The sequence below is a fragment of the Delphinapterus leucas genome, chromosome 3 (genome assembly GCF_059928025.1).
Source record: "Delphinapterus leucas isolate spDelLeu-1000000601 "Yukka" chromosome 3, BTC_Dleu_Yukka2, whole genome shotgun sequence".
Classification (NCBI taxonomy): Eukaryota; Metazoa; Chordata; class Mammalia; order Artiodactyla; family Monodontidae; genus Delphinapterus; species Delphinapterus leucas.
The window spans coordinates 36,101,442-36,331,204 of record NC_143131.1 but is presented as its reverse complement, the minus strand read 5'-3'; the positions used below and the strand labels follow the sequence as shown (position 1 = coordinate 36,331,204).

The 229,763-nt window shown below is 39.0% G+C and overlaps 1 protein-coding gene, 1 non-coding gene and 1 pseudogene across 4 annotated transcripts; 2 read left to right on the top strand and 1 right to left on the bottom strand.

The window, feature by feature from the left end:
• Positions 1 to 22,841: 22,841 nt before the first annotated feature.
• On the top strand, positions 22,842 to 167,895 carry OXCT1 (3-oxoacid CoA-transferase 1). 3 transcript variants are annotated; one of them, XM_022598418.3, is made up of 17 exons: positions 22,854 to 23,120; positions 27,013 to 27,121; positions 35,949 to 36,039; positions 40,559 to 40,694; positions 43,992 to 44,141; positions 49,920 to 50,026; positions 52,448 to 52,508; positions 94,048 to 94,155; positions 95,586 to 95,700; positions 98,489 to 98,583; positions 100,348 to 100,396; positions 105,940 to 106,012; positions 106,633 to 106,708; positions 138,739 to 138,828; positions 152,815 to 152,895; positions 158,905 to 159,006; positions 165,148 to 167,895. In XM_022598418.3, the coding sequence occupies exons 1-17, from the start codon at positions 23,043 to 23,045 to the stop codon at positions 165,187 to 165,189; spliced, it is 1,563 nt and encodes a 520-aa protein (XP_022454126.2). In that variant the 5' UTR covers positions 22,854 to 23,042; the 3' UTR covers positions 165,190 to 167,895. The 3 variants fall into 3 exon arrangements, with proteins under 3 accessions (XP_089764937.1, XP_089764938.1, XP_022454126.2); XM_089908811.1 differs by lacking the exon at positions 165,148 to 167,895 and having other exon boundaries at positions 22,842 to 23,120; positions 158,905 to 165,141; XM_089908812.1 differs by lacking the exon at positions 138,739 to 138,828 and having other exon boundaries at positions 22,846 to 23,120.
• Positions 72,319 to 72,947, bottom strand: LOC111187879 (peptidyl-prolyl cis-trans isomerase H pseudogene; annotated as a pseudogene).
• Positions 82,690 to 82,762, top strand: TRNAI-AAU (transfer RNA isoleucine (anticodon AAU)). The gene has a single exon. It is a non-coding gene; the product is annotated as a tRNA-Ile (tRNA).
• Positions 167,896 to 229,763: the final 61,868 nt, after the last annotated feature.

Genomic DNA, 229,763 nt, shown 5'->3' with positions numbered 1-229,763 from the left:
GACAAAGTTTAATATATCAGCTGACAAAAATTATTTAAAGGGCTCATATATTTTTTCACAAAAAAGGACAAATTTGGAGCTGAGAGGCAATAAATATATAACCAGCACAGTGGAGAAGAACATATCTGGCACAGGGAATAGCATATGCAAAGACTCTGAGTTTGGAAAGAGCTTGGCAGTTTCGAGGGATGAAAGAAGGCCAAAGGCTCCTGGTGCGAGGGGAAAGTAGAGCAAGGTGAGGCTGAAGAGCACATGTAGAGGTTATCTCCTGAGGTGGATGCCTCACCCTCAACCATGGAAATGGACTCCACACCCCAGTGTGAGCCCCCATCAGCTGTGTCTGTATCAATTGTCTCTATCTTCTGACCATGGCCAATTCCTTTATTCAATTAGGTGGACATAAATTAGTTCAATATTTAATGAGCCCCTACTCTATGCCAGGCACATGTAATACGGTAATAAACAAGAGAGACCTGCTTTTGTGGAGATAGATTCAGGGATAGATAGATCCAGGGGTGAAAGCCTGACAGAAGCCAAGCCAATCAGATTCTTTCTCCTGGTCATTTGGCACATTTAAGAGAGAAAACTAATCACATCAATGTCAGCACTCGAGTGAGACAAATCCACCTGCTGCTGCAGAGGTTCCTGGGGGAGGACTTGGTTTCTTTACCTCCCTGAGTCTTGTTTGCTCAGCTTTTCCTTGATAGTCTCCTGTGTCTGTATCTAGAAACTAATTAGATTCAGTTTCTGTTGCATGCAATAAAAAAACAGAAAACAAAAACATAAGAGAGTTTATGTATAGAACAGTAGAGGCAGATCAGGCAGGGCTTCTGATGCCATATTAAAGATTGTAGACTTTATCATAAACGGGAAAAAAGCTATTGAAGTACTTTAGGCAAGGGATTGATATGATCAGACTGTATTTTAATGACTCACTCTGGCTGCTGAGGAGAATGGAATAACAGAAGTGTGAGAGAGAATTGGGTAGTTTAGTTGGGAGACTAGTTCTTTGGAAGAAAATTAAGTAATTCCTGTCAGAATGAGCACAGCGAAAATAGCGAGGATTACGTTTGACACACTATAGAAGTAGAATTGACAGGACTTGGTGACGGGATTGGATGTGAGAGGGAAGGAGAAACAGGTGTCAAAGATGTCTTCCAGGTTTCTGCAGAGAGCTACTTGGCCAAAGGCAGTGACATTTGCTGGCTCAGATGAATCTGGAGTATGAGAAGATTGGTGAGGGAAAGCAAGAATCAATTCAGTCTTATTGATTTCTAGAGTTCTTTATGCAAATCCAAGCTGAATAAAACTTTCATCTAATATAAGTTTTTACATTCATCTAAAAAAACAATCAACAATTAATTTTTGAAGTTTACCTTGGGGAGGGAGAGAGAGAAAGAGAGCAACATCCCCTACAGGCATACTGGTAATTAAGAGCTGCTGTGTAAAAGGACTTGAAATATAGATGTATTTTTTGGCTGCGTTGGGTCCTCGTTGCGGCGAGCGGAGGCTACTCTTCATTGCTGCGTGCAGGTTTCTCATGGCGGTGGCTTCTCTTGTTGCAGAGCATGGGCTCTAGACGCTCAAGCTTCAGTCTTCGCGGTGCATGGGCTCAGTAGTTGTGGCGCACGGGCTTAGTTTCTCCCAGGCATGTGGGATCTTCCCAGACCAGGGATCGAACCCGTGTCCTCTGCATTGGCAAGCGGATTCTTAACCACTGCGCCACCAGGGAAGTCCATGACTGGGAATGTTAAAGGCATGATAATTAAAGGGACCTTGAATAATAAGAACTTAAACATATAATTTAAGCTCTAGATTAAATTCATTCTGGAACAGAGCAGAAAGACTGCTGTGCCATTTAGGTTTTCTAGGTCTCATTTTATGTTATAGGAAACCGTTTCTTCTCCTCCACTCTCCAAGGTAATTAATCGTTTTCCCTATTCTGGGGGCAGCCCTATTTTGCTGTTTCCTTTAGCATTTTTAATGATATCCATATTACCTACAAGATATATCTGCCAGATAAACTAATTCTAATAAGTGTGCATTATTGCTACAGTATCAAATAATTTCCAAGTTCTGTGCTTTGTCGGTGACATGACATTTAAAGATTGGGTACATTATTATAAGTCCACTGGAATCTTAAGAATCTTTTTTTTTTAATATGTATTTATTTATTAGGCTGCACTGGGCCTTCATTGTGGCATGCAGGATCTTTAGTTGCAGCATGCGGGCTCTTAGTTGCAGCATGTGGGATCTAGTTCCCTGGCCAGGGATCGAACCCAGGCCCCCTGCATTGGGAGCGCTGAGTCTTAACCACTGGACCACCAGGGAAGTCCTTAAGAATCTTAATACTTCTAAAACAAATTAACAGAACACATTGAAACCTTACAAATAACTGTTATTTAACTTGCAAAGATTCCATTAAAAGCTACACTTTGATTTATATTACCAGTTTTTTAATCCCTAATAATCAAATATTGTAAAAACATCCACACAGGACATGAATCTCAACTGACAGACCAGACACACTAGCTTCTTAATATCCTAAAGAACTTACCTTAAGGAAAAGCGTTGTATTAAGTAGAATAATTTTGGCTGCAGATCTCAGAAAACTGAACTACAATGTAAACAGTGAGGAAACACATGGTTTGGAAAATGAATCCCAGAGGCAAGACAGGCTTCAGGGCTGATTTAAGCCAGCAGCCCCAGCTCCGTGTCTCTGCGAGCGTCCTGGCTCTGCCTTCTTTGTCTGTTGGTTTCATGCTCAACCTGACGGTGAAAGGGCTGCTGCCATTCCAAGGCTCATACTGTCAGAGGAAGAAAGAAGCAGGTACTACTGGAAACTTTCACAGAATTATAACAAAGAACTTCTCCAGAATTCCAGATCAAACATTTCCTCACACTTCATTCGTTCAATCTGGGTCACATGACGGTCAATTACTGACACAAGGTTAAAATGATAGGGAAGATAGATAGACAGATAGACATTACAAGGATAATCACAAGAAGTGATTATATATCTAGAGAGAAATATAGATATAGGTATATACACATATATCACAAAGATAATCCCCTTAAGATCAAGTCATAGTGCTAACCTCGTCTACAAAATACTACACAGCAACACCTAGATTAGTACTTGGTTAGATAACTGAATATTATACTACAGCCTACCAAAGTTGGCACATAAAACTAACCATCACAGGTTCCATTTCCAAACCTGTGAGGAGTGTGTTGAAGAGAGTGAAAATGGAAATCTGTACAAAATCGGGATTCTGATCAAGAATTGGTCATTAACTTAGCACAAAGTTAAAGCCCAAGAGCATTAATTTGGGCCTGTTAATAAGAAAACTCCATTATTTAATTTCTATTTAATCTACTGAAGTAAAAGTTCTCCCTATCCCACTGTATAATATTGTTTATATTAACTTCAGAGATTTAAAAAAAATGATTTTAATGTACTTTGGTCAGGCACAAAGTTTTTTAGTTTTTCTTTTCAATTTATCAACAAAAATTAACAGACAATAAAATATAATATAAAAGAAAACATAATATTTTTAATTTAAAAAATTCAACTTCGTCCATCGTCAAAATTTAATACACTTTCGTCTCTTGTACTTGATCCAGAAACCTCCCTTTGACTTTACCGGCTATAATAATTAATTGCCTCTGGCAAATGCAGTTTACTTTTCCTGGCTCAAGACAACTTGTCCCAAGTTAACTCATTTGAGGTCGGTCACTTTCAACCATATTTCTAAGCTCTATGGCCCTCAGGAAAGGGAAGTTCCACAAGCTCCAACCTGCCTTTATGCCCTCATCTCCCTACTATCCTGAACATCTGCTCCCAAGATTCTTCCGAACAATCACCTTCCTCCCATCTTTTTCACTGTGCACCCTGGAACTCTTGCTCCAATGTTAATAGAGGCCCCCATCTCCTCCAAATTTTCATCTATTTATTTCGGTGGACATAACTATTAACACTTCATCTGCTTGAGGTCAAGCTCCCTGATCATTCCCCTCTTCCCCTCTACTGACCTCTGGATCCCTCTCTCACACTCAGTAAAGACACTGAGTCTTCATTTACATCATTTATCTTCACCTTAAACCCTGCCATAATGCTAAAATAGCCCAACATCCTGGTAGACCAATGAACCAGGCTATAGACCTCAGAAGCCTTAAACTCCAAAACTCAGTCTCTGATTACGTCTCATATATCATTTACAATTCTCTCATGATCTCACAACAATGCAGATTTTTTTTTTTTTTTTTTTGTGGTACGCAGGCCTCTCACGGTTGTGGCCTCTCCCGTTGCGGAGCACAGGCTCCAGACGCGCAGGCTCAGCGGCCATGGCTCACGGGCCCAGCCGCTCCGCGGCATGTGGGATCTTCCCGAACCGGGGCACGAACCCGGGTCCCCTGCATCGGCAGGCAGACTCTCAACCACTGCGCCACCAGGGAAGCCCAACAATGCAGATTTTTGATCTAGAAAAACCCTTTGGTGAAATTTTCTCTCAATCCTTTTAGCTCCTTTCTGGCCTTTTCCCCCTGGATAACAAGATTGGTCAACTGAACATTTCACTCTACAAAACCCAACCAATCTTTAATGAATGTTCCTCTGCCCTGCCTCTCAGATGTTAAGCTCTGAAGCACAACAGACTTATTGCCATGCAGATTGATTCCACTATAAAATGAGCTGGAGCCTTCATGCTGCCTGGCAGTCCTTAATCATTTGTCCTTAGTCAGCTTCCTCTGGTGACATTCGCTCAGACAGCAAGCTCCTTGACGGCAGATTGAATACCTCATGGGTGGTTGCATCCCTTGCATATACCCCTGACTTACAGAAAGTAGACAAATATTAACTTATTAAAAGTTAATTAATTTATTAGATATTTATTTTTAAAAAACGAATGAATGTACCTTAAAAATGCTTGAGCTTCCCCCATCTCTTGTCCCTGTGTTCCTCTCTGGCTCCTTTCCATTCTGAATCCAGCCCCAACGTCCGAACTTTGCAGAAGTGTAGTCTACAGTCACTGACTCCTGTCTCCTCTTTCTTATCCTTTATTGAGTCATCCACACACTTCAGTTTGGCTTCTTCCCTCATCATTTTCCAGTCATTATCTCACTGAACATCTCTGCAGCATGTGACACTGTTTATCACAATTTCCTCTGGGAACTCTCTACAGTTCCTTGGTTCAAAGACTCTATACTCTCTTGATTCTCTTTGTTCTTCTGTTGTAAATCATTACTTTACTGTCCCTTCCACAGAATTAACTTTTTCTACCCTCCCACTGAATGTGAGTGTATTAGCATTAGAATCCCCTGGAAATGGACACTAAAATGGAGATGTGTACAGGTGGGTTTTTTTGGAGTGCTCTCAGGAAGATTATCTGTGGGAGAGGTGGGACTGGGCAGGGGAGAAGTTGAACTGCTATGCAATTGCAACAGAGGCCTCAGCTGATCCTACAGAGAGTTCTTGAATTAAGGTAGCTCTTAATCGATGTCACAAACTGAGGCAAAGAGGCCAAGGCTTTGTATTTCCACACTGATCATTCGTTGGATGAAGGATTTCCCCAGAGAATGGGCTCAAAGTAGGGCAAAGCATCTCCCTTGGGCGGAGGGCAATTCTAGAGAAGTGATATGGATGTCATATAGCTGTGAGCCATCAGTAGGCAGTGGTCCCAGCAGCTGGGGAAGTGAGTGCCCTGGTTGTGAAGGGGGGAACTGTGACAGTGCAGTATAGCTTCCTCTACAGTGGGAAGTTCCCTCCCATTCCATCTTCAGCTCACTGCTCTTTCTGCTTCTTACTCTCCTTCTGCTCTGCTCAACATACCTCACTCGCATGGTTTCAGCTACCACCTATACTAATGACTCCCAAATCCATCTCCAACCCAAACCTCTTAACTGAGCATCACCCTTCCATATACTCACAGAAAACTGCCTACTGGGCATTTTCAGCTGCAAATGCCATAGGCATTTCAAATTTAAAATGTCCAAACGCAGAATCATCATCCCCAATCTCTTGCTCTTCTGTGCATCCACAGTTCCTATTGTGGAGTCATCCTTGAATCTTATCACTCACTCAGCCCCATTCCAGTCCAATCCAACCAGACAGAGACCTGAATATTTTACTTTCTTTCCATTTCTGGATAGAGGTGTGGAACTATCCAACCCAGAGTGTTGATTAACATATTCAATTTTATTAAGAGAATGATTAACCCATTGTGAGCAGAGCAATGGCCTCACAAAGATGTCCACTTCCTAATTTCTGGAGCTGTGAATATTTTACCTTACACGGCAAAGGACAATTAAGGTTGCAGATGGAATTGAGGTTGCTAATCAGCTGACCTTAATACAACGATATTATCCTGCATGATCTGGGTGAGCCCAATGTAATCACAAGTGTTCTTAAAAATGGAAGATGGGGGGAGAGGAGATCAGAGTGATGCCTTATGAGAAGGACTTGACTTGTCATAGCTAACTTTGAAGATAGAGAAGGGATTATGAGCTGAGGAATGTAGGTAGCCTCTAGAAGCTGGAAAGGCAAGAAACTGATTCTCCGCTACAACCTCCATGTATCAGTTTTCTACTACTTTCTGTCACAGATTGTCACAAAATTAGTGGCTTAAAACAATACATATTTATTCTCTTATGGTTCTGGAGGTCAGTGTTCCAAAATCAGTTTCACTGGACTAAAGTCAAGGTGTCAGCAGGCCCACATTCGCTCCAGAAGCTCTAGGGAAGAATCCATTCCCTGAATTTTCCAGCTTCTAGGGCTGCATTTCTTGCATTCCTGGGCTCACGGCCCCTTCCTCTGTCTTCAAAGCTAGCAGTGTAGCATCACCAAATCTCTTTATGCTTTTATCACATCACCTTCTCTCTAAAGTCAAATCTCTCTACATCTCAAATTCTTACCTAGGAATTTAACTTGTAGTAGTTCTTCCAACTCTTACAAGACTTCTTAGAAACTATTCATACATAAAGGATAACAAGCCTTTCTATTACTATTCAACAGACCAGTACTGTCCAATAGAACCTTCTGTGATAATGGATACGGTTTATATTTGTTCTGCATTTCATATAAATAGAGTCATATACTATATGGTCTTTTGTGACTGGCTTCTTTCACTTAGCATAATGTCTTTAAGGTTCATCCATTTTTATGGCATGGATCAAATACTTCACTCCTTTTTATGGCTAAATAAGATTTCATTGATTGGGTATACCACATTTTGTTTACGTATTTATCAGTTGATGGGCATTTGGGTTGTATTCACCTTTGGGTATTATGAATAAGCCTGTTATAAACATTCCTGTACAAGTATTTGTGTGGCCATATGTTTTCATATCTCTTGGGTATGAGTTGAATTGCTGTGTTATATGGCAACTCTATGTTTAATTGTTCGAGAAATTGCCAGCCTGTTTTCCAAAGTGGCTGTGCTATTTTACTTTTCCACTGGCAGCGTATGAGGGTTCCAATTTCTACACATTTCCACCAACACTTGTTATTATTTCACTTTTTGATTCTAACCATCCTAGTATGTGTAAAGTGGTATCTCATTGTATTTTTATGTGGATTTCCCTAATAAATAATGATGTTGAGCATCTTTTCATGTGCTTGTTTTCTAGCTGTATATGTTCTTTGGAGAAATGTCTATTTAGAATCTCTGCCCATTTAAAAAATTGGGTTATTAATACTTTTATTATTGAATTGTAAGAGTTCTTTAACCCATCCCTTATAAGATGTATGGTTTGCAAATATTTTCTCCTATTCTGTGGGTCACTTTTCACTTTCTTAATGGTGTCCTACTTTTTCTTTTGCTGCTCATGCTTTTGATGTCATATCTAAGAATCCATCACCAAATCTGAGGTCATGAAATTTACTTCTATGTCTTCTCCTAAGAGTTTTATGGTTTAACACATTTTACGTTTAGGTCTTTGATCCATTTTGAGTTAATTTTTGCATATGGTGTGAGGAAAGGGTCCTACTTTATTCTTTTACATGTAGATAGCCAGTTGTCTCAGCACTATTTGTTGGAAAGACTCTTCTTTCCCCATTGAATAGTCTTGGCACCCTTGTTGAAATTAATGCATTAATTCATAACGAGGGAAGTTTTTTGATCTTCTTGCCTAGTTATTCTATACGTTATTGAAAGTAGAATATTGAAATCTCTGTTATTATTGAATTATCTATTTCTCCCTTCATTCCTGTCAGTTTTTGTTCCATGTATTTGGTGCTCTCATGTTAGGGGCATATATGTTTATAATTGTTAAATCTTCCTGATGGATTTTCCTTTTACCATGACTTGGTGGGTATACTTATGAATGACCTGGCTATGGGGAATGCCCCTGTTCCCCTCTCTGCTCCCCCTCAATTAAAAGGAGGTAAAAATAAGCCTTCTCCTACATGCAGAGAGTCTGGTTTTCTTATTACTAGGATTGGCTTTCAGTAGATAATTGGCACAGCTATCCAATCATTGTCAGAAAGGAGGGCCACAGATTATTTATGCTAAAATACAAAGGACATTTTTTATTCTGTGCATTTCATTATTATAAACAGCAAGAATGTGACCCTTGTTTCCAAATCATTAAGTTCTAGTTCTTTCCTAGGCAACATCAAAAAAATATTTCTTACAAAAACTAGACTTCTAGGTCCCTGAAAGAAGGAAATAGATCTCATTCTTTCTTGTATTTCTACTGTGTAGAAGAGAGCCTGCTCTACAACAAATATCTGATGACTTGAAATTTTAAAACTATGTTTATCACTTCTCAGGTGATATGCCTTTTTATCCACAATGAAATTATAAAAGGCATTTATTGGTACTTCCCTGGTGGTCCAGTGGTTAAGAATCTGCCTTCCAATGCAGGGGACACAGGTTCGATCCCTGGTCGGAGAACTAAGATCCCACATGCCCTGGGGCAACTAAGCCCTGTGCTGCAACTACTGAGCATTTGGGCCAAAACTAGAGATCCCGAGTGCCGCAACTACAGAACCCATGCACTCTGGAGCCCTCATGCTACAATTAGAGAGAAGACTGTACACCACAATGAGGAGCCTGCATGCTGCAGTGGAAGATCCCATATGCCGCAACAAAGATCCCATGTACCGGAACTAAGACCCGACACAGCCAAAACTAAAATAAATAACTGAATATTAAAAAAAAAGAAAAGGCATAGATTATAAGAACATAAGAAATAAAGTCAAGGGAATTCCCTGGCGGTCCAGCAGTTAGGACTCCGTGCTTTCGCTGTTGAGGGTGTAGGTCCAATCCTTGGTCAGGGAACTAAGATTCCACAAGCTGCAGGGTGCAGCCAAAACAAACAAACAAAAAGAAATAAAGTCAAAATCACCTGAAATAAAAGCGGTTACTATTAAAATTCTATAAATATCCTTCCAGACATCTATGCATAAACAAAAGCAAAACTTTTTTCATGGAACAAAACTATAGGGTTTTAACCTGATTTAATGACATGTCAATGTCTTGAAGATATTGAAATGTGTCATTCTTTTTAATATTGCTGAGCTTATAAAATTGAGTTTAAGAAATTACTAGATAATTAATGGTTCTTCACTTTTAAAAATTACACAAATAATATGTATTAAATATAATACAAATTAAAACAATGCAACACATACAGGTGGAAAATTTTAAATTCCCTTTACTTTTCTTTTAATTGCTATACAAATATCACTAACATATAATTTTGATTTGTTCTTTTTTACATAAATGGAATCACATCATGCACATTATCCTGAAAACTTATTTATCCTGATTCCTTATTTATTTATTTATTTTGGCTGCGCCGGGTCTTAGTTGTGGCACATTGGATCTTTGTTGTGGCATGTGGGATCTTTAGTTGTGGCATGCAGAATTCTTAGTTGTGGCATGGGGATTCCTAGTTGTGGCATGCATGTGGGATCTAGTTCCCCAACCAGGGATTGAACCTGGGCCCCCTGCATTGGGAGTGTGGAGTCTTACCCAAAAGGGACCAAAAGGGAAGTCCTGTGATTCCTTTTTTTTTCCTAAGGTGTTATTTATTTATTTATTTATTTTTGCCTGTTTTGGGTCTTTGTTGCTGCGCATGGGCTTTCTCTAGTTGCGGCAAGAGGGTTACTCTTTGTTGCGGTGTGCGAGTTTCTCATCACAGTGACTTCTCTTGTTGCGGAGCACGGGCTCTAGGGTGCAGGCTCAGTAGTTGTGGCACATGGGCTTAGTTGCTCTGAGGTATATGGGTTCTTCCCAGACCAGGGCTCGAACCTGTGTCCCCTGCATTGGCAGGTGGATTCTTAACCGGTGTGCCACCAAGGAAGTCCCCCCTTGATTCCTTTATTTAACTATGTCCTGGTGAAGTGTTACCGTAAGTACGTGAAGATCCCTCTCATTCTTTTTTACTGCTGTGTAGTATCCCACAGAAGGGGTGGAAATGTTGAAGGAGGTGGAAATTTAAAATGATATTTTGCCTTACAAAATATGAGAGGATTATTTCTTCTACATCCTTGACAACATTGTTTATAACTAATCTTTCTAATTTTTGCCTATCTAATAAACATAAAGTGACATCTCATTATTTGAAATTGCATTTCCTTGGTTAGACCATCTTTTCATATAATAACTGCTTATTTACATTTACCCTTCCATTATATGTGTTCATTTTTCTTTTTTTGGTGATTATCTTTTTTGTTTTGTAGGTATTAGAATTATGCCTATTAACTGTCAGATTTACATGTGAAGAATACTTTCTCCCACTTTGTTGTTTGTCTTTTAATTTTGGTCACGAGTGTGAGATTACAACTTTAAAGTTTATGTGGTCTTGTTGACTCTATCAATCTTTCACTTTATAGCTTCTGGATTTTATGATTGTTGGAAAGGCCTTTCCCATCCTAATATTATAAAATAATTCCTCTACATTTACTTTTACATACTTCATTTACTTCATACATACTAACACCAATTTAGGAACTAGTTCATCTTTTTCTACTGATTAAAAGGGCCAACTTTGACACATATTAAATTCACATGCATATGAATTGCTGAATCCCATGTTGTTTAGGAAGTTTAATTCTTACATTTTCTTACATACAAATTCTTACATTTCTTACATTCTTACATCTTCTTACATACAATCTGTCTTTAAAGCATATTTACAGAAATTATATTTAGTTTGCTAAGCACGTGACGACATTGGAACTATGTGGAAAATTCTGTTCCTATATTATCAGTGTCAAAGATAAACAAAGCTGGACATTAAAGTGCTGAAAACAGATTTCATTCAGTAACTACTGACTGTAGGGGCAAGAGCTGAGGTCCATCTGATTAGTGCAGAGATGACTGGGCATTTTAATGGAAGAATGAAGGAGTAGGGAGGAGTGAGCGGGGCTCAGGTAGGAAAGGAAGTGAAAAATTACAAAGGGTGGTATCAAAGTGATTAGGCTACCTGTGTCTGCTAGCTGGCAATTAAGGAAATTAGAAATCTATCCTCCCATTGAGACTGGGAGACAAAGGCCCAATTCTTCCTGATAATTATATTTCCAAGGAATAGTTTTCAGGTCCTGGAGAGGACACCTCTGAGTAGTAGGAGGTATGTATACATCTCAAAGGGACAGAGGAAGGATTCATAATTGTAAGTGAATGCTCTGAGTAAGGGAGGTCAGGAGCCAGACATTGGCTAGTATCAATAAATTCTTCTGACAGTCCTGATTTTTTAAAGACAGGAACTCAAAAGGGGGCTGGGTCATCCCTGGGACCTGGCCTTAGGCTGCTAGAAGCCATGCTAGAATCGGTAAGGTTTCTTAGTGAAGGGGTTTGGATGGAGTTGGAGTTGTTACATGCTAAGAGTTCTTTGCAGTTCTCACTAGGCATAAGTCGTCATGTGCAAAACTGACATTCATTTCATAGGATATCTTTGGTAAGCAATTTCCCACAGCTTGAACTACACTATTTTCATAGGACATGTTCATTTTTGACTACAAATACTTCCATAGTTTTTGCCATACACAAAAAGTTATCAGAACACATGGATCAAATTATTATTTTATATTTTGCTGTGTTTCGATTAGGTGTCACAGGGGTTTTTAAGAACACTCCATGTACAAAGTCATTAGCTGATATCTGAGGTAGTTGATTTTTATTGTCATTGAACCAATATTCATTCATACAAATGACCTGAGCTTTTAGACTATCACCTTGTCATAACAGCTCCAAAAGCACTTCTTGTCAAGTAAATTCTCCTGACTTACCTTGGAAGTTGGCTCACATCACTCTAAGGGAAGCCTAAGTACTGTATTAGAAATTGGATGGGTTTAGAAAGACACAGAAGAAACACAGTCCCTACCCTTTTTTGAGGTATTTAGGTAAACATTCTTAGAAAATAGACTTATTGCCCTTGTAAATTGAGTTGTGCTTAGAAAAAGATAATTCAGAAATGTACAAAGAGGAAAGCAAATTTCATTCAGTTTCCTGCCACCAAGAGATAGCCACTGTTAACATTTTGGTTTGTGTATATTTAATATACACACATATATATACATATACATGTACACATTTAAACATATATTCAAACATACCTTTATGAATATCTCTATGTATATATACACATATACATTTTAGTAATTCTACATAAATGGACTCATACCATACATGTTCTTCTATAACCCTTTTTTCACTCAATATTGAATAGTGGACTATTTTCTGTGTCAATAAATATAGATCACCGCTTTAATCATGTTAATGAAGAAAATCCCCCAAATTGATAACAACTTTATAAATTCTTCACACCCCAACTGCAGTGATATTTTACAAAGTTCAAAACTGATCATTTGGGACTTCCCTGGTGGTGCAGTGGTCAAGACTCCACACTCCCTATGCAGGGAGCCAGGGTTCGATCCCTGGTCAGGGAACTAGATCACACATGCATGCCACAACTAGAGTTCGCATGCCACAACTAAGGAGCCCACATGTCTTGACTGAGGAGTGGGCGAGCCGCAACTAAAAGAGCCCGGCTGCCGCAACTAAGACCTGGTGCAACCAAATAAATAAAAATAAATAAATAAATAAATAAATATTAAAGAAAAAAACCTGATCATTTTACCCCTCTGATTCAAATCTTCAGTGGCTTCCTTTTGCCCTTACAAAATGGACCGTGATTCTTGGCACACTTTTCAAGGCCCTACATGACATGTCTCTTGTCCACCTTTACTCATGCTGGATTATTTCTTATACCCACTAGGGCTTTGCATCATCGCCCTTCAACTAGCTAACTTCTGCTGATCCTTAAGGTCCTGATTTAAAGACAATTCTTACAAAAAGTGTTCACTGACACCCCTCTTCCTCTTATGTCAGTCTGTTATACAGTCTGTTAGCACTCTGCACTTCTCACTGACAAGACCCAGAACAAAAATGCATTGTTCGGTCTTAATCTTCCGATAAGAGGTAAATTCCATGAGGCCTGGGACCATGTCCGTCTGCCTTATTCACAACTGAATCCCTAGCCCTTAGCACAGTGCCACATGGAAGGAAGAACTTAATGATTAGTCCGTAGATGAATTAGTCTGTAGACTAATGTACTTTTACAGACCTATCCTCTTATTGACACATTTAACTATAGTGTTTTTTTGCTGTTATAAAAATTGCTTTTTATAATTTACAAAGAAATAAACACATACACATACACATGTATGTTTATGCCCCTCGTTATCTGCAGGAAATTGGTTCCAGGACTCACCGCAGATAAAAAAAATCCGTGGATGCTCAAATCCCTTATGTAAAATTGCGTAGTATTTGCATATAACCTACGCACATTTTCCCATGTACTTCAGATCATCTCTAGATTATTTACAATATCTAATCAATGTAAATGCAATGTAAATAGTTGCTGGTGTGTGGCGAATTCAAATTTTGGTGTTTTGGAACCTTCTGGAATATTTTTTTCCGAATATTTTTCATCTGTTGAGGCTGGTTGAATCTATGGATGCAGAACCCGCAGATTCAGAGGGTCAACTGTATGTATATATAGGGTACAACTTCAAAATTTATATATACAGATCACACAAAGTTTGTAGACCACTACTCTAGAATATGCAGAGAATAAAGATAGTGAAAATAATAATTATCATAAGATACTGATATCAAACGAATTTTTCTTCCAAGGTTCTTATCCAAAATGGGACATGAAGCTTGCCTGTTAAAATCTACGCTGCCTTTCCTCCACATGTGGTCACTGAAAGCAAGCTATACATTCTGTGACCCTGATTTTCCCCCAGTACTTTTCCTACTACATTCCAGGGAATTGTACTTCCGTGCTTTTAGACTTATTATATTCCAGGACTAGGCAGTAGATTAGTCAGTTCCATTCTTTTAAAATTCAGGGGTGTTTCATTAGAAATCAACAAATAGAGCTGCAGGACAAGCCTGAGGTAGGTAGAAAATCCACACATGTAGACATGGAGATAGCAATGTTTCAAGTCACAACTCAAGACTACTAGGAACTGGCTGATGTCCAATAGTGATTTACGTTATTATGAGGAGATATTTATCTTGTTCATTCTCTTGTTTCCCAACTAAATGGCTTTATTTCGTTGAAGGCTGCCACACTCGTTCATCTATAGAGAAGTACATACTGGAAGATTATTACTGTTACTCCATTCTGGGCAGTCAAAGGAAAAATTAGTTTGTGATGTGCATGGAACATAGTATCTAGTCCCCTGAAACACTCCCCTAGGTTTCCAGGTTGAGACTGGAGAAGGAAAAAGTTGGTAATCAAATTGGATATATATAATATATATAAACATAATATTTATGTATATATATATTGTGGTAGGAACACAACATGAGGTCTACCTCCTAATACATTTTTAACTGTACAATACAGAATCATTAACTATAGGCAGTGTTGTACAGCAGATTTCTACAACTTATTCACTTGTTCATCGTGTATAACTGAAACTTTATGCCTGTTAAATAGCAACTCTCCATTTTCCCCTTCCACTGAGCCCCTGGCAGCCACTATTCTATTCTCTGCTTCTATGAGTTTGACTCTTTTAGATACCACATATAAGTGAGAATCATACAGTATTTGTAACCTTAAGGTTCATTTGTTTTGTCACATATGGCAGGATTTCCTTCTTTTGTAAGGTATGACTTTACCCCATTTCCCCTTTTAGCTAATGGCTGTACAATACCCCATTTTATGAATGTTCTGTAATTTCTCTAACTAGTACCACATTTTTGGGTATTTAAGTTGATTCTAATTATTTTGCCATTAAAAACAATACTATGATAAATATCTTAATGCATGTATCATTTCCCACATGTGTGAATATATCTCTGGGATAATTTTCTAGGGATGAAATTGTCAGTGTATTTTAAATTTTCATAAGTATTGCCAAATTTACTTTCATAGAGGAAGTATACATTAGTGACATATACTAGGGAGACTTTCCTACATCTTTGCCAAATCAGCATGTGACAATTTTTGCCTATATTTTGGTGAAAAATATGCCATTATAGATATAATTGCAATTTAAAATTTATCAGTGAGGTAGAGAGCCTTGTACACTTGTTTTCAACCTTTTGTATTTCTTTTTTTATTGGTCAGTTTTAGTGATTTGCAGAGGCTCTTTATATGTCATTTGTTTCATGACCTTGTTTATGGCTTTTTTTACTGGTGTGAATTTTTTAAAAATGTATTTATTACTTTTTGTTTTATGGCTTTTGGGTTTGTGATACATTTATAATGATCTTCCTCATTCTAATATTTAAAAAGCTACTGTATTTTCTTCTTATAGCTAAGTGAAATTTTAAGAATGTGGCATGCCAAATAAATGATGCAATTTAATCATGAAGTCTTTTAAATAAAAATTATTGTACATGTAAATAACCATGGTCACTGCCAAAAATTGAAAACCTATAGTTTTTAAGAATTCAAAATGCATCCTAAAAAATTGGCATTTTATGCAAAAGTAATAAACTCTTTATATATTTTCTATATTTTAAAGTAACTAGGACAATTAAATAATTTCTTGTTGATTATATATATATATGTATATATATGCATATATATATAAATTTACATAATTCCTGAGACATTTCTGCATTAACTCTTACAGGGTATAACCATAAAAGAAATAATTTGCTGGTGTATTCTGTCGGCCTGATAGACACAAGATAGACACAAGTCACTTTTAGATTTCAATCACATAATATTTTCTTTCTATATAGCAGGTCTATGTTTTGTGATGGTGAGTTGGCATAAAGCTTATTGTTCTTTGAAATGATGTCGTCACTTTAACTTGTTTTTAGGATCTTCTACAAAATATGTGGAATTAGAGGTCTTTTTTTCTTTCCCCCCCTACATGTAATGGGAAATGTTCTTTTTATTCCCCCCCCCAAATTTACACATTAGCTTGCTATTTGTTTTTCTGATTACTGACATTTCTATACCACATTTTCTTTATCTATTTATATGTGGATGGACATTAGGTTGCTTCCACATCTTGGCTATTGTGAATAATGCTGCAATGAACACAGGTGTAAAAATATCTCTTTGAGATACTGAAATGTATTTTAAATTCAATATATTTTAAACTCTCACACTAAAACTATATATATATAGTACTTTTAAGAGTTAATTAAAAGTTTTAAAATATTTAAACAATGAGAGAACATACCTAAAGTCCTGCCCTCATCACATTTTTTTTTTCTCATTTTTTGGGTGGTCCTTTTCAGTTTTGAGCCTTATGCAAAAATATTTAACACATGACTGTGATCATTATATAGTACACATTGAATTCTGCCTTTTACAATTATCCGAAACACATACTTAAAGTTTTTACTTTTTAGTGGTGGCAGTGTTCCAGAAGGGGATGTGAGAGAATAGTCATGTCCCAGGTCTCGGGCCCCCTTGGGCTCGAGTTTGGGATGGGCCGCCAAGTGAGCATCCTTGGCTTCATGCAGGAAAGAATTCAAGAGTGAGCCATAGTAAAGTGAAAGGGAGTTTATTTAGAGAGATATACATTCGACAGACAGAATGTGGTCCATCTCAGAAGGTGAGAGGGGCCCTGAGGTGAGAGGGTGGTTAGTTTTTATGGGCTGGGTAATTTCAAATGCCAAGGAGTGGGGGAGTTATTCCAACTATTTTGGGGACGGGGAGGGGATTTCCATGAATTGGGCCACTGCCCACTTTTTAACCTCTAGGTTGGCCTCTGAACTGTCATGGTGTCTGTGGGCGTGTCATTTAGCATGCTAATATATTACAATAAGCGTATATATGAGACTCAAAGTCTATGGGAAGTTGAATCTTCCACCACCTTGGGCCTAGTTGGTTCTAACCAGTTTATGTCATATCCTCAACGGCTGTGGCATTCTTTTAATGGTTGTGTCCTTCCCCCTTCCTTCCTGTCTCAGTATAATAGTCTTTTAAAATGTATTTAGTAATTCAATCAACCTGTGTTGTATTTTATACATATGCTGAGATATAGCAATCTATATTTTTTCTAAATTTACAGCAAATTTTCCTAACCCAGTTCAGGGACTAGTTCATCTTTTTCCGCTAATTAAAAAAACCATCTTTGCCATATATTATTCTGAGTTCTGCCTCCTAACTGCATGATCTTGTAATTTTTAATATGTTAAAATCAGAGTTATACCACAATTGAGTATATATGCTACTATGTTAGAATTGACAGAAAAGTTAAAATATAATTAAAAATTTAATTTCAAGATTCAATGTTTGTGGAACCCCTGAAGTACTTCTGAAACAGGAGGGAAGGGGGCGGGGCACAACCTTTCAAAGAATGACATAGTCATAGGACATGACAAAAACTGGTTAGAACCAACTAGGTCCTGATGGCGGAAGATTGGACTTCCAGTGGACCTTGAGCCTCATTGTAATACATTAGCATCTAAATGACACACCCACCAGTGCCACGACAGTTCAGAGACCAACCGTAAGAGGTTAAAAAGTGGGCGGTAGCCCAATTCCTGGAAATCCTCAACCCTTCCCCAAAATAGTTGGAATAATCTTCCCACTTATTAGCCTATGAAATTACCCAGCCCATAAAAACTAACCCACCCCATACTTTGGGGCCTCTTACCTTCTGAGATGGCCTACACTCCACCTGTGGAGTGTGTTTCTCTCTAAATAAATCCACTTCTTACCTACCGCTTTGTCTCTCACTGAATTCTTTCTGCAACAAGACAACATCAAGAACCTGAGCTTCATTAAGTCCTAAGACCAGGTGTGTGATCACAATTAAAAGCCCGTGGGTTCAAGTCCCAATCTGAGTTATAAGGTTTCACTTCTGCAAAGCTCTTAAGGTATGATGGTTTAGAAAGATATTGGCTATAATTGGATGTTGAACTTTAACTTGTAGCCTATGAGGATTTCTCAAAGCGTTTTAGGAAAGCATATGAGAAGATCACATCTGTATTTGAAATGATAATTTAAAAAGCGGTTACCTTTAGGGGAGAATAGTACTTCATTTGGGAAGCAGCTGCAATAATCCAGGTGAGAGAAACTGAAATTGAAGTCCTGCACTAGGGCAGAATGAGTAAAATTGGGGAGGTGGGGTCAGATTCAAAGATATCCCATAAAGAAGGAGGCATAAATAGTCTTTAACACCATAGAGTACAGGGTTTGAATCCTGTCTGATGTTTCCCAGTTTATGAAAATATAGAAAGTATCTGAGAAATATATACGTTTACAAGGTATAAACTTTTAACACCAGAGTAGTACAAACAGATACTGGTCCAGACATGACCTTTCATTTTGCAGTTCTGCAGCTCTCCTTAACTATTGACCAGAGGAGGCCACATGGCTAGGGAACAGCAGAGCTGAGATTTGAACACAGGCAGTCTAGCTACAGAGTCCACGTTCTTTACTACTCTGCTATCAATATTTGATTCTGAGTTCTGCGGACTCATCCTGTGAAAATCAAGAGGCAAATACAGTTTGGAATACTGTATAAAGGTGATATACAGGTGAGAGGAAAACCAAAAGAGATGATACCCTTCTATGCCAAGTTAAGAAGCGTGGACTTTGGATCTTAAAGGCAATGGGGAAAACCACTGAAATTTTTTAAGCAGAAGTGACATGATCAGACTTGAATGCATGCAAGATACCTCTGGTGTGTTTTGCTCTTTTGAGTTTTCTTTGCACTTTAACATAATTTTCACTTTCATTCCAGTAGTTGAGCCTTCTCCAACCATCGCATGCATTTAGTTGTTTACCATTTTTTCCTAAGAAAAAACTACACTTTAAGCAAAATTCATTTTTTATCCATTGAACAAATATTAGTACACATTAGTTAATTAAAAAACACTATTTCAAAGAATCTACGAAAATAAGAAGCTTACAAAAAAGGTAAACTAGGGAATAATGATTTGCATAAAACAATACTTGTATTTATAAATTTGTAAAATTTCAAATCTATGTCTTTCAAATCTACTAGAGGAAAATTGTCTGAATGGATTTGTTTTCCATATATTAAAGGATCATTGTATAAAATGAAGCACATATATATATGTATATATATATATATATATATATTTTTTTTTTTTGCGGTACCTGGGCCTCTCACTGTTGTGGCCTCTCCCGTTGTGGAGCACAGGCTCCAGACGCGCAGGCTCAGCGGCCATGGCTCACGGGCCCAGCCGCTCCGCGGCATGTGGGATCTTCCCGGACCGGGGCACGAACCCGTGTCCCCTGCATCGGCAGGCGGACTCTCAACCACTGCGCTACCAGGGAAGCCCCATATATTTTTTTTAAGATTCAAATGACCTACTTAAAAACTACAATTACTAGCTAAACCAGTCAAACAACTGGTTTTGAAAACAAGTTTTAAAGCCCCTGATTATCAGTCTGAATACTCCAACTGTGATGGCAGAATGTCCTATCTTTCAGTAATTAGAAAGGATGATGTTACCGCATATTTTAGGAGAATTTAAATAAAAATCCCTCAAACAGAGAATGACAACTTACAGTCTAACCAACTCTGACACATTGTTTTCATTCATTTGATAGAAAGGGAGGGGAATATATATATATATATATATCACATAATATATCAATTACAGCATAAGCAAAAACTCTAAATTTCCGCATATCAGTTTTATAAAGCAGTTTAAGTTATGGTGATTTAGCAGAACACAGGAAAGCAAGAAAATGTGTTCACGCTTATACCAAATTAAGGATGTTGACTTATGTTACTAATGTGTGCAACTTTAATTTTGTTTAACACTGTCTGCCAAAATAAACTTTAACCCCATAACTTAAAATATGTATGTACATAAGAGTTTATTGTGTACAGTTAATGCCACTGTTTTGGCTGCAATAAAATCGATCTTGGAATTTAAAAAATATATTAAAATAATATATGCTATATTATATATATAATAACATAATACAAAATAAACTTTCCTATTGCCTGTCTAAAATCAGACCTTTTGTTTAAGGGCTTTGAATTCAATTCAGTTCTCCCAAGTTTTTTTTTTTAAATCCATCAATCAATTAATTTTCTGCAACATCGGGTCTTAGTTGCAGTGTGCAGGTTCCAGAGCGTGTGGGCTCTGTGGTTTGCAGCACGCAGTCTCTCTGGTTGTGAGGCGCTGGCTCAGTAGTTGCGGCAGGTGGGCTTAGTTGCCCTGCAGTATGTGGGATCTTAGTTCCCCGAATCAGGGATCAAACCCGCGTCCTCTGCACTGCAAGATGGATTCTTAACCACTGGACCACCAGGGAAATTCCTCTCCCAAGTTTTAAGAATGTGGAAGTTAAACTCTACAATATTACATGAGGAAAAGTCTCCAGAATATGATATATATCTGTCACAAACTGCCCCTAAAACAAAGGGGAGCTATTCTTACTAGTTCAGGAAAATTTGGATATTTTTGGGGTTTTTTACTTTTATTTTTAAAAAGTTTTTATTGGAGTATAGTTAATACACAATGTTGTGTTAGTTTCAGGTGTACAGCAAAGTGAATCAGTTGTACATATATTATACATATATCCACTCTTCTATAGATGCTTTTCCCAAACAGGTCATTCCAGAGTACCGAGTAGAGTTCCAGATGTTTTTAAAAAGTAGATTTTACAGAGATTAAAATTGAAATGGTTGTGGAACCAGAAGGAAAATCCGACAGAAAAACTTTTCTATAATTTGTTCAAGCTGAAGATTCTCATATTTTATTCAAAAAGTACAAAATGGAGTCATAGAGTCACCAAAAAATAATAGTGTGTTTTGACCGTTGAGTAATGAGGCTGATTTTTTTCACGAGATTTAAGAGTCACATAGAGTATAAGACTAAAAATATGTGTCTTTTCCTCAGCCAGGAGCAACAGAGTGAGACCAGCCAAGAGAGTGAGTCATATGACCACAGTTTGACACAGTTGCCAATGCTGTTTTCCATTTCATGTGTCCTCTGGAAGGGCGAAAGTGGAAAAGCAGACCCAGTTGTGAAGTTTAGCTTTTTCACATTCTGCCAGCTACCCTATGATGGCGTTATATGTTGTATTAGGACTAGAAATGGGACTTTAGTTCTAAGACCTAAATTTCCCCTCTATCCAAGTTCTTAAAATGTGTTGAAAATAGAGAGCATTGTGAAGTTAATTTCTCCTTATGTCATTGGACAGTCTAACTTGGTATTTTGTTCTCTCAATGACTTTAATTAAAATTATACTAACACAACAATGTAAAGCAATTATACTCCAATAAAGATGTAAAAAATATATATATATATAGTATTCACAGGAAAAAAAGAAATTCGGAGTTAAAAAGAATACCATGAAAGGGCAGTGCTTTTATAGAAACAAGTTAAACTGGACTGGCTGTCCACCGTCTCAGTATACTTGCTAAGGAAGCTAAGGGCTCATTTAATTTTCATGTTAGCTTTGCTTCAACAACTAACAGCCACATTCCCAGGACATGGCCAGCCCTTAATCAAATAAAATGTTTATTGATTCCCCACTTGGTCCTTCCACTCAGCTGCTAAGTACATAGACGGTTCTGAAGAAATCAGACTTTCATTGAATGTATGTGTCATATCAATGCACCACTGCCAACTTGAAGAAACTTAGAGTAACGCCTAAGATTTATTGAGTGTTTATAAATGGGGCCAGAAGCTTTGCATGAATTACCTCATGTAATCTTCAGGACAGTTCTGAGTATTATAAGCAATTTTAATTTGCAGATAAGGACACAGGCTTAGGAAAGTTATGAAACTTGTCTCAGGTCAGTCAAAGGGATACACAGCTGTATGTTTGCATCTGCTGAGTAATAGCTGGGGTTTCTGGGACTCCAGTGCCAGAAAGATCCTGAAAAATGCAGACTTGGATGATAGGGATGGAAAAGAAGGTGTGCTAAAATCAGGTCCCAGAGGCTCAGTCCTAATCTTGCCTTCCTGACCAGGGACAATCTTGACCAGGCCTGTCTGATCACACTTCAAGGAATATGGCTCGTGGCAGGTTCTCAGAGCAAACTTAACTCTACACAAGCCAGGGACAGGTGTGGGAAGAGGGGACTAAGAAATGGAAAACGTGGGAACGCTGTTCAGGCGGGGGGAAGAGAGGCGGTGGGCCTCCAGGCAGGTACCCCTTTGCAGCCCACACAGGTGCCAGACACTGACATGAAAAAGCAGCGAGCTCCGGGAGAGGCCCTCCTGCGCCGCCCGAACGCTAGGCCAAGGCTTATCCCTGACCTTGGTATATATAGACAGATACCCGCGACAGCTCAAAGCCGAGGAGCTGCGGCGGCAAGGGCGCTCAACACGACGGTCTGGAATACGCCCGACGCGAGGAAGCATCCGAGCGCGGCCGGAACGGCACTTTACCCGCGATCCGCCCCGGCCGCCGGCCCCTCCCAGCATCTCTTCTCCGTCAGCCGGAGCCCGGCCCCGGAGGTCCCAGGACGTCACCGAAGCGCGTTCGAGGCTCCAGCCCGCCCCCTGCGCGCCTTCCTTTTCCTCCCGTTCGGTGACGCGGAGGCCGGGGCCGCGCCTGCTGACACACTCACACGCTCGCTTCGGCCCGGCCTGCGACTACCCCCCAGCCCAACCATGGCGGCACTCACACGCCTCTCCTCCCGCCTGCGGTTCTGCCCCTCCTCCCGCCGCCCCGGGGGCGCCTGGTCCAAGGTAAAAGTGCGGGTGAAGAGCAAGGCCGCGTGTCGAACGAGTGCGGACGAAACCCCGAGTGGTGCCAGCGTTTTCTCCTCTGCCCGTACCCACCCGCTCCAGTCCGGGAGCCGGCATCCAGGGCCCCGAGACGCGACGACGCCTTCCTTGCCTGGCCGCTCTGCCGCATGGCCTCCTTGGCTTGGTTCTGCACCTGCTTTCCCGATGGGGCGAAACGAGGCAAAGAAGCGCGCAGAGAGGCTGAGGGGCAGGAGGACGCCTGGCAGCGCCGCCGCGCCCTTCGGGGCTCGCTCGCGTCCTTCCCGGCACGCGTCTCCGCTTCCTTGGCAGCCTTCTGGGAGGGGGCTCTGGCGGCCGAAACGGGACGAGGAGGGTTCGCTTGTTTAAAGGGGGCAAGGGGCGACGGCTGTAGCTGGTAGGTTTGCGCTCCGATATGGGAATCTCGGGGCAGGGGCGCCTCTAGAGGCCCGGAACCCAGCGCTGGGCTAGTCAGGGGTCGGCTTGAGTTCACCGCCAAGGGGATGGAACGTTGCGCCCCACCTCCCGGATAGCTGCGCCGCACCTCTGCGGTGGGACGGGGAACCCGGACTGGAGCCCTTGCCTGGGCGTTTTTTACCTCCCCACGCGGAGGAGCCTGTAGAGGATAGGCGGTGGCTAGAGCGCGGGCTTTGGGCGCCGGCGTCCGTTCTTCCAAGGCTCCTCGGGATTTCCGATTTCAAAGCCTTTTGCAAACCTTGTTCCGCCTTCACTGCAAACACGTTACGAGTGGTAGTATCCTGAGGCATTCGCGGCGCGATTGTTGGCTGATGTGTGGTCTTTTTTTGCCCCATGCTGTCCCCGCCTGTAAGCCCACGTCCCGGTGCGGTTCCTATTCCGAGTCCTCGGACAGGACCAGAGCTCTGAGTCTTGGAGGGTGGCTTACCTCGGCTACGTCCATCACCACGGGAGCCTTTACTTGGAAGAGACAAGGAAAAGTGATGTTTTTACTTAGCAGCGTTTTGAATAATAGTTCCGAGCTTAAAAGCGTGCCTTGCACACTTGAGTACTCAGGGAACTCCTGCCCCGTCCCATTGCTCTCCCTTCTTCCCCACGTCCACTCTCTGAGAGCGGTGAACGCAGAGGGGCCACCAAGCCCCGTAGGTAAGTGCTAGGATGATTTAGACCTGGAACGGTTTACTCTTAAATGCTTCTTAGGAAGCATTTTGATAATTGCAGATAGCTTTGGATATGTAAAGCATTATTAAAAGGGAACTTGACCTTCAGTCAGATTGCTGTGGGCGCTGAAACTAATGCAAATCAGGACACAGCGATATCCTTGGGCCAAGGTCAATATCATTCCTTCTTTTGACAGTTACTTATTTGCCTAAGTGTAACTTCCTCATTTTCTTCAGTATATTGTTAAACTATTCCCGAAACCCAGCAAACCTCTTCTTAGATGGCCGAGCTACAAATTACGGGTTTTTCTGTATCTCATCTCTCCTTTCAGGTTTGATTATCATAGGTCCAACTCCAGCTTCCCTGTGTTCCTTCGGTGCTTGGCACTTAGGGCTCTTACTGCTTATTTAGCCCTTAAATCCTTACCTCCTGCTTGCGTTAACTGTGACACTTGTGTACTTGTTTAACTTTTTGAATGTGTGTACGTTGTCTTCATAACCAGATGAAATTTGCAGAGACCATATTGTATGCCTTATTCTCTGTCTCTCTCAACATTACACACTACCCTGCATAGAATAGACATTCAACATGTTTCATAGGTGGATGAGAGAACGCTGTGGGAAACTTATGTGGTAACCTTGAGAATTTTTCTGCTAAACATACCCAACAGGTAAAATGAGATAGGTTTCTTTTTTATTTATGATAAACATGTCTTTCAAACTTGAGTTTGCATCAGAATTACCTGGAGGCTTTATTAAATAGATTGCTGTGTTCATCCCCAGAATTTCTGATTTAGTAGGTCCTGGCTGGAGCCCCATACTCTGCATTAATAAGTTCCCAGTTGATAATGCTTCAGGTCTGAGGACTGCACTTTCAGAGCCATTGCCATTGACTTCGACTAAAATAGACTGTTGACTTAAAAAAAAAAATATATATATATATATGCACAACGTGAGAGTTGTGAGTTAAGTTTTATTTCGGGCAAAATGAGGACTGCAGCCCAGGAGACAGCGTTTCAGATAACTCTGAAACTGCTCGGAGGAGGCCAGGGGAGGGGCCAGGATACTTAGAAGTTTTGCAACAAAGAGCAGGTAATTGGGGACGTCAAAAGATTGTTGTTAAATAAAGAAAACCAGATATCTCAAGTTAAGGAATTTAGCACTTTTTTTCTCTGTATGGGAAGATGCAAGAGTCTGGGCTCACTGAGATCACTCCTTTGATATGCACCTATCTGGGGCCTGTATTTTTACATCCTGAGTTTCCTCAGGGCTCCCTGCAGGGAGTGGCGGCAGTCTGATGGCTGCTAGATGGTGGGTATTCTTTTCAGCCCGGAGTTTTTTCAGGGCTCATCAGCTCACATTGGAGGGCTTGCAATCGCTGGTGACGGTGACATTCTTTGTTTACTAATATGGCAGGAAATATTCAATTTCTCAGCCTACTTATTCAGACTATCAAACTTTTAATTTCTAAGATTAAAAATATGTTTTTGTGTGTATGTGTGTGTTAAGACAGAATCACATAACTCCTTGCTACTTGAGGGTAGGGAAGAGGAGAAAGCTGTTTGTAACTCAAGCCCTTTCCTTTCTATCCCCGCCTCTACTTATTTCCCTGTGTTTGGGCAGTATGCCAGAGTATACCAGCCTCCTCATCTGACCTTGACCAAGGTTGAAGTTTAAAAGGCCAAAGGTCATTTGGGCAACCTATACCTTTGCAGGTCTCATTTGACTTTCAGTATAGTTCTCTTAAATTTTCTTTTGTATTAATTGACACTTTTTATGAAAGGAGTTTTTGGAGGAAGAAAAGAATGACAGCTCATTTTTGCTGCTAAAAGGACCCCCTCAGGTTCTGTCTGGGAGACTGATAGGCCGTGGATGTGGACTGGTTAAGGGACAGCATCTCAGGAGTCAGGTGTCATTCTCTCTACTCCCTCTCTTTTTTACGTTGACTATATAATGAGAATAAAGGAGAGAGGATGTTGAGTATGAGTGATTGATTACAACACAATCGACTTTATCATTTTTTCCTGTCCATATTGTGGATGAAGTGTAAAGAGGGAAACAGTTTAAAACTGATGGTGAATGCTCGCTAGATAGCCTGATTTGCAACAAATAGTACACTGGGGTAAGACTAACCATGCCTCTCTTGCAGATAACAGTTTGCTACTTTTCTCCAGCATCCATAAACTTCAGGCCCCTTAGGGGAATGAGTTTTTTGGTGTGCTGTTCTTTACTTGTCCTTTCAGGAGGCATTCTTTGACACCCAAGATTGGATCAGGGTCCAAATATGTAGTATTTGTAGTATTGAGAGCAACAGTTGTGTCTTAATCCTTACTATCGATATATTGAAATAAATAGTGCAGAACTTGGCACATAAATTTTGTCACAGTAAATATTTGTTGGTTGTGTTGCTATCAGAAATTGATGCTTGATGACACCGATATTATGAATTTGAGTTCCAGTATACAGGTTATCTACTTTCTTTCACTCTTCCGAGGGGCCGCAAATGACACAGAGTTTTCCTTATATAATAAAAGATATGGATCATAAGGGGATTCTGGTGATAATCTGTGGATAGAGTATGTCCATCCTACTCCTAAGATGAACTACTTACAGCCCAACTCTTTCAAAGATGAGCTAGTGAAATTGTATAGATAAAAATTGAATACATTGCTATACATGGAAAGCAAATGCATGTTTCCAAATGTTTATTCACTTAAAAATGTTTTTTAATGTTTTAGGGATGTGTTTGCTACTTTTCAACCAGCACACGTCGCCATACCAAATTTTATATGGATCCAGTGGAAGCGGTAAAAGACGTCCCTGATGGTGCAACAGTACTGGTTGGTGGTGAGTAATAGTATTGTTTTTCTTTTTATGGTAACAGCCTTATGTTTTTAGCAAAGCAGGGAAATTACAATGGCAAAGTATGTAGATTAGAAATGCCAATTATTTTCCTGCTTAGTTAATAAATGCCAAATATTGGAAATGCCAATTATTTTATTATTTATTATATTATTTTTATTTATTAATTACATATTATCTATTTTTTATTAGTGTCCCCTTCCTGAAAGCTTAGCAAGGTTTAGCACTTTATGTTTTACCTTTTCTTTCCTTTTGTGTTTCTTTTTCTATTATTTTGAAAAGCTGACGCCTTAAATGGTGGTATCTTATTAGTAGTTTTGAAAAATCCGTAGATTCTTGGGAATTCATTGATCTCATCAGCCCACAGCTAGTCACTCTTTTTGTTTCTCCTCATTTTATGAGTTTGAGAGCATATGCCTCTATCTGTTAGTGAGTCTCCCAAGGTCTTTGCTTCTCTTTGTTTAGAATATCTTTTAGCACCACTGTCTCACACTCATAATTGCTTTACAATGGTGTGTTAGTTTCTGCTTTATAACAAAGGGAATCAGTTATACATATACATATGTTCCCATATCTCTTGCCTCTTGTGTCTCCCTCCCTCCCACCCTCCCTAACCCACCCCTCTAGGTGGTCACAAAGCACCAAGCTGATCTCCCTGTGCTATGCGGCTGCTTCCCACTAGCTATCTATTTTACGTTTGGTAGTGTATATATGTCCATGCCACTCTATCACTTTGTCACAGCTTACCCTTCCCCCTCCCCATATCCTCAAGTCCATTCTCTAGTAGGTCTGTGTCTTTATTCCTGTCTTACCCCTAGGTTCTTCATGACATTTTTTTTCTTAAATTCCATATATATGTGTTAGCATATGGTATTTGTCTTTCTCCTTCTGACTTATTTTGCTCTGTATGACGGACTCTAGGTCCATCCACCTCATTACAAATATCTCAATTTCGTTTCTTTTTATGGCTGAGTAATATTCCATTGTATATATGTGCCACAGCTTCTTTATCCATTCATCCGATGATGGACACTTAGGTTGTTTCCATCTCCTGGCTATTGTAAATAGAGCTGCAATGAACATTTTGGTACATGACTCTTTTGGAATTATGGTTTTCTCAGGGTATATGCCCAGTAGTGGGATTGCTGGGTCATATGGTAGTTCTATTAGTAGTTTTTTAAGGAACCTCCATACCGTTCTCCATAGTGGCTGTACCAATTCACATTCCCACCAGCAGTGCAAGAGTGTTCCCTTTTCTCCACACCCTCTCCAGCATTTATTGTTTCTAGATTTTTTGATGATGGCCATTCTGAATGGTGTGAGATGATATCTCATTGTAGTTTCGATTTGCATTTCTCTATTGATTAATGATGTTGAACATTCTTTCTTGTGTTTGTTGGCAGTCTGTATATCTTCTTTGGAGAAATGTCTATTTAGGTCTTCTGCCCATTTTGTTTTTTTGTTATTGAGCTGCATGAACTGCTTGTAAATTTTGGAGATTAATCCTTTGTCAGTTGCTTCATTTGCAAATATTTTCTCCCATTCTGAGGGTTATCTTTTGGTCTTGTTTATGGTTCCCATTGCTGTGCAAAAGCTTTTAAGTTTCATTAGGTCCCATTTGTTTATTTTTGTTTTTATTTGTATTTCTCTAGGAGGTGGGTCAAAAAGGACCTTGCTGTGATTTATGTCATAGAATGTTCTGCCTATGTTTTCCTCTAAGACTTTGATAGTTTCTGGCCTTACATTTAGGTCTTTAATCCATTTAGAGCTTATTTTTGTGTATGGTGTTAGGGAGTGATGTAATCTCATACTTTTACATGTACCTGGCCAGTTTTCCCAGCACCACTTACTGAAGAGGCTGTTCTTTCTCCACTGTACATTCCTGCCTCCTTTATCAAAGGTAAGGTGACCATATGTGCGTGGGTGTATCTCTGGGCTTTCTGTCCTTTTCCATTGATCTGTCTTTCTGTTTTTGTGCCAGTATGATACTGTCTTGATTACTGTAGCTTTGTAGTATAGTCTGAAGTCAGGGAGCGTGATTCCTCCAGCTCCGTTTTTCTTTCTCAAGATTGCTTTGGCTATTCGGAGTCTTTTGTGTTTCCATACAAATTGTGAAATTTTTTGTTCTAGTTCTGTGAAAAATGCCCGTGGTAGTTTGATAGGGATTGCACTGAATCTGTAGATTGCTTTGGGTAGTAGAGTCATTTTCACAATGTTGAGTCTTCCAATCCAAGAACATGGTATATCTCTCCATCTATTTGTATCATCTTTAATTTCTTTCATTAGTGTCTTACAATTTTCTGCATACAGGTCTTTTGTCTCCGTAGGTGGGTTTATTCCTAGATTTTTTTTTTTTTTTTTTTTTTTGTGGTACATGGGCCTCTCACCGTTGTGGCCCCTCCATATGCAGAGCACAGGCTGCAGACGCACAGGCCCAACGGCCACGGCTCACGGGCCCAGCTGCTCCATGGCACGTGGGATCCTCCCGGTCTGGGGCACGAACCCGTGTCCCCTGCATCGGCAGGCAGACTCCCAACCACTGCGCCACCAGGGAAGCCCCTGTTCCTAGATATTTTATTCTTTTTGTTGTAATGGTAAATGGGAGTCTTTTCTTGATTTCACTTTCAGATTTTTCATCATTAGTGTATAGGAATGCCAGAGATTTCTGTGCATTAATTTTGTATCCTGCTACTTTACCAAATTCACTGATTAGCTCTAGTAGTTTTCTGGTAGCATCTTTAGGATTTTCTATATATAGTATCATGTCATCTGCAAACACTGACAGCTTTACTTCTTCTTTTCCGATTTGGATTCCTTTTATTTCCTTTTCTTCTCTGATTGCTGTGGCTAAAACTTCCAAAACTATGTTGAATAAGAGAGGTGAGAATGGGCAACCTTGTCTTGTTCCTGATCTTAGTGGAAATGCTTTCAGTTTTTCACCATTGAGGATGATGTTGGCTGTAGGTTTGTCATATATGGTCTTTATTATGTTGAGGAAAGTTCCCATTGTGCCTACTTTCTGCAGGGTTTTTATCATAAATGGGTGTTGAATTTTGTCGAAAGCTTTCTCTGCATCTATTGAGATGACTATATGGTTTTTATCCTTCAGTTTGTTAATATGGTGTATCACATTGATTGGTTTGCGTATATTGAAAAATCCTTGCATTCCTAGAATAAACCCCACTTGATCATGGTGTATGATCCTTTTAATGTGCTGTTGGATTCTGTTTGCTAGCATTTTGTTAGGATTTTTGCATCTATGTTCATCAGTGATATTGGCCTGCAGTTTTCTTTCTTTGTGACATCCTTGTCTGCTTTTGGTATCTGGGTGATGGTGGCCTCGTAGAATGAGTTTGGGAGTGTTCCTCCCTCTGCTATATTTTGGAAGAGTTTGAGAAGGATAGGTGTTAGCTCTTCTCTAAATGTTTGATAGAATTCGCCTGTGAAGCCATCTGGTCCTGGGCTTTTGTCTGTTGTAAGATTTTTACTCAGTTTCAATTTCAGTGCTTGTGATTGGTCTGTTCGTATTTTGTATTTCTTCCTGATTCATTCTTGGCAGGTTGTGCATTTCTAAGAATTTGTCCATTTCTTCCAGGTTGTCCATTTTATTGGCATAGAGTTGCTTGTAGTAATCTCTCATGATCTTTTGTATTTCTGCAGTGTCAGTTGTTACTTCTCCTTTTTCATTTCTAATTCTATTGATTTGAGTCTTCTCCCTTTTTTTCTTGATGAGTCTGGCTAATGGTTTATCAATTTTATTTATCTTCTCAAACAACCAGCTTTTAGTTTTATTGATCTTTGCTATCGCTTCCTTCATTTCTTTTTCATTTATTTCTGATCTGAATTTTATGATTTCTTTCCTTCTGCTAACTTTGGGCTTTTTTTGTTTTTCTTTCTCTAATTGCTTTAGGTGCAAGGTTAGGTTGTTTATTCAAGATGTTTGCTGTTTCTTAAGGTAGGATTGTATTGCTATAAACTTCCCTCTTATGACTGTTTTTGCTGCATCCCATAGGTTTTGGGTTGTCGTGTGTCCATTGTCATTTGTTTCTAGGTATTTTTTTATTTCCTCTTTGATTTCTTCAGTGATCACTTCGTTATTAAGTAGTGTATTGTTTAGCCTCCATGTGTTTGTACTTTTTACAGATCTTTTCCTGTAATTGATATCTAGTCTCATAGCTTTGTGGTCAGAAAAGATACTTGATACAGTTTCAATTTTCTTAAATTTACCAAGGCTTGATTTGTGACCCAAGATATGATCTATCCTGGAGAATGTTCCATGAGCACTTGAGGAAAATGTGTATTCTGTTATTTTTGGATGGAGTGTCCTATAAATATCAATTAAGTCCATCTTGTTTAATGTATCAGTTAAAGCTTGTGTTTCCTTATTTATTTTCATTTTGGATGATCTGTCCATTGGTGAAAGTGGGGTGTTAAAGTCCCCTACTATGAATGTGTTACTGTCGATTTCCCCTTTTATTGCTGTTACTATTTGCCTTATGTATTGAGGTGCTCCTATGTTGGGTGCATAAATATTTACAATTGTTATATCTTCTTCTTGTATAGATCCCTTGATCATTATGTAGTGTCCTTCATTGTCTCTTGTAATAGTCTTTATTTTAAAGTCTATTTTGTCTGATATGAGATTTGCTACTGCAGCTTTCTTTTGGTTTCCATTTGCATGGAATATCTTTTTCCATCCCCTCACTTTCAGTCTGTATGTGTCTCTAGGTCTGAAGTGGGTCTCTTGTAGACAGCATATATATGGGTCTTGTTTTTGTATCCATTCAGCCAGTCTGTGTCTTTTGGTGGGAACATTTAGTCCATTTACATTTAAGGTAATTATTGATATGTATGTTCCTATTACCATTTTCTTAATTGTTTTGGGTTTGTTATTGTAGGTCTTTTCCTTCTCTTGTGTTTCTTGCCTAGAGAAGGTCCTTTAGCATTTGTTGTAAAGCTGGTTTGGTGGTGCTGAACTCTCTCAGCTTTTGCTTTTCTTTAAAGGTTTTAATTTCTCCATCAAATCTGAATGAGATCCTTGCTGGGTAGAGTAATCTTGGTTATAGGTTTTTCTCCTTCATCACTTTAAATATGTCCTGCCAGTCCCTTGTGGCTTGCAGAGTTTCTGCTGAAAGATCAGCAGCTAACCTTATGGGGATTCCCTTGTGTGTTATTTTTTGTTTTTCCCTTGCTGATTTTAATATGTTTTCTTTGTATTTAACTTTTGACAGTTTGATTAATATGTGTCGTGGCGTGTTTCTCCTTGGATTTATCCTGTATGGGACTCTCTGTGCTTCCTGGACTTGATTAACTATTTCCTTTCCCATATTAGGGAAGTTTTCAACTATAATCTCTTCAAATATTTTCTCAGTCCCTTTCTTTTCCTCTTCTTCTTCTGGAACCCGTATAATTTTAATGTTGGTGCGTTTAATGTTGTCCCAGAGGTCTCTGAGACTGTCCTCAGTTCTTTTCATTCTTTTTTCTTTATTCTGCTCTGCAGTAGTTATTTCCACTATTTTATGTTCCAGGTCACTTATCTGTTCTTCTGCCTCAGTTATTCTGCTATTGATCTCTTCCAGAGTATTTTTAATTTCATTTATTGTGTTGTTCATCGTTGCTTGTTTCATCTTTAGTTCTTCTAGGTCCTTGTTAAATGTTTCTTGCACTTTGTCTATTCTATTTCCAAGATTTTGGATCATGTTTACTATCATTCTGAATTCTTTTTCAGGCAGACTGCCTATTTCCTCTTCATTTGTTAGGTGTGGTGGGTTTTTATCTTGCTCCTTCATCTGCTGTGTATTTTTCTGTCTTCTCATTTTGCTTATCTTACTGTGTTTGGGGTCTCCTTTTTGCAGGCTGCAGGTTCGTAGTTCCCATTGTTTTTGTTGTCTGTCCCCAGTGGCTAAAGTTGATTCAGTGGGATGTGCAGGCTTCCTGGTGGAGAGGACTAGTGCCTGTGTTTTGGTGGATGAGGCTGGATCTTGTCTTTCTGGTGGGCAGGTCCACGTCTGGTGTTGTGTTTTGGGGGTGTCTGTGGACTTATTATGATTTTAGGCAGCCTCTCTGCTAATGGGTGGGGTTGTGTTCCTGTCTTGCTAGTTGTTTAGCATAGGATGTCCAGCACTGTAGCTTCCTGATCATTGAGTGAAGCTGGGTGCTAGTGTTGAGATGGAGATCTCTGGGAGATTTTCGCCGTTTGATATTTTGTGGAGCTGGGAGATCTCTTGTGGACTAGTGTCCTTAAGTTGGCTCTCCCACCTCAGAGGCACAACAGTGACTCCTGGCTGCAGCACCAAGAGCCTTTCATCCACATGGCTCAGAATAAAAGGGAGAAAAAGTAGAAAGAAAGAAAGAGGATAAAAGAAAATAAAGTAAGGTAAAATAAAATAAAGTTATTAAAATAAAAAAGTATTAAGAAAAACAATTTTTTTTAAAGTAAAAAAGAAAACAAAGAAAAACGGACGTATAGAACCCTAGGACAAATGGTGAAAGCAAAGCTATACAGACAAAATCTCACACAGAAGCAGACACATACACACTCACAAAAAGGAAAAGGGGAAAAAATAATAAATCTTGCTCTCAAAGTCCACCTCCTCAATTTGGGATGATTTGTTGTCTATTCATGTATTCCACAGATGCAGGGTACATCAAGTTGATTGTGGAGATTTAATCTGCTGCTCCTGAGGCTGCTGGGAGAGATTTCCCTTTCTCTTCTTTGTTCGCACAGCTCCCAGGTTTCAGCTTTGGATTTGGCCCCACCTCTGTGTGTAGGTCGCCGGAGGGCGTCTGTTCTGCGCTCAGACATGACGGGGTTAAAGGAGCCGCTGATTCGGGGGCTCTGGCTCGCTCAGGCCGGGGGGAGGGAGGGGCTCGGAGTGCGGGGCGAGCCTGCGGCGGCAGAGGCCAGAGTGACGTTGCACTAGCTTGATGTGCGCCGTGCGTTCTCACGGGGAAGTTGTCCCTGTATCCCGGGACCCTGGCAGTGGCGGGCTGCACAGGCTCCCCGTAAGGTAGGTGTGGAGAGTGACCTGTGCTCGCACACAGGCTTCTTGGTGGCGGCAGCAGCAGCCTTAGCGTCTCATGCCCGTCTCTGGGGTCTGCTCTGTTAGCCACGGTTCACGCCTGTCTCTGGAGCTCCTTTAAGCAGCGCTCTTAATCCCCTCTCCTCGCGTACCAGGAAACAAAGAGGGAAGAAAAAGTCTCTTGCCTCTTTGGCAGGCCCAGAGTTTTTCCGGGATTCCCTCCCGGTTAGCCGTGGCACATTAAATCCCTGCAGGCTGTGTTCACGCTGATTCTACAGAAGCCGGAGCCTCAGCTACCAGCCCCACCCACCCCTGTAGGTGCGCAGACAAGCCTCTCAGGCTGGTGAGTGCTGGTCGGCACCGATCCTCTGTGCGGGAATCTCCCCGCTTTTCCCTCCGCAACCCTGTTGCTGTGCTCTCCTCCGCGGCCCTGAAGCTCCCCTCCTCCTTCGCCTGCAGTCTCCACCCGCGAAGGGGCTTCTAGTGTGTGGAAATCTTTCCTCCTTCCCAGCTCCCTCCCACTGGTGCAGGGCCCATTCCTATTCTTTTGTCTCTGTTTATTCTTTTTCTTTTGCCCTACCCAGGTACGTGGGGAGTTTCTTGCCTTTTGGGAGGTCTGAGGTCTTCTGCCAGCATTCAGTAGGTGTTCTGTAGGAGTTGTTCCACGTGTAGATGTATTTCTGATGTATCTGTGGGGAGGAAGGTGATCTCCGCGTCTTACTCTTCCACCATCTTCCCCCTCTCTCTATCCTGATTCTTATATTGTACATTTCTTTGGATTTCTTGGCCTTGGTCACAAAAATCAAGGCTTATTTTTAAGGCTGCTCTTCATTCATTCATTCATTCAACTCAGCAGTCATTGCACTTTAGACCCAATACCATTTGAGGAATTGTGGAAGATGTAAAGAAATGAAAGTCATTGGCTTAGGCTTCTGGATCTGCAAAATCAACTCAGGCATATAAAAGAAACATGCTTGAAAAAGTGACTGTACAAAGGTTCAATTTTAAAGTGGGAAAATAATAGATATGTAGTTAAGTGCAAGAAGAACAACGTGTAGCCGTATTAGCACGTTGCACTTGGCCTTATACTTATGAATCAAGACTTGACAGTGATGTCTGGTATTATATAATGATGTAAAACATTTGGATACAGCTGTATGACCATTTATTTTATTTTTTCTGAGGTTAATTTGTGCTTTTATAAGTGAAACAAAAGTTTTGCCAAAAATGTCTATCCTGAGTGTGAATTCTTTTTTTTTTTTTTTTTTGAGACTTTTTTTTAAGCAGTTGTAGGTTTACAACAAACTGGACAGGAAGGTACAGAAATTCCCCATGACCCCCCTCCTCACACATGCATAGCTATTGTCAAGAGTGGTAGCTTTTTTTTTTTTTTAAACCAGGGATGAACTGCCTTGGCACATCATAATCAACAAGTCCACAGTTCATCTTAAGGTTCACTTTAACGAAGTGAATAGTATTGCATGTTCTATGGGTTTGGACAAAAGTATAATGACATATATCCATCATTATAATGTCATACAAAGTATGTCACTGCTCATAAAAACTTATGTACTCTGTGTATTCATCTACCCCCTCCCCTCAAATTCCTGGCACCAGGAATTTGATCTTTTTATTGTGTATTTATTAAGTTGCTGAGATATGCCTCTGCATTTTGCTTAGTAGGTCTAATAATGTGTTGGTATATTTTCTTTTTATTAAAAAGAATGACACATTTCCCTAAAAGAACATTACCCTCTACACAAATTGTTTATCTTTTTGGCTCATTATAGGTTTTGGGTTATGTGGAATTCCAGAGAATCTTATAGGAGCTTTGCTAAAGACTGGAGTAAAAGGACTAACTGCAGTCAGCAACAACGCAGGGTAAGCGTGCATTTTTAAAACAATTGGCTTGAAATAAATGACAGTCCTCCATGATACTGAAATGAAGTCTATCAGTGAAATGAAAAATTTCCCTATTGACAAGAGCAATATGCTCAAGGATCAAAAGATAATGTTTATTGGGACTTCCACTGCAGTCCAGTGGTTAAGACTCCACGCTTCCACTGCAGGGGGCATGGGTTTGATCAGGGAAACCAAGATCCTGCAATGAAAAAAAAAAGTATGTTCAAATTGAGTCCTTCATTTTAAAATTTAAAGAGGTTCCTTTATGTTGTATGTTATTGTAGATCCTTATTTATAAAGGAAGATGGACATCTATTTGAAATCTGTTTCAAGTATTTTCTTTTGGTTATGCCCTTACCCTAGATGATATATAAAGAATACCATCAGTCATTACAAATGTTGCTGTTCTTGGTAAAAGGAGGAGGGTATGCAGCTGGCACTTAAGCCAGTAGGCTCACATATCAAAATGGTCAAAAATGAGCCATAACATTTTAATGATGAATGGCCTGCATATTAAGATATATTTAGTTATCAAGGAAAAAGCTATTTTTGTGCAAAATGGTAAATTGTCAGATCTCTTTTAATAATGAAGGACTTTAAAGATCTTAAAAATTAAAGAAATTAACCGAATTGGCAGTTAGTTTAGTCTGTTATCATAAATGCAATTTAGAAGAAATAGCACAGATTACTTAGGAAACAAAACTGATCTACATTTGTGCTCATTTTTTCCTTTGCTGAGTTTATTTATGCTATTATTTTCATTTGGAAGGCTCTCCACTTCTCTGCCTATCCACATCTTTCCCATCTTACAGAAGAAGCCCTATCTAATTGTAGAACTGCTCTAGCCTTCATTGATCTTTCCCCTTTCTGAATGCCTTTGGAGATGGTTAGCCTTTCTTTGTGTACTGAATTGTATTTATTATCTCTGATGTATATTACAGGCCAATCCTGTTACTTGGAGTAGTTTTCTTTGTTCTTTTTATTTATTTTTTGGCTGCTCCACGCGGCATGCGGGATCTTAGTTCCCCCACCAGGGATCAAACCTGCGCCCCCTGCAGTGGAATCGTAGAGTCTTAACCACTGAACCGCCAGGGAAGTCCCTAGAGTAGTTATCTATTTCCTGCTATGCTTAGCCTATAGTCTCAGAATCACCGAGAGTTGGAGCTGTAGAGATCATCTGTTCCAGTTCCCTCATTTAACAGGGGAAACTCATCTGTAATCCGGGAAGTAACTTGTTCATGAGCACTTGATATTTCTTAAACACATCCTGTGCCCTTTGAGCGGACTTTATATTTATTAAAAATACTTTTGATTATCAGTACTTGGTTGGGTTTTCCTGTTAGCTCAGTGCTTACAAGGAGTGGTGTAGATCAATGTAAATTTTCGGTGCAGAGTAGGTACTGATAACCTACTTCGCTGAACTCAAAGAAGGCACTTTGCACACCCTCATTGGAAGTTGATTCTCATAATTAGAGGAGTTTAAATCCTTGAGGTCTATAGGGATGAGGGCTTTGTTTTGATCCTTAGAGTCAGATAAATGAGGACAACTTAGCATCACTTTATTGGAGAACCAACGACATGGTTTGAGTTGTTGGGTAAATGTAGAGAACATGGAATTAGAAGTAATGGTCATCACCAATATGTGGAATCGAAAAGAATGATACAAATGAACTTATTTACAAAATGGAAATAGACTCAGACATAGAAAACAAACTTATGGTTACCAAAGAGGAAAGGGGGCAGGGGAGGGATAAATTAGGAGTTTGGGATTAACAGATATATACTACTATATGTAAAATAGATAAACAATGACCTACTGTATAGCACAGGGAACTATATTCAATACCTTGTAACAACCTATAATGGAAAAGAATCTGAAAAAGAATGTATATGAATATATAACCAAATCACTTTGCTGTACACCTGAAACTAATACATTATAATCAACTATACTTAAATTTAAAAAAAAAGAAGTAATGACTATTTTCTCCTAAGACTCCATCTATATAAGTTCTGCCTGAATTGGAAGTCTTTCCAAAGCTCAGGATTCCTGATTGTCTACTTTTGTTTTATTTGCTTTTAATGATCACTAAGACCTGTTGGCCTGAGGTACCACTTACTTTGCTATGGAGTATTAACTGTTAGTCTTGATACGACAAACCCTACCTTAGGATCATTCAGATGAATTAATACTTTGATATGGATTGATTAGGAAGGCAGGAAAATTGCAGATGTTCCTTTGGTTTTTGGAAGACTTTGACATATGAATTATAAGCCTGTATAAACCAAAAGTTTCATGATATGCTATATATCAACCAGTTAAATCACAGAGCCCAGGGAAGAATAGGTGTGCTATATTAGTTATTTTCATTTCCTTGTGACAAGGTAATTTTGGATTACAGTTCTTGAAGGTGGGGATTTAGACAACTCCAAGGGCAGCCCCACTTCCATGTAGAAGACTAATAAATACTAACAGGTAATATGTGCAGCACTCCTCCCATATCCATGATTTTGCTTTACGTGGTTTCAGTTATCTATGGTCAACCTTGGTCTGAAAATATTAAATGGAAAATTCCAGAAATAAACAATTCATAAGTTTTAAGTTACAGGCTATTCTGAGTAGTGTGATGAAGTCTCGGGCCCTCCTGCTCTGTCTTGCCCTGGATGTGAATCATACCTTTGTGCAGTGTACCCCTCCAGTTGGTCACTTAGTAGCCACCGGTTATCAGATCCATGCATCAGATCCACTGTTGCCGTATCCTCGGTTATCAGATCCATGATCTGTATCGCAGTGCTTGTGTCCAAGGAACCCTTATTTTACTTAATAATGGCCCCCAAGTGCAAGATTATTATTAGTGGAGAGCTGTTTCCTCCAGCCCTGGGCCTGATGGGATGAGGGGAGGGGGCTGTTTGGACCCAGAAGAAAGCCTTATGGAGAGGGCTATCCAATGTGCTGCAGCCTGCCAGGGAGAGAGCCAAGGGAATAGATGTCCTGCTACCATTCTCCCCCCACACACCCCCCCAACCCCCCTGGTGGTGCCTTACACTGGCTGAACCCAGTCGGCAATGGATGGGCCCAATCAGAAGCCAGAGGGCAGGGCACCCCATGATTCAGTCTACATAGGGCAGCTGCCCCAGGCTAGAGGTTGGAGAATGGATCCGGAGGGACACATAGCAAATATCCAGCATGAAGACTTGATGATTTTCATTTTTATTACAAAGAAGCCAGTGAGGAGCGGGAAAGTGAAATCAAGCAATAAATTCATTTGACAAATGGTCAACAGATGTTTATGTAGAATGCTATCTGGAGGAAGAGTTTCCGAGAGAGATGGAAAGGCCAGTTCAAAGCCCCTAGACAGGATGTCTGGTATGTTTGAGGGACTGTAAGGAGGCCAGCAGAGGTAGAGAAGTGAGCAAAAAGGAAAATGGGAGGAGTGAGGTCAGAGGTGTGAAAGGGCATTCCATCCCAGCCTTGCAGTCCACTCTAGAGACATTTGCTTTTACTCTAAAAGCAATAAATGGGTACCAAGGCAGGGTTTTGAGCAGAGCAGTGACATGATCTGACATATTTTATTTTATACATGTATTTTTGGCTGTCATTTTATGAGTAGATCGTAGCAGGCAGGATTAGAAACAAGAAAGGTTACTGCAGTATCTGGGAAAGAGATGGGCCGGTCCCAGAGAGGGAGTGAGAAATGCTCAGATTCTGGATAGATTCTGAAGATAGAGTCAGGATTTTCCAATAAAGTTGCTGTGGAATGTGTGTGTCAGAGATCACACCATGAATTTTGTTCTGAAGTAGTGAGGATGGGGCTGCCATCAGGTGAGATGAGGAAGGCTGCAGATGGAGCTGAATTGAGGGGAACAGAATTGTTTACCTGAAGAACTGAAGGCCTAGCTAGATAGTAATTAGCAGTAAGTAAAAAACAAACAAAAAACATAAAGCGTTTTGTGTAATGTTTTGCAAGACTGACTTTTTAGTGATTTGTAGCCCTCTAGTGGACAAGTGTGTTATCAATCTTCAGGGAATTTTCACATCTCAAAAATGCACTCTTGAAAATACTTGTTATTTAGGCTTTAGTCTTCTTTTGAACCAAGTAAGAATAAATCATGCAGGTATTTCTTTTACACTCATGGTGGGTGGGAAATGTTATTAGATTCAATATTGGAATCTAGGACTATAAACAAGTCTATCAGGAGGTTGACAGTTACCTGTTACCTGAACTACTTTAAGGTATTCAGTGTGTCAGGACAGTTGCGGGGAGGTTAGAGGCTTGGAAGTGCATTCTGAGAATTAGGAAAGAGTTAGTTGAGTGGGAATGGCCATTTGTGGGCATGAGAATGAGGAGGGAGAGTGAAGTCGAAGTTGGGAGAAAAGGAGGTTGTCAGGAGAAATGTGAGTGGTTTGTCATATAAAATTTCAAGTTTTTGAAAGTAAGTGATATGAATGTTCTATCAAATATCCCTTGATTGTAAGCTGCTTGCATTTTCCTTCTAGGGTTGACAACTTTGGTTTGGGCCTTTTACTTCGATCCAAGCAGATAAAACGCATGATCTCTTCGTATGTGGGTGAAAATGCAGAATTTGAACGACAGTATTTATCTGGTGAATTAGAAGTAGAGCTGACACCTCAGGTAAAAAAAATTCTTTTTTTTTTTTTTACAATACTAATTTATTTTAAAATTTATCTTTTTCCTCCTAGAAATTTCATTGTGTAAGAGAGGTAAGGCAGAATGCTCTTTTGCCAAACCAAGGAATTGTGTTTATAGGTCACACCTCTTGATTGCTAGAGAACTAGTTTGTTGCTGTGCACTGAAAAAGAAAGTGAAAATATCTAGGCTTCAGGATAAAATTTTAAGTTTGGCACTATAATGTATATTTCATTGGAGCATGCAAAAGAAATTGCTGGAATGTTTGATGATTGTCCTAAAAGTCAATTCCTATGAATCATAGAATTAGAAATTTGTGGGGAATCTGGTCTTGCTGAAACAGGAAAGTAAAGGCCATGGAGGGACTGCATCACAGAGTAAGTGCTGGGATCAGAGCCCAGGTGTCTAGAGAGCTGACGCCATTACAAAGGAAGCAGTGATTGCAATTAATCTAGCAAGTTTCTGCTCACTTTATACACCATTTCCTCTCCTAACTGATTGAAGAGTTTGTCACTGAGCAAAGTTTTTGAAGCCTTATGAGTAAAACAAGGGTCTACAGGTTGTATACATTACTCTTCCATTTTGACATGGTCTGCCTTCATCTCTGAAACTGAGCCCACCACACTGCTTTATTTTGTCAACAGAATGTATTATTACCACTAACTTCATCAAATTGGTAATAATGTAATATAGCAGAATTTTTAAAAATTCAATCATTAAATCACTGTATATGCTTATCTGGAGAGAGCAGGCATGGGAGAACTGTTTTTTCTACCCGAAGTTTAACAGTGTTTTTCCAAGTCGCACCTGATCACTCTACAGTGTTGGCACCTGTGTCTCTCATAGCATTACACATGCTTGATTTATCCAATCTTCATTTAAAGTTTTTTGAGAATAACAAAAGGTGTACTATCTTCATCGCTTGTGCCACTTTTACAAAATACTACAGACTGGTTGGCTTAGAAAATACAAATTTATTTCTCACTGTTATGGTGGCTGAGAAGTACAAGATCAAGGTACAGGCTGATTTGGTTCTTGGTGGGGGGAGGGGAGAGAGGGAGAGGGACAGTGAGAGGGAGAGGGAGAGCACGTGCAAGTGAGTGCTCTGGGGTCTCTTATTATAAGGACACTAACCCTCTTTGATCAGGGCCCTACCCTTATGACCTCATTTAACCTTGTTGCACGTTGGGGGTTAGGGCTTCAACATGTGAATTTTGGGAGGGGGGGAACACAAATTCGTCCATAGCATATAGTTTTCATCTTCACATTATAGGTTGAGGTAATATATACTTTGAGTTGTGGAGCTATTGAAAATTAACTTTTCAATTACCTTTTTTATCTTTTTTTTTTTTTTAACTGTGCTGGGTCTTTGTTGCAGTACGCGGGCTTCTCTAGTTGTGGCGCACGGGCTCTAGAGTGCACAGGCTCAGTAGTTGCAGCACACGGGCTTCTCTCTAGTTGTGGTGCATGGGCTTAGTTGCCCTGTGGCATGTGGGATCTTAGTTCCCTTACCGGGGATTGAACCTGCGTCCCCTGCATTGGAAGGTGGATTCTTAACCACTGGACCACCGGGGAAATCCCTGCCTTTTTTTAATCTTTTGCATTATCCCTTATTTTGTCAGAGGGCATATACATGGGAAAGGAACTTCCTTAATATTTCTTTCACATTCTTCCTTTAAGCTGAAAGAAGTCAGAATTTCCTGCCCCAACTTAGTGGTGCATGAGTAAACATTGGCTCTGGGAACTCGTTTTGCAGCCTGAGAGCCAGGGAGGAAGTGCTGATGAAGTGGTAGGGATTAGGACTCCCTTGGGGGTTGGATGTGGGGTCTTGGTGGTACCTGCAAGGGGCCTGTATGTGGCAATAGTCGATTTTCATGCCTTTGCCCAGTTGGACAAAGAGGAGTATAGTATTCAGGGAGGGTGGACATAAAAAATATTTTAAGGTAGGGAGTGTTATTATGGTCGTTTTGATGATTTAATTTTTGTGGATGTTATTAACTTAAAATACCCGAAGTGCAGGGAAGAGTCACCTCTGTCCATCAGTTAGAACAGAGAACCAGGTATCTGGAAGGTTTTCAGTTATGTCACAGGTCCATCCTTCCTCAGAATATACTGCCTATTCCAAATGACTCAGTGTCTGAAATCCCAGCTGTTAGTCCCTTCTTTGAGTTTAGTATTTAAAGGCCCCAGTTCAAGTGGAAACTTGTTTTCAGGTTGGGACAATATTAACACACCATCATTAATATCTACACCTAGGGAATTCCCTGGCAGTCAAGTGGTTAGGGCTCCGTGCTTCCACTGCAGGGGGCACGGGTTCGATCCCTGGTCGGGGAGCTCAGATCCCACAAGCCGCGTGACACAGTCAAAACAAAACAAAACAACAAAATCTGAACCTATTCTTACTACTGGTTAGCTAGTCAGTTATCTAGTCTGAATATGATGTAGCTAGACCGTAACAAGATGTTTCACATTAGGGAGCGTGTCAGGAAACGTTCGGGTCCAGAGTTATTACCCTGTGGGAAAACCAGGTGGAAAGGCAGGTGGTGGTGGAAGAGCTGGGGAAATTAGGTTTGAAATCACTGGTCCCTAGAAAGGGGACAAAGATGATCAGAAGAAGATACAAAAAAACTTTACATATAGCTGTTCCTACTCTGAAACAAAATTTGAATCTCTCTTGGCTTTTTAAAAACCATTTTACCTGTATGTTGTACTCTTTGCCTATCTTGAATTTTTCCTTAGTTAAATAATGTAGTAGATAAAATACTTATGAGAATGGTTTAGAATAAATTCTAGATAGGTTTGAACGTTTTACATTATTATTATATAATCATAACATTGTTATTAAAGATAAGGTTCAGGCCATGCCTACATAGAGCACATAGTAAAACACAAAATTTAACTGTATGTTTTTTAATGTATACAGTTAAAGTTACATACTTCACATTTGGAAATTTCTTTAAAAATATTACAGATAGACTGATGTAGAATGTGATGTCAAGAAACCAGTGGAGACATGGAAGCTGAAAGCACTAACATACAAATAAGCAGTTCCATTAAGAATTAAGGATTAAGGATAGAGAGGTTGCTGTCTAGAAAGATAGTAACTGTTTTACATTGATATTCTAGCCTGCGGTGTCAGCGAGACAAACCAGTATGCACTGCTGGGTGTGGTTTAGATTGATAAACACCTAGAAAACAGGGATGGTGCCTGTAAGTTTTTCTGTGTCTGCAGACAGAAGTGTTTAGTGGACTTCTGATGCAGTGTTGTTTTTTCACTTGTAGGGCACGCTTGCAGAGAGGATTCGTGCAGGTGGGGCTGGAGTTCCTGCATTTTACACCAGCACAGGGTATGGGACCCTAGTGCAAGAAGGAGGGTCACCGATCAAGTACAACAAAGATGGCAGCATTGCCATTGCCAGTAAGCCAAGAGAGGTAAGAAAGCTGGATATCTCTATTAGCACAGGATTCCAGGTGGACTCGTTGGGTAACTAAGTATAAAACCACACCTGTTGGGCTTCCCTGGTGGTGCAGCGGTTGAGAGTCCGCCTGCTGATGCAGGGGACGCTGGTTCGTGCCCCAGTCTGGGAGGATCCCACATGCCGCGGAGCGGCTGGGCCCATGAGCCATGGCCACTGAGCCTGCACGTCCAGAGCCTGTGCTCCGCAACGGGAGAGGCCACAACAGTGAGAGGCCCGCATACAGCCAAAAAAAAAAAAAAAAAAAAACCACATCTGTGTGAGAACACCGTCATTCATTCCGTAATGTAAACATGTTAGGTAAAATTTCTAGCTAAAACTGAGCATCTGCTAGTAACTTAAATCACATAGAGAGACCAGAATAAATAAATGAGAAGAAAAGAATCTGTAATCTATAGAAGAGGTACAAGTCAAGATTAGTTTTATGGTAAGTTTTAAGAAATTTAGGAGCGTTTATAATTGCTGATTATGTTTATGTGGAAAATAGAGTAGATGTATGCTATATATGGTATTAAACTCTTCATGCTCAGGCCCCTTCTGGATGTGATTGAAGGGGGAGAAAAAAGCCAAAGAAATCACAAGTTTGTCTACAATCTTAAAAAGCGGGGGCAATTATAACTATATAATGGAACAGAGAGTTCATATTATCTCCTTTGTCCTTCATTTTGTATACTGGACCTATTTGAATAACTGAATAACTTAGTTTTATTTAAAGTGCTAGATAGGATGGGGTATCTTTATACTGGGTAACTTCACTCACATATTAGAAAAGAATAGGGACTTACCTGGCAATCCAGTGGTTAAGACTTCGCCTTCCAATGCAGGGGGTGTGGGTTCGATTCCTGGTCGGGGAACTAAGATCCCACATGCCTCACGGCCAAAAAACCAAAACATAAAACAGAAGCAATACTGTAACAAATTCAATGAAGACTTTAAAAATAGTCCACATCAAAAAAATCTTTTTAAAAAAAAAAAGAAAAGAAAAGAACTCTAGATATAGGTATTTGAGATACTCAGGTTTGAGGCAGTTTTTAAAATGACACATGCCAGCTGTATTTTTAGTGTCTTTCCCTTCTCCCTGCCCACATGGCTCATGAGCGTTAACAAATGTTGCAGAAACGCTGAGCTTATCTCTAGGGAAGCGAAAATTTAGTAAATCAAGGGCTTTTATCACCTTTCTGCTTATAGGGATGTTAGCTCTGCACGTCCGTGTTTTGAGGGAAGATAAAGGTCATGCCCTTGTCCCCTGCTGTCCAGTGTTTATCCAGCAGCGTCCTCCATCTGGAGCTTTGCCTTTCTGATTAGAGTGACCTATATTGACCCAAAGGTTTTGTTAAAATTTTTCATACGCTATCTTGCTTCTTTCTTTACCGCCTAATTAGGTTTAAAAAGTTTTTGACAAAGTAAAGGACAGGAACCTAATTATTAAGATGGATCTTGGTTAATATAGATAAAGATGTCTGGCAAAATCGGGTGAATGCTTTGAGAGCTTGCTAGAAGTTACAGCATTAACTCTCCTGGTGCAAACATAGGATAGACTAGAATCTGTTCCGAATGCCTGGGTTCATCTCAGGAGGTGTAGGAATCTAGCAGTTTTGTCATTTTGTCTGCATCCCCTAGGGATACAACAGTAATTTCTTGAAATGATTCTTGTTAGCTCTTCGTTGTCCTTGATTACGGTGGGAAGAGGAAATGAGTGAATTCCTTAGGTCAGTGACAGTTATTGAGGACCTTCTGTTTGTCAAACACTGGTCGAAGTGTGGTGGAAAAAGGGGTGTTGTAGACCAAGTCCCCCTGACAGGGAGCAAACAGACAAACACACAATGTCAGTGCTGGAAGTGCTCAAGTAGGGCAAAGGCAGAGAGGATGATGAGTGGTCAGGAGGGTGTGCTCCAGGCTGGGTCAGGGAAAACCGCTCTGAGTAGGTGACATTTGGTAGAGACCTGAATAAAATAGGGAATGAGCTGGGTGAAGATTATAGGTTTGTGCTCTACTCAGAAGGAAGAGGAAGGACAGGGTCCCAGGGCAGGCTTGCCTCATGTGTGGAACAGCAGGACAGTGAGACTGGAACAGAATGGATGAGGAGAGTGGTAGGGTTGGAGGTTAAAGAGAGGCAGGAGCCAGACCACGCGAGTTTGGCCTTTACTGAGTGTGGTGAGAGGACAACAGAGTGTTTTGAATATGGTGGGACAGTGATGGGATCTGAGTTACATTTTGGAAAGAGCACTGTGGCTGTTGGGTAGTGAGAGTTTTTGCTGGAGACCCAACAGCAGAAGCAGGGAGACGGATGAAGAGGCTGTTGTATTAATCCAGGTGGGAGTGGAAGGTGGTTTAGACTAAGGTGGTAACAGTGGAATTTGTGAGAAGTGGTTGCAATTGGGAAATATGTTGATAGTAGAGCCAACAGGATTTACTGAGTAAGAAAAGACAAGAATCAAGCATGCTGCTTATTGAAAAGGGCCGAGCATGGGGGTAATCAGAGAGCTCTGCCTGGACTTGGTGCTTTTGAGACATTCATTAGCTTCCAAGAGGAGGTGTTCTGTAGGCTCGAGCTCAGCTCTGAGAGGGTTGAGAGCTGGGGTAGGAACTTTGGAGGCATCAGCACGTGGTGTTTAAATCCATGGGACTGGGGCTGAAGTGTAGACAGAGCACAGCTCTTTTGCCTTTAAGGGTTTAGAAGAGGCCTGACATTGAAAGGTTGAAAAGAGGAAAGGGAGCAGCAAATAAGATGGGAAAGAGTGTCTAGTGAGTGGAGAGGAAACCCAGAGGAGTCCGGTGATTTGGAAGATGGGAACTTTTACAAAGGAGGGAGTGGTCAACAGTGTCAGAGTATGAAGAGGTTGGGTAAGAGGACTGGAAATTGACTGTTGGGTTTGGAAACGTGAAAGTCATTGGTGACCTTAAACAGTGATTTTTCTGGAGAAGAGGATTTTTCTGGAATGGTGAAAATTTGACTGGAGTGGATTCAAGAAAGGACTGAAAGATGGGGAAGTGGAGACTCTGACGTGCATAACTCTTTCAAGTGAATATAACAGCTAGTTGGACAAAACCAATTCCTCGCCTGTTTTAAAATTTTAGAATAGTGAACACTTAGCAACTGCTGATGTGTAGACTCTTCAGGAAACTAGATAACTGGAATAGAAAGAAACGCCAATGTTTTTACTTTGCCCTGGCTTAGCATATATTTAGATGTATATGTAGTTCTCTAGATCTGTATGTAAAGGCCTCAGCTATCATCTCTGGTGATGGCTGAAATACATAAGACTTAAACTATATTGATGTATAGGTTACAAATATCTTGCATATAATTTGTCTAAGTTCATATTAATATGATCCTCATTCATCAGTGATTCCCTAAATTTATTAAGCTTTTCTAACAGGAAAGTGGGATAATGTCTTTAAGGAAACTGTTCTTTAAGAAATGATTCTGTTTTAGTGCAGATCAAAACTACAATGAAGTGTCACCTCACACTGGTCAGAATGGCCATCATCAAAAAGTCTACAAATAATAAATGGTGGAGAGGATGTAGAGAAAAGGGAACCCTCCTACACTGTTGGTGGGAATGTAAATTGGTGTAGCCACAATGGAAAACAGTATGGAGGTTCCTTAAAAAGCTAAAAGTAGAGTCACCATATGATCCAGCAATCCCACTCCTGGACATATATCTGGAAAAGACAAAAACTCTAGTTCGAAAAGATACATGCACCCCAGTGTTCATAGCAGCACTATTTACAATAGTCAAGACATGGAAGCAACCTAAATGTTCATCAACAGATGAATGGTTAAAGATGTGGTACATACATACAGTGGAATATTACTGAGCCATGAAAAGAAATGAAATAATCCCATTTTCAGCAACATGGATGGACCTAGAGATTATCATACTAAATGAAGGCAGACAGAGAAAGACAGATATCATATGATATCACTTATATGTGGAATCTAAAAAAATGATACAGATGAACTTATTTACAAAACAGAAATAGACTCATAGACATAGAAAACAAATTTATGGTTACCAAAAGGGAAAGTGAGGGAGAGAGATAAATTAGGAGTTTGGGATTAACATACACACACTACTATATATATATAAATAAACAAGAACCTACTGTATAACACAGGGAACTATATTTAATATCTGTAATAACCTATAATAGAAAAGAATCTGAAAAAGAATATATATGTATATGTGTACATATATATGTCTGAATCACTTTGCTGCACACCTGAAACTAGCACAATACTGTAAATTAACTATAATTTAAAAAAAAGAGAATTTCTTGTTTTAAACCACAGTTAAAGAAAAGTAAATGTACTGAAGCTTTCTCCAGCTTTCTATAAAATGCATGTAATTTGTCCACTAGGGGGCGCAGTAGTAATGAAAATGGAGTTTGGCCTTCAAATGGCTCCCATCTTGTGTGGTGATGGAGAGAGGTATTGACGTTGTTTCCCCTCTCCCTTTCAATTCCCAGAGCTAAGTCCCCATGAAGAAAAAAGGAACAAAATGCCGCGGCATACTTTTGCTTTATGCGTCTTCTCCCCTCCCCTCCCATTTGGAGTAGAATTAAAAGTAAATAAACATACAAAAATCAATAGCCTTCCATTAGACCAGTAATGACAGAGAGAAGGTATAATAGAATAAAATATAACAGTCACAGTGGTATCAAAAACCAAGAAGCACCTATGAATAAAGCTGGAAAATATATACAAAGCTTTTTCTGAGGGAAAACTATGAAACTATTGAAGGAGGTAAAAGAAGACTTTAAAAAATGTAGGCCTAGGGCTTCCCTGGTGGCGCAGTGGTTGAGAGTCCGCCTGCCGATGCAGGGGACACGGGTTCGTGCCCCGGTATGGGAAGATCCCACATGCCGCGGAGCGGCTGGGCCGGTGAGCCATGGCCGCTGAGCCTGTGCGTCCAGAGCCTGTGCTTCGCAACGGGAGAGGCCACAACAGTGAGAGGTCTGCGTACGGGAAAAAAAAAAAAAAAAAAAAAAAAGTAGGCCTATATTCTCACAGGTGGGAGGATATAGCATGTCAGTTCTCTACAAATTTTAGGAATCCCAATTAAAATCTCAACAGAGGATTCATTAGAAGAGATGAATGGATTTTTATAACTATTTTAGGTAGGAAAACAGTGCATTGCCCGTTTCATGCAACTTACATGGTTTTCTGGGGCTCTTTTTCGTGTTCAGTATGTAAATTATTCACACAAATAATAAAGTGAGTGCTAACACACACAGTCTATGCCTTAAGCATATGGAGCTTTCAGTTCCTCACAATTGCCAAGCTTCCTCTTGCTTCTGAGCCTTTGCACATGCTACTCCCTCAGTGGCCTCTTCACCACTTTTTTTTTTTTTTTTTGCGGTATGCGGTCCTCTCACTGTTGTGGCCTCTCCCGTTGCGGAGCACAGGCTCCGGACGCGCAGGCTCAGCGGCCATGGCTCACAGGCCCAGCCGCTCCGCGGCATGTAGGATCCTCCCGGACCGGGGCACGAACCCGCGTCCCCCGCATCGGCAGGCGGACTCTCAACCACTGTGCCACCAGGGAAGCCACTCTTCACCATTTTGACGAAGGCCTGGTTGCCTGCACTACTCTTCCTTGAAGTTTCAGTTTAGATCTCTCCCTCTTTTCTAACTAGGCTTGTATCCTTATTATCTGCCTCTATCAGAGCAGGGAGCACAACCAAACAAGACCTCTGCAGATCCTGACAATGCTATCTTTGTCTCTTGCAGGTGAGGGAGTTTAATGGTCAACATTTTATTTTGGAGGAAGCAATCACAGGGGATTTCGCTTTAGTGAAAGCCTGGAAGGCAGACCGAGCAGGAAATGTGATTTTCAGGTAATATAATGGTTTTAAAAAATGTTAAATGTAATGCATTTCAGCAACTTTATATTTCTGAAATTATGATTACAAAATGGATATCTTGATGTGTTTGGTATTTAAAAATTTATTTTAAAAATGGCTTAAAATCAAACACACCTGTGTGTGTGTGCATATAGGTGGGTGCAGAACCATTGCTGTGCAGTCATGCTGGTTTGATGCACTTGAGGACATCTGTTCTGATTGGTTGGTACCCATGGTGCACTGTTTGTTAACTATTTGAATCTGTATATCCTTGTATATAGTCACATACAAATTATTTTTGCCCGTGTACTTTAGTTGCCAAAACTAGTTACAGTGTTGTGACATGCTTAAAAAATGTGACTAAAGCACACAATTATATTTAATTTTGACAGTGTTATTTATATGAATTGTCTTAAAATGCCTGTTACTTGATATTATGGAAAAATATTGCTAATAATCACTTAGGTCAGTTCTTTTCCAGGCCTATTAGTGTCTTCTAGGAAGTGCTTATAAAGATTATGTCTGGAAAGTTGGTTACCCTTAATAATGTTCAACTTTCATTCTCGTTATCTAGATAGCCACAGATATTAAGCCACGTAATAGATTTAAATACCTTTTGATTACCCTAAGCATACTAAATACCTAGTTTTAGTATCTTGGATTTAGGGATTATATAGTTGTTTTTGCAAATTGTGCCACGTTTGAATATACTCATAAAAGTTTTTCAAAATGTTTGGTCTTGAAGACGTCACCTGTTAGGTTACAGAAATACTTGTCTTTCTCATAATATTGGCCTTTTCCTGCTTTTAGTTAGTGATATTTTTTATCTTTACCAAATGCAGCTTTGGTATGATCACAATTAAATTACCAGTGGTCACTCTCATGTTTTTGTTCATTTCTGAAGATCTTCTATGACATTAATACTGTATTTGATTTCTTGAATTTAGCCAATTTTTTGGTTCATTTGTTTTTGTTTTGTTTTTGTTTTGTTTTTGTTTTTTTGTCCGGGCCACAGTGTATGAGATCTTAGTTCCCCAACTAGGAATCGAACCCGTGCCCCCTGCAGTGGAAGTGTGGGTCTTAACCATTGGACCACCAGGGAAGTCCCGGGATTTAGCCAATTTTTGATATTATAACTAATTTTGGCAATTACAGAGGACATTTTGAATGATGTCTACCTTATTTGACACCTTGATGTAATGCTTGCAAAGCTTAGTTGTTTTTTTTTAAAGGTTAATGAAATTGTATAGTAGCAAATGGAAATGAATTATTTAAAGTATTTCCATGAGTTTATCCCGTGCTTTATTGCCTGTTATCTAAAGACTGCACAAGGGCTATTCTGAGTACAGACCTTATGCCTGTAGTTTCTGCTCAGTAGCCATTGAGCTTTGATGTGAAATGAGAGTGCTTGTCCCCAGTGGTCAGGTGGCCTAGATTCTTAAGATACTGACTTCTAGGCTGACATTCACGTTTAGTGGGACAACTGGTACAGAGGTCTGTCTAGGCCATTGTTAGAGTGGGCAGGCTCTGCATGCCTGCACCTCAGGCCACTCTGCCCTTGGAGCTTTTGATGCTGGATGTCTGGTGGAATCCAACACGGTAACTTGTCAAAGTACACAAAGATTCCTCTCTTGAGGACACACCTATCCTTGAATCCAAGTGAAAGAAACGTTGGTGTCACAAAGAGCTGTTAAGGCATAGCTGTGAATTATTTCTCTTTACCAAAGAATTTTCCCTATCAATTTACACTCTCAGAAACAAAAATACATTAAAATTTTTATAATTAGAGGAAGTGCATTAATTTAGGAACTTGGGAATGCAGAACCATCAGCAAAATTGGCCGCTTCTTAAAATTTTTCACTTCAGGGTCTGATGGGGGGGTTGTAGCTTTAAAAATTTCATTAGAAGTTGGTTCTCCACACTGATCTTTACGACTCACAAATCACCCATGAATGTTTCAGTTAATTTCAGCAATAGGTTTCTTTAATAGGAGTATAATTACTATACCTTCTCATATAAAAGCACTTGCTACTTTTCTTAATATTTTAACAAGAGCAAGCTTAGTGAAATATTTAACTATAAAACAAAGTGGCATCTCAGGTAAAAGACTTAGAGAAATTAGTTTTAGAGTAGATTTATTAATATCCATTTTATTTTTCTGTGTATAACTATGTTGAATATGAAAAATATTCCCTCTTTCTCTTAACCCCATAAAAAGCTATATAACTGAATGAAGTGACCATCGTATTGTTTTTGTTTATAAAATGGCTATAGAACTTACCGAAAATATGATACACTCTTTTAAAAAGATTCAGGAAGTCTTGGTTTACAGAAATTCTTTTAATCTATAATTAAAGCTGAGAGAGACACTTATTTTTGCCCTTCTTTCTCCACTTCCTTATTCCTCTAATGTAGGAAAAGTGCAAGGAATTTCAACTTGCCCATGTGCAAAGCTGCAGAAACCACAGTGGTGGAGGTAAGAGAAGAGGTTATTTCTGATTTCCTGTTGTTAATTTTCAAAGTTGATGTTATGTATTAGTTCAAGAAAAAGTACAATGGTTCATTTGTTTTTACGAAGGAGGGCAAGCAGTAACCACTTTTTCATTTTGGATGTTGAAGGATTCTATTTAAATATATCATAGTTGAAGGTTTGCTGGAACGTGAGCTTTCTGGTTAGCTATGGTCTCACTAGAACACTCTGTTTGGGAATCAAGCTATCAGGCTGACCAGCTCATAAAAGTCTTTTGGTACTTGAGTAAAGTGGACCTTCTTGGGTGAATTCTCCAGATGAATTTTTTTTTTCACTTTTTTCTTTTTTTAATTTAATTTAATTTTTTTTATACAACAGGTACTTATTAGTTATCTATTTTATACATATTAGTGTATATATGTCAATCCCAATCTCCCAATTCATTCCCCCTGCTTTCCCCACTTGGTGTCCATACGTTTGTTCTCTGCATCTGTGTCTCTATTTCTGCCTGGCAAACCTGTTCATTTGTACCATTTTTCTAGATTCCATATATATGCGTTAATATATGATATTTGTTTTTCTCTTTCTGACTTATTTCACTCTGTATGACAGTCTCTAGGTCCATCCACTCTCTACAAATGACCCAATTTTGTTCCTTTCTATGGCTGAGTAATATTCTATTGTAAATATGTAACACATCTTCTTTATCCATTCGTCTGTCAGTGGGCATTTAGGTTGTTTCCATGACCTGACTATTGTAAATAGTGCTGCAATGAACATTGGGGTGCATCTGTATTTTTGAATTATGGTTTTGTCTGGGTATATGCCCAGTAGTGGGATTGCTGGGTCATAAGGTAATTCTATTTTTAGTTTTTTAAGGAACCTCCATACTGTTCTCCATCGTGGCTGTATCAATTGACATTCCCATCAACAGTGTAAGAGGGTTCCCTTTTCTCCACACCCTCTCCAGTATTTGTTGTTTGTAGATTTTCTGATGATGGCCATTCTGACCTGTGTGAGGTGACACCTCATTGCAGTTTGTTTTTTTTTTTTTTTTGCGGTATGCGGTCCTCTCACTGTTGTGGCCTCTCCCGTTGCGGAGCACAGGCTCTGGACGCGCAGGCTCAGCAGCCATGGCTCACGGGCCCAGCCACTCCGTGGCATGTGGGATCTTCCCGGACCAGGGCACCAACCCGTGTCCCCTGCATTGGCAGGCGGACTCTCAACCACTGCGCCACCAGGGAAGCCCCTCATTGCAGTTTTGATTTGCATTTCTAATATAATTAGTGCTGTTAACCAGCTTTTTGTGTGCCTCTTGGCCATCTGTATGTCTTCTTTGGAGAAGTGTCTATTTAGGTTTTCTGCCCATTTTTCGATTGGGTTGTTTGTTTTTTTAATATTGAGCTGCATGAGCTGTTTATATATTTTGGAGATTAATCCTTTGTCCATTGTTTCTTTTGCAAATATTTTCTCCCATTCTGAGGGTTGTCTTTTTGTCTTGTTTATAGTTTCCTTTGCTGTGAAAAAGCTTTTAAGTTTCATTAGGTCCCATTGTTTATTTTTGTTTTTATTTCCATTTCTCTAGGAGATGGGTCAAAAAAGATATTGCTGTAATTTATGTCAGAGTGTTCTATGTTATCCTCTAAGAGCTTTATAGTGTCTGGTCTTACATTTACGTCTTTAATCCATTTTGAGTTTATTTTTGTGTATGGTGTTAGGGAGTGTTCTAATATCATTCTTTTACATGTAGCTGTCTGGTTTTCCCAGCACCACTTACTGAAGAGACTGTCTTTTCTCCGTATATATCCTTGCCTCCTTTGTCATAGATTAGTTGACCATAGGTGCATGGGTTTATCTCTGGGCTTTCTATCCTGTTCTGTTGATCTGTATTTCTGTTTTTGTGCCAGTACCACATTGTCTTGATTACTGTAGCTTTGTAGTATAGTCGGAAGTCAGAGAGTCTGATTCCTCCAGCTCCGTTTTTTCCCCTCAAGGTTGCTTTGTCTATTCTGGGTCTTTTGTGTCTCCATACAAATTTTAAGATTTTTTGTTCTAGTTCTGTAAATAATGCCATTGGTAATTTGATAGGGATTGCATTGAATCTATTGATTGCTTTGGGTAGTATAGTCATTTTCACAATATTGATTCTTCCAATCCAAGAACATGGTATATCTCTCCATCTGTGTTGTCTTTGATTTCTTTCATCGGTGTCTTATAGTTTTCTGAGTACAGGTCTTTTACCTCCTTAGGTAGGTTTATTCTTAGATATTTTGTTCTTTTTGTTGTAATGGTGAATGGGATTGTTTCCTTAATTTCTCTTTCTGATCTTTTGTTGTTAGTGCATAGAACTGCAAGAGATTTCTGTGCATTAATTTTGTATCCTGCAACTTTACCAGCTTCATTGATTAGCTCTAGTAGTTTTCTGGTGGCATCTTTAGGATTATCTATGTATAATATCATGTCATTTGCAAACTGTGACATTGTACTTCTTCTTTTCCAATTTGTATTCCTTTTATTTGTTTCTCTTCTGATTGCCGTGGCTAGGACTTCCAAAACTATGTTGAATAATAGCGGTGAGAGTGGGCATCCTTGTCTTGTTCCTGATCTTAGAGGAAATGCTTTCAGTTTTTCACCATTGAGAATGATGTTTGCTGTGGGTTTGTCATATATGGCCCTTATTATATTGAGGCAGTTTCCCTCTATGCTCACTTTCTGGAGAGCTTTTATCATAAATGGATGTTGAATTTCTCAAAAGCTTTTTCTGTATCTATTGAGATGATCATATGGTTCTTCTTCAATTTGTTAATATGGTGTTTCACATTGATTGATTTGCATATATTGAAGAATCCTTGCATCTCTGGGATAAATCCCACTTGATCATGGTGTATGATCCTTTTAATGTGTTGTCGGATTCTGTTTGCTAGTATTTTGTTGAGGGTTTTTGCATCTATATTCATCAGTGATATTGGTCTGTAATTTTGTTTTTTTGTAGTATCTTTCTCTGGTTTTGGTATCAGGGTGATGGTGGCCTTATAAAGTGAGTTTTGGAGTGTTCCTTCCTCTGCTATGTTTTGGAAGAGTTTGAGACGGATGGGAGTTAGCTCTTTGCTAAATGTTTGATAGAATTCACCTATGAAGCCATCTGGTCCTGGACTTTTGTTTGTTGGAAGATTTTTAATCACAGTTTCAATTTCATTACTTGTGTTTGATCTGTTCATATTCTCTATTTCTTCCTGGTTCAGTCTTGGAAGGTTATACCTTTCTAAGAATCTGTCCATTTCTTCCAGGTTGTCCATTTAATTGGCAAAGTGTTGCTTGTAGTAGTCTCTCACAATGCTCTGTATTACTGTGGTGTCCGTTGTAACTTCTCCTTTTTCATTTCTAATTTTATTGATTTGAGTCCTCTCCCTCTTTTTCTTGTTGAGTCTGGCTAAAGGTTTATCAATTTTGTTTATCTTCCCAAAGAACCAGCTTTTAGTTTTATTGATCTTTGCTATTCTTTTCTTTGTATCTATTTCTTTTATTTCTGCTCTGATCTTTATGATTTCTTTCCTTCTACTAACTTTGGGTTTTGTTTGTTCTTCTTTCTCTAGTTACTTGTAAGGTTAGATGGTTTATTTGAGATGTTTGTTGTTTCTTGAGGTAGGCTTGTATTACTATATACTTCCCTCTTAGAACTGCTTTTGCTGCATCCCATAGGGTTTGGATCGTGTTTTCGTTGTCAATTGTCTCAAGTTATTTTTTATTTCCTCTTTGATTTCTTCAGTGATCTCTTGGTTATTTAGTAACGTATTGTTTAGCCTCCATGTGTTTGTGGTTTTTACGTTTTTCTCCCTGTAACTTATTTCCAGTCTCATAGCTTTGTGATCGGAAAAGATGCTTGACATGATTTCAGTTTTCTTAAATTTACTGAGGCTTTATTTGTGACCCAAGTCGTGATCGATCTATCCTGGAGAATGTTCCGTGTGCACTTGAGAAGAAAGTGTAATCTGCTGTTTTCGGATGGAATGTCCTATAAATATCAATTAAATCTATCTGGTCTATTGTGTCATTTAAAGCTTGTGTTTCCTTATTAATTTTCTGTTTGGATGATCTGTCCATTGGTGTAAGTGTGGTGTTAAAGTCCCCCACTATTATTGTGTTACTGTCGATTTCCTCTTTTATAGCTGTTAGCTGTTTCCTTATGTATTTAGGTGCTCCTATGTTGGGTGCATAAATATTTATAATTGTTATATCTTCTTCTTGGATTGATCCCTTGATCATTATGTAGTGTCCTTCCTTGTCTCTTGTAACATTCTTTATTTTAAAGTCTATTTTATCAGATATGAGTACTGCTGTTCCAGCTTTCTTTTGATTTCTATTTGCATGGAATATCTTTTTCCATCCCCTCACTTTGAGTCTGTATGTGTCCCTAGGTCTGAAGTGGGTCTCTTGTAGACAGCATATATATGGGTCTTGTTTTTGTTTCCATTCAGTGAGCCTGTGTCTTTTGTTGGAGCATTTAATCCATTCACGTAATTAGGTAATTATCGATATGTATGTTCCTATTACCATTTTCTTAATTGTTATGTGTTTGTTTTTGTAGGTCCTTTTCTTCTCTTGTGTTTATCACTTAGAGAAGTTCCTTTAGCATTTGTTGTAGAGCTAGTTTGGTTGTGCTGAATTCTGTTAGCTTTTGCTTGTCTGTAAAGCTTTTGATTTCTCCATTGAATCTGAATGAGATCCTTACTGGGTAGAGTAATCATGGTTGTAGGTTCTTCCCTTTCATCACTTTATATATATTGTGCCACTCCCTTCTGGCTTGTAGAGTTTCTGCTGAGAAATCAGTTCTTAAACTTATGGGAGTTTCCTTGTATGTTATTTGTCGTTTTTCCCTTGTTTTTAATACTTTTTCTTTGTCTTTAATTTTTCTCAGTTTGATTACTATGTGTCTTGGCATGTTTCTGCTTGGGTTTATCCTGCCTGGGACTCTCCGCACTTCCTGGACTTGGGTGGCTGTTTCCTTCCCATGTTAGGGAAGTTTTCGACTCTAATCTCTTCAAATATTTTCTCTGGTCGTTTCTCTCTCTCTTCTTCTTCTGGGATCCCTATAACGCAAATATTGGTGCATTTAATGTTGTCCCAGAGGTCTCTTAGGCTGACTTCATTTCTTTTCATTCTTTTTTCTTTATTCTGTTCTGCAGTAGTGAATTCCACCATTCTGTCTTCCAGGTCACTTATCTGTTCTTCTGCCACAGTTATTCTGTTATTGATTCCTTCTAGTGTATTTTTCATTTCAGTTATTGTATTGTTCATCTCTGTTTGTTTGTTCTTTAATTCTTCTAGGTGTTTGTTCTTTAATTCTTATAGGTCTCTGTGAAACATTTCTTGCATCTTCTCGATATTTGCCTCCATTCTTTTTCTGAGGTCCTGGATTAATTTCACTATCACTATTCTGAATTCTTTTTCTGGAAGGTTGCCTATCTCCTTTAGGTGTTTTTAGGTTTTTTTCTGGGGTTTTATCTTGTTCCTTCATCTGGTACATAGTCCTCTGCCTTTTCATTTTGTCTATCTTTCTGTGAATGTCCACAGGCTGCAGGATTGTAGTTCTTCTTGTTTCTGCTGTCTGCCTTCTGGTAGATGAGGCTATCTAAAAGGCTTGTGCAAGTTCCTGATAGGAGGGACTGGTGGTGGGTAGAGCTGGGTGTTTCTCTGGTGGACAAAGCTCAGTAAAACTTTAATCCACTTGTCTGCTGATGGGTGGGGCTGACTTTCCTACCTGTTTGTTGTTTGGCCTGAGGCAACCCAGCACTAGCGCCTAGAAGCTCTTTGGTGGGGCTAATGGTGGACTCTGGGAGAGCTCATGCTCAGGACATGCAGGCTCAGTGGCCATGGCTCACGGGCCCAGCCGCTCTGCGGCATGTGGGATCTTCCCGGACAAGGGCACGAACCCGCGTCCCCTGCATCAGCAGGCAGACTCAACCACTGCGCCACCAGGGAAGTCCCTTCCCAGAACTTCTGCTGCCAGTGTCCTTGTCCCAGAGGTGAGCCCCCGCCCCACCCCCCCACCTCCCCACCTTTCCTGCTCCTGCAGGAGACCCTCCAACACTAGCAGATAGTCCTGGTTCAATCTCCTATGGGATAACTGCTCCTTCCCCTGTGTCCTGATGCACACACTACTTTGTGTGTGCCCTCCAGAAGTGGAGTCTGTGTTTCCCCCAGTCCTGTTGAAGTCCTGCAGTCAAATCCTGCTAGCCTTCAAAGTTTGATTCTCTGGGAATTCCTCCTCCTGTTGCTGGACCCCAGGTTGGGAAGCCTGATGCCGGGCTCAGAACCTTCACTCTAGTGGGTGGACTTCTGTGGTATAAATGTTCTCCAGTTTGTCTCCAGATGATTTCGTGTATGCAGAATCCTAGGAAAATAGTAAGTTGTATTAGGAGAAGTTCCTTATCTCACTGTTAGTTACTGGTGTTACTTTAAGGAAGAAGGAGGCTAGTACAGCTCACTGCTTTGATGTGGTTCTCTTCAGAACAGTTGAATTAAGGCACTAACTGACTCTCCTTTGGACATCTCAGGGTTTGGGAGAGACTAGAATAATTTTAGAACCTTCCCAGAGTTCAAGCTCTGGGACAGAAATAGGTGCTTATACCAAAATCTTGCCATTTTGTTTATACATATTTGAACCTGAAAGGAGACTTCAAAATGATTCATTTAGGCTTTGAGGATCACTTTGGAACCAGATTTTCTTGGGTGTTCGAGATAGCTTTCCCATGGGAGGGCTTTATAGGAACCCCTTCTGCAATCTGGAAATGAGTATATATGTTCTTAATTTTTCTTGTGATGGTAGTATTCTACCTGGCATTTTTTCATTCATCCATATGCTTGCCCAAGATGGTATTTCATGGAGGCAGCGCTGCCATATGTTTGAAATAATCAAATGTTAGAATTCTGTTTCTCTCTTGGAAAGTGAAGTATATTATTATTATTATTATTATTATTATTTTTAGTAGATAGCCATAGTTTGGCTTCATTTTTTTGTTTGTTTTCTTCCTCTTTTATGGAAGTATAGTTAATTTACAGTGTTTGAAGTGTATTATTTTTACAGTGCTGGGGAATGTGGTACTTTCAACACTGGCAGGGTAGTTTCTTTTGCAACGGCTTCAGTATATTTTCTGCGTTTAAAATGAGTAATGTGGTTTACTCTCTCTGTGCGATCTTTTTTTTTTTTTAATCGAATCATCTTAATGACCTGTCCATTGCACACATCTGTAACAGTACTGAAAAAAAGCCTATAGCATAGCTTAAAATAATTGATAGTTTAACCCTCTCTTGATTGTATGTACTTCTGTAAAACTGCCACAAACCAGTATATTTTCTCTGAGTACCATGGGGCAGTATGCATTGTCCTGGGTGAATTTCTTTTTTTCCTTCTTTTATAATCTGGTTCTTTTCAGCCAATCTTATCTCTTCCAAAAGCAGGAAGTGACTCTCTACTGTCTGAGAATTAATGTAGGTATTAGGAAAGAGAGGTTCTCTGTCGGCATAAGGGAAGAGGAGATAAAATCCTTTAATTGATCGTGCAAATATGATAAAAGCTGCCCTCCCTCTGTCCTAGAACAGACATCTCTGATTCACAGCATTCTGTCCTGTTAGACACAGACTCACATTAGGATCCCTTTCAATATAGTGCTGTTGATGGCCACTCCCAATTGATTATACCCACACTGTCCATCTGGTAGCCACTAGCCACATGTGACTTTTAAAATTTAAATTAATTAAAATTAGATAAAGTAGAAATTCAGTTTCTCTTCAGTAACTACATATGCTAGTGACTATTGTGTTGATCCACATAGATAAAGAATATTGTCATCACTGGAGAAAGTTTGATTGGACAGAGCCTAATTGGAAGGATCAAGATGAAGTATAATTTGTCATTCTAGTTTAGGAATATAAGCAAAACAGCAATTTAGACAATAAAGTATTGCAAGCCTGCTCCCTCTGCGTGCTCATAGTAGAAGAGGTCCACATGCCTTTAGGTTGAATTGTAAGAACTTGTGCTCTTGGATGTAGAAGATAATTTGGAATTGGGGATGATGAATAGATTGGGTGTCTTCTGATAACAAAAAATCTATCTGGACTATGAGTTTTGTATTATTCTTAGTCTAGTGACTACCCTGGACCTCCAGCTCCTCTTCTGTGCTATGTTTTGTGTACTCTGTTAACAGCATTGGCCTTTAGGACTCTGTAATTCTTTTCCTGTAGCCCTATCCTACTTTATTGTGCAGTGGTCCTAGTGAGATGGATGATTATGAGCTGGTTTAACAGGAGTCTTCAGAGATCTTAAATTACCTGCGTATTTTCCTGCCTGTTAAATATTAACAATAATAATAGTTACTATTAATCAAGTATTTATTATGTTTTAGTCATATTCTTCATGGTTATTGTTAATTTTTTTAATGTTAACAATAGTCTTATGAGGTAGGAATCATTATTATCCTTATTTTACAGATAAGGACTTAAAAGCACAGAGAGGTTTGGTTATATACCTGATGTGATGTCACACAGCTAGATGGAGCTAGGATAGAACCACAGAATGACTGATTCCGGGGTGTCTGCACTTTTCCACTATTTTATGAAATATTCTCAAATCATCATCAATGAATGGTGTTTCAAAATCTTGAAAGGTATTGGATTTCTGGAAGTAGTCCATTTCAATGCTAACTATTAGAATCAAGCAGATTGGGAGTTTTGGGCCAATATACTCCTCTACCCCCAGCTTTCCTTGCTAGTTATTCCAATTATGGTCTTTTTGCCTCCTTCACCATCTGCCTCCAAGAGGGCTTTGAGAAAAGCATCATCCTGTGATCAAAAGCCCTGTGGATTCATTCAGTCTTCCTCTTGGATTCTGTTCATTCTGTTGTGTCGCCTCTCTGAACTGTGCAGCTTTTCACAGACTTCCCTGAACATGGTGATTGAATGTCTATTCTTGTACTGCAGTATCTTAAGCAGTGGGAGCTTTAACAATGACTACACCCTACATTTCAAACAAAGCCTTTTTTTTTTTTAGAACTCTTAGTTCATCTCCTTTCTCTTATAAATGAGGACATGAAGGACTTTTCAGTAGCAGGATCTGGGTTAGAGCCTGTCTCCTAAAGCACCACTCCACCCCCTGGTGCTGAATCGTTTCAGCCTTTCTCCCTGGTTACCCCCTATAACTTGAGTTTTATGGGAGGTAAAGAGAGGGGTAGAACTATAAATATCTAAAATATTAATGATAATTCCCTCAGATATCTTAAAGTCTTTTTGCACGTAGAAGCAGGGTGGCAGGGGACTTCCCTGGTGAGGCAGTGGTTAAGAATCCTCCTGCCAATGCAGGGAACACGGGTTCAAGCCCTGGTCTGGGAAGATCTCACATGCCGCGGAGTAACTAAGCCTGTGCACCACAACTACTGAGCCTGTGCTCTAGAGCCCGCGAGCCACAACTACTGAGTCCATGTGACACAACTACTGAAGCCCACGCGCTTAGAGCCCATGCTCTGCAACAGGAGAAGCCACCGCAATGAGAAGCCCACGCACTGCAATGAAGAGTAGCCCCCACTCGCTGCAAGTAGAGAAAGCCCGTGCACAGCAACAAAGACAACAATGCAGCCAAAAAAATAAATAAATAAAATAAATAAATTTAAAAAAAAAAAGAAGAAGAAGCAGGGTGGCAAAGGAACATAAAGCTGTCTCTTGCTTTTTTGGTTCATAATTTCTCCTCCAATTGACAAGAGGTAAACCAGTATATTTATCTTGAATTGAAGAGAATACCAAATTGGCCCTTGACATGAATTATTTCTGGTTTCTCTAAAAGTGGGATATTGCTCCTTTTTGGAAAAATTTTGCCTTTCAAATGTGTTCTAAACAAACTTATGAGTTGTGGAAAACCAATTATGTCTGTTTTCCCCTTTAACAAAACCGATATGAATATTGCATTTGCATTCTTAAAACCTGCAGCCATTTGCATGTTTCGCCACAAAGTTGTGACATAGTGAAGGCTGGCTGTCTCTTTCCCCGTCTCTTAAGGAACTGGGGGTAGTTACTTGGGGAAAATAGTACAAGTGGGTGCACATATTGGCATACATGCCAGAAAGATATTTCTCTTTTTAGGACAGACAGTGTTATTTCTGGACCTCCTCTTTGAGTGGGTGGAATCTTCCCTGATAAACTTCACAAGTTTAAGTGCAAGACCAGCCAGGGAACAACTCTTGGCATTGCGTTCCATGTGTATGAGTAACAGCAGTACTGTGGAACTCATTTGGCTTTTGTAGGGGTCTGTTAACCCTTCAACTTCCCATGAGCCCCTCAGCCAGTCTCCTGGGTGCATATCCAATCAGGCTGTGTTTCTCTGGGAAGTTACTATTCTTTACATTTTTTTTTTTTTTTTTAAAGCAGCTTATAATAGAAAACTCAGGGGGAGGGGCGCAAGTGCTTCACTCAGGAACCTGTTGATGCTTTGTCTCCTGCAAGCAGCCTGGCGTGCCGGTGCTGTCAGGGAAGCTCATCTGACTCAGCCACCGAAGGCTATTGAGGTTACCTGTGAACAAAATAACCCACCTAGTTTCTTCAGGTGGGTGCCCTGGCTGGTGTTGGAAGATGGCAAGGTTTATGCAAGGCCTCTTCAGCTATTTTGGCTAATTTCAGCTTTTAGTTAAGACAAACACATTCATTACCATGACTTCAATAAAGTTATTTTTATTATTTTTATATTATGGCATATTTATGTATTTGCTTATGAAAGAATTGTTCATATTACATGATATTTGATGCATACAAGTATTATATGCATGTAGCCTTTGTGGGTGATAAAGCACAATAATAAATTGAACACCTACGAACCCACCTAAGGTAAGGATTGGCGGATTGCTTATTCTCATTTTCATCTGCCTGCCTTTCCTGCAGAGAGAGCCACTGTCAGGAATATTGTGGTTATCAGTCCCTTAAAAATAATTCTAAGTCATAAGGTATGGACATATGGAAGATTATTTTCCAAAGATATCCTAAGACTTTTTGTTTAGAAGAGCCAAGCTTTGGGACCTGTGACTTCTGCGTCCTGTACTAGTGCCTGGTACATGCCGTGTCTCCAGAGGAGGTTAACTAGAGGAAAAGATTAGGGGTACATCTGCCATCCTGCCAAGAAGATATGTGTTGTTCCTGATTGGTGGATGAGGAAAGGTGAAAATAGCAGTGTAAATGGTATCACAAATTTTGTTTTCAATGTTTATTATGAAGGCTAATGGACATACACAACAGTAAACAGAAGAGTGTAATGAACCATCTGAGCTCGTCCTCCAGCTCCAATGACTGTCAACCCACGATCACTCCTGCCCCTTCTTCATCCCCATCTCCTGCCTCCTCTTGTAGTATTTTGAGATAATCACCGGATATTGTATCCCTCATGAGCTTACATTATAATGCTCAAGACTGACAATAGGTGCAATAAATAAGTAAAATATATATTATATTAGATATTGATAAATATTAAGGAGATGAAACAAAGCATGAAAAGGGACATGAAATGTCAGGAGAAGAAAGATAAATTTTGTTTTTGTCTTTGCTTCCCCCCCCCCTTTTTTTTTTGCGGGACGCGGGCCTCTCACTGTTGTGAACTCTCCCGTTGCGGAGCACAGGCTCTGGATGCGCAGCCCCAGCGACCATGGCTCACGGGCCCAGCCGCTCCACGGCATGTGGGATCTTCCCGGACCCGGGCACGAACCCATGTCCCCTGCATCGGCAGGCGGACTCTCAACCACTGCGCCACCAAGGAAGCGCCCCTGTCTTTGTTTTTTTTTTGTCCGTACTGCATGGATTGTGGGATCTTAGTTCCCTGACCAGGGATTGAACCCGGGCCCTCGGCAGTGGGACTGTGGAGCCCTAACCCCTGGACCGCCAAGGAGTTCCCCAAAGTGGAAGTTTGAATGGGTTGGTCAGTAACGGAAGGCCCCACTGAGATGACAGTTGAGCAGAGGCCTCCGGGAGGTGAGGAAGCTGGGCGGTGGAAAGAGGAGCAGTGGAGCCTCCCTGGTGGACCTGGCGACTGGGGACGACACACTTCCCTTTCTTCCGTCTGAGGTGGTGGGCCGAGGACTCTTATATGAGGGTAGGTGTCTTGAGAATCATGGCAGTATCTTCTTCCTAGGCTGTGTGAAGTGTGATTTCTGTTTTTAGTTCATTTGTAATAGTTCACAAGATGACTAGGCCCAAATCTGACTTTAAAACTCTGAGATGAATGGAGAATGTGAATTTGCGATTGGAGCCTCCTGACTTTTGTGACTCTCTGGCCCTGTTTGGAGAACTTTGTGTTGACAACACCTCATGAATTACCTTTGCAGAAGAAGTCAAACTGGTGGTTAGCTCACTTTACACTAGGATGTGGGAATACAGTGGATTTTAACCATTCGACCTAATCACTTCAGCGGATCCTGTGAACATTTAATCTCCACCAAGCAGGCCCAATTAGTGTATCGATGTTTTAGAGACTGGTTATCTTCCGTCCTGCTTCAGGAAAAATGAAACTGCGCACGGGATAAACATAATTCCTTTCCTCTTAAGTTTCTTTTATTCTTAATCTTAAGATTGCTAATGCCTTTTGATATTACAGAGAAACTCATAATTTTTCCAAGAGACGGTAAAAAGGAAAAAGAAATAGGTCTAAACAGGAAAAAACCTAAAGGTTCCATCCACCCAAGAGAAACACATGTGACCATGTTGAGAAACTTCATGAGACAGATGCAATGTCAAGCACACACATGCATACACAGGCGACCACTGCTCCATGCCTGTATGGAATTTATGCCCACGCACAAATTGCTGATTGACTTGGAGACATGATATTTATGAACTTGGCTGAAATGTCAAATTTGACATTCACTGTGTGAAGCGTAATATAGTCAATGCCCTTCACTGCACTGTAGTATTTACCTGGTAATGCTCTCTACTTCTCTTCCTTAGCGAGAAGATAAGGACAGCAAGAACCTGTTTAATCCTAATCCTCTTTACTTCATTCACACAGGCCAGCTGAGTTGAACACTCAACACAAGTTCTTTAAAAACACAGGCAGGTAAGAGAGCTATTTGATACAATACAAAAAGAAGGAACACCCTCTTCCCACCAACTCCCCATGAACCCTGGGACCTCATGATCCTAAGGCATAATACGGTCACCTTCCCAAGTGTTAACTTTGGGGATGATGTGGTGAGCTATGGATGTCATTTACAGTGATTGATTTTTAAGTCTGTTAAATTATATAATATCCTTAATTTACATTTTTTTTCTTTTTTAGTTTTTCAGTTATAGGATTTTATTAATGCTTTTAGATTTCATTTTTTAAAAAGTGATTGCTATACCACTCTGAAAGAGATATCTATAAATTTATGCTACAAATTCAGCCAGATGTACATTGCTTTGACAGATGATAATATCCTTACACAACTAAACTAAATGAAGTGATTGACTCTACTTATTTTGAAGTATTACAGTATTTAAAGATAATTCATTCATTTCCTTGAATTTTCGTAAAATGCAACACTGATTTGAGAATATTTCAATGCTAATGAAGATGTATTTAGTGAAGATTTAGTTGAATATTTTGACAAAATAACCTTCTCAGTAATAGAATTACTATTCTGTTATTATTTGCTGTTTCTACCAAGGAAGCAGTAAATATAAAAAACATGAACTTGGTGAATGCCAGGTATTAACTTCACTGCATATTTTTGTGTGTGTGTACTCTTATAGATTAATAATTCTTAGCCTAATGACCATTTACATCCAGAAGAATAGCAGAATAGCAGTATGGTTTGTTGATGGTAAAAATTAAATCAAGTGCTAATCCTGACATTTTATTTCTCGTTGCTTGGTAACAGTGCAGCAACTCTGTAAGAGTTCCTTTATCTCAGCTACAGTGGACTTCATTGCCTTGTGGGGTAGCAATACCAACTGCAGCAAGTCATTTGTATGGCATTATCCTTCCAGAATTTTGTTGCTATTTTTTATTGTTAGTGCAGAGATCCTAAAAGAAAGTCATTTTAATAATACATCCTCCTTCTTTGATGGATTGGTGAATTTTATTCTAGCTACTTTTGGCTTTTCGGCTTTGTGTCTGTAATTTCTGAGGTTTCACAAATTTGTGTTTTATCAGTCTGTACAGCATCAACCTAGGCTTTTGAATTTCATTGTAAATATGTACATTCTAAGTGATTCTTCATTAGTTCTTAGTGAACATCTTTTATCCTTGACCACCTAAGAAGGGAGAAAAAAATATCTGGGCAGAATTTTTCTTTCATAAAAATAGGACACATACCTCATCCTTCTCTAATATAGAGCATTCCTAGTTTTAGAACCTGCTTTAGAAAAAGGAAGCCTGTTGAACCAGTGTGATTTGTTTTAAGTGAAAGGCTGATTCATGTTGCATATACTATATATGTTCTATATGCTGTTAGTTCACAATTATTATTTACAACAAAGGTTGATAAACTATAGCCTGTGGTCTGTTTTTGTATTGTCTAAGAGCTAAGAAATTTTTATATTTTTAAAGGTTGTTTAAAAAAAACAGTATGTGACAGAGACAGTGTGGAGCCTATAAAGCCCTTTGCAGATAAAAACTTGCAGACCCTTGATTTATGGCATAGTTTCCATTTCTATAGTCTGAATATATTAAATGTCACTAAGTATTATTTTTTAAAGGACCAGTGAACTTAAGTAGAACTGAAATAAAATAATGATAACTGGTTTGAAGAGAATCAATGAAAAAATTAAATTGAATAATATGAATTTGTGAAGAAGTAGTGAAATGATTATGCAGTTTGGTGGGTCTGTTTTGGGGGCAACCATGAAGAAAGGAAGATTACATGTAGCAACTTGTTTATCTTGCTTATCTTGCCACAGTTTTTACAATTTCTTTACTAACTCAATGCCTTTGTCAATAAATCTGACTTTAATAAAACTGTATAGTGATAGACTCACTTTATTAGAAGCATTTTGCTTTTTCCTGCCCATTAGACTTTATGTCATACTTGAGGCCAGTTTCTTACCTACAATGTCTGTATCCTGGGGTGATGGGGTGAGGACTTCTCCAACTTGAGCTGGGTCTGGCACTCAGCTGCAGCTCCTGCTGTCTGGAAGAATTTCCAGGAGCTACGGAAGTGGTCCAGAGTTGGAGTCATCCTGTGTCCCTGGGTTTTGGAAGGGCCCTGCAGCCCTGGGTTTTCATCTCCTCTGGAGCTGTGCCCCCCACATCCTGGAGAGAGGGCCGGAGAAGAATTGTGGACAGACTTTGGGCAAGGTGAGGCTCATTTTCTCAGCCTTCCAAACCAGGGCTTTTAGCTTCCTATTCTCTTTTTAGTCAAAAATGTGTTTCTAAGAGTTATCTGGCTATTTCTTATTTATTGGTAAGGTAAAGCCTGAAATCAGGAAGTTAACCAGGGCAGCCGTGTGTTTTTTTAATCTGGCATTAGTCTTCTTAAGCAATACAAAGGGCTCCAACCAGCCAAACTGTATTCTAGTGATGAGAGTTAAAAGTCAATTTTTTACTTATTTATTTTTGCTGTGCTGTGCGGCTTATGGGATTTTATTATAGTTCCCCGACCAGGGATCGAACCTGGTGCCCTGGCAGTGAGAGTATCAAGTCCTAACCACTGGACCACCAGAGAATTCCCAAAAGTCAATTATTTTAGCTAGACTCACTTAACTCCTCTTTCTTGTAAGCAAAGGCCCAGAAAACCCCATGCTTGAGCACCATTTGTGTATTAGTAGGCGTTTTATATTACTTTATATTTGTAATGCTTTATGTTTTCAAAGTGCTTTTACATATATTATCTCATTTGATCCTCTTAATCACCAGGTGAGGTAGGAGGAGAAGCAGTTTTCTTATAATATTACAAATGAGAAAACTGAGAAACAAATCAGTTTCTGGGAATAGATCATTGGGAAGTTGAACGGCTTAATGAAAAGGACATTTGAAAGACTTGGTTTAAGTCCTGACTTCCATGTTTCCTCTGCCACTGTCCTGCCATGACAATACTGAGGCTTTATTTCTGAGATACTGAACATTTCTGAAAATGTTGGCATAGCTAAGTGGGCTTTTATAGGAGCTTTCACCTTATTTTAAGTGCAAATGGAAAGGGTCATGATTTTAGGTGTTGTGTATAGAATGGATTTTTATGGAGCTGTGAAGGGAGACAGGGTAGCCGATGAGGAGACTATTGCAGTGGTCCAGGCAAGAGGTGATGGTGGCTTGGACTTGAGTGGTGTAGTGGAAGTGGGGAGAGGTGGTGGAATTGAGATATACAGTATCTTGGAAGAGGAATCTTATCAGACTTGTCGATGCCTTGGATGTGGAATGCTGGGGTAGAGGAAAGGCAGAGAGTAAAATGATTCCCACCTGACTTGAGCAATGGTGTGACACCTACCAAGCTGAGGAAGCCTGGGAACAGCTTTTGGAAGGAGGAGTAACAAGAGCCCTGGTAGGATTGATTGGCTTTTTTAGGCATTCAAGTGGTGATGTAGGTGAAGATGGACATGTATGTGTTGTGCTCGGAGGAGAGGTCTAGAAGGGAGTTAAACAATTGGGAATAATCCACATATATTTGATAAGTAGAGTCATGGAATAGAAAAGAACACTTAGCGAAAAAGTCCTGGGACTAAGCTCTAGGAGTCTCAGTATATTTCTTTCTTTCTTTTTTTTTTTTTCTTTATTTTTGTGAACAGTATCTGAGATTAAGAATCACATCTTTATTTACAATAGCCAGGACATGGAAGCAACCTAAGTGTCCATCGACAGATGAATGGATAAAGAAGATGTGGCACATATAATACAATGGAATATTACTCAGCCATAAAAAGAAACGAAATTGAGCTATTTGTAGTGAGGTGGATGGACCTAGAGTCTGTCATACAGAGTGAAGTAAGTTAGGAAGAGAAAAACAAATACCATATGCTAACGCATATATATGGAATCTAAAAAAAAAAAAGGTTCTGAAGAACCTAGGGGCAGGATAGGAATAAAGACACAGATGCAGAGAATGGACTTGAGGACACAGGGAGGGGGAAGGGTAAGCTGAGACTAAGTGAGAGAGTGGCATGGACATAGATACACTACCAAATGTAAAATAGATAGCTAGTGGGAAGCAGCCGCATAGCACAGGGAGATCAGCTTGGTGCTTTGTGACCACCTAGAGGGGTGGGATAGGGAGGGTGGGAGGGAGACGTAAGAGGGAGGAGATATGGGGATATATGTATACATATAGCTGATTCCCTTTTTTATACAGCAGCAACTAATACAACATTGTAAAGCAATTATACTCCAATAAAGATGTTAAAAAATAAAACAAAATAAAAAAAGAAATAGAAAAAAAAACCAATCACATCTTTGCCTCCCACTGGCATTGTGACCTTGGACAAATAAGTACTTTAGAATCCCAGCTTCTCTATAGCATCTCCTGTGTATTTGCCTATTTCACGGGTCTGTTTTGAGCGTCAGTGGGTTAGGTCATTTGGATGTGTTTTCTAAAGCTCTGAAGTGCTATGTTCTTACCTTGATCCCTCCTGCTGCTTTGATTAATGAACCTCAGATGACTGTCCTCACTGGCCCAGTGACAGTGACTATAGGACCACCCCGTGGGTTCCAGCTGGCAAGGCACACCCTCCCTATCCTTTCCCTGTCATCCAGAGTTCTTGAGATGTAGGGGAATTAAAATTCCATAATACCACCGACTTCTAAAATCTCAGGACATTATCAAAAAACTAATCTAGATTGTTTTTTAAATATATTGTTAGCTTTAATCGGCAGTAAATTACCTAATATTTAAAGCTCATCAAAATCAACCTAAATATGTTGATCCCTTACATTGAGCAAATGCAGTGATGACTTTTAAGGTGAGCATTATGGACCCCTTATATATAGAAAGGAAGGTTCTTATAAATCTGTCATTTCATTAGCTTATGAAATGACAGGTTTATAAGTTGCATGCAGTCAAAAATTGATGGCCACTCTCTGCTGTCATATTTTAAATGGAGGATTAGCCAATGACCTATTTATCTCTTTTTGTACTTTGGCGCAAAAGATTCAGATATTCTGGTTTGGGATGAAAACTAACCTTTGTTCCCTGATGAAACATGCTTGAACTGAATATCCACCTTGAATTCTTTTCATTGAAAGTAACATTTATTGTTTTAGGGGGCGTAAGAGAAATGAAATGAATAAAGAGGGCCTCAGATACTCATTGATGCTTCATGTTCAACTAAGTGCACACCACTACCTGCAAACGTCAGAGAGACTAAGGGTCAAGAAATAGACCCTTATTTCTTTAGGATGCAGCACACGGTTACATATAAATAAATTAGTCTTCAGGTGTGTTTTCACTGCTTCCTTATGAAAGCTTTGCCTTATTGAATTTTCACAGACTCAGGAAAAGGTATGTTTTATTTAGTTTGTTTTTAGATGAAATGGTTTGAAACAAACGGTTAATTTGGGAGAAATAATGAAAGATGAGAAACCAAGAATGACTTAATTGTTAGAAAGTACAGTAGTCCCTCCTTATCTGGGGTTTCACTTTTCACAGCTTCAGTTACTTGTAGTGAACTGTGGTTCAAAAATATTAAATGGAAAATTCCAGAAATAAACAATTGATAGGTTTTAAATTACATGTTGTTCGGAGTAGTGGATGAAATCTCACCCGCTCCAATTCTGTCCCGCCTGGGATCCCCAGCCGTCAACATCAAGCCATCAACGTGGCTTGATGATCCAGGATGACATGGAGCAGATGATCTTCCTTCTGATATATCGTCAGAAAGTCAGTAGTAGCCTAACATTACGTCACAGTGCCTATATCATTCACCTCACTTCATCTCGCCACACAGGCATTTTATCATTTCACATGGTCACAAGAAGAAGAAGTGGGAGCACAGGATAGTAATGTAATTTGAGAGAGAGCAAGACCACATTCACATAACTTCTATTATAGTATATTGTTGTAATTGTCCTATTTTATTATTAGTTATTGTTGTTAATCTCTTTTTTTAAAATAATTCTACAGCATTTCTATTTATTGATTGATTGATTGGCTGTGTTGGGTCTTCGTTTCTGTGTGAGGGCTTTCTCTAGTTGCGGCGAGCGGGGGCCACTCTTCATCACGGTGCGTGGCCCTCTCACTGTTGCAGCCTCTCTTTTTGCGGAGCACAAGCTCCAGACGTGCAGGCTCAGTAGTTGTGGCGCACGGGCCCAGTTGCTCTGCGGCATGTGGGATACTCCCAGACCAGGGCTCGAACCCGTGTCCCCTGCACTGGCAGGCAGACTCTCAACCACCGCGCTACCAGGGAAGCCCTGTTGTTAATCTCTTATCATGCCTAATTTTTTTTTTTTTGGCTGTGTTGGGTCTTTGTTGCTACGTGCAGGCTTTCTCTAGTTGCGGCGAGTGGGCGCTACTCTTCGTTGCAGTGAGCGGGCTTCTCATTGCGGTGGCTTCTCTTGTTGTGGAGCACAGGCTCTAGGCGCACAGGCTTCAGTAGTTGCAGCACTTGGGCTTCAGTAGTTGCAGCACACAGCCTCAGTAGTTGCGGCATGTGGGCCCTAGAGCACGTAGGCTTCAGTAGTTGCGGCACGTGGGCTCAGCAGTTGCGGTGCGTGGGCTCTAGGGCACACGGGCTTCAGTAGTTGTGGCCCATGGGCTTAGTTGCTCCACGGTATGTGGGATCTTCCCGGACCAGGGATTGAACCTGTGTCCCCTTCATTGGCAGGCAGATTCTTAACCACTGCATCACCAGGGAAGTCCTATGCCTAATTTTTTTTTTTAAATGAACAACTTTATTTACAGTTGAAAACCTAAGCACAAAATCTTGGCTTCTGAATCTGTGAGGTCTCTTGATCAAATGGGGCAGCAGCAGGCAGGGAAGCAAACACAGGGGCCAATCCAGATTATCTTACTAGGAGCATCACCCCGAGCAAGGGAAGGCCCGATTCAGTCTTCCTCTGGACTACATCTCTCCACACTGTGAGATCACCACAGGCAGCTTGGGCTTATTGTTGGGGCCTGTGGGAACATTCTCAATCTTTCTCATCACCAGAAGTCCATCAATGATTTTTCCAAACACCACGTGCTTCCCATCAGCCAATCACATTTAGGGCAGGTGATGAAAAACTGGCAGCCATTTGTTCTGGGACCACTGTTTGCCACGAAAAGCAGGCCTGGAGCTGAGTGTCTAAGCTTAAAGTTTTCATCTGCAAACAGCCCCCCCCAGTAGATACTAGTGACTCCAGTACCATCTCCATTAACAAAATCTCCACCCTGGATCATGAAATCTTTTATGACCCTGTGGAAGCTGATCCCTTTGTATCCTGTTGGAACCCCATCTTTTCTGAATTGTCCAGTGCAGAACTGCCTAAAATTCTCAGCCATCTTAGGCGCTGCATCTGCAAAGAGCTCCATCTTCATGCAGCCAACTTCCCTTGTGTTCTACCCAGTCCTTCTACAAGCCAGTGCCTAATTTTTAAAAAAATATATTTATTTATTTATTTTGGCTGCTCTGGGTCTTAGTTGTGGTGTGTGATCTTTTAGTTGCGGCCTGCAGACTGTTAGTTGTGGCATGCATGCAGGATCTAGTTCCCAGACCAGGGATCGAACCCGGGCCCCCTGCATTGGGAGTGTGGAGTATTACCCACTGGACCACCAGGGGAGTCCCTATCATGCCTAATTTAAAAGTTAAATTTTATCCTAGGTTTGTATGTATAGGAAAAAACAGTATATATAGGGTTTGGTGCTATCCACAGTTTCAGGTATCAACTGGGGGTCTTGGAACGTATCCCGTGTGGATAAGGAGGCACTCCTGTAATGGTTTTCTCTTCTGTTCTTCATTCCGTGAAGAAACCAAGACCACTCATGTCCAGGAGTATAGGTCGCCTTCTCTCCGATTTGGCATCTGAAATTTAATGTTAATTTCTGTCACTGAATAACTAAGCCCACATTCAATTTCTTTGAAGAGAATTTTAAATCCAAATCCCATGGGAGAGAAGTTAAACAGGAATCTGAAGAACTTAGTATCTCTTCTGTGCTTGCTGTGAAAAGGAGCTCTGGGTTATTAATTTAAAGAAGCTATTTTAATTTCCTTAATAACTATGGGAAAGGATACAAGTTTTGCCTTGCATTCTGAAAAAGTTCTTTTCAGTTTAGAATTTCTTTTTAAGTTTTGGAAAAGGTTTGCTGGCATACACAAAACTCAGGGAAGAAAAATTCAATATTACGAAACTCAGACAAATACAGGTTACCTACAAAAAGCTACAGGATTAAGGCTGTTGAGTTTGAAAGTTTTGGTATAATTTAAATTTCTCTCAATTTGAGGAATTTACAAAGCTCATTCATTTTGAGAATTGGCATCTCAGAAGTGGAATTAGACCTTTAGAAAGAAAGGAAGTATTAAATGGTATTTTAAAGCCAGTTCCATAAACCAATTCCTGCTATAAAAGTAGTTTAGCTGCTGTTTCATTTATAGATATATTTCCCCAATGCTTTTGGCATTATGTTTGCACCCAAAAAGTTTTCACTTACTTTTCCTTTTTGTTGGTTCTTTTTTTTTTTTTTTTTTTGTGGTACGCGGGCCTCTCACTGTTGTGGCCTCTCCCGTTGCGGAGCACAGGCTCCGGACGCGCAGGCTCAGCGGCCATGGCTCATGGGCCTAGCCGCTCCGTGGCATGTGGGATCTTCCTGGACCAGGGGACGAACCCGCGTCCCCTGCATCGGCAGGTGGACTCTCAACCACTGTGCCACCAGGGAAGCCCGTGGTTCATATTTTTAAATGTACAAAGTAGCATTTTATATGTGGATTAATGAGGACTAGATTTTATAAGGAGAGAACAAAATAGAATGGAAAACTTTTCTTCATAAAATTCATTCCCAGGAAATAGGAGGGGCAGTAAAATGGTCCAAATAGAATAGATACAGCTAGGGTATGCCTACACAAAGTGGAGTAGACTCCATAATTGAAATGTTTTCAACTGTGGCAATAGCAGATAAAGGAGATATAGCCTAATGATGATAAAAGCAACAAAAACAACAGCAGCAGCAGCAAGTACTATTTATACTGTGAACTTACGTGCAAAGCACATAAGGTCATCTGTTATAATAACCCAGTGTGGTAGGTTTTATTATCCTTATTCTTTAGAGGAAGGAAATGAGGATAAGGAGAGGCTTTATGATAAAGCTAATAAGGGAGAGTTAAGATCTAAAAACATTTCTTTCTACCTCCAAAGCCATGTTCTTAAGTACAAGTGAAGAATGATAGGTGTATTTTGTTTTATACTTTGTAGTGTTAACATTTAAAATATAATTTATTACCTCTTTAAGGGCAGGGGCTTAGACCTTTAGCTAATTGAATTTTTCAGCCAAGTATAGCTCCAGCACAATGTTAATACTTCCATAAACACAAAATTAAAAATCATTCAGAAATGTTAACCTCTTAAAACTTATAAAATCGGATAATCTCCTGAAAGCTGTGAAATGAGAGTCTTCACACTTGAGAAGGTAGAATGGTTCCCCCCAGTTAAAAATGATGTAGATGATATTATACAGTAGTTTGAAACCAAGATAGAAATTTTAGGATTCTGTATAATAAATACTGCTAATGATTATCTACTTAAAAAATAGGAACTTCCAGTTTCTGTTCTGGCATCTAAGTAGCTTAGTAGTCACCACTCCTGTTCTCACAATAAGAAAGTGAACAAACTGAAAATCAACAGACAATTTGTTCACAATAATAATAGTTTTAATGTATTTCATAATTATAGCTTATGGATGAATGAAATGAATGATAGCAATGTTTTAAAGGACAGGAGGGAGAGATAAGAGTACTCTGTCATGGGGTACTTGCACTACCCGTGAGGTGGTATAGTGTTTTCTGAAAGAAGCCTTGGATTAGTTGTAAATGTATATTGCCAACTCAAGCATAACCACTAAAAAGGGTAAAAAGAGAGGTATACAGTCAGCTGTATCCATGGGTTTCACATCCACACATTCAACCTGAATTTGCTGATGTGAAACTCATGGATACAGAGGGCTGGTTGTAATGAACATGCTAGGAGAGGAGAAAAAATGGAATCATATAAAAAGCTTAGTTAAAACCAGAGAAGGAGGGACTTCCCTGGTGGTCCAGCAGTTAAGACTCCACGCTCCCAATGCAGGGGGCCCTGGTTTGATCCCTGGTCAGGGAACTAGATCCCTCATGCCACAACTAGGAGCCTGTATGCCACAACTAAAGATCCCGCATGTTGCAATTAAAATAATAAAAAGATCCTGCATGCCGCAACTGAAGATCCTGCGGGCGTCAATGAAGATCCTGCGTGCTACAACTAAGACCTGGCGCAGCCAAATAAATATTAAAAAAAAACAAAACAGAAGGCAGAAAAAGATAAGACAAAAAAGAAACAAGGACAACAAATAGAAAATGTAACAACTATGGTAGATGTTAATCCAACTTTATCAATAGTCACTTTAAATATTAATGGTCTAAGATATACCAGTTAAAAGACAGAGACTCTCAGACGGGATTAAATGAGACCCAGCTATATGTTGTCTATAAGAAACCTGCTTTTATATATATTTTTTGCAGCTTTATTGATATATATAATTGACATATATAGCATTGTATAAGTTTAAGGTGTACAACATGTTGACTTGATACACTTACATATTATGAAATGATTACCACTATAGTGTTAGCTAACATCTCCAGCTCCTCACATAATTACCATTTCCTTTTTATGGTGAGAACATTTAAGATCTGCTATCTTAGCAAAACTGACTTCAGAGCAAGGAAAATACCAGAGATAAAGAAAGACATTCCATGATGATAAAAGGACCAATTCTTAACAAAGACATAAGAATCCTTAAAGTGCATGCAGTGACAGTGGTTCTTTTTTTTTTTTTTCACACTCATTATGACCTTCTGAGATACCAGCACCAGCTGCCCCATGCCATCTTCACAGCAGTTTGGGTCCCAGCTCTGTGCAGCCCCTTTCCTAAATATCAGTTCAACCACTTTCTTTTGCTGCTCTTGCAGTTACTGTATCTGTGTCACCTCAGTGCTTCTTTTTTGCATTTTTAGTTCTCTAATTCCTTATTTAAATTTCCTTTATTAAAATAACTGACAAAAATTAACTCAAAATGGACCATAGACTTAAATGTGAAATGCAAAACTATAAAACTTCTAGGGGCTTCCCTAGTGGCACAGTGGTTGAGAGTCCGCCTGCCGATGCAGGGGACACGGGTTCGTGCCCCGGTCCGGGAAGATCCCACATGCCGTGGAGCGGCTGGGCCCATGAGCCATGGCCGCTGAGCCTGCGCGTCCTGAGCCTGTGCTCCGCAACAGGAGAGGCCACAACAGTGAGAGGCCCGCGTACAGCAAAAAAAAAAAAAAAAAACTTCTAAAAGATAAGAGAAAATCCAGGTGAACTTGGTTGGGTTTGGCAATGCCTTTTTAAATACAACACCAAAAGCACAATCCATGGTCAAGACATCTGTGCAGACACCTCACCAAAGACAATATACATATGGCAAATAAGCAGATGAAAAAATGATCAACATCATATGTCTTTAGAGAATTTCAAATTAAAACAATTCGATAGCAATACACACCTATTAGAATGACTAAAATCCAAAACACTGGCATCACCAAATGCTGGTGAGAATGTGGACAACAAGAACTCTCCTTCCTTTTTGGTGGAAACGTAAAGTGGTAGAGCTGCCTTCGAAGACAGTTTGGCACTTTCCAATAAAACTAAACATACTATTACCACATAATCCAGCAGTTGCATTCTTTGGCATTAACCAGCTCTCCTGGTTGGAACACTTGGAAGATTAACAAATTGCCTGTTTTTGTTTTCATATAGAATATATAGTGGACTTGTTCACACTCTGAATCTGAGCCATTGTTGAATTTCATATTTGATTTCTTGTATTTGTCCAAATATCCAAGAACTATTAGTCCTGTGTTTCTGACTTTCACAAGGAAATAAAAGTTTCATTCTTTCAAGAAGTTACTGCATGTGTGACCATGTATAGATACAAACAATATTTCACTTAAATGTGGAAAATGGACAATTAGCTAGAAAGCCATTCTAACTGCACACTGGGTCAAGTTCATAGCTTATGAAATCTACAAGTTACCCCCTTCAGAGTTGCTTGGGAAGATAGTTAAAACGTGACTGTTAAGTTTACAAATGATAAAGATTGCTATATGAGACACAGTGATTATCTTAGATGATCCCACAATATAGTTGCTGAGATAGGACTAACCTGAAATTAGAAGTTGTATATAGAGCAATGGGTGCTAAATTTAATGATAAAGATAGTAATTGCTATGGGATTCTGATGGTTGTTTGCATGGTTTGTGGCTCTAACCTCAAAGACGCCCTTTCTAACAAGGCTAAGGCCTTGTTTCTGTAGATATTTATATATGGTGGATTGTAAATGAAGAATAAGACTTCAGGTATTTTACACTCTGTCTTGGCTCACAGGTCTAAGGACATTTGAGTGGGGATGGGCCAAAATGGGGTGTGGAGACACATCTTCCATAGAACCAACGGCCTTGAGGGAAGAAATGGAATGGATGTCTCTTGGTTTGATTTCCTTACTTCCTGTTTGTTACTTATATGTTTGCTTTTATAAAATTAGGATCATATTTTATATTCTTTTTTCATTATGTAAAACATTAAGAATGTTTTTGGAGGTCACTAAATGTTCCCCAAGAGGATATTTTAGTAGTTATACTCAAATTTATATTAATAACTCTATTGTTATACTTTTATGTTGTTTTTCCCTCGCTATTATTAATAATGCTATAGTGAATATCCTTGTTTCAGTGTATGTATGATGATTTGATGAAATTCCTAGAAGTGGATTTTTGGGGTGTGTGCCTCAGCATTTTATCAGCTTTTGATAGATATTGCTGAATTGTTCTCTAGGAAGGTAATTTCAATTATAACTCTATAATGATATTTAAAAGTATCATTTTCAGCCATTATTGACAATATGGATATATACTTAATTTTTTTTTTGGATAATCTGCTAGGTGAAAAAAGCTGTCCTGTTTTTGTCCTGTCCTGGTTTTGATTTGCATATCTTTGATGAGAAGGGAGTTGAATATTTATTGGTTGTTTGTATTTTTTGTGATTTTATGTGTTGTTATAAGTATTACTATCATTATTTGAATGGGAATGTCTAGTATTTCATTTCCAAGTGTTCTTTGGTGATGAGTTATATAAGAGGGAGAAAGAAAATGTGCAGGATTGTGGTTGACACGTGAGCTCTGGAATTAGGCTTTTTGGATTTGAACCCAGCTTCCTGAGGGATCCCCCAGCTGCTGGTCTCCAGGCAAGAACTTGATTGGCTATAGCTAGTAGAATATATAAGGAGGAGCATCTTAACTCTGAGTTACAGGAGTAAAGATGGATAAGGCTCTCAGAAAGAAAGTAACCATGGCTGGCAGCTTACCCCCAGAACCCCTTCCTAAAATAAGGTGTGAGTCAAGTGCTCTGTTGATTCACTGTTTTGAGACAGCTCTCTAAAACTTACAGTCATGGTTTCCCACAAAATCACCTCATTGCAAATGAAGACATAGATCCTGTTGAAAAAAAGAGAAGGGAAGAAAGGGTAAGAGGATATTTCTAACATAATCTAATGGTTTTGGAATCTTTACCTGTGATATTCTCTCTCAAAAGGTTATTGAATAATAAAGCACAGTATGCCTGACATAAATTGAGGAGATGCACTCTTATGAATTGTCTTATTGGAAAAAAGGCCAAAAATTCCATTTATTAATTTTGCCTCTTCACCTTTATTTTAACTAACAATTTTTGACCTACTTATCAATTTATTCCATGTTGGTCATAAGAATTTAGCTTGTGATTTTAAAGTCATTCCTATTAAAATAGCAGTGGCTTTCCTCACTCCTTCCAGAGACCTTGTCAAAAAATGTTATTTTTTCCACCTCAAATATAGATTTAGCCTACAAATACTGAAGCGATAATTAGGGCTTATGCAAGATTGTTTCACTTGAAATATTAGCTGCTTTTTTTTTAAAGTTTTACTTTCCAAATCTTTCTAGTTTGAGAGTATAGCTAAAAAAAGAAGGTATTTTAAAGTCATGGCTTACATAAATGATTTAAGTAAGAAATGTGTGAGAGGAAAAATGAAAAACATTACTCATTGACCCCTTTTGTGTTACTGGTTGTATCTCTTTTAAATGCATTTTTGCATGTATCATTATTGTAGCTTGCGCATCTAGCATATGTCAGCCTCCCAAAATTAGAATATATTCAAATTTCTCAATGGCCTTTTATCAGGCTCCTAGAAAAGCCAGGTGCACAACCAAAAATTAGTAAAAGTGAGAGAATGTAATTGCCAAGGTGTTGAAAATTTCTTTCTGATGAGAAGCCACTGTAATCAAAAGAAACTGCCCTAGCAACATCAGTTAAGGTGGACTCTCATGTGAGATTTTTGAAGTATGAAGGAAATCACATTTCTTTTTTGTTCAGGTTAGATGTTACCATTTCTGATAGCTCTTCCAAAGTTAGGTTCCTCGTTCCATAAAATAAACATTTCACACTTCTTTCTGCCATTCCTGTTCCTAGGTACACGAAATTCTTTCACAGGTACCATCTTTCCACATTCCTCCATAGAACACATCCTTCCCTGACTCCAGGCCTTTGCCCTGGCCATTCTGGCTGCCTGGAATGCCCTCCCCGTCCTTCTTTCTGTGGCTCATTTTCTGCCTTCTCACCGAAGCTTTTCCTCTGTTGTAGCATTTATTACTTTGTTATATTGTGGTTAGCTGTTCGCTTGTCTCCTCCAGTAGGACTGAGCAAGAACCTCGTGGGACCTTGTCCTATTCATCTCTGTATCCCCAGTACAGGCACACGATGCCTGGCACATAATAGGTGCTCACTGAATGATGTTTGAGTCACTTAGCCAGAAGGTTAAAATATAAGCGTCACTTTGCAGGCTTAGAAATGTTCTGTTCGTTCTAGTTGATTGCCATTATCCTGCTGTAGTCTATAAGAAAGTAAAAAATGCCTTATGTTCAGTGGTTCTTCCTGATGGCTTTATAGTTGAGGTCTTTGTTGGGCCTTGCTTTGAGAGGCTTGATAATCTGCCACCAGGTGTTCTGTAATTCCCTTCCTTATTACAGTGACTAGGTTCCTCTGATTTCTCTGGGATCACTAACTCATGGTGTGCCTTTTAATGCTGGCTGGAATAGATAGTGTGTCTGATTCAATAGGCTTTTATTGCTCAGCTAAAGGAGAACAAGCCATATGGTAGTTAACTAGCTTTGCAAAAGATGATAAATTAGTGGCAAATAAACTGGCCTTGTAAATGCAACAGCCTGGTTAGTCAGGAGAGAATTGGCATAGCATATACACAAGTGCAGAGGAGTGCTGAAGGTATACTAAGTGGCATGGAATTAAAATCATGTGTTGCCTTTAACAAAGTACACCCAGTAAAAGGGGATCGATCCAGGGCTCAATAATCCAGAATAATTAGAAAGATGCTGTAGGTTAATGTGTGTACTTTGAGGTCTTTGTTGTGGACCATCCAGCAACTGATGTAGACTTATAAAATGTAAGGGCTAGAAAGAATATTAGACGTCACTTAAATTTCAACTTTCACATTTTAGAGATGAAATGGCTTTTAGTGGTTCTCATAAGAACACAGTACAAGAAGATAATAGACCTAAAACCCAGAATCTACATCTTTTGACCTCAAATGCAGTTCTCTATATCATACTCTGTTATCTTTTTTTTTTTTTTTGCGGTACGCGGGCCTCTCACTGTTGTGGCCTCTCCCGTTGTGGAACACAGGCTCCGGACGCGCAGGCTCAGCGGCCGTGGCTCACGGGCCCAGACGCTCCGCGGCATGTGGGATCTTCCCGGACCGGGGCACGAACCCGTGTCCCCTGCATCGGCAGGCGGACTCTCAACCACTGCGCCACCAGGGAAGCCCTGTTATCTCATTTTTTAAGGATAGCAGAAGTCAGTGAAATACATGGCATTAGAATCATGCGGACAAAAATCCTTCTCTTACAAACTACTGACATCGTAAATTACTCTCTTCTATCAATCACAGCCACCTTTTCTTTAACGGGAGAAGGGAAATTCTGTCTAAAAGATCAGTATGCTTCTTTTTTTTTTTAACATCTTTATTGGAGTATAGTTGCTTTACAATGGTGTGTTAGTTTCTTTATAACAAAGTGAATCAGCTATACATATACATATACATATATCCCCATATCTCCTCCCTCTGCATTCCCCTCCCACCCCTCTAGGTGGTCACAGAGCACCGAGCTGATCTCCCTGTGCTATGTGGCTGCTTCCCATTAGCTATCTATTTTACACTTGGTAGTGTATATATGTCCATGCCACTCTCTCACTTCGTCCGAGCTTACCCTTCCCCCTCCCCGTATCCTCAAGTCCATTCTCTATGTCTGCGTCTTTATTCCCATCTTGCCCCTAGGTTCTTCATGACTTTTTTTTTTTTTAGATTCCATATATATGTGTTAGCATACGGTATTTGTTTTTCTCTTTCTGACTTACTTCACTCTGTATGACAGACTCTAGGTCCATCCACCTAACTGCAAATAACTCAGTTTCATTTCTTTTTATGGTTGAGTAATATTCCATTGTATATATGTGCCACATCTTCTTTATCCATTCGTCTGTCGATGGACACTTAGGTTGCTTCCGTGTCCTGGCTATTGTAAATAAAGCTGCAATGAACATTGTGGTACATGACTCTTTTTGAATTATGGCTTTCTCAGGGTATATGCCCAGTAGTGGGATTGCTGTGTCATATGGTAGTTCTATTTTTAGTTTTTTAAGGGACCTCTATACTGTTCTCCATAGTGGCTGTATCAATTTACATTCCCACCAACAGTGCTGGAGGATTCCCTTTTCTCCACACCCTCTCCAGCATTTATTATTTGTAAACTTTTTGATGATGGCCATTCTGACTGGTGTGAGGTGATACCTCATTGTAGTTTTGATATGCATTTCTCTAATGATTAGTGATGTTGAGCATCCTTTCATGTGTTTGTTGGCCATCTGTATATCTTCTTTGGAGAAATGTCTACTTAGGTCTTCTGCCCAGTTTTGGATTGGGTTGTTTGTTTTTTTGATATTGAGCTGCATAGCATGTTAGCTCAGTTGGTTAGAGCGTGGTGCTAATAATGCCAAGGTCGTGGGTTCGATCCCCAGCATGCTTCTTTTAATTGTCATTCTTAACTTTTCAAATATGGCGTTGAGTTTTGGGGATGAGCTATGTATTCTCAGAAGACATTTTAGATTCGGGACCTTGATCAGCTTTATTCACTGTAGGTTTCAGTGATTGCTGTGAATGATAACTTCAGAGTTAGGACTGGTTTCCTAGTGATGACTAGAGGCTGAAATTCAATTTGTTGGAAAAAACTGAAAACTGAAGCCAAATCAGGCCTCTGTACCCAACACCAAATTAACTTTTGGAGACAGAGTTTTGGGTAAAGTAGAAATAAATAGCTTTATTGATTTGCCAGGCAAAGGGGGCCACAGTGGGCTAATGTCCTCAAACCATGTGTCCCCAGCTGGGGGGGTATTGAGAAGTTCTGTAGTAATGGTTCAAAGAGGGCATGATCAGCTTGTGGACATTCTTCTGATTGGTTGGTGGTGAGGTAAGTGGGATTCAGCATTATCAACCTTCTGGTTCCAACTGGTCTGGGGTCTACATGCTTGTGAGCAGCATATCATTAATTTCTCCCCTCTAGTGGGGGTTTTAGTATCTGCAAAACAGCTCAAAAATACTGTTATGGATATCCCTTGATGGGGAACCAGGACCCCGCCCCAAGGCTGCATTATTGTCTCTCTTGACTGTTTCCACCCTTGTCTCTGCATCCCCTCCCTTCCCTAATTATCAACTGTTTGAACCTGCCTTTTGGAACGCAGGGAAGGTCCTGGAGGCTGAAACCTATTTCCTGTAATCAAGAAATGGGGAACACTGAAAGACTTTTGCGCCCAGGAGCCCCACAGGTCCTGCTCGGTATCAAAACAAGTGATGCCAACTGTAAAACTAATTGTGTGTCTCTGCCAGTTGTCCTAAGGGAAGAGTCATTTGATCTTAATGCTAAAATCACAGTTGAGAATGTGATGAATATGTTTGAATGTCTTTAGGACTTAAAGGTCTAGTTTTAGAAATTGAGCTACAGAGAGAGGAAAGAAAGTATTTTGTTTTGATGTTTATTTATTTTTGCATCTTATGACTACTTTATTACACTAAATCAGGGAAAACAAACATGGCATTTTAATTTTCTTAATGAAATAAATAGGATTCAACTTTGCTTACTGCTTCCTAGAAATGCAAACATACTGAGAACATTTAGAAGATTAAATGACAAATAAAACTCTTATTCAAAGTGGCACATGCTAAACGATTTTAAATTTAGGAATTGAGCCATTCACAAACTGAATTCGAGTCACAGTCCCTGCTGGGTTAAGCAACTATTATCTGTGTTCTGGAAATGTTAGAGTTTAACCCAAGTCTTCTTTGCAGTTTGTGCGTTAAGTACTGTGTTCTTGAATTATAAAAAGCTCCAAGGATGATTAACAGCCCCCAACTGAAGGAAACAGTCTTAGAAAGTAACCTTTTAAAGTTTTAGCATCTCTAATAGGCAGTTTTTCTGTGGCTGTAAAACCCAACACAAACGTTTTTCTCTCCTTGTTTCTCCATAATTCTCTTCATTAAAAAATGTTCCTAGTTAATTCTATTAATTATATCATGTCTTGCTGTTTTTCTTGGATTATGTGTTAATGGTGTAATTTTTTTCTTACTATTATAGATAAGGCTGGTGCTTTGAATGAATGTGTTAGAAGTATTTTAATTCCTTTGGGTAGATGTACTCATTTTAATTACTTCTTTGGATTTGCTACAGCCTTAATAAGATTTTCTTTTAGAAAAAGATAGGACAAATAAAATTGGATATTTATAATACTGGCTGCATGTTATTAAATCACATACTTAGTGAAGGTTGGCATTTTTTGGTTAAATAAAAAGTGAGAAGACAGAATGCCATCATGGACTAGACTGCATGTCGTATTAGTGTCAGTGGAAATGGAAATAATACCATTAACTGCTTTTGAATTTGTTTAAAAACACTTCTTCCATTCTACATAAACTATTGGGATAATCCATGAAGTGAGTAATACTTTTTTTAAATCCGTATGTCCTATTTTGCTGCTAGGCACAGTTTTAGTAAATTAGGTTATTTTAGGTAAAGCTTTTCTTCTAATGAGTTCAAACTGCTTCATCCATTTTCCTTCTCATCCCATGTTTTTAAATGAGACATCGTAGGGAGGAAGAACTGCTTTTGTTTTGTAATGAGGAACATGAGGTGGAAGGTGATTATCATCAACTCTGAGGTTGGACAAGTGGAGAAAGGAAGAGTCTTTTGTTGTTCTCTGGGTATCTCTGTCACATTATAGTTTTTTTGCTGGTGGTTAACTAAACCCTTTTATTTCCTAGAAAATATTACTAGGCCAGGTATTATTTTACAATATTAACTTTGATCCGTGCTTAATTTCATTCACTTAATTAGCTCATTTTATTTTCCTAATCAGTAGAGGCCCTTTTCTATCTTCATTATATCAACTATTCTTTCTGGCCTTGTGTCATTCTCCAATTTGATAAGTGTACTGTTTGATTTTTATACATTTTATTCCAGAGACGATGTAAAGTAGCTTATAAGACACAGAAAATATACAAGATAACATCAATTAAAAGTAGGGGGCTTCCCTGGTGGCGCAGTGGGTGAGAATCTGCCTGCCAATGCAGGGGACACGGGTTGGATCCCTGGTCCGGGAAGATTCCCACATTGCCATGGAGCAGCTAAGCCCGTGCGCCACAGCTACTAAGCCTGCACTCTAGAGCCCGTGCTCTGCAGCAGGAGAAGCCATGACAATGAGAAGCCCGCACACCACTCGCTGCAACTAGCGAATGTCCACACACAGAACAAAGACCCAACACAGACCCCCCCAAAAAAACAACAAACAAATAAATTAATTAATTAAAAAAAAAAAGTAGGGCTCTACGAAGAAAGAAAAGCAATGGTTGGGCTTTAAAATGGAGCTAGGACGAGATGAAAAATTATACTGTAATGGCAAACAAAAGATGTCAAATAAAAATTACTCATTTAGGGTCTTCCCTGGTGGCACAGTGGTTAAGAATCCACCTGCCGGTGCAGGGGACATGGGTTTGAGCCCTGATCCAGGAAGATTCCACATGCCATGGAGCAGCTATGCCCATGCGCCACAACTACTGAAGCCCGCGCACCTAGGGTCTGTGCTCCGCAACAAGAGAAGCCACTGCAGTGAGAATCCCACACACCGCAATGAAGAGTAGCCCCCGCTCTCCGCAACTAGAGGAAGCCCACGCGCCAGCAAAAGACCCAACACAGCCAAAAAGAAATAAATAAAATAAATAAATTTTTAAATTTTACTCATTTATATAGTTGATAGTACATATAATTTTTTAATTTAATTTTTATTTTATATTGGAGTATAGTTGATTTACAGTGTTGTGTTAGTTTCAGATGTATAGCAAAGTGATTCAGTTATACATAAACATATATCCATTCTTTTTCAGATTCTTTTCCCATGTAGGTAACTACAGTATACTGAGTAGAGTTCCCTGTGCTCTACAGTAGGTCCTTGTTGGTTATTATTTTATATATAGTAGTGTGTATATGTTAATCCCAAACTCCTAATTTATCCCTCTCTCCCACCATAGTACATAAAATTTAAAGGAAACTAATGATTAAGTGAAGTACAACTATTCTTGCTATTAAAACTAGACAGAATTTTATCTTAGACACTGTTTTAATTGCAAGAAAGAGCTCTTTATAACTATGGTATAAAGATACAGGTTTTCTCTAAGAGCATACTCTTCTTGGAGCATTAAAAGAGTGGTTGGGCTCCTAAATCATTGTTTTTTTACCCAAACTTTTGCTAAATACTTGAAGGTCATGAGCCTGAGATTGTCTTCTCTGACACAGATGGGAATATATCTGTTCAGAATTGCCTGTTGCACCCAGACCCTTGCCCCTTAACCATAATGAACTCAGGATGTGTTCCCTGTCTTCATTTAAGGCCTTGATAAAGACATTGAACAGGATAGGACCAAAGACATCAAAGCACTAGCACAGGGGTTCTTTTCTAATCTGGGGTCTCCCTGAGGCCAGAGGGTAGAAATGGGCCATGGTTATGGACAAATCCCCTGTCATCTTAAGAGGGACTTTACAGGTCAGGAAACAGTTTTGTGTGAGGAGATATTGTAGCTTTCATCAGATTCTTAAAGAAGTACATGTTTCCCCCAAAGTTAAAAACCTCAGCATCAGAGACCTCTAAGACTTTGTCAAGCCATCAAGTACTTCTGTGGTTCTTCTGTTATCTACCTATCTGTACATCAGAATGGGCTCCCTGTTTTCTTCTGTTGTATCTAGTAGGTGCTTAATTAATATTTGTTGATTTAAAGTGAATGAAACCAAGTCACATTTTCCCAGTATGTCTATAAAACTCTAACTTGAGGGAGTTGGTCAGGTGCGTTGTGAAATCTTACCCTGTGCTTTTCTCTTGGCCCACCAATGAGCTAGCTAGATCTGCAAGTTAATGAAGTTCATTTGGCAGGGTTTGGTGTGGGGAAAGACTTGTATTGGTATCTAGCAGTATTCTTTTCTCTGCTTATGACCTTATACACCATTTGTTCAATAATCCTTTTTGGCGGGGGCGGTGGCTGCACCACACGGCATGTGGGACCTTAGCTCCCCAACCAGGGATCAAACCCGTACCCCCTGCAGTGGAAGTGCAGAGTCTTAACCACTGGACCGCCAGCGAAGTCCCAATAATCCATTTTAAGACACTGTTGTGAATCAAGCCCCAGTTTGAAAAGGAGTATATTTGTGTATTTGCCTCTCTCCATCTGCTGACATCTGTACCATTTTTTACTTGACTGTAATTCTGTGGCCATATTTTCAGGCTCTTTAAGAATCCTGGGATATAATTTTTGTGGGTACAGCCTAGAATTAATTTGGAGAATCTAGGTATCTCTTCTTGGAATTCAGTTCTTCCTTAGCCATATTATTTCTGCCCTTTTCTTCTCCCTGATGGTGAAGTCAGGAGTAACAGGGAATTGAACTGCTGTGCTTTATTCTGTCCTCTCTCTCTAGCGGTCATGATGACCATGTCTGAACTCCCCATCAGCAACAACAACAAAATCACCCCAGAAACCACTCTTTCATCATCTTCAGTATTTGGACAGGACTGATCTCATTACAGTTTTCTACCCTTTGACCTACCTGTTAAAGTTTCACGTGACTTCCATTTGTCCTAGGTCATGTGTGTCTCTCTTTTGTATGAGCTCTTTTTTTTTTAAATTGAGGTATAGTTGATTTACAATGTTGTGCTGATTTCTGCTGTACAGCAAAGTGACTAAGTTATACACATTTATACATTCTTTTTTTATATTCTTTTTCCATTATGGTTTATCCCAGGGGATTGGATCTAGTTCCGTGTGCTTTACAGTAGGACCTTGTTGTAATAGTTTGCATCTAAATGTAATAGTTTGCATCTATAGTACTAACCCCAAACTCCCAGTCCATCCCTCTCCCTCTCCCACTCTCTTGGCAACCAGAAGTCTGTTCTCTATGTCTGTGAGCCTGTTTCTGTTTTGTAGATAGCCCTTTTAAAATATGAGGAAACACATGGCTATCCATGTTGTTATATTCTTTCTGTATATACCATTCTCTCATCGTCAAGATGATCCGTTTTCATACTGTCAGAATGGGGGTTTTGAGAGCCTCACATCCCTCGTGAATCCATCTGTCATTCAGAGTTTCTGACCACTTGATCCTGATCCTTATTTTTTTCTCTCAACTTTTCGAAATCTGCTTTCTTTCAAAGAACAGGATACATTTCTATGTATGTATTCAGTTCCTGGTCTATTACAAATTCCAGTTTTACATTGTTACTTTCCCTCAGGGTTTCCATCATTTCTACTTTACCAAGCAGTTTATCCTTATTGGTTAGAAGTCCTGAATCATGGTTTTTCTCACTGTTTCATTCTGAAAACTAGAACTTGTCAGAAGGCAATATAGAATTTATCAGCAGAATATGATGAACAGAAGATGTTCAAATAATTGGCATCTCCCATGATATCACCATCTTACATCACTATCTTGTTTCTGAGTTAGTTTTGTCATTTCTGTTAAAGATAAGCCATCTACATCTTTAGTTTGGTGAGCACTCTGATTATATGGCCATTAGTGTGATGTTCTTTCTCCTTTTAAAGTCACTTTAAATATATTTTACCACATCTCATCATAGGTCAGTGGCTTCCCAGGCATGTGCATATTTTCTTGACATAGCTTGTTCTTTTGTCAGCTTATTTTCACCGGACATTGGAGAATGTCCATTAGCATGAGATCCAATCTACAAGGTTTCAATGACTATGCAATTGTAGTTACAATCGTTTATAAGGTTGAAAATTCATTAATAGCCACTAATCTTTTCAGTCTTTGTGCTTTTCTATAGAGACATCTCAGACCCTATGTATTTGACCCAGGCCTTTTTAGCTTTCATGCCATTTTCTCCTATATTTTTGTACTAGTCAAATTACCCCTTAGCATGAAGCTTAAGAAGATGTGCACCTTCTTGCTCCTTTGGATATTTTGGGATGGATGCCCTGCATGCTGACCTCCCCTTTTGCTCCACATTTCCTCTTTCTCTTCCCCATTTTTCTGGGTTAAATTAGTATCCAGAGCACCTCTGCATCTAGCTTGTAACTTTTTCTGTTATTGCTCATTGCTTCCCTCTTCCATTTTTCTAGTCTTCCAAGGTTTTTTTTTTTTTTTTGCTAATTTGGGATTACCTAGTGTTATAAGATTCTAGCCATTATTGCTGTTATTGTCTGCTTTGAAAATTTCTGGACAAAAGAAGAATATTCATCCTAAGGCTTTTTGAAGATTAAAATGACTCAGGAAAAATATCTACAGTGTGATTCCTCCCCTTCCTCGCACCACAGGCCTCACTTTGTATTACACAGCGAGGTTTGCAGGTGTGCAGCTTTTTCCACTAACAACCTTCAGGGCTGGGCCCATTTTTGTGGCTATACCGGACTGAGGTTGTCAGTAAAATAAAATAAAAAAATAAGAAGGTTATTGCCTTGCTGCTCCTCTGTTACCTTACCTGAGATATAATGTTCGCCAAGTAAAAACAAAAACACTTGTCACCTGAGGATGAATTCTTATCCTTCTCTGAACTTTAAAGTACAACTTTTCAGAATTATAAAGTAGGAAGGGTGCAGGGTAGAGAAAGCAACCTTTTAAAACAAAGTTCAAATCAATAATAATTAACATTTCCTAGCCTCTATTTTCCTGCTAATAACCAAAGACAAGTACTAGTTAGAGAAGCCTCAAGTGTCTGGATTTCTGGACGTACCAGATGGTGCTGCATAAGGACTATGCATCGTGCCAGGGAGAAGCCTGGGTTGCTCTTAGCTACCACCTCTCCTACATCTTGACCTTGTCCGAGGACATTTAAACATGCCCAGTGCTTTGCACTGAGGCTTTTTCTTTGTTCTTTATTCTCTATCTTACCCATTTCTGATTTCAGGAGGTACATTTCTGCCATGCTTAGTGAGTGCTCTTGCGAGCTTTTATTTTTACTTCTTCCTTAATGAACTTGTTCTATTCATCTTTTATTTTTACTTCTTCCTTAACGAACTTGTTCTATTCATCTTTTTCTTTTCAGATTTCCTTTGACTCTCATGTTACTGCCTGATCTCACCAGATCCCCCCTCTCCCCCACTACATTGGTTCTTTCTCACTGTTATTTCTCAAGATCACCCAAAACCAGCACAGAAGCCTTCAATTTCTTCAATAGCTAGCATTAAGGTAGTTCTGCCTCTTCAGTTTTTTTTAATTTTTTTATTATTTTTTTTGTAAAATCTTTTCACAGATTGTCTGAAAACATATGTTTTCTTCTTTTGGTTTGTACTTCAAATATTTTCTTCTTCTGCAATTAACTCTGCTAACCAGCTCTGAGAAAGCTTTGATTTTTGTATAGAAATTTTCAGTACTGTTGAGTGTTGATATTGTGTTGACAAATACTGCCCATGCATTTTTGACAATATGAAAATCATTCCTATTAGGATGACAAAGCCTGAAACTGATTATGTTTAACCAGATTCTTGCTTTTCATCAGAGTTGTTTTAGCAGGACACATTCTTCCACTCCATTTGTTGTGAAAGTCATGATGTAATTGCCCTTGGTAAAGAAACTTGGTCTTAATTTGGTGGGTTTTGTCAAAACTTTCTTCGGTGGAACCAGAAGAAAATCGCTATTGGTTACCATCAACAGTTTTGGTTTAAGTGAAAAGGGTTACTTTTTTTTCTTTTCCAATATGTTTCTCGCTCCTGCTGAAGGGTAGATGTAGGGAGACCAATTAGGAAGCTGATGCAATAATTCAAGCAAGAGACAGAAGGGCCTGAACTTTTGAAATAGCATTAGGTATGGAGAATAATTTGCATTATCTTCAAAAATGTAAACAAAAAGTGTTTCCATAACTTATTTCATAATGTTGTAAGTGCTTTTAGAGTTTAGAAATCACAGTTTTTCTTAAGTCTCTATTTTCTTTTTAACATGTGCTTTTGGTACATGGCTAACTAAGCAATTTATCACATCCTCCACTTTTGTATTTCCTAGTTTTGGAAACTATCTACTTGATGTCTATTTCAGCTTTTAAAAAATATTTGTAGGTTTTTTACCTCTTGATTATAAAAGTAAAATTAAACAAAAATAACTTGGCACTGTCACCCAGGGATAAAAATGATTAACATTTCAGTGTTAATTTCCTATATGTTTTTCCTCTCAGTTTTTTTTTTTTTTTTTTTTTTTTTTTTGCGGTACGCGGGCCTCTCACTGTTGTAGCCTCTCCCGTTGCGGAGCACAGGCTCCGGACACGCAGGCTCAGCGGCCATGGCTCACGGGCCCAGCCGCTCCGCGGCATGTGGGATCTTCCCAGACCGGGGCACGAACCTGTGTCCCCTGCATCGGCAGGCGGACTCTCAACCACTGCGCCACCAGGGAAGCCCTCCTCTCAGTTTTTTGTAGATATAGAAATAATTGAGCCGAAGAGCATATCTGTAAATATTTATATAGAATCTTGCATTTTTATGAAGCATTATGTTATGAGATGTCATTAAATATTATGAGAGCCATAATACTGATTTATCATGTGGATGCACCATATATATTTTACCATTATTCTATTGTTGATCCTTCAGGCTGTTTCCAACTCATTGTTATTTTAACAAATGCCGTGGCCAATATTTTCATGAATAGTCATTCTTCACATATATCCTCAGGATAAGTTTTTAAAGTCAAGAACTTCTTTGAAGGCTTGAATCGAATAAGTGTAAAGATGTGAATGAGCCCTAATGGCTGAAATTTCCAACTAGTTGAAGAGGTAGAAGTAGTGCTTAGCTGCTCTGCATTTCCTGTGTCCACCTCCTGTTTACCTGGTCACCACCTTGGTTGCATTGGGCTAGAAAAGAATCAATATGCAGGAGGCCTAGTAACCTGATGAATAAGTAAAAAAGTGAAGGCTATGCTCTTGATATATCAGAGCATAGAGAAGTTTGGAGGAGAAGATCTGGAGTACAGTGATGGGGAGTCCTCTTGCCTTCTGACTCATTCTCATATGAGTATAGATGGACATCTCTACCCACTATTTCAACTTGGATGCCCACATGTTTATTGACTCTTCTTTGGAGTTTCTGTTTTATTTTTGTTAAGATCCTTCTGTTTATCAGAGAAGACAGCTTTTATCCATTATGTCCTGTTCTTCTTCAGCTATTTAGAAGTAGTGCACAGTAATGAAAATGACTCGCTAATCCCTGTTATTCTTTCATTGTGGAGGGAGTGTGGTGTGGGCATACATGGTAGAATAGCAGAAAGGAAGGGGGTGCTTAACCTCAAAAACTTCTGGAGAGTTCAGTTACTAGTTTAAGGAGACGGTATAATACACCTCTCCTTGTACAAGTCAGTTCATTTGAAGATAGTTCTTTGCTTTGGGTATGACATCTATTAAGCTGAGCACTCTCAGTCTTCAAGACGATATTTTTCTTGGCACCAGAAAGATAATTTTGTTTTTAATTAAAAAAAATATTTTGAATTAATTAATTTGGCTGCATTGGGTCTTAGTTGCGGCACATGGGCTTCTCTCTAGTTGTGGCATTTGGGTTCCACAGAGCATGGGCTCAATAGTTATGGCACACGGGCTTACTTGCCCCATGGCATGTTGGGATCTTAGTTCCCTGAATAGAGATTGAACCTGCATCCCCTGCATTGGAAAGCAGATTCTTTTTTTTTTTTTTTTTTGCGGTAGGTGGGCCTCTCACTGTTGTGGCCTCTCCCGTTGCGGAGCACAGGCTCTGGACGCACAGCCCCAGCGGCCATGGCTCACGGGCCCAGCCACTCCGCGGCATGTGGGATCTTCGCGGACCGGGGCACGAACCCATGTCCCCTGCATCAGCAGGCGGACTCTCAACCACTGCGCCACCAGGGAAGCCCTGGAAAGCAGATTCTTAACCACTGGACCACCAGGGAAGTTCCCAGAAATATAATTTTTTGATCTCAACGATGTTGACTGTAGTTTTTCTTGATCCTTGTTATTCTGAGGTTTTTTTTTTTATGTTGATGTAAAAAAATGATTTATCTTCTTTAAAAATGAATTCTAAAATAGCAGACTAACTTGGGGCATTCAGTATTGCTATAAAATTCCCTTTTGCTCTGTGAATAACTTTAATTCTGATTTTTAGAATTTCCAGTTATTAGTTAATAATTCCTTTTTCAAATTTCCATATTGAAATTAATGATCAATCTTAAAGTAAAATTATTTCAGCAACTGCAGTTCTATCACGATCCTAGGAAGCTAATTACAGGAATAAATAAAAATGGTTACAAATAGCATTTGTATCTATATTTAAAAAGCAATTGACCAAGCAGATGTTGTTACAGATTTTTGTCTTTGATATGATAAATTTCCCATTAATTTTGAAAATCTGGGTTTAAGGGATGTGCTTTCAGATTTTGCATAGTTGAGCTGCAATTTGTGAAAGTTCAAGCAGCTGTTCTGACAAACCATTTGACAAATTTGTAACTGAGGCTGTTTTAAGCAAAGTTTTAGAGCTTTATGTTTTGTATTTTATGTTCAGACACATGTATTTGAATTTCTTCTGTTTTTGTGGATCTAGAAGTTTGTATGTTTGCATGTGTTTATTCTTTCTCTCTCTCTGATTTATATGTATATTTGTGCCGTGCATGTGTGTGTGTATGTGTATATGTATACTTACATTGTACATCCAGCCTAAGTTGGTTGTAAGGATGCATATACTTCATCTTTTTTTAATAAAAAATATTCAGTTTAAGCTCTCACTATATAATTAAATTTTTTTTTCTTTTTGCCTAGGTTGAAGAAATTGTGGATATTGGATCATTTGCCCCAGAAGACATTCATATTCCTAAGATTTATGTACATCGCCTTATAAAGGGAGAAAAATATGAGAAAAGAATTGAGGTAATTGACTTAGCTTGTCTGTCAGTATTTATGGATCTGACTGTCAGAGATGTGTCCCTGGGGCTATTCTAGATGATAAGGAATTAGAGCTGAACAGGAAGTCTTGCTCTGAATCTTAATAGGAGCTTCTCATGTGTCTATCTTGAGGGGACATGATTGTCTATGTAATTGTCCAGTTCAACAGTTCCTTGTGTATATCATCAAATTACATGCTTCTCTAGGCTGTGTCTTCTAGGCTTTTGTAACTGTCCTAATTTATGATGCATAGTTTTGGCTGGCTGTCCTAATGGGTAGAGGAGGATAATCAGGTCTTCGGTGGCTTTACCCCTGCTGGACTCTTAGTGTTTGAGTGTTCAGAACTATCTATCTATCTTGAAGTCTTTGCACATTATAGAGTCCAGACAGAACATCATTTCCCATGAGTGTTGGGCTCTGGGCAGCTGGTGGGTATGAGATCATGGCAAGGAGTGGGTACCGGGAGCATTGGAGGTACTCTAAGGCTACTGAGAGCATGAAGACCAGCTGGACCAGAATTGATATCAAGATTCAGAAGTGTCTAGGGATCGGCAACAGAATAGACGTGAAGTAAGAGATACCGTGGATTCAGAGATACCCTCTACCCGCGGACATCAAACAGAAAGGCATTCTGCAATCTAAAACTAATGTCAGGGGCCAGGGATCAAAAATGGGACATTTGCAAACAGAAACCAGAGTCTGTATCAAGGAGATTTAGTAACGGAAATAGTTTTCTGGCTGGTTTCTGGATATTTCTATGATTCAGTTATAGCAAAACCAGTCTAGACTCTGCATGTGGAAATAGGCAGTTGGCAGCAGCAATATCTGGTAAACACATTCTCACAGCCCTGCAAAAATAAAGTCCCAAGGTCTATTTCCTTTTCTTTATTCTGGCTTCATCCCAGAGCACCTGAGGAGAGTTCAGTTGCAGGAGTCTTAGAGTAACAGTAGTGGCACTCAGTGTGACAGCAACAGAGGAATTATTTGCTTCAAGGAGACAGAACAATTATATCTTCCTCTTCAAACATCTGACCTCTTTCACTTACTTTTTATTTAATTAATTAATTTATTTGTTTGTTTTATTTATTTTTTAAATTTACTTATTTGGCTGCACTGGGTCTTAGTTGCAGCATGTGGGATCTAGTTCCCTGACCAGGGATTGCAACCGGGCCCCCAGCATTGGAAGCGCAGAGTCTTAGCCACTGGACCACCAGGGAAGTCTTTTCACTTACATTTTAAAGAATTATTTCTGTCATCAAATTTTATCCATAGTATTCTTTTTAAATTTAAAAATTCTCTACATTATATTGCAGATTTGCCTTATAGTAGTAATGGGAGAGAGTTTTGTATTTCATTAGTGTTAAAATACAAAGTATACCTCAACCATGAATAATTGATTTCTGTTTATTTTAAAGCGTTTATCAATCCGGAAAGAGGAAGATGTAAAAACCACATCTGGTAAACCTGGAGATAATGTAAGGGAACGTATCATCAAGCGGGCAGCTCTTGAATTTGAGGATGGCATGTATGGTATCCTTTATTCCTTGCCCCCTGGGCTGGGCAAAGACGTAGCCCTCACTTTTTACATATTCATCAGTTACTAGGCCTCCTGCATAGTGATTCCTTTCTAGTCCATTGTAACTTCTAAAGCAATTGATCAATTTTTACAGATGTGGCATATAACCTAAAGGTATCAAGATAAATGAAATTAGAATTATAATCCTTTTGCCTTCTTGAAACAAAATGGTGACTGAAAATTTCCTTAGCTGTTCTCTAATATATAAGGAATTTCATTATAATTTGGCATATGGCTAAGGGTAATTGGGAGAAAAGATTACCCAAGGTGAGGGTTTCAAATCTCAGAGGTACTGCTTATAACCAGTGCTATTTACTTTCTCTGTGTTCTGACATTTACATACTCATTGAAACGTAAGATCCAACTTCTTAACAACCTCTTGTTTCCCCTGACAAAGATTCTGTGAATGTACCCTTTTATGTCTGATGTTTTGTAAGGGTATTCAATGAATGATTCAAATTCTGCTGTAGATATTGAATACTTTGTCAAAAAAGAGGTAGGTGAAGATGGTTTAGTGCAATTAGTGTTTGGATTTTGAATGTGTTTAAATAACAGTGAGTCTATTCACCATTTTGTTGATTTTCAAGACATCAACTGTTGAACTATATAATACAAATAATACATATAAATTCAAATAGTATGATAAGATAAATATTTGTTGAATGGTGAATCCAGTAAAGCCATACTTAAAGGCCTGGGACAGGAAGTAGTAGAAACATGACATGTGTCTCCATTCTCTGAGCTTCCCCTAGTCCATAAAAATCTTCTTTCAGACTGATATTGACAGGAGAACTGTTTTTTTACTTTCTTTTTACCTCCACCACTTCATTTTTCTTTATCTTTCAGTTTATACATTGGGTTATGGTGGGAATTCACATAGGGGAAGAGAGTATAATAGTGCTTCCTCTTCCACCGCCAGTATCAGCAAGATATGGAGTCAACCAAGTGAACTGAACAGGTGAAAGCTAGTCTCTGGGTTTTCTTCTTACAGTCCAGTCAGTTGGTTTACCATTGATATTTTAACACTGACTCTATGATAACGCTGATTTTTAGATATAATGGATTCTAGGTATCCTTTATTCACTGTCATTGTATTGCCTATGAAAAATATTTGCAAGTCAGTTCATATAAATGGTCCTTTCCATAGCACCTACTCTTTTTCAACCCAAATTACATAGGCTTTTTTCTCCCTGGTATTTGACTTACTAAAAAATACTAAAGAACTGAGAAAATTATAGCATATGTTGAAAGAGGGGGGGTATAAAACTTGTAATTTGGGTTGCCCTTACCTGAAAATGCCTGCTTATAATTATAATGGAATTAATACCTCAGTGTGTTCCATGCATCACTGTGAGAAATGAAGTACAAATAAGTCTACACTAGATTGTGATTTGGTAAGAGGTGAACCAAGAAGCTATCCTCATAGCTTCATAGACTTACTGTATTCACAAGAGGTGACCTGGCACATTGAGTTGTCCTGCTGGCCTTTGTAGTCTATAATATGGCAGCATATACAAACTTTATCTTTTCTGGACTTCATTCACAAAGCACTCACTGTTATTAGAATCTCATCAGAGTGCCATCATTCTTTGCACTAATTCTGTCAAAGTCTGTGGTTTGCAGTGGTAGTGGACAGCAATTCCAGACAGCGTCAGTTTCTGTTTGTTTTTTTTTTTTTGGCCAAAGTGCACAGCTTACAGGATCTTAGTTCCCCAACCAGGGATCAAACCGAGGCCCACAGCAGTGAAAGTGCCAAGTCCTAACCACTGGACCACCAGGGAATTCCCACAGACAGTGTTAGTATTTCTGATCTGGTCAGCCTGCTTGTATTGAGAGGCAAGGTCGAATCCACACCACTGCATACAAGTCAGAACTTTGATCACCCAAGGAAGAAGATTTAATACCCTCAGTTAGCTCTTCTTTAAGAAAAAATTTCATTGAAGTGTAGTTGATTTACAATGTTGTGTTTAACTTCTGCTGTACAGCAAAGTGACTCAGTTATGCATACATAGATTCTTTTTCAGATTCTTTTTCATTATTGTCTGTCACAGGATATTGAATATAGTTCCCTGTGCTATATGGTAGGACCTTGTTGTTTATCCATTCTATATATAATAGTTTGCTAATTCAACCAGTTAGCTCTTTGATGCTGTAACACAGCTTTTGTTTTTATATGGTCTCAAATGTGTTCACTGAAGCTTAAACATCCCCACCATCCTGTTTATGTCTTAAGGAAGGTTCAGTTACCAATGGATGTTATCACAGTGATCCAAAGGAATCTATACAATTTAGGCAGACATTTTGGTGTTGTCATAAAACTTTTTTTAAAATTCAAAAATGGTACCCCGTTTTAGAATATTTTAATCATCTTTATTTTCAGTTGCAGTTTTGAATAGTGAAAAATGCTTTTAAACAAAGGTCAGGCCATGTTATATCAGACATCAGTCATAATAAATCATAATACAGTCCAAATTTGCTAACTATGTCTTACAATAAAAATGACCTCTTGGCTAGTTTTCTGAAGCCACTGCTTTGATATCTTTATGGGGAAGGCTGTGATTAAGAGATTTTCTTTTTGAAAAAATTACAAAATAATACCTAGAGGGTGGTGGGAGAATGTATTCAGTGATTACATTCAGAGTAAGTACCTTTAAAGAAGGCCTATGTTCAGATTTATTCATGTAGAAGATTTATGACATAATCTATCTTTTATATGCTGGACCTTAACCTCTTTTTTTCCAGCTAATTTGGGCATAGGAATACCGCTTCTGGCCAGCAACTTTATCAGCCCCAGCATGACTGTCCATCTGCAAAGTGAAAATGGAGTCCTGGGTTTGGTAAGATAGAAATTAAAGTTTTATTTATTCAATCTTGATGGAGAATGAGATATTTTATATAGTGAAATCTTCTTATAACTGAGAGTTGTTACCTTAAAGTTCCCAATCTTGTTTTTCTTTCTTTTTATCCTCATGATAAAATATTTAACTTTTCCCATAAAATGGTGGTACTTGTGAGCACGTCGTGTTGTGTTTTTTGGAGTAGATGGTGGTTTCCTGACTATGAGCTTTCCGACTGCTCCTCCTTTGTCCCTGTATCAGCTTCCGTCTCCCCTATTGCATCTGCTTCAGAGATCTCACACCATCATATTTAGGTAGTTACTTTTAACCTTTGTGTGATTGAACAAGATAATGAAGGTCATTAACAATTCTACATTAAATAAAAATCAGTAAGTCTCAGCATGAGAAACTGAAGAGTAACATTTCTACTTTAGGACAGGACATTTTTTGACAGTTGATTGATTCAAGAACTTCTCATGTAATACTCGTTTTGAGGCCACGTTGTTCAAAAGGGTAGAATTTTCCCTTCCTCAAGATTAACCTTCCAGATGGGCTCGATATTCTCATAGAATTTGGCCATTCTCTTTATTCAATATTATAATAAAATTAAGAAATACTTAAGCTTCCTGGGTAACATTTTTTATTTACTTATTAATTATGGCAGAGATTACTTATAGTCTGACAATTTATAATATTCCTAATCTTTTATTGTTTTTCAGTAGCTCTTAACTGTTAATGCAGTGCAAATTGTACATATGGAACATGTATATCTAGTATTTAAAATATAAATAATGGTCATGAGAGTGTAGTTGATACTGATTGAGGCAATAATTGTGATCACTTTCAGAAACACAAAAATGATGTGAGTCTGGATAAAAGCAGATTCATATTGCAGTCAAAGACATAAATTTTTAAGGTACCTTAAAGATTATCTAGAGTGACCAATTCCCTCATTTTGAAGACAAGGGAAATAAGTCAATATGAATTACCCATGGTCACTGTTTAAAGAAAAATTTACACAGGTCTAAAACATTAGTTGCCATTTCAATTTATTCAAAGAATAAATTTTTGGTCCCTTTTTTTGAAAGTATGTTAAAATTTCACAGCCAATATTTCCTCATTCTTGGCTCTAATTTAGACCTTTTCTTTTCCATTTCCTCCCTTTTCGTTTAATAAATGTTATGTTATGAAACTACTCCAAGTAATTAGAGATGGTTTATAAGAATACATAGAAAATTAAAAATCAAAAACTTAGTGAGAATTACCAGGCAAAAAGAAAATAAAGGTATCAAAACTTAGATGGACTGAGAGATAAGGTTAGAACTGCAAATCCGAGCCTTTAGGTGCTACATACCAAAAAGCTGAAACTGCTTCTCCAGACCCTTCTAGCCAAATAAGGCAGCCATTTAGTTTGTATTCATTGATATACTACCAGGAAGATTTCTGAATAACATCGGCTGCATAGTAGGTACTAAATAATTACTTTTTTATTGACCTGTGTTTCCAACAGCTTAACATTTCTTTCAGACTTTGGTAGTTTTTAGAAAATATTTTTCACTTACCCAAGCACAGTTTTTAGCATAGAAAAGACAAATCAACGTGGAAAACAGAGCCACGAAAACACTGGGATTATTTTGAAAAGGTTCACCTCAAGTCTTTTGATGATTTCCTAGGGTTTTAAGCAAAGTTACTTATATTTCAGTTTTAGTGTGTGATTCAGTGAGAAACTTCTTTTCCTAATTGAACATGTGCTTTATTTGACAGGGTCCTTACCCATTAGAAAATGAAGTTGATGCAGATCTAATCAATGCAGGTAAACTCACTCATTACATGTTTTTCCAGCCTTCTCCTTTGCTATTGATTTAGTTCTCTGCCAAGTAATAGCAAAGAGTTGGGCTTGTTTCTTTGTCTTTTCCTGGAGAGTATGCCACTGTATTTTTCATGGAGGAAGCGAGAGAGAAGCCTTCCTAGTGCCCTCTTGGTCCGGATTGCCTGTCAGAGGTCTCCCCTATTTAGGGCAGAGTAAGATAAAGGAGAAATTGCAGGAGGGGCTACATATAATGGTAGGAGCTTTGGTGGGTCAATCAGTCAGCGTCCTGAGAGCACTCTCAGGTGGGGTAACGAGGAGAATTAAAGGAAGGGACAGTTTACAAGGGTGCAGACAAGATTAAGGGAAACCAGAAAGGATGCTGAAGCACCACAGGGAGTTCTTATCACTCCTAGGCCCTAAGGGGCAGCTGTGGGAGAGGACCACCTAACAGGAAGCAGGGTCTTTGTAGAGGAACACGACCATCTTGCAGAAACCTGGGTGAGGGTGAGAATGGAGGTCTTTTCTGCTGGGTCTCCTGCTTGTGCCTCCCATTGACCAATCCCAGGTTGAAATAGGTCTGCTTTCTCATGATGAGAAGGTGGGGAGTGGATCCATAGTGGCCAAAATCAAGATCTGGTGCACTGAGGTTTTTGTTGTGGTTAATAATTACTGTCCTCTAGTCGACATCAGAGTTAGGAGAGCATCCTTCAAAGGTTCAAGGGTGCTTAAGGATGTACTCTGCCACTCAGTGCAACCCAGTGATGTAAGTAATAAATACAGAGTTTCTTTGTACTGGGGACTCTAGCCTGTCTTCTCCTTTATTCCTGCATTCATATGCTTTGCCTTTTATTATTAGCTTTTATTTGACTGGGACATAGGGTCACATGTAGCAGCAGCCTAGAGGAGGAAAAACAGGTCAGACCTTTTGCCCATGCTTGAGGCAGCACTGCCACCATGTTAGGGCTAAAGATTATCCTTAGAATGGGGCTGTCCATAAGAAGCTAATTTTTATATTCTAGCATGTTTTTCTTTACTGTTCTTCTACTCCTGTTCACTCTACCCCCGCAAAAGTATTATTGTTGCTTCATGTTCAAAAACAGTGTGTGTAAATTTCAGAAGAGAAGTAAGAGCTGAACATAAAGGCCAGCTGCCAAGTAGAATTGATGTTTGATGCTTAGGATTTTTGAAAGTAAAACAGCTTCTGGTTGAATAGTTGAGTTAGTTAACACAACTCAACTCTGAAAGGCCCACTGTGGTAAAGCAATGACATTTAACCAAGGCTGTAATTTAATTGTACTGTACCCTTTAGCAATAGCTCGTTGATCTGTGAAAATATTTGCTGCTTGGTTTAATTAATTAATGTTAGTGAGTTATTTGCAAAATGAATAACTCCATTTTCCAAATATCAGGCTTGAGCTCATAAAACCCACTTTTTTTGGAAAAGTAGCTAATCTTTTCAATGACATCATTGGACAGCAGGCATTTCTGATTCCATTGAGCTTTAGCTCTATCCTGATGAAGCCACCAGTTTTAGATGTCAACTTCTGAGATATCACGTATAATCTTAAACTACTTTGTAAAACAAGAATTCATTGCTTTGGGGAAGCCAGGCTGCAGAATAGTTTAATAATATCCTATCATTTTCATCAAAGTCCTGTTTGGAACTTATGATGCTTTTGACTTTGGAACTAAGTTAGGGAGGAAATACTTTGAACTTGAGAACCCAGAATCTAAATTGGTGGTTCCGCAATTCCCCAAGTTTGGAAATTACTAGGAAGATCAGCCCATTGTTTGTGTTAATTTGAAATTATTTCTATAGAAATCCCTTGGAAGGAATATAAAGAGTTATGTTTCTGGGCATAATCAGTGTATTAAAATTTTAAAATAATACAGCTATTTCTAAGGATCCCTTTTTCTAAATAATAATTTCATATGGTTATATAACAATGAATGACCACTTGTATAGTACTACATAGTTTACAGCATACTTTTTTCAAATATATTAAATCATTTGAACCTCAAGTGAAAACTTGTTGTACAGATTGGGAAATCAAGCCCAGAAAAGTGACGTGATGTTCTCAAGATCACGTTGCTAGGGACTGGACTAACACAGGGTCTCCTGCTCCTGGCCCCCTGGCCTTTTCTGCACGTTGAGCTATATCCACTGATAACCTGAGTTTTACAGAGGTGCATAAGGCAGTGCTTAGAACATTTCCAAGGTCCCAGGAAGATTTGCAGTATCCCAATGGAATTGTGAAATTTCTAATAAATCTCACGTTAGCTTTCATATTAATGTGCATTTTGCATTCTTTCCTATTTCTTAATATTACTTTCTTTAATATCAAAATAATGTTTTAAATGACTTCCTTTTGATTAAAACTACTTAGAAAGAACCACCGTGTTAATCTCACAGCTTTTGAATATCTGTGGTTCCTGCCATGTACCTCTAGAGCAGTGGTTTTCCGTGGGAAAGAGGGGTGATTGCTCTCCCCTGGGGACATTTGACAATGTCTGGAGACATTTTTGATTGCCAGTGTTACTGGCATTTAGTGGGTAGAGGCCAGGGATGCTGTTAAATATCCTACAATAACCAGAACATTTATCCAGCTCCCAGCATCAATAGTGCCTGCTCTAGAGGTCTGTGTGCCACATCTGAAGAATCACAGGCCTGAACATTAAAGTTCAAATAGTATGGCATTCAAGATCTATCTAATGGTTGTGACTGACCTTTTCAAATTTATCTTTCTCTACGCCCTACAAGGTCTTCTGAGTCCACCCATACTGAACTGCTGGATCTTTTCTGACCATGACTCGTGCTTTCCTTTCTCTGTGACTGCTCTTGCTGTGCCTTTCATTTTTTGTTTTGTTCTATCCCTTCCTTTTTTATCCCCGTCTCTTTATTGGTAATGTCCTATTGAAATGCATTATACCTATCCTTGAAATCCCAGTTCATTTGTCCTCTCCAGATCCTTCTGTGGCTCAGAAGTGCTCCTCCTTCAAACCCACAACACATCTAGTGTCTCATAAGCATACCATATTTTGCCTTGTAATTATTTGTGTATATTCATCTCTCTTGCTGGGTATTATGTTCCCTTTTCTTGGGGCAGTGGTTCTCAAAGTGGTCCCCAGAGCCACAGCATTAGCATCCCCATCACTGGGGACTTGTTAGCGATGGAAACTCTCAGACTCTAGGGAGCTGAGCTCAGCAGTCTGCATTTTTATAAGCCCTCCATGTGATTCTGATGGGTGTTAACGTTTGAGAACCATTCGTTTAGGGCATCTGCATTTTGTGTGTAACATTGTTCAAGGCACAGAGTAGACATTTACTTGATATTGAGTGAATGACATGTTATATCATGAGCCAAAGGACTCAAAACTATGAAATTGAGTAACTATTGCCTGAATATCATTAGAGGATATAGACATACACAGAGCAAATTTGGAGGAGACAGAAATCAATTAGGAAAAATCAAATAAGAAAGACCCTTTTCTTTAAGATGTTGATTGTGTTATTGATGATAATTGTTTCTTGACTAAATTTGGACATTGCATTTGAAAAGCATGGATTCAACTTTAGGATACCTTTTTTTGTTTAGATTTTGGATATTAAAAATGATGAAAATTAACTTTGCTTCCAAAGAATGTATTTATAAGATGCCAGAATGTGTTAGCAGGGGCCTGAGAATAACTTTGTTTCATAAGAATTATTTTCTGGGCTCTTTAATAAAGCCATCCTTCATAAATCACATGGGGAGAGCTGAAGCTCTCTGCATTGATCTCAAAGTTTCCTATAAAGTGGTAAATAATGCCTTCTATGTACTACCAGCTGGTTGAGACGGCCTTTTGGAAGTCATTGTGATTTATCACATAGAGAACAAATAATTGAGAATTTTTTGTTTCTCTGCATTTTCAGCCTGCAAGTTCTTCCTTGCCTCTCCACCTCACAGGATTGGTGAGGAACTGTATTTGCTGGACGTGAAAGTTGTGTTAGGATAAGGTCTAGTTGTATTACACTTGTCCTGAAACCTGGAATTCACGGGCTGGTGTATAACCCCACCATAAAAGTGAATTGCTTGCCCCTGTAGCATTTATCCCTAAAGGGGTGATGGCACTGTCTTTTCCACAAGCAGGTTTGCAGTGAGGAATAATAACAATGACAATAATAAAAGTAATGTTTACAGAGTCCTTTCTCTATGCCAGGTACTAGAGTTAAAGACTTCACATGCACCATTTCATTTAATTCTTCAAATATTATGTGCTGTCCAAAAGCCAGCCCCTACTAACCGCACCAGAAAGTATTTTCCAAAGCTTTTCAGCTTTGTGGTCCTTTAAAAGATGTGAAAATGTTTCCTTTGTTTAGAATCAAACTTTTTTGGCCAATAAATAATTCAGCATGATATAGTCTTACCCTTGCTTTACAGTTGAGCTCAAATGGAGCAGGGTACTGGTGGAGAAGTTAGCTCTCAGGGAAGACTTGAGAAGTTGAGGTTATAGCTGTTGTTACACAGCTGAGCACAATCAGATCGGTCTGGTCCTGTTGTGTCCAAGAGCTTCTCTCTGTTCTAATCTTGGAATCACTTTTCTTCCCCTTCTTTTTGTCTGCCCTGTCACACTGGGACCATGGCATGAGGTGTTATCAGACAGTTGACTTACCTTTGGCAAAGTGGCATGTGAGCACTTTTCTACTGAGACCAGAAGCTTCTCCTAGGCACCTAAAGCTCCTGCACAGACAGGTCACAAGAAAAAAGCAGCTCAAGTTTGAGTCAGGTGATATTATAGGTTGTGTGGGGACTGGATGACCTTGAAGAACTTTTCCAGTTCTGGACTTTTATTATGAGATGTAAGTTTTGTGAGAGGTCCTTCCAAGAGGACCTTCTTTGGTTTTAATAGAAACATAGGAGCAAGGGAAGAAAAATGAAGCAGAGAGAGAGATGGAAGAAGAGATTCAGTCCCAGTGATGTTAAGGAATTAGGTGGGACCTTTCTTTCTAGGTTATTTACTGAATTTTAAGAAATATCTGAGGAGCATCTCCTGTGTCACTCCCTTCAAGTTGTATTCCTTCATGTCTGTTCCACAATATCTTTGCTCTAGTGACTTACAGTAGCATGGGTTTTGACAGGTGCATCCCAGCACCTCCTTTCCTCCTCACTCCTATTAGCATTTAACAGGGACTTGTGAAGGGACTGAGTCTGGTGGGAGGCGGGGATGGTTACATAATAATAGGCAGTAGAGGGGTGCATTGTCTGTAGAGAATTTCAAAGCAATAATAAAATTAAAAGTTGGGCTGCTTTTTATTATCACCATGCAAGGGCAAATCTGAACAATGTTAGTGACAAAATGCTCTTCTTCATAGGTGAACAGTTCCCACTGTGTCTCCCATACCCCTGTTGCTGCCACATTTTGGTTAAGGGACCCTTAGTTCTGTAGGAAACAGAGAAGGTATAGACCTCTGTCTCCACCATGATTTCCACTCTTAGAAATCTAATAGCCTTTTCTTTCCTCTTTTTCTCCCGTGTGTGTGTGTTTGTGTGTGTGTGTCTGTGTAGGCAAGGAAACAGTTACTGTTCTTCCAGGAGCCTCTTATTTCTCCAGCGATGAATCATTTGCGATGATTAGAGGGTATGTAATAACGGAGCCCCTCATGTTTCACATGACGTTTAATGAGCTGAGTCATTCCCTGAGTCTGTTAGCAAGACTCTGAAACATAGACATCTCTCCCAGCCAGAAAATGATCATGGGCTTGTTTGGCTGCACCAAGATGTGAAATTATTCACATTGAATGTTGGCAGTTGGAACTTCCAGCCCGCTATTATCAAAGGAACCCTCAAAATGGAATATATATCTGTGCCAACTAAACTGAAGTAAACACTTTTAAGGCTCTTTCTGAGGATCCTAACATTTTCTACAAACTGTGTTTTCATTTTCTAGCTAGTGTTTGCTTTCAAATCTAGCCATATTCTCCCTCACTGAAGGAAACAAACTCACTGTGTGTACACCTGTTTTTAATTTGTTTTTGGAGACAGTATAGGCTATAATTTTTTAAAAAGAACTCTTAATGGTTATTTCTCTACATTAGCTTGAGCCAATCTATTTGGAAATCAGGTGTTGAGTGGAGGAGAGCAAATGTACTTTGGTGGGGGGGGAGGTTAGAATTATTTATTTTCATTGCTGGCAATCTCAAGCAAAAGGGACATAAAGCTTGTGAAGTTTGCTTTATATTTCTTCTTTATCTTTCTCAGGGGACATGTCAATCTAACAATGCTAGGAGCCATGCAGGTTTCCAAATATGGTGACCTGGCTAACTGGATGATACCAGTAAGTAGACATGTTTTCTTCTGAATTATGCCTGGGTCAGAATAGTTATTCTTGAAGTATTAAGAAAAATCTTGTCAAATTGCTTTGAGTGCAAATATAATTGTTACAAAAATAAATATTTTGATATGTATTTCTTATTTCAATCAAATTCTAATAAAGGAAATACTGAAAATATTTAGCCTTGCCAGTTTACTGTGTAGTTGGGACTAAAAATAGGTAAGATCAGAGTCAAAGCATAATTTTCCATGGAGGAATAGAAAACTGAGGAAGGTAAAAAAGAATGGGTTAATTATACTCTGATAAAAGTAAGAAATACAAATATTTATTATAACTCAATTTTTATAACTAGAAAGTACAATTAAGTTCATTAATTTTATGTTAATTCTATTATTTTCTTATTCACAGTGATTAAAATCCTCTCTTGATTAGTCATGTGACCCCATGAGTAATCAATCACATTTTCTTCTATTATGGAATACAAAACCTGTGATGTTTAAACATGCTTGTGAAATGCAAACAGTGTTCATTTACTAATGACTTAGGTCAAGGAAGGAGCCTCTTGGAATTAGCTTTGGAAAAAGGACTGTCATCAGTTGATTTATGAGTGTGGTTCTTTACATTCCTGATTGGTGCTTCCTGACGTGTATATGGAAACAACAATGAATGTGTGTCTACGATTATGAGCTCATTTTGGCTGGTAGCTCAGGTTACTCTTTTTTTTTTTTTGCGGTACGCGGGCCTCTCACTGTTGTGAACTCTCCCGTTGCGGAGCACAGGCTCCAGACGCGCAGGCTCAGCGGCCATGGCTCACAGGCCTAGCCGCTCTGCGGCATGTGGGATCTTCCCGGACCGGGGCACGAACCCGCGTCCCCTGCGTCGGCAGGCGGACTCTCAAACCACTGCGCCAGCGGGAGGGGGGGCGGGGGGAGCCCTCAGATTACTCTTTTAATGTGTGTGTTTAAGGATTTCTGCGTGTTTCTCTGAATTATCAACTACAAGGAATTTAAGTAACTGAGGCTGATGTTCTATGATGAGAGTTTTTTGTTTTTTGAAATTTCTTAGATTTTTCTCTACTCATTTTTTGAGGAAGGTGGATTAATATAGTTTATAACAATGTTAGAGATTGTGTTAGTTTAGCTTTTTTGATCTATGATCTCCCAAAACATTATTTTAAATTTTCAATTTTTATTATAACCTGGTTCTCAAACGTGGTTGCATATTGGAAGCACCTGGGAATTTTAAAAACTGGTGATACCTCGGTGCCCCCCCTTAATGATCCCAATTTAATTAATCTGAGATATAGCCTGGGAATTGGGCATTTTAAAATCAATCCTAGGTGATTACAATATGTAACCAAGTTTGAGAACCGAGTTTGTGTGTATTAAAGAATGATCATCAGGGACTTCCCTGGTGGCACAGTGGTTAAGAATCTGCCTGCCAATGCAAGGGACACGGGTTCGAGCCCTGGTCTGGGAAGATCCCACATGCCGCGGAGTGGCTGGGCCCATGAGCCATGGCTGCTGAGCCTGCGCGTCTGGAGCCGTGCTCCGCAGTGGGAGAGGCCACAACGGTGAGAGGCCCGTGTACCACAAAAAACAAAAAAATGTTCATCATCCTAAATCAGCCATAGGGATAAGAGTTAGCAGCTTTTGGAGGCTTCAAAGAAATCAGAGAGGGTCTCCTGAGCATTGTATATAGTAAGTCAGATTGATAACTTTATAGGAATGTTTATTTGTGTAGAAAGAATGCATTTCTTTTTTCAAATTTTAGAAAAAGGCTATAGGAAGTAGTAGAAGGAGCATAGAAAAGCAAGCCCTGGGTTTTAGCCCTGACTCTACCAGTAATCAAAGTGTAACCTTGAACATGTCACTTAAGCTCTTTGGGTTAAAACATCCTCATCTATAAAATGAAGATTTGAGAATAGATAATTTCAGGGGTCTCGTCTGGCTTTCACAGGTTAGCAGTTCAGAGCAAAGATCCTGTAGTGAGACAGACCTGGGTTGAAATCCAATTTTTGTCACTTACTAGCAGTGTAACTTGAGGCAGTTGCCATTTTTCCTCATCTGTAAAATGGGAATGATATAATAGTATCTAATTTATAGGACTATATAAAGGAATAAATGATATAATGCATACAGAGTATGTATCACAGAGCTTGACCCACAGCATATGCTAGATAAACAGGTTGTTATTATTTGATAAATTAAGAAGAAGTTGGAGATGCCTGACAGAGAAGGGAATAGGATTGGTTACCATGAACAGAAACAACAGAGTTTTAAATAGAGTCTATTTCTCTGAGCTATTAGTGAGTTTTGAAATCAAATTTCACAGTGGTTCTAGGTGTGGAGCAGAAACGTGTCCAACACATTTTTGCTTTTGGGGAACTTGGGCATCTTTAACAAGTTAGTATATGATTTGTTTTTATTATGGTTTAGCACACAGTGAGGCTGGAAGCTGTCATAGTGAGAGTATGCATTATGTAGTTGTCATTTGTAGGAAAGATTTTCCAACATGTATCACAATTTTACATATCCTATGGAGATTCCTGTGAATGATTAAAACATCACTGTTAATTACTTTATAAATTTCTTAATACAATTTGGAGCTCATGAGTTTCCAAAGGACTGGATCTAGTGGGGCAGCGATAGGGAACTCTGGAGTTCTGAAGGGACATGGAGGAGAATTAAGCATAAAAAGTGTTCTTGTGTCTGGTTCCACTCTTTTGGTCATGGAAGTTGGTAGTGTCATTTCTGAATGAGCATTTTTGTTCTTTTAGTAACTGATAATCACTTCTTGGATTCTTTATATGTGACGCACAGTATATATTTTGATTCCTTTGGATACAGGATAGCTTAAGAGTCAAGACTGTGAGCTCTAGTTTGGAAGAGATCTGATTTGAATTTCAGCTCTGCCGCTTACAAATTACACAATCTTTAGTACCTGTTTTTGTTAGGATTAAATGAGAAGAAAATGAAAAGTGAAGACTCCAAGCACTCCATAAATAGTGGCTATTATTTTTATCTTCTTCAATGCGCTATTGCTTAACTTTAAAGAAGGAGTATTTGCCTTAAAATACACTGGCATAAGCAAGACTATATTGTACAGTAACTAGTACAGCCTGTGTATCCAAAGTTCATATTCAAGTACCAAATCTGAAGACACATTTCTTGTTCTTATTCGTTATGGATAAGATACAGCCTAGCCTCCTTATATAGTTTCAGTGAGTGATCTATGTCTATTTGCCCCAAAGATTTATGTTGATTTATAAAATTCAGATATATTTTTATTGCAGGGTCTGGCAGTCAAGGAGATGAAAAGTTCAGTTTTATTGTATCATTTTTCACTTACTTTTATCTTTTTACTGAGTTTAATAATCTTTCAATGGTTGTAAAGCCCTGAGTTTCTCTGCATCATGGCATCCCCATGAATTATTACCATGTCAGATTATAAGAAACATTAAGCTTTTAAGGCAGGCAAATGGTGTGGATGCTATTTGTCTTATCCTTTAATAGCTTCTTAGTATGCAGCATGGGTCCCATTTTCACAGAGTTTTGAAAATTCTGCCCTGAGCATCCAAAGAGAGAAAATGTGACGAAACAGTAGTTGGCTTCTTCGAGTTCTGTGATTATTGTGATGATGGTAAAACCCCAGGCAAGCTATGGAAATGTGGTAAGATGTGCAATCCGTTGACTCTCCATTCAGAGCTGCTCTGGCTTTCCTAATGCTTATTTTTGGGAAACAGCTGTCATAAATGATTGACTTGTGAAGGGAAGTTGATGTGTATGATCAACTATGGGAGCTGTTTTTTAAAAACATGCAACAGCCGCCTGCTGGGCAATGTTGCTGTATATGAGCAACATAGCAGCCAAGGGCCTCCTCCTTTTACGTGGGGAGAATTGAAATGAGAGATTCTTGGGGCAAAGGAAAATAGAATGTTTAGGTGTTTGTTTTTCCCTAATATTTTTCATTTCTTTGTGCATTTAGAAGATTAAATCCAAATCAATGTCATATTCATGTATGCTTACATGTATGAGTACATAAAGTTAATTTGGTCTTCTATCTACGATGTCTGTTTTAAATAAGCTAACTCTCTCTCTAGTCTTCCTACTTGTACAGCTGGGGCCGGGGGTTGTGTTCAAGATTTAATCTAGTGATTTAGATCTGTCAGTTGTACTCCAAATATTAAATCTGTAGATACAGATATAGAAATATAAAGATTATGGTATAGAAAAAGATATAAACATACAGATACAGATATGATTTTAACATATTGGTGTCTTGTCCATTTGGTCCCAACACTCCGGTAACCACAAACCATGGGTAAGGAAAAAGGATAGGTGGACAATATGTATGTGATGGTATGATGCTTTTACAGTTATTCAGTAGTGTTCCTTCTCTATCAATGTAATGTAGTGGAAAGTGTACAGAACTTGGAATTAGATATACCTGTGCTTAAATAGTGTTCTGTTACTTTCTGATGGTGTGGCAAATTATTTCACCTTAGTATACTCATTTGTAAAATGAGAATATTTAACTCATATGCTTGATCTGGGGATTAAGTTAGCTCATTCAGCAAATATTTATTAGGCATGTATTAAGGGCCATGCTATAAATTTCTCTCTAAGCACTGTATTAGTGACATTCTACAAATTTTTATTTTGTTTGTTTCATTGTCATTTTCTTCAGAATATTTTCTTATCTCCCTTGTGATTTTTTTCCATGACCTACTGATTATTTAAAAGTATGTTATTTAATTTCCAAATATTTGGTGATTTTCCACAAAACTTTGTGCTAATTTCTAGTTTAATTCTCTTGAAGTCAGAGGACATACTTTATATGGTTTCCATCCTTTTAAGTTTGAGATGTATTTACAGCCTAGAATATAGTCTATCTTTGTGACTTTTCCATCTGCACTTGAAAATAATGTGTATTCTGCTCTTGTTGGCTAGAGTGTTCTATAACTGTCAATTAGGTCAAGTAGGTAGATGGTGTTGTTCAAGTCTTCTGTGTCTTTCTATTAGTTATTGAGAGAAGAGCATTGACATCTTCAGCTATAATTGTGCATTTGTATATTTCTCTTTTTCAGTTGTATCACTTTTTCATATATTTTAGAGCTCCATTACTAGTTGCAGTAGTACAACTAGTTGTAGTAGTAGTACTTAAGATAGTTATGTTCTTTTAACAATTTGACCTCTTTTTAAAATTATATCTCTCTAGAGCAAGTGGGCTTAATTGCCCCACAGCATGTGGGATCTTAGTTCCCCGACCAGGGATCGAACCCATGTCCCCTGCATTGGAAGACAGATTCTTAACCACTGGACCACCAGGGAAGTCCTGACTTATTTTCTTATATATATATATTTTTAGTGGTTCTTCCAAGTTTTACAATACACATCTTTTATTTATCACAGTCTACTTCAAGTTATATCACTTTACATATAATAAAAGAACCATACAACTGTAAACTTATATTCTATGCTCTTATCCTATTTGCTATTAATATTTAGTCATATGTTTTATTCTGCACGTATTACAAACCTGCGATACTTTATTATTTTTGCTCAAAACAGTCAACTCTCTTTTAAAGAGATTGAAAAATGAGAAAAATATTGCATATTTTAAAAATATAATTTATATATATAAATTGTATATTTTATCTATTTTCCCAATATATTTGCCCTTTCCTTCACTTATCCTTTACATCAGTTCAGATTGCCATCTGATGTTATTTTCGTTCCACTTGAAGGACATCCTTTGATGTTTCTTGTGGTGCAAGTCTTATAGCTGTCACTTAGATTGATTCTTTCAATATTTGCTTTTAAGCTTTTTGAGGTCAGTTGAGAGCAGCCTTTACTTTCAGTCTAATTAGCCCCACTACTAATGCAATTTCTTTCTGAGGATTCTACCTGATGCCCCATGGTATTTCCCTCTGGTTAGGAGGAACGTGAATTATTCCCAGGCCTGAGTGAGTTCTGGACATTTTTTGCCTAATACTTCCTAGTGGTTCTTCACCAGGCCTTGGATAATTTTTTCTTGTAATATACACACATCAGTACTCCACCAGCAACTTGAGTTAACCTTTTGCAAATCTTCTGAGCTCTCTCTCTGTATAGCAGCCACCTCTCTGCTATTTTGAGATCTGAAGTCATATTCTAGCTGGGCTCTCTGAGCACAAATGAGACAGCTGGATTTCTCCTGGATTCCCTTCCCTGCACTGCAGCCTGTAAACTCTAGACATTAGCCTGGGGTAACTGTAGGCCCACCTCACTGGCTTCCCTTTTCTCAGAGATCACAGTCCTGCACTGCCTGTTATCTAATGTCTGAAATATGCTTTTTCCTTTGTTTTGTCTGATTTTGTAATTGTTTGATACTACTAATAATATTTTTGAACTTAGGTTCCTATTTCTTGGATGATTTTTCTAGTAAAAATCCCTAGTAGGAGAATATCAATTTTTTAAGGTTTTTGATACATATTGAGTTGCTGTCAAAAAAATTATCCCATTTGCACTCACACTGTTTCCACTCTATTACCAACACTGGTATCTGCTTTCTTTCTAGTCTGTTATTCTAGTCTGTTATTTTGCATTTCTTTAAAAACTGCCATCTGGGACTATTTAAAGAGCAGGCAGTGCCTTATTCTTCTGGAGGGGCACTGAATCCTCTTCTCTTTTGCTCTGAAGGTCTTCCTTTTGGCTTTTTAGCATTATCTCTTATTAAATATTGTTTCCAGTACTGCTGTCTTTGGTCTTTTTTTTTTTTGGCTACGCTGGGTCTTTGTTGCAGCGTGTGGGCTCTTCCTTGTGGGCTTCTCTCTAGCTGTGGCGCGCGGGCCTAGTTGCCCCATGGCATGTGGGATCTTAGTTCCCTGACCAGGGATTGAACCCGCATCGTCTGCATTGGAGGGCAGATTCTTAACCACTGGGCCAGCAGGAAGTCCCTATCTTTGGTCATTTTCAAAAGCAGCATTTATGGTGACTATTCTCTGTTAGGGAATGTGTCTTAAGAGACCAGCTGTAACAAGCAAACGTGTGTGTGTGTGTGTGTGTGTGTGTGTGTGTGTGTGTATTTTGTTTCCGATATATTGAACAAGTTCTACATGTGGGATGAAATCAAAACACAACATTTTTTATCTCCTGTGGTGCCTTTAACTTCATTCAGTTAGGGAAGCTTTCCCTCTGCATGAGCTCATTCTCAGATAATAAACTGTCAGTGGGTCACTTTAATTCACAAACTCAGTCTTGAGTGTAGAATTAAAGGATCCAGTCCAAACTAGTGAACATTGCTTCAATTTGAATTCAAAAGCAATGCATCTCCTTTCACTACTGTTTCCCAGCTATAGGCAGCACAGACTGCCTACATTTGGGGAAGGTTGCTTGGTGTTCTTTTGCTTTTTCTCTCCACTCACTCCTCCACCAACTCAGTTTGGCACCACAAGGTCAAAATTCAGGAGAATGGGAAGTGAGGAAGTAGGGCAGGAAAGTTCTTACATGGCTGGTGACTGGTAATGTTACAAGCTGTCTCCGTGCTCTCTGGTCCTTTCAGATGTTTAAGGGACATAGATTCTCACTGATAGGACCCTCTCTTCCTTCCAGAGCATCTTGTTGAGAAAATATTAAAGCGTCTTCATGCTGGCCCTCTCCCACATGGCCCACATCTGGGAAGCATCCACACATTTCTTGTCCCGCCTGCAGTAGTAGTGTAGGTATTTCCCCAGAATGATTACTTCTGCTTTCTAAGGTAGAAGTCAGACACGCCATTCCCTAGTTGCATCCTGGCTCTTCTCCGGAGGGTAGAATGCTCTCCCGTTGTCATCCAGGCTCTGTGAGATGTCGATTTAGGGGTAGGCATGCAGTTAACCCCTCTTTTTGGTTGCTGGGACGGAGAGGGTAGGATCACAGCCCACTTTTCTTTTATACAGAATCCTCTGCTATGGCCCATACTCTGCTCCTTGATCTTGTCAGTGGACCCCAAAATCTTAGAACTTGTTTTTGACCATTTTCTCTGAAAATTCTGTTTCTGAACATGTCTCACATGCTGGTATTTCATAGTGGTCACATTTGAACATCAGTCAAAAGCAGGACCAAAAAAGTCCCAATCTAACATTCAGTTACTGCCGCTTTGGCTTGTGGGTCTGCTGTTTCCTTGCTGCCGTTATTACTTTTCCCTTGTAAGCTCATATTCAGCTAAGCCTCCGTATATGCTGGGGTATCTTCTATCTATGGTTCCTGTACATCAGGGCGATTCCCCCCAGCTTATTCTGTTCCCAGTTGCCCTGGACGGAATAGAGGACCATGGAAGAACCTAGCCAAGCTCTACTCCTTCTTCCAGTGAATAAAAACTGCACTGAGCCAATGGAGAGACCTTTACCTCCTGTGCCAGTTAGAGACCCATTTAATGCTTGCAGAATTTGTGAGAGCAAAGAATGATTTATTTTTGTACTGCAGTTTAATAAGTGAACATACATTTTAAAAAAAGACAACCTAGTATTAGTGAAATTTATGAATTTAGGGTGTTATTAGGAATATAAGCTGTTTATTGTTGTTCTTTACTTGGAAACTATATTTGGCTATCCAAAAATACTTTAATCTGTGACTGTCTGGAAAACATTATGTTGAAAACTACTCCTTAGTTTTATTATTCACATCCAATATTTTTCAGACTAAGAGTACTTATTGACTAACATATTGACATATTAATTTTATAAGGAAAATTCCTCTTACTTGGAGGGTCCTGTTGATGATTAAAAGTTGTGATTAGGGTTTAAAAGCCACAGCTAAATTATAAATCTAATATTTTTACAAGAAGGGAGCTAAGAGCTCTTAATTAAGCACATGCCATTAGCCAGGTACTATTTGGATATTTATTGTCACTTAATCCTTATAACTCTGAGTTAAATATAACAATCCCTGTTATTATAGATGAAGAGATTCAAGCCAGGAGAGTTAACTATTCAAGTTTACCTATGTAGCAAATTATGAAATGGGGATTTAATCACAGTATCCTGCTTTTATGTACTTTGCATTCTGCCGCAAGGTTTTTTTGGGATGTATTTAATTAATGCCTTTTGTGATGGAGGCAAAACTACCTGAAAAATAAATATATTTATAACATTTCTATAAACTTGATAAAGTATTGTTTCACTGTGTGGGGTAGAGGCTGTTGCAGTTGGAAGGATACATGCTGTACGTGTAATACTAGTACAAGCTTCAGGCTTTGGAAAGCAGTGGGTTGACCATTTGCATTTTCTTTCTTCCGCATCTTACCTTTTTAAGCCCTCACTCGAATTCTAAAGTCTCCACTGCCTAATCACATGTAATTAATATTAATCTCATGTATGAAGTATTTTATCCATTATCTACCCATTTTGTTTTTTATAGTCTATCAGTTGAAGAGTTCTTTGAAAGAGTTCATGTCCTCTACTAGGATTTTTATAATTTTAGCTTTCAGTATTTCTTAAATGGGAAACATTGAGACATAACTATAGAAATATGGGAATCAATGAAAAGGGGAATCCTAAATAGAGGTTAAAAGAAAAGATTAAAATTAAGATCAGGAAGGAACGATAGCAAATTCATTAGCAAGTCAGGTCACTCAGCCTAGGTCCCCACCAAAGGGACGTGAGAATATGAAATAGATTTTTCTTTTTGGAATATCTCAATTTTCAGTGATCTTAAAGAGATTTTGTCTTTTGATTGTTGTCTGGGTTTGTTTTTTGCTCTGAAGGAAAGGAAATATTTTCCTCCTTGGGGTTGCATATGATGCATTTGTGAACAGCTGCTTAGTTCTAAGAACTTTGTTCACTGGAACTCAGATGTTTTTAAGCCAGACACTGAAACAAAGGTGAGCTAGACATCTGATTGGTTCCAGGCCATGATGCTACTTGGCTTCCTAGTGGCTCTGTAGGAACTTGATCATGCTCTCCACCTCCTCTGGTATTGGAAGGCAGACTTCTATGCATGAAATGCGAGTTTGGTCCTTTTTATTAAAATCAGTCCCCCCTCTCTCTCTCTCCTTTCTCCTTCTATTTATAGAGAGAATGAACAATGATATTTTCAATTATCTCTTTGGCTAATGATGTATTTTTATGACTGCAGCAGTATGTATTTGTATGAGCCCCTCTCATTAAAGAGCCCACTTAATAGAAGGGGAGGAAACATTAAAAATGATAGATGAGGTCTCCTTAGAAAACCATTACTAGTAATTTCATAAATAATGGTGCTTCTGATATGACTTAGCAGGGAACGAAGCCAAAGGGCTGAAAAAAATGTGACCCTGCAGCTAAAGGCTAATGAATTTTTTTAAATGCATTTTTTTAAAGGAATTTTTTCTTTTTCTAAAAAATTAAGTTAATTAATTAATTTTTGGCTGTGTTGGGTCCTCATTGCTGTGCACAGGGCTTTCTCTAGTTGCGTCGAGCGGGGGCTACTCTTCGTTGTGGTGCACAGGCTTCTCATTGTGGTGGCTTCTCTTGTTGTGGAGCACAGGCTCTAGGCACGCAGGCTCAGTAGTTGTGGCACGTGGGCTCAGTAGTTGTGGCTCTTGGCCTCTAGAGCGCAGGCTCAATAGTTGTGGCACACGGGCTTAGTTGCTCTGCGGCATGTGGGATCTTCCCGGACCAGGGCTTGAACCCGTGTCCCCTGCATTGGCAGGTGGATTCTTAACCACTGTGCCACCGGGGAAGCCCAAGGGTAATGAATCTTGAAGAGTAAATGTTATTAAGTGACTGAATTGAGCATTTCCAGTTGGTGAAAGCTTTATTTCTTACTTTACTCCTTTGGTTTAGGGACAGTTTTTGATCAGTACTTTTATAGTCAAAAAATGTTTTATTAGGGAAAATGTCAAATATGTATAAAGATAGAAGAGTAAAATGCATATGTCCAGCTTAGGCAGTTATCCATTCATGGCCAGTCGTGTTTCATGTATACTCCTAGTCACTTTCCCCCTCCCCAGATTATTTTAGGGCAAATCCCATACATCACATCATCCTATCAATAAATATTTTACATTATCTCTGAAAGATAAAGATTCCTTTTATAAACCACAATTGTGTTATTCCATTAACAGTAAGGAATTTAGGGGCTTCTCTGGTGGCACAGTGGTTGAGAGTCCACCTGCCGATGCAGGGGACACGGGTTCGTGCCCCGGTCCGGGAGGATCCCACATGCCACAGAGCGGCTGGGCCCGTGAGCCATGGCCGCTGGGCTAAGGAATTTAGGATACAGTTCCTTAATGTCATCTACCCATACAGCACCCTCCTTTTACTGATGGAGAACCTGAATTCAAAGAAATGAAGTGGCTTGACTCAGGTCACAAAACTAGTTAGTAGCTAAGCCAATACTGGAACTCATCACTCCCGTCTCATAGTCTTGCAGGGATGCTATATGAGGAAGAGTTTGCTTTTGAAATATAAAATCCCATATTAAAAAACCTTCCATTTTTCTCCAAGTACACTAAGAAGCAACTCTGGGTCTCTATGAAGGCACTTAACTTTCTAGACCTCAGCTTTTTATTTTTAAAATTGGATGAATGGGATAGGTTTTATTTAACAAAATTTATTAGGTCCCCACCCCTCCTTTTGTATTAGGCACTGTGGGTAGAGCAGTGAGCAAACCTGATACAGTTCTCCTCTTTATGAAGAATCTTATTTCTGGAGTGAATATGATAAAATGGTGAGAGATGGTACTGTGTGAAACCTTGTGGACTAAACATTAAATATGCTGATTTAGGAAGAACTGATAGGTTTACAATAGTGAAGTCTCCTTGTCCAAGGAATATGGTATACTTAGTCATTATTTAGGTCTTCCTTTATCTCCTGCATTATATTTATTCCTAATTATTTTCAAGTGTTTGTCAATATTTTGAGCTGGATATTCCATTTCAATTTCTAAGTGGTCATTGCTAATATAAAGGTAAACTATTGGTTATTGTATACTTAGCTTGTATCTATTTTATTAAATTCTTTTATTTGCTATCATAATTCTTTTAGAATTCTCTTATTCTACACAATTTTTTTATCTGAAAATAATAATAATTTTTCTTTTCTAAGATGCATGCCACTTAGTTTATTTTCTTTACTTAACATAATATCCAAAACCAATATGAGTGAGTGGTAGTGATTGAGGACTTTCTTGATTTTGATGAGAATTCATTTAGAATTTTAACTTTTAATATTATTCTTGCTGTTTGTATTGTTTTTGATCTAGAAGTTTCCTTTTGCTTATAGTTCTTAAACTTAATGGCTGTTGAATTTTATCCAATGTGTTTTTTAATCTGTTGATTTAATCACACAGTTCTTTACCTTTAATTTGTTAATGTCATTTTAAAAATTGATAGACGTTGAATCATTGTTACTCTTTTAATACAGATCATCAGTTTTTAATAATCTGTAAGAAAATTTTTTGGTTATTGGTCACCTCAAATTTTGTGATATTTCTTGTGGCAATTTTGTTAATATGTATTTTGCTAGAAAGCATTCATTTCTTTTGGATTTTCAAATTTATTGGTCCAAAATAACATGTAATATTTTTATATAATTTCTTTAATATCTTCAAAAACATATCTACTTTTTATTCCTAATTCTGTAGATGTTCATTTTCTCTCTTCTCTTTTAATTAGGCTTAGAAGAAACCTGTCTTATTAATCATTTTTTAATTAATCAAGTTTACTTTAAGAAATATATGTATTTGTTAATTTTATCCTTTTCATTATTTAACTTCTGTTTTATTTTATACTAGTTTCTAGATTTACAAATTGAGTGCTTACTTAATTTTCAATCTTTCTCTTTTAATGATAAAACCTCTTAAGGCTTTCTATTTTTGTAGTATAATTTTAATTGTATACCATAAATTTTGATGTAAAGTTTGTATTTTCATTAATTTCTAGGTAGCTTTTAATTTCAGCTTTTGATTTCATTTTTGATGCAATAATTTTTTAGGAGAATTTTTTGTTGTTGTTCTTCAGAGGTTTGAGGGAGTTATTCTTTGTATTTTTGGAATTAATTAGGTTTTCTTCATGGCCAAGTACATGATTCATTTTTCTAAACCTTGCATGGAAATAGGGTAATTTTATATTAAATTCGACTTATTGCTTGTTGTGGTCAAATCCTTTATTCATTAGTTCTTAGGGACAGTGTGTGGTTTAGTAGAAAGCAAATAAGAATAGAATTTAAATGATCTGAATTCTAGTTTTAGCTTTGCTACTAACAAATTGTGATCCTAAACAAATTACTTTCTCTCCTTTGGTCTAATCCAGTGTGGGCCAAAAAAACTTCCTGTGATGAAGGAAATGTTCTGTATATACTTTGTACAATATGGTAGCACTAGCAACATGTGGCTTTTGAGCACTTGAAATATGGCTAGTATGACTGAATAACTGAATTTTTAATTTTACTTAATTCAAATTTATATAACCACATGTGGCTGGTCTACTTTATTGGACAGTGCAAGTATAATCTATTAAATCAAAGTCTTGGACTCAGTAAATCCTTAGGGAACCCAACTATAAAATTTTGTTTTAACGTTCAAGCTGTAGATTTATATATTTCTGAAGATGCTCTGATATATAGTGGGACATTTGAATGCTTAGAAAAATTAATAGCTGAGAGGTGGTAAAATTTCAAATTTTTCATACCCAGTTCAAGCTTCTAACATTAAATAATTGAGTCTTTGGTGATCCAAAGGTTTTGAAATACAGAAAGTTGTACTGAGGGTTAGCTTCTAAAATAACTCTAAGGGACTTACCGGATGGCACAGTGGTTAAGAATCCACCTGCCAATGCAGGGGACATTGGTTCTAGCCCTGGTCCGGGAAGATCCCACATGACGCAGAGCAGCTAAGCCCGTGCTCCACAACTACTGAGCCTGCGCTCTAGAGCCTGCAAGCCACAACTACTGAGCCTGTGTGCCACAACTACTGAAGCCCACGTGCCTAGAGCCCGTGCTCCACAAGAGAAGCCACTGCACTGAGAAGCCCACGCACCGAAATGAAGAGTAGCCCCCGCTCGCCACAACTAGAGAAAGCCCACGTGCAGCAACAAAGACCAAATGCAGCCAAAAATAGATAAAAATAAAATAATTTATTTTTAAAAATGAAAAAAAAACTCTAAGGTGAAAAATCACATTATTCAAATTACACTTAAGAGTGTGTTTTACTTCTTTGTTAAAGGTTGGGAAACCCATAAAATCTATTACATATTCTTTTCCTGTAGGGCATTAAATCAAAAAGAAATCAAAATTGAAATTATAAATTACCTAGAAATAAATGAAAATAAAACTTTATGTCAAAGCTTGTGGAATATAATTAAAATTAGACTCAGAAAAAAATTGAGAGCCAAAAATGCTTCTATTATTTGCAGATACTGTGCATTGACCCTTCTGGCTTCCTTGCATTCCTTACCAGTGTAATGCATATGATGTGGCAATGTTTCTTGGTTTTTTTTGTTTGTTTGTTTGTTTTTTTGCGATACGCGGGCCTCTCACTGTTGAGGCCTCTCCCGTTGCGGAGCACAGGCTCCGGACTCGCAGGCTCAAGTGGCCATGGCTCATGGGCCCAGCCGCTCCGCGGCATGTGGGATCCTCCCGGACCGGGGCACGAACCCATGTCCCCTGCATCGGCAAATGTACTCTCAACCACTGCGCCACCAGGGCAATGTTAAAGGACTTCCATTATCTGATCATATTAGCGGTGCGATGTGTATTGGTAAGACCCTCAGGATCAGTGCTAAATTAGATCATGGTTATTGTTAAGAACCAGATAGATCAGCTGGCTTTTATTTGGAGGAGGTCATATGATATGACAACATGTATCTTTAAACCCTAGAGTTATCTTGGTAAATTCACATTACTAGAGGCATATGGGATTGAGACTGAATGAATATGTTTCCCATCTTATCCTCTTTCCAGACCTTCAGTGTCTAAATAGAATACCAGGCAAAATCACTAGCATTTTACATTTAAGCTTTCTTTCTCCTTTCTTTTCCCTTCTTAGTCAGTATAGTGGAATTTTCTTAAGTAAAAGGGATAGAGTTTTTGAACTTTATTGTATGCAATAAAATTAACATTGCCCATTTTATCGTTTAGTAGCTCATTGGAATACTTGTAATAATTATTTATTGAGAATTAGCAGAGAATAAGATATTCCATATATCTTTTCAGATTATCCAAATTTAGCTGTATAAGTACCAATTTCTAATTATAATTTTGGATGGAAAACCAGATTACCAGTCTTGTTACAGTCATGCATAAAAAGAGTAAATATGTTTTGCATGAAGACCTGGCACAGAGTCCTTTTTGTTTTTAATGCTAAATTCTACTTTTTTTTTTTTAATTTTATTTATTTTTGGCTGTGTTGGGTCTTCGCTGCTGTGCGCAGGTTTTCTCTAGTTGTGGCGACCGGGGGCTACTCTTCCTTGCGGTGCACAGGCTTCTCATTGAGGTGGCTTCTCTTGTTGCGGAGCACGGGCTCTAGGTGCACGGGCATTAGTAGTTGTGGCATTCAGGCTCAGTAGTAGTGGCTCACGGGCTCTAGAGCACAGGCTCAGTAGTTGTGGCACCTGGGCTTAGTAGCTCCGTGGCGTATGGGATCTTCCCAGACCAGAGACTGAACCGGTGTCCCCTGCGTTGGCAGGCGGATTCTTAACCACTGCGCCACCCAGGAAGTCCCAGAGTCCTTTGAGGCAGGCTCATAAGCTTTAACTCAAGTTCCTGAGATTTGACATGTTTTAGCCTCTCATCTGATTTGCATATTTATGGATTATAGTTATAGCTTTGAACCTTAACAGTCTTCGATAAGGCAATTTCTGATTGGTGAATTGTTATTATGATTTGGGTCTTTTGTTTTTGGAAACACCACCTTCTGGTAGAGATCATGTACTTATTATCAGATAATAAAGGCTATCAGATAATAAAGGCGCAGTAAAATGAAGAAAAATAAGCATATCATCTAAATAATCAGACCCTGAAAAACTAATCCACAAACAAACTAGCTCCCTTAAAAAATGCAACATTTTTCTTACTGCCAGGATGTTATGAAAAATAAACTTATTACTCAGCTAACATTTTCCATCCTGAATGTGACTTCTCATAATCATGTAGTTTTTAGGAAATTTAATTTGCTTAAATCATGGCTTTCAGGTTGGTGAAAGATAAATGGTTTGTTGATGAGCACATTTGGAAAGTTTTTAAATTTTAGTCCTAAAAGATCCAACTGTATTTTTAGACTTTGTCTAAACTGAAACTACACAGGGCATCTCTAGGCTTGCTGTCTGTCTCTTAACTAAATTAATTAACACCATCCATCAGATTAGGAACAATAAGAAAGAAAAATAGTGCAATAAGTCCAACATAATGGGCATTTTAAAATAGGAAGCGTCTTCTATGGTGATTCAATTACCTTTTTCTAGAAGTTAGGGAAAGACTTCAGTTCTTTTCTGATTTGTTCTTATAACTTCAGGTAATTTGTTTAACTTTTCATTGTTGTATTTTGTCTTTTGTGTAAGGGAAACTTAAATAATATCTACTTACTTTCTGTAAGCACTGTTTACATAATGAGGAATTATCTTCATAAAATTGTGTTTATTAAAAGAGGCTCAGCATGGAAAAAGTAAGCCATAACAGGTAAAATGAAATAGCAATAGTAAAAAGTAGAAATGGTAATTATATATCATAGAACAAAGGTCCAGTCCTAACTTTTTCAAACTTGCAATAATATGGTTGCCGAACATTGTTTTAACAGGTCCTCATTACCATGTTTTAATTTTTTGAAAAAAGTGTTCTATCAGAAACCTAAGCTATCTAACATCAGAACAGGCTTCTCAAAATAATGATGACATGGATGGCAAAGTTTATTTATTGGGAAAAATAAAACACAGCAAAGGAAATCATTAACAAAATGAAAAGGCAACGTGCCAAATGGGAGGAATTATTTGCAAATCATGTGTCTGATAAGGGGCTAATATCCAAAATACATAAAGCACTCATATAATTCAATAGCAGAAAAACAATCTGATTTAAAAATGGACAGAAGATATTAATAGACATTTTTCCAAAGAAAATATGCAGATGGCCAACAGGTACATGGACAGATGCTAAACATCATTAATCATTAGGGAAATGCAAATTAACCACATGAGTTATCACCTCACACCTGTTACAATGGCTATTATAAAAAAGACAAGAAAGGGAATTCCCTGGCAGTCCAGTGGTTAAGACTCGGTGCTTTCACTGCTGTGGACCTGGGTTCGATTCCTGGTTGGGGAACTAAGATCCCACAAGTCATGCGGAGTGGGAAAAAAAAAAAAAAAAAGACAAGTAAGTGCTGGCGAGGATGTGGAGAAAAGGGAATCCTCGTGCACTGTTAATGGGAATGTAAATTGGTGCAGCAACTGTGGAAGATGGTATGGAAGTTCCCCCCAAAATTAAACATAGAACTACCATATGAACCAGCAATTCTACTTTTGGGTATTTATCTGAGGAAAACAAAAACATTAACTAGAAAAGATATATGCACCTCTATGTTCACTGAGGGATTATTTACAGTAGCCAAGATACGGAAGCAACCTAAATGTCCATGTATGGATGAATGAATAAAGAAGATGTGGTATGTATACATACACACACACAATGGAATATTACTCTGCCATAAAAAAGAATGAAACCTTACCATTTATGACAACATGGATGGACCTCTAGGGCATTATGCTAAGTGAAATAAGTCAGGCAGAGAAAGACAGATACCGTATGATCACTCTTACATGTGGACTCTAAAAAATGAAAAACAAAAAACAAGCTTATTAGATATAGAGAACAGGCTGGTGGTTGCTAGAGGCTGGGGGTGGGAGGTGTGAGAAATGGGTGTCAAAAAGTAAAAAGAAAATTAAAACAACAACAAAGAAAAACCCACATATACAGTTCTCAGAACTATCGTTCTTATTCTTTATCCAGATACTAAATTGTGACTTTGTTAAGCTAGTGTACTCTGTATTGCAATAAAGTTCACTTACAAGAAAACAGGTCATACCTAAAAACAAAGCACAGATTCATTTAATTGTCATAAATTTATTGTTTTTAGAGTCTAGATTTTACAAAACATTTTAGCAATAGGCTAAAAGAGTTAGTAGGAGAGGCCCTCACAGAGGGAAATCTGAGAACCAATCTGTATTGTTTTCATTTTGATGAAGAAACAAAAACCACAGGAGCAAGCCATATACTGAAGTTAAAAAAAAATAAACTTTGTATTTTGGAATAATTTTAGATTTATAGAAAAGTTGCAGAGATAGTACAAAGAGTTTTCATATCCGCCTTACTTGATTTCCCTCATTATTACAATCTTTTATTACTGTGGTACATTTGTCAAAACTAAAAAATACACATTAGTACATTACTATTTGAGGGGGGAGGGGTTTAATAAGCTTTTTTTTCTTAATTGTAGTAAGAACACTTAATGTGAGATTACCCTCCTAACAATACAGTATTGTTAGCTATAAGCACTGTGTTGCGTAGCAATCTCTGGAGCTTATTCACCGGGTATAATGGAAACTTTATACCCATTGAACAACTCTACATTTCCCACTCTTCCCATAAGTGGAATCACGCGGTATTTGTCCTTCTGTGACTGGCTTATTTCACTCGGTATAATGTCCTCTAGGTTCATCCACATTGTCACGTATGGTAGGATCTCCTTCTTAAGGGCTGAATAATATTCTATTGTATGTATATACCATGTTTTCTTTGCCCATTCATTTGTCAGTTGACATTTAGGTTGTTTCTATATCTCGGCTATTGTGATTAATGATTCAATAACCATTGTAGTGCAGGTATCTTTTCAATATCCTGATTTTAATTCTTTTGGATATATACCCCAAAGTGGGATTGCTGAATCATCTGGTTGTTCTATTTATTTTATAGTGAGGAACTTGCATACTGTTTCCCACTAGCAGCTGCACCATTTTACATTCACACCAACAGTGTTCAAGGGTTCCAGTTTCTCCACATCCTTGTCACCACTTTTTTTTTTGATAATAGGTATGAGGTAATACTTCGTTGTTTCGATTTGCATTTCCTTGAAGGTTGGTGATTATAAGCATCTTTTCGTATACCTGTTGGGCATTTGTTATGTCTTCTTTGGAGAAATTTCTGTTCAAGTCCTTTGTCCATTTTTTAGTTGGATTATTTGATTTTTTGCTGTTGAGTTAAGGAGTTTCTTATATATTGGGGTATTAACTCCTCGTCGGATGTGTGGTTTGCAAATATTGTCTCCGATTTCTTAGGTTGCTTTTTCATTTTGTTGATTGTTTCCTTTCCTGTGCAGACACTTTGTAGTTTGATGTAGTCCCCCTTGTCTATTTTTGCTTTTGTTGCCTTTTGTTATCCTTATAAGATCCCAATTTTATTCCTTCCATGCAGATACACATTTTTCCCACCACCATTTATTGAAGAGTCTGTCTTTTCTCTGTTGTATATTTTTGGTAACTGTGTTGAAGATCAATTGACTGTATATGTGTTGATTTATTTTGGGCCTTATATTCTGTTCCATTGATCTATGTGTCTGTTTTTATGCCAATATCATACCTTTCTAATTATTGTAGCTTTGTAATATATTTTGAAATCAGGAAATATAATGCCTCCAGCTTTGTTATTCTTTCTCAAGATTGCTTTGACTATTCAGGGTCTTTTGGGGTTTCATGTAAATTTTAGGATTTTTAAAAATTTCTGTTAAAAAATGCCATTGATATTTTGATAGATGTTGATTTGAATCTGTAGATTACTTTGGGTAGTATGGACATTTTAACAATATTAAGTCTTCCAACTCATGAATATGGAGTTTCTTTCCATTTATTTGTGCCTTTTAAAATTTGTTTCATCAATGTTTTATAGTTTTCAGTGTACAGGTCTTTCAGGTACATTAATATTAATTAAACTCCTGACTCTATCTGGATTTTATCAGGTTTTTCCATTAATTTGTCCTCTTTCTTTTCCAGGATCCAGTTCAGAGTACCATATTGCACTTAGTTGTCACACCTCCCTAGTCTTCCCTGGTCTGTGACACTTTCTCAGTCTTTCCAGTTGTTTTTCATGACTTTTATAGTCTTGAGAAGTACTGGCCAGAAGTCCTGCAGAATGTTCCCCAGTCTGGGTTTGCCTGATGTTTTTCTCATCATTAGACTGAGGTTATGAGTTTTTGGAAAGAATACTATAGAATAGTATTAGAATAGTATTAGAAGACTACTATATTGTAAAGTGTCCTTTTCACACAAGTTAGGGAATTTAGGTTATCCACATGATATCACTGTTGACATTGACCTTTATCACTTGATTAAGGTACTCTTTACCAGGTTTGTTCACTATAAAGTTACTATTTTTCCCTTTCCATACTTTATGCTTTAGAAGCATGTCAGTAGATTCAGCCCACCCTCAAAGATCACTTAAAAGAGGGGTATTATGTATAATTTGCAGCTCTTCCAGAGAGAAGATTTATCTCTTCTCTACCATTTATTTGTTTATGGCAGTATGGGCTAATGTATATTTTATACTTTGAGTTATAATCCAATACCATGTTATTTATTTGCATGCTCAACTTGTGCCTACTATGGCCATTGGGAGTTTTTTCATGTTGGCTCCTATACAACTCCATTATTTTTATTTTTCATTGAGTACTTCCTTTCTGTTACTACAAGATGTTCCTAGTATCAGCTATTTCTCCAGGGAGCCCTGGTTTCTTTTATATGAGAATGGTATTTGAAACCAAGATCTGGGTGTTGGGTGTGCTTATTGCTACTGGGACGTCATTGCTTCTAAACCTCAATGGACAGAGCTAAGTAATGTATGTATGCATGCGAACCCACACTTGTACAGTTTTGAATAATAAAGATAAACAACTTTGCATTTTAGACCTGCTCACTTTGGTTAGAGGAAAAAGCAACTCCTTCCTTCTCAGGTGGTTATCAAGAGAATGTGTTTCCTTCTAAATGTGGAGCCTAAAAATGGCATTCTAGGGAATAAAAATGATTTTTTAGCTAGTACATCCCAGCTCCAAATATTTGCCATGCCTGAGTTCCAGATGAATGTGAATGAAGTCATTTCTGCCACAGGGTGTTATAGCAGTAAAAGAAATAAAATTCTTCTCAGTTACTGTAGCTCTTGCTACTCACCTGAGAATGTATTAGATTTAAAATGTACCTTAACTTAGGCTCCATAGAAAATGGGTCTGAAATAATCACGTTTTTTGCTAACACATTGATTTTTAATACTGTTTTGTCATATATGTTATGTCTCTGGTATTATAGACAGAGATAAAGTTACTGAAACCATCAAGATCAGAAACTTAAAAGGTCACTTATGTAGTATAAGGAGTTAAAGCACTGGCATATCAAAAAATAAGTTAAAGTTTATATTTCTACCCTCTTCTGATTTTTCTTTGTATTTTACTTCAAAAGAATATCTTTTATTTTTTAATTCTGTTCTTGGTGTTTTGATTTCTATATTATCAAGATGTTCACCAAAAAGGTGTTTTTTTTTTTTTTTACTTGTTACTTTTCTCTAAAGACACTTCACTTTTCACTTTTAGTCCCAGAACCATTCCCCCACTCCAGCCCCCCCCATCTCCCTCCCACCATCTAAGAGCTTGCTCTGGCACAGTTGACTTTAAAAGATAAGACGATAGGGCTTCCCTGGTGGCGCAGTGGTTGAGAGTCCGCCTGCCGATGCAGGGGACACGGGTTCGTGCCCCGGTCCGGGAAGATCCCACATGCCGCGGAGCGGCTGGGCCCATGAGCCATGGCCGCTGAGCCTGCGCGTCCGGAGCCTGTGCTCCGCAATGGGAGAGGCCACAACAGTGAGAGGCCCGCGTACCGCAAAAAAAAAAAAAAGAAAGAAAAAAGATAAGAAGATAGAAATTAATGCTTCCTCAATTTCCCTCGTTATGTATCTTTCAAAAATATTTGTGGCAAATTCCCCAAAGTAATTTTTTTTTAAATAGAGGCTTTTAAAAAAAATTTTTGGCCACACCTACCAGGGATCGATCCTGCACCCCCTTCAGTGGAAACCTAGAGTCCTAACCACTGGACTGCCAGAGAAGCCCCCCCAAAGTAATTTTTTTAACCTGATTCAGTGTTTGAAAAAATTCTTGGGTTTCCACCTCATTCTCCCCAGTTTGAGGAGGAGCCATTTTTACCTTCCATGCACTTGCAGTTCCAAGGTCTTCAGAGGAGAAATTGTGTCATTGATTTCTAAAACCATCCTATGCCTGTGATGCTAGGACCCACCCACAGTGACATGGTTCCTTAGCATTCTGTATTGCCCCCAGAAGTGGGTCATTCTCACAATGATGCTATGCTTCTCCCTCTTGGGGCTCAGACCTCATACTAGTCCCAGGATCTGAATCTCTGTGGAATGATGTTACCCATGGTTCTCCCAATCCCGAAGGTGAGGTATGCTGTCTTAGCAAACCAGAGGTGAGAACTGTCTTCACATCTGAGAGGCACTGGGTACCCATTTTACAGATTAGGACTGGCTTAGGAGGAAAGAAATTAAAAGACTTCCACCAATGACCAAAGGGTTATCAATTCGCTGTGAATGTTCATAGCTGTTAACTCTCAGTGGGTACTTAGCAATCATTAAACTGGGTCATCAGCTGAATCTAGAGGACACCTTGGGAATAAACAGAGTACTTATTAGTTTGGTATAGAATCAAAATGGTTTTATGTTTTTTCACCTAGCCCTCTAACTTGCTTAATATAGCACCTACATTTAGTATTCATAACATGCTCTTTCACAATTGTTCTTAAGTGTGTGTGTGTGTTTAGCTTTTAAATTATCTTCTACATTTTTTAATCTTTTCTACTGTGGCTAAAAACACTGGTAATGATTCTGATGTATTCCTTAATAATGTTCTTTTAGTCACTGTCTTTCTCTCTCTCTGAAAATTCCATCCAGCTGTCAGAGATGGCTGTGTAATTATAATAATTCTGTAATTGTGCTCTTTAGAGCTTTGCAGACAGTGGGAGTAGGTGATGGAGCAAGTCTGCTTCTGCCCATGGTTCTATGCTCACTGCCCCCGCTCTTCATCCCAAACAATCCACACCCCTTTGAAGAATCGGAAAATAAAATTTCTGAGAAAGACTATTTCCTGTTTCCAAAAGGAATGGTAATAATTTCATATTCCATGTGAGTGAGTTGTTGAGGGATGTTGACATATTTTAGTACATGCAGACACATAAAAATGATTGTTATTCTTCCGTTTGTATTTTAGCTGTCATTTTTGTTGGGATTTCCTAAAAATAATATAAGCCCTTAAAAAAATTCTGTGTGATAGTAAATGGGATCTGTGTTCCCACCATTAGAACATAAGTTTGAACCAACCATGTGAAATTCCTGTATTTGTAGGTCATACATGGTCACATGGGGGCAATTGCATATGATTCCAATGCATTTCTCTCGGTGACCCAGTGGAAAGAAGAGGCTCTTAATGCAGAAAATAACTTATCCTTGGATTTTTAAATATTGTGCTTATCCTGTTTCTGGATAATGTACAGGGCCAGAAACACCGGTGCTTAGTTGTATTTAATAAATTAAATAACTTATTTATACATAATATATAATTATTACTGAAATATTATTAAGTAATAATACTTAATCATGTTAAATAAAAACAAATCCCCTTATATCTGTCCTGGAGCATTTGCTCAAACTCTTTCTATTTCTGTAGGAGGCCTGATAAAACAAGGCAAACTCACCTAGCCAGTTTATTTGATGTTTGTTTTCATCTTTGAAGAATAATGAATAGACTCTATGAAAACTGAACCTATAGCTTCACAACAGAGCTAAGAATAACATAGGGTTTTTCTCCTGCTGTCCATTTTATTAATCCAGCAAACAAAGTAATCAGTCAGTCTGTCTGACCTTGTACAAAGAAGCTAACCTATCCAAAGTGCCTCATTTATAACCAAAAGAAGCTTCATCATACATTGCTTATACCTTAGGAAAAGGCAATGTGAAAGTTTTATACTTTTAATTATTCACTTAGTAAATTCTTAGTAATTTCCTGCACAAAGGTGGAGTTAATGGCCTGTAATCAATTTTACGCACATTGGGATTTTTTTTTTTACTTGGAGCAGTTGAGGTTTCAAAAGTGAATGACGGAGACACTCTTGAGCGGTATTTACACTTTTGCAAAAGGAGAGCATCAGTGTCGTTAATAGCTAGAAACAGGGTTCATTCGTCCCATTTGAAGTTAATTGATTTCTTAAGTGCACAGGTACTGATGAATCAGAATAGATGTGATCGATCAAAACACATGGTCGGGGCTTCCCTGATGGCGCAGTGGTTGAGAGTCTGCCTGCCGATGCAGGGGACACGGGTTCGTGCCCCGGTCCGGGAGGATCCCACGTGCCGCGGAGCAGCTGGGCCCATGAGCCATGGCCACTGAGCCTGCGCGTCCAGAGCCTGTGCTCCGCAGCGGGAGAGGCCACAGCAGTGAGAGGCCCGCGTACCACAAAAACAAAACAAAAAAAAACACATGGTCGTCGTAGCTGGATAGGTCTTGGAGGCCTGCTCTTGTGTTTTAAGTTGCTAGATGGCAGTAGTGGGTGGGACATGGTTTGTTAGAGGGGGGATGGGATGCCTCTCATGAGGAAGAATTTCAGTTATAACTACCTGGATGGCCTTGTCACTGCTGGCCAGTGAAACATCAGCCCTGATCTTAATGCAGGTCATGGGGCAAACTCTATAGTGGGGATAAGCAAGGATGCTGTGAGAGCACCCAAGAGAGGCCCCTCATCTCTCTTGTTGATGGGGTGGGGGCAGGGGCATGCGGATGCTTCCTGGGAGAGGTAGTCATGATTTGATGTGTTAAGGGTGAGCTGGAGCACACCTGATAGAATGAGGGTGGGACCTTACAGCATAGTATGAAGCCATACGCTGTAGACAAGCAACTCACTATTCCTGGGATAGAAATGGGAACTGGAGCGTAAGGCAGTGAGGAGGGTCCAGGCCACACTGTCATAGGTTTTGTATGCCAGACTGAGTGAGGTGCTTGGACTTTACCCTGAACCACTGGGGAACTAGTGAAAAGCTTTAAGCAGAGGAATGATATAAAATGCTCATTTTAAGAAGATTATTTTTGTGGCTATGAGTTGGAAAGATTTGAGAGGGACAAGGCTGGACATAGGTTAACCGGAGGGATGTTACACCACTCAGGGAGAAGTCATAAGGATCCTAGCTAGGGTGAGAAATAGTCAAGTTCAAGAAATATTGGGAAAATAGAAGTTCCTTGTGATTGAATGAATCATTGATTGTACACGGATAATGAAGGAGAGGCAAGAGATAAAGACGTTTCTGATTTGGATCCTGAGATGGTTGATTGGCCACTAACTGAAATAGGAAATCAGTGGGCAGATGAGATTTGCCTTGATAAAGATGCTTAATTTACTTTGGACCATACTGAGTTGAGGCATGAATAATTAACATAAGATAACAGAAGTTTTTATTTCTCACTCACATAGAACCAAAGTGAATATCCCTGATTTGCAGACAGCTCTCTTCTGTGCAGTAATTCAGGGATTGAGATTCCTTCCATTCCGTGGCTGCACCATCTTCAACATGTAGTTTGCAGAAAAGACAAGGGCATGGAGCATTGTTCTTGAAGTTTTTATGGTCCAGCCCTGCAAGTGTTATATATCACTTTCACCCCGTTCCACTGGTCAGAACTTATTCATATGACTAGTCCTAACTTGGACGGCTGGGAAATGTGGCCTCTGTGCCCAGGAACAAGAGGAAACAATTTGGGGAATCAGCCAGCGGATTGTGCTACAGGGTGACTGGGAAGTTTTTGGGTATTGAAATCTGAAACTCAGGGAAGATCTGAGCTAGACATGTGGCTTTAGGAAGCATCAGAGACAGGGCCGGTTTATATCATAAGTGTATAGATGAAGTCACTCGTGGAGAGCAAGTGTCAATAAGAGCAGGAGGCCAAGGGCAGAGCTTTAAGTTGGCCAACACAAAGCTGGTGTGGGAAAAGGATGCTAGAAAGGAGCCTGAAAGCCTCAAGGTAGGAGGTATTATACCATGGAAGCTGATGAGTATAGAGGATTTACAGATGTTGATGGAATACAGTGTAAAATGTAGTAGAAAGTTTCAGGAATGTATAAAGTAAACCTACAAAGTGTGTACTGAATCAAATGATTAAATATTAGAGACTGGATTGAGTAGTTCTCACTTCAAGGGCATGGTCAAGGAGAAACTGGACTTCAATGTGTTGAAGAATCTATAGAGAGGGGCTGTGGAGAGGGGGAGGGTGGAGGAGCTGTGAAGAGGGGATAATTTAAACAACATCTCGGAGAGAACAGGAGCAACAGCGCTTACTAAAATGAAATTTTGAATTTATCCAAGTGCTGCTTTTCTGACATGCTTTTTTTTTTTGCGGTACGCGGGCCTCTCACTGTTGTGGCCTCTCCCGCCGCGGAGCACAGGCTCCGGACGCGCAGGCCCAGCACCCATGGCTCATGGGCCCAGCCACTCCGCGGCATGTGGGATCCTCCCCGACTGGGGCACGAACCCGTGTCCCCTGCATCGGCAGGCGGACTCTCAACCACTGAGCCACCAGGGAAGCCCGACATGCTTTTTTTTTAGCCCATATTATGATTGATAACTGATATTTGTTATAAGCAATTTTGTTAACTTACTTAGCAATAAAGATATTATTATATTTCTAGTTACATATTAATTGGTTTACATGATCAGTTCACCTGTCCTGGGAAATACAATTAAACTTGGAAAGGAAAATCACATTTTTCTTGGTTTTGAATACAAAGTATAACAGAAAAGAGAAATATTCTGCTGTACCTTTGTTATAACTTTGCTAAACTAAGGCAAATTTTTAAAATCTTTTATAACATCTCTCTTTGTATTTAAACAAATGTTGATATCATGTTTTTAGTTTCCCTCTCTCCTGCTCTTTAGCTAGGAACATGTTTAGAGACCGCTTTCTTTCCTAGAACATTTTTTAATAATGGGAAAGTGAGATAGAAATAAAGAGGCTTACATTTGGATTGAGGTGGATACTTAATGCTCTGGTGTTTAATATTAAACAACAAGCCCTAGTTTTATAAATAAATCACAGCTATTTTTCCCTTTTTCTTACAGTTGATTCACATTTTCCAGTGGGGCACATAGCATTAGTTTAAAATGCTTTAAAAATTGTTTCTGTAGATTGTACATTGTTTCTCACTTAAGAGCAGAATATTTAGAGGTAACAAATCTGAAAATAAGCCATTACTATTTATATACTTATGATAAAAATGATGGCAAGAATCATTTTCAGTATGTTTTATGTTTTATTTTAAATGGCATTTTAACAATTTCTTTCACTTTCTTTAAAATTCTGATATTAGGAAATAGGATCGAAGTAAATAAAAATGTATTTAAAATATTGATTTTGGTTTAAATATATTTTCTAGAAAAAAGGTAGATTTTTTTTTTTTTTTTTTTTTTTGCGGTGCACGGGCCTCTCACTGCTGCGGCCTCTCCCGTTGCGGAGCACAGGCTCCAGACACGCAGGCCCAGCGGCCATGACCCACGGGCCCAGCCGCTCCGCGGCATGTGGGATCTTCCCAGACTGGGTCACGAACCCGCGTCCCCTGCATCGGCAGGTGGACTCTCAACCACTGCACCACCAGGGAAGCCCGATCATGTTCATTTTTTATTCCTAATTCTTACCTTAGTTCCTGGTTCATAATAGATCCTGAAAATATTTGTGAATGGAGGATAACAGTTGAGTCAGTTTCTTTTTAGAAAAGTTTTGTAATTGTGCAGCGTTCTAGTGCATTTTATTGCAGTATTCTTTCCGTACTTGATGTCAGAGTCAGTCCTTAACTGCAAAAAAATGAGTTGGCTATGAAATGAGTATCCAGCAATCATCTCTCCATTATGCTAGCCAGAATACATTTTAGAACTAAAGTTGCCCCATTCAAGAAATGTATGTTTGCTGATGAGATTTAAAAGAAAGCCACGCTTTGTGTGACCCTGGCCCAGTGCTTCAATCATGACCATAATCTCTTCATTATAGGCCTATTTTTTCTCCGTATCACTTCTCTCTCTTGTGATTTATTTAAAGGTATATTTTTAGCTCCTTAACTTCTCTCTTTTATCAGCTTTTTATTTTGTATATTGATTAGGATGTTGGGTTTCTGGGAGGGAGATGAAGACGGAGGTAAGATCTGTATCTCAGCTCTATCAAATGTCAAGCAGTGTGCTGGACATTTGGATAAAGAGGTAGATAACAGTGCCGAGGACAGTATCTGGCATAGTCACCTCCCTCAAAGAGCAGTGGTAAAACATTTCCTTAAGAGGCCTTCTCAGGTCCCCCCTCTGTTATGCAGCTGTAACAGTTCTAATTCTACACAATTCTCTCCCTTCCATAGAATCCATTTGGGCAACACACCACTGTATTAGTCACACCAGCTGCTGTAACAAATAAGCCTCCCGATTTCAGTGGTTTAGCACCCTGTGTTTTTCACTCATATTGAGCAGTGCAGTGTGTTTCTGAGTAAGTGGGCTCTGCTACACGTGGTCATTTAAGGACCCAGCCTGAGGGAAGCTCAGTCATCTGTGAGGACACCTTGGATGTCAGTGTCCACATTGCAGAAGGTGAAGGAGTGTAAAGGATTACACGTGAGAGGTTTTTATGGGCCAGAGCCTGAAACCACAGGTAGCACCTCCCTCTCTTCCATTGTCTAGCACTCAGGCACATGGCTACCCCAGCTGCAGTAGAGAACTGGGATATATAAGTAGTTGATTCCCAGAAGAGTGCCTGCTGAGCCGGGCTGAAAGGTGGCGTTGAATTTCCCACTTGCTTCAGAGAGGGTGTCTTATATCTCTTTTTTTCTTCTGGTATAGATAGAATAAATTATTTTCCTTTAGTAATTGATTCTGTTTCAGAAATCACTTGGGAATTGAAATGGAAGAAAATGTTTTCATTTCTTTTTCTAATACAATGAACTTACTTAAAAAATACAAAAACCAAATATTTGGAGGTTTTCCGGTTAACCTGCTAGAAATGCTTTCTCTTAGGAGACACTGCTGTTCTCTTCCCCATCTGGCAGACTTTTGTGAAACACCTCCTCTGTGACATCCTGCTGAGCCTCTTCCTCCCATTCCTGCCTCTCCAGGCACAGTTAGCAGTTGCATCCTGAGTGCTCTGCTAGAACTTGAACGTACCTATGTTACTCGAAGCCATTCATCCACTCATTCATCTAAGCACTTATAATGCAATAACAATAATAATAATACGGTGAAAGAAAGAAAAGAGTTGAAATTCACTGTGACAGAATTACATACCAAATAGTGCCAAGGATACAGGGAAAAGGCACTTAGCTCTACCTTGGGGATGAGGAAGAGGTGGGGAATGCTTCTTTTAGAGGGAAGAAGTTTGGTTCAAGTCTCTTTAATTACTCGTGGATGCTTTCCCTTCCCCCAGTGATGAAGTTTATGAGAAAAGAAGCCTATCTTGATCATCTCTAAGTCCAGCACCCAGTACAGTACAGGCTTATATTAGACACTCACTAAAATGAATTGACTGAAGATGTAAGGCAATAAATTTATAAATTTCTGTTTACTCCACATCCATTCCTCATAACAACTTTATGATAGGGCAGATATTCTTATTCCTGGATTATAGATAATGAGCCTAAATACAAAGAGATTTGGTGTTTTGCAAATGTCACACAGTGGGTTAATAGATCTCAGGTGTTCTGCACCTAATCTTGTGCATTTTTTACTCTTGGAAACAAACATGTAAGTATCAAAATAGTGCTTTGAAATTTGTAGCGTGTGCTTTGAAGACAAGACATGAGACCACCTGAATCTCTTTGAGTGATGAAGACTGTTCATTTACATTGAGTCAAGAGATACAGTTCTTTCTAACAGACACAAAGAGATGGTTCTTTCCAACTTGTTTTATAGCACTTTATATTCCTGCGAGCACAGTGTTATGTACCCAGCTGGTGCTCTATAAATCTTTCTTAAATAACTGACGATGATTTCAAATATGTACATCAGATTCACCTAAAATGGACAAGCGTCCTGTTAGAAGCTGTCATAAGCTTTACCAGTATCATTGTGTCACAGGGGACAAAATTTGCCTGTGGTATATTCTAATTCAAGGAATTTTTTTTTTTTAATTCAAGGAATGTTTAACACACTAGCTTGGTTTCTGGTTTTCTTTGGCTTCCTCATTCTTCTGGCACTTACACTCTTGGTCTGCCCAAGGACACTATCTATGGAAGCTCAGACTGGCTGGTTGTTCTCACCACAGCAAGAACATGTTGAGACATTTTAAAATGGAATAGCTTTAGTGTGTTTTGATGTTTTAAAAATCCCAAACTTCCTTAGTATTGGAGTTTATGATAGACATTTATTGCTTCCATCTCTAACTTATCCATATTTTGTACCATAAAGTATCAGCGTTCTCTTCAGAAATGTTATGACCTGGTGCTTTACTTATTAAAATTACAGCTAAGGATGACGGTGTGGCTTATAGAAGCATAAAATTACACATTTCCACATGGATATTCTGCTTCATGGCAACCTTACATGTCTGAAGACAGACTCATTTTGTCCCTTCCACTCCTTTCTTGCACCACCTCCCAACCATTGCCAGCTGCTTCCCGATGTCATTTAGTGGCAAGCTCCAAACCATGAAGATGTCCTGACTACTTACTCCTTTGTTTTATACTGCCCATCTAATTCATGTTCGTGCAGTGTTGCACTGACCTCTAAAATGTTTCTGAAATCAGGGGATTTGAGACCGTGTCTTAAAGCCAGGTGTGAGTGTATTGCCTGATTTCCTTAAAGGTATGAAATTATGGGAAAGGAGCTGAAAGCCCTGGAAGAGTTTCCTGCCAAATCAGCAAGAGGAAAAAAATAAATTAAATTTTCAGGAGGTTTCAATGTTAGAAACATTTCTTTTCAATCTACTTGAGTAAGAATTTATTTCATCATCTCTGGGGACACTTGCTTTTTCCAAAACTCTGTAACCAGGAGACAGACTAGACAGTGGGAATTATTCAGAGTGTGTGGCACAGAGAAGGTGGTTGGTAAATGTTTAATGAATGAGGAGATAGATAGATGAACAAAAATAGAATGGTCTTGGTGAAAGGATCCTGAAGTCTGCTTCTGTTTTTGCTTAACAGAAATATATTTTCTTGTTTTGTTTTGATGTATTTTTCTAAGAGCAAGATAAGTGCCAGGTTTTAGAAAGACAGACCCACCTTTCATATTAATCATTACTAGGGAAACACCACTAATGCCTTAGTTTATTACCTAATGGTATTTTAATCTGCAGGAAATCCAAGAAAGTGCTTTAGAAAGTGTCTGTGATTGAAGACTCAGTGGTGCCAAGTATATGTTTAAAAAGAAAGAAATGAATGTCAGGGGCATGTGGATTTCAGTCTCATATTATTGTAATAAGAGTAATGTGCCCAGAATTTTGGAAAGGTTCTTGAGTTTTTTCTTATCCAATGATTGACATATTGCTAATATAGCATTGACAAAGTAATGTTAGCCATACTCAGTGAGTGTAACATCATAATATTTATCCTGAACTTATTCTTCAGCCATAGAATAATAGAACAACAGGATATTAAGGTCATAAAGCTCAAGTACTAAGCAATGAAGGTCAATGAGTTTTTTTCACTAATTATTCCAGCGGCTTCTTCTTGCAAGTTAATTTTGTTCTGCCACATACTAAAAAGGTGAAAGAGAATTACTTCTTTTTATTTTTTTAATATTTATTTATTTTTTGGCTGTGTTGGGTGTTAGTTGAGGCACGCGGGATCTTTCGTTGCGTTACGTGGGCTCTTCGTTGTGCACGGGCATCTCTCTAGTTGTGGCACACAGGCTTAGTTGCCCCGCAGCACATGGGATCTTCATTCCCCCAACCAGGAATCGAACCAGTGTCCCCTGCATTGCAAGGCTTATTCTTAACCACTGGACCACCAGGGAAGTCCTAAGAAGTACTTCTTATTTTCTGTTTGTTTTGCAGGGGAAGATGGTGAAAGGAATGGGAGGGGCTATGGATCTAGTGTCCAGTGCCAAAACCAAAGTGGTGGTCACCATGGAGCACTCTGCAAAGGTAATGAGAGCTGCTTTTGGAAATTCACACTACACTGAAACCCTGTACACCAGGTCATATGACCATTGTTTTTATTGTTTTCTCTGGATCACTCAGCTTGATAACGTTTATATTTTAGAGAAAAACGTTACAAATAAAGACCATTATTTATTATCATTCAGCTAAATGTTTGTTTTAACTTTGAAGCAAACATCAGGGTGTTCTTTGATTATTTGCCTCACACACACATTAAGTAAAAGCTATAATGTCTTCAAAAGCAGTGAAAAGATGTTAGGGCAGATGTGTTGATTCAGGTTTATAGATATTTTTATTTTATTTTTATTTTTTTGGCCAAACCCAGTGGCATGTGGGATCTTAGTTCCCCGACCAAGGATCGAACCCGTGTCCCCTGCAGTGGAAGCACGGAGTCATCACCGCTGAACCACATGGGAATTCTCTGATTCAGGTTTAAAGATGATTATAGTGGTTGCTACCTCTGTGCAAAATGAAAAACACAGCAGAATGTGCGTTTTTAACAGCAGTTATTTTCAAGTGGACAATATGGCCTCTTACCAAGTCTGTGGAGGTGCCGTTTTGAGACAGTGTTAGAAAATGATGGACTTGGTGATAGCAAGTGTTCTATTCTGAAGAATATTATACTTTTATTTTGATAAATCGTTGAGTGTTTATTGAATATCTATTATGTGCTGGGCACTGCTGGAATTTAGCAATGACCAAAACTAGACAAGAATCATTGACCGCATGGCACTTACATTTAATGATGATATCATCAGCCTATAATAGTGATGGCTCCCATTCATTGAGTTTACTGTGCACGAAGAGTACACTAAGCTCTCTGTGTATGTTTGCCTGTAAAAGCCCATGAACTTGATATAAGTGTTTTTGTGGGTCCAGAAACAGAGCTTCAGAGAGGTTGAGTAACTTGCCTGAGGTCACACAACTAGTGGAACTGAGATTTGGCCTGGATACCTCTGACTCCAAAGCCTAGTCTTCTAAATACCGAGTTATCAGTATGACTTTCTTCCTATTCCAAGTCATTGTCTTTGAAACAACTGAGCTTAATTGCCTTCCCCACCTGAATCCCTGGGCTTCTGATGATTTGCAAAGTTGATATTGGGTGTCAGGTACCCTCTTCACCCTCTATACCTTTGCTCATTCTCCTTTGTAGTTCTTAGTTTTAAAACAAAAGCTACCTGTTCTCACCTTGATACCTGCTATTTTGAGTGGAAGTGGTAGTTGTTTGCCCTTTTTTATTTTGTGATGCAGCATTGTGGGAGAGTGTGGATCTGGAAGATTTGCATCCGACTTGCTTCCCATAGGGAGTTCTGTTACAGAGTGATGGGTGCCATGAAACAGTTTCATTGTGAAAACTGTAATAAATATGAAATTATCATAAATTGCTTAGTAAACAGTGAAGTGAGCAGTGAAGCATAAATATGGGACAATAGAAATGAAACCAACACAGGTGACTACTGAGCGATGCCTGGCAAAAGCATCCAAAATACTTCATTTCAGAGGCAAAAGGATGCCGCGCATGCAAATCAAATCCAAAGGTTTTCTGGAACATAATGTCCATTTGGAGAAAACTCTTTCCGACTTTCCTTTTGTTGTTACTTTAATGTTGACACATAGGCACTGAAGTCCGACTCATTTCAGATTATTTTTGTGCATTTGTTTTCAAAACATTGGGCCTGTATTTCTCTCTCTTTTTTTCCCCCAAAGTGTTTTCTTTCTCCTCAGCTGGAATTTCTGACAGAGGAAAAATTGTGCTTCAAACTTCCAATTAGAAGTCCCTTATTAAAGCTTTTCATAGAAGTAAGAGAATGTTTTTTAGCGTTTCTTCTTTTTCTTCTCTCAGTGGGGAAATTGGCACTAAGTTTTAGACCAGAACTGAAGTTAGATATTTTTCCCTACATACTTTCATTTGGACAAACTAACAAAAAATATATTTGTGATTAAAATAATAATAGTGATTTGTTTATACTTAATAGATAACCTTGAAAACTAACCAACAGAAGTTTCTTTTCTTGCCATCTTCACTTTGTACTCTTGGTCCCAGAATGTGGTTGCTACTGTACATTGTTCACCTGGACTTACTGTTATTGGCCCAACTCAAGGGAACACGGGGACCTCACCACTTCTTTCCTGCATCTTTCGTCTGCCTGAAGGTTGGTAGAGGTTGGAAAGGAAATAGAGAGGCGAGGTCTTTCACTCCTGGTGGCCTCTCCAGTTAATGACCTGTTCTTTTAGATATGCCAGGTAACTTCTGCTGCCTTATGAGTAAGTGAACAGCCTAGGGGGAGAATCCCCAGAGTTTTCTAAGACACAGAATAGAAAGTTTGCGGTGAAAGATTAAAACCTGAGAAAAGAAATATAATCTTGTATTCTTGTGCTACTGATTTTTTTTTTTCCCCAGTAAGTGGGTGGAGCCATCAACTGGCCTTCAGGTACAGCTTTTCTTTTTGCTCCTTTTCTTCTCTATAGGGTTACAGCTGCAGGTCACTTATAAATATAGTATTACCTGACCTTTAAAAATGTTGCTTTAATCAGACAAAGGAAACTCTTTCCTTGCAAGTCTTTGCAAGCAGCCAGCAGCTTCTGGTATTTGAAACCTGGCTGCCTGCTTGTGTTGCTCTAGAGTAACCGGCATAACATTTCCTTTGCCTTAAAACTGCCTCTGGAGACATGTGGCAGGCACTGGCGCCAGACTGGCCTTGGAGTGTGGCTTTCATTTAAGCTTAGACATCAGGGTTCCAGGCAAAATTGCAAAGTAGGCAGAGTTTTTGGTGTCTAGCCACCTTCTTACTTAAGCTTCTTTTGATCTCTTGGCGTGTCCTTTTTTTGCCCTCTAAAAATTGGGAGAAATGAAGGAAAGGAGTAGGAGTTTGAGTCTTTACTGGGTGCGAGGCCCTGTGGGTGGCATTGTACATACTGGATCTATAAACCTCTCAGCGACTCTCCGATGTAAGGCTGGAATGTAGGCAGGTAAGAAACTTGTCCAGGTAAGTGGCAGAGCTAGGAGTTGCCCTCAGTTTGGTCTAGTCATGTTCATCATATCATACCATGCTGCATCCTCACCTATGTTCCCATCCACACCTGCCCTTTTCTGAAAACTTTAGGTTTCAGAATTACCTCTTTCCCTTTTTCATTTTCCCTGGTCAAAGCTGTCCTTGTTGAGATAGATATCAGCAAAATATTTAAAAGAAAACAGTCTCAGAATTGTGCCCCCTACTACCCATCTCCTCTTCTTCCCTTTTGTATTAGAATCTTCCCATGTTTCAGTTGGGCACAGAGTAGCCCAGTGACGGACTACATTTCCCAGATTCCCTTGCGTGTAGATTCATCTATGTGACCAAGTTTAAGTCAATGGGATTTGAGCATTTGTGCAATTTCTGGGTCATGTCCTTAAAGAGAAAGCCGATTTCATTGGACTATTTTTTGTCCTCCTCTAGCCTTCTGAGAAAGGCCTTAACTGCAACATCAGCCTTGGAACCAAAGTTGTAAACCACGTGCTGAGGCCTGCAGAGCTGCCCCACCAACCTAGATCACTAGCTGCCCCATCTTTTCTTTATCAGTTCCTTCCAGGACTCCTCATAACTTCATCCTTGGCCCTCTGTACTTCTCACCCTCTGCACCTTTCTTGGGTGCTTTCTAAATCTTTGGCACCAGCTATTATTTTTCACTCAGTGGCTCCCTAATCCTTATTTCCTCACTGGAATTCTCTAATGAGCTCTATAACTATATTTTTTCCCTATTAGACACCTCCACCTGGTTGTTCCATAGCTACCTCAACCACAACACTTATACAAGTGAAATCATCATTGTTTCCCCTAAAAATCTTCCATCTGCTAGCTCAACTGGAGAAGTGATGATCTCCCAGCCCCCCTCTGGAAAGGTACTCATGGAATTTCTGCCCCTCCCACTATACCAGCCACTGTACATATTGCATCTACAATACCCCTGTAATCTGCTCCATCCTGTGGATTTCTACTTGTTTAGGTCCCTGTCACATCTACATGGGTCACTGTTGCAGCATCCCAAAGGTCCTCTTCCTGCCAGACTGACCCTCTTTCCTGGTAATCAAGCACACCACTGCCAAAGTGACTGGTCTCAAACTAAAGCTGGATCGAGTTAGGTCCACATTATTTAGTTCACCTTAGCCTGCCAGCCTTTTGTCATCAGCTCCCCAGCAACCTACTTTATCCTTGTTTCCAGGGCTTCAGTTCTGCTAAGATCTCCACATTCATGTTGTTTCCTGTTCTCAGGTGTTTCCACATTCTGTTCCCCTTCCCCCTTTATCTGACTCACTCCTACCTCTACACCATCATATATAAATGAGCCAACACTTTGTGAATTTGCTGGCTTAACGTCTTCCATCCTCTAGACATGATGAATGACTAAATGTATATTCTTTGAGGCTTTGTCTTGAAATTTGGCAGAATTATCTTATGTGAGTATGTTAATTTACTTGTTTATGCAGGCATCAAATATTTATTGAGGGCCTACTATGTGTCAGACACTATGATAGGGTCTGAGGAAATGAAAAATAGAAAGGCATAGTCCTTCCTTTACGCAGGTCAGAGTCTCATGGGGATAGAGTCATAGAAACCAATACTTAAAATAGAAAGAGTGTACAAAACAGAGTGCTTCCCATGAGATGTAGCATTTGCATGGAGATCTGAAGGATGGGGCAGGGTTTGAAGGGACTAGTGTGTTTCAGGTCAAGGGAATAGGCACTGGGGTGTGAAAGGGCAGTGCATGCTGAGGGATTTACAATTAGGTCCCTGTTGTCAGAGAGCAGAGGGAGAAGAGTTGGGTGGAAATACACACACACACACACACACACACACACACACACACACACACACACAGAGTCTATCCTCCACACAGTGGTAGGAATGATGTTCTAAAAATACAAATCATGTTATAGCACTTCTTCCTGGGCTCAGAAACCCTCCACAGCTTCCCATCTCCCTTAGATTCAAGTTCAGAGTTCCTTATACTTTGTCTCTAAGGCCCTCCCTGGCTTGTCAGCTCCAATCCCAGTACCTCTCTGACTCCATCTACTAGGATTCTCCCACTTGCCCACTGAGCTCCAGCCAGACTCTCTTCCTGTACGTTTCTGGAACATTCCAAGCATCCTCCTGCCTCAGGGCCTTTGCACTTGTTATTGTCTATGTCTGGAAAGCTCTTCCTCAGATAGCTACATGGCTCACTTCCTCTGTTCACTCAGGCCTCTGCTGAGGATACCAGAGAAGCTTTCCCTGACTGTTATAAAAACAGAATTCCCCCCTCTTCTGATGATTCTTCATCTCCTTTCTTCACTAGAATGGAAGTTCCATTAGGGCAGGGTCTCTTTCTATCATAACAACTAAGGAAAATCATGCCTGGTGCATATTAGGAATCAATAATTGTTGAATTCATTAGTTCTTCAAATAATAATGATACTTTGAACATATAGAGCACTTTTAACTTTTTCCAAGCAGTTACATGTTTATTGCCTTTATTTTATCATTACAATACTCTTGTGAGGTAGGTCTTATTTTTCCCCTTCCAGAGGTAAACCAACCAAATTTCATAGGGGTTAAACATTCTGATAAAAGTCAAGTAGAAAATTAAGAGCAAAAGCAAACTGAGAGCCTATGTATCCAGCCCCTCCGTTTTCTGTTACTAAACTTTTCTGTCTGGCAAATACCATCACCACTAACAATATAAAGGAAAGTGTTTTGTTCTTAGTATTGTGTACTGGAAATGTGTTCCTAAGGGTATAACTCTCAGAGCACAAAAACAAAGAAATTCAGTCATAGTTGTCATTTATTGGAAACAGGCAAAGCTCTGGTACCTATTTTTGAGAACATAAATGAGAGTGCTATTTCTAAAACAGGCTTAGTTTTTATTTGTATTACAGTAGGAGGTCTGGATTCTAAAGGATAAAAAGAGTCATAATTATATTGTTATGAAGTTGAGAATAAATCTTTGTGAATAATATTTTTTATTAAGTCCAATCTGTATCAGATAGCGAAGGTGTCATATAGAAATCCTGAATACTGTTTTACCTTGTCTTTGCTTTTTTAAAAATGTAATTTATTTTTTAATTTTTATATTGGAGTATAGTTGATTAACAATGTTGTATTAGTTTCAGACGTACGGCAAAGTGATTTAGTTACACGTATGCATGTATCTATTCTTTTTCAAATTCTTTTCCCATTTAGGTTATTACAAAATATTGAGCAGAGTTCCCTGTGCTATACAGTAGGTTCTTATTGTTTATCTATTTTAAGTGTAGCAATGTGTACCTGTCAATCCCAACTTCCCAATCTATCCCTCCTCCACAGGCTTCCCCCCTGGTAACCATAAGTTCATTCTCTAGGTCTGAGTCTGTGTTTCTGTTTTGTAAATAAGTTCATTTGTATCATTTTTTTGTTATGAAGTTGAGAATAAATCTTTGTGAATAATATTTTTATTAAGTCCAATTCATATCTGATAGCAGTGTCATATAGAAATCTTTTTTTGTTGTTTTTTTTTGTTTTGCGGTACGCAGGCCTCTCACTGTTGTGGCCTCTCCCGCCGCGGAGCACAGGCTCTAGACGCGCAGGCCCAGCGGCCACGGCTCACGGGCCCAGCTGCTCTGCGGCATGTGGGATCCTCCCGGACCGGGACACGAACCCGTGTCCCCTGCATCAGCAGGCGGACTCCCAACCACTGCGCCACCAGGGAAGCCCTAGAAATCTTGAATACTGTTTTACCTTGTCTTTGCTTTTTGTGCAGAGGAATTATAAAAAGTAAATGAGATTTATTAATCTTTTTATTTTGGACCAAATGTGTTACCAAAAGCCAGCAAATATAAAAGAGTTTCTAAAAATGCTTTCTTGGAAGCATCCTTGAGATAATTTTCAGCAGCACTGAAAGGTATCCCAAGATAAAGTATTCTTTTGTTAGGATAATTTGTAATTAACATAGTTTCATCTGGTTTAATTTTTTTTTCCATTCATAAAAGCTTGTCAGTATTTTATAATTTGTTAATGAAACTATTTCGTGGCTAGGATTGTTTGGGAAAAAACGATATTCACCATTAAAAATAGAAATCCTTACATGGTTTTGTCTTTTTTATTTGTCCTTTAATGATGGACATACCTGCAAAAAAATGTTATAATGGAAGAAAATAGCAGAACACAGTCCATCAACCAATAAACACTTTAAAATGTCTTACAGAATTTAATTAAGCAAATAACTTTAAATTCTGTGACCTTGAGCACCCATAGTTCTTGATAGGAAAGCTGACACTAAGAGCAGCTTTCTAAGGTATCACAGCAATTCATGGATGGAAAGAGAAAATAATTCTTGCTCAGTCCTAGGCTCTGCCATCCTTAGTCTAGAGACCATAGGATGCAGTCTTTAGAGAGAAAATAAAAGGCCATGATAAAGATTTTTGTATTATATTGAAGAAAAATGGCCTTCTATTCTAAGATCTCAAAGCCCTGAAGACTATTTTCAGGGAAATGGCTTGCTGTATCTATTGTCTCATTTGGCTAGGCTTCCCCTGAGGATGTGCCTGTGTAACCACAAACTGTTATTATATCCACATATAAAAGCCATTTGTAACAGCAACCATTCTCTGCTTCAGAGCTAGCCGAGCCTTTCCACTGAAGTCCTATATGGATTGCTGGGATCCCTACCAAATAGGTGCTGTGTAAAGGCCAAAAATATCCCATGAGGATAAACTCAGTGTGAGTAATATCATCATCATCTTGTCCTTTTATTCTGTGTACCTTGAATTTTTTTCTTTAGCAAATCCCATTTTTCTTTTCTGGGCACCACATCAATCATCATAGCGATGTGACAGTCATGGGTCTTGTAATACAGCGTTCCCCGATTTTTATATCATCTGTTTTGTGTGTGTTCGTGTGTGTGTATAGAAGGAAGGGGCAAGGGCTGTAGCACTCCAGCTTCTTCCGTGGCATTTTGGCAAGCCCTAAGAGAGACCTGTCCTTGCTTTCATTGTGCCACCAGACAAAGTATGGAGTATTCCCTTGCCAAGGTCAGCCTTTGTAGCCCCGCTTTTCAACAGATTAATGCAAGCCTTGCAGCTGTAGGAGAGAGCAAGCAGAAGAGGTAGAATAAGTATTGTATAATTCACTCAGTTTCTCTCTTTACTTATACATTTGTATGTTTCATACTGCAGTCTTTTCTTTTTGTTTGGCTGCGCTGCATGGCTTGAGGGATATTAGTTCCCTGACCAGGGCTTGAATCTGAACCACGGCAGTGAAAGCGCCAAGTCCTAACCACTGGACCACCAGGGAACTCCCCATACTGCAGTCTTGAGGTGTCTTTGTTACTCCCTTTGCTCATGCCTTTATCTGCCTCCCCAAGTTTCGTAAGCCCCTTTGCACACCTCTGCTAGCTGCACTTCTCCTAGTGAGCTCAGAGATGCTGGGAATGTACAAGTACGTTTCTTAGGACTAAAAGCAGCCTCCAGTGGTCCATAGCCACTCAGTCACATGGTATTTTACAGCTCCTATGCTGTTGGAGTTCCTTGGATCGGAATTATAATAGTCAGACAGCATTTATTGATCGCTGTGGTTTGTCTAGTACTCTACTCATTGCAGAAGATACAAAGATAAATTGTTTCAGAGTCCAGTGGTGGGGAAAGAGAGGGCAACAATTACAACATGTGTGGAGAGTAGAGGAGACACAGGAGCACCTATGAGGTGCACCAGACTAGGAAAGTCCCTGGGACACTGGAGTGGCGGCACTGGATAGGGGTTGTTGGAGATGGTTTCTCCAGGGTAGCTGACACCTGAGCTAAGTCGTGAAGAATAGGGAGGGTGTTGCCATTCGAACGTGGGATGAAGGAGTACAGGGTGGTGTGTGTTTCAGATGGCGTGAATACACCCGTAAAGACTCGGTCCCTTAAGGATCAACCAACTTCTAGACTTTGCCTTCTTTGTACTTGATCACTAGGGCTTTCCCAAAGAAGAAATATATTGCAGCCACATTGGAGAAATACTTAACAAAAAAGATGGGCATAAAATGGGGTTTTATGTAAGGCAAAATCTTACATGAATGCTCCATTGCCTCAGGTGAAAGAAATGTTGACATCAAATGTAAAAATCATCATGTTGTAAAAAAGAGAGCTTGTTATTTGGGATTAAGTTTATTTTGATAACACAAAGCTTATTGTAATGATAACAAGGGAATTTATTATCGTTTAACCAGAGTCGTTTATTACTGAAGAATTTAGTAATAAATTGCACACAGATATCTAATGAATTAAAAAGAGATCACCATGAAGCAAGTAATAGAAAGTATTAACGCTTTCGGTCATGCAAAATAAAAACGGTGGATTCCTAGATTTTGCAGGAGGCCTGTAAGTGATGCAGTGGGGAAAAGAGGAGCTGGAGAAGCAGGTGGAGGAAAGAGATTTAGCTATTCACCAAGGTTATGATGAAATTAGGAAATAAGGAAATATCAAAATCAGGAGCCCTCGGGTCCAGTCAGAGAATTTTTAATGCTACACTTGGTGTCCGTTCCTCTGCCTTTTCTGACCTTTCTTCGTGGAGAAAGAAAGAAGCAGAATGATGAGGATGAACAAGACCCCACTCACCCAAAATATTGGAATGTAGATTCAACCCCTCCTACTTTACTGCACTTGCAGAACATTTCTTCCTACCGTGATCAGGTGAGGAAGACAAGGCAATCGAACAGAAAACTACAGCACAAAGAATTTAAGGGACCAAATGACTATTAAGTGGCAGAGTTAAGATTCAAAACCGGGTCTTTGGACTCCTAATATAGTGTTCTTTGCTACCACACTACACTGCATCTCTTTTTCAGGATTTATTTTTAAATGCTAAAAACGCAGTGATTGTTCCTCCTTTGTGAATCATAGAACTTGGTAAGGCTCAGCCTGGCATGGTTAGAATAGAATGCTCAAGTGGGCGTTAGTCATATTTTGGCTTCATAGCTAACCTGTTGTTGGATACTGAAATTGCGACATCCTTTAATCTCTCTTTGCATCCCATTTTCTCTTTATCTTTGATCTGTGTTATGTCTTGAAGCTCAGAGTGAATGGAGTCATCTAGCTGCACTGTGCCAGCTTCCTAGGCCAGCCATATGGTTTGCCCCCAAATACGTGTTGCCATTTCATTAGTTTTGTGGCTTTCAGGAATTCTGCTTAGGCCATTTTCTGTGTAATTCTATGTCCAACTTCGTTTAGGAACTTAAGAGCTCCTGAAGAATTCCCTGGTAGATTGTAGGAATGTTAAATATAGGTTATAAAAACAGCGCAAACTTATTGAGCACCTGCTAAGTACTGGACACTTACAATAACCCCTGAGGTAAAGCGATGGATAAGCACAGACACAGGAACCTTGCCCAGCTAGTGTGGAGTAGAGTTAGGCTTTGCACTCATGTCCTTTGGCTCCACTCTGAACCACTGAGCTATACTGTTTACATGGAAAAGGGTCTCTAAAAGGTCTCTGTTGGTAGGGCACAGTTAATTCCGTCAGTTGAAATACGTGCTTGATCCTAAACCAGCGTTGGTTGTTCATTGAAATCCAGGTGGCTGCTTTCACACCAGGTGTAGATCTTGCTCAAATAATGAGAACAAAGTAAGAGCTCCCTGCAGAAAATGTTCTTTGGAGGCCCACAGATTGTTCACTTTGTTCGCAGGCAAACCTGGAATTCATTGTGACATGTCTTATTTGAGTTATATTAAGTGTAAGGAGTCCTGACAACTATTGAAGTTCGAATGTTCATCGTTAATTTCAGCTCTTTAGTTAAGCTTCTGTGACACGTGCAAGCTTTCTTTGAAATCTGGGAATGAAAATGGATCATTAAAAATGAAGCAAAAATGAGGTTTCATTTCTACAGCTATAAATTGTCTTACAAATTAAGACCCAGAAGCATATAACTTGTTGTTAAAGGTATAACATCTGTCTACTCTATGTGTATTTAGCACTACTTTTGACTAAATTTAAAGTAATAGAGTTTGTCTTCTTTTGAAATCTACCCAAGATTCCCAATAGACTTCCCTTTTCCTTCCCATTCATTCATTCAAAAACTGTTGAGTATCTTTTATGCCATACACTGGGTTAAGTATACTAAAACCTCTTAATTACTAGTATGTTGGTGAGTTGACAGATTATTACAAGCAGTAAAATCTTAATTAAGCCCAGCTATTTGAAATCTCTTGCCTCTGATCGTACTTGGTATAGCAGCAGTTTTGAGAGAGAAGTAAACCAGGTAGTGGTGCATATTTCAGAAGGTAAAACATTGAGATGGCTAAAGATGATGATGACATCACGTGTGGTGCTTTCATACCCCAAAAGGAAGCAATAGAAGCATTTTTACCATTTTTAATAGATCTAAAATGTGATAAATTAGCCTTCAGCCTCAAGGGAAATATTAATTTAGGCTCCTGGTGCTTGATACTTAGAAAGGAGCTGAATCATAATCAGGAGAAAATGATCTGAAGATCAGATCATCAGAGCTAATGTTTCCACTGTGCTCCATAGATGTGACCCAGAGGCCACCTCTATACTGGGGGGTGGTAGGGGGTGGGGGAAGGGGGTTAATGGGCGAAAGCCTGCTTTCCACTCTCAGTCCCTTTTTTATGTTTGAAAAAAGTGTACCGTGGCTAAAGGAAACTTTGAAAAAATGTGACTGTAGACCAATGCACACATTTTACCAATGAGCAAACTGAGGCTCAGACAAATTCCAGGAAAAGCAAATCACTATATGAGAAAGTGAATATAATCATGGTTTTCTACACTGCCTGGCCCAGCAATGAGCCATTTTACATAGCCGTTTTGTCAGCAGGTGTAAATTCTGACTATTGAGTTACCTACAAATTGTGATATAGCTATGCTGGGAGAACTGAACATAATGAAGGATGGGGGTTTGTAAGAAAGTCTTCATACACCCCAATAAGAAGTTAGTAGATAATATCTAAAGCTGATTAATTAGGAAATAAATAGTCTGGTCAACATAGTATTAAAAAATGCAGAGGCTCAATGGAACAGAATACAGAGCCCAGAAATAAACCCACACACCTGTGGTCAATTAATCTCTGACAAAGGAGACAAGAATATACAATGGAGAAAAGACCTTCTCTTTAGCAAGTGATATTGGAAAGGTTAGACAGCCGCATGTAAATGAATGAAGTTAGAACACACCCTCATACCACACGCAAAAATAAACTCACAGTGGCTTAAAGACTTAAATATATGACACAACAGCATAAAACTCCTAGAAGAGAACATAAATCCTAGCAACATTTTCTTAGGTCAGTCTCCCAAGGCAATAGAAATAAAAATAAACAAATGGGACCTGATCAAACTTATAAGCTTTTGTACAGGAAAGGAAACCTTAAACAGAATGAAAAGACAATCTTCAGGCTGGGAGAAAATATTTACAAACAATAAGACCAACAAGGGTTTAATTTCCAAAATATACAAATAACTCATACAAGTCAATAACAAAAATACAAACAACCCAGTCAAAAAATGGGCAGAAGACCTAAATAGACATTTTTCCAAGGAAGACATTCAGATGGCCAATAGGCACATGAAAAGATGCTCAACATTGCTAATTATTAGAGAAATGCAAATCAAAACTGCAATGAGGTATCACCTCACACCAATCAGAATGGCCATCAAATGCTGGAGATGGTGTGGAGAAAAGGGAACCCTCCTACACTGTTGGTGTAAATTGGTGCAGCCACTATGGAGAACAGTATGAAGGTTCCTCAAAAAACTAAAAGTAGAGTTGCCATATGATTCAGCAGTCCCACTCCTGGGCATATATCCAGACAAAACTAATTCGAAAGATACATGCACACCTATGTTCATAGCAGCACTGTTTACAACAGCCAAGACATGGAAGCAACCTGTATGTCCATCAACAGATGAATCGGTAAAGATGATGTGGGTGTGGGTGTGTATGAATGGATAAGGAGGGTGTGGGGTATACACATACACACACACACACACACACACACACACACACACAGGAATATTACTCAGCCATAAAAAGAAGAATGAAATAATGCCATTTGTAGCTACGTGGATGGACCTAGAGATTATGATACTAAGTGAAGTAAGTCAAAAGAGAATGACAAATACCATATGATATCACTTATATATGGAATCTAAAGTATGACATAAATGAACTTATCTATAAAACAGAAGCAGACTCACAGACATAGAGAACAGACTTGTGGTTGCCAAGGGGGGTGGGCAGGGGAGGGTTGGATTGGGAGTTTGGGACTAGCAGATGTAAACTATTACATATAGGGTGGATAAACCACAAGGTCCTGTTGTATAGCACAGGGAACTATATTTCAATATACAGTAATAAACCATAATGGAAAATAAAGTAAAATTTATTATAAACTTAAAAAAAATTTTAAATGCAGAGGTAGGAAGAAAATGTAAAATAGTACATAAGTAAATGCTAAAAAAATTGAATTTTGATTTCTGTTCAGAGCAGGTCTAAGCATACAGAAGGGAGGCAAGAACTGCTGTTTTCTGTGAATATGTTATGTTTTTAACAAATAAAATTAAAACTTTTTTAAAAAGGTATATTATGCATTTGCATTCTGTGTATGCTTCCTACCCTTGGTAAATAATAGGTCGTTCGTCAAGGAGACCATTCCCTGGAAGAGAAAAATTAGCAGGATGCTAGAAGTGAAATTTCTCCATCATATGATCTAAGGGCTGAGGCTTGAGGGGTCAGATCTGCGGCAGGATGTTTCCCAACTAAATCAGTTATGCCTTTGGCTATTCATTTGGCACTCTCCCTAAATTACCTTAGGGACACAAGCTGCCTCCAGAAAGAAAGTAAAAGCATGACTGGGCAAAGATTTCAAACAGACTGTACTTAGGAGACGATTTATCTGACAGTTCCTGTTTGTCCTGTGTTATACCAATTCTAAATAATAATTGGTTCGTAATTACTGTTTTTAATGTTTCTTTTTTCAAACAGGGCAATGCACATAAAATCATGGAGAAATGTACGTTACCACTGACAGGAAAACAATGTGTCAACCGCATCATTACTGAAAAGGTAAAGTGCCTTTCTCTTTTATTTCCTCTAAATGTCTACCACCTTTTTTTTTTTTTAATAAGCATTTTAGAACTTTTTTGTTACCTTCTAAAAGTGTGTTATATTGGTAGTCATAGGATTAATTTAATCCATGGGTAGACCTAATAGGAAGATTCATCAATTTAATGTTTCTAGATGTAAAATTCTTAATGTGAAATTCTCTGGAAATATGCATATACATATTGAAATACTGTCCTTGGTAACTTTGACAGTGTGATATAATAAAAGTTGTACTGATCCTTATACTTGGGCTATTAAAATGGATGATATATACAAAGTTAAGACTACCTTTCTTCTTTGCTTTCCCAAATCACAAGTACAAATTGTTGGATCTCATTTTAGGAAACTCAGTAAAAATTAGGTTTTAATCATTTAGGTGCAAATTGCAATACAGGCCCCACAGTGAACCAAGAAATCTATTCTTTGGTTCTTGCATGCGTTCAGCCCTCTTTTATAAAGCAGACTTTAGAACGCACCAGACATTTTAGTGCACCTCTAGATTTTATCTTCCTAAATAGAAAATATTGGTTAATGGTACAACTGAAACTGCTCAGATCAGAGAGAAACATCACTGTTGGTTGCTACAGTCACCTTTCTGACCCAGATTTGAACCTAAGATGTTGGAATGACATAGTTCTCATAAATGAGCTAGAAGGGTGTCATTTTCTTGATTCAGTATCTTGATGAACCACAAGACAGAATTCGCTAGATCAGCATTTGTTCCTTTGTTTTCTCTTAATGATGCTGTTCCTTTTGGCATTAATCTGGTTTAGAACCCTCATTCAGGTATGGTATGAAGCACCCTAAAGCAGCCTTTTGAAGTAGGTTAGAAGGCTCATAATACTTTTCAGAAGCCACATTTTAAGGAGAGTTCTGTCCTAAATGGTGCCTTCCTCTAGGGTTGTTTATGTGGAATCCATAAAGATGACGTGTAGAGAAGAAAAAGTGGACAAAAGTGCAGAATATTTTATCTCACCATTTATTCCTTGAGTCTTATCATTTCGTAAACCCCTCCAAAACCATGGACAGGACTGGTTGAAAAGAATCCATTACTTTGAAATCAAAGACAAGACAGTCCTTGATCCTGTTTTCTTTAATAAAGTAAGGTGGTACAGCTTCTAAGGATAATTCCAGCAACATTTTACCCCTGATCTTCCTCTTCCCCCAGGTAAGCCCTCTCCCTACATCCCCACTCCACATATGCCCTGACCTTGTTCTTACCAGTTTAGTGCTTCTACGTGCAACAGCTCCCACTCAACTCTACCTGTCCAAATCCTATCCATCCCTTAAGTCTAATGCAATTTCCATCTTCATCATGAAGAGGCTTCAGATAGCTTAGCACTCACAACTTCATCTTCAGAGTGGTCCACCTTTCATTTTGGCACTTACCATCTAATACCTACATTTTCTCATGACATTATTCATACATTACTTGCCATTACTCATACATTACTTAACTTTGCTGCCATTTAAAAAAATCTTCTACCCTTTCTATCCACATTGTTGTTTCATACATTTATCCATTTAATAAGCATTTTTAAGCTCCTTCTCTGAAGCCGACTATTGCCAACAGTGGGTACAGAAAGGAGAACAGTCTTTGCCCCCAAGGAGCACATTCAAGGAGAGTAGACAGCAACAGCACCAGCCTGTATTAGAGGTACACTGATAAAGTCCATGAGAGAGAGACATGCCAAATGCTGAGCTGAGAACGTAGAGGAAGGCTGCTTAACAGCCTGGGGAGAGTGGTGTCAAATATTAACTTTTTCCCAGTCTGGATCTTTTCTCCTCCAGTCTCAGCTTCTCTCATTTTGCCTTAACATTCTCCCTACTTCAGCCATGCTGAATGTTGTGCGCACTATGTTGCATCCCCTGCCCTCGCCCCCGCCATGCTTCTCTGGGACTTGGCACATCCTGTCTCTCTCCCTGGCATGTTCTCCCCACCCCAACCGTCTGGCTAATTCCTGTTCATCTTTTATGTCTCAGCTATATAATTTCTTCGCTGGCAAGTCTTTCATATCCCTCCCCAAGTCTTCTGGGTGCTTCCATGAGTCTTAGTACTTACCCTAACTCAGCACTGATCACTGTATTGAAATAACCTTTGAGCTCTCTGCCTGTCTCGCTCATCACTATTTGTCCAACACTTAGGATAATGCTTGACCCATACACAGTGAAAGCCTGTTGAATACATACTGTACTTTTCTCAATGAGAAAATTAATAGATTGAGTGAGGACCCTTGAAAGATAAGTAGTTTTATAAGTGAGAATAAGACCAAAGAGGCCCTTCTAGGCAAAGGGAAGAAACATTGGCAGGGTCCTCGAGGAATTAAGAAAACAGAGTTTACTCAAGGACCCGTGAGTGGGATAATGTGGAGTGAGGGCATGGCCAGAGATTCTGAAGGCTGAAGGTGAAAAGCCAGTAAGGGACCAAATTATAAAGGAGTGTGAATGTCTTGTTAAGAAATTTGGGTTTTATCTGGAAGGCACTTGGGAGCCCTTCGGTGATTTTTAATAGTTGGGGACACCATTGATTAGATTTGCATTTTACAAAGAGCCCTGTGGCTTTTATGTAGAGTAGGGGGAGAAGAGATGAGACTCCTTCAGTTATGTTGGCCAGAAATATCAAGGTCCTTAACCACAAGACAGAAAGAGAGATTTCAAAGAGATTTAGGAGATGGACTCAACCTAACTCGATGATGAATGGGACGTGGTTGCTAAGGCAGAGGTGATTCCTGAATTTTCTGGCTAGAGGCATGGTCGACCTGTTGTATCCTTAATGAAGGCTGGGTCTGTAGGAAGAGAAAGGGAGGAGCAAGGGGAGGCAGGAAAAGAATAGGTGCCATTTGAACATACTCAATTTGATATTCCGGAGTAAGTTAACATCCGGAACATCCGCGGGCACCTGGAGCTCAGAGAAGTCATCACTGGAACGGATGTGTGAACTCATTAGCAGACGGGGATAATTGGAGGCTTAACGGCAACGGCAGATGGTGTTGTGTAGCAAAAAGGAGTAAAGTGAAAGGCAGCTACATATGGAACTTCGAGTGCCCCAGGGAAAGGAGTGGTGCGTTTACCCCTGTGCCGTATCCTGTAGGTGTTTAATAAATTTTGCAGTGCCATTAAGGTCATTGACTCTGGACACTCTGCCAGAGTGATATGGGACTAGAATTCCATTTTCAGCTCTTAAGGAAAATTCCATTAGTTGCCTGCCATTTGAAAGAGGCTTTGGAGATGTTATGACCCTGATTTCTTGGTTTCGTGTTGCTAGAATGATGTGATGAAAGAGGCCTTCCTCACCAGTACTTGGGCTGTGACTGACTGCTTTATCCGTAATGCAGCCTGTTATGGTGGTGAAAAAATAATAAAAGTATCATCTGTGAAACAGAGTAGTCGAAATATTATTCTTGGCAGTTGAACAATTGATTGTAGCTTTTAGGTTTTAGTGTCCATTTTTATCAAGTTTTTGTTTACACTTTATACCGCTAAATGGAAATCTTCCTAAATATTTCAAAAGTAAATTTCCCATTTTTACAAATCATAGATGCTTAGTTTTCCTTGAGAGGAAATTAGGGACCTTGACCTTGAGAGCTAATTAGGGATTGATAAAGGTGTTCATTAAAGGTTTTTAAAAGCAGTAAGTCATTTGCCATAGATTTTATCTTCTCAATCACTGAAGTCTTATATTCATGATACCAAAGTTGTCTTCTCCCCAAATCCTCTTCCTGCCTGTTCTTAATAACACACCCCAAAGGCTCTTTTTCTCTTATTTGTTCCATTTTGATAAATTTGTAGTTGTTCATAATACAGGGGAAAGAAAATCAGTATGAATGATGCTCCAGACACACTTTCTGCAAAGGAAAAGTGTCCAATTAAAAAAAAAATTGTGGGCTTCCCTGGTGGTGCAGTGGTTAAGAGTCTGCCAGCTGATGCAGGGGACACGGGTTCGTGCCCCTGTCCGGGAAGATCCCACATGCCGCGGAGCGGCTAGGCCCGTGAGCCATGGCCGCTGAGCCTGTGCGTCCAGAGCCTGTGCTCCGCAATGGGAGAGGCCACAACAGTGAGAGGCCCGCGTACCACAAAAAATTTGTAATTGTCATTTGGGAATTGAATGACGTACTGAAGCATACGGACATTCCTAGATGATCATTTTTTTCCCCCTCAAAATACATTTCTGCTAAAAAACGTTTCTTTAGGAACATAAAAATGTGCAAACAAAAAAGAAGTTTGCTGAAATATTTCCTCCTAAATTTAAATAATCTTTTCCAGTAGAATCAACCAGGTTATCTATGAATTCATCAAACAAACAGAGAAGGCAAGTATCACTGGTCCCCTTGATGTTTTCCTCCTGAGGAGAAATATCAATTAACTGGATGCAAATAAGCATTTGGGGACTTTGATTTGGGTTCACGCACAAGTGACAGTAAGTTAAGCTGTTAAGGAAAAGCATATGCCTCTATGGTGCCCTTGCTGTATGTCCCAGGCATGAGGCCTGCTGCTCAGAGTAGGTTTGTTATTATATTTGTCCTGTATAAAAATCTTGGGAAGTAGGTTTGTTTGACATCCATCTACACATGCAGGTGAACCTGAAGACAGGTTCACCAAAGATTGCATAGCTAGTGTTGGCAGAGCTGGAATTCCAGTCCACCTTGAAAGCCAGGGTTCTTTGCTCTGCATGTTGCTGTGTCTTCTTTTTTATTTTTATTTAAACATTTTTTAAAATTTTATATTGGAGTACACACTGCTGTGTCTTCTTAATAGCCTCCTAACCAGGAGTGTGTTTAAAAATGACAGTTTAGGGTTTGACTTCCAAGCTAGCTGAAAATAAAGATTCTAAGCCTGAAAATAATAGTTGAATTTAAGGTAAACCCAGAGGAGAGGAGCAATCTGGAAAGAATAATATTTAAGTCTGAGGAAGACTAACCATGACAACTGAAAGAGGGAACAGTGCCTGTTGCATGGGAGGACAACTTACTATAGAGCCCGTGAGTGAAAGTCACAGGGAAGCAGTTATGGCTCTTGCAGTTAGAGCTTCCTATCAACAGGCAATCTGCCTGAGACAGTGAGCCTCCTACCACTGGAAGTTTCTAAACAGAGCCCTAGCGACCATCTCAGAAGAATGTTTTAAAGAATTCTTGGGTGGGAGGTTGTATTACATGATTTTGTTGGTCCCTTCCACTCAAGTTGTCATATTACCGAGTGTGACCATGTGCGTTCTATATCAGACATGACAGGTTGCTTGGGTCAAGCTATACCAGTTGGTACTACCATCACTTAGTGTTACCAACCAGAATGTTGTCATGCAATATTTAGGGTGAGGTGAGCCTTCTCATGCTGTCCTAAACATCAGCATCTTCATTTGATTTCCATACCAGAGGGAGATTCTCATGCTCTACTTTTGGATCTATGTGTTTTCATAGGACTTAAAGGGAAAGCTTTACTATTTACCTGGGGATGGGGGTGGTCTTTCAGGGCCAGCTATCCCTTTATAATTACTCCTAGCTACTTCAGAGCACCTTCTTTTGTTTCCTGTAGTTTATCCAGAAGCATTGATCAGCTTCCCCCCATCATCCCTGTGCTTTCACCTTCCAAATACCTCCTCCCTCCCTGCTTTTCTTCATTCTTTTCTTTCTTCAAATCATTATTCATCATCAAATTGAAATTTTGACCCAAAGTGTTAGATCTAACAAAAAGAAAGTTTAAAAAAACCTGGTTATTATAGTAGCAAATGCCATCAATAGTCAACACTCACTTATTTTCTGGCATCAGCAGAGCTCCCTAACTGCCAGTTAGGGAGTTGGCATTTATTCTCACCAAAATATAGCAGTTACGGTTTACATTTTTTCATTGCTGATTTTCAGTCTTTTATCCTGAGTCTTTTCTCTCCTTAAAGAACTTGAGAGGTTATTTCTGTTTTGTGCTATAAAATAATTACCATAATAGAAATTGTCATTGTCATTTTCTTGACTTCTACAGGCTGTATTTGACGTGGACAACAAGAAAGGCCTGACTCTGATTGAACTCTGGGAAGGCCTGACAGTGGATGACATAAAAAAGAGCACTGGGTGCGATTTCGCAGTAAGTGTTGCTGTGAACAAATCCAGCCACTTGTCCTATATCCTGAGCTTGATTAATGGGTGTTTATGCGACATGAACCATTAATTTGTGATCATTTTTGGAGTTGACCTTAGCAGAGAACAGGAGTGGAAGGAAGGGTGCCTCCGCTGAGAGCAGGTGGCAGCAGGAACAGGATGTGGCTCATGGGCCAGGGTCTGGCTCAGGAGTCAGAAGGGGGAGGAAACACCAGGAGCTGCTGGAAACAGCAGGTTGAGCTTCAACTCGAAGCTACTTTCTGTCAAGTCCCTTGCAATCCTCTGTTCTTGGGTTACGTATCAGCTGTGGCCAAACTTAATTAACTAAAAAATGCGAGCCACACTCAGAGAAACGGTACTTCCTTATTTTTAAACCCATCTATGACTTATGACTTTCTCTTTGATTAACTTCTTTGCCTGATTGTTCCATCCCTTGGAGATATTAGAATGTCGAGCTTTTGACACCACCAGATTTATAGTCACAAAATAGGTGTTCTCTGTATTTGGAGAAAAACTTAGTGCATTAAAACTCTGACTCACAAAGCAAATAAGAACATCAGGGGAGTATCCACTTAAGAAATCTCCAAATCCCTTTTTAAAACTAAGAGAATAATACTGTAATATAAATAATCGCCCTTTAATATAAGTGATTGTTTATGAATCACCAATCGCCTACCTAATGGGGGTCGAGAGGACAGCTCAGTCCATTTGAAGTTAATCAAATGTAAAGTCGAAATGTGTCTGAGAAAATGAAGAAATAGACTTTACTTCTCACATAACTTTTTAAGAACAGCTCTATGTGTTAAAATGAAATATATTTATAATGAGAAGAAATATTGCAGCTACCCATCCTGGAGAAGGTAATTTAATAAAACTTACTTGATAAATCATGCATGTATTTCATACATTTCTTCCATAGGTACTACATGCTTGGCTGGTACCTGTCAGTGCGTAACAAATGTCTGTAAAAACAATTTTGCTGCATAATTCATTATCCACATATAATTGTTTCTGGTATTATATGAAGGTCTTTGTCTATTAACCTTTTTTTCAATTTCCCTTTGGAAAAAAAGAAGCTTTCCAACAATACCTTACATGAAAAGCTCATCTTTAATTAACTTTTCAATGACCCCAGGGGGTTAAAAATGGGATTTGTTTATAGTTTAACTGTTTAGAATTCCTTACTCCAGTGATAAAAGTAAACAGTTCTTCTTACTTAATTAGCTATTTATATTTTTTCCCTATGTGGATGAGTTAGTCTCTTCTTCAGCAGATAGCATTTTTGAGATCTATAGAATGTTCCAGTCTCTGCTGCAAAAGGGAATTGCAAAAAAGATCCTCATTGTTATCAGGTTTGGGTTTTTTTTTTAGTCACGTAGGTAAATCAGGAATGAAAAAGATGTATTTTTTACTGTTTTTGCTTTTTCTTAAAGTGCTAGTTTCCATGTCTTGATACATTGAAAAATATCTCTATGGCCCCTCTTTTATCACAGTACCACCCCTCCTTCTCTTTTGACATTGACATGTAATCTTGTTTCCTCCAAATTAGGCTGTTGAAATGAAATGTTAATTTTTATGTCAGTGTTGCCCTGAAAAGGTGTAGTATCAGCTAAACCATCTTGACAGAAGAACTGGATTTTGAGGATCTGTTGATCAATGGCATCTCTTTAGACCCTGACAGATGAAGTCATGTGTATCAAAATCTTTGTAAGGCTAGGGTCTGGAGTGTTCTAATTAATAAGATGTTTTGCCTAATAGCTGGGTTATCAGTAAGATACATTTAATAATAAAAGTACATTGGGATAACATCTCTTTATTTGATAATTCAGAGGTATTCCATGTCAAAATTCAGAAGATATCTCATAAGATTATTACTGCATAGGTAGCATTTTACTCTATATCTGACTACATTACAACTTGCTCAAGATTTCTGTTTGAGAAAGGATTTCTGTTTCTCAGCCTTCACTGTATACCGAGAAGTGAACATTCTAGAAGAGAATAGTTAGACAGGTTGTTGCATAACAGTTAGGTTGTTGCATAAAGAAAAAAAAGTAAAAACCTAGGTCAAAGTAATTGTGAAAATGTGTTGGTAAAGGTCCTCTATACTTAAGAATATGGGCAAGTGTATGGGCAAAGGATACAGAATGTGGATATAAGCTGATTGAGAAAATCCTGAGAATTTCAAAGAAAAAGACAAGATATGACAGCATCAGATAACAGGGCATGACAAAATTGTTGTTTCAGGGTATTAAAAATAATAGTTATAATGAACTATTTGGGCATTAAAAAAAAAAAAAAGAATCACTAAGACTTTCCTGTGTGCCACAGTGCAATTAACAAAAACAACAAAAAGTGTGAAAGGAAAATGTGTCCCTTAGGTATCACCTGAAATAGCTTCTTAAAAAATTCGTAGTAACCATAGTGCCAGCTGAAAAGAGTTTTCTTTTCAATTAGGAGGAAACTCTCTTAAGGGTCATGTTATATCTAGAACTCCAAAGGAAGCTGTGGAAATCTTGTAAAAAAAAAAAAAAAAAAGCAGATATTGACTATATTTCTGGAACCTTCATCACACTTCTAAAATAAAATTCTGGTCAAGAGTAGTTCACAGCAAGAGAAGCCAACCCATAATGGACAGAGATCTTGCTCCATACCATCACTCTCCTTCAAAATGCAGTTGTTATAAAGAAAGGGACTTCCCTCTATATTTCTTGGGGATTGAGTTCCGAATCTATTGAGAGAGAGAAGGGAGCTGGGCAAGTTGAGGTTAAAAACATCATCATTATAAAGCCCAGAATGAAGGATGGGGCTTTGGTGTACAGCCACAAAAGCCTTCCCAGATACGAGCCCCTGAAGTGGGGAAGACTTCAGCTCCCAGTTACAGGCAGCCATGGAAAATCATAGGCCTTCTACACAAGGGCAAGTCTTTACTGCTGAGCTTCTTTCCACGTGACTGAGAGCAAAATAGAGCACGTGCTGCCTACAGAAGGCTGATCCCGATGAGGAAGAAGAGTTGGGCTGAGTTTCACATACCCCAGTTCCTCTGCCCAAATCATCATTTAGTTGAGCCATTAAGGGACACACTTGAGGCCAGAGTATTACACTAATAGGTATCCCTCCACATGGAAGGGAATGTGAGAAGTGGGAATAAATGCTCCACCCCAGCACTGTTGCTGGGTAGAGCCATACACACATGTTCACCCTCTACACATGCTTGATTGTGATGCTGTGCAGAAATGCTTTTCTGTTGTTCTTTAATGCTACTAGCTCCCAACATTTTTATAACTAAGGAGTCCTTTGGTTTATTTTTTTCCCAGGGCACTCACATTTTGAAAATATTCTGTCTCTCAAATAAATATCCAGTAATAATTCATTTTCAAAGAGTCAAAGTGATACTGCACAGTTCCTCATATTATAGCTGTGACAAGCTAATGAAAATGTTAAATTTCTTTAAATTTTTTGGGCTATACTTGCATCACTTAGTGTGTTACTGCCAGCTATTTGATGGGTCAAATAGAAAGAAAAAAGAAAGGTGACATTCCACCACTTAAATTCCATGATCTGCAAAGTATCTTTTTCAGTGAGTAGTTAATTCAATTGGTTATTCATTTCTTTCTTTTCTGATGCATGCTTGAGTTACATAAGTTTTTCTTTACTATGTATGTCTGTGGACCTTTTTAAACTAGAATATTTGTTTCTTTTTTAAGTTAAAAATTTTTAAATAAATTGAATCCATAGTTGAACATCATGTGGTAGAATAAACTTCCAGAGGTTATTAGTCGTCCATGATTATTTATTAAACACCAAGTGTATGTCCCATATTGAGCTATGAAATGTGAGTAAAATAGAACAAATTGGTATAGTTCCTCCTCCTAGGGGCCTTGGTCTTGTTCTCTAGGTAGGAATACACCTAAACCACCAGTGGCAAAACATCAAATAAGAATCCTGCCTATTTATATGTTTGCAGTGGAATCTGAAAGAAGCCAGCTGTGAGCATTCTTTGCCAAGTTGAATAAATTTGTACTCTCAATATCTATTATGAACTGGCATTATACCAGAATTAAACAGTATACTCTTTGGATTTCAATGGACTGGGAAGACGACTCGTTAGCTTATCTTATGCATTTAAATCATATAGTCCTGTGCATAGCCTGTAGATCACTTTGGAAGGATAATCCGCTTCAGCTTACATGGACTTACAATGTTGATGAGACTGTGAGAGAACAGATGAAAAATGGAGGTTCAGTAGATGTTTTTCTGTACAAAAATAGACAGGCCAAGTCAGTCTACATAAAGGTTCATCTTCTTTTCTGATAAAAGCCAAGTTCCACACTGAGGATATAAATGATACTAAGAGCTGAAAATAGGGCCAACATGACAAGGAGAAGGATCAGATGTTTAGTTTAAAGAATCAAGGTGTCCAGTTTCCTTTTAAAGGTAATGCCATAAAGCACCTATTAGTGCTTTATGGCATTAATCACCTATTGATCTGTTGTCAAAAAAGAGTTTTATTTCATTAAATTATTTCCACAGTTGCTCTGTTGTTTAAAAAAAGAAAATCGATAGTTTGTGAGACACACTTTCTAAATACTCGGAGCCCATATATCTTTATTCTTTCCAGTAGAGTTGAATATCTCTGCAAATGTGGGCTGTGACTTTTGTCTATTAATGTCTATTACTTTGTCTATTATGATATATCTGTTCTCGGAGCTGGCAAGTCTGAATGAGCTCTCATTTATCCTAAGATATGGACATGTACCAAGCCATTCCTATCCTTTTTATTCTAGACATGTCATTCTTTAGGTAGAAAAATGGAGAAGGGGGCATTAACTCTCGACACTGTGAAGACTTTATAAACAATTTACAAATGAACTAGGAATATTTAACTTCATCAAAGCCAAATGATTGCCTTCTTCTATTCTTAATACCGACTTAACCTCTATTAGAAACCTTTCTTCTAGTTCCTGGAAGTTTATCTAATCCAGTCACTCATTCATTCATTTAAAAAAATATTAAGTGTTTATTTTGGAAGGCAAATTAGACCCACTTCAATTGCCACATCCTTGAAGGTCTCAAAAATCACCTAAATTTTAGTATTCCTTACTGTGCTGTCCGTGGGGCCTGTTACTCGGACTTAATGGATATTTGCCAGATTAAATGAAGAAATCTGTACCTGCCATTACACCGTGAAAAATCAGTCAAAATTAAGCCAGACTACTTATATTTAGGTTTCTTCTTCCACCACCTTTACCATTAAATGTAGATCTGTCCTCATATTTCTCTGCTTCAAGACTCCTAGGAATATATTTGCTATTTTGTACATTGAACATAATTATAGTTAATATTTTTAATGCTGTTACCTCCTTTTTGTAATAACTTGGTATCTTTTTACTGCCTTTATATCATTTCCACTCTGATTATGAAATTTCTGATAAAAGTTTGTCATCCAAAGACTACATTAAGTATCTCTTAACAAAATTGTGAATGACTGGACCTATTTTGAGGATTTTGAAACTTGTGCCTTGCTCTGTGTCTCTGTTTCATCAATCTCAGAGCCCAGTGGTCCTTTCAGTAGATAGTTTGGTTTTCTGGACCCTTTATTTGTCTCCCGCGGCTCCTCCCCTACCTCCTCCTAGTTGCGAGTCTTAATGATCCTTAATTTTTTTTTTTTTTTTTTTTTGCGGTATGCAGGCCTCTCACTGTTGTGGCCTCTCCCGTTGCGGAGCACAGGCTCCGGACACGCAGGCCCAGCGGCCATGATCCACGGGCCCAGCCGCTCCGCGGCATGTCTGTGGCATGTGGGATCTTCCCGGACCAGGGCACGAACCCACATCCCCTGCATCGGCAGGCGGACTCTCAACCACTGCGCCACCAGGGAAGCCTAATGATCCTTAATTTAAGAGCTATAATGCAAGAAGGTTGAGAACTACTAAATATACAAAATGTAAACGGAAAAGGTGTTCTTTTTCTCAGTGGTTCAGAATGGAAAATAACGAGGAAACTCCTGGTGAGGTTCCTGAGAAGGCTGCTTGTTTCCAAACATGACTCAGGTTTGGAAATTCAAAGTAGAGATGTTTATACCATGAGGTTTTTTCATAAGTTGCTTATTTATTTCTCTTTCTTTTACCAGGTTTCACCAAAACTCATACCAATGCAGCAGATCGCAATTTGAAATGTGGAGTAGACTTTTGTCCCAAGCTGTGTGTTTTTCATTTTAACCACATAGGATTTTATTAAAAGGACATCAGTAATCATAACTGTATATCTAACAAGCAGTTTTTGACTAGTTTTCTATCATCTTAATGCTTTATACAGCCATGTAGACTTTGTTCTCTCAAGCGTACTGTGACATTTTAATGAAAAACAAAAAGAAAAAAAATATTATCTTATTTGCTTTATAAGTGCTGAGAAGGTCATATTTACAGTTGCTGCTCACATTGGGTTTATCTTCATCTTCTGTGGTATGTACATTAAATTGTGTGCAGTTTGTACCAAGATGGGCCCTTACTTAGGAAGAGTTTCATTGATGTACTTTCCCTCCTAACTAAATCATGACACATAGAAAAAAAAAATGAGGGAGAAAATGAACTCCACCCAGAGTATACCCAGGGGAGCATCGTACTAGTCCTGAAAGATAACATTTGTGTGAATTTTAATCAGGAGAAATGCTGTCTTAAGGGTTATGATTTTCCTTCGGCCTCCTCTGTCTTTTTTTTTGGAGCCTCTGATTTTGTGATTACATCTTGTTTCCCTAGAGCATCCCTTCTCCCACCCCTCCTAACCCCCCCACTTTTTGTAACTAAGTAGATGCCCAAGAAGGCAAACAGGAACATCTCTGTGTGGGAGAAGTAACCTGGTTTGTGGGAGAGACCGAAGGGTATAGGGTCTATTGGTGCTGACATCCAACCGAGAAGTTGCCTTTATAAACAAACCAAATAACCATCTGTGCTTTGCCAAAGATTAAAGTTGCTTTTAGCAAGAGGGCTATAAGCCTAACTGACCTAGTCAGTTTTCTCATTTTCAAACTGTACAGTATTTGTGTGTATCCAGAGGGACCATTAAGTGTCTTTCTCTATGTTACTGTGGGCTTCTTATACAACACCACCTCTTAGACCAAAAGGGGCTGTGCGGTAATTCATCGTGAACCCATAGTAATAGTGACAGCAGAGTTAAAAAAAATCCTTGCTTTTCAGGGCCTCTTTTTTCTGCTCAGAAAAGTTTCTAAATGTTGAATGCCTTTTTCTGAAGAACAGTGTTATTTCTTCTGCCCAGGCTTGTTCCTTGAACAAAGTACTTTTAATTCAGCTTTATCAAACTAAGGGAAATACTGATGAGCAAATCCAGGATTTGAAGAGCAGTGAACTTCATTCTTAGAAAATAAACATGATGGATTAGGTTTTGCAAGGACCTTCTCCTCAGAGGTATCCTCAGTATCAAACAGTTCCCCAGGGAGTATACCAAACATCCTGAATATCAAATGGGAGAAAAGTCTAGGCACCCTGAAGACAGGCCAGATTGCTGTCCTCTGGACAGAGGTAGGCATAGTGCGATACACCATTTCTCTCATACCAGATATAGGAATTTATGCATGTTCTTAGCTGATGGTTGCCGCTGAAATTCACTTTCTCTTCAGATATAGCTACAGTTCTGTCATTTCAGAGGAAGGAGAGGGTATTTTTGTGAGAAGCACACTCCATATATAAAATGGTCCCTCTGGCTGGCTGCATGGTTGAAAGCATACTCTCCCAGTACCGGTAAAATGGACTTTTTAAAGAATTTGCCAGGTCTGGAGAAATGATATACATCCATGTTAGAGTTATGGTTCGGAAAGTGTGTGATATTGATGGTTGCTATATTTGTAAACTTACTTATTCTGTGATTCTAAGAATGTTCTTCACTTTGAGTGGCAAATCCTAAGTAGATGGCTTTATATTCTTGATTAAAGAGTACCATGGATGGGGCTTCCCTGGTGGTGCAGTGGTTGAGAGTCCGCCTGCCGATGTGGGGGACACGGGTTCGTGCCCCGGTCTGGGAGGGTCCCACGTGCCACGGAGCGGCTGGGCCCGTGAGCCATGGCCGCTGAGCCTGCGCGTCCGGAGCCTGTGCTCCGCAACGGGAGAGGCCACAACAGTGAGAGAGGCCCGCGTACCGTGAAAAAAAAGAGTACCATGGATGTTAAGAAATGCATTAAGATGTACAATAAGTATTCCAAATTGATATAGATTGGTGTGATTGTCCTTTTTCTCATTTGGGAATGGCATGCCTAAACATGGGAATAATACAACAGAGATTGGTGGAATAGCCAATAATAAAGTTAGCACACTGTACCACTTCTAATCGAGTTACAGCTTTTTCTTTTGATCTTACCAAAGAAAAGCTATTATCCTTCATGAAAGAACAAATGAAATGTTTACCTAGATGAATTCCGGCTTTGCTCCTTGTCAAAGTCAATGATCTGTCTATAAAAATTGATTATCCCAGATTTCACATGTTAATATTTCTTTGCTTTTATGTAACATTCCTTTAGGATACACATACATCAGTAATTTCCCAGTGGGGTGTTGCGTTTGCTTGCATTTTGAAGTGGCTCTGGTGATGTCTACGCAGCACCTGTGTTGCCCCTCTCATAACAGACTCACCCCCTGGCCAAGGAGTTGGGCCTGTGCTCAGGATATGCCTCTTTTGGTAGCTCTTCTTTGTCCAGAGTGATTATACCCGGGGGTGGATGTATGACCCAAAATGTACCATTCAGGTTATTTATCCTCTGTTTACAAACTGGAGATGAGAGAGAAGCCAATTTTCTGATTCCTCCTGTTCCCTAAGCCATAAGAAGAATGTGACTCTGGCACCAACATCCTGCCCCCCACCCCCACCCCAATACACACACGCTACAAGCTGAGCTCCAGTTGGAGAGAAAGAAGTGGAAACACACACTGCAGCTGTAGGGAGGAGGCATCCTGGTGGTATTTGAGTTCCCGTTTCTGCACATATCGAAGGCCAACTTCTCTCCATCCATGCTTGTAAATGAGCCCAAAATTTCCCCTTTTTGCTTGAGCAGATGTATTATTGAGCAGATGCCTTTGTCACTTGCACCCAGAGTGTGAACTCAATCAGCTTTGGTAATTCTTGAGTCCTAGGAGGGATCTGGTCTCCTACAGAAGGTATGCAGAATACAAGCAAAACTGTTTGTCCCTGGGCCCGGAGAACATATGTAAGAACATTTATAGGTGTTACCCAGTGGGTAGAAAGGTTGTGGGTAGAGGTTTTCTTTCTCCTACATCGCAGTATAGTCAGCACAACTTTGAAAATTATTCTAGTGGAAGTGTAAGCAGAGATTTATTCAATGGATGGGTTTCCTTGCACTAACCTTTTCCCTTTCCTCGTAAAACATTACCTTGAGTTTCTTCAGCTTATTTTCAGATTCTTCATTTTTAAGATGGGGAGAATATATTATCTTCCACCATGGTTCAATAAAATATAATTAATACATCTGGTTGCAAAAATACTGACAGATCTTTTAAAAATGTCTGTCAGTACTACCAGAATCGTCTCTTGTTCCTGTCCTTTTATTTTCTACACTGCCTTCCCACTTCCCACTGCCATACTGAATATCAAAGTGGATTTACGCATAAATATCAATAAATGTCATGTGGTCTAAGTGCATGACTGTGTGACATATACTTGAAGTGTCCTTGTTCCATAATATTAAATATGTCTGTGTGAAATCATCCAAAGGCACCTTTCATGTAGCACATAGCAAGTCTCATGGGAGTGATGCCCATACCAATCCAGGTAAGTAATTAATAAGACAATTCCTTCCCTCAAAGCCACAATCAAACACAAAATGATATTTGCTTGTGGAGGTTAAGCATGCTTGATTATCATGGTCCTCATTGCCTTTAATGGGGTGCCACTCCGGGTGGTCCACTTGGAAACGACCTCAGGCAGCTACCCTGGCTTTTTTGTAGCATGAATCACCTAGGATCCTATTTCCACTGACGAACCATGGGAGCCCAGGTACCTAATGCAGTCATTTTATGTTTTGGGCTCATTCCTAGGCATTCTATCTGCTACCCTTTAAATTTTTCAAGAGAAAATTATAGACCAGGCTGTCTATAATTGGGGAAGCTAGTAAAATAGTCTTGTTCAGGCTTCAGAGGCAACAATAGGCCTTTGACTAAACAAGGACCCTGAAAGAGCTACATGCCGAACTGCTAGACTGCATGCGGCTCAGCAGAAACGGTGCTAGCAAGTCCTGGGAACCAACGGATAAAGGAGGGAGTAAGTCACGAAGCTTCCTGGGCCTTGGGAATCTGGCCAGTTCCCGGGGATCAGCGAACATTGGACCCTTCCCAACTGGGGCTCCAGATTACTGTTACTCGGGACTTCCCAGCTGCTGCTTGGATCTGGAAGTAGGTGTCGGCCCGATTCGGTGATGTATGCTCTGTTATATACTCTGTTTATATTCTTATTCCTCTCCCTCTAATGATTGTATATTGAAATTTATATACTCTGTTAATATTCTTATTCCTTTCCTTTTAATGATTGTATATTGAAATTAAGTTAAATCACGTTCTATTAAAGATTTGATTGAAGCTGTTTATTTGTGTGAGAGAGTAGTTATTTTGCCAGCGAATCCAACGAACCTAACCGAAAGCAGGCTTTCGGCAAAACACAGGCTCACATTTAAACCCTGATGTTGTATTTGAAGCTTCTCTCTCTTGATTTGGGGATAGGAGGTAGCATCTCCTACTTTGCCTTCTTGGGTTAGAGTGCCCAATAGCTCTCCAAAGCTCCACAAATACGCCTTTAATCTCCAGCTCCCAGCCCTTTTATGTACCCAATATAAGTAAGGGTTTAAGGGTTGTCTGTTTCTTAGCCAGATATTCCAAAATGTGCGCATAGTGGCCTCACTTTGGAATGTAGCATACATTGTGTCTGTGTGCTGTTTTTAACATCTTGTATATTAGTATAACAACTCCGTGACTTGCCCGTGGTAGCTTTCCAAATGTGTTTATTAAACCAATTTACTAGTTGAAAACATGAGGTGACAGTAAGCCAGGCCTGAGGGTTTCCCTTAGCTAAATAATTAGGTTAAGACCTCTGAGGAAGATGTAGGAAAAAGAAAAGGAAACAAATAAGAGGTGGAATCTGGAGGCTATAACAAAAGAATAAAGATAATTACCTACATTTGCTTAAGTACATTTGTTATATAAAACACCTAGAATATACTAGCTAGTTTAATTCATTCTCATAATAATCTGCCAGGGAGATATTATTACCTCCGTTAAAATTAACTTCTTTAGTCTGAGAGAAGTAATGTCCATCAATTCTTTAATCAAATTAGCCTTTCAGGGCTAATGTTGGATTTTGCCAAGGTACTTAATGAGATGTGAATTAAATTCCTGAATAGAATAGATTTGTTACTCTCTGGTAAGCTACAAAACAGAGAGTTCAAAACCTTTCAACCTAATGGGACATGTCTTCAGGTTTTGTTCCTCCTGTCTACACAGCTCTTGTACACAACCCAGTTCATAAAGAAATGGGTAGTTGTCAAAATAAAAAAGGATAATGGCACCCACGATGCAAATTGTCCCCGTGAAAAATTGACAATTACTGGGTTTGCTGTAATAAAAGGCCCTGTGTAGGCAACCACACAAGTAAGGATGCTCAACTGACACCAGCAGGAGGGGCTGATGGGCATTGCTTTATCTTTGTAGCTGAACACCTTCTGAAATTTGGTTTTCTTGGCATTAATCTTAACCCATGTTCAAAGTCAGAGTTGTGGCTCAGACTCAGTAGAACCCCAAAGATAAGATTGATTTTAGGAGCCTAAAAATATATGTTATTGGTGACACAGAGAGAGCATCGCCTGGTGAAATCTAGTGCCATTCCATTCACTGGGTCCTGGAAAGAGGAAAACGAGTCACAGCACTGGAGCCTGTGGAGCTATTGAGGGTGGGTGTAGGGGTGGGACGGCATTAGGGCCATCAAGATACACACCATATGAGAATGTTTAACTGTTATTATCGTATTTCTTTGAATATGACACCATCTTTTTTATTATAGTAAGAATATTTAACATGAGATCTACCTTAAATATGGTATTGTCAAGTACAGGTGAAAGGTAGTAGGCAGATCTCTAGAACTATTCATCTTGTATAATTGAAACTTTATACCTGTTGAACAGTAACTCCTCATTTCCTCCCCCCTCCCCAAGCTTCTGGCAACCACCATTCTATTCTCTGTTTCTATGAGTTTTGGAATCATGCAGTATTATTTCACTTGGTATAATGTCCTCTAGGTTCATCCATATCATCACATAATGGCAGGATTTCCTTCTTTTTTTATGGCCAAATAGTATTGTATGTGTACACCGTATTTTTTTTATCCATTTATCTACCTGTAGACTTTTAGGTTGTTTCTATATCTTGGCTATTGTGAAGAATGCTGCAGTGAACATGGGAGTGCTGATATCTCTTCGAGTTCCTGATTTCAATTATTTCAATTATTTATACACCCAAGAGGGGATTGCTGATCATATGCTCACACTATTTTTAATTTTTTGAGGAACCTCCATACTACTTTCCATAGCAGCCGAATCATTTTACATTCCCACCAACAGTGTGCAAGAGTTCCAATTTATTCATATACTGTCAACACTTGCTATCTTTTTTTTTTGATAATAGCTATTCTAATAGGTGTGAGGTGATACTTCATTGTGGTTTTTTTTTTTTTTCATTGTGGTTTTGATTTGCATTTCCTTGATTAGTGATGAGGAGTATCTTTTCATATATCTATTGGCCATTTGTATGTTTTCTTTGGAGAAACAACTGAGTCCTTTGCGCATGTTTTTTTTTTTTTTTGAAATACAGTTGATTTACAATATTGTGTTAGTTCAGGTGTACAACAAAGTGATTTGGTTATACGTATATATTTTATATGTCTATATTCTTTTTTTCTATTCTTTTCCATCATAGTTTATTACAAGATATTGAATATAGTTCCCTGTGCTATGCAGTAGGTCTTTGTTGTTTATTTTATATATGGTAGTTGCATCTGTTAATCCCATATTCTGAATTTATCCCCCATTCCCCTTTGATAACCATAAATTTGTTTTCTATGTCATGAGTCTGTTTCTCTTTTGTAAAGAAGTTCATTTGTACAATTTTTTAGGTTTCACAGATAAGTAATATCATACAATATTTGTCTTTCTCTGTCTGACTTACTTCACTTAGTATGATAATCTCAAGGTCCATCCATGTTGCTGCAAATGGCATTATTTCGTTCTTTTTCATGGCTGAGTAATATTCCTGTGTGTGTGTGTGTGTGTGTGTGTGTACACCACATCTTTATCCATTCATTGTTGATAGACTCTTAGGTTTCTTCCATGTCTTGGCTATTGTAAATAGTGCTACTATGAACATTGGGGTGCATGTATCTTTTTGAATTAGAGCTTTCATCTTCTCTGAATGTATGCCCAGGAGTAGGCTTGCTGGATCATATGGTAACTCTATTTTTAGTTTTTTAAGGAACCTCCATATGGTTCTCCATAGTGGCTGCACCAATTTACATTCCCACCAACCATGAACCTTTGCCCATTTTTAAATTGGTTTATATAAATTTTGCTACTGAGTTGTAGGAGTTTCTTATATATATGCAACCCCTCTTGTCTATTTTTGCTTTTGTTCCCTGTGCTCTTGATGTCATATCTAAAAAGTCATTGCCAAGACCAATATGCAGAAGATTTTGCCCTATGTTTTCTTCTAGGAGTTTTTATAGATTTAGGTCTTACGTTTAAATCTTTAATCTGTTTTGAGTTGATTTTTGTGTATGGTGTAAGATAAGGGTCTAATTTCACTCTTTTGCATGTGGATGTTCAGTTTTCCCAGCACCATTTGTTGAAGAGACTATCATATCCCTATTGTGTGTTCTTGGCATCCTCGTTGAAGATCAGTTGATCATACATGTATGAGTTTATTTCTAGGCTGTCTGTTCTTTTCCATTGGTCTATATATGTGAAGACACCATCAATTTAAAAATTCATTGTGATTTTGTTTGCTTATTTTTTAATGACTTTGTTTGCTTTTTTATCACTTATTTTATTGTCTGCACATTAAGATACTTTTTAGACTTTCCCTCAGTCTCAAGTGAGTGTGCCTAGTATTCCCTTTTTGGATTGGAGGATGCAAACTATTATATATAGAATGGATAAAAACTAGGTCCTACTGTATAGCACAGGGAACTATATATGAAAAAGAATATATATATATATAAAACTGAATCACTTTGCTGTACAGCAGAAACTAACACAACGTTGTAAATCAGCTATACTTTAGTAAAATAAATTTTAAAAATAAAAGAAGGGTCATTAATGGATGCTTTCTTCAGCTGATAGACATCATAAGCAGTTAATAGCCCAAGGAAATCCACCCTTCTTGAAGTCTGCATTTACTATCAAGGGCTTCTCACCGACAAGAGACATCAAGTTGTCCAAGGAACAGATTGGGGGTGGACATCAGGTCAGGATTAGAGTGAGAGGGAGCTGAGGTGCCTGTCTCAGCTTCTCCTGGAGGAGTAGGGCTGCCAGGAGCTGAAGGAGCCAAGCCAATAGCAGGATACCATCACTTGTGAAATGCATCCCAATTCTAAAGACATAAAATGGGGGAAATTATTCATATTGGGATCAATGAATTGAAAGGGTCCTCTAAGACCTTTCTGAATTAGCATAGTGTCTGATTTAAGAATAATTTAAAGAAACCTGTCTTTATGACTTTCAAGTACACACAGAACTGCTTGCATAGGAAAAGACTCTTAGGGAGTTGCTTTATGGATAGAAAAGAGTCAATAATTTTATTAGTGTGTTTGTAAATAGTCTTTAAAACAGTTCTTCCAAGTAGTCCAAGTGCTTATTATGTAATGTTTCCATCACAGTTTGCCTTCCAGGTATGTCTCTAGGTCCTCCTGTCCTTCTCCACTAACTCCCGTCTTTTCCATATATACAATTTCTATCTTAGGTATACACAGGTTTACCTGTGAAAAGTTGTTAATTTTTAAACCTGTGAAAAGTTTTAAACCTGTGAAAAGTTTTTAATATTGTAACTAAAGGTGTTTAACATATCACTGATACCCAAATACACAAACAAGCATATAGAAGGCCAAAGCATTTGAGAAGGCACTTGCATTAAGTCAGGAGTATCAAACTTGACAAGAGATTGCCGGAGAAAGTACAGTGCCATTTAGGATGAATGTTGCTGTCGAAAAAATGTTTCTGCCTCTCCACCCAAGTTCATGTATCGAAACCCTAATCCTCACTGTGATAGTATTTGCAGGTAGGGTCTTTGGGAGGTTTAGATTAGCTTTAGATAAGGTCATGAGGATGGAGCTTCCATGGTGGGAATAGTGCCCTTATATGAAGAGGAAGAGACCAGAGTCCCCCATCCTCTCTCTCTTCCATGTGAGGATACAGCAAGAAGGCAGCCGTCTGCAAACCAGGGAGAGGGCTCTCGTCAGATGCTGAATTTGCCAGCAGCTTGATTTTGGGTTTCTCAGCCTCCAGAACTGTGAGAAATAATATTTAATGTTTAAACTACCCAGTCTATGGTATTTGCAGCCTGAACTGACTGAGACAAGTGTGAAAAACTTGGAAAAAGGTCAGGAAGACAGAATTAAGAAGAATAAAACTATGGTGAGAGAATAAAATTGGAATATTTAACTTGCAGAAGGGAAGCTAAAGGAGTGATTTAATAAGAATTTAAAGAACGGCTATGTATAACTAATGAAGGATATCCTTGGTCTAAAAAAAAAAGAATAGAAAAGGTGGGTAAGGAATTTAATTTAGATGTTAAGCAGCATTTCCTGACAGATTTTAAAGAACAGGAATTAAATTACCTACCTATTTATTTATTTATTCATTCATTATTTCCTTTATTGGTAAGAGTTGAGAGTGGGAGAGGGACAGGAGAAGTATTATGTAGTTGATTTAAAGTCAGTCCTGAAATATGATATTCAGAGAAATTTCTACTGGCTTTATAGTCTGGATTCTCTTGGCCAATTTATCAATTCTCTCATTAACCTAAGAAATCTGTTATCATAAGCTTGGCAAAATAGTTTCTCTAAAAGTTTTAGTGAAGGAATGAATAAGGAGTGGATAAATTAATTACAAGTAATTCAGTGGCTCAAGATTATATTCACAAAATTCAGTATGTCTTTTTAGGGGAATTCCCTGGCAGTCCAGTGGTTAAGACTCCGCGCTTCCACTGCAGGGGGAGTGGGTTCAATCCCTGGTCGGGGAGCTAATCCCACATGCTGCACAGCAAGGCCAAAAATTTAAAAAGAAAAATTCAGTTTGTCTTTTTAAATTTCTAACTCCAAATAATAATAGTAAATAATCACACAGCTGGTTTGGGGATATGATAGTAATAATTTAGAGCTCTCTCTTTCTCTCTCTCCTTGTCTCTCTCTTTTCTACTTACCTCCCTCCGTTTTCTTTTTCCTTCTTTTCTTATTTTCTTTCAACAGATATTTATTCAGCACATTATCAGTGAAGGTCTAATCAAGAGACAGAAACTACATGGTAAGTTGAACAGGGAAAGTTTAATATGAAGAATTAGTAACTGTAACAGGGACTGGAGTGATGAGGAATTGGCTAGTAAGAAGGAAAGAAAACTCAAAACAACATAGGAATGGTGTATATAAGGAGGAACCACTACCCCTAGGATTGAGATAGGGCATCCAAGGAGAGGCCTCCGGGACTGTGATCCAGACGTTGTTTGAAAGTGTGCAGCTGTGGCTTGTTGGATGACAGAGAAGTCACTATGGTGTCATGCCAGCAGAACTTGCTGGAAATCTGCCTCTGAGGTGCCCGAGACAGCTGTTGTGGGGAGTGCAACACTTCAGAAGTTGCCAGAAACCCACCTGAAGAGATGCCAGGGAAACAGAAGATATCTCACTCCACTGCTCAGCTCCCTGAGGAAGTGCTGGGGGAAGCTTCTGGCACTGGGTCCCACTGGCCATCACACACCACGGGAGCCAGGAAGTGGAGAAGTCAATTGTGCTGCAGTTTCTGGGTGTGGAGAAGCTGTGTGTGCCGCAGGGGCTGGACAGTGGAAAAACTGGGCTGTAGGACCCTGAGGAGAAGCACACCACAGCAGGAGGAGAAACCTCTTCATCCTCCAGTGTCTACACGGCACTTTCTTTTTCTTTTTTTTCTTTTTTTTTGCGGTACACGGGCCTCTCAATGCTGTGGCCTCTCCCGTTACGGAGCACAAGCTCCGGATGCGCAGGCCCAGCGGCCATGGCTCACGGGCCCAGCTGCTCCGCGGCATGTGGGATCTTCCCAGACAGGGGCACGAGCCCGCGTCCCCTGCATCGGCAGGCGGACTCTCAACCACTGCGCCACCAGGGAAGCCCCTATACAGCACTTTCTATTGACAAGGGTTAACGTTGTGCCAGTTGGCCAAGGAGTCCTGTTTGCTAGGTCCATCTCCATTATCATGGGACAGACAGTAAAGTGTATATTTGGAGCTGAGATGCAATAAGTTGATAGCTGGCATAGCAACAGCTATGAGCCAGTGGTTTGCTAAGTTCTGGGGATACAGCAGTACAGCAATATAGGGAGAGATATAGCTCAATCAAATAATCACAATTAAGAGTAAACTTAAAATTCCTTTCATGTGAAGGAAAAATATGTGTTCCATGAGAGATTATTTTAGAGGGGTCTTGAACATACTTGCTTGTGTTCAGCACATCCTTAAATATACAACAAGTTGTTCAATAAAATGTGTAACCATGTTTAGAAAAAAGGAGCTAAAGTGACTCAACAGTCAAAATCAAACAAACAAAAACAAAACAATAGGGAAATCAAGTAATTTATGAATTATTATGATCTATGCAAAATCAAAAGGAATTCTGTCACAAACAATGCAGTACTCTTGGTAAGGAGTGGGTGGAAGACAACCATCACTCATGTTTGGTTTGAGAAAATCTGAACTTTAAAGTTTCAGTGATCTAGAGTTATTGAAAGGATATGGAATAGCACAATTCTGGTCCAGAGTAAGGGACGTACCACTCAATGGCTATTGTAGTCATTTGATTATGCAGGTTTTATTGTGGAAGGATATTACATAGATACAATCTGTTCTGAAGAGGTCAATTGAAATACCATGTTGACTTAGGAAATGCAGCAATGAGAATGTTGCTGACCAAACTGAGCCAGCTGTGTTTTTCAGAAAAGAAGCAATTGTGAAATGACCTCACTGTCATCTACAGTATCATGGAGAAGCAGAAATCTTCCAAAGACAGCAGAATTTGTGGTGGAACTGGACATGTTTGCAAAAGTTAACTGAGGCTTAAACTTAAAAGTCATTTCTTATGGTAGAAAGGAAAAAGACAAAGGCTTAAAGTCAGAGAAACAACTGTCCTGTACATGGAGTAGATGCTCCTGTTTATCTCATATAACCTTCCATTTTAAGGAAAATCTTTTTTATTTTATCAAGACCATAGCATAAAATGATCAGTCTACTATATGTATAAAACAGTGGTGTTCAGTACAGAAAAAGAGTAATTATGTTAAAAGCAATTCAGTTAAACATTCCAAAAAGTACACCTGCCTAATTGATCATGTTCTGCACTGATTTTTTTTCAACAATACAAAAAGAGAGCATTTTGAACCTTTGCTCCACAATGAACTTATGTCCTCCAGCTTACGCAATCGCATGACCACCTTGTCAGGAAAGGTGTTAATTCATGGGTGAAGTTATATGACATAGGGATTTTCTTTAAAATACTCTGAATAAATAATAAAAATTGCAAAGATAGGTGAAATAATATTGGCAAAATGTTGGTAATTAATGAAGCTTGAGGCAATCATTACATGAAAATGGTTACAATGAAATAATTGTTAGTATTCATTTTACTGTATGTTTGAAATTTTTTCACATTAAAAAGTTTTCCAAAGGAAGTGTATAAATGAATATCCATTTCAGCATCTTTATAATAACTACAGTTCTGAATAAGAGTACTTAGTGACGGTCTACTTGATTTTGGATAAGAAATTTAGTCAAGAGGAACTATAGTCTCAATGGAGGAGAGAATATGAGGATGGATTTTTTAAAATCAAGTTTTCTTTTATTCTTCCAGTAACTAATAATGCAAATCTTGGTGCTAAATAGAATTAAAACAAGTGCAAAAAGCATGAAAAGACAATCAACATTATTAGTCCTCAGGGAAATGCAACTTAAAACCTCAGTGAGATATCAACACACCAATCAAAATAACTACAATAAAAATGTGACAACACCAAATGCTGGTGAGGTTGTGAAGACCCTAAATGAGCCCTACATTGCTGTTGCTGGGGATGTAAAGTGGTACAGCCACTGTGGAAAACAGTTGGGAGTTTCTTTAAATATGCATTACCATATGGCCTAGCAAATGCACTATTTGGCACTTATTCCCCCAAATTAAAACTTATGTTCATACCAAAACCTATAAGTGAACGCTGATAGTAATTTTATTCATAAAAGCCAAAAACTAGGAACAGCCCAGATGTCCTTCAGTGGGTGAATGGTAAACCAAACTGTGGCAAACCCAAGCTATGGAATACTACTCAGCATTAAAAAACAATGAACTACTGAGACACGTGACACCTTGGATGAATCTCCAGGAAATTATGCTGAGTGGAAACAAAAGCCAATACCAAAAGATTACATCCTATATGATTTCATTTATGTAACATTTTTGAAATGACAAAATTTTAAGAATGGAGAACAGAGTAGTGGTTATCAGGGAATAGAGACCTGGGAAGGAGAGTGGGAGGGAGGTGGGTGTGATTATAACAGAATCACAGAAGAGATCCTTGTGGGGATGCGACTGTTCTGTATCTTAACCATGGTGGTGGAGGTATGAACCTACACATGTGATAAAATTGTATATAACAAAATATATATATATATACACACATACATATACACAAATGAGAAATGCGAATAAGATTGGTGGATTGTATCAATGTTATTAACCTGCTTGTGATATTGTAATACAGCTTAGCAAGATAATATTACTGGAGGAAAAGAGATAATGGGGAATTAGCTCAGTATTATTTCTTCCAAGTGAATGAGAATCTAAAATTATCTCAATAAAAGTTTCAATGAAAAAATAAGTGCAAAATAACTAAAAGTTCAAAGACTGCCTTTTTACTCTACTCAAAACCTTAGTGGATGTTCTTTCTGACTTTCTTTTATCACTTAGAATTAAAACAAGGTTGAAATCTCCCTATTAATAATAGAAAGTCTAGGAATGCCATTCACTAGTTAAAGGGCCTGCTTTCTTTTCTTTTTTTTTTTTAACATCTTTATTGGAGTATAATCGCTTTACAATGGTGTGTTAGTTTCTGCTGTATAACAAAGTGAATCAGCTATACATATACATATATCCCCATATCTCCTCCCTCTTGTATCTCCCTCCCACCCTTCCTATCCCACCCTTCTAGGTGGTCACAAAGCACTGAGCTGATCTCTCTGTGCTATGTGGCTGCTACCCACTAGCTATCTATTTTACATTTGGTAATGTATATATGTCCCTGCCACTCTCTCACTTCGTTAAATGGGTCTGTTTTCTAAAGTGTAAATAGATGTAATATCTCCTTACAGGTCTGTTGTTAGTATTAAAAATATATCTTAAGTTCCTGATACATAGTAGCCATTTTAAAAATCCCCCTTCACATTGGAGATAATTTTTTTCATTTGTAGATTTTTTAGGACCCCTACTCTTCTACTTTGGCTTTCCCTTTTGTCTTTGGGGATTTTCTTATGTGCCTAATTTTCTCATGTGTTTCTGTGTCCCCTGAAACATGAAAAACATTTATGTACAGTAAAATCTCTGGTTAAGAAAAAAAGCATGTAGATAAAGCTTAAAACTAATGGTCAAAAGAGATATTGGATTATCTGTGGTTTTCAATTATCTATCCTCTTCCCAGCCAAGTGTAGCATATGAAAGCAAGAATTACTGGCATTGAAATTAATGGCAATTTAAAATGCTGAACAATTAGGCCATTAAAGATGAATATAAATTCTCACGGAGGTCTCTCATCAGTTCTCATTTATTGCCAAGGACACTTGTTGATTTAAAAACGTAAAAGTGCTCAGTGAGAGCTTGTTCTGGCCTTGTAATGAGAAGTTACAAAAAACCAGAATTACACCATCAGTAATTATGTGTGTTTCCAGGTTCATCTACATCTATGAAGCAGACAATGAGCATTTTTTTAAAGTAAAATGAGAAATTACTCTTTTAAAAAGCAAGGAGGGAATTTTCTACTTCAGTAATGGTGCTGTAGATTGCTATAGGTAAAACTGGCCACAGAAAGCAACTGGGAGAGCTGCATAAAATACCCTTCCCACCCCACATCCACCACGACCACAGGAAAAATGTTTGAGGGTATCAAAGAGCACGCAATGCAGCTGACACTTTCAGTAAAAGAAGAGGCACAGTGAGGTTAGCCTTAACATTCTTAAGCTTGACATTCCATGTTATTTTTTCTCCTTGAGGTACTTGCTAATTTATAAGAGCCAAAACATGGAGAAAATAAGTATAAAGTGACAGCTAAGAGTCTGAAAAGAATAGAAGAGCTTAAACTACCTTATGAATTTGGGGAGACAAAAATTAGAAATCAAGGTGGCAGAAGAGAAAAGGTCCTAGTAAACAACTTAGAATTCTAATTAGTTTCCCAGAAGGGCTATACCTCAGAAGTAAGGGTAGACCAGAAATAGACATGCCTCTGTAAAGATGAAAACTCATTTCCAAAACATCTCAGTCCATGAGTGAAATAAGGTGATCTGTTCATAATCTGACTACCCCCCGCAAAAGAAGAAAACTCCCCTCAAGAGGACCTCAGAAAGAGGCTCAAATTATTGCCACAATTTTTTTTTTTTTTTTTTTTTTTTTGCGGTATGTGGACCTCTCACTGTTGTGGCCTCTCCCGTTGCGGAGCACAGGCTCCGGACGCGCAGGCTCAACGGCCATGGCTCACTGGCCTAGCCACTCCGCGGCATGTGGGATCTTCCCGGACCGGGGCACGAACCCGTGTCCCCTGCATCGGCAGGCAGACCCCCAACCACTGCGCCACCAGGGAAGCCCTATTGCCACAATTTTTAACAGACAGGTGATCCAGGTGTCAGAATCATTAGACACAGACTTTAAAAATGATTAATATAGGGACTTCCCTGGCAGTGCAGTGATTAAAACTTCACCTTCCAATGCAGGGGGTGTGGGTTCAATCCCTGGTTGGGGAGCTAAGATCCCACATGCCTCATGGCCAAAGAAACAAAACATAAAACAGAAGCAATATTGTAACAAATTCAATAAAGACTTTAAAAATGATGCACATCAAAAAAAAATCTTTAAAAAAGCTGAATACATTCAAGAAAATAGATGATGAGATAGACAATTTAACCAGAGAAATTCTAATATATGATAAAGTGAAATTAAGAATTCAATAGATAAGTGTAAGAGCAGGTGAGATGGAGAGAATTAGTGAATTGGAAGATAGAACAATATAAAATATCCAAACTGAAGCACAGAAAGAATAAAGGATTAAAAAAAAAACACTGAAAAGTGTGTAAGAGTTGTACAGAACATAGTAAAAAGATCTAATATCTGTGTAAAAATATTATAGAAGAAGAAGAGGAGAGAGATAATGAGGCTAAAGCTTTAATGTACAAAATATTGGCCAAGATTTTTAAAGATTGCCAAAAGAACTAAAGTCACAGATTCAAAGAAGGTCCACCAAACCTAAGCAGGATTAAAAAGAAAACAAAGACAAAAACCTAGGCATATCAGCAGCCAATAGCCAAAAGTCAAAGACCAAGAGACATCTTAAAAGCAGCCAAAGGAAAGAAATGACACATTACTTTTAAAGGAGGAAGAATAAATTGGAGAGTGACTTCTTTAAAAAAATGAGAGAGAATGGAACGATATTTTTAAGTGCTAAAAGAAAGCAATTGGCAAGCCTATAGCAAGCCAGAAGCTGTTTCTCAATAGAAGAGTTAACTACAGAGGATGGGATAGCTTGCTTCAAAATCCTAAAGGTTGGTACTGTGATTGACTTACAGAGAAGGGGCCTGCAAAAGATTCCATATGGTATTCTTATCTGCCATCAACACATAAAGCACCATTGAATCTTTGTCATGGGACTCAAGTGACAGAGTAGCTTGTACAGTATCCTGGGCAAGTTACAGAGCCTTTTTATTTTGGGCCCCACTCAAAACTGGGAAACTTTTAGGTTACTTGGTAAAGAGGTCAGAAGAACATGCTCAAATTGGGTATATGTTGCCTCAAAAACCCAAAGAGACTCACTAAGTGTCGTAGTTGTAGGATGGTCCAGATGCCACAGCTTGTCTATCACCTTGAAAGGAATGTCTTGATATACCTCAGATCACTGGGCCTCTATAAATTTCACCAAGGTGGCAGGCCCCTGAATGTTTGGGGGATTTATTACCTACCTGCTGGTACACACAGTGCCTTAACAAGGTATATAAACTAGTTACTACTTCCTGCTCACCAGATCCAATCAGCATATTATCATCAATGTAATGGACCAGTGTGATGTCCTGTTTAATGGAGGTCCCTGCAGATTATGTTACAATATAGGGCAGGAGAATTGATATACCTCCTAAAGTAAGAAAGTGAATGCCTATTGTGAGCTCTGTGAACTGAAAGAAAACTGCTTCTGTTGGTTTTGACCAAAAGATATAGAGATAAAAGCATTAGCCAGACCAATAGCTGTACACCAGGTGCCAGGAGTTGTATTGATTTACTCCAGCAAAGAACCACATCTGGAACAACAGCTGCAATTGAAGTCAACACCTGATGTTTAAGATAATCCACTGTCTTTTTTCAAGATCTGTCTGTTACCTGCCGACCAAATAGATCTGTCAGCCAAATAGATAAGTTGAATGGGAATGTGGCACAAATCACTGTCAGTGTATCTTTCAAGGTTTTGATAGAAGCATAAATCTCTCAAATCCCTCCTGCAGAGCAGTATTGCTTTGAGTATACAGTTTTGGTAGGTAGAGGCAGTTCTAGTGGCTTCCACTTTGTTTATTATTATTATAATATTATTATCTATCTCTATCTTTATCTGTCTATCTATCTATCTATCTATCCATCTATCATCTGTTATCATTATAGCCCTCATTCCATGAGCCAAAGAACTGTTGTGGGGATTCTGACACCTGCTGAGTATGTCTGTTCCAAAGATGCATTCTAGAGCTAGAAAAATAATCATAGAATGAGTTTGGTGATCCACTGGACCAATGGTGAGATGTAACCAAGCCAAGGGCCCTTAAGTACCTACCCACCATTAGCTTCTACTCTACCTGGGGGACCACAGGGGCATTTGGATCTATGTGAGTTATGGTCATTTCACAGCAAGTGGTCAGCAATCCCCCAAGTATGGTTAGTTTGGTAAACAACTGCATGTCCCTTTGCAGATGGCTAGAGGAAGATTTATAGTATAAAATTTAAGCTGTGTTGCAAGTTCCTTCCTCAAGTAGGACCAACTTCCCCTTCTTTCAAGGGACTCTGATTTTGTGAACTGCCTGGGGTCTGGGAATTGGTTGTAAGAATGCAACTCTCTATTGTGGCAATTCAAATTAGACTTCTCTTCACCAAAAGCAGAACATTTCTACTTCAATAGAACCTGCTCATATGTCCCAACCCCAATTTTCTAGGTCCCCTCCTTACCAATCCATGTTCTAACTTTAACACAGGAGCCCCTGTGAGATTTGAATTCAATTTGTGCTGTAATGCAGCCATCCACAGGATTAGACTGGTTTTATTTTTCAGAAATCATAGCCCCATGGCTATAGGAGATAAGGGTTCCTTTCAGGGCAGTCATAAAAGCTTTCTGGTCATTTACTTGAACTGTGATCTGGGAATTTAAAGCTTTAAACTCATTAATTTTTTTCCCTCAAGTTTTCCAGCATACATAAAAGCAACCAATCCATCCCATTATACTTATTTTCACTAAGATATTTTATGAAAGCAGCTATTTTTTCACCCAAAGCCTTACTCTCTTTAAGCACTTAATTGCAGGTATCCATAAGTGATAATTTGTATGACTTACTGCTATTGCATGCCATGTACCACTGGTGTCCTCTTTACCACTGGACAATGTAATCATTAGTGTCTTTAAACTTAACCAAATCAGAGAACTAATTCCAGATTAGCCAGAACTAAGTCAGAGAACCTACCCTTAAAGTTCTGTTTTCCTAGAACTACTTCTGGTACCAATTTCTGTATCACTTAGGGGACAAGAGCCATATTGAGAGATAAGAAATACGGGATTTATTATAGAAATTAGAATTGAGACCCTGTGGGAGCTGGTGAAAAAGCGTATGGAAGACCTCTGGAAATGAGTGTAACGTCACTATAGGTCATCAGGGCCAGCTGGACATGAAGCAGGGGAGAGGAAGGACTCACTGGAACCCATGAGGACAAACTGGAATCTGCACCTGTCTCTCATGATCTGCAATCTGTTAACATGATTGGTGTGGAAGAAGCATACACATGTCATCAGGGAACTTCCCATGCACCTGGGCCAGGACTCGTAAGCTGGAGGAAGAAATTAGCAGCTGTTGGAGGTCTGGGTATTTCCCTATAACAAAAGGTGAGTCAGCAGATCAGTGACAACATGCATGACCTTATAAAGCACCTCATACTATATACCAACTTTCAGAATGTCATGTCAGCTGCTTCACTTTCACTTTCCCAATCTCATACAAATTTCTTCTGGTGCCAGCCCAGAACCATGCAGGGAAAGGAATTAGGGAAATATGCTTCCAGTTTATCTAAATACAAACTCAACGCAGATGGCTTGGAAGCAGAGATGGTTGTTGAAGAAGCAAGACTCAAGGTGGTATGACTAGTTAAGATATTTTAATAATTGAGAATAAAAGTTATAAGAACCTGTAATTATTAGTGATAAAAATAGGAAAGCAAGGACACACACATAGAATATATTTTAAACACCCAAAGGTTTGCTTGAGGAATGTAAGGAAAAAGAGAGAGAGAAGTAAAGGAAGGCTTCAGTCCATTAATTAGGAGACTAGAAGAATGATATGACCAGAGGCAGAAAAATGGAAGGGAGGAGGAGGAGGAGAGAAGGGAGAGAGAATTATGGGAAATTGTATTTGCTGAGGTAGAGGTGCCCTGTAGGCATTTAGAACCATAGGACTAAACATAGTTGCAAGGTAAATGGCTCTGAGATGATTAGTATATTGATAACTTAAATTTCTTGACAAGTACTTAAAGCCATGATCTCAATCCATAGAGAAAGGAACATGCGCACAAAGATGGTATATCTTTCTTTGGGTAAAGATATAGATATAGACATATAGACAAGTGTGTAGATATTTACTATATGGCCAATGAGATTATTTTATCCTGAGAATTACACTGAATTTGCTTTAAACTCCTATTCCCATCCAATGGAAATTCTGAAGTACTCACCAAGATTTCTTCAAATTCCATGGAGTTTACATTCTCATGGTCAGACCTTGCTCCAATTTCCTGTTCCTTCTGAACTCTTCAACTCACTCATGCCTCATATCCCCTTGCTGTTCTCTTCACTCCATTGGTTCATTTGTGAGATACTGCTTGCTTTCCTTAATTTCCCAACTAGTAATTTTTGTGTTTAGAGATTTAGCTTAAGTTTGGAATGACAGAGGGGAGGTACTTAGCTATACTATATGGTCATCTGGCTAGCCTTGCCCCTGGAAATTTCTTGGTACCTGGTATTGCTTCGGATGTCCCTCCTGCTATTATGATGATCAGCTCCTTCTTCCCTTCAATCCCCCCCTACTCCCATTTTCTGCTCCACCTTCAAATTTCTCTTCATTTTGCATTTGTAGAACAACTTATTACCCTTTTATTTATTTCCTTCCAGATCATGATCTAGGAGCCTCATGTTTCATTCCCAAAGTGGTTGATCAAAGTATTTGACCAAGCATAAAACCATCTTCTCCCATCTTCTCATTTACCCAAAGGTAAATGAAGCCACTGCAATCAATTGTGGTTTAAATAGCTAATATAAGGGAGTATATAGATAGATACAGACAGATGACACATAGATGATAGATAGAAAGGAGAGAGGCAGGAATGAAGGAAGGAAGGAGGGAAGGCAGAAAGGAAAGGAGGAAGGAAGGCGGGAGGGAGGGAGGGAGGAAGGAAAAGAGTTTTCTTGCCACTTATTTCTCTGCATCTGCATGTTTGGGTGTTTAAAATATATTTCTTATTACCGTCCTTCTTAAATATAGAATTTGGTTTTTCTCCCTTTTAGAAAATGTTAGTACTGATAAACATAAATCATAAGCCTTTAAAAACAAACCAAATAAGGAAACTTGCCCTAGAAACAGGTCTGTGAATTTGCAGCCAATTTACTTGAAATGGGGCAAAAGTCCACTTCACCGTTCCCCTGTCTACAGAAAGGCACACATGAAATTTAAGAGTGAAAAGGCTCTCGGTAATCCCTATGTCTTGTATTCCGAAACCTGGAAAGTAAACAAAATTTCTACAGGAACGTAGGTTCTCTTAGGCAGGCATTGCTGAGGTTTTAGTGGCCAATACAATATGTATTATATGTGGTGGTGGTGTGGTTATCCTAAGAATGGAATACAGTGTTATTAATAGGGAAAGCCATCATTAAACAAGGTGAACAAATAATGGTTATTTTAGATTTTTGCTATTTGGTTATTTTTATTTAATATTTTAATTTATGTATTTAAATTTAAATTAATTAATTATTTCATTTTTATATTCAGTTTTGTTATTTTTAGATTTAGTTACTCAGCCACTTTCTTGAGAGTCATTCAGTCCTTGATACTGTGTCTGGTCCCACTCTACCTATTAACTTTTTCCCCACTACTCCCCACATATTCCTTCTAAAATAATTAAGGAGATACTTGTTTGCAATCTATAGACACTCTATGCTTGCTCCTGTTTTATAAATTTGCATGTATTTTTGCTACCTTTCTTACTTTTTATTTACCTGTAATTTACTTCTGCTTTAAGATCCAGACGGAGTCCCATCTCTTCCAAGCAGCATGTTCAGTTTAATCCAGATTGCTCTGTCTGTTCACTGAATTCTTACTGTATTTTCAACTGATCTCACACAGATTGGAAAGTAATTGTTCCCTAGGACTTGCTTTTGTTTTAGAGACCCTGTAATACCCTTTCCCCACTACACAATGAATGGTCTATAACTGGGCAATTAATCTTAATTTAACTAATAGATTTATTGGCTTCTTAGATTGAGAATGATTTGAGAATGCTCTAAATATGGAGTAAAATTTAGTCATGGCTAACATTAAAGCAGTGGAATTTTCCAATGAAATTCCATTTTTAACCAGTATTTTTTCCAGGAGTGACAGTTCAATTTTTAGACAGGAAGGATTCTAGAGAAATAAGCAAAAAACCATGCCAACTGTGAAATTCCACAACTTTGTTGACATCTCTGTGCTTGGCAGAATGGGCCCTGATTAAATGTATTACCACCATTGTTCTGGAAAGTAACAGTTCTCCCTGAAGCATGGAAAAGGAAAGAGTGGAGTTGGGAGCAGCATGGTAAGCATGGTGGAATGGAAAAAACAGTTCAAATAAAGGTTAAAGGATACAGGTTATTTTTCTAGTTCTGCCACTTAGCTGCTCTGTGACCACAAGCAAGTGCCCAGACCTTGAGAGCCTCTTTTCCCCTTCTGTCAATGAAAACATGGAGAGCCACTGTTCTCCAAAAGCAGCCTTTCTGTAGACAATGGCTTTGACAATGGACTAGAAAGACTCTTAGACCCTTAACAGTGGTTATTACAAACAATGCAAGAAATAATATTCTATAGGGTCAGGGGGAGAGAAATTGTCTAATTTAATGGCATGGCCAAGTATAGCTAATACTCATGGAAAAATTAATCTTTTCAAAATCATGGATTCAGAACTATAAAATATAGATGCTGCTACAGTTTCTACAAAAACTACTTTACCACTGTATGGAGTTTTACATTTTTTTATTTTCCAGATGAGTCTTGAGAAAGCTTTTACGTGAGAGACAGCTAAGTCTTGGCAGTGAAAAAAATTCAAAGCTAGGAGAAATATATAAAGGTTTGGACACTAGGAGTTTCGGTAGATTTGACTTCCATTTTCATGTTTTAATGGGAAAATGAATATAATCACACATAATGTTTTGGTGTCTATATTCCCATATATTAAATGGGAAGGGTGTTATGTTTTAGGAAAGACTTAGGGGATCACAAAGTCAAATGTCTACAGGGACCAGAGAGTTAAAGGAAATGGATGAAATGAGCTGTGGTGAGTACTAGGGAATGATGTGAAGTGAAGCACACTGGAGAGAGCAGATCTCATTTAAACCAACTGACTCACATCAGGCAAGCAAACTGTTTGGCACAATGTTTTCATGTTTTTTGATTTTTCAAGTGTAATTTACATATGAATTTCCAGATTTTCAGCATTTAATTAAAAAATTTTAGGTCGCTGTGCAGATCAACCAAAACTTGTCTGTGGGTCACCATGGGACTCTACCTTGCTGTGTACCATCAGAAGAACATTAAGAGAAGATCATAACTGATTCTGTCTCTGGGTCCTCACATTACAAGAACAGAGACTGAAACCACAAGAGACCATCTAGCTGGTAAGCATTTTATGGATTCAGCAAATATTCTAGACATTATGCTGGAAACTGAAAATACATTTCGTGAACAGGACAGACACAGTCTCTAATACTGAAATGGATTCTAGTCTTCCTCTTAGACTCTCTTAATCCCATTCTCATATTCTTCAGCTCTGAATCGGCCAAATAAATGTACTCTGGTGTAGTTATTGTTTCCATTTAGTGAATATCTAATATGCATCAGATTACCTTATCTTATTTCAAATCTTTATATCTACCCTACAAAGTTGAAGAAACAGAGGTTCAGAGATATTAATAGAATTACTCCAGGCTATACAGTTAGTAAATGGCAAAGGTAGGATTTGACCATTGGCAGGTTTAGTTCCAAAGCTTGTTCATAAGCTTGGGAAAGGAGTAGGAGTTAAATACAATGTAAATAATTAAAACTATCACTTTAGTTGGCTAATCCTCAGCTGTACCAATATCATGCCACAAACAGTGGGCAGGCAGCTAGCTTCTAACAACTGCATGGAACTTTCAAGTGGAATACAGTTGTTATGCAGATTGTTTGGCTTAGGAACAAAAAGCAACCAAAATCCAAAGCTTTAGTGGGAACTTTGAAGGTAAAAAACTTTTAAAAAGGAAAAAGTGATTGTTAAAAAATGTTATTGAATGAGTTTCTACGAATGGCTATTGTTATTTTTTAAAAGAGAAACTCCATGTTCTTTTAAGAAGCATAGGACTGCTAGCAATTTCAAGAGGGATGGCATCTGGCTCAACTAACTTTCCCCAAATGTGAGCAGCAATGTCATATGAAGCCCAAGGTAAGAGCCCTCTGGAAAAGACAATTACCAATCAACAGACATTGTTTATTGTTTGTTAGTTCATTCATTCATTTTTTTTTTCATTTTAAAAGTGTTGAAATACACAGAGAAGTATATAAACTGTATGTAATGATTTTAAAGAATGATTATAAGTCAAACAGTGAAGTAATAAAAGGAATATAACATTGCTTGTTGATTAGAAGTTGCCCTCCAGAGTATCTTTTCTCAGTCAGGTCTCTTTGGAAAGGTAGCTTTTGAGTAAAGACTTGAAGGAGATAAGGGAGAGAGTCAAGAGTTTTTTGAAGGATAGCATTCTAAGTAGAGGGGGCATAACTTTTAAAGGCTCTGAGACAGCAGCAATGCTGGTGTACTCAAGGACAGTGGGAATCCTGTTTGACTGGAATAAAGACAATGAGGAGAAGTATTCTGAAATAAGGCTAGAAACAAAATGGCGGGCTCCTGTGGGCCTTGTAGATCTGTAGGTTTTTTTACTCTGATATAGGAGCAATTGGAGAGTCTTGATCATAGGAGTGTCATGAACTGATTTACATTTAAAAAGGATCAATATAACTGAGGGCAGGGGGAGAAAGACAGGTCAGAAAGACCACTGCAATAATCCAAGCAAAAGATGATGTTGGTTTTGAACAGGGCAGTGGCAATGGAAGTAGTGAGAAGAGGTCAAGTTATCTATGTAATTTAAACATGATTTGCTTACATTTTTACTATTCTTACTATCACTCATATATGCTTAAATATTATATTCATTTATATATGCTTATAGTAGTTATAACTTTCTATGTTATTTTATTCCTTGGTTTTATCATAGATCTACCTGTGATTATTTTCCTTTAAAATTTCTTTTTGCGAGGGTCTGCTGGTGACAAACTCTGTTTTCTAAAAATAGATATATTTCTCTTTTATCTTGGTCTGCAATTATTTTCTCTCAGCAAATTGAAGACATCATTCCACTTTCCTATGACTACCATTGTGGCCGTTAGTCTAAATGTTCCTTTGACAGTAATCATCTTTTTCTCTCTGACTGCCTTAAATCTCCCAATGCTCTTTCTTGGGCAATTTCTCTATGATATGACTAGATATGAGGTTTTTTAAAAAATATTTTTCCTGTTTGGGATTTTTTACAATTCCTAAATCTATAAATCAATGTCTTCTATTGGTTGTGGAAAATTTTCCCTGCACTATTGCCTCAGTTCCTTCCTTCTCTTTCTGGAACTTCAGTTATACATATGTTACACCTTCTTATTCAATATTCTCTGTCTCTTAGCTGCCTTTCATCTCTCTCTCTCTCTCTCTTTTTTTGTTTTCCATGCTGCATTTTGAATTGTTTCCTTTGGTCTACTTTTCCTTTTACAATGTCTTTGTTCAGATGTATCTAATCTGCTGATAAATCCTTATAGTGAGTTTTTTATTGCAATTATTATATTTATCATTTCTAAAAGAACTATTTCATTGCCATTCAAATCTCTTACACCATATTTCAAATTTCTTGAAACTATTTTTAAGCATATACTTGAAATTTTTTAAATTGTGAGTGCTATTATTTTAATATTTGACATTTTAAAGGCTCCATTTCTGCTGGATTTTACTCATGAAGTTTTGTCTCCTTGGGTATTCTGATTTTTGACCATGTGTATAATCCTTACAAAAGTGTTTGTGGGAGTTTTTGAGGTGTAAAATGAAGGTGCATTCCTTCACTGAGGACTTTCATTTGCTTGGAGAGCATGGAGCATTAGTAGTCTGGAAATTTTTTTTTTTTTTTTTGGCCATGCCATGTGGGATCTTAGTTCCCTGACCCAGGATTGAACCCATGCTGCCTGCAGTGGAAGCTCAGAGTCTTAACCACTGGACCACCAGGGAAATCCCATTCTGGAACCCTTTCATTTATCTATTTACTTTTGTTTAGTTTGGATATTTTCCTTTACTTAGAGGTTGTGATAACTGACAAATGTCTAACATGAAGATCCTTAACTACAGTTACACTGAGCATGCTTTTAATAAGATTTTTACTTACATTCATAACACTTTTTTTTAACAATTCAATAGTTTTTTTAATATATATTTTTTATACAGCAGGTTCTTACTAGTTATCTATATTATACATGTTAGTGTATATGTGTCAATCCCAATCTCCCAGTTCATCCCATTGCCGCACCCCCACACTTTCCCCCCTTAGTGACCATACATTTGTTCTCTACATCTGTGTCTCTATTTCTGCCCAGCAAACCAGTTTATCTGTACCATTTTTCCAGATTCCACATATATGTATTAATATACGATATTTGTTTTTCACTTTCTGACTTACTTCACTCTGTATGACAATCTCTAGGCCCATCCACATCTCTAAAAATGACCCAGTTTCACTCTTTTTTATGGCTGAGTAATATTCCATTGTATATATGTACCACATCTTCTTTATCCATTCATCTATTGATGGGAATTTAGGTTGCTTCCATGACCTGGTATTGTAAATAGTGTTGCAATGAACATTGGGGTACATGTGTCTTTTTTTTTTTATGATTAACCCTATTTTTTTAACATCTTTATTGGAGTATAATTGCTTTACAATGGTGTGTTAGTTTCTGCTTTATAACAAAGTGAATCAGCTATACATATATCCCCGTATCTGCTCTCTCTTGTGTCTCCCTCCCATCCTCCCTATCCCACCCCTCTAAGGGGTCACAAAGCACTGAGCTGATCTCCCTGTGCTATGCAGCAGCTTCCCACTAGCTATCTATTTTACATTTGGCAGTGTATATATGTCCATGCCACTCTCTCACTTTATCCAAGCTTACCCTTCCCCCTCCCCATGTCCTCAGGTCCATTCTCTACATCTGCATCCCACTACTGAGCATATACCCTGAGAAAACCATAATTCAAAGAGTCATGTACCACAATGTTCATTGCAGGTCTATTTACAATAACCAGGACATGGAAGCAACCTAAGTGTCCATTAACAGATGAAAGGATAAAGCATATGTGGCACATATATACAGTGGAATATTACTCAGTCATAAAAAGAAATGAAATTGAGTTATATGTAGTGAGGTGGATGGACCTAGAGTCTGTCATACAGAGTGAAGTAAGTCAGAAAGAGAAAAACAAATACTGTATGCAAACACATATATATGGAGTCTTAAAAAGAAAAAAAAGTTCTGAAGAACCTAGGGGCAGGACAGGAATAAAGACACATGTGTCTATTTGAATTATGGTTTTCTCTGGGTATATGCCCAGTAGTGGGATTGCTGGGTCATATGGTAATTCTATTTTTAGTTTTTTAAGGAAACCCCATACTGTCCTCCATAGTGGCTGTATCAATTTTCATTCCCACCAACAGTGCAAGAGGGTTCCCTTTTCTTCACACCCTCTCCAACATCTGTTGTTTGTAGATATTCTGATGATGCCCATTCTAATCAGTGTGAGGTGATACCTCACTGTAGTTTTGATTTGCATCTCTCTAGTAATTAGTGATGTTTCATGTGCCTATTGGCCATCTGTATGTCTTCTTTGGAGAAATGTCTATTTAGGTCTTCTGCCCATTTATTGATTGGATTGTTTTTTTTTTTAATATTGAGCTTCATGAGCTGTTTATATAGTTTTGAGATTAATCCTTTGTCCATTGATTCGTTTGCAAGTATTTTCTCCCATTCTGAGGATTGTCTTTTCATCTTTTTTGTGGTTTCCTTTGGTGTGCAAAAGCTTTTAAGTTTCATGAGATCCCATTTGTTTATTTTTGGTTTTATTTCCGTTACACTAAGAGGTGGGTCAAAATAGAACTTGCTGTGATTTATGTCAAAGAGTGTTCTTCCTGTGTTTTCCTCTAGGAATTTCATAGTGTCCAGACTTACATTTAGGTCTTTAATCCATTTTGAGTTAATTTTTGTGTATGGTGTTCGGGAGTGTTCTAATTTCATTCTTTTACATGTAGCTGTCCAGTTTTTGCAGCAACACTTACTAACGAGACTGTCTTTTCTCCATTGTATACTCTTGCCTCCTTCGTCATAGATTAGTTGACCATGGTTGCATGGATTTATCTCTGAGCTTTCTGTCATGTTCCACTGATCTATATTTCTGTTTTTGTGCAAGTACCATATTGTCTTGATTATTGTAGCTTTGTAGTATAGTCTGAAGTCAGAGAGTCTGATTCTTCCAGCTCCGTTTTTTCCCCTCAATATTGTTTTGGCTATTCGGGGTCGTTTGTGTCTCCATACAAATTTTAAGATTTTTTGCTCTAGTTCTGTAAAAAATGCCATTGGTAATTTGATAGGGATTGCACTGAATCTGTAGATTGCTTTGGGTAGTATAGTCATTTTCACAGTATTGATTCTTCCAACCCAAGAACATGGTATATCTCTCCATCTGTTTGTGTTGTCTTTAATTTCTTTCATCTGTGGCTTATCGTTTTCTGAGTACAGGTCTTTTACCTCCTTAGATAAGTTTATTCTTAGGTATTTTATTCTTTTTGTTGCAATGGTGAATGGGATTGTTTCCTTAATTTCTCTTTCTGATATTTCATTGTTAATGTATTGTAATGCAAGAGATATCTGTGCATTAATTTGTATCATGCAAATTTACCAAATTCATTGATTAGTTCTAGTAGTTTTCTGGTGGCATCTTTAGGATTATCAATGTATAGTGTCATGTGACCTGCAAACAGTGACAGTTTTATTTCTTCTTTTCCAATTTGTATTCCTTTTATTTCTTTTTCTTCTCTGATTGCTGTGGCCATGACTTCTAAAACTATGTTGAATAACAGTGACGAGAGTGGACATCCTTGTCTTGTTCCTCATCTTAGAGGAAATATTTTCAGTTTTTCACCATTGAGAATGATGTTTGCTGTGGGTTTGTCATATATGGCCTTTATTATGTTGAGGTAGGTTCCCTCTATGCCCACTTTCTGGAGATTTTTTTTTAATCATAAATGGATGTTGAATTTACAAAAGCTTTTTCTGTATCTATCGAGATGATCATATGGTTCTTATTCTTCAATTTGTTAATATGGTGTATCACATTAATTGAATTGCGTATATTGAAGAGTCCTTGCATTTCTGGCATAAATCCCACTTGACCATCGTATATGATCCTTTTAATATGCTGTTGGGTTCTGTTTGCCAGTATTTTGCTGAGGATTTTTGCATCTATATTCATCAGTGATATTTGTCTGTAATTTTCTTTTTTTGTAGTGTCTTTTTCTGGTTTTGGTATCAGAGTGATGGTGGCCTTGTAGAATGAGTTTGGGAGTGTTCCTTCCTTTGCACCTTTTTGGAAGAGTTTGAGGAGGATAAGTGTTAACTCTTCTCTAAATAGTTGATAGAATTCACTTGTGAAGTCATCTGGTATTGGGCTTTTGTTTGCTGGAAGATTTTAAATCACAGTTTCTATTTCATTACTTGTGACTGGTCTGTTCATATTTTCTATTTCTTCCTGGTTCAGTCTTGGAAGCTTATACCTTTCTGAGAATTTGTCCATTTCTTCCAGGTTGTCCATTTTATTGGCATAGAGTTGCTTGTAGTAGGCTCTTATGATGCCTTGTATTTCTGCAGTGTCCATTGTAACTACTTCCTCATTTCTAATTTTACTGATTTGAGTCCTCTCCCTCTTTTTCTTGATGAGTCTGGCTAAAGGTTTATCAATTTTGTTTATCTTCTCAAAGAACCAGCTTTTAGTTTTATTGATCTTTGCTATTGTTTGCTTTGTATCTATTTCATTTATTTCTGCTCTGATCTTTATGATTTCTTTCCTTCTACTAACTTTGAGTTTTGTTTGTTCTTCTTTCTCTAGTTCCTTTAGGTGTAACGTTAGATTATGTATTTGAGATTTTTCTTGTTTCTTAAGGTAGGCTTGTATTGCTATAAACTTTCCTCTTAGAACTGCTTTTGCTGCATCCCATAGGTTTTGCATCGTCATGTGTTTGTTGTCATTTGCCTCTAGGTATTCTTTGATTTCCTCTTTGATTTCTTCAGTGATCTCTTGGTTATTTAGTAACGTGTTGTTTAGCCTCCATGTGTTTGTGTTTTTACGGGTATTTTCCCCCTGTAATTTATTTCCAATCTCATAGCATTGTGGTCGGAAAAGATGCTTCATATGATTTCAATTTTCTTAAATTTACCGAGGCTTGATTTGTGACCTAAAATGTGATCTATCCTGGAGAATGTTCTGTGTGCACTTGAGAAGAAAGTCTAATCTGCTGTTTTCAGATGGAATGTCCTATAAATATCAGTTAAATCTATCTGGTCTACTGTGTCATTTAAAGCTTGTGTTTCCTTATTAATTTTCTGTCTGGAAGATCTGTCCATTGGTGTAAGTGAGGTGTTAAAGTCCCCCACTATTATTGTGTTACTGTCGATTTCCTCTTTTATAGCTGTTAGCAGTTGCCTTATGTATTGAGGTGCTCCTATGTTGGGTGCATATATATTTGTAATTGTTATGTCTTCTTCTTGGATTGATCCCTTGATCATTATGTAGTGTCCTTCCTTGTCTCTTGTAACATTCTTTATTTTAAAGTCTATTTTATCTGATATGAGTATTGCTACTCCAGCTTTCTTTTGATTTCCATTTGCATGGAATATCTTTTTCCATCCCCTCACATTCAGTCCGTATGTGTCCCTAAGTTTGAAGTGGGTCTATTGTAGACAGCATATATATGGCTCTTTTTTTTGTTCAGCAAGGCTGTGTCTTTTGTTGGAGCATTTAATGCATTCACATTTAAGGTAATTATTAATATGTATGTTCCTATTACCATTTTCTTAACTGTTTTGGGTTTGTTTTTGTAGGTCCTTTTTTTCTCTTGTGTTTCCCACTTAGAGAAATTCCTATAGCATTTGTTGTAGAGCTGGTTTGGCGGTGCTGAATTCTGTTAGTTTTTGCTTGTCTGTAAAGCTTTTGATTTCTCTGTCGAATCTGAATGAGATCCTTGTTGGGTAGGGTAATCTTTGTTTAATTTTAAATATATCATGCCACTCCCTTCTGGCTTGTAGAGTTTCTCCTGAGAAATTAGCTGGTAACCTTATATGAGTTCCCTTATATGTTATTTGTTGTGTTTCCCTTGTTGCTTTTAATAGTTTTTCTTTGTCTTTAATTTTTGTCAGTTTGATTACTATGTGTCTCAGGCTGTTTCTCCTTGGATTTATCCTGCCTGGGATTCTCTGTGCTTCCTGGACTTGGGTGGCTATTTCCTTTCCCATGTTAGGGTAGTTTTCGACTATTATCTCTTCAAATATTTTCTCGGGTGCTTTTTCTCTGTCTTTTCCTTCTGGGACCCCTATAATGAGAATGTTGGTGCGTTAAATGTTGTCCCTGAGGTCTCTTAGGCAGTCTTCATTTCTTTTCTTTCTTTTTTTCTTTATTCTGTTCTGCGGCAGTGAATTCCACCATTCTGTTTTTTAGGTCACTATCCATTTTCTGTCTCAGTTATTCTGCTATTGATTCCTTCTAGTGTATTTTTCATTTCAGTTATTATATTGTTCATCTCTGTTTGTTTGTTCTTTAATTCTTCTAGGTCTTTGTTAAACAGTTGTTGCATCTTCTTGATCTTTGCCTCCAGTCTTTTTCTGAGATCCCAGATCATCTTCACTCTCATTATTCTGAATTCTTTTTCTGAAAGGTTGCCTATCTCCACTTCATTTAGTTGTTTTTCTGGGGTTTTATCTTGTCCTTTCATCTGGTACAAAGTCCTCTGCCTTTTCATTTTGTCTGTCTTTCTGTGAATGTGGTTTTCTTTCCACAGGCTGCAGGATTGTCATTCTTCTTTCTTCTGCTGTCTGCCCTCTGGTGGATGAGGCTATCTAAGAGGCTTGTTCAAGCTTCCTGTTGGGAGGGACTGGTGGTGGGTAGAGCTGGGTTTCGCTTTGGTGGGCAGAACTCAATAAAACTTTAATCTGCTTGTCTGCTGATGGGTGGGGCTGAGTTCCCTCCCTGTTGGTTGTTTGGTCTGAGGCAACCCAGCACTGTTGCCTATAGGCTCTTTGGTGGGGCTAATGATGGACTCTGGGAGGGCTCATGCCAAGGAGTACTTCCCAGAAATTTTGCTGCCAGTGTCCTTGTTCCTGTGGTGAGCCACACCTGCCCCCACCTCTGCAGGGGACCCTCTAGTAGTAGCAGGTAGGTGTGGTTCAGTCTCCTTTGGTGTCCCTGCTCCTTCCCTCTGGGTCCTGATGTGCACACTACTTTGTGTGTGCCCTCCAGGAGTGGAGTCTCTGTTTCCCCCAGTCCTGTTGAAGTCCTGTAATCAAACCCTGCTCACCTTCAAAGTCTTATTCTCTGGAAATTCCTCCTCCCATTGCCAGCCCCGCAGGTTGGGAAGCCTGACGTGGGGCTGAGAACCTTCACTCCAGTAAGTGGACTTCTGTGGTATAATTGTTCTCTAGTTTGTGAGTCACCCACCCAGCAGTTATGGGATTTAATTTTATTGTGAATGCACCCCTGCTACCATATTGTTGTGGCTTCTCCTTTATCTTTGGCTGTGGGGTATCTTTTTTGGTGAGTTCCAGTGTCTTCCTGTCTATGATTGTTCAGCAGTTAGTTATGATTCCACTGCCCTCACAAGAGGGAGTGAGTGCATGTCCTTCTCCTCTGCCATCTTGAACCAATGTCTCATCAACCCTTTTAAAATGAAACATCAGTTTCAGGTTTATGAGGACTCACCCTAATTTTTAAAAAATGATAGGCTTTATTTTTTAGAGAATTTTTAGGTTCACAACAAAATTGAGTGTGAAGTACAGAGTTCTCAACACACTGCAATCTCCCCCTACACATAGCCTTCCCCACCATCAACATCTCGTACTAGTGGGGTACATTTGTTATAGTTTCCTAGTGAATTTAAATTTAGTTTGTAAAGCTGCATAATGACAAGCTTTTTTTTTTTTTTTTTTAACTTCTCAGGGACAATTCTCTATTTTTGGTTCAGCACCAAAGCAACTTTTCTTGTAGTGCCCTCATGTTGGAAGAGGAGATGGTTTACGTCTGTTTCAGATTTAAACTGAGATCTATCTTTATGAGATGAAGGTCTGCTACTAAACTACCCACTTGGCAGTTCTGAACGTTGTTTTCTGTTCCTGTAATCAATAGGCCATGAAAACTGAAGCTTGAGTTTGCCAGGTTAGTAAACACTCTCATGAAAAAGTAGTTTTCTCCTATAAGAATAAAATTCTATGTTTTTTCTCTTAGAAGTAGAATTTGGCCTGAAAAATTCCTATAATCTTTCAAGGTCTTCAATGCAACTAAGGAGGCTTAAACATTAATTTCCTCAGTCTTTTTTGTTGGTTTCAGTTGGATACCTGGCCAAATATTTTATCATAAATAGAAGTCCATTCATTTATTCTCTCAATCAGCAAACAATTATTTTACATTTACTACTGTGCTGGGTATTTAAGGGAGGCAATTATACATTGGATATTATTCCTGTCTTGAGGAGCTTGCAATCAATTTCAGGAGGAAGTGCATGAAGACTATTCAATGTAAAAGTTTTCTGAACTGTAGAGAAGTTCAACATTATTTATAACGCAGTGTCCCTATCTTTTTCCCAAATGCAATTGAAGTAATTAAGAACTTAGCTTTGTGGGAAGAAACCTGTGAATCATTACTCTCTGTATCAACACCCCAATTTCTTCTGGTTCTTACGAAGGAACAGGGATTTAATAGAAGGGGACTTAGGAACAAAACTAGGGTGGAGATGGGGGTTCCAAAGATTTTACCACCAGCTTAAACTCTGTTCTCTTTTAAAAATATAATTAAAAAAACTATTTTGTACAATTTTTGAAGGTTACTTTCCATTTAGAGTTATTATAAAACATTGGCTAAAACTATGGAGAACAGTATCAGTTTCCTTAAAAAACTAAAAAAAGAACTACCATATGACCCAGCAATCCCACTACTGGCCATATACCCTGAGAAAACCATAATTCAAAGAGATACATATACCACAGTATTTATTGCAGCTCTATTTACAATAGCCAGGACATGGAAGCAACATAAATGTCCATCAACGGATGAATGGATAAAGATGTGGCACATATATACAATGGAATATTACTCAGCCATAAAAGGAAATGAAATTGAGTTATTTGTAGTGAGGTGGATGGACCTAGAGACTGAAGTGAAGAGACAGAGTGAAGTAAGTCAGAAAGAGAAAAACAAATACAGTACGCAAATGCATATATACGGAATCTAAAAAAATGGTACTGATGAACCTAGTGGCAGGCCAGGAATAAAGACACAGACTTAGAGAACGGACTTGAGGACACAGGGGTGGGAAGGGGAAGCTGGGACAAAATGAGAGAGTAGCATTGACATGTATACACTACTAAATGTAAAATAGATAACTAGTGGGAAGATGCTGCATAGCAGGAGATCAGCTCAGTGCTTTGTGACCAACTAGAGGGGTGGGATAGAGAGGGTGGGAGGGAGGCTCAAGAGGGAGGGGATATGGGGATATGTGTATACATATAACTGATTCACTTTTTTTGTACAGCAGAAACTAATACAACATTGTAAAGCAATTATACTCCAATAAGGATGAAAAAAAATATTGGCTATATATGTCCTGAGCCTGTCTTACTCCCAATAGTTTGTACCTCCCACTCCCTCACCCTATATTGCACCCCCCCCAACAGTAACCACTAGTTTGTTCTCAATATCTGTGTAAATTCTGTTCTCTTGGGTCCATTAAAAAGCTGATATAGTCTGCTGTCTCCTGTTATCTGAACCTGTTTCACGTATGTGAACCACGAGTATGACCTTCCTGGGGAGCCTGCTATCACCAGCATTGTCAGGGAGATCTTGTAGGTGTCACTTCCAGTACTAATATAACAATGGATTCACTTGTTGGTCAATTATTTTACAACTTCATATCATCATAGAGTAGTTCTATGGACATTGAAAAACCTGAGTAGGACCGGCACCTACCATAAGATGTAGAGTTCATTTGACACTTTCAGGTATACATTCTTAATCCCAGGAAATTACTTAAATGGTTAGGACATTAGATTTTTATTTATATAGCTTAGAAAAAAGTCCAACAAATCAACATTAAACAGTGAGATATTTGATATCCTATCTTTATTTACACATTCTGGGAACAGCAGATCTGAAAGGCAAACCAAGGTTAATGTTCTCGCAATCAGCTGAAGTTAATTGATGGAGACCTTTCAGTGTAAAATAAAATTATCTTGACAGCTTTTCATTAGGGTAACAACCTGACAGTCAAGGGACTACCTAATTTTTTCCCTAATCACAACAAATTATTATTAATACCAGCTCACATGTGTATTGCACACCTTGAGAGATGGATCCCAGCAGACTTCAGGGCACAGACTGGTGAAGTAGCCTCCTCCGCATTAGCTGGATCCTGGCATCCCTAAAATAGTGATACAAGGGTAGTTTATTCTAAATAAAGTTCAAAGGGCTGTTTAACTTCTTAAATTTACACCATAAAGTAAAGATCTAAAAATATGAGTGTTAAAATGTAATGTTCCAGAAACTTTCACCAGATAATTGTAGCCCACATGAGTAATTTTTCCTTTTTTTCTTTTTTTGAGAGAATGACTCACTCCTCAGAAAAATTTACTTTGTTCACAGAATATGCATTATGTACTTGATGAAAACAAACCTTTTATAGCTTTAGAATGAATCATAAAGTCATAACATGAAGAGCAAGAAGGAAACTCTTTTCATTTGGCCACATAACCTAGGATAGATTTGGGAGTGGTTTCCCCAACATTCTGGTGAGAATTTCATAGCTTTCATTTCCCTAAGCCTTGAGCTCAAGTCTTTGGGTATTTATGAATGCTGGAAGAAAGAGAAGAACATGGAAGATAAAATCCTGGGTGAAGGCTGGAGAAGCTTCATCACTTTAGTCCATTTTTATGCCCTTCCAAGAATTCTGAAGAAAATTCCAGAATAGTACTGTAGAGAGAGGAGCCTGGTGATAGGTCATCCAGGTAAGGTAGAGCTGAACACAAATTGGGAACTCTTGATAAAAGGCAAAGAACAGGTTTGCCCCTAACATTTGTGTGGCCTGGGCTTTTATAGGTCAATTGACAAACTGTTAAATAAAATATGTTCTATCTTCCTACCTTGAAATTTCACCTTCATAAATGACACATTGAAAATTTTGAATCAAGCTGTTGTTTTTATGTAGCTTTATAAAACAATTTCACAATTATCAATTAAATTTAAAGGCAAAGCTATAAACAGTAATTAGTGAATATCACATTTTAAATAAATATAATTTAAATGAAGCTGAAATTTAAATATATTTTTAAATATTATTCAATTTCAGTAAATACTTTTATATAAGTATTGGCAATTATATCATTCATCTTCAAATTAGTTACCAATGTAAAGAAATGATATCATGCTTCTTGGTGTTATGCCTAGATGTACACTTTTAAGGGAAAAATGAATTTTTTAATATTGCAAAAATATTCCTCAGCCAAGTGCAATTGTTGTGAATATTGCACTAATCCATGAATATCTCCAATCATGAATTGGAACACAAAGAAGATCAAGAAAAAGATGTTTGGCACTGGGAAATGGTGCTTTATTCTGTAAGAATCATTGCATCCATGCTGGGTGGAAGGATTTAACAAATTAATTAATTTGTCTTAAAAAATTTTTTTAACCTAAATCCTTCTCTGACTCCATAGTTGTGTCCATCTTCAGTGTCAATAGGGGTACAGTCCAAAATCTCTGTGGTGTTTGGATATAGTAGCTTTTTGTTTCTAGGCTATTGGGAAAGAGATGAGAAAAAGCATTTCCCTGGGGCCTGAACTGTGTTAGTTACAGGCATGAATGTTTAAGGTTATGATTTGAATGATACCATAGTTAAGCACCAGATTCTAAGTGACAGAGGCACCATGTGTTTTTAAAAATTCTGATTTATGTGTGCGTTTGTGATCTGTGGGGCTCTCTAAAGCATGGAGTTTGGGGAGGAAACCTTGCACGGCTCTAGGAGAGATATAGACAAAAGAGGTTTACAAATTCCAGAGTCACTGACTCTGTTTTTTAGAAGCCCTGGGAAACCCATCCATGTTGCATAGAGAGCTCTTGCAGATGACCTGTGAAGGCAGGCACAAATGTAACACCAGGATACCCAGGAAGAAAGCTTCAGGAGGGCTTGTTCCCTGATGGTTTGATGGATCTAGGCATGGGTGGAAGCAGGGATGGGGGAAAAGAGCTATTTTGGGAGGTGCAACTCTCTTGTGAGAAGGATTCTACATGAACAAACTTCAAAATAGAATTGTAATTGTCCATATGGATGTGTCTAGATTCAGTGCATGATGTATTTCATGGAGTGTTTTTCCTTTAGCAGTATTTGTCAAGGATTCTTCAAATAACCTGGGGACTCTCTTAAAATCTATTAAGAAGCAGTTTCAGGAATGTAAAACTCTCTAGAGTCCCATTTCAGTTGCTACAATAAGGTAAGATAAAAGAATTGGAAACTAACTACTTTGATGATAGGCTAAGCTTTTAAAGTATTTGTTACCTCCGGCTCTTTTTTTTTTTCTTTTATGGCAAAGGTACAGAGGTTAAAGCTGTGAGAAAGTATAGCACAAAGCTACATGGTAACGAAAAACTGGGCTTTTATTGAACATTCGTTCATTTCTAAAGACATCAGACCACAGTGTTATGCACACTTTTTTTAAAAAATAAATTTATTTATTTATTTTTGGCTGTGTTGGGACTTCGTTTCTGTGCGAGGGTTTTCTCTAGTTGCAGCGAGCGGGGGCCTCTCTTCATCGTGGTGCGTGGGCTTCTCACTGTCGCGGCCTCTCTTGTTGCGGAGCACAGGCTCCAGACGCGCAGGCTCAGTAGCTGTGGCGCACGGGCTTAGTTGCTCCGCGGCATGTGGGATCTTCCCAGACCAGGGCTCGAACCCGTGTCCCCTGCATTGGCAGGCAGGTTCTCAACCACTACGCCACCAGGGAAGCCCTCTGCACACTTTTAATGAATCCCATTTTGGGGGCCTCTGACAGATGCAACCAAACAACCAGATAATTTACATTTAAAAATGACAATACTAAAAAATTAAAGAGAAAGAAGGTTGCCACGGATATTATTCCTGTACATATGATAGGTGAGTATCTCAATTCGAAATGTGAGATGGTCTCAGACGATATACAAGTTTACACTGCAATAATAATGTAAAAAGATCTACTAACCTAAATGAGAAGAACATTACTTATGTTGAAGAAACTTCCTTATTTCCTTTTATTTATACAATGGGAATATAAGCCTTTATATTGACAATATGGCCAGAAACTGAATTGAAAAGCTAAAAATTCTCATCCTGTTATTTTGTATTTTATCAGTTGGTATACAAACATCAAATTTGAGAGCAAATAAACACATGTCCCCTTTCAGGACAGGAATAGTGCTGGTTCAATAATAGATAGTCAAACACTACAATGATGGTGTATGTGCCAAAATGTCAGGGTCTAAAACAAAACAATTCTAATGAGCAAAAACATCTAGACAAATTGAAAAGCCATCTGCTATGTTTAGAGGATTGGACATAACGAAAAACATTTTGAAACAAAGGTTCCATGATACAAGCTGGGTTTATGTAGATGTTGGAATCCCCAGGAATACTGAGAAAGAAGCTGGACTGGTTAAGAAAGGCAAGTGATCCTGTTGGAAGGACAGGTGTGTTGTTTCAACTCTTTGTTTAATAATTTTTACTGAGGGGAAGCTGGTTCCTAGATCCATAATATGACATCTTTCTATAGTCTGCAAATAGTCTGTAAATCTTAGAGACCTTACTTCTCTTGGAAGGCTTCATGAAGGTCTTGGAGTTCTTTAAAATGTGTTTGCTGGAGCTGTCAGATTCAAGAGACTCTGACTTATGAGGCGCAAGACTTTACTGTTTAGTAAGAGCCATGGAATTATGTACAAAAAAAAATCAAAGTTTCAGCTTTGCTATGACTGTGCTGTAAAAACTCTTCAGGAGAAATTAAAATCTTCTTAGCTGCACCCAAGAAGAGGTCCATAAATACCAGGACTATTTTTTCACTGCAACTCAATACACAAATTAGGATGACCATTCATATCACCATTTTATGTGATATGGTTATTATGTTGTCACCTGAACTGAACTCACGGTTTTGTGCCAAGCACTAAAAGAGGTAGATTATTTTTTCCAAATAGGTGTCATTTAGCATGCCGTATCCTTAATGACACCCTAAAGACTTGAAAGAGTTAATGTTCCCTCCCTCTCAGTATCAGAAAGTAATTTAAGGCTCCACGAAAATTTAGATTCTCATTATTATAATCAGAGATAATGAGGATAAATGTGCAGAGATAATTGGTGCACAGTGACTGCAAAAGGATGACAAGCGTGGACAACACTGTTTGGCAGGACCACAAGTTGTTACATGGGGAGCAGCTGATAAGCTCTGAATGCTTTAATTCCTAAATCTATTTGGTTTCAGGTTTCTACAGTGCCCATCACCTGGGCTATCTGCTGAACATTGGCTGGGTCAAAATTGTTTTGTTATGAGCTATTCACATCACCATAGGGAGACTGGCTTATATTATGAGCCTCAAATTTCCTATAAGCCACTGAACATGAAAACGTATTTCAGAGTAGATTAGTTCCTAAGAGGAGGGTGAGACCATGAAACTCTGGTTGCTCGTTATTCCCTAAGTGCTGAATTAGGAAGCAATTTTTAAATTTCTTCTCCCAGTGCCAATACCATCCCGAGGTAAGAGCATTTGCCATAGATCCAGCAGTTGGGGATGGAGAACTGGGGTGATAATCGTGGGGCTTGGTCTGGGCTTGCTGCTAAAAAGGCAATGACTTGAAAAGGCACTTGGCTTGGGAGAAAAAAGGAGGTAACTCTGCGAGCTAGTGCTAAAAAAAATACCTAAAAATGACAGGGTATAAACTGCCCACAAGCCCTCCTATCATCACCAAGATACAATAATGAAAACTGATTCCTTCCCTAGCCATGTAACATGTCTTCTCTTGTTTTTTATGATTTTCCTTTAACTGCAGGGGTACCCTTGGTGCTCATGTTACTCTGATTTAACTTGAGTAAGTTAGTGAAAGAAGGATGAAGATGAACATGTGTGTGATATGTCTAGAGCCTGTAATCTCTTTGCAATAGTATTGCAATACTTGACCACTGGTACTGCTGTACTCAAAGAATATGATCTCCCAAGCACTTTGCCTTCTCAAAGAACCAGTCTAGAATGTCATAGTACAGTTTGTTACCATTTCTTTTTAAACATTTCATCTTCCATCATTTGGATGCAGATATCTAAACTTACAGCATTGAAAAGTTTCAGCAACCAGTATGTCTCTTTTATATCCCAACAAATGCAAAAAATACAATAGTTAAAGCTGTTCTTTTTGTTGTAAGCCAGAGGAGCAGTGTTTAATCTTCCTCACTCCTTCCCTCCCAAGATGATCTTGTAAAAAACCTTAAGTTTCAGTTTTCTTAGTTGTCAAATGAAGATGGTTGTATTTATAAAAATTAATTGAGATGTTATGTGGGAAAGTGCTAAGTGCTATAAGGAGCAGTGTTATAAAAAGGCAAGGCTCTGCTGTTATTAGCTGGAGATATTACACTCTGGTGTTAGAAGAATTAGGGTTTAAGAAGCATCCAATAGATGTGTATGAAGGGGACCTCTTTCCATTGGAGAAATATGTTTTGCACTTCATAAAGAGTGAAGTAGAATTTTAGAAAAGGATTTTTTTTGAGTCTTTAAAGTGTTTTTAATCAGTTTTATGAGTAATGGTAAAAGGATAACTTCTAGATCACGAACACCAGTTATTTAGGACCCAAGGCCCTATTCTCTATTGAGTAGAGTAGAATCCAAACCTTAGGTTAAAATATGCCATGAGCAATTCTGTGTTTTATGGGTGGGTGGGTGAGAAAGAGAGAGAGAGAGAGAGAGAGAGATTGTCAAAGATCAATGCCAATTTCTTTAACATTTTATTTCTTGATTTAAAGAACTTTTTCCACATGTCAGTTTACAGTATCATTTGGCTGTGTGAACTTTTTACTATCCCGAGTGTCATAGTGTTTACCACCCTCATCATTCATGGGCTTGAGGAAGCCCGACTCACTGCTTTCCAACATACTCATACAGGAGACAGACCCAAAGTCTGAACTACTATCACTTGATATCTGGATGAATAATGCTTTGCTTTTGTTGTGGTAGACTAAACCACATTAAGGTTATTAGTTCTTGATCTGTCTTGCCTTGGTTTCGCTGGGAAGACCGCAAGATACCTCATGACCTTGGACAGTTTAATCCAGTTCATGAAAATGGCATATTTATCTCTATCATGACTGCTAAGGAACAGGAGTGTAATAATGGTATATCCATGAATCACTGAAGTCCAAGAATTTGGTCTCACTCTAGTTCCGTTATCAGCATGAAGAAACAATGGGTACTCCTTAGTAATGGCGACAGCTACCATCTTGATCATGCCAACAGGCTGCAATTGGTTGAAAATTGTCATGTGACTTGCCACAGTTAACCCCGTCATTCCTTCTCCCCAAAACCATTAATAGCGTTGTTCTCAACTGGAGACAATTTACCCCTTCCACCTCAGGGGACACTTAGAAATGTCTGGAGACATTTTTGATTGCTGTGACTGGGGAGGAATTACAGGCATCTCGTAGGTAGACTCCAGGGATGCTGCTAAATATCCTACAACGCACAGGACAACACCCCACAACAAAGAATTATCAGATATAAGAAGTCAGTAGTGCTGAGATTGAGAAACCCTGTTTTAGAGGTAAGGAGTTTCAGACAGCTGGTAGGGGACTGGAAGAATGAACCATAAGCCTGGGTCAGATCCACTCCACACTGGCTATGAAAAAAGAGTCAATTTGGTGGTGATAAAGTCTAATTCAGAGCATTCCTGTTATGAGAAAGACATAAGGCTCCCATTCTCCTTTTGGGACTACTTTAATATTGCTCATACCTCACTGCTGATTCTAAAGCATTCAGTGTTTACTTCCCCACTTCCTGATAATCCTGCAGGGAGGGAAGAAATCCAGAGCAATTTATGACATGCCCTATTCCCATCATATTTCTAATCACTCTACCCAAATATATGAGGGATTGTAGATTGTCCGTATGTGGCAATTTGCATGTTATCCTTTAATGAGGAGGTTTTTAGAAGCTGCACATCGTCTGCACACAAAATATGCTGGTGGTGTGGCAAAGCGGCTGCAGAATAATTGATGAAGTTTCCAAGTTCCATGGATTATGCCAAGATTCATTCATATTAAGTCAACCTGGGATCTGCAATCTATGGTAAATTAAACTTATTTAATAAGGGCATCTGTTGTGATCCCTTTCATGTTGGCTTCAGCAGCATTCCTTTTTCATTATGAGTGAGGTTTTTGTTTTTGAGCCTCATGACAGCAACTCTTCCCTCCATAAAGCACTGAGCTTTTGCCAACTTTCCAACCACCTCCTGAATAAATTAACTGTGTTCCATCAGGTGGCAGAGAGGACATTTTGAATTTTCTGTGGCAGATGGCTTGACGCATCTAATTGAAGTAATATATCTTTCAAAGTCTTGATATGCTATAAGGAAATGTAAAGCATGTCACATTGTGACAGGTCTCTCTTGGCTGAAGTAGGAAATTTGGAGTAAATGTGTTGCACTCAGCATAGACATGGCATTTTTCAAGGAAAAAACCCTACCTCTAGACGTTCAGCTTTATTAAGGCAGACATTTGTGCCACTTACATCTAAGAAGGGCATCAAGGATTCTATTAGCCAGTTTGGGACTAATGTTATAATGAACTAAATAAAGAAGGCCACCTGTTCAAAATTAGGTCATAATCTAGGAAAGGAATGGCTTTCAACAAATCCAAATAGAGGTACATAATGTAGAAAATCAAACCCCCTTACTGGCTTTCAAGGTCCGCAAAATGGAAATTCATTTTTGCATAATAGAACCTCACTGGCGCGTGATGGGAAAGAAACAATCGATTTAAGAGTTCTAACTTCTGAGAGAGCTTTCAGGTATGCTCAAAACTAACAGTGACAAAGACATTTCCATGAAGATAACTCAGCTCCCACTAAATGGGGGCTTTTATATATTTAGGTTTGGGTCTTCAGATGGAGGAACTTTTGCAGTGAAGCAAACAGATGTAAAAAGATTTCCTGTTTAACAGAAACTGGATTCACATCTTTATTCAGCATCCTGAGGTTCTTTTTTTGGGTTGGCAGTGCAGTGAGGAAGCCATGGCTTAGAGAATTGCTATCACAGTACTGTAGGAGGGCTGGGGCTCTGAGAACCCCCTGGGAGAAAATGGGATAATAATGAGCTATAGGAGAAGGAGAGACGTTTATAAGAATAGGAGTGACCTGGAGCCTGCAGCCTCCCTGCACCATTCAGTTCAGCACCATCTGGACTGAGCTGATTGATGGCTCACCCCTTCATCCTGCCTGGGTTTCACTCACTGGCCCTCACCTTGCCCCAGACATGCATAGAAAAACAGAGCTTCAAGCCACTCCCCCAGGGGGCTTGCTACAATTTCTTGGAAGCCTGGTTCTTATTATTTATTATAGATAATTATCAATTTGGAAGATGCCTCCCCACCTGAGGGTTTGCTGAATGAACAAAGCTCACATTTCCAGAAAAATCTATATAGGGTCCTGTCTAGGCAGGTGCTATGACTATCTAACTCATTTTTCATTGATCCCACCTCACTAAGTACCCATCTGACTATAAATTCAGGCTTCTCTCCCACTTCCCCACCTCCTCAGGTATCTTGGGTCCTACCAGGAGGAGGTTGCCCAATCTGGTTCAACTGGGTTTTAGCACAGGACTAGAGTCTGCCCTTGTCAATACTTTGATATATTGATTTATACATCAATCTCTTGTGAACATGGTTACTGGGAGTCATTTTCCTACATTCTCAGCAGCACTGGCCACCATAACTAAACTGAGCTTCTGAATCTGCAAACACGAAGCCCACAACCTGGAGCAGGCTGACCCCACTAGGTCCTGCCCTTGTGAATATCTGGCATCTAGAAGGCCTACTTCTCAGGCTTTTCACCTCTATCTTTAACAACTCTTGGCAGTAACACTCACTGGCCTTTAGTAAACATGACCTTTCCATGTAACTGCCCAGGGTCTCCAAAGAGACTGAAATGTCTTATAAGATAGGGCTATATGTCTTAATCCCAGTGACTGGACAGGAACTCAACTGAACACAGTCAATGTGATATTTAATAACTATTAAATAGTTATTTAATATTATAATTTAATATTCTGTAATATTATATAGTTTTTGCTTACCTTCCTCCAGTTGCCTGTTCTGCTCACCGCTGTATCTCCAATACTTAATAAAGACTGCCTGGCACATAGTTGGTGCTCAAAAGTATTTGATGAATGAATCATCTGAGAAGACATGATATTTTATTCCTCTTAGGATTTAGCTATTTTAAAGCTTGCAAGAAAGTCAATTACTTTAGCCTCCTCATGCTCTCACTTCCTGACACCTCCCTCCCTGCCTTGTCAAGATTTCAAAAACAATTCCTCTGGTTTCTGGTCAAATATAGTTATTGTTAATATTCCTGTAGTTCACACGTGTGTCATATACAAAACAAAGTTTTAAGCATTTTTTGTATATTCACTCCTTTCATCCTTAACCACTCTGTCAAGGAGATGCCACAATTATCCTCACGTTGCAGATGAGGAAACTGAGGGACAGGTAGTAAAGTGATAGCATCAGATAGGAACTCAGGTAATCTGGCTTCAGAATTCATGTTCCTAATCACTAGACCAGCTGCCCTGTGATGGCTATAGCACCTACCTCTTTATTTGGAAATTACCCAGTTCATGAAATTATAGCGCATGTAGAAAGGAAGGCTTGGTTAAGACATGTGGGTAGGAAGCCTGCTCTGCATGTTATTAATAAATCATACTTATAATAAACATGGCTTATTTATTCCCAATGTCATGATATATAAGCAGATCAACAGGGGGTGAAGTTAGGTCAGACAAAGAGCTCCAGCCCTGCCCTGGAAGATCTGATAACCCTAAAGGCATAAAACCTACTCTGTAGACTCCAAAGGTGAGACCAGCCAGACCTATAGAAAGAACTGTGAACTGTCGCCCTTCTGCACCAGAAAGTGGTTGTCTCGATTACTCAGCACGATGGAAAGAAAACTGGCTCATGACAACCAGAGATATCAATGTCGTCAAAATGCTTTTCCCATGGCCTATGGCATTCTTCTTCCAGACCAGGGGTGCCCTTGCCAGTTGCTCTTGATGGAGTTCATGTTCCTCTAGTATGCTTGGAAGTTGAGAAGCCCACTCAAAGGCTGAAGCCCCTGCTGGCTTTGGGTGACCTGTGCCCAGGGAGCACTGGAATATGTGTAAAGAGGATAAATTTTGGACCCAGACAGTTCAGACACTACTTAATAGTCCTAACTAACCTGGCTAATTAACCTCCTAGAGCAAATATATTTACATATGCTTCTTCCTCTGAAGCTAGGCATCAGGTTCTGGGAAGGACAAAGAACTTGCATCTCTGGCAGGTCATTATGCTCCAGCCCCGGGGACTCAGCCTTTGCATTTGTTTTCTCACCAATACAATAATACCCATCTCGCAATGACTGAGCAGTCACCCTGGGTCAGATGATGTCTGCTCTATATCATGCAGAACCAGCAGGAAACAGACAACAGGCTCAATTAAGATAAATCACAGAGGGTCTAATAAAAGAACATGCACAAAGGTGTGGGCAGGGTATATGGAATTCAGGAGGAATAGGACTGGACCCCTGGGCTAGTTAAGAGTGGGGCTGTCATCACCCTTGTGAAGGGGAGAGAGGAGCTGTTATCCAAACCTGAAGGAGTCAGTTCTGAGGAGAGCCTGCCTTGATGGAGCCTGACCTTAGCTGGAGGAGATGCAGCCAGCCTGCCTGGTGACCTCAGACAGATTCAGCAAATACATGCTACGCCCTCATCCTCCTCTCCTTAGGACCCTGTGCTGGGGTTCTGCAGTGACCAAATTCAACCTGAAGCCAGAGGTCAAGAGAGCCCCTTGCTGTAGTCCATACTGGTCAAGGTAGAGATGGGTGGGAGAATGTGTAGAAGGGTAAATAGAGTCTTTTGCATGGATTGTGTATTCAATCCTTACACTATCCTTCTAAGATAATTATTGTTCCAGTTTTTCATAAAAGGAAACTGGCTTGTAAGCAGTGAAGCAATTATATATATGTGTATGTGTGTATATCTATCTAATATACACATTGCATATTTATATAATATATTCTTATTCTTGACTTTGTCTCAAAAATATATGTTTATTGTAGAAAATTTAGAAATACAGACCCCTTCCTTCCCAAAGAAAGCATTATCAAATAACTTTATCATCAGAGGTCACCTCTATCAATATATTTCCATATCTATTTATAGCCTTTTATATGACACATTTTATTTTATTCTGTTGCATCCTACTTTATTTTATTTCACTTTATGTATGAAAGTATGTGTGGAGATTCCATTGTGCCATGCACTGTTCTACATGCTTTATAAATATTAGTTCAGTAATTCTCATAACAACCTTATGAAGTAGGTACTATTATGATACACATCATATAAATGAGAGAGGTTAAGTAATTTGTCTAGAGTTCCATATCTGATGAACGGTGGAGCTCACGTTAAAATTTACACAACCTGATTTGAGTCTCATTCTTAACCATTCTGCTCTACGTATATACATATATGAGATACATATGTATATATATCGTATATACATAGACTGCGAAATTGGAATCATGCTATACATTCTTGTTATCTAATTTTGTATCTAACTATATGTCTTTACATGCATTCATATAGGAGTTCTTTTTCTTGATTATTCTAATCCTAATTACATATGGAAATAAATATATCAGCAAGAAATAGAACATGCCAGTAACAAGCAGCTAAAAAATCAGGTAGAAAAATGTACTCCCCAACACACACACACACACACCACACACACGTGAGAGAGAGAGAGAGAGGAAGAAACTAAGGGAAAAGGTACATATTTCTAGTCAAATATTGAATCATTTGACATACAGAGTTACCCTTGCATGGGTCACTTAAATAAGGCTTGATATATTTAATTGGCTCTGTGTGTTTGATTAATTACATAGGGGCAGAAATAATTCATGGTGATCTGTTAACTGCTATCGGCATTTGATGTGTATAAGAAGCTTTGGGGATTTAGGGATATGTAAGACAAGTCCACAAAACTCTCTTGCTGACATCTAGTTGTAGAGGCAAAGTATATATGCATAGAGGAATGTTATGGACTGAATGTTTATGTCTCCCCCAAATTCACATGTTGAAGTCCTTACCCCCCAATGTGATGGCATTTTGATATGGGACCTTTGAGAGGTAATTAGGGTTGGATGAGGTTATGCAGGTAGGGTCCTCGTGGTGGGATTACTGCCCTTCTAAGAAGAGACACCAGAGAGTTTCCTTGCTCCCTCTCTCTCCACTGTGTCCTCAGAGAAGAGGTCAAGTGAGGACATAGAGAGCGGCCACCTACAAGCCAAGAGGAGACCTCAGAATAAAACCTACCTTACCAGCACCTTGATCTTGGACTTCCCAACCTCCAAAACCATGAGAAATACATTTTTGTTTTTTAAGCCGCCTAGCCCATGGTATTTTGTTTTTGCAGCTTCAGCTGAATAATACAAGGAAGATAATTTTAAGAAGTAGCTCAAGGTAGTAAGTGCTTAGCACTAAATGAAAACTGTAATAAGTATTTTAGAGGAGGGAGGGGTCTGAGCATCTGTGGTGGTCAGATAAGGCTTCCAGGACTTAGTGGGATGGGGGAGGAGGAAGAAGCTGAAAACTCACAAGCAAGAGTATAAAATGATCATGCAGATTCCAAACGTGCCAACTCACGATTCACATGAGGGGTCTGTTCGAACAGAGCTTCTCCCAGGGCTCTGTGTTTGCCCTTCTCTTTGACCGTCTCCTCCCCATTTTCACCAGGTTACCATAATGCCTGCTCCGCCTCAGGACTCAGCTTAAATGTCTCATCCTTAGGAAACCTTTGTTGACTCCCAGGCTTGGTTATGGCCCTGGTTATAGAATTCCCTGATCTCTTTCAGGGCACCCTCCACAATGATATTTAAATTATTAATTTGTGTAAGTTTTTGTTGATGCTTGTCTGCCCCACTGGACTTCAAGCTCTGTAAGCACCCAGTCTGGGTTTTTCTTCTCCTCGTTATGGTCTCAAATCCTGGCACAGTCTGAGTAGCATTCGGTGCTCACTGAATGTTTGTTGATTGACTAGATAGATGCATGGCTATCACACCCCACAAAAGAGCTCTTCCTCGCTGTACATTAACATATTTTAAAGGCTGAATCTCTGTTTAGGTCTGAGGTAAGGATCACATATATAGTCAAAAGAAATATGTTATGGTCTCTGAGGCCATGTTTTAAAAAGAAGCTGGGTGGCTCTGATCTGTCCCAGCCCTCTTTAGAGCTCCAGTTTGTTTCTGATTTATAGAAATATGAGAGGATCGAAGCTCAGGGTCAGATAACAAAATAGACTGAGTGGAATTGATGGCCATATAGTAGCTAAAAGAGAGCTTGGGTGTGGTTCAGATATTCAAACTTTTAAAGTTTGTGAACTTATCATAAGCTGAGAAGAGGGTTTTTAAAAAATTATTTAAGAAAAAATGTTAGGCTCTATCTAAAAATACAAACAGAACAGACTAAACTATAAACATTCTCACTAGAAGGCTTTCCAGGTACTAGAGGTACAGTAGATTTAACTTATTTCCTTTCTGGGGCCTGAGCTCCTTAACTATTTAGGAAGAGAAGTGGGGGAGCTAGGTCAAGGACGTTTCTTCCTTTTCTGTTGGGTTCTCTGTGAGAGTCCTTTGACTATACTTGGCTGCCCCAATTTCCAGCTTCCTGCAGTATCAGATGTTTGGGAGAAAAGGCAAGATCTGTTTTTAGAGACATCTGTTTGAGAGTCAGAAGCCCTCACTCTAATAGCTTTGAAATTAGCTGCTTCTGACTTATTTCAGGGCAAGTTTCCATCTTTCTGGGTAACCCTGGTGATAGCAACTCTACTCAGACACTCAAATCCCCCATTCCTCTCCCCCTGCTGCCCCCGCAGAGCATATGGCCATCCACGGCCATTCCATCCAGATCGTGAAGAACAACAAGGCTTGGCAAGATCAAAGCCACTTTCGCCTTTCAACATTTTGGGAACTGCAAGGCATGACATTAACAAGCCTTCCTAATCAAGGCCCTTTGTGTTGGAGCTAAACTGGCTCCTAATAAATAAAAAGGTCAAACATTGTCAATGGTCAAGTTATCAGAGACTCTGTATATTGACTAGTTAATAGTGTTTAAGTGACCTTTTCTAATACAGAAATCTTTTTCAACATCTGCTTCACACTCAAAACGACAATCTGGCTGGTGAACTATCGATATGTTTTTACAAGAAATATGCCATGAACAAATATGACTCAAAGCCAGCTCACATGTCTAAAAGTTGGAATGCTTCCTTTTTCTATTGGTCACTTATTCTATCTGAAATTTAACTGCCAGAAAGTAATATTTTAAAAAGCCTACAAGCAACCAAATGGATTTCTCTATATTCATGTATTAAGTTCAAGTACTTTTTTATATAGTCCCTCTGACCTTCATTTTGTGCTTGTATATTCTTTTTTTTTTGCTGTACGCGGGCCTCTCACTGTTGTGGCCTCTCCCGTTGCGGAGAACAGGCTCCGGACGCACAGGCTCAGCGGCCATGGCTCACGGGCCCAGCCGCTCCGTGGCATGTGGGATCTTCCCGGACGGGGCACGAACCCGTGTCCCCTGCATCGGCAGGCGGACTCTCAACCACTGCGCCACCAGGGAAGACCTGTGCCTGTATATTCTTGCAGGATACACAACTTTAACAAGCCTAGGAGTGTAGTTTCCCAGTTCATAATATATTAGAAACAATATATCAGAAAGGGCACACCCAGAGTCACAAAAATAATCGTATTGTGATGGGGGATGCAGAGAAATGAGAAAAGGCAGATCCAAGAACTACAAATAAACAAACACTGCAGTAGCCTAAGACCATTTGTATGGGCAAGTGGCTCTCTCCACTCCTATTGGAAAGCATTTTTGTATTATAGCCCTGCAGGGTAATCGGATGTTCATGGTGTTGACCCTGAATTGTCAGGCAAAATAAAGAGACAAAATCATGATAGGTAACCTCTGTTCGAGAGGCAAAGAAACATTCAATGTATTTTGGAAATACCTTCAAATAAAATAGTTCAAATAAAACATGTTCACTGGCTCTATCAGATAAGTTATGGTTACCTAGAAAATTCATTTACGTGAAATGCCATATTTTGTGATTTCAAATAAGTTAAATGAGTTGTGTGGTGAGAATTGAAGAGTACAGACAGTACAGTCTTGATTTCATTAGACATACTGAAATATTCATGAGATAATAATTTCTCCAATAAAATTTAATATTGTCTGTTCCTAACATGGCTGGAGTTGGGCTCAGAGAGAAGGAGACAAGAAAAATAGGTCTCTATCCTATATACAAAATGTTCGCACCTGACTAGTTACCTCCAATTGTCAAGCTGTGGGGAAGATAAATTCCCCAACTTGCGAAAAATTCAGACAGTCTGATGAACAACAGATTGAAATAATTCAGTTGAGCAAATGTTTTCAGTAGAGTGGAGGAATTGCATTTAAACAACCAAAGCCAGGGAAAGAAAACCTTAGTATCCTGAAAAGCTTGCCTCACCATGTCTCAGTATTGTATTTGGCAGGCAGAAGGGTACTCAACCCATGGGCTTGTTCAGATTCACCTGGCTTCTCTGCAGAGAACCAAGGATATTTCTCCTCCCTTGTTATTATATTTACCTTCATCAGCCTTCTTGGATAGCATGGAGATAAGTGCTTTGAAATCACCCAGAGAGAAGCAGATTAATGGGTTTTTTTCCCAAACATCTTAATAAAAGATTTGAAATTTATTATTTGTAAAGTTGTAAGTAGATACGTAACAAAGTACTGCAGGTTGAGTCCTCTGGACGCACTGAATTAGCACCATGGACCAAACACCCACAAAGTAAAACCATTCTAAGCTAAAGTCAGAAGTCCTCAGGGTTCTTCACTTACCTCTGCTTCCCAAATTTCCCTCCTGAACATGAGCCATTCTGTCTGTTGAACACACTGTTTTAGCTTGCTCTCTATCCCACAGACTGGAGGCTCAGGCAGTGTCTCATCTATCATCAATTTGGGGAGCTTAGCATAGGCTATTCAAGAGCCCCAGGGTCCCAGGCATCACACTTCTTTTTTTGTAAAACCTCTATCAATCCGGAGGGATAAGTATCTATAGCGATACAAGAAATGAGTTAGTGATAACAACTTGGATCCCTCTAAAAATTCAAAGAAACTTGGGGGTGCTGTGACAAAAATGTGCTGATGGAGAAAAGATCTTTCCACTCAGAAATGTCTCACCCCGGTCCCATCTGTCCCAAGTCAGTATTTCCTTTACATCTCTGTTCCACAAATTCTGTGGGTGCCCCTTAATTTTAGCTTCAAGCCTCTGCTGGTAATAATGACTTCCCATAACATCAATTCTTTTCCTACTCTGACTTCACTGATGAGTGCCCTTTTCTTTTTCCGTATCTGGCTCACCTGCTTTGGGAAGGAGTGGGCTCTTTGAATCCAGTCCGAGTATGTAATATGAGAGACCGACCACGTTCTCCCCACTCCAAGTCAATGAGTGCATTGTCCTAGTAGTAAACTTGAGTTATTATGTACTGTCTCAGACTGTGCCTGGTTAACTTCTACCCATGATTCATGGGGGATTACAGCTCAAAATGGTGACTGAAAATAACTACTGAGTAATTTTTAAAGACCTTATAGTATTTAAGCACTTTTGTATGTTTGATCTATTGTGAACTTCAAAACAGTCTTGTGTAGAAGGTAGTACAGGGATTAGTTTTATCATCCTAGTTTAGGGATGAAAAAGCCGAAGGAGAGTGACTTATCCAAAGTCACACACCTAGGAGCTGGCAGAAAGAAGAGTCTGGATCTTTCATGCTTTCCACTTCTGGCTGATACTTTCCTTGGCCAGTTTAGAGCATCATGTGATGCTGTGATATGATGACAACAACAACAACAACAAATCAATATTGTCCCTTGGATGTGAAGGTGATGGTGTAGATCCCATGAAAGGAAATGCAAAACCATTCATCTTCTTGTCTCTCATGGTACAATGGCAGATATGTCCAAGCTGTCTGGGATTCACAAGTAATGAAGCCTTGAAATGAGATAAAACTAACTGGTCCTTCTGGCAATGAAGTCTTTGACCTGATTAGTATCAGGCTGTATCTAATCAAGAGGACAATCGTGTAATGAATAGATTGATAAGCTGCTTTCATTACATGGTAGAGGAAACAAGAAAATGCCTACAAATGTGTGATATATCAAATTAAAAAATATGTTGTGTGTCCTTCCTTATTTTAAATCTGATGAAATGAATGAATTTATTTATACATCTTTTCTTTGGAGCAGAAATTCTGGAATGAAACTGGCAAAGGCAAGGCCCAGATGACTGTGTGTCGCCTCCCCTGCTCGCCTACAGGTTACAAGCACATTTCAAAGGAGTCTTAACTTCCACACTCCTGTGGTCCTGCTAGCTCAATTAGAGGGGCCAGCCTGGCCTTTTTCATTGTGCCCTGTGGGAATACACTTTGATATCTGTGGGGATCCTTGGGCTGAATGAGAGAATAGAATGAGAAGCTGGCTCCAGGGGAATATTTGATCTCAGAGTTGGGTCAGGGTGAGAGCAGACACCGCCTGTGAGGACAGTTTCCTGCCAACCGAGGCGATCAGTCTCCTCCAGGCTGACTGCAGTCGAACGCAGGCGTTTACCTTAGCTAAACCCTGAATGACTGTCTGTGTATCAGCCATGAGCACACTCGTGAGCCTGGAGCTCCAGACAATCAGAGGTCAGGTCTGCTTTCTGAAGCAGGAGGCTCTCTCAGGTTCTGTATTCAGGCTTCCTGCTGAAAACGTTACAGAGAACAGGCATCCTGTGGAACAGACCCAGAACCTGATTCAGCCGCTAAAACCATAGGATTGCTTCTACCCCACTCCATCCTTATCTCCCCCCCAACCAAACACTTCTCACTCAGATCATGAGAGGACTGGCCTTTTTTTTCCTACTGTCTATTTTAACTGGGAGAAGAAAGAAAGATGGACAGAGATGAAGAAATGAAGAGGAAAACAGGGCACAGGGGCAGAAGGAGGGATGGAACATGAGGCAGGTTTCTGAGTGGCTTGTATACCTGGGGCAAAACCAAATATTTAAAAAAAGGCCCCATGCAAAACAAAAGACTATTTTCTTTCCTTTATACCCTTGACCTCAGCCAATCAAATTTCCTTCATTTCAGTCTTTACCCTCACAACAAACACCCAATACTCAAGATTGATCTCACGGGGGTGGGGGAGGGATGGAGTGGGAGTTCTGGGTTAGCAGATGCAAACTATTATATATAGGATGGATAAACAACGAGGTCCTACTGTACAGCACAGGGAGCTCTATTTAATATCCTGTGATAAAGCATAATGGAAAAAATATGAAAAAGAATATATAAATGTGTAACTGAATCACTTTGCTGTACAGCAGAAATTAACACAACCTTGTAAATCAACTATACTTCACTAGGAAAAAAAGATTGATCTCATTACCACTAGTCCTTGGAACACTATTACTGAGAACAATCAGGTTCCCAGAGCGCTTGGTGGATAAGCAAAGTGCACATCCCTCAGTGAGCTTCAGGGTCTGCTTTCCCTTCCTCCTGTGCTCTGTACAACCATTACAGGACATACAGAGCCACTCTCCCTCTGAGGTACCACAGTATGTATAGAGCTGATCTCCCTCTGAGATAGTGCCATATATGCAGAGCTGACCTCCATCAGATGTCTACAGTACACACAAAGCCAGCCTCTCTTTGAGGTGCTCTAGTAGAAAACAATAAAAGTACAGAATAAGGAAAGTAAGAAGGGATGAGCTAAATTATATGAACCTCTCCATCTCTATTTGGTCCAGTTTTTCAGAAGCAAATAGAAGATCGAAATATGAGAGAAGTAAATAGATATTGTTTTTATCATAAAAAATAAAGGAAACTATAACACTGGAACCATTTCTGCTATGAAACAAGGGCTCAGGGTCCCTGTAAATATGACATACGGTTCAGTGACTGACCCTAAGAAGCCCCATATAAAAAGATGTTGGAGGAAAACTACAAATTAAGGTCCATTTCAACTTGAATTTATAAAAAATCATGGTGTCTCACCTCCAAAAAAAAGGAACTTCAGGAATATTTTTGGCTCTCCTGGGCTGGGAGGATTAGAGTTTTGCCTGAATCAAATGGCATTAGCGACAGTCAAATTGTATCATTCAGAACGACTACCAGGAGGTGATGAAGACCATCTCCAATGTGGTCTGCAAGATTTTTCGGAAACGTGTGCTTCTGTAGCAATGCATGCTGCTCTGTATGATCCACATGAATTGTTTTCATTTTCAAAATGCAGAGCTCTGCTGGGACAGAATTGAAGGAATAAATTATTTTCTCTAGTTAATGCCTCATGTCAGACACCTTCCTGAATCATGTATTGTCGCTAGCAGGATTGCCTAAAAGCATAATTCATGACTCATGAGCACATATGGCAATGATATTTAAAACAAGGCTTGGGTATGGAGTTCCATTTATACCTATTGTGCTATTTACAGTAATGAGGGCTTCACAGTGAAGACCAATTCAGCCAGGGTAGTTCTAGCTACACAAATTAACAGGAAGTCATATTACTGGGTTACTTTTATGAAAATAGAAAAGAAAAACAGTGTCAAGTTTTTTCAAATACAGAAAAATAGAAAAAATATTAACTTACTCTTGCTTACTGACTTGATTTAAAAAAAAAATACTTTGTTAGAAGCGGGAGGACTGGAGCATAAGGTGTGATGGGACATGAGCAAAGCCTGGGTTCAGACAGGAACTCTGAATGTCATCCAGGCCTGGAATCCATGGGGGTCAATAGATGGAGATCAATTGATCAATCTATGGGGATCAATTGATCATCAATTTCAGTGGAGCTGGGGCAGGGGTGTCCCATCCAAGGGAGAGCACAATAGTATGGAAAGCTCCCAGGCTATGCTTGAACCCTCAGAAGCCAAGTAGACCTCAACATGGTGCTGGAGATGGAACCATGGAAGGGGATGCTGGTTCTCGGGGGAAGCCAATTAACAAGATCCATGGGGGGCCTCAGGGCCTCCATGAGCAGTCAGTGTCCTTCCCAAGGTTTTCCCCCAATGGCTCTTTTTTTCTCTCTGTGTGCTTTTATTCTGCAACTGTCCCATCCCATAAAATCAGGGCAGGATCAAATCTGAGCCAAAGAAGATTCTCCAATTTTTTTTTTTTTACATCTTTATTGGAGTATAATTGCTTTACAATGGTGTGTTAGTTTCTGCTTTATAACAAAGTGAATCAGTTATACATATACATATGTTCCCATATCTCTTCCCTCTTGCGTCTCTCTCCCTCCCACCCTCCCTATCCCACCCCTCTAGGTGGTCACAAAGCACCGAGCTGATCTCCCTGTGCTATGCGGCTGCTTCCCACTATCTATCTATTTTACGTTTGCTAGTGTATATATGTCCATGCCTCTCTCTCGCTTTGTCACAGCTTACCATTCCCCCTCCCAATATCCTCAAGTCCATTCTCTAGTAGGTCTGTGTCTTTATTCCTGTCTTATCCCTAGCTGCTTCATGACATTTTTTTTTCTTATATTCCATATATATGTGTTAGCATACGGTATTAGTCTTTCTCTTTCTGACTTACTTCACTCTGTATGACAGACTCTAGGTCTATCCACCTCATTACAAAGAGCTCAATTTCGTTTCTTTTTATGGCTGAGTAATATTCCATTGTATATATGTGCCACATCTTCTTTATCCATTCATCCGATGATGGACACTTAGGTTGTATCCATCTCTGGGCTATTGTAAATAGAGCTGCAATGAACATTTTGGTACATGACTCTTTTTGAATTATGGTTTTCTCAGGGTATATGCCCAGTAGTGGGATTGCTGGGTCATATGGTAGTTCTATTTGTAGTTTTTTAAGGAACCTCCATACTGTTCTCCACAGTGGCTGTATCAATTCACATTCCCACCAACAGTTCAAGAGGGTTCCCTTTTCTCCACACCCTCTCCAGCATTTATTGTTTCTAGATTTTTTGATGATGGCCATTCTGAATGGTGTGAGATGATATCTCATTGTAGTTTTGTTTTGCATTTCTCTAATGATTAATGATGTTGAGCACTCTTTCATGTGTTTGTTGGCAATCTGTATATCTTCTTTGGAGAAATGTCTATTTAGGTCTTCTGCTCATTTTTGGATTGGGTTGTTTCTTTTTTTGTTATTGAGCTGCATGAGCTGCTTATAAATTTTGAAGATTAATCCTTTGTCAGTTGCTTCATTTGCAAATATTTTCTCCCATTCTGAGGGTTGTTTTTTGGTCTTGTTTATGGTTTCCTTTGCTGTGCAAAAGCTTTGAAGTTTCATTAGGTCCCATTTGTTTATTTTTATTTCCATTTCTCTAGGAGGTGGGTAAAAAAGGATCTTGCTGTGATTTATGTCCTAGAGTGTTCTGCCTATGTTTTCCTCTAAGAGTTTGATAGTTTCTGGCCTTACATTTAGGTCTTTAATCCATTTTGAGCTTTTTTTTTTTTTTTTGCGTTACACGGGCCTCTCACTGCTGTGGCCTCTCCCGTTGTGGAGCAAGGCTCCGGACGCGCAGGCTCAGCAGCCATGGCCCACGGGCCCAGCCGCTCCAGGGCATGTGGGATCCTCCCGAACCGGGGCACGAACCCGTGTCCCCTGTATCGGCAGGCGGACTCTCAACCACTGCACCACCAGGGAAGCCCTTGAGCTTATTTTTGTGTATGGTGCTAGGGAGTGATCTAAACTCATACTTTTACATGTACCTGTCCAGTTTTCCCAGCACCACTTATTGAAGAGGCTGTCCTTTCTCCACTGTACATTTCTGCCTCGTTTATCAAAGATAAAGTGACCATATGTGGGTGGGTTTATCTCTGGGCTTTCTATCCTGTTCCATTTATTTATCTTTCTGTTTCTGTGCCAGTACCATACTGTCTTGATTACTGTAGCTTTGTAGTATAGTCTGAATTCAGGGAGCCTGATACCTCCAGCTCCGTTTTTCTTTCTCAAGATTGCTTTGGCTATTCGGGGTCTTTTGTGTTTCCATACAAATTGTGAAATTTTTTGTTGTAGTTCTGTGAAAAATGCCAGTGGTAGTTTGATAGGGATTGCATTGAATCTGTAGATTGCTTTGGGTAGTAGAGTCATTTTCACAATGTTGATTCTTCCAATCCAAGAACATGGTATATCTCTCCATCTATTTGTATCATATTTAATTTCTTTCATCAGTGTCTTATAATTTTCTGCATACAGGTCTTTTGTCTCCTTAGGTAGGTTTATTCCTAGATATTTTATTCTTTTTGTTGAAATGGTAAATAGGTGTGTTTTCTTGATTTCACGTTCAGATTTTTCCTTTTGCGGTGCGTGGGCCTCTCACTGTTGTGACCTCTCCCTTTGCACAGCACAGGCTCCAGACGCGCAGGCTCAGTGGCCATGGCTCACGGGCCTAGCTGCTCCATGGCATGTGGGATCTTCCTGGACCAGGGCACGAACCCGCATCCCCTGCATCGGCAGGCAGACTCTCAACCACTGTGCCACCAGGGAAGCCCACGTTCAGATTTTTCATCATTAGTGTATAGGAATGCCAGAGATTTCTGTGCATTAATTTTGTATCCTGCAACTTTACCAAATTCATTGATTAGCTCTAGTAGTTTTCTGGCAGCATCTTTAGGATTCTCTATGTATAGTATCATTTCATCTGCAAACAGTGAAAGCTTTACTTCTTCTTTTCCAATTTGGATTCCATTTATTTCCTTTCCTTCTCTGATAGCTGTGGCTAAAACTTACAAAACTATGTCGAATAAGAGTGGTGAGAGTGGGCAACCTTGTCTCGTTCCTGATCTTAGTGGAAATACTTTCAGTTTTTCACCATTGAGGATGATGTTGGCTGTGGGTTTGTCATATATGGCCTTTATTATGTTGAGGAAAGTTCCCTCTATGCCTACGTTCTGCAGGGCTTTTATTATAAATGGGTGTTGAATTGTGTCGAAAGCTTTCTCTGCATCTATTGAGATGGTCATATGGTTTTTCTCCTTCAATTTGTTAATATGGTGTATCACTTCGTTTGATTTGCGTATATTGAAGAATGCTTGCATTCCTGGAATAAACTGCACTTGATCATGGTGTATGATCCCTTTAATGTGCTGTTGGATTCTGTTTTCTAGTATTTTGTTGAGAATTTTTGCATCTATGTTCATCAGTGATATTGGCCTGTAGTTTTCTTTCTTTGTGACATCTTTGTCTGGTTTTGGTATCAAGGTGATGGCGGCCTCATAGAATGAGTTTGGGAGTGTTCCTCCCTCTGCTATATTTTGGAAGAGTTTGAGAAGGATAGGTGTTAGCTCTTCTCTAAATGTTTGATAGAATTCACCTGTGAAGCCATCTGGTCCTGGGCTTTTGTCTGTTGGAAGGTTTTTACTCACAGTTTCAATTTCAGTGCTTGTGATTGGTCTGTTCAGATTTTCTATTTCTTCCTGATTCAGTCTTGGCAGATTGTAGATTACTAAGAATTTGTCCATTTCTTCCAGGTTGTCCATTTTATTGGCATAGAGTTGCTTGTAGTAATCTCTCATGATCTTTTGTATTTCTGCAGTGTCAGTTGTTACTTCTCCTTTTTCATTTCTAATTCTATTGATTTGAGTCTTCTTCCTTTTTTTCTTGATGAGTCTGTCTAATAGTTTATCAATTTTGTTTATCTTCTCAAAGAACCAGCTTTTAGTTTTATTGATCTTTGCTATCGTTTCCTTCATTTCTTTTTCATTTATTTCTGATATAATTTTTATGATTTCTTTCCTTCTGCTAACTTTGGGGTTTTTTTGTTTTTCTTTCTCTAATTGCTTTAGCTGCAAGGTTAGGTTGTTTATTCGAGATGTTTCCTATTTCTTAAGGTAGGATTGTATTGCTATAAACTTCCCTCTTAGAACTGCTTTTGCTGCATCCCATAGATTTTGGCTCATCGTGTCTCCATTGTCATTTGTTTCTAGGTAGGTTTTTATTTCCTCTTTGATTTCTTCAGTGATCACTTCATTATTAAGTAGTGTATTGTTTAGCTTTCATGTGCTTGTATTTTTTACAGATCTTTTCCTGTAATTGATATCTAGTCTCATAGCATTGTGGTCGGAAAAGATACTTGATAAAATTTCAATTTTCTTAAATTTACCAAGGCTTCATTTGTGACACAAGGTATGATCTATCCTGGAGAATGTTCCATGAGCACTTGAGAAAAATGTGTATTCTGTTGCTTTGGGGTGGAATATCCTATAAATATCAATTAAGTCCGTCTTGTTTGATGTATCATTTAAAGCTTGTGTTTCCTTATTTAGTTTCATTTTGGATGATCTGTCCATTGGTGAAAGTGTGGTGTTAAAGTCCCCTACTATGAATGTGTTACTGTTGATTTCCCCTTTTATGGCTGTTAGTATTTGCCTTATGTACTGAGGTGCTCCTATGCTGGGTGCATAAATATTTACAATTCTTATATCTTCTTGGATCGATCCCTTGATCATTATGTAGTGTCCTTCTTTGTCTCTTCTAATAGTCTTTATTTTAAAGTCTATTTTGTCTGATATGAGAATTGCTACTCCAGCTTTCTTTTGGGTTCCATTTGGATGAAATATCTTTTTCCATCCCCTTACTTTCAGTCTGTATGTGTCTCTAGGTCTGAAGTGAGTCTCTTGTACACAGAAAATATATGGGTCTTGTTTCTGTATCCATTCAGCCTATCTGTGTCTTCTTTTTTTTTTTTCTTTTTTTTGTGGTACACGGGCCTCTCACTGTTGTGGCCTCTCCCGTTGCAGAGCACAGGCTCCAGACACGCAGGCTCAGCGGCCATGGTTCACAGGTCCAGCCACTCTGTGGCATGTGGGATCTTCCCAGACCAGGACACGAACCCGTGTCCCCTGCATCAGCAGGCAGACTCTCAACCACTGTGCCATCAGGGAAGCCCCAATCTGTCTCTTTTGGTGGGAGCATTTAGTCCATTTACATTTAAGGTAATTATCGATATGTATGTTCCTATTCCCATTTTCTTAATTGTTTTGGGTTCATTATTGTAGGTCTTTTCCTTCTCTTATGTTTCTTGCCTAGAGAAGTTCCTTTAGCAGTTGTTGTAAAGCTGGTTTGGTGGTGCTGAGCTCTCTCAGCTTTTGCTTGTCTGTAAAGGTTTTAATTTCTCCATCAAATCTGAATGAGATTCTTGCTGGGTAGAGTAATCTTGGCTGTAGGTTTTTCTCCTTCATCACTTTAAATATGTTCTGCCAGTACCTTCTAGCTTGCAGAGTTTCTGCTGAAAGATCAGCTGTTAACCTTATGGGTATTCCCTTGTGTGTTATTTGTTGTTTTTCGCTTGCTGCTTTTAATATGTTTTCTGTGTATTTAATTTTTGACAGTTTGATTAATATGTATCTTGGCATATTTCTCCTTGGAATTATCCTGTATGGGACTCTCTGTGCTTCCTGAAATTGATTAACTATTTTCATTCCCATATTAGGGAAATTTTCAACTATAATCTCTTCAAATATTTTCTCAGTCCCTTTCTTTTTCTCTTCTTCTTCTGGAACCCCTATAATTCAAATATTGGTGCGTTTAATGTTGTCCCAGAGGTCTCTGAGACTGTCCTCAGTTCTTTTCATTCTTTTTTCTTTATTCTGCTCTGCAGTAGTTATTTCCACTATTTTATCTTCCAGGTCTCTTATCCGTTCTTCTGCCTCAGTTATTCTGCTATTGATCCCATCTAGAATATTTTTAATTTCATTTACTGTGTTGTTCATTATTGCTTGTTTCATCTTTATTTCTTCTAGGTCCTTGTTAAATGTTTCTTGCATTTTGTCTATTCTATTTCCAAGATTTTGGATCATCTTTACTATCATTATTCTGAATTCTTTTTCAGGTAGACTGCCTATTTCCTCTTGATTTGTTAGGTCTGGTGGGTTTTTATCTTTCTCCTTCATCTGCTGTGTGTTTTTCTGTCTTCTCATTTTGCTTATCTTACTGTGTTTGGGGTCTCCTTTTTGCAGGCTGCAGGTTCGTAGTTCCCATTGTTTTTGGTGTCTGTCCCCAGTGGCTAAGGTTGGTTCAGTGGTTTGTGTAGGCTTCCTGGTGGAGGGTACTAGTGCCTGTGTTCTGGTAGATAAGGCTGGATCTTGTCTTTCTGGTGGGCAGGTCCACGTCTGGTGCCATGTTTTGGGATGTCTGTGGCCTTATTATGATTTTAGGCAGCCTCTCTGCTAATGGCCACCCATTGTGTACTTGTGTTCTTGTGTTCTTGTCTTGCTAGTTGTTTGGCCTAGGGTGTCCAGTACTGTAGCTTGCTGGTCGTTGAGTGAAGCTGGGTGTTGGTGTTGAGATGGAGATCTCTGGGAGATTTTCGCTGTTTGATATTATGTGGAGCTGGGAGGTCTCTTGTGGACCAGTGTCCTGAAGTTGGCTCTCCCACCTCAGAGGCACAGCACTGACTCCTGGCTGTAGCACCAAGAGCCTTTCATCTACACGGCTCAGAATAAAAGGGAGAAAAAGTAGAAAGAAAGAATTAGTAGAAGTAGAAAGAAAGAATTAGTAGAAGTAGAAAGAAAGAAAGAAAGAAAGAAGGAAGGGAGGGAGGGAGGAAGGAAGGAAGGAGGGAAGGAAGGAAAAAAGGAAAGAAAGAAGATAAAGTAAAATAAAATAAAGTAAGATAAAATATAATAAAGTTATTAAAATAAAAAACTAATTATTAAGAAAAGAAATTTTAAAACAACAACAACAAAAAAAAAACCCAAAAAACGGACGGATAGAACCCTAGGACAAATGGTGGAAGCAAAGCTATACAGACAAAATCTCACACAGAAGCATACACATACACACTCACAAAAAGAGGAAAAGGGGAAAAAATCATAAATCTTGCTCTCAAAGTCAATCTCCTTAATTTGGGATGATTCGTTGTCTATTCATGTATTCCGCAGATGCAAGGTACATCAAGTTGATTGTGGAGCTTTAATCGGCTGCTTTTGAGGCTGCTGGGAGAGATTTCCCTTTCTCTTTGTTTTCACAGCTTCCAGGGGCTCAGCTTTGGATTTGGCCCCGCCTCTGCGTGTAGGTCGCCGGAGGGCGTCTGTTCTTCGCTCAGACGGGACGGGGTTAAAGGAGCCGCTGATTCGGGGGTTCTGGCTCACTCAGGCCGGGGGGAGGGAGGAGCACGGAGTGCGGGGCGAGCCTGCGGCGTGACGTTGCACCAGCCTGAGGCGTGCCGTGCGTTCTTCCGGGGAAGTTGTCCCTGGATCCCGGGACCCTGGCAGTGGCGGGCTGCACAGGCTCCCCGGAATGGGGGTGTGGATAGTGACCTGTGCTCGCACACAGGCTTCTTGGTGGCGGCAGCAGCAGCCTTAGTGTCTCATGCCCGTCTCTGGGGTCTGCGCTGATAGCCGCGGCTCGTGCCCGTCTCTGGAGCTCCTTTAAGCAGCGCTCTTAATCCCCTCTCCTCGCGCACCAGGAAACAAAGAGGGAAGAAAAACTCTCTTGCCTCTTTGGCAGGTCCAGACTTTTCCCTGGACTTCCTCCCGGTTAGCCGTGGCGCACTAACCCCTGCAGGCTGTGTTCACGCCGCCAACCCCAGTTCTCTCCCGGCGCTCCGACCAAAGCCCGAGCCTCAACTCCCAGCCCCGCCCACCCCGGCGGGTGAGCAGACAAGCCTCTCGGGCTGGTGAGTGCTGGTCGGCCCTGATCCTTTGCGCGGGAATCTCTCCCCGCTTTGCCCTCCGCACCCCTGTGGCTGCGCTCTCCTCCGCAGCTCCGAAGCTTTCTCCCTCCGCCACCCGCAGTCTCCACCCGCGAAGGGGCTTCCTAGTGTGTGGAAACGTTTCCTCCTTCACAGCTCCCTCCCACTGGTGCAGGTCCCGTCCCTATTCTTTGTCTCTGTTTATTCTTTTTTCTTTTGCCCTACCCAGGTACGTGGGGCATTTCTTGCCTTTTGGGAGGTCTGAGGTCTTCTGCCAGCGTTCAGTAGGTGTTCTTGATTCTCCAATCTAATGTGACATAAGGGCTGGGATTAAGGCAAGGTGAATCCTACAAGTGCAAGGTAAGATTTTGTCTTTATCTAAAACTTTATGTTTTTTCAGCATGGATTTGGGGGGGATTGCTTTTCTTAAAATATTGCATAAAATATTATTTATCTTGATTACTGAGTTTAGTTGAATGCCCTTAAGTTTTGTGCCTGAGGTGGGCGCCTTAATTGCATCACTTAAGTTCCATGTTTTGATCCTTGCTTCATCTTAAGATATGATTTAAACAGCAATAGCCCAAAGTGATGTTTCTCTAGTGGGTGCCCATGGAGTTTAGAGAATGACATCTTCAGGTGGTGTAGGACAGACATTTTTTGTCCCAGAGACTAGAAGAGATGGTAAGAAATCACCAAATTTCTGTGGGTTTGATTCTATTAAGCACTGGACATCTCCTTAAGGGCATCTTTATACATGAAGTTTAGTTAAAATTGGTTGAATTTCTTTAAAAGTAGACACCAAGCCCAGTCATGTTTCAATTTAGCACTGAAAAAAAAAAAAAAAAAGAAGCCATTGCTCTTGGATTGAAATGAATTGAGGCACTTTTATCACCCTCCATTTGTTTGGCAATGAAAAAGCCTTTTTGAAACATAAACATGATAAATGGTTCAAAAATAACTTAAGAGTTATTAAATGAGCTTGCACCTAATAAAATAGAAACATGGCAGCTAGTAACACTTTTCTGCAAAGAAATAGGAAATCTAGTCTATAGGAAGGCAGGCAGCTCAGAGCTGCTTCTTGCTGTGCAGCCCGTGTTCAATCCCTACCATGGTCAATAGCCATGAGGCCTTCCCAGGATGGGTCTGGGACAAGTGTGAACACAGTCAAGATGTTTATTTTTTTGTAATAACCTCCACCTTTTCCCTTTTACATTAGCCACGTTAGCATCCTGCTTTGATTACCCTTTATATTCCAGCCAGCAACTTGTGCTTCAGCTGCACCCCTTTGCGTCCTCTCCCTCCAT

Coding starts and splice junctions, on each gene's coding strand:
- OXCT1 (XM_089908811.1), top strand. CDS start 23,043: ATGGCGGCACTCACACGCCTCTCCTCCCGCCTGCGGTTCTGCCCCTCC. Junction 36,040..40,558: donor GCAGTCAGCAACAACGCAGG/GTAAGCGTGCAT, acceptor TTTTCCTTCTAG/GGTTGACAACTTTGGTTTGG. Junction 40,695..43,991: donor AAGTAGAGCTGACACCTCAG/GTAAAAAAAATT, acceptor TTTCACTTGTAG/GGCACGCTTGCAGAGAGGAT.